The sequence below is a fragment of the Musca autumnalis genome, unplaced genomic scaffold, assembly GCF_047663935.1.
Source record: "Musca autumnalis isolate F117 unplaced genomic scaffold, ASM4766393v1 scaffold_4, whole genome shotgun sequence".
NCBI classification, from domain to species: Eukaryota; Metazoa; Arthropoda; class Insecta; order Diptera; family Muscidae; genus Musca; species Musca autumnalis.
The window spans coordinates 135126862-135406570 of NW_027411977.1; the positions used below are offsets into that span (position 1 = coordinate 135126862).

The following is a 279709-nucleotide window of genomic DNA, read 5'->3' on the forward strand; positions in this document are numbered from 1 at the left end:
GTCCGTCCGTCAGTCCGTCCGTCCGTCCGTCCGTCTGTCCATTATAAATTGTAAACACGCTCCAGGCCGCAATTATGGACCGATCGTCACGAAATTTTGTATGGAGGTCGGGTTCAGATCAGAATAGATCCCTATTCTTATTGGTGATGATCGTGAAATATTTAGCGGGTGAAATGGACCAAAAACCTAATATTTATCCAATTCTCTAGCGGCTCTGTAGGCCTCAATAATAGTCCGATCAACGCGTAATTTTAAATAAGGTAAGAGTATATCACAAAGGAGAAGCTTGCAATTTGAGATGGCGATCGGATAATATTTAGAGGGTTAAATGGACCAAAACTTTTATGTGAAAATTGTGAAAATTTTTAATATACAGCTTATATCTTAATTCCTGGAAGTGACATTCCGGACAAGTGAGATATACTTGAAAGTGGAACGCTTGACCTTTCAATTGATGTCAATTATGTTGGTGTGCATGATCAGATAACAGAGTTACAGCCTACTATATTCCGTTATTTGTTTGTAGTGTAATAATAAACTCGCTAGAAGTCGCAATTATACATCAATAGTCACGAAATTTTGCACCGGGTAAGAGTATAGGTCGAAAAAGATGCCTACAATTTTGAATGATGATCTGATATTCTTTAGCGGGTGAACCATTACTTTTGTATGAAAAATATAAACATTTTATTTTTGGTCGATATTTTAATTCCTTGAGGACATAAATATTTCGCAAAGTAGCCTACATATGGAAAAAAACTACTGACCTTTTCTCTGATGTAAATTGCAATAAAGTATTTGCTAGATAACGGGCCTACTGCCTAATATATAATGGGTTCTGTGTAGAGAACTACATTTTTATCCCATGCTACTTATTGTCTCTCCAAAAGTTTATGTAACACCACGAAATATTCGTTCTAGATCCCTTATTTGTATGCCGAAATTCATATCTCGACGAGATAAAGCGATTTCACGATGTGTGTCCGTCCATTAAAAGTTGTAAACAAGCTTAAGGCCGCAATTATGGACCGATTGTAACGATTTTTTTAAGGAGGTTGGGTTCGGGCCAGAATAGAAATGATTAGTTTTTAGTGATGATCGTGAAATGTTCAGGGGATGAAATGGACCAAAAACAAAATTTTAACCAATTTTGTAGCGGCTCTGTAGGTCAATATAATAACCCGCAAAATTTTAAACAAAGTTTGAGTTTATGGTGAAGAAGAAGCGTACAAACCAACGTGAAGATCAGATAATACTTAGCGGGTTAAATGGACTGAAACTTTTGTGTGAAATTAGTAAAAATTTCAATAACGTAGCGGTTAAACAACGGTAGTAGTACTACATAAGTGGGTTTCAATACATTTTAGTTCGTGTGAACTAAATTTTCCTTTCCTGCTACAAAAATGTCTTTGTCATGCTAGATAACTTTTTGGTTTTGGTCATAAATATTATACATTACATCTCTGATATTTGATAATTAAATTTTCAAAATCATTGAAAAGAAGTTCCGTGGAGAGCGTTTTACCAGGGATAGTGGTATAGGGTATCCCATGGTCGGCTCCGTCCGACTATAGACTTTTCTTACTTGTTTGTCAATGATTTGGTATAGTCGCATATTACGATATCTACATTCCACATATTTTGAAGCAAACTCGTGATACAAAATCAATATATACTGCATAATTATTGTTTGCTCGATTTTTTGTCAGAGGATGAGGATAGATATATACATATGTATATCTCAGCGCAGCTCACCGATACTTTCTTACTTGTTCGTAAAGAAATTTTCTGACTTCTTGGAACTTTAACCCCCTGTTTATGTATTTCGAAACGAAAATGTGTGCGCATGAAACACACCCAAACTTTAGTTTTTGAAAAATATATCCTTTGCTTTTGCTTCAAAACAAAAAATCAAATTTGAAAAACACACTCAAATTTGGTAGTTTTTCTTACGCATTCATTTTCTTACCGACATACATAAACAGGCCTTTAATATCGAATTACTGTTTTTTATGAAAAATAATCTAAAATTCTTAAATAGCTAAAATCGGAATGTACCGTTATGATTTTTGTTGAAGCAACTTGCATTCGCTGCCTCAATTACGATGGTAAAATTTTTTTTCAGGGGCAAGTCTATACTTCTTGAGCAAACCCCCTATGGCACCATTGTTGTGGCTGTAGATCCACTTCCATAATGGTCAATGTCGATCCATTCCTTTAAGTATCTCCTCCGCAAAACTTTTGATATTTAATCCTAATCAACATTTTTGTCGGTTCATGCATCCAAAATTTTAAAAACCCCCTAAACACATACGTTTTTTGGGAAAACAATTTTTCAATATACACAGGCTGAGGGTATATCTCTGTCAGCAAAGCTGACTGATACTTTCTTACTTGTTTTATCTTACTTTTGCATATGTAGCATTAAAAATGTATAAAAAAAACCCACACACAGAAAAAAGTGGCCTCTCTAACATATGTTCCAAACATATTATGCAGCAAACATAAGCTCTGTTCCTTTACGTTCAAGAATCTTCAAGTTTTACCGCTTTTTACTCGAAAAGCGTTCCTTTACTTCAGACACAGTACAATTCATATAGGAGCAGTTTACAACTTTTACTACTCTTGTCGGTTTTACCATTTTCAGAAGTAAAGGAACAGACCAATATATTTGTTTGCAAGCAGTCCCAAACATAACATATGTTTCGGACCTGCAAACAAATATATGTTTGGGTGCAAACAAATACAAACCCAAAAGCCACAAAAACAAAACAAACACATGCAGCAGTGGGCGCTTTCTGAGAGCAAGTGAGCGTAAATGTTTATGTAAAACACATTGAAATGTATGCTCACTTGCTCTCAGCACATTTATAATGGTGGTGTTCGAACACCTATTTTTTAGATTTTCTTCAAATTTCGATACAAACAATTTCCATTCCGAAAATCTATCAACCTCTCCATATAATTTTTGTTACAAATTCAAACCAATTTTTTGTTCCGAATAGGGAAAAAGCGTCAGAAGAGACGGATTTCGTTCCGATGACGGACCGTTTGATTATAAAGTATAAACCAAAATATAAAAAAGGCAGCGCGTAGTGAAATCAGACGCCATTTGACTTTTTTTTGGAAAGTTTGATAGTTTTTAGCCTAAACGTACTCAGGACAGTTTGACATAAGGTCATGTGTTGTGTGGCTTGAAAAAATAAGTGACTTGAAAAATCACATCGCAAAAAATTGGAATTTACTTTCACAACTTTCGACGTTGATAATCACAGCAAGAGCGCATCAATCAAATTAAATTTTTTATGCCGATAAAGGACTATGAAAAACTGGTTTAGTGAATTCAATCATTGCCGATACTGGCTAAAAAACGAAGGTACATACATATGTACATACCGCACGACACAAAGCTCCTTTTCAACAGCCCCGCCAAACCTATTCATATATGTAACTCCAGTGGAGCTGTGGCTACTATCGAAGCAGCCACTTTCCTGGAACTGGGGATAGAACCAGAGACAGATTGAAAAAAAGAACGAACATAATAATAAACATTGTTACAACAACAACAAAAACGAAGGTCGTGAGGGTGGTTCAAAAACGGCCGTTGTGCCAGAAAAAAGAATTAAGCCGTGCGTGATACCGTCAGATAGGGGCATCCTTCGACATTTCTTTCACCAACTAACGTTTCTCGTTAGATCCAGCACAATTTGACAATCGATCAAAAAGGCTCTTGTCGATTTGTGTAAAGAAATTGTGAATAAATACGATCGCTGTGCTTTAAACAACGTTTATAAGATCATCACAGACGAATCTTGGATCTATGCGTATTAGAAGCAATCGACCGTGGGGATCTTCGACGGTGAGCCAAATCCAAACAAATGGTCGCCTGTTTCTTCAGGCAAACTAACAATGTGATTAATATACGGCTTGAAGAACTTGGGAGGTTAATTCTGAGTGGGAGGTTAATTCTGAAAAATTCGAAAAACGAACAAGTGAAGACGAATCATTGTGCACCATGACAATGCGAGCTCTCACACATCGATTTAAACCAGTGCCTTTTTGACCGGACAAAACGTGTAATTGATGAGTCATTCGCCGTAAAGCCCTGACTTGGAACACAATGAATTTATTTGATTTCCGCACATCAAGAAAAAAGGCGTGGTCAATTGGTAAAATTAAAACGCAAAATTATGAATGAAAATTTCAAATAAAAGTTTACAGCATTGTTGATATCGTTAGAACTTTAACCCCCATTATTATAAGACTTCTTTTGTTATAGTTTGGATTTACCGAACAGATTTATAGTGTTCCGGTTAACTTAAAGTTAAAATTGATGATTGATTTTCAAAGAGGAGCTTCTTAACATTAACTTCCAATGAAAAAATTATATTTTTAATGCCTCCAAATTGGTTTATTTTGCGTTTTGAAATCCATCAGATAGTAAAAGAACACATATAATAATGGCCCCAAGACTATTTTTTATTGGTCGTTAACTTACCGATTAATGATGTTAATTACCGAAATTATCTCTAAACTAGCCTTATAAGTCATGGCGACTATCAATGCTTCAGCATGTAGAAGAGCCGGTATTAAAAATCCTGACGAAGATATTTAAATTCTGGTCTTTAGAAAGAGTTAATGATGTCCTACATCCCCATCCCACTACACTACATACACAATATACACTACCTAAAAATTATAGACCAATTAGTCCTGATTCCTTTATATTCAAAACGATGGAAAAGGTACTGGATCTCAGCACATTTATATCAAGGGAAAATCAGTGGAAACTGCTTTAAACCCTATACACATCCAACGTTTGAGTAAAGTTTTGTGTCATTTCTGGTAGAAGAATAAAGAAAAATGTAAACTTGGCAGCACTTTGTCTTTTATTCATCTACCAGAAACGACACAAAACTTTACTCAAACGTTGGATGTGTTTAGGGCATTATATTACTTTAATGACCTTTTCTCGACATAAAAGGGGCTTCCGATAATGTAAAGCCTGAACCCACCCATAACGCTCTTAAGGTGTGAACAGAATGAAACACGCCGCTTTTTTCACGCTCAGTTTCATGTAAAAGATTAAAGGCCAAGTACTACCTAATTCAAATGCTGCCTAATTAATTTGAATTAGGTAGTACTTTGCCTTTAGTCTTTTACATAAAACTGAGCGTGATAAAGCGGCGTATTTCATTGTGTTTCTACCTTTAGTAATTTTGTCCATCCTTGCGGAATGGATTGATAAGATGTTAAAAAAGGATTATCAATTCGCGCATAGGAGAAAGTTTCGAGAGAAAAATTGTTAATAGAGGTACAACTAAGGATGGGGTTCCCACACCTCCGGCTTTTGGTGACAAAAGAAATTCTTGTATACTTCGACCAACTGAATACGAAGGTAATGGCTTATGCTGTTCAAGGACTGATAAGTGGTAAATTTTCACCAATCTTGTCTGACCTTATGCAAGCGCGGACCACGATAATGGTCTTGGAGTCGGGGAAGACGGAACTTGTACTACTCATAAGGAAACGCAAACTTCCCGACCACCAGTTTTGAATGGAGTTGTTTTAGAACTTTCTGCGAAAGCCAAATATCTCGATACAATCTTTGACCATCGCTAGACATGGAATAGAAATATCGAATATCATTGACAAAATTGAGGACTAAGGCAGCCAGTGTATAACTTGTACACTGGCTGTTTGCAACCGTGGTTCTGCCTATCTCAACCTATGGTGAACTTGTACTTGGGAATAAGTCACTATTGTACATAGGACTGCGTCAATTCTGATCACCGGAGCAATCAAAAGCGCCCCTCTGGTTATCCTAGTCCAGTTTTATACTGCGACTACGGGCCGATAGTGTGGATCGTGGCGGCTTTCACATTTCGAACGTGTAAAGGTCTTAAACATAATTGATAGCCAGCTTGAATCAAACAACTGGAATCGCATAAGCTGTAATATGTCCACCTCCTTTAAGTTTGATCCAATCTCCGTAATTTTTCTATACATTGACGTTTGAACTTTCTTTTTTGGACGGTCTGGCAATATTCCTGGTCTGTAACTTGAAAGGATATAGATATTTTCATAATTCTTTCTTTGTTCGCAAGATAACACAATTTTTTTCCACGAATCAAAAACTGTCAAATTAGGTCTAGAATTTGCATAGGAATTCAAGGTCAAAGTTAAACTTTTGCGTTTTTTTTACTATTTTTTTTTTTATCAAAATATGAGAGTTTTTATATCTTATGATATTTATACCATCCACCATAATATGGAGGGTACAATTAAATTTATCATTCCTTTTGTAACACATCGAAATATTCATCGGAAACCCTATAAAGTATATATCGTCACCAAAAATGCCCGAAGACGAAACCCACACGCAAACCGAAATTCGTTTTTTGATGTGATCTGTAGTGCGATTCTCTAACTAATTTTTTGAGTTACCGGCAATTGTCGTTAAAATTAAAACGCAAAATTATGAACGAAAAGTTCAAATAAAAGTTGACAACACTCTTGCCATCGGTAGAACTTTACGACTCCTTTTTATTCGTCGCTAACATACCGAAAAACATCGGTAATTACCGAAATTGTAAGCATTTTAATTTTACCGACAATTGTCGGTAACTCAAAAAATGAGTTAGAGAATATACATAAAGTTAAAATACATGCTCTGGAAAAGTTTAAAGCCTCTACGTTCAAAAACAACGATCCTATTCAAGAAATGACATTTCGGAAAATGAGATAATATTGCAGATTTTGCTGTAATGACGGATCCCAAACCAAGCGTTTCCGCTGTTTTGGTTTCATTTATTACTCCAATTCGTATAGGATTGATAATATCTCGAATACTCGCCCTCATAAGAATTATATTCCATAAAACAGTTTTTCATTTTATAAAGTTTTTTGCTTCTCCTGTAAAGTTTTGATTTTGTGGGTTACGTCTTCGGGCATTTATGGTGACGATATGTATATTCTTGATCAGGGTAAAATTCCAAGTCGATATAACCATGTCCGTCCGTCTGTTGAAATCAAGATACAGCTCGCAATTTTTAAGATAGAGCTTTGTAATTTGGTACAGAAGTTTTTATTACTCCTTGGATGTTTGGTTTTGCAAATGGGCTATATCGATCCACGTTTTAATGTAGCCCCCATAGAACGGTATCACCCGATTTTCGACATTTTGAAGGTTTTAGCTTCATTATCTCGGGTGACGTAGGGGATGAAATATACCAAGGAACGGTCCTGACCGGCTTTAACTCGGCAAAGTCCAGGATTTATCATGGTCCCTGTTTCATCTCAAGTGGACACTGACCACCCCGTGGTATCACCTGGGGTAGCAGCTTTTAACACCCGTTAGAGGTAGTGAGCTAAAATGTGCCGCGCGTTCACCCATAAATAAGAAAGTTAAAAACTTGAGATTGGGCGCTGAGTTAGTAACCCTCCCCTAGAAAAAAAACAGCCTACTATAAAAAACGAAAGAAAAGAAAAACAAATCCCTCTAAAGTTGACGAACCCCTCAAATGTTTTAAGGACCATGATCTGCGAATCTGCACCTGGAATGTTCGCACTCTTTATAGAGAAGGGGCTATTTACGCATTGGCAGATGTACTTGAAAAGTACAAGGCCGACATTACTGCCATATAGGAAATACGAAGGAATGGGAAAGGCGTCACAACAACACCCAAAGGTGACGCACTGTATTATAGCTGCCATGACACAAAGCATGAGTTTGGTTGCGAATTTGTAGTTGGTCGGATGTTAAAACACTTGGTGTCCAGCTTTACACCAGTGAATGAAAGACTTGCTACAATTCGAATAAAAGCAAAATTCTTCAACATCAGCTTTATCTGCGCTCATGCTCCCACTGAAGACGAGGACGAATAGACCAAAGATATATTTTATGAGCGCCTAGAAGAAACATATGACACTTGTCCTACCCATGACATTACAATTATTCTAGGCGATTTTAATGCCAAAATTGGAAAGGAGAATAATTTTGGCCCAACACTCGGGAAATTCATGGTATGTAGTTAGCAGCACCAGATTTAAACATCTCGACATCCATAAGGGCAACTGGCTGTCTCCAGATCAGAAAACAAGAAATAAAATTGATCAAGTTGTTATTGATGGAAGGCATTCATCGAGCGTGTTTGATGTGCGTTCGTTCCGAGGAGCAAACATAGACTCGAACCACTGTCATGTTGCAGCAAAGGTACGCACCCGGTTAAACGTTGCAAACAAAGTACGAACAGACACAACACGAAAGTTAGACATCGGTAAGCTGAAATCACAACAGATAGTCACAGCATATTCCACTCAACTGACCCAATTGCTTAATCAAAGCACTCCTCGTCCCGATAACATATCAGGCCAATGGCAAAACATTGTCCATTCTATGCAAACAGCCCCAAAATCAGTACTTGGATACCAGAAACCTCCACCAAGGAATCCATGGTATGACCAGGAGTGTCGTGCTGCTACCGAAGAGAAAAATGCAGCATATAGGGCTACTTTACATTCAGTAGCAACGCGTAGCGCACGAGAGATGTTTCGGGAGAAAAGGAGAGAGGAGAAACGTCTTTTTTCGCAGGAAAAAAAGAGAAATGGAAAAGCGAGAGTGTGAACAAATCGAGATGTACAGGAGACAGAATGAAGTCCGAAAATTCTACCAAAGAGTGAAACATCAAACTGATGGCTTTGGCACTGGCACATCCTACTGTAGGGACCAACAAGGTAATTTGGTAACTGATACAAATAGTGTGCTACCAAACTGTTGGTATCCAATAGTAGCGAAGTAGATACCGCTGATCCAATCCCAGAAGATGGTATTGAATGTATATCACCCGGCCAAGATGAGGTAAAGACAGCAATAAACCGGCTGAAGAATAATAATGTCGCAGGAGCCGATGACTTACCAGCCGAACTGTTTAAAACCGGAGGCGACAAGCTGATAAGGTGTATGCATCAGCTAGTTGGCTCCATCTGGCAGGAAGAACGCGTACCCGCCGATTGGAACCTGAGCATCCTGTGTCCCATCAATAAGAAAGGAGATGAGACTTTATGCTCCAACTATAGGGGCATAAGTCTTCTCCCTATCGCCTACAAGATAGTGTCAGGGATATTTTGCGAACGACTAAAGCCCATGGTCAACGAAATAATTGGACCATACCAATGCGGCTTTAGACCTGGCAAGTCCACCATCGACCAGATATTTACCCTGCGGCAAATGCTGGAGAAGACCCAAGAGATGCAGATCGACACCTATCACCTTTTTGTCTATTATAAAGCAGCCTTCGACAGCCCGCTACGTTCAAAGGTATTTCAAGCTATGTCTGAATTTGGTATCCCCGCAAAGCTCATTCGGCTTTGTAAAATGACTCAAGATCTTCAGTTAAAATATGAAAGAACCTCTCCGAAGAGTTTTGTACCAAAAGAGGTTTCAGGCAAGGAGACAGCCTTTCGTGTGATCTTTTCAACATCCTGCGAGAAAAGGTTACGAGAGGCAAACGTCAAAAGAAGTGGCACAATCTACACCAATAGCCACATGTTACTTGCTTATGCTGATGATATAGACATCATGGGACGATCAGTAAAAGAAGTAACCGATACCTTTATGAAGGCCGAAGGAGACTCTACGAATCTGCTTAAGTGGGTCTGGCGGTAAACGGCGAGAAGGCCAAGTTGATGGTGTGGTGTCGACGCGCAATGCGTCCATTGAGCTCGGACCAACTGTTGAAATTGGTTCCTATAATTTTAAGGTAGTAAAAGACTTCGTATGCCTCGGCACCGCCGTAAACACAACAAACGACATCAGTTGTGAAATAAAAAGAAGAATTGTATTGGCCAACAGATGCTACTTTGGCTTAAGTACCCAGCAAACCAAATGTCGGATGTCCGACATATCGGAACAATTTCGGAAGCACATTCGTTCAGATTTCGTATCGATTTCTATACGATTTTTCGTAGATGAATTCGTACAGATTTCGTTCAGATTTCGGAGAAACTGTCGGAAGTAAATTTCCCTTCGAATATGCTAATGTTTTTCTTCCGATTTCGTTACGAATTCGGATCGATATGTCGGAAACAAATTTCCCTTCGCACAACAACCACCTTTTGTATATATCTAACAAACAACATTTTAGTTTGTTGTCGAAAAACAAAATGGTTGGTTATAAAATTCGCATATACATTTTTTAAATATTTTAAATATAAATGCAACATGTAATAATTCAAGCTAGTGATGATAGACATAACATATTCTTACACAAAGTTTACATTGTCCTACTATAACTACAAAATGATGACAACAGTGAAAATCATTAGATATCTTTGAAATTATAATCTTCCAATAAAAAATATAACAAGGAAAATTTATCAATAAAAAAGAGGCATCAGAGACAATTTTTTTCCTTCGATAATCATGCGAAATTATTCCAAAATCGTTCAGAAATCTTTACGAAACTTCGGAAGATACCTCAGATTTTCATACGACATTATTCCGAAATCGTTCAGAAATCTGTACGAAAATTCGGAGGAAACAATTCGAATTCCGAATTTCCCAAGGATTTTCTTCCGATTTCGTTGCGAATTCTGACCGAAATCGATTCGATTTCGCTCCGACATTTCGTTCCGAAATTATGTCAACCACTTCATACAACTTTCGTTAAGATATCGTTACGATTTCGGATCAGATATCGGACGTAACGTCCGAATTTTGTTCCGATTTCGACGATATCGGTACGATTGGTTTGCTGGGTAAGCACTTTAAAAACAAAGCCACAACTCGTCAAACAAAAATAACGCTTTACAAAACACTGATACTACCCGCGCTGATGTATGGTTCCGAAGCCTCGGTACTAGTTTTCGCAACTGTATAGGGGAATCGAACAATAAATTCGACATATACATTGCGGACGAACGCACATACATAATTCGACCCAGAAAGTGATTCTATGTATATGCCTTGAAGGAACTATGTGTCTATCTTTTTTCCTTTAGTATGTTACATGCAAATGCAAAAAGACATAATATTCCTTACCACAGTATGGTGTAGGGTATAAAACTGTACCTCAGGATTTTTGGTATTTTAAAGGTTATCTCACCGAAATGGCTGAAATTTGGTATTTAGTCTTCCTTAGGGCTACAAAACTTTTCTTCAAAACGAATGGCATCTCCAATTTTTATGTATTTTAAAGGGTTTAGTCTCATTACCACACCGAAATGAATGACAGACAAATTTTCCACCAAAAATTGCGGTCCACGTTTTGGTATGGTCCTCATATAACGATGCCAGTCGGGCTCAGGTATTTTGGCCACCATAAACTACAAAGATCGGCCCTAACTTACGGTTTTTTTACTTGAATGTAATTTAAGGGGGTTTCCCTAATAGAATAAGCTATTTCAAAACTTTGTACTGCCTAATATTCTTTTTAAAATTAGATCAAGATCGAGATTGAAAATATCGGTCTACTACTTCAGATATCTGCTCCTGATTGCTGTTTAAGGACTTTTCTCGGATCGTTTTGAAATTGATATTTTGTTCATGCACTGACCATCGATTAACAAATCATTTGGGATCATCCTTTTGCATTGACAGAAGTAGAAGAGAAGTATCTTTGTGTTGAGGGATAGAATCATTTCGTGATTTAATGGGCCGATTCCGTACAGCGAGGCGAGTCGTGTCGCGTTGTCAAATGCAATTTTTCGATTCCGTATGGCAATATCGCCTGACGTCGTCAAATTTTGTCGCCGAAATGTTCATTTTCCGGCGACAACAAATTAGCTGTCGCCGTACATTTTTACTAACGAATAAAAATAAAATAAAAAAAAAATAAAAATAACTTGTTATCGACGATTATTTTCTATCGCTGTACGTAGTGCATTTTTTAAATTTTGTCACAGAGACGATAGACGACGCGACATGACTCGCCTCGCTGTACGGAATCGGCCCATAAGTTCCTACTCGTTTTGTCATTATCTGGATGGAAAGTTAGGCGTTGTGCTTGAAGTAGAACTAAGGCGATAAAGCCAGCCTGTTCTATCTTGGGGATCTATGACGCTCCTTACTAATTTTTGTGAAACGAAATGTGATATTAGTTTTCACATCTACCTCAAACTTGTTACTTTAAAATTGATTTTAGTTGGATCAACAGTAGCGGCATTTGTTACCACCACTGACTGTATATTGATTTAATCTATTTACTGAAATTCAATTCACTCATAAGTACATTATTCTGCCTCATGCATCTACAGTATTATAAATAAAACTCAATCGCTGATAAAATTAATGAATTGATCATTCTTTAATTTCTTTTCTAAATGAATGAAAAAAAAACTACTCACGAAATATCTAAGTGTTTTGGGTCTGTTTATGGATTGAGTTCTGTGAGTTTTTTATTAAGAAAATATTTGTCAGAAAATTTTTTTGATAATATCTTCATGATAGCAATCAGTATAAGATCAAGGTCAAGAAGTTTTTTATGAAGAATCTATATCAATATTTTTTCAACTTTGGGGATTCTGTGATGACATTCTTGGAAAATATGTATATTAATAAAGTTTGGAACATAAACGTTCAATTTTTGTATATATATTGTCCGAATAAACATATTATCTACATATATACATATTTATGTATGTTTATAACTTAGTACTTGAGATGTTTAATTAGCAAAACGTGAACCAAGAAAACATTGAATGAATGACATCAAACAGCTAGCATATGGACTAGTACCAAGAACAAACATTACATACATACATATAGACACGCACATACAATATTTAAACATTTTGCAATTATTTTCCCATTAATTAAGGAATTGATGCAATGTATACTTAAGTTATTGCACAAAATAAAACAAAATGTATTAAAAACAACAAACAAAACTTTTATTACTTTTATTTTCACTTCATCGGCTTATGTGGTTTTTGTTCTTGTTCTTTATTGGAAGTTTTACTCGATGCAATGGCATCTGAAATTACACTCTGTGCTGTGGTTGGTTTCTTTTCTAAGCCGAGACGTTGCTTTGTTCTCATCCACAAGTGTTGGTAGGGATCTTCTAATTCATTTTTTGTTTTTGGTATACCTAGGGCACGTTTAACACGAGGTGATGCCAAGACTAGATTTTGCACAAGACCATAAGTAGACGAAGCTACCCAATATACCGTAAGGCCGGATGGCACAGTACACGCTACAGGAACCATGCATATACTAAGCCCACGAAATACGTTGCTGATGATATTTTGAAAACGTGTGGGTGGACGATTTTTTAACATTGTTTGTATCTGAAAAAAAGGAAGAAGAAAAAAAGGAAATTGAGTTTAAATAAAAAACATATTTTCGGGGGAAAAAAACAGGAAGGAATCTGTTTGTAACTAATATCTGTTTAGATGGGGATAATAGAACGCATTCCCGACTGAATGTAAGCTCTCCTCACAGTGCTTTGAGTTGCTCGTTAGATCGGTTTTCAAATCTATGGTCTGAAGTGATCCATCCCCAATGTGATTCATACCCCATCGGTCCACTAATTCGAGTAAAATATAATCTGTATTGCCGTGGTAGTTGATGTTCTTCAGCTGCGATATATGGAGGATGTACTCCGAGAACCGCATTCACACGATAGTCTGACTTGAGGACCTTGTTCCTACATCTCAGTTTGACGAATGTTACCCCTACAATCTTGGGGGAGTTAGTAGTCGGATTCGGTTACTATCGACGAGTATATTAAAACAAAGATGCTAATTCAGCTTTTTTTATATTATATGTTGAGTATTGGCAACTGGATAGCTATTTCTGATGCTGGGGAGGAAGTTCATAAAATTCATCTAATACGACGCAGAGTTCGACATATCTGCGGCTGCTGAGGCTGTCCCAAAAAATCCTTTCTTCAACATGAACATCAGAAGGGTTGAGCGCTTCTCTGAATTGGAGATTGGAGAACTACCTGAATCTAGGGCAGTTATTAATTCCGACGATTGATAAAAGTGTGGCGTTCAGGGATGATGAAGTCTGGTGGTCACCTCATGGAGATGGTCTGACCGCAGAGAAATTATAGTTTGCCAACTGACGTCATTGGTCAGACCAGGCGACACGATGGGAATGCCTATCGAACTAATCCTGGGGGTGTCTTCATTTACCGTGTAAGGCATTGAGCTATCCAATCCCCTCTTCCAGCGCTATTAAATATTTACGAATGTTGGCAATCGAAAGGAATTGGCTTATGGGATTTTTTGATCGTTATTCTCAGAATTAGAATGGAAATCTATTTTGATGTCGGCGTTTAGCACAAATGTTCAATTAGGAGTGGATATTCAAACAATACACTTACCTCAATTATTCCCAAATTAATGAGACCGAGAGCAACTGGCAATATATACGAACTATCAACGACAGTAAGATTTGGAATCCATCCGAAGCCTCCGATTGTCATTTCGGTTACAACAATTTGTGCCTGAAGTGACGTTGGGTCGGGCATCATATTAATCATGTTACGTAAGGCCATCGATTGAAAGATCCACAACGGTATTTGGGCCCACAGAACAATAAATGTTTTTGCAGGATGGCAATTGTCGCGGACAATTAGATTGGTCCATTGCTTTCGAATCTAGAAGAAATAAGAAAATATGGGTTCAGACCCGTAAGTTTGTATGCTTTAATTCTCCTGGAGTCCTGAATACAAATAATTTTTCTTGCTTCCTGAGATATGGGCCTTAAATGTTCCCTAAGTACCCTTGATCTTTTTCTCATTTTTCACAGTCGCTCAAGGTAATACACAGTAGTATTCAGTACTTCAAGGGCTATATTAGGTAGATGTAAACATAATCCGGCTCCGGGCTCAAAACTCAAAACATTTTTCTGTTGTTTTTAAAGATTGAAAAGAAAAAAAAAAACAATCATTACCGATCTTTGATACACAAGTTTCGTATGTTGTTCTGTCCATTGAAATTTCTTCATAGCCATTGCAGCTTCCTTTTTCAACTCTTCAACTATGGCCGGCATTTCAAGGGATATATTTTCAAGGCGGGCTGTTATTTTATGCTGATAGACGGTCAGTGGCAATGTCACCAAACTACGAAATAGAATCGTAGACGTCACAATCGATAGCCACCATGGCAAACCAGTGAAATCATGAATTTCTATAAGTCCTTCTTGCATCATCATGACTGGTGTACTTGACGATAATGATTGATACATGCTTGCAAAAAACCCTGCATCAACAGCAGGAATAGTGGATGCTGAGTCGACCACGGCAGGTGCTGTCGTGGAATTAAAACGTTTAGAAATATGGTGACCTCGAATATCATCTTGATCGGATTTAACAGTCAATATCCATTTGTTCTGTGTCGTTACACATCCAAAATTACGATTCACTTGTTTCGCCAAAATGAAATTTGTACCAGAGAGGCGACCTTTGGTTTTTAATATTGGAAAAACTAATCGATTCATTTTTTGACTACTTTAATCGTATAATAAATAACTTCTAATTCATATTTTCGAAAAAATATTGTATTTTTATATTTTTGTCCAAGTTGATATAATAAATTAATAAACAAAAGACAGCTGTTATGCAGAGTTGCCAAGGTTATCGTAATATACATAGCAATAGCTTTGTTCCTTTACTTTTTTAATGGTAAGAGTGGTAAACATGGTAGAATGATAAAAGGTAGTCGCATCTGTCAAATTTAGGTAAATACAACCCTGAATGTCTGTACGGGAGCGTGTCAAATACAGAACAACAATAAAACAATATGACATTTAATAACAAAAACAAAATATATTTAGTTTATTTTCTGGAAGTTACATATTTTTGAGAAAATAAAAAAGAAAACTGAAAACTTTAAAAATGAAGAAGAAATTAGCGGAAATCAATATGTAAGTATTTGTTTGAGGCCTTTCTTAACATGGGAAAGTCTTCATCCCTTGCTGCAGATTTACCAGATTTACCTGTTACGAGAATATCTTGTTACTTTTACAGGAAAATGTGTTTCTTTGGATTTTCACATTATCAATATTACATGTAGCAATTCTTCTGCCAGTACCTCTCTCGTCTGCAACGTATTGCTTGATTGCTGAATAGTGGTCCGGGACTAGCAACACCAGAACAACAGCAAATGAAAATGCAAGAATTGTTAATTGTCAATACAATTAGCGAACAATTTAACACCGTAACAACAATTGCCTTTGTGTACAAACATGCAACTGATCTTACCTCCTTTTTCTTTACGAGAAATATGCAAATATCCCCCAGTAAATCTACGGCCACATGTACGGCAGAGGTGAAAACAGAGTTAATAGTCATCGTCGGTTGTAGTTGAATTCCGACCCCTAAATGCTTTGGCAGCATGTTGATGTCGGCCGTGCATGCCGCAGCTATCTGCGACTATCTTAGATCCAGAAACATGGTCTTTAAAGGCCTGCGTACATAAGCTGCTTTGCCTGATTGCCTTGCTTACCTGCTTCATTTCTGACGTAATAAAAATAATAGAATAAAGACGAAATTTCGAACTGGGTTGCCACCAGTTGGAAATTGGGTCGGCCCTCGTTGTTCTTTTATTTTTTTATTGAAGCAGCAAAGCAAGGCAATCAGGCAAAGCAGCTTATGTACGCAGGCCTTAAGTCCTTGCCGGCAGTATAAAGAACCCTTGTAGTAAGCTATGTAGCGTCAGTGTGGTCCGCGAATATAAGTGCAACGCAATGGAGAGAATCCCTAGATCAACATGACTATCAAGCAGGATACAGTCGCTGATGCCATAAACAACTATCGTATGAATGCGGTCCTCGGAGAACATCTCATATCTTTCGCAACTGAGGAGCGTCAGCAGCTACGACAAAACAGAGTAGTTTGGCACAAACTTTATGAATTCTTATAGGGCAAGGATCGAGACACCGTGCAAAACATCTGCACCTTTTCAACTGCCCTGCCAAATCTACTCAACTAACTCCAGTACCTTTGTGGTTACAACCCATCGAAGCAGCCACATTCCCACATTCCAAAGCAGAATAATGAACTCACAGACATATGTATATGTACTGTCAAAACAGCCAATAGAAACAATAACATTGGTCCCAAGATAGCTGATTCAGTATTGAATCTACGAGGAAAACGAATGGTTGCAGACATCTTTTTAAAACAACAACGTTCTCCATAACTAGCACAACCATTTTTTTAATAAAAACATCTTCACTTCTTAACTTTTTATATCTATTTTATTAATGGCTTAGCCACTTTTATTGGGATTGGTTTTTTTGGGTGTCTTAACTAAACACCATTGCAGCTTTGTCTTAAGTGATCCTTGACGACATCCAAATATGGGGTTTCTTCATCGAAATCCTTAATGACAATAATGGAACAGTCGTAAACCTCACGGAGATTGCTCATTATTGCATACCGGAATGTCACGCAATCGACACGGATTGAGGCGACTTCATTTCCGTAAAAGGGAGTTCTTATAGGTGGCTTCGTCAAATAGTTCACTTGGGATAACAAAACAGTTTCTCCGAATCATAACAGGCTGGATAAATGTGGGATTCTTGCAAAGGTTGATCTTAGAGACACTAATAGCGGGAGCAGCGGACGGTTGTTTATTTTTCTTTTTTGAATCCATATTTTAGAAAATTTTTTGTTTAATTTTAATTTAAAAATCAATTGGAAATTAAATGTTTACTGACATTTGTGTATGTGCACACATACATGTTCAGTTTGCTTTGTCAAATACCCTTTGACAATGAACGTACTTCAAATTCGAATTTTGAAAAAAAAAATTTAATCAGCTGTTAGCATGAAATTTCCTTTATTATTCTACCATGAGTGGTAAAAGAGAAAAGTGTCAAAATTGTTCAAAATTGCTCTCTTATGAACATTTTTACCAGAAAAGTAAAGGAACGGAAAAATGGTAGATCCGGCAGCTATGTCAGAAAAAAACATAAAAAAATCAATTTTCGTCTTTTATTTCACAGTTTTTAATTTAGTGTTGTCAGTGTTCGACGTTTTCTTCGGTTTTTCGTCCATTTTGTGAAATAATCGTCAAACAAAAGTCGAAAAATCAGTTCTGCCATTTTCTACCTGCAGAAATTTTGCTGGTAGCCTGTGGTAGAAGAGAAAGCCATTTTCGCTCTCTCTCCCCTCTCACTCTCTTCTTCCAGTTTTGCCACTTTTCGGGGTTATGGAACGCTTTGCAGGTTAAAAATGGTAACAAATGGTTAAAATGGTAACCTCAGGTAAGTAAAGGAACACAGCTAATAATAGGAGTGTACATGTACTTTTCCATGGCACAATTACTAGGCGTTTACACCAGACAATTTGTCTTCAAATACAACTCTGATTTACTAACACATGCATACATTTGTCGTTTGTCTCACAGCTGTCCATCAGTTTTTCACAGACAGCCGGGTTGACAAATTTTTGACATTTTTGTTAAAAAGAAGTGAGATGATAATTCAAATGTGCTGAAAACAAACAAATATGTACAAAACAAAATATGTAAAAGGAAAACAAAAAGAAATCGGCGATTTTCATTCATAATTTTACAACTGTTTTCGCAGTTGTCTGGACGCCTACGTCACACAGGCAAGTTGTGGGAATTTGACAATCAATACATGAAGTCAACTGTCTTGTCATTTGTAAACGCAGGGTTAAGGCCTGGGTACATAAGCTGCCTCGCCTGGTCGACTTACTTTCTGACCAAGATCTATTTAACAGGTCACGTAAGTAGCACAACAACAACTCTATTTTGGCCGAAAATTCTTCAATATGTCAAAATGTTTGTTTACGTTTTCATACAATTTATTCACAATAACAAAATATTAGACAGATTGAAACCAATCAGCTGGCCTTTTTACGCCACCTTATAATTTCATCATGTTTCTGACATAACAAATATAAAAGAATAAAGAAGAAAAGGGCTACCTAGTTCGAAATTGGCTCGGCCTTCTTTATTCTTTTATTTTATGTTATATAAGAAATGAAGTAGGAATGTAAGGCAACCAGGCGAGGCAGCTTATGTACCCAGGCCTTAAAATCCGAAATATATCCAACGTTTGACTTGGACATCATCATGGCAGAACTACCAGGTAGTGGTATCACACCAGCTGATCGAATATGAAAAGTCAAATCCCTTTATAAAAAAATATTTTTGTTGTAATTTCCCCAACAACATAAAGACATAACTTTTGACATAACATATTCAAAATTTTACGATGCCACTACCTGGGTAATTGTGCCATGGACATCATCCAACGTTCGAATGTCTAGCTCGCGTGCATAGGAATTTATGTTGTTTTTATCTGGAAAAAGGTAGAAACTCAATGGATTTATATAAACACAAATTAAAATAAGTTTGCATTAAATTCAATCACATTTGAGTTTACTTTCTCCGTTCTCCAATTAATCCAAGCACATCTGATTTTGCTTCATCATCCTAAAGGTTTTTTATGTTGCCTTCCCATCACTAGTTCAGCTTTCGACATAGACTCCACTCCATTAAAAATTTCCGTCTCGTGAATTACCGGAAAAATGTTCGCAACTTATGTTTTTATTTATTTCTTTATTTTATAACAAATTTTTAGAAATGTATACACTCTCTCTTATTTTTTCCGCAGTTAAGTTAGGAGTTTCGCTCCTTAGGTGTTAATGGAGGTTAAGAGCCATCACCAATTGCGTAGACCTGGTGCGGGATTCTTGTTCTATGAAAATTTGAAATGAAAAATATTTCCTTTATAATTTTTTTCATATGACAGTTTTCTCCTTTATAAAAGTTTTCATTTTACATTTTCATAGAAACAGAATTGAGCCCCTGGTCTACATTATTTATCAAAATCATTGTGACTCCAGATTACAAGTCAATCTCAGCTTTTTTGAGAAATTTCCGTACAGTGGTTAGACCCTCTAAGCCTTGTGATTGCATGAAATCTTCAACGGTAAAGAAGTCGTACAACATAGGCAAGTGCCTCCTCTGATAGTCATATTTTGCACAGTTGAAAATTATGTGCGCAGCGTTTTCTTCTATTCTACACACTTCGCATTCATTATTTTCGACGACACTCATTTTGGCTAGCGTGCTTCTACAAAAACAGTGACCGCATAGGATTCTATTCAATTGTTTTTGAACAAATGGTGATAAGTTTGAGTCTTTGAACCAAGGTTTTTTAATAAGTTCGGAAAAATTCTATAAAAATGTGAGTTACCATTTCTTGATTTCTCGGCATATTCTACAGCCCACTCATCCCAGAGATTCTTTGCTTTTTCATTGATTGCATCGCCTACCGTCCACATAATGTCTAATCTAATTCCTTCATTAATTGAATTTTTTGCCGCCCTGTCTGCCACTTCGTTGTATTTAATACCTGAATGACCTGGAATATAATGAAATTCAATAACAATATTCAGATTATTTACCTTACTGATCAATTCTTGGACGAGAAAATTCCTGTGCTTCTTATTATTTAGCGCTTGCATACCGCTTAGGCTGTCTGCAAGAATAGCATATTTCCTGAAATTATTCTCTTCGGCATATAACACTACTTGCAAGAAGGCTATTAATTCCGCAGACCGGGAGGTCCACACTAAAGTAAATTTCATTAAAAAATTTCATGAAATTAGGTGTTCTTAGGCCGAATTCCACATTACAGCCATTTCATGATTTTACTCTACTATGGAACTCAATCTAGAGACTCATAATTTCATGTTAAAATTTCAGTGAAATTATTCTAGTGTGGCCCGGGACATAGATGAAAGTCTTTTTTCCACAAAAAAATATTTAGTGATGTTAGAGTTTATATGTACAAAAGCTTCTCCGGTTAAGTTATTGCTTACGGAACCATACGTAAAGAACAGTTCAAAACCGGCTTCCTGTAACTTGTTTGTTTTTTCCGTGGCTAATTGGAAAATCATTTCCTGGCTGGCTTCTGACTTTTTTGACCATGTTGTTAAAAAAGTTGTCGCAGATAGAAATTTTACTAGCTGGACTGGAATATACTTTAATAAGAGCCACATTATTGAGCACAGTTTCAAACTTTCTCCATATCATAGCGTATCTGGTATTTATTGGAGGCTTTGATTTTAAAAGATCAATGCACGGCAAATCATACGCGACCGCTTTTACCAGCTCCTTGGCTGTTGCGAGCTGGAAACGATAATGTGGTGGCAGTTCCGTTGCCATATTATATATTATTTCTACCGGCGTAGATCTTATCAGTCCAAGGTCCTTTCTGAGTTTCTCTTGTGTACAAACCTTTAACTTTCTCTCGGATTCTTTCGTCAAATTTGACAGCGCCGCTGCACCGTATTCCAACTTAGATCTCGCATACGCTTTATAAAAATACAGGGCTCTTATCGGCTTAACTCCAAATTTGCATCCATTCAAGATCCTCAGAAAACTACAGCTTGATTTCATTGCCGTTGTTGATTCATTAATATGGACTTTCGCGCTACCACTGCTAGTTATGGTTACCCCAAGATACTTTATTTTGTTTGTTTGACTGAGCCGTATGCCAAGTTTACACTAGCGCTCCAAAATCCACTGGATTTCACGAAATCCTGAAATACACCCCGGTGTTTACACTTATTTTTTGTTGATTTCAAACATATCACAATGATCAAGGTAGATGCATATGCGCAGCTGATCGAACATGACTTTTTAAAGTCGTTGTGAATTGAATTAATCATCAAAAACATGGTAGAACAAATATAAGGTAAAGTTAATACCATGGTACAATAAAGTAGAGGTAGGCCAGGTATGAAAATCACTGAGAAATGCCACCCTGCAGCCATGGTACAATAATAATGGTAGATGTACCTGCATAGCTATTATTACAAAAACATATGGAACTTAGAGCTTCACTTTTTATATGTTAGTCCCAATTTACATTAGGCGAGTTTACTTGCGGCAATTGTCAGTTTGTAGGTGAGAGAGGGTGCTGAGAGGCAAAGGGTTACCATATGCCTCACCTCTCTCTCCTACAAAATGACAATTGCCGCAAGTAAACTCGCCCAATGTAAATTGGGACTTAAAAGTGCCATATAGTGTAAAAACATTTCTTTAGCTAGGCTCCAGAATATTCTTGTTGGAAAAGTGTTCCAAAAATAGTAAAAGTTATTCCAAAACTTATGACAGTGAAAAATGTCATTCACTTATTTTCTACTTGACAAGTTTGGCTAATCTGACATCGTGATTGCTGGCATCCGATTTGCAGATCAATGTCAGCAGAATTTTTACAAAAATTGTAATTTTTACATTCCCGTACTTTTGGAACAAATTTAAATTAATATCAATATTTGATAAATCGTTCATTCGTAAGTTTTGCTAAAAAAATCAACAATTTTATTTTGCCACGCGAATACACATTTTTTGTCCTTGTTTTCAATTTTAAGATATACCCCCATTATTATATAAGACTATGTTTACATTTACGAAATCTACTCGATTTCATCTGTCAATTCCTTTGTGTATACGTCAAATGAAAACTCATCTGAAATCGATTGGATTTCATTTGACGTTTGAGCAATGGAATTGACAGTTGAAATCGAGTGGATTTCGTAAATGTAAACATAGTATAAGTCTTCTTTTGTAAGAGTTTCGATTTATCGAACAGATTTATAGCGTTCCGGTTAACTTAAAGATAAAAGTGATGATTTAATTTCAAGGAGGGCCTTCTTGTCATTAACTTTCAATGTGAAAATTATATTTTTAATGGCATCAGATAGTATAAGAACACATGTAATAATAGCCCATAGTGTTACAGCAGAAGTTTTTTGTTGGAACAATTCAGCGATACATCTACCTTTATGATTGCATAATGTCAAAAACAGTACAAAATGTCAACCCTGCTTTTGACAGATTAGGCCATAAAAAGAAAAAAATTGTAATCAGCTGTTAGCTGTGGCCTACCTTTACTTTATTCTACCATGGTTAATACTACAACAAATACAACTCGAACAACAACCACAAAGGAATTTGTTTTTGTTTGTAACGTTACTGCCTGTTGTATTTGTAAACAAAACAAGGAAATGTCTATAAATTATTGGAATTTAAAAAACTAATAATTTTTCACATTTGGTTCAATATTTTGGAAAACATGAATGAAAATTCGTTACATTTTCAATTTTTATGTTTCCACATCATTCCACTAAATGCATAAATTCTCGCAGAAAGTAGAATTCTTGCAGAAAAGTTTGGGGTCGCTGGAAATTCATAGAAAAAGGAGAAGCTGTTTCAATGTTTTGTTTTAGAAATCAAAGAAGCACATGTTTATTAGGGCTTTATTTTTTTAAATTTTAACAAAATACCTCACATATTAACAAACATTGTATCATTGATATGAAGAAGTCTTTCTGGGAAATGTTTTTTTCCGAATGATATATTTTTTTCTCAAAAAATATATGTCCCTAATGTACATCGAAATAGAAATAAATGTATAAAATGTCATATGAAATTTGACACTAACGTTACAACCCAGTTCAGTCAGCTGTGTATTGCTGCTACCTTTTCTTATTCTACCATGCATCAAAAATATAAAAATATAGAACTTTACAACTTTATTTGGAAATTTTTTGTAAAATTATCTATATATGGTATTAATTGTGTATAGTACTAACAAATGAAAAAATAAAAAAATGATTTTATCGTTGAGACATCGTAATAATAAATTTTGATAGATAAAAGTTATGCTCATGGTTTAATAAGAAAGGTTAGCTAAAGCTTCATGTCAATTTAATTTTTTTTCTTTCGACTGTTCCTAAAACGTCAACACAATATACACAATCTTTGTATGTGTGTGTGCTGTTTGAATAATATGCCAAACAATTTTAAAAGCAATCGAATTCAGTGGTTTTTAAAATAGTTTATAGAACATTTGTATGGAAGAAATTTGTCAGCTTTTCGTTGAAACAAACATTTTATCATATCCACAACTCGATTATATGAAGAAACCTTGGCCCTTCATTCATTTTTCGTGTTTTTTATAAAATGCTCAACATTGGTATTGGCAAACAAACCCACTTGTTGTGATTTTGTGTTTACTTGCAGTACTATTCCCGTTTTCATATCCGTACTCCGAAATCTACAAGACTTGCACTTCTCTTTAAACAAAAATAGCGCCGAATAGCTCCTTCTTCTCCTGTTTTCTGCCATACAATTTTGGCCTAGTAGAAACTAGCAGCAAGTATTTTCATCTTATATGATAGCTGATACGTTGATTTTGGCATTCATGTAGTTTCCGCCATTTTTCCGTCCCGTATTTTTTAAGAAATTTGTATGGGGAAGCAATTTTTGGCAATTCGCTCTTTTTTCTAACATTACCATTAAAAAAGTACGGGAACACAACGAAAAATAGCATTGCAACCATGGTACAAATACACAGGTAGCCGCATCGGCAATTGTTGGCAACATAAGATGTCAAAATTTGACATCAATTCAATGCAATTGACACATTATGTTACCATCAGCTGGCATGATAATGCTACCTTTATTATTGTACCATGATTGCAACAAAGTAATCATGGTACAATAATACAGGTAGCATTATCATGCCAGCTGATGGTAACATAATGTGTCAACTGCATTGAATTGATGTCAAATTTTGACACCTTATGTTACCAACACTTGCTGATGCGGCTACCTGTATATTTGTACCATGAAAGTAATTTAAGTCCCAATTTACATTAGGCGAGTTTACTTGCGGCAATTGTCAGTTTGATGGAGAGAGAGGTGAGGCATATGGTAACCCTTTGCCTCTCAGCCCCCTCTCTCACCTACAAACTGACAATTGCCGCAAGTAAACTCGCCTAATGTAAATTGGGACTAATATTTTTTTCACATTAGCTGTGTTCCAGAACTAAAAAGTTTTTACAATTTTTACGACTTTTACACATTTTACTCGAAAAAGCGTACCCGTACACAAAAAAGTTGTAAAATGTTCACTTCTCTTTAAACAAAAATGGCGCTGAATAACGCTCTCTTTAAAAACTTTTTACACGACAAATTTGGGCGAGTAAAAAAATAGTAACATGGTTGCCGGCGTCTGATTGGCTGATACATCGACTTTGACATTTGTTCCATTTTTTTGACGTATTTTCGATTTTTCCGTTCCCGAACTATTTCAAAAAACTTGTGTGTGAACAATTTTTTTGCAGTTCTCTCTTTTACGAGTTTTACCATTAAAAAGTACGGGAACGAAGCTATTGTTTACAAATTTTGATACTAAAATTTTTTTGTTGCAGCAATAGACCATCTACCTTGTTTATTGTAATACGTGAAAAGTGTTGCAACTTTTGGTACTTTTTTAGGCAAGAACAGGGTTGTATATCATGTGTACTGTGATTTCGATGTTGATTTCGCTGAAATCATGAAATGAGATGATTTTATTTTTGTATGCGAAATCATGACAAATTTAGCTTGATTTCGCGCGAAATCACGAAACGCCTTCGAAATCACGAAACGACGATGAATGTAAACTAATGATATGTTTACATTTACGAAATCCACTCGATTTCATCTGTCAATTCCTTTGTGTATACGTCAAATGAAAACTCATCTGAAATCGATTGGATTTCATTTGACGTTTGAGCAATGGAATTGACAATTGAAATCGAGTGGATTTCGTAAATGTAAACATAGTATAAGCATTACTCCATTGATTGTGATACTCAAGCTTCTAGGTCTCGTGCTAAAATGCATTATACTAGCTTTATTCATATTAAAACTCAATCTCAATTGTTCACATTGAGAATTGAACTCAAGAATTTTGCTTTGTAACGTTTCTTTGGCACAAACAAAATTATGTTCCTGGCACAATATAAAAAAGTCGTCAGCAAACTGAAACAATGTACAGCTTGGCGACTCAACATTATGTAATTTTGCTGTGTAGATATTAAATAATATCGGGCATACCGTCATATAACCATTTAATTATGTGCGTGTTCAGACCACAATCAAATAGAGTTTATGCCAATCTACCAATATCGGTGTTGTCTAATGCCTTTTCAATGTCGATACAGGCTCCGACAACTACCCTTCCTGACTTTTTTGCAACTTAGACTGTATTTACCAGGTCATTAATACAATTGCTTGTAGATCTACCCTGGAAAAAGCGTATGATCGCCTTGGCAGGATGTTGTTTTCTTCAACGAAAATTTGAATCAACGGCTTGATCGCATCTTCCAATATTTTTTGAGCAGCGCACATTAGTGCCATTGGCATATAATTTTTACCTCTCTTTGGAACCGGTGCTGTACGTACCGTTCTCCAATCTTCGGGAAAAATGCCATCTATCCAAACCTTTTCTAGATGCACAAAAAACTTTGTGTTTTCCGTTTCCATTAAACTAGATATCATTTTATATCATTCTTCTTTGCTGGTATGTCTTCTGTTTTTTTCCTCTGTATGCTGCGACTTCTATCTCGATTTAATCTGCTCCCTTCATGACGCCTCGGCGACCTTGGAGGGCGCAAATTTTCGTCCTCCTCCATCACTAATGACGCTACTGTTTGTCGTTTCCACTCCCGCAGTTGTATGTATTAGTTATGAATGTTAATCCAAACAATTAAAAACGATGAACAATTGAAAAAAGGTAACGGGACTGAAGTCCCGTTGTTCTCGATTGCAATAAAACGAATGACAAAGTGAATGTATTTGTCTCAAAATATATTAAATTGTCTTTAAAGGGGAGTACACACTAACAGTCAAAACTGTCAGTCAACATACTTTAAGGAAAATTTTACGGCAAATAACAACCTTTATTTAGCTAAATGCGTTTGAAGTACAATATTTACGGTATTATTTAGAGATTATAAAAGAAATTTTCCAATTAGGCTTTGATATTCACGAAATAGACCTCGATGACTGTCAGTTTTGCTTGTCAATGTGTACTATACTTAAATTAGTATTGATACTCAAATTCACAAAAATTCCTTATTCATTGTTTGTTAAAACCGCGCTGATTATTTAATCAAATGCTTAACCGCAACTTCCGGTCGATTTCACAAAATTCTTTTACTTCTTTATTAATAGCAAACGAAAGCCACTAATTTTTTATTTTTGATCAACTTTACAGTTCGGCGTTTTGTGAAGTAATGCTCTCTTATTTTTAGAATAAATGATTTCGCCAGCGGCGGGTAGGGATCAACCAACTGTTTTTTTGTAGGGATCTCTAAAGCAACTGCTTATAAATTGCATCCAACGGAGTGCTTTTTTCATAACTCCGTGTGGACTGCATCGAAGGATGTTGTGAAATCATAACTCCACATGCACAACTTCCAAAATTTTTTGCTGGGATGGCGTTAGCATTTTAAACCCTGCCGGGATGTACTCCAACGGCACATGTACTGTACACTTGTATTGATTAAACTGCCAACTTTTTGCTGGGAAACTAATATTTTGTGTAATAACGGCCATATAAAAACTGTTCATATATTATTGGCAGCACTCATCGCTGTTTCACTGTACAAACTTTTATTGGCACCACTTTTCATTTCGACTTATACATCCCTAGTCTTTGGTGACAAAAAAGAATAATAAAAATACATCGATGAAAAAGGTATTAAGTTTAGTGTAAAAAATAAGAAGCGCACAAAATTAACAGTGAAAAATCCAAATTTGTAGTGTATTAAAAACCATTCTATTTGTATGTCCTTGAAAAGAAATTTGTGAAAACAACTAAATGTGAATTTTTTCTTTCTCCAAACATTTTTCCTATTGCAAAATAAAACAACATCGCCACGTACAAACAAACATACCTATATCTATGCTGTTGTGTCGTGATTTTTCACAATACAACAAAAATTTATCAAACAAAAACAACATTTTCTGTGACGTTTACGTTTGTTGGTGACGGCGACTGCGAGAATTCCCTTTTTTTCATTACGGTTCTGTGTTTTTGCTGCTGCTGGCCGTTGTTTTTGGAACTGTGCAAAACTGCACTTGATTACGGCACAATAATAACAACAACGACATTTAATATTCCATTATTCTGGAGGACACCATTTTTGAAAAGTAGATCGAAGAAACACAACCAAACGAACGAATACATTTTGAAGAAAACTGAACGAAAAAAATTGCTAATTTTCATTTAATCAATTTCGAACCTGCGAAGGAGTCGCTGCTGTTCCATTAAAGCCCTCGGCACATACGGTCCGTTTTGTGACACGTTGCGCGTTGAAAACAACAACCACATGAAAAATGTGTAAGTGATGCCAAGTTTGTTCTTGCAGTTTTCATGTGGTTGTTGTTACGCAACGCTCAACTCGCCGTATGTGCCGGGGCCTTAAGGAAAACATTTTTTGTGCATTGCTTATTAAAAAGATCAAATACAACAGAAGCAGCGGTATTGTGTGCCAAGGGAGGGTGCACACAATTTGCTCCATATACTTGTAAACTAATTTATAATTAGCCTTCCTATCCATTTATTCGCGTCGTTGGATATGAATCATAGCTCAGCGAAATGGGGAGAACTACCATCCTTGGTATTGGGCCAGATATACGAATATTTGGAGCCACGAGACCGACTTAATGCCAGTCAAAGCTGCAAACATTGGCGTAGTGTATTATTCCAAAAGAGGTAAGTCAAAAAGAGTGTTTGAATTTATGTATGTTTGTATCTGTAGTTGTTATAAGAAGTATTTTACGCCATACCGTTATTTGCATAGCTTCATAATGTCTATTGACAGATAAAATTATAAACGATATTCGAATAGAACGTTTATTGTGTAGGTTCCTAATCAATAAATTAATTATCTGGTCTGTAAAATGAAAAATCTATAAACCTCAGATTGTTATCAAAACTTGGAACAGATCTTGTTTAGCAAAAACTTTCCGGGGACTTATTTCCTTTAGCTATCCCTGTCGGAAATTTAAAAAAATCCAGAGGTAGCGTTTTTTGGGCTTAAGTCTCGTTTAGGGGTACCTCTCGGATCGGGCTGAAATTTTCACCATAGGTAGTCCTTGGGACCCTGATAACAACGATGTACAACTTTTCCGGGGGAAGTACATACTTCCCGAAATATGGGTCTTGACATTTTACTATTTTTACTTGGGCAATATGGGTATCATTTTAAAGCTCGTGGTGAGTACTTTTGATTGCGTTTAAGACTTTGGCATAAGTTGAATGGTTTCATTAAGATCGGATCGGGACCAAATTTTTGTCACAGGTATATATAACATGATCACAAATATATATAACATTTATTGCGGAAGTCCATACATCCCGAGATATGGGCCTCCGAAGTTCCGAAAATTCCCTTGTTAAATGTCGGCTACTTAGAGAAAAATTTTAATTTAAAAAAAAATGCTGTTCCCGTTCCCTAGATTGGCTCCTGTCCATAGCAGAAAGACTTAAGTCCCCGCCGAAGTCCATAGGAGAAAGTCTTAAATTCCGCCCGAAGGCCGGCTACTTAAATCTCGGGAACTATGGACTTCCCCCTGGAAAGATAAATATAGTTGTGATCAGGGTCCCAAGGACTACCTAAGGTGAAAATTTCAGTCCGATCCGAGAGGTGCCCATAAATAAAGTAATGGTGTTAAAGTAGGACTTTCCCGAAATGTCAAGACCCATATCTCGGGAAGTATGGACTTCCCCGGGAAAGATATATATAGTCGTGATTAGGGTCCCAAGGACTACCTATTGGAAATGTATACTTCCCGTTCCCGTATACTTAATTACGATGAGTGACTCATCGCTTTCACAAAAGTAAAATACGGCTGAGAATTGGAAAAGATCATTATTTTAGCCATAGGAAAACGCTATTGCTTTTTGGTGAAATGGGTTCATAAATATTTTCGGACAATTTCAGGTATTTCATGTACGAAACACCGCCAATTTTGATAAAATTTGGAAATTGTGACGGAATTTGATCCAGAAGTATTATCGCGAAACTTTATTGAAATCGTGGTGGTTTAGGATATCATAAGCTTATTCCTAGTTTAGCTATAACTGTCGGATAAATCTGAAATTTTTACCATAGATAGATCTCGATGCCCTGATTACGAAAATATAAAATTATACCGGCGGTCATGAACTTAAAATATCACATTTTTAATGATTTATTTTCTGTTAAGACGCTAAACCCGGTTTGGGTGTTAGAGAAAAAAGTGTATTTTTACTGTATTTTTTGCTTAAAAATTCTGGTAATTATCAAAATTTTAAGAAAAAAACTTACAATTTTAAAGAAACTGTTGTCCGCGTAACCGATATTTGCACCTGTCCATAGGAGAAAGTCTTAAATCCCCGGCCGAAGGCGGGTAGCTTAAGAAAACTTACAATTCTAAAGATACCTTTGTCTGCGCTGCCGAAATTGCACCTGTCCATAGGAGAAAGTCTTAAATCCCCGGCCGAAGGCGGGTAGCTTAAGAAAACTTACAATTTTAAAGAAACTTTTGCCTGCGTACCCAAAATTTGCCTAAAATTGTAACCGGTTTATATACAGCTGGAAATATTACATTTGTAGATAGGTGTTTTCCTAAGCTTTCTTTTGATACCCATATCAGCCCAGAATACCCGGTTATAATCTGGTTTTTTACCCGTAATTTCGGTTCAAATAATAATCAGGGCATCGAGATCTATCTGTGGTGAAAATTTCAAATCGATCGGACGATTATAGTCAAACTAGGAATGTTCCCATACACGTTCATACTTCCTCAAAAATGTCATTTTCTAAAAACTTCCTAAAAATAATTTTTCGAAAAAATACTAGTCGATTTACTTATGTTCGCCTGTCTCATCGCATTTATTGTTCAATTCGCATATAAATTGAGAAAGATAATTTTTGTCCGAAGATTTTAGGATTTTATTTATTCAGTTTTCCATATAATGCAAGTGCTTCTATGTTTCCGGCATGTACCAGTAGTCGGCATCTTGTCTATCAATATTTGACCTTTTTAAATACACCATTTCCACATGTAATTCGAATAATTTCAGTTGTAATTCGAAGAATTTCAGTTGTAATTTGATTATTTCATTTGAAATTCGAAACATTTCACTTGTAATTTGAGAATTCCAATTGAATTTCGAATTATTTCATTTGTAATTTGAGAATTCCAATTGAAATTCGAATTATTTCATTTGTAATTTGAGAATTCCAATTGAAATTCGAATTATTTCATTTGTAATTCGAATTTTTTCATTTGAAATTCGAATTATTTCATTTGTAATTCGAAATTTTCCATTTGTAATTCGAATTATTACATTAGAAATTCGAATTATTACATTTGTAATTTGAAGTTTTTCATTTGAAATTCGAATTATTACATTTGAAAATCAAAGCATCTGAAATATTTTTAAATTAAGGGTGGTGGCAACGATGATCCATTTTTAAGTTTTTTTTTTAAGGTTGTGGATCATCCCAGATGGTTGAGAGGGTGTTGGAAGCGTACACTTAAAACGTCGACACAATGATGTGGAAAAGTATTATAAATAATAATAATTTAAATATGCGATAAAAATTTAATCAAAAATGTTAGAATCATATAAAGTCAGGGATTTGTTATTTTCCCAATCAAAAACCAAGGGATTGGCATGTAAGGATACACCTATATTACCCTCCAAAGTTTTTGGAACTTTTTAAAGAAGACCCGATTGCAGGAAAACTACATATACGTTTTAGAGAAAAAAGTTAATTATTACAAAATGCTTAAAAAGTCTCAAAAATATAATTTTCATAAACAATTTTAAGTTAAGATGAATACGATCCTTTATTGATTTAAGCGTTATGGTTGGATTATCTTCACCTGCATATAAAGAAGAAATGAGAGTATTTTTGTTTTTATTACAAATAAAATAATTCGATTTTCAAATGTAATAATTCGAATTTCATATGGAAAAATTCAAATTACAAATGTAATAATTCGAATTTCAAATGTAATAATACGAATTTCAAATTAAAAAATTCAAATTACAAATGGAATAATTCGAATTACAAATGGAAAAATTCAAATTACAAATGAAATAATTCGAATTTCAATTGGAATTCTCAAATTACAAATGAAATAATTCGAATTTCAATTGGAATTCTCAAATTACAAATGAAATAATTCGAAATTCAATTGGAATTCTCAAATTACAAGTGAAATGTTTCAATTTTCAAATGAAATAATCAAATTACAACTGAAATTCTTCGAATTACATGTGTAAATGGTGTAGTCGATTTACTTATGTTCGCCTGTCTCATCGCATTTATTGTTCAATTCGCATATAAATTGAGAAAGATAATTTTTGTCCGAAGATTTTAGGATTTTATTTATTCAGTTTTCCATATAATGCAAGTGCTTCTATGTTTCCGGCATGTACCAGTAGTCGGCATCTTTTGTATTTGAACTCAAATAACAGAAAATGAATGCAATAACATTGGAAAATAATCTTTACCATAGTGTCAGCTAACTTTGTGATGAGCATAGACCATTTATTATATCGGAATTAAACTTTTTGTTACTGAGTGTTTTTTATTTTTTTATTTCAGCTAAAGTCCTTATTTTGTTGTTTCAATATTTGAAGAAACAAAATGTTTAACAGTGGGTAATGAAATTGATTACTACTTAAAATTATTAAATTTTTAAAAGCGTTATGGATTAAAATAAGAAATATTTGTGTGGAAGTATGTTGTTTAAAATAAAAGAATCGATCAAATTATAACATTTATTTACTAAAATACGACTACTGGAACATGTCATGCCGACAATTGGGAAATGGTGCTAGCAAAAAAGCACTATTTCACTAAATTCGCATTTTTCTCGACTTTTATAAGAAATAATTCAAATTTTTTTTATTTCATCGAAAAGTAAACGAAATTTCGAAGCAAACAAGCTTTAGTTCATAGCAAGTGAAAAAATTTACTCGACTATTGGACAGGACGGGACCGACTAGGGTCAGTGCACTAGTCGGTCCCGTCCAACTTTTGAATTCATTTTTCCCTTTTCTTACCCTTATTACGAGAATGTATTATTGTCTTTGGGGACTCCTTCAGCCGATGGTACCAGTACAAAAACATTAGTTCGACTAGATTGCGTTGGACATGATCCCCAACTGAAGGCCGGCCATTTAAAATCTGATATTTCGTATAAATTTTAAAAATTTGTGACTCTCGATATCGGACCCATTTTTGACATTATGAGGATTTAACAGAGAAAAGAAAACTAACAAAAAATTAGTTCGTTTGAACGACCTAGTTCGCTATCCTCGCATAGTTCAGTGGACACCGGTCGTTTGTATGAACGAACTTCGAACAACCCTATTATATATTTTCTTTTGGTGTTGAATGCATTTTAAACGGTCGAATTACAAATTTGGAGGCTTTAATAATATAAATATGACATTAAAATGTATCGCTGAGGAGATCCGCCTTTCATTTTAATAGTGAATTTCAACTTCAAGATAACGCGAAGGCTATAAATCTGTTCATAAAAACCAAACAATAACAAAAAATCAGTACTAACCTAGGATACGCGAACAGCGTTTTCTAATAATAGACTTTCTCCTATGGACCGGTCCACGTTTTAGTATAGCTCCCATATAATGAATGATACCGCACGATTTCAGGGATTTGGGCGTTTTTATCCATCTGGTATTTGAAAATTACTATCAAAATTTTCGGTCTAAATTGACTGTAATTTGCCATTTAGAGTTCCCAGTTCTCAACTTCTTTAGGCCGGCATTCCGCAAGGTATTGGATAGATGCAATTCTCGGCATTTTCGACATATCTCAGGCCCATATTTCGGAAATTATGCGTTTCTACATTCATGTTTATATTGGCTTATTCAATAAAAACAGACCTACATGTGATAAAAATTTCAACACGATCCGAAAATAGCGGATAAATTTAAGTTAAGCACAAGTTAGGATTTTACTTAAATTTCGAGACCCATATTTATATCGGGAAGTATATAAAAATTATATGTCCTCAGATAGACCTATATCTATCCTTGTTATGTATTATTTCAAATTGCTGTCCTCAGTGGAAAAGTGAAAGTCATCATTACTCATTTGCTTTTTGTTGTACAGAAGCAGCCCATCCATCCATCCCATTCATTTTTATTTTGGCAGATCGTTTAATTTTAAAACCTACATTACAACTAAAAAATTCACACATTTCCTTAAAATATTTCGTTTTAATTCCTATAAGCATTTAGTAATTGTTTTACTTACAAATCAAACATATGGCTATGACCTAATAGCAAACAATACACATCAAATAAGTTATCTATAGATTACTTTCAAAAATTTCTCTTTCATTCAATACACCGATTATTTTGCATGCTTTGGGCCAAATGCTTTGTCTCACGTATGTCTTATAGAAAATAATGCAAATAACATATAAACGCTCAGTTAATTAATTTGAAGGCCAATTTTGTTTTTAGCGTCATTTTCTTTTGTCTTATAAATTCGTAATATTGTAAATTTGTAGATAGCTACAGCAAATACACGATAATATATAAGCATATTAAAAACGTTTTTTGGTAGGGGATCTTGGAAGGATTCAAAACATGTAGCATATTTTAAAGAATTGATGAGAGGATTCACAAATGAATATTTGTTAAAGGTTTAATACCAAAATACAGTGACAGTCCCATCATATTCCACGAAATATAAACATCACTAAATTTACTTTATTATCGTTCTCTAATTTAATTCAATGTTAAGACCACAGAGTTGGGCTTTGACACTTTGTGGTATTCTGGATCTAGGCTATTATTTAGTTTTATGTATGTACTTAATTTCAATTCATTATGTTACCAATTGATTATTTACAATTTAGTTGTGGTTCTACTGTAACATTTTTCAAAACAGACAAGACAGATAGACGGCATTTCGATGGTGATGGCATAAATAAAATTATTGATGGCAGTTGCAACCACCAATGTTTGTCATTGTTTAAAACAAAGAAATCTGATTGGTAATACTCGAGTACTTATGAGGGAATTTGATTTATTTATTTAATTTTTGTGTCAATATTGGTCCAAAACGTGGACCAATATAGCTTTTAAAAGCCACTTTATCCGAATTTTGTTTGGAAGGTACCCGAAGGAGTGGACCAATACAATCCATATTCCATCCCGATAAATGACTGAATGAAGTAATACGATGTGCAAAGCCTGCACCAATCAGAAACTCCCTGCAAGAATTACTTCCTGATTTGTCATTTTGGTTGGAGCCTTCAGGGTTATTGGAATTTTTAGGCCAATATCTTAGGAAGTATGGACTTGTACAAAAAAATTGTACCATTGTAAAGGGAGCCGCAAGGACAACTTACTGAAAAAAAAAACTTCAAAACTATCCGACAGGAGCTCTTAAATTTCACTTTAACAGAATTTTGTGTGGTAGCTACCCGAAGGAGTCGACCGGACTATATCGGTCGAACCCCATCTATATCTGGAAGGAATCCCATCTATATCTGAAACTTTTGTGAGAGAGGTGCCCGAAGGAGTGGACCGATATGGCCCATCTTCGAACTTAAACTAAGTTTGGACAAAATATTACGATACCCAAAATTTTTTGCGAATCGGTTGATCCTTTCGAGAGTTAACGTGCGCGCAATCCATACAGACGGACAGACAGATGGACGGACATGGCTAAATCGACTCCAAATTGTCTGAAACGAATTTCGTCCAAGCATACATGGGGTCTAAAACCGTTATTTCGACGAGGCACATTTTTGGCGGTATCAAAGCGTATAAACCCTTTCTAGCCTAAAGGTTGAGGGTATAAAAATCAAATTTCGTTCGTTGGTAATGGCATCAGTTGAGAACGGCTGGACCGATTTGGGTAATTCTTTTTATGAAATGTTCGCCATAACCCGACTTAGGATTTTATGCTAATTTGACCACGCCTACTTTTTTCAATTTTTATCTTATCTACAAAAACTATTGAACCGATTTTTCTGAAATTGTCAGGAAATGTACAGAGATGGCTCCCGGTAAAAATGGTCTACAAATTTTGTTGAATTTCGGAGGGGGTGGGGTACTTCCCCTATACCCTATTTCTTTCGTTTTGAATTGTGAAATGACCGCCATAAACTGACTTAGGTTTTTATGCAAAGAATATTTATTTGACCACGCTCACTTGTATGCCCACTTTTTTCCATTTTCAATTTGTATCTTTCCCACAAAAACACTGGCTACATAATCTGTTGAATTTCGGAAGGGGCAGGGTACTCCCCCTATACCCTATTTCTTTAAAATGTTACATCTACAAAACTACTGAACCGATTTTCTTGAAATTGTCAGGTAATGTACAGTGATGGCCCTCGAAACTGGCTACATATTTTATCGAATTCCAGAGGGGGCACGGTACCTCCCTGATGCGATATTTAAAAAAAAAACATTCGTAATATTTACAAATATAGCCGGACCACCCCCACTTTTTAGATATATTATATATTGAATACAATATTTTTCAATACAATATTTTTTAAACCTTCTGAACCTAATTTCATGCAATTTTCAGAAAATGTTCAGGAATGTCCTTTATTTAAAGACGAATTTCCGGGGCTTATTATTTTATAATCGCTGTATTTGCTGAACTTATGAGTGCATCGGCTTGCAAATTAATCATTAATTAATTTACAAACAACTGTGGTTGCGCCTACGACCAAGAAAAACGATATATTTAAAAATTTCCTTAAATGGTGAGGTTCAACGGTTCATCCATCGGCCATGAAAAACTAAAACATATAAGCCTCAATAAGTGGGAGAATTCGACTTAACCATTTTTTTAATGTTTATAATTAGATCGTTTAAGTAAAAAGACAGGGGACATGGAAGATTATAAATTCGAAACAGCAAATACCAATTTTGAATTGTCAAGCATAAAGTTCATAAAAAGTTGTCATTAAAACTCATTACGACGGGCCAGCAACGCGGACGGGGTCTGCTAGTTATAAATAAAAAATAATGTTTTTGTTTATTTCATTTCAGATTCTTTACAAACTTTAAACTTAAACTAAATATTGACAACGATCGTCAGTGTAAATTTTTCCGACACACTTTATACAATCTGACGACCGAGCTTATTATTATCTTTGATTTCATCAATGTTTTCCATATTGAAAAAATACGACGCATCTTATATAGGTAAGTGGTATTATGTATTTTGTTGAAATCAATATAAAAAGTATATTTTCGAATTTATACATAGAATTGCACGATGTGATAATTTACAAGGTTTACGTTTCCAAACAAATAATGTTGGTTTGACACCACCGGGTGATATCAGTGAAGAAAATCTAGTCGATATAGAACAGTGAGTAATATAGTCACAACTCAGCCTTCCCACAATCTTAATTTGTCTTGACATTCTTCAGACTTTTTGTAGAGCCACTGAAAGTATTTTTAAATCGCAAGCGAACTCCTTGCAGCATATTGGATTTAGGTGCAATTGAAGCTTTAACATACTATGGTTTAGACTTCCTGAAATCTCTGAGCCGGCCTCAAGAGCTGAAAGAACTAACATTGGCCTCCATCAAATATGATCCTAGTCATTATCCCATGTTTGCCATGGAGAACAGTCTCATTCAAAAGTGTACATCATTGCAAGTGCTGTCGCTCGACTATGATACCCTTAACGAAGAACTTATGCATGCATTGAAAATTTTACCACTTAAGAAGTTTTTAATTTGTGTACATGGTTTGGATCGTCATCATCCGGGTATATCTGAGAGGACATGGGCAGAATTTTCGGCAAATTTTAATAATATTGAATTAATTGTCACCCTCATCTATGCCTATGAAGCCGTTGAAGTTCTCCAGATGCGTATATTGCGACAAAATATGCCCATAACCCATTTGAGGGTATTGTTTTGTGATTATGTAAGTATTTAGAAGGAAGTAAAAGGGGTGAAGCATTATTAAAATGCAAACTTTTTTACTACTAACCGCTCGCACAAATAATCAAATCAGATGAACGTTGAAGCATTGGAATGGATTTCCTTAAATAACAGTGCCACTTTGAAGAGTATACAATGGATTGATTCCGTAAGTTTTTATTTGTTTAGTTGATTGGGGAAAGGAGTATACTTAATTTTATAATTTTTTCAATTTGTTACAGGCCTACAAACATTCCGATAATAATATAATGGACTTATTTTTACGCACTGGCCAGGATCCACTTGTGATGATGTCATGGCGATGCAAAAATCTCGAAGAAATTGTTATCCATGGTTATATTTTGGATCCACATAATATTGTGGGCATTTCTCGTTTACGCGGTCGTACCTTAAAACGTTTAGAGGTATCAATGATTGACACCGCTCCAAATGAGGCCAGTATGGATTCATTTATTGAGGTATGTATCGACACTAATTATGGGGCCATAACATTTGTTTCGGAACAAAAAGTGGTTACTTTTAAATAAGCAGAAAAAGTTTTAATGACATGGTAAAGTCGAATGTCGACTGACACTCATCCGACTTGTTTAGCACGTTCATGACAAGATTTAAGCATCTTGTTGTGCTGATGCGATAAATATTGTTTGATATATGACTTGCACTGGAGAAGTCTTTATATCTGTGTTTATTTTTATAAACTCTAAGGCCTAGTTCACACGAGCCATGAGTGTCATATGTCCTGTATTTTTTCATACATACGCAAACGCTAATATGTATGTCATATATGTTTTCACCATCAAATAGGCAGTAAATTACGTCTCCACATGGTTTGAGTGAGAAGATTTGATATTTTTTCTGGATACATACCCAGCAAAATGTACGATGACAAATCATGAGTTGAATCAATGGTCATTGCAATTTGCATCAGTTCATTGCCATGGCATTTTGCACCAGTTCATTGTCATGGCATTGTGCACCAGTTCATTGTCATGGCATTGTGCACCCGTTCATTGTCATGGCATTGTGCACCCGTTCATTGTCATGGTATCTTGCACCAATGCATTGGATCTGGATTTCCAACAATCAGAAATAAAATTTACGGACCAATTATGTAATTTGTTGAATACAATACCCAGATGGTTTCTATCGCCAGATGTCATTTTTCTTTATTTTTATGTAATTTTCATGATTATTATCTTTGTTTTTTTTTTAAATGTATATTATATTGATCTGCCAAAATCATAGTTAACTCTTCTCATGGCTGCAAGACATTTCATTCAACTTGGGGTTTCGTTTTTTCAACATTCGATAAATTATGTGGCAATCTCTGCATCAGACGCATCACTTGGGAAATATAGTATAAATTCGAATTCTATTATTTTTAAACAATTTATTGGATCTTTCACGACTCCAGTCGAACTCATGATAATTCGATGAATAAGATCGGATTTTTCACGACTCCATTCGAACTCATGATAATTTGATGTAAAAGATCGGATCTTTCACGACTTCATTTGAACTCGTGCAAAAGAACCAGTGAAATCATGATTTCATATGGAACCACTTCCATTTAATTTTGCTGGGTTATGTGACAATCTCTGCACCAGACTCATCATTTGGGAAATCTAGTATTAATTCGAATTCTATTATTTTTAAACAATTTATCGGATCTTTCACGACTCCAGTCGAAATCATGATAATTCGATGAAAAATATCGGATTTTTCACGACTCCATTCGAACTCATGATCATTTGATGTAATGAAATCATGATTTCATATGGAACCACTTCCATTTAATTTTGCTGGGTATTGATGGCTCGACTGAACTAGGTCTAATGGGTATATTACACCATATGTCTTTTTATGTTTGTATACTAATATCCCAGCAAAATGTTTGCCTCCAAAGATGCAGTTAAATTATATGTACAAGTAATCTGGAAGTGCATCCAATTATGCATTTTCACTCATGATTTTTACAAGAGCGTGACTACTGAAAGATGCACTCCATAGCACTGCATTTTAACTAACCCCTTTGCACTGCATTTTAACTGACCCTTGCCACTGCATTTTAACTGCAAATGGATGTGATTCTTTGGACTGCATCCAAAAGCGGTTAAAATGTGAGGAATGGAGTGCCTTTTTCATGACTCCGTTTGAACTGCATCAAAACATGCCGTGATAGAAGTAGTCTACATTGCACTGCTTCCAATTTATTTTGCTGGGTATATACACCAACTGATGTTACACACGTAAAAACATATAGTGTACTGTAGCCATTATTGCTAATTAATTCTCAAAACATAGTTTGAACACATAAAATTACTTTGCTTGCATACGAGATTTTTTCACATGGTTTATATAAAATATTTCTATATATGTATCATAATTTTACATATGCACACTTACAGGAAATCAATACACTATTAGGCCAAAAATGGGAACCCCTTAATCTCAACAATACGCATCCAGCCCTTGGCTATATGCCAGTTGCTGATGATGTGCGTGATGAATATGTCTTCGATCTCATACGACGTGATATTTCTAATTAGAAACGAAAACAAGAAAAACAACTGAATCATTTAATTGATTTCAAAAATGGCAACTTAAAAAATAGCAACAACAACACAAAATGGAAATTTTACACAAAGAAAATTTTTAGTAATTAAACATAAAGAAACACCTAGAGAAGTAACAACTTTACAAAACATGAATGAAAATTTATCCAACATATAATTTTAAGCCAAAATCCCATCAGCGAGCAGCGTCAATCTTTCCAATCAATAAAGGGATGGAGAGAGAGATGAAGAACAAAGTCATGCTAACTTTAAAGCTGATATGATATCATTTTTGCTTGGAAAGCAAAAGGTTTTATAAGAGAATTACAACTTATGTATGAAAACAAATGGGTAAATATGTTAAGAAAAATTGCATGACAGTGATATATAAACTTTTAAAATAATTTTCTTTAAAGAAATTATGTTTTTTTATTATTATTTTTATATACATAAATGTTTTTGTAGCTATATACTTACATACATATATTTTTTTAGACTCACAAAACGAAATGAGACAATTATTATATAATTTCTAAATTATTAAAAAGAAAACAAAACGAAGTTTGTTAAATTATTTTTTTTTAATTATTCTCCATTTCCAAAAACCAATTATGATGAAACAAACTTAAAAACTATATGAAATTGAATTTTTCCGATTTTTGTGCAAGGAACAAATTCCTTTTCATTAGGCATCATCACTAACAACAAATAACAGAAATTAAAGCACAAAAATGCGGAACATTTGTTCGAAAAATTGAAAAACAAATTTAAAATTGAAAACAACAATATTTTGTATTATTTTTATTGTGTTTCAGAACAAGAAATTTAACCTGTTCCTAATATTTGGAAGTAAAAAGCTGGCTTTGACTTGCAAATGATCCGTCTTAATGGATTCGATTAATCAACTAAATTTATGGATTTATCACGTATTAGAAAACAAAGCTTTAGTTGTGTTGCCACTTGATCCCGTGAATGAATATAACTCATATATTATATAAAACCACGAAATATGTTGACGATAACACGAATGAGTATTTTGAACTTCGGCCTTAGGCTAATAAGGGTACATACACTATGGTATGGCATAAATGGGTCTCACCGAAATTATGGGTTTAGACCACAAGTTTCTTTCTTTCAGTTCTCGAATTCTTTTGATTTTTTGCAGCATGTTGTTTGAAGATTGTTTTAAATTTGTTCTTTGTGATTCGGAATACAACGATACATTTTTTGGTGAGCAAATCCATACTTCCGGCCATAATGACCCAAAGCTCAAAAAATTCTGTGGTGGTGGTCAACTGAAATGGCTGGTTAATTAAAAATTAGATCCACATATAACAAAAAGAAAGTTTAGACGACAAGCAGTTAATATAGATAGAACCTTAAGGAAGACATCAGTTGATTGTACTTCGTTTTAAAGCTGGAAGGCGCTCAGAGTACTTCTAAGACAATAAGACAGTGACTGCTGGATCCATGCCTGATAGGTATGAGAGAGACGCGAACTCGTAATCACCGAAGAGCCTGTGTCTAGTATTATTTAACATCGGATACTGGTATAGAAGGTGTACGATGGTCTCGGTCCTTAACCTCACAGCGCCTGCTGTAGTCAACATCGCTTTCATCTCACAACAAGTTCTGATTCTTACATAACATTGTTCCGACAATTTTTATACCCTCCACCATAGGATGGGGGTATATTAAGTTTGTCACTACGTTTGTAACTACTCGAAATAATCATTGTAGACCCCACAAAGTATATATATTCTTGATCAGCGTGCAATTCTACATCGATATAGCCATGTCCGTCCGTCTGTCCGTCTGTCCGTCTGTCCGTCTGTCCGTCTGTGGAAATCACTCTAGCGTCCGAACGGATTGACGTAGGTTGATGAAACTTTGGGAAAATATGTTATATTTACGTAGGACTTTTGGTATTGAAAGCGGGCTATGTAGGTCCACGCTTTCGTATAGCCCCCATACAAAATGACGCGTGACGCGTCGTCGTTTTAAGGAGTTTTTAAGATATTTGTCCCATTTTACCACCGAATTGGTTGTAATTTGGTACTTTGTGTCTCCAGAGGCCAAAAAACATTCCTACCAAAGTTGGGTTATATAGGTCCACGTTTTGGTATAGCCCCCATATAAGGCCCCATATAAAGTACGCGTCATTTTAATATATTTTGAATGTATTTGTCCCATTTTACCACCGAATTGGTTGTAATTTGGTACTTTGTGTCTCCAGAGGCCAAAAAACATTCCTACCAAATTTGGGTTATATAGGTCCACGTTTTGGTATATCCCCCATATAAGGCACCATATAAAGTAGGCGTCATTTTAGTATATTTTGAACGTATTAGACCCATTTGACAGCGGAATTGGTTGTAATTTGGTACTTTGTGTCTTCAGAGGCCAGAAAACATTCCTACCAAAGTTGGGTTATATAGGTCCACGTTTTGGTATAGCCCCCATATAAGGCCCCCTTTATAGTACGCGTAATTTTAATATATTTTGAATGTATCCGACCCATTTGACCAAAGTGTCGGTTGTGACTTTGTATTTGTATTTTCAGAGACTAAGAAACATTTCTACTATAAAATTTTTATATAGGTCCACGTGTTGATATAGCCCCCATAATACGATATCTCCCGATTTTCGATATTTTGAAGGTTTTAACCTCATTATCACACCGAGATGGCTGAAATTTGGTATTTAGTCTTCTTTAGGCTTATAAAACTTTCCCCCAGAAATTTTTAGGTATAGGTCCACGCCGGCATATAGCCCCCATAGAACGGTACCTTCCGGATTTCGGTTTTTTGAAGGTTGTGGTCACATTAATCCACCGAAATGGCTGAAATTTGTGGTGGAGGGTATAAAAAGTTCGGCCCGGCCGAACTTAACTCTTTTCTTACTTGTTCTCTCTACAACTTAATCTTTCAATACTTCTAACAAGGTGAACACAATGGACCACAAGGTCTCCGAGTGGAGTGGCTGTCTATTTGACAGCTGCGCGTCCTTTAACATAACCTACATAACATTGTCCCATGATGAACCTTACAGTAATTCTGACCTCTGTCTTTTATTGAGTTAGAAGTAAGGAAGAAAATCTACGACTCGATATAATTGGTTAAATAAGACTGCTGCCAGGTTCGTTCTGCCATTCATAAATCTCTATAAAAGTTGTTGAGTTTGTTACTGAAGTGACACGCTGGGGTATGTACAGATTACCCAATTGTAATATTAAGATACTGTTATCCCTCCCCAACAATATCACGGTGTCCCGGTACTCAACAGAAAGTGATTTCATTTACTTAAGTTGACTTGTATCAGTTCCGGGGCTTTTAATAATTAGCATTCCCGCTTGGAAGACGTTGCCGATTATATACAACTTATATTATCGTTCAACTTCTAGCTCCTCGCAAAGATGTCCAACCCCAGTGTACTTTTCCATTTTGGAACCATCAGGCCAAGCTTTGGTCTTCCATGGGTCCAGTTACGTCACTCTTAGTTGGAATCACTATTTTATTCGTAAGAATTGGTTAGAGATAATTAATGATCTCCAGAGGCCCCAAAAAAACTCCCTTGTAGGGGATAGAAGCGTGTACAAAACTCAACTCGACCCACATCTTTATCTCCCTGAGTTTAAAAGCGCTTCTGGCAGCGATATTTGCAACACAAATATTCAATATACAAGACATCCTTTTGTAAAAGCGGAACAGAACACGGTATAAATCCAATGTTTAATCGGAGGCCTTAACCCCCAAACTTTCATTGAATTCGTACAATAGTAAAGCACGATTTCATGGTTCTGTTTTCTGGGAACATAACGATATTGTTGTTAAACTTGTTCAAATAAACACTATAAAAATTATACAAAACGTATTAACTAAAAAAAATTCACAAAATGTTATTTAAGATATTTGTTTTGTTTTTTTTTTTTTTTTTAATTTTGTGATTTTTACCATAATAAATAAATATTAGAAAATGAGAAAATGGGAATACTACACACATTAGTACATTAAGAATATCTTATCTATACAATTAACCTTTTTAGCGATAATATTTACTTAGTTAATAGAATTGTAATGAATCATCAAATCAAATCCTTAAACAGCAATGCCCCTTTCCCCCATACAAGTATAAATACATAAGAAAACAGCATGTTGTTGCATTCAAAGAAAACTACAAACATCAGGCAACATATGCAAACAAAACAACAACAGCAACAACATGAAATGTATTAAATTTTGAAAAGACTTAAGCACTTCACAAATTATGGCGTATAACGGCGAAATTGTGAAACCTGCTATAAAAACACCAAACAACAAAACAAAAAACACACTAATTTGTATTAAAACAACAACAACAAGAAAACATCAAACTGTGATTAAAAATGAAAGCCATCTTAAATAGGAAAAAATACAAGTAATTAGCAAAAACGAAACTACTGCAACAGCAAAACAGCAGCCAGAGAAGTAAATAGAGAGAACGATCTGTTAAAAGTGAAGCAATTAAAAACAAATATTTTAGCCAATGAAAACATCTTGTTAGTATTAAAAAATTAGAAATGATGAAGAAGAAGAGCGGAAATAATGATACAATCCTTAAAAAACGACTTTGGCAACAACAAAATGCCACCAAACTCTCTTTGCTTCCTCCAATATAATTTTATTTTATTTTTTAGATTTTAAATTATTATTTTTTTCTTTAAATTTGTTTTTTTAGAAAAATTATCATTTCTAAATGTTAGACCAAGGAATATATAATCATGACCACACAAAAGTTAGGCCAAATATAAAGGCAAAACAAATATTTATTTTATATTCCAAAAATCGAGATCCCCATTAAACATCCATCACAACAAAAATCCTAAGCTATAAATATGAATTATTTACTTAGGAAAATTCAGCCATTAACTGTTTTCTTCATTTTTGGTTTGAAATAACAGCAACAACCAGTAAGCTCAAAAACTATAAACTTTTGTTATTTGAAAAAAAAAAATACTAAAGAATTTTGTGATTTATACCGAAACAAAGGCATTATTTAGATTATTATTATTTAGGAAACACATAAATACAAACAACTTTTATTTATTAACAAATCATTGGTAATTACCAACACAAATGTGGTCATGTAAGTGAAGGGCCATTACCAACAACTATGAGTGTAAAAAAATAATGGAATTTTTATATTATTTTTAAAAGTCATTAAAACAAATACAAGTATGTAATGTATGTATGTGCATGTATGTTAATGTGATATTTATGAAAAAACAATCCCCTTTAAGAATGTGAACTTTTACTACCGACAAAAAACCAATGGTAAATGCAATATGTATAAAATTGTGTAGCAAAAGGAAGAATAATATTTTCAAAACCAATTGTCCTCTAAAGAATAGCAGAAATATATTGGCCATGGCGAAATAGAAAATAGCTTTATTTTGTAATATTATAAAATATATATTAGAAATCTAGATTCTAAAAATTGCCAGAAATGGTACAATTGCCGTTAAAATTCCAAGGACAGCGTATGAATCAGCATCAACGCCCATTTAAATGGCTAAAAATGGTGCTGCATTTGTTTATTTAGGTTATGTTAAAAGGCACGTAAAGCGTAACGTTTTCATCCTGAAAAGTACCGCAAGAAAAATCAGGTAAATGATATTGTAGAAACGGAGAAAGTAATAAAAGAGTATAAGTATTAAGAAAAAAAGTGTTGCCTTGGTTTAATAGACTCAATTTCAGACCTTTGTCAAAAATAATTAGACTTTTTGGCTCGTCTTGGCAGATGCTTGTGAGAGTTTGGATCCTGTGTTGATTCTCAATTTTCGTTGTTTCCTTTCCATCTTCCCAATAGTCTATACTGCAGAAGTCAGCAATATACAGGGCAATCATGAATATTTCCATCCAAATTTTCCGCACGAAAAATAATTTTAATAAGTGCAATTCTTTTAAAATCAATATTCTGAAACATTGAAAACTACTAGAATCACAAATGGAATATTCTCCCCGAATCGACGGAATAAATTGGGGAAAGAGAACAAATTGCGCACGGAATTTTTATTCATGATTGCCCTGATAGTTTATTTTCCATTTGCAGGACATAAATTAGACCGGTCTTCTTTAACGAAAGTTAAGATGTGGTTTTGCGTTTGGAGCGGATTAGCCAGATTGCCTTTAACTGGATTTGTTTTGCCAATCCCAACATCCACTTCTGAAACCTTTTTGATTGCAAAGAATTCGTTCAACTTGTATAAGTGTTGTAGGTCGATGATATCTCTGTTCCATTTTTCTTCTTAGAGTTATCTAGACCGGTGTAGATGGTCTAGAGGTTGAATATTGTGGGTTCAGGTCTAAATTTAAAGTTGTGCGGCTGTAAAAAATACAGCCGCTACCTCGGAGACCTAATGTCCATTATGTTCATCCTGCAAATAGAAGAGATAATATAAAGTGATAGTGTGATAGAGTGATATAAAAATAAAGCGATTAGTTATGAAATATAGATAGGACTTCACGAGTAAGTTGATTGCAATTTAGCCTAAGACTTGAATACGCTCAGAATACTTTCCCCATAGCCATCTAAGACTTCATGAGAAAAGGACCATTACTGTGGGGTCCATGTCTGATAGGTATAAGACTGCCGATAACTCATAATCACAGAATAGTCTATATCTAGTATTATTTAACATTGCCCACTTGCATAGTAGATGCTCGATGGTCTAGTCCTCATCTTCACATGGTCTGTAGTAATCTGCATTGCTTTTATTCTACAAACAAGTTGTCGATTTTATTCATCCCACCACTACCGATTTCTCAAAGCCATTTAAGTTAAAGACCTGGGGGGTTACTCTCTATTGCGATGCGTAAGAAAAATGCTATGCGTAAGGAAATTAAATACATCTCTAATGCGTTTTCGTAGCTTCTTTTGCAAGTATTTTTATTCCTTTTTGCTTTCTGGCACCGCCGCAATCTGTAATACAAAAGGGAATGTAAAAATCGTGCGTTAATGCAAATATATTGCGCTAAAAAAATACCAAACGCAAACGCATCGTAATACAGAGTAACCCCCCTGGTTCAACTTATATGATCGTCTGACATCGAGCACCTCGCAAAAAAGTCCGGCCCAGTGCCCTCTTCCATTTTTGCGTCCAGTCACTCCTAGTTGGAATCAAGATCTTAGCTGCTCTGTAGTTGAGTGTTGCTGAGAGGTAATCACTGATCTCCAAAGGGCCTACACAACCTCTTTTGAGGAGGATAGAAGCGTGTCCAAAACGCGACTCGCAATACATGTTCATCTCCCTGAGCCTTGAAGCGCATCGAGCTCCTCGCAAAAAAGTCCGGCCCAGTGCCCTCTTCCATTTTGGATCCATTCGTATCAATGGCCAAGCTTTATAGAAGTGGTCTGCCATGGTCCAGTCACTTCTAGTTGTAATCAAGATCTTAGCCGTCCCACATCATCATCTCCCTGAGCCTAAAAGCGCTTCTGGCTGTGATATTTTCAACTTGAATCTTCAAAGGTTTGATATCCAGCATTGTGTTTAGCGCAGTATGCGGAGTGCTTTTGGCAGCGTCGGTGGTAAGGAACGTAGCTATCCTGGAACTATCGATTTTTCTTCTTTTTGTAGAAAGTATGGGCTTTGCAGGGCATATGCAAAGTTGATTGCTCAATGTTTAAATCACAGCGTGTCCGTATTGAGAGCTGAGCCACAAATTAATGTCCCTGTGACGACACTCTAGGATACCCGTTTCTCTACAACAAGATCTAAGCGAGGATCCTTGTTTAGCGCGTTCCACCAATAATTACATAAGAAGATTCTTCTCTTTTCCTTCTTCCTTTAATTAGCATTTCAGGTGACGATAAGTTTCTTCAAATCATTGCCTTGAATGAAAAAACTTGTGACCTTAAGCCCACTATCGGCTCAAGATTTCTATTCCCAAAGTCCTTATGGATGTTTTTTTTTTTTTTTTTTTTTTTGTTGATATTCTATTACAGTATGATGTTTAGGATGATTTGGCAGCAGGATCTGCCTATTCCGTTACTCTTTGCACAAGAAAAAAACAATATTTAAGAAGTATTAAATCAAATGATGGAATCGAACGAAAAATGGAGTAAATATTCTACTAGAAGTAATGACAGGAAAAACAGCCTACCACCAAAAAATTGAATCCATAATAACAATGTTAATGCACAATTGACGGGGGAGTTGTAAAATAACCGAGAACTGAAAATATCAGTTAATGGGCGCCACCCGAATGTAATGCGAAAGCGTTCCCGGCGTCGCGCTTTTTCTGTGTAGAACCACTATTGATAGTGCAATATCATTTTCTGACGGACAGCTTCAGATCTCCCCATAAAAGTTAGGAGCGCATAATGTTGCAAAGTTTGAAATTTTCTGATTTGCCTGTTGCGATGGAACCTCCAATGGTTGTGTATCACTGCCCAGTGAGAAGCCAGTGAGGACTTTAGAGGCTCCTTTCCTAGCTTTTATTTTGTCATGCGACGAGAAGTGAAAGAGTGGTTGGAAAACCTTTAGGTTAAAAATCGAGAATCACTAGTAAATGTTACTATGAAAACACTGGTTGGATATTCCAAACCTACTAAATCCAGGTCATTCAACGTCAACATTAAAACACCACATAGTTCAAAGGCCTCGGATGCATCATACTTGGAGATAATTGGTTTAGATTAACTAGATTACAATCTCAAAAAACATTTATTCTTGCTTTCCTTCATTAGACAATTCGTTTATGGCCAATATTTCTATACGAAACAAAAAACTTGAAATTGGTATTCGAAATCCAAAACTCCTTTTGCTACATATATACACATGAAAGTAATACGATCTCAAAACGATATACATATATTTAATAAAATAACAATCTCAACGTTATTTGTTGTACGATATAGGGAATCATATAATGTATATTTTTATTAGTAACATCAGCGGCAGCAGCAGCGAAGAACAAAAACAATGCAGCAAATGAAATTTGAACAACAAACAAATATTGTACCTGAACAACTTAAAGTATTTCTTAAGAAAACAAACAACAACAACAAGAGAACAATTACAGTACAACATAACAAACATCCCGTTTTTAAATTGAAATTAAAAAAGTGAAAACTAAAATTTAGTTGTACTCTAAATACAAAAGATTTTTAAAATCTGGAAATGAAGGCAACAACAACAACATAGGGAATCAAATACATTTTGAACAACAGCAACAAATGAATTAAGAAATCACATTTATATTTAAAAGAACATTAAAAAGGAACAACAAAAGCAAAGCAAAAATGCAATTTAAGACTGAAAGTGCACAACATCTTTAAAGAAAAAAATAAAAACACAACAACAACTTTAAAACAAAAATACTAAACGCCAATTAGTAGAAATGGACAAACTAAGGAATTAAGGCAAATAACGTTGTAAAACAAAAAAGGGAACAGAAACAACAATGGCAACAAATTTATTGTGTGCAAAATGATAGAGGGGATATGAATTAAGAACCATAGAATGATTGATATGAATTCCAAATGGTTGAACAACAAACCTAAACGTAAGAATATTATCTATCCATCATATTTATAGATTACCAATTTTGAAGAAAAAACGTACTAAACATGATAAAAACAACAACTATTCCAAAACAAGAATGAATAATATATGAAATTGATTGAAATAGAAAGAAATGTTTATAACTTAGTTTTTATATTAACGTATGCATAGATACTATATTTTCCAGCAATTTTCTTAAATGATCCATATTGTGAGCGATTATACCATACATAATTTAAATTTTTTTTTCTGAATTTTAATAATTTCAAGTATTCTTCCGGTACATGCCTAATTTCTAACGTGGCCAGTATGATGTCGTGTTCACGATATGATGCTTAGGATGACTAATACCCATACAGGGGACAGATTCACTCGGAGACATGTGGTGTGTGTGGATTGTGTTCATACTAAATAGGTGTGAAGATGATGATCCTCATCATTCAGTTTCCAGGATATTGAAGCGTTGTTGATCAGTGAGAGAGAGAGATTAAGAAAGATGTGGAGTAATTATGTGTGGAGTAATTGCCAAGCTTCTTCTTGTAACAAGGAATACCTGCACCCCATCTTGCCGTTAGCGAGTTGGAGAACGGAAGTTGTTCACTGCCCACACCGCCATATCTGCGATGCGCCCTCTCAATGTAGATCTAATGAAGATTCCCAATGTAGTATCCAGGATGAGCACAATGTTGTTGTTGTTGTAGCAGCATAGAAGAAACATACGTTTGATGCTGGGTTGGCAGCCGCTGGTCGAACACTATGGTTTAGGGTCAATCCGGCTGTCGTGGAGTTGTGAACACAATGTACCAACGGCCTCCGATCTATTTTATCTTCTAATTAGTTTTCCATTATATTACTATGCCCTGGAATCCTACAAAGTTTGACGATATTGCGTATATCATACAGAGCCCATCTTCAATCAGGTCCTCCGGACTAGCGACATATGTATATACATAGTATAATCCTGTAAGACTGGGTTCAAGTCCTATATCCAAATCTGCTCCTTTCCTGATAACGGAGAAGAATTGCCTTCAGCCCAAATGTCTCTGCTAGGAATAATTACTGATGGGCCAAACTGTGAAACTCGCTACGTTGTTGAATCTCGGAGGCTTTTGCATACTTAATAGTTTGCACACAGTAGTGCCTTATTCCCAAGTGTCTGCCACCAAGACAAGTCCACCATAGGTTAAGATGCAAAAGATGCTCGCCTTCGCAGACTTGGTTTCGAAGAAGATGCACTGACTGAAGCAATTTCAGTCTCTCCAGTAGTGATCTTCTCACTAACCTTCTTCGTCACCGATGAATACGACATAAGCGAATAGACCGGCTGTGGTAGCGTCAACATCTTCGCGGCAGGAAGATGTTTATCGTTTGTACCTAAGTCGAATGGTTTTCATTTGGCTTCTTCTTGACCTTTTCGAAGGCTGTGACTTAGCCGCTTTCGACGAAGGAGTATCCTGTATCAAGAGGTTTCCTCGGTTTCTCGAATTGGGCCGACGTTAAACGTCCGGCCCAGTGGAACAAGTCGTTTCAGAAACCTATCCAACGGATTGAGTTGCAATATCATGGCTGGAGGTAATGATATAGATCACTGTTGTGTCCATGACTTCACGTCTTCTGTCAGTTATAAATTGTGCCAAATGTCGTTCGGGATGCTCTCCTCCTTGAGAGTTAGGCAAACATTTTCCTCAATAAGATTGTGGCGTGTCATGCTCTATTTAGACTGTCGTTAGTATGGCCCAGTTGCAGAATGTCGTTCCCGCCTTTTTCTACAGTTCGTGAATAGGTTTCAACGGGGCTCTATTTAAATACAGTTGGTACCCTACTGTGAACCTTGAAAAACGCCGATAGATACGTGGTCGCTTAACACCCCGCTGTTAGGGGAACTCTTAGGGTAGAAAATAGTGGAATAGTCTATTCTCCTCATTGGTTCGCGACAATCCCTCCTCCGTTTTCAACCGGACTTGCGACCGGTTTCGATGGGGAAGGGATGTAAAAAAGAGTTTCAATTTCATGGGCATCAAACAGCCTGTACCTTTTGTCCATACGACTAGGGCACCGACAATGTTTCGGTTTCTTCCTCGACTTCACAGAGATTGCAGTACTCGATATTGTTGTCTTCCAACCTCTTGGTCATAAAACTTCTGCTGCAGTGATCACTGATGACTCCTACAGTGATTCTGATCTCTGATTGACTTCGATACATTTCATCTTGGGCACACCGTTCGAACTCGACGAGCTACATATAGAATCGAACGGCACTCATTGATATAGTATCATCATGTTCTCTAAGGGTAGCGTACTAGGGTATCACATGGTCGGCCCGTCTGATTATAGATTCTTGTTTAAATCAAACTTTATGTTTATGATAAGTATAGAGGTTTAAATTTATGTATGTGTGCATACGTTAATGTTTTATTAAATCATTTCTATGAAAGCAATTAAATTATATTTATTGTTTTCCGAAATATTTTTGTTTTACTCAATCAGTCATAACTCTGGCAGCCACACAAATATAAAAGCAATTTAGGAGGACAATCAATAGCCGAAGACACTTAATACAACAACATTTAAGAAATGTACAATTGGAACTCAATTATTATTCTCGTACTCTTTTTAAACTTTACGATTTTTAAGAAAAATTAAAGGTAACATTTTCGAGACGATCCCAGCAAAAGAAAACAACTCATTAGAAATGTCCTTATTAACCCAATATTTTAACATTTTTTTGACACTAAAATAAGCAGTTTAAAAAGTAGTTACCACCTTTAATAGCCAAAGGTTAACTATTTTTTAGTGGTCAAAAAATAACTACATACCTATTTGTCGCGTCAAGGACATTTGTAATGAGTTTTTTTTTTTCAAATCTAAATGTTGTAGGTTCAAAGAGTTCCAAATGTATATCATTATTTATTATTATCATATAAAGCAACTGCAATACATCAACAACAACTAAGAACTCATATGTGATTTAACACCATTGATGAAACAGTAATATTTAAAACAAAACAACAACCTAGTACTTGTATTTATTATAAATTAAGGAGTAGAACAACAACAAACACAACAACCTGACAATGCCCCATTATTAACTCTTCGTGATCATTATTGTTATTACAAAAAAATAGTCATCATCATCATCATAAACATCATCCTATATATTAATTGGGGATTGTAGTAGCTCAAAATAAAAAAAACAACAATTGTAGCAAATAAACACTGACCTCCAGCAATCCATGTTATAATCAAATTTAAGAAAATCCTTTATGCTGAGTTTACACCATTGCCAAGTTTATCAATTTTTTCCGAAAATAAAAACAAATGTTTAATATTCGTTAATTAAGATATATTTTTTGTCTTAATTTGGAAATTGTGTAACTCTAAGCAACCCCAAAATAAAACATAAATAAATACTGAATGCCATTTATTTTTATTCATTCCATAGAAAATTAAACAAAAATACTGAAAATAAAATTTTATTAAAACTGTAGATTTTTTTGAAAGCAAATATTTGTTATTTTAATATTATACTATATTAGACAAAATCGTTTATTATGATTATTTTTTTAATATTATTCACATATTGAATGAAAAAAGAAATGAAGAAAAATTTTTTGTTATTAACATCAAGCGAAAAGGCTTACATTTAATCACAAAATTATTTGAATTCCTTAAGAAAACACAACAACAAATGGGAATCAAATTTCGTAAGTGAAAGAATTTCAAAATTATGTGCATGAAATTGAATAGTCAGCAAACAACTTATTAAATGAGCAATGATTCCAATTTTTTTTTTTAATTTTTGTGTCCATAATTTTGAAATACTTTAGATTACGTTAAACAAATATTGAAACAATTATCTAATAATATCTACTATTTATGTAATTTACCATTTAAATAAAAACAACATCGTTATTTAAAACTAGAACAACAACAACTATAACACCTAAGAATACAAATTGGGTTTCTCTATTGAATATCCATGAGAATCCTTTACTGAAAACTGTGATATTATAATACAACAACAACCACAACAACTAAAATATAATTGTTAAATGTGAAACATCAATCACACAAAGGGATAACAAGAAAACAAATGTTAAATATTTTAGAAGAAGCAAAACAAACAAAAATAAATATCGAAATTGAAAGCATTGAATAAAAATGTATTCTTTACAAGAAAATTTTAACTATAACAACAAAACAACATCCAAATTTGTTATATACAATTTGTAGCAGGGAAATTTTTCAAACACGCAAATTAATACATACATACAAAACGAATATCAAGTGTATTAATAAAAACAATATTCATATATAAAAAAACAAAGGCTAGCCAACTACTTTATGTATAGATATTATAAATATATGATTGTATGTACCTTTCAAATATATTATATATCATTTATTATAGATAACAACTATAAAACAATCAGGAACGAAAAGAAGACAACTAAAAGTTGTATAAGGTATCAACAAAATCTGATTACTCAATACTGTTCTTCAAGTACGGTTTTTCGGTTTAGATATTAAGTGTACTTGAAGTAAAAAATAAGCTAATTTTTTCAATTAAATTCCAAAACATAAATTTGTTTGCAATGAACATTTCGACTAGATTGTATTTCATTTTTTAAAAATCGAATTGGTTTTAATTATAAACGAGCACTTTGATTTTCATTTCAAAGTTTGTTTAAATGTTGTTATTTATAATATTTGATATATCGAAACAATATATTTAACACCAACCAATTAAATCAAACAATCACTCATAAAGAAACCAACAACAAACAACGTTTTGAAATGCCTATAAACAGAAAAACGAATAGAATAACAATTAAGGAGGAAAGTAATGCCTATAAAAGCAACAACAAACTATGCAAATATACAATTGAAGTGTTTAAGAAAAAAAAAACAACAAAAACAAATAATCATTGTTTAATAAAATCAATTTTTCTCTTATTATACATAGAAAAAAAGTGGAAAGAAAATGCAAATAAATACTAAATGTAATTTGCACTGCAAATAACTACTACTATTAAAATTATTATTATAACAATCACAACAATATTGGCATTGCAAAATATAGCAAATCGAAATAATGTTTTATGCAAAATGCTTAAACTCTTATAAAAATATTTAAACGCCTAATAAATCAAAGAAAAATTACGATAAAAATGTAAAACATTTTCATTTGCCATAAATACACCCAATAGAAAATCGAGTCTTCGATGACATTTTCGTCGACGATTCGTTGACGAATGTTCCGAAATTGTCATGTACGACAACTTGCATGACCATGTCTTGCATTGTGTCTTGGCAACAAACCGAAAAATGCTCAAAAGTGTGCTTTGAAACAATTGTATACATATTTATTCAGATATACAATTTTTTATTTGTAAAAAAAATGTAAAATTATAAAGTCACAAAATTCGGAAACCGCGTTACTGATTAAACAATTTTATTTATACAACCTGAATTATGTAGAAAACGGTAAGTTAGAATAAATAGAATTAAATACTTTAAAATTAATTGTAGTTATTTTTTGAATAGTTGCATTTAAGTTGAAGAAAATTGAAAATTCCAGCGACTTTAAATACAACGCCTGTGGTATATGGTAAGATTTTAGAATATTTAGGAGAGATTCACAATATTCATTTTAAATCATTTCTTTTTGCAGAATCCAAAAATAAAAAGAGGTCGCCTTTAGGTCGGCTGGGGTAAGAAGTGTAAGGCGTGGTAAAACTGGAAGAAAATGGTGGATTGCAAAACATACGGGAGCTAAGTATTATTAATTATTTAACTAACTTATTTTGTACAAATTATATATTTTATAATTAAATAAAAATAGAACTTTTACACACGACAACATAAACGAAATTGTCTTTAGTTTAGTCATCGATGACTAGTAGCAAGACAGGGTCGGTGAAACAGTCGTCGACGAAATACGGGGATTTTAGTCATCTAGATCGTCGTCGACGACAACTTCGCTTACCCTGTCGCCCAAGTTGTCGTGCATGAATACTGGGACACTTGTGTGAAAATGTCGTCAACGATCCCAAAGGGCTGTCTGCAAAGAGTCATGAACGAATTGGAAATGACGTGCACGATTCATCAATGTTGTCTTAAAGACACTTTCTACTGGGCATATTTGTTTTTTTTTTCAATTATGCATGTTTATATAATAATATTAACATAATATAGAAATAATTTTTTAAAAAAGTATTTAACGAAGTGCTTATTTAATAATTTGCTTCAATATTGTTTCACTTTTTCTAAATAAATGCAAATTAAAGCGACATGAAAAAAGTATAAAAACGCCAACACTTTCTAAATGTTACTAATTATTAAATATGTAATCATCATTATTATTATTAATCTTTAATAAAAATAATAAATATAAACATATATTAATTGTAGCAAAACAGAAAAAAAAATGAAATAAGAAGTAAATAAATTGGTAAACATGCAAACACAAAAATATCGTTTTATTTCATAACTTGTGGGAAAATTGAAATAGAATACACTTATACCACGAATTGCGTTAATGGTTGGTTCCGGCAGACTTCAACGAAATGCGAAACAACGCCAATCGAATTTTTTAATTGGTTTGTATTTTCTTCTTATTTTTTTTTTTACTAAAAAATCAAGCGACTGTGGTTCATTGATAACCATGTCCGTCTGTACGTCCGTCTGTTGAAATCAAGATACAACTCTCAATTTTAAAAATACGAGTTTTGTAATTTGGTACAGTTTCTATTACACCTAGGATGCTTGGTATTGCATATGGGCTAGATCGTTCCACGTTTTGATATAGCCCCCATAGAACGGTACCAACCGATTTTCGGTAATTTGAAAGTTTTAGCCACATTATCACACTGACATGACTGAAATTTGGTAATTAGTCTTCGTTGGGGGTATAAAACTTTCCCCCAGAAATTCTTCGGTATAGGTCCACCCACGCCTTCATATAGCCCCCATAGAACGGTACTTCCCGATTTTCGGTAATTTGAAGGTTGTGGCGACAACAACCCACCGAAATAGCTGAAATTTTGTATTTAGTCTACGTTGGAGGTAAAAACCTTTCCGGACCACGTTTCGATATAGCCCCCATAGATCGGTACCTCCCGATTTTCGTAATTCTGGAGGTCGTGACATCAATATTCCACCGAAAGACTGAAATTTGATATTTAGTCTTCCATGGGGTTATAAAATATTCCAGAAGGGAATTATCAGTATAGGTCCACGTCTTCTTATATCCCCCATAGAAGCGTACCTATTGAGTTTCGGTATTTTGAAGGTTTTAGCCACATTATCTTATCGAAATATCAGAAATTTGGTATTAAGTCTTCTGTGAGTCTAAAAAATTTCCGCCAGAAATTTGTAGGAATAGATCGATGTATTGATATAGCCGCCATAGAACGCTACTTCCCGAAATTCGGTATTTTGAAGGTTAGCCACATTGTTTTACCGAAATCACTGAAATTTGGTATTTAGTCTTTTTCATAAACGAAATTGTTTCATTTTACTTCAATACAACTCGTGGTGGAGGGTATAACAAGTTCGGCCCGGCCGAACTTAACGCTGTTCTTACTTGTTTTCTTAAACTATCGTCACATTATGCTATGATTCATATAATAACAATTGCTTTGGTTATAGTTTGCATAGCTCCTTATATTTGAGTGACATTTTAACCTCTTTTTCTTCGGTAACATTACTAGACGCAGGTGATTCATTCTCTAATGCACGTTCGAGGCAATGGAAAATTCATCGTGTGGGTTAAGAACTCATGAATGTCTTCACGAGATTAAGGGGTCTGCATTGAAATCCATACCTTCTTACAATTAAACTAATAGCCGAAGGATCAAAACACTAATATTGAATGAATTTGACAAAAATTTCTGCCGTTTCACTTATTTTTATTGTCTGATTTTCACTTCTGGCAACGCAAATTCAGTTGAGTTGACATCCATAATCGAACCCTAAAAGCCACATACCTATATTCAGCCCGATCATAAATGTAAACTCCCCGTGAGTTTTGTCTTTCTGTCGTTGAAACTTAATGGAGAGAGTGAGACAACTCACGGGGAGTTGATATTCATAATCGGGCTCATTGTTTTTTATAACGCAATTCGAAACAAAATCTATTATTTTTTTGTTAACGCAAATCGAGGTATTAGTGTATAGAAAAGCTGCAATTGTTAGCATGCCCGTCATACATGCTGATTACCTTGGTTTGATTCCTCATTCCGTATGACTGCAACAGCATACTTTTTCTTGAGGAAGTCTATACTTCTCCAGGTATGGGCAACAAAATTTCCCAAAATCCTGACAAATTACAAAATTTTTTGCCCTTATGTTGCACTTTAATGTTGTCTTTGTAAAAAGTGAAAGGTTGAGGTATTACGAAGAACACTCCACAGGTCTCCCTTGTAGTGCAGTAACTGGTATCCAAAGCGTACTTCGGTTCGAAGAGGCAAACATATAGTGGTCTTTCGAATATGGTAACGCTGCGTTCTTACGGCAAATAGAATTACCATCGAGTCCAAATCACTGAGTATTTATTACCACAAATTAACTTCGAACTAGCTAACACTGCTCAACCACATTATCGGTACATTATTTTATCGACACATTAAGACTCGGGTGTACCTGGGCTACTACAGTGACACACAACATGTTCAATATGGTATCTGTTCGATTGATCTTGCGACAGTCAAGAAGCCCAGTGTATGTTGCGATGTTGGAATCTGGTAAGGCTTACGTGCGTAGTTTTCCAGCACGGAAGTTTATACTTGTGATTCCCTAATCGGATAACTGAACTTGCCGAGGTTTCAGTTCAACAACAGCCTATCGTATGATAGTTTGTACAATTTGCTGGAGAAGATGGGTTGTAAATCTATATACTGAAGTTGTGGTTATATCAATGGCGTCCAGTAGTCGCAGATATACATCGGAAGTTGGAAACGAGAACTGATTTATTTTGTCTACGTCAGAACCGCTATCAACAAAACAAGTTCGGCCGAAAGTACCTATACACAATATTTTTGGTGGAGAAGCCACTTGACCACTACAAACCCTAAGTGCCAAATTATAGCCAATTCGGCCGGAACATGTAGCTAAAAACTTCAAAATACCGGAAATCGGACGGTACCGCTATATGGGGGCTATAAGAAAACGTGGACCTATGCCCATAATTTATGGTGTTGAAGTTTCTTGGTCATTGGAAAACCCTAAATGTCAAATTATAGCTAATTCGGTCTGAAAATGTAGCTAAAAGCGTCAAAATAGACGAAATCGGGCGGTACCGCTATATGGGGGCTGTAGCAAACCGTGGACCTATGGCCCTAACTTATGGTGGAGAAATTTCTTGATGACTAAAAACCCTAAATGCCAAAGTATAGCTAATTCGACCAGATCATGTACCTAAAAACGTCAAAATACCGGAAATCGAGCGGTACCGCTATATGGGAGCTATAAGAAAACGTGGACCTATGTCCATAATTTTTGGTGGAGTAGGTTCTTGCTCACTGGGAACCCTAAATGTCAAATTATAGATAATTCAGACGTGTGGCTAAAAACGTCAAAATATCTGAAATCGGGCGGTACACAGTGTTGCCGCGTGGACAAAATATCAAAAAATGTGATGTTAACTTTTACATATGTTTTTTTCTTACTGTAAACACATCCGATACAATGAATCTGAAAGAATTTTGTCGATATGTGCATCCATAATGAAGTTATAGCTCCTTATGAAAAATATTTCCAAGGCAATCTAAAGCGATAATCATATGAAAATTAGACGACATTTAAAATAACATTTTCTGAAAAGTTTGTTGATAATATTAATACTTTTGCATGGGGATTTGATGGGTGGGCTATAAATATAAAAATTTAGTACAAATATTTGACATCAACTGCACATAGGCAAGGTACCGTTATCATGAATTAAAAATTTAAATTTGACAAAAAAATATAAATTCTTAATATTTCGTAGAGTATATCTTTTGATTGCCACCTTGGCTCTTGATTTCCTTTAATTGGACATATCTTCCGAAGCGAAATGTGTAAAAAAATTCTGCCCAACCTTGCAACCTTCTGAGATATATCGGTTCAGATTTTATATATCCCCCATATATATCTATCCCCGATTTTGCTATAACTCGTTCAATTTTAATCGAATTGCCTTCAAATTTTATATGTTACATTTTCTTAGGCCTCTGAATATATTCACCGATTTTCGAAATCGGTTCAGATTTGGATATAGCCCCCATATATATCTTCCCCTGACTTTGCTATAATTCGCTCAATTTTTGATGAATAGCCTTCAAATTTAACATGTGATGTTCCTCAGGCCTCTGTTCAGTTTTACCGTTGACCTAGGTTGATGAATGTTTGCACAAGTACTTATGAGGACACAGGAATGAAAAATATCAACTTTGGCCTATATCGGTTTAGGTTTGAATATGGCTTCCATATATAATTTCGCCCGATGTCACTCAATTACGGATAATTACGTCATATTTTCCTAATTTAATCGATTCACATTCATTGCGTGTTTAGTGCATCGAATACATAAAATCGGGCGAAAATATATATGAGAGCTATATCCAAATATAAACCGATTTTTGTCAAAATCGGTGAAACTGAAAAAGGGCTTAAGAAAACATCCCATGTTAAATTTGAAGGCTATTTTTCAAAAAATGGCCGATTTATAGCAAAATTGGTGAAATATATATATGGAAGCTATATCCAAATCTGTACCGATTTTTGAGAAATCAAATCAAAATCGGTAAAACTGAACAGTGGCCTAAGGAAACTTCCCATGTTAAATTTGAAGGCTATTCATCAAAAATTGAGCGATTTATAGCAAAATTGGGGAAAGATATATATGGGAGCTATAATTTGAACCGATTTTTACCTAAATCGGTGAAACTACTAAAGGAGCTAACAAAAATATTTCATATTATATTTGAAGGCTATTCGATCAAAATTTCCCGAGTTATAGCAAAATCGGGAAAAGATATATATGAGGGCTATATCCAAATATGAACCGATATGGACCAAAGTTAAAATTTTTCATTCCTATGCCCTTATAAGTACTTGTGCAAAAATTTATTAACCTAGGTCAACTCCTTCTATTTTTGTCCACTTTTGTATGGAAGCGGCAACACTGCACAGTGGTCGCTGCCATTGGCCAAAATTAAAAAATGAAAGTCTAATTTTTGGTACCAAATGTGTTCATATCTACTACTAACATGTTACATTTTTCTAAAATATATTTGTTATGGATTACTTCTTACTGTACTCTTTGAGAATGGCACCAAAGAAGGAGAAAATTTAAGAGGTTGGATTTCTAGGTGAATTCAGTGCAAAAGTTAGGTGAAAGTAAAATATCAATAGCAAACTAAATGAACTCTATATTGATCAAACTTAATTCGAATATTGAAAAACAATGTATTAACTTAATTTTTATGCAGTTTTGTGTTTGTTAATTTTTGGGATTCATTATTGAATACGTGTGTTGACTAAAGGATTTTTTTTAATGTCATTTCTTCAATATAATTCAATTTCATGTAAAGTTTTAATTATGTTCCCCCTCTTTCCCCCTAACGAATTTTTTTTTAAAAGATCAGTAGTAGTCTAAGTGTTATATTTTTCAAACTTTCAGCTGCATCTTTCCGCATCTTTGGAACTGGTTCCCAAAATACTAAGGGTACATTTCAGGGTGTTTTTGTCATTTTTTCAAATGTGCAGGTGATACATTTCAGCTTTTTAAATATATAGAAGAGGCATTGTGAGGTTCAGTCATATGAAGGATACGTTAAAATCAATGTAAAATTTGAAAAATTCAGCCATTTTGATTGATTATTACGGCTAGAACCCTAAAAATACCGAATATTGGGCGGTACCTATTTATGGGCACAAAATCAAAGGGTGGACCTACATTAATCGACAATTTTCTGGGGGTAGCCTTCATCCACGAAAGATTAAGTGGCATTTCGGCCATTTCGATTTAATAACTTATATGAAACCCTCAAAATTCCGAAAATCGGGCAGTACAATTACATGGGGACCTATCAAAACGTGGACCCAGTTCAAAAAAATTTTGCTAGAAGATTTTCTAACACTAGGGAATACCGATAGCCAAATTTTAGCCAATTTCACTGAAAGATGTGGTCAAGACCCCCAAAATGCCTGAAATCAGGGGGTACCGTTCTATGGGGGCTATACCTAACCTTGGACCTATATTGAATTTTTTTTGCTTCTTTTTATTTGTGTTGCTAACCTAGCCTTTACTGAAATTTTCGTATTGTTATCTGCTCAGGAAGTATTTTTGGCCGCTCTTCCCATACAAGTTCGACCACAGTGCACTGTGCGGTACCGTGGCTATACCAAACCGTGGACCGATATCGCCCATCTTCGAACTTGATCTAAGTACAGACCAAAAACACATGTGTACGAAATTTCATGTGTACGAAATTTCAACTCATTCGGAAGATAGCGTGATTACAACAGACGGACAGGGCTAAATCGACATAGAACTTTACGCTGATCAAGAATATATATACTATATAGGGTCGCAAATGATTATTTCGATGAATTACAAACGGAATCACAAACTTAATATACCCTCCATATTATGGTGGAGGGTATAAAAATTAGTTTCCTATCGCCCTTCTTGTTTATGAAAGGAATAAGCTCTTCCGTGGACCTGTATTGACAAATATCTGGGGGGTTTTATAGTTCCAAATAAAATAAAATATTAAATTTCAGCTATTTTTATAGGATAATGTGGCTAAAACCTTGAAAACACCGAAAATTGGGAGGTACCTATGTAGGGGGTTATATCAAAATCTGGACCCGTACTGACAATTTTCTTGGTGATAGTTTTGTAACCCCAAGGAAAACTAAATACAAAATTTCAGCCATTTTGGTGTAATAATAAGACTAAAACGTTCAAAGTACCGAAAATCGGGAGGGGCTATATCAAAACGTGGACTGTTATAGCCCATATTCAATACCAAACATTCTAGAAGCAATAGAAAATATTGCGTGTTGTATCTTGATTTCAACAGACAGACGGATGAACGGACGGACAGATTTATTTTATACTGACCAAGAATTTATATACTTTATAGGGCCTCCGTCGAATATTTCTGTGTTACAAACGGAATGATAAATTTAGGGGTCGATTATGGATAGCAACCCACCTCGAATTGCATTGCCTACAGCAAATTTAATAATAAAAACTTCCATTTCCGCATTGAAATTCATACTTTCTTACAATTAAATTAATAGCTGTAGGTTCAAAACGCTGATATTGAATGAATTTCACAACAATTTCTGTCGTTTTACTTATTTTAATTGTATGATTTTCTCTTTTGGCAAGTTGCTATCCGTAATCGATCCCTTAATTACACCTTCCATATTATAGTTGAGGGAATAACAACAAGTAAAAAAGTATCAGTAGGCTTTGCCGACAGAGATATACCCTCAACCATGTGAATTGAATTGAAACTTATTTTCCCCGTTCAAAAGATATTGTGCATACCACTTTAGTGGAAGTTTTTAAATAAATGGATCGGTATTGCCCATCAACTGAAACTAAGTTTGGACAAAATATGACGAAGGCCAAATTTCGGACCGAATGGGTTGATCCGTTCGAGAATTATCGTACTCTCCACTACATACATATGGTGCCTTAGGGGTTTTTACAACTTTCTGGCTGTTTTCTAAAGAAATATGCACTTGCCCCTGAAAAAGCTTGTACCATCGTAATTGAGACAGCGAATGCATGTTGCTCCAACAAAAATCAAAGTGATTCGAGAGCACGTCTTAAAGTGAACCTATCCAAAATACCCGAAGGAGTGGACAAATATAATAAATATTCGAGCCTGATCTATATCTGGTAGATATATTAGGATGTGTAAAATATGGACCAAATCGGTCGCTCCCATCAAGAGTTATAGTGCACACAATTTTTTCGAACATTTTTGAAGTTTTTTGGGGGAGGTACCTGAAAGAGTGGACCGATATGACTTATCTTCGAACTTAATCTAAGTTTAGACAAAATATTACGAACGCCAAATTTTTTACCTAATCGGCAGATCCGTTCGAGAGTTATCTTGCGCTTCAACCACTACACACGGTGTCATAATTTTTTAACTTTCCAGGTTATTTTCTCAGGAAGTATGGACTTGCCCCTGATGAAACTTGAACCGTCGTATGGGGGCAGTGAGTACAAGTTGGTACAACAAAAATAAAAGCAATTCGAGATAAGGTCCTAAACTGAACTTTTCCGAAATTTTGTGTGGGAGGTACCCGAAAGATTGGACCTATCTATGTCCGGTAGAAACTTCACAATGTGCAAAGCATGGACCGAATCGGTTACTCCCTTCAAGAGTTATCGTGCGCACAAATTTTCCGAACACTTTCGAACTTTTGTGGGGGAGGTACCGGAAGGAGTGGACCGGTATAACCCAAATTTTGGACCGAATCGGTTTATCCGTTCGAGAGCTATCGTGCACTCCAGCCAGCCAGACGGACGGACATGGCTAAATCAACTCCAAATTGTCTGAAACGGATTTCGTCCAAACATACTTGGGGTCTAAGACCATTAATTCGATGGGGCATATTTTGCCCGTATGAAATTGTATATACCCTCGTTAGCATAAAAGCTGAGGGTATAATCAGTTGTGAGATGACAAGAAAATTTTATGATGAAAGAATTTTGATTTTTTTTAATCATCAACAATGGGAAAAATGCATAAAGATACAACATCCTGTTCAGTTCTGAGAGGTTTTCAGTTCTGAGATGTTTTCGAAAATATGTTCAAAAAAAAAAAAAAAAATATTTTATGTTATTTTTGATCAATTTCAAAACAAAAGGATATGGATTATCTTGGGAAAGGATAATGATAGTTCTGATAAAAAATAGTTTGAATTCAAACCTTCAACGGTACAAGCATGAGTCAAAGGTTTTGGGAATTATGTCCGTCCGAGAAAAAGGTTTTGGGAGTTATGTCCGTCTTGGATTGAAATTTGAAATTAATTAAAAAATTCGCGTTTTTTTAGTAATGTCCGAATTAACTGCAAACGTAATTTGGGAGTTATGTCCGGGCACCTTATTTAAAACTATTTAACTCAATGGAATATAATCCGTTATTTACATGTTTGTTGTTGTCCTTTGCTGCAATCACATTCACCAAAAAATTTCTATTGAAGTTCCCCAAGGTATTCCAGGAATCTTGTGTGACTCATAACATTACAACAAATGACGTCAAAGCATTACCAACAGTCATCATCTGTTATTGTTTACCATTACATAACAACGGTTGTTATGAAACACAATTCCTGGATTTGTTCCAGTGGGTATAGAGTATAGAAGCATACATACATACCTATGTATGTATTCACGTGCTTATGTATACATTGCAAACCAAGGTCACGGGTTCAAGGACTTTTGAAAGCTCCCATAAAATTATAGTTTATTTAAATGAAAAGAGAGCCTTTGCTTTTTCTCTCATTGAAAATTACATAATGACACATTTATGCATTTCTAGGGGATGTTAAGAGAAAGGGATGTAACGAATGAAAGAGGCTTTAAGGGCGAATTGTGGCAACTTCCAATTTCTTAGAAATTGTGTGTTTGTTTTTGTGGTTACGTAAATGTTTTTGAAAAGTCCAATGTTTACACGCAGTAGGTGGCTGATATAACACTGTGTCTCAACCTTATTATTTTAGACTTTATGGCGATTACCAATAAGGACAATGGGTATATTGTTTAAGTAACATATGTACATACCCAATGTTATATCAAATAAGCTATTCATCGTAAAGAAAAACTGAACTGGCTTTGTCTACAGCTTAACCCACTTAGCGCCGAGAATTTTTTTGCGAGAAAATTTACAATTTTATATGAAAATTATATTTTTGAGACCTTTTAGGAGACTTCTTTTACAAGTGCCAGAATCTTTGAAGGGTATTATAGGTGTACTCGTACATGCCAATCCCTTGACAGATAACAGAAAATACTATAACAAAATGAAAAAAAAAACCACAAAAATTTGCGCAAATAACCGAGTTTTACCTCAAGTTTTGCAACCATTTTTGGTAGCGTTTAAACGACCAGTGGCTTTATGTGGGTTAATACCCTCAACCTACTGTAACAAAATGGGGGCCATAAATGTACAATGACAGATCCCAAACATGTGCTTCTTTGATTTCAAAAACAAAAGTTTGAAACAGCTTATCCTTTTTCAACAAATTTTTAGCGAACCCAAACATTTTTGCAAGAATTCTACTTTCTGTGAGAAATTATCCATTTAGCGGAATGATATGGATAGTTTCAAATTGAAAATGTAACGAATTTTCATTCATGTTTTTCAAACAAAATATTCAAATGTGAAAAATATTAGTTTTATAAATTCCAATAATTTCCTTGTTTTGTTTACATGTACCGGTGACACTAACTTTACAAACAAAAACAAATTTCCATGTGGTTGTTGTTGAGTTGTATTTGTTGTAGTATTTACTTTGCCTTCTTTGTTCCACCATTATATTTTATACATATACGGCATAATTATTGTGTTTGGTTTGGTTTTTTTGTTTTTTTTTTTGTCACTTGCTGATGGTATATCTCTGTCAGCACATCTGACTGATACTTTCTTACTTGTTTTTTCACAACTTTCGACGTGGATAACCACGACAATAGTGCATCGATCAAATTAAGTCTTTATATGTCGATAAAGGACCATCCTATAGCACTATGAAAAACTGGTTCAATGAATTCCATCGTGGCCGACAATCGCCAACAAACGAAGGTCGGACGTTGTGCCAGAAAAAATTAAAGCAGTGCGTGAACGGATAATGTGAGATCGCCATGCTTTACACCGTGGGATAGAGACACCTTTGGGCATTTCTTCCACTAACTAACATTTGATATTGCATGAACACTTGGCCGCAAAAATCGATTTTTCTCTCATAGACGACGAATCTTGGATTTATGCTTAGGGGCCCGAAACAAAACAGCAATCGACCTTGGAGGTCTTCGAAAGCAAGCCAAATCCAACGAAAGTTGTTCATGTAAGAATCACTTCGAAGCAAATGGTGGACTGTTTCTTTGGCAGAACTGACCGTGTGTCATCTATAAGGATTCAGAAATGTAGGACGGTTAATTCTGATGGTTACACTACAATTTGTTTGCCTGAAGTCTCCTGAGATATTCGAAAAACGAACAAGAGAAGACGAATCGTTCTGCATCATGATAATGCGAGCTCTCGCACATCGATTGAATCCAGCGCCTGTTTGACCGGACAAAAAGTGGAATTGGTGGGTCACACGCCGTACAGCCCTGACTGGCGATCCAATGACCTCATTTGATTCCAACACATCAAGAAAAAAGGGTGTGGACAACGATTTTAGTCGTCAGAAGTTTCTGTAAAAGTGTTCAAAAACCTTGTTTTGGAGGTGTCTTAATCAAGCCACTGTAAAAAACCCAACACATGGTCGTATGTCAAACTGTCCTGTAGTACGATTCTCTAACTCACTTTTGAGTTACCGACAAATGTCGGTAAAATGAAAACGCAAAATTATGAATGAAGAGCTCAAATAAAAGTTGACAACACTGTTGCTGTCGGTAAAACTTATAACGAGTGGTTTTACCAAAGGCTGAGGTTAGCTCAGCGGCTGCCAGGGTCGACTCAAGGACCCACAAACCTTAAGTAAGATGAGACACGATGGAACTGTGCTTCAGAGTTTTATTTATATAATTTCGTTAACATAAGTTTCAGATAGTATGGAGATTAGTTGATGTTGTAGTATATGTTGGTAAAGTTGGGTAACAGCCTCGGTTGGAATCGCTTCGAATCGGTCGGTATAAAATAGGTGGTAATCGGCGGATACAAGATGGGGTTGGTCGTTGACAGTAGGTTGATAACACTCGGCTCGGCAATAGTGAAATCGGCAATCTTCTGATCGTCAGCCCTCTCTCGGCATTACTCGGGTTGGCAATGGGTCGTTAGTTCCCGTTGTTGGGGTATCGCAAGGCTCGGTATTATTCGGATTGCTGTCGGATAGGTAGTCTTCGGGTGTTGAGTTTGGCTCGGTAGTCTTCGGGTGTTAGGCTCGGCTCGGTAGTCTTCGGGTGTTAAGTTCGGCTCTGTAGTCTTCGAGTGTTAAGTTCGGCTCTGTAGTCTTCGGGTGTTGAGTTCGGCTCGGTAGTCTTCGGGTGTTGAATTCGGTTCATTCCTATTCGGATTGCTGTTCTGTAAAGAAAAGAGTCGGATATAGCTAGACAACGGAGCGAACGAACTGCAGAGAGCGAACCAGTCGCAAGGAGCGAACGGATCGTCAGGGCGAACGAATCGGCAGGAGCGAACGAATCGACAGGAACGAACAAATCGACAGGAGCGAACGAATCGACAGGAGCGAACGAATCGGCTGGAGCGAACAAATCGCAAGGAGCGAACGTATCGACAGGAGCGAACAAATCGCAAGGAGCGAACGGATCGACAGGAGCGAACGAATCGGCAGGAGCGAACAAATCGCAAGGAGCGAACGGATCGACAGGAGCGAACCAATCGACAGGAGCGAACGAATCGACAAGAGCGAACGAATCGGCAGGAGCAAACAAATCGCAAGGAGCGAACGGATCGACAGGAGCGAACGAATCGGCAGGAGCGAACAAATCGGAAGTAGCGATCGGATCGACAGGAGCGAACGAATCGACAGGAGCGGACGAATCGACAGGAGCGAACAAATCGCAAGGAGCGAACGGATCGCAGGGCCGACGGCTGTTGCTAGGTTTGGTTCAACTGACTGCGGACAATGCCACACGTCTTATCTTGTACTTCGTTCAACGCCAGCACTCGACCAATTCAGTGACGAAAACTAAACATCTTATCCATCTGGGTTTACGGAGTGAATGAGAATTATTTGTAAGGCGAGACAACCAGGAAATACACTGAAGTTTAAATAATGTATGAATGGAGTTGTAATTATGCATGAAGTTGGGATTATGCCTGCACTGGTAAGGTAGTTTTGTATTGATACTGGATGTAATATCAGAGAGGCGGTTTTGCAATGTAGCGGTCAGGTTACAAACTTTACGACTACTTTCTTTTGGTCGCTGACTTACCGAAAAATTTCGTTAATTACCGAATTTATAAGCATTTTAATTTTAACGATTTTTGTCGGTAACTCAAAAAATGTGTTAGAGAATCGCACTACTGAGAACGCTTAGGCTAAAAACTATCAGACTTTCCAATAAAATGTAAAAGGACGCATGGCGACACTACGTGTTGCCTACAACAGAAGGTTTTCTAGAGCCCTTCGTACCATATATTATATTCGAACTTGACCTGCTTATGGAAATAATACACAGAAGCGTTCGTAAACTTGATTGAAGCGCAAAGATTTTGAGGTTTTGCGGAGTAGATACCTGAGTGAATAGACTGACAGCGTCCATCTTGGAACTTAATCTAATTTTGGGCGTAATTTCATTCGATAGTTAACGTACCAACTCCAACGTAGACAGGAACAATTTTTTAATTTTGTGTGGTTGTACAACAAAGACCGATATATTCTATAGTTGAACCGGAAAAAATAGTTCAATGTAGCCATATGAAGAACGCTATTGCTTTTGGTGAAAATCGGTTCAGATTTGGATATAGCTCCCATATATAAAATCGCCCGATTTCACGTAATTGCTTCGCAAAACACGCTATATATGTCCGATTTCAATAAAATTTATGTGTGACTAAATTCAGTAAAGAAATAAACGTGCTGAATTACATCGAAATCGGCCTAGATTTGGATATAGGTCCCATATATATTTTCGCCCGATTTCACGCATTATCTGCACCAAACACTCTATATGTGTCCGATTTCGATGAAATTTGGAACGTGTGACTAAATTCGGTCAAGAAATAAATATGCCAAATTATATCGTAATAGGCCTAGATTTGGATATAGCTCCCATATATTTTTTCGCCAGATTTCAAGTATTTGCTGCACCAAACACTCTATATGTCAGATTTCGATGAAATTTGGAATGTGTGACTAAATTCAGACTAGAAATAAATGTGCCAAATCATATCGATATCGGTCCAGGTTTGGATATAGCTCCCATATATATTTTACGTATTCACAGTGGTGTAGGGTATCATACAGTCGGCCCCGACCGAGTTTTTTGTTTTCCGATTTTTGGACTAACGGGTTCAGAGATTTTGCGCCTAGAAAAAGTCGAATTCTCAAACAATTTGGAGTAGATAACTCACGAACGGATCAACCGATTCGGTCTAAAATTTGGCGGTCGTAACATTTAGTCCAAGACTAAGATCGAGTTCGAAGATGGGCCATATCGGTCCACTCTTTTGGATACCTCCTTACAAAAGTTAAAAAATTTTCCCCATTATGGTGCGCAATATAATTTTGTCTATACTTTGCACATCGTAATATTTCTACCAGACATAGAACAGCTTCGAATATTCACTATATCGGTTTTGGAACCCCTCCCCCCCCCCCAAATTTCCGAAAAGTTCAGTTTAACACCTGCTCTCAAATCTCTTTGATTTTTTTGTAACGGCGTATGCTGTAAAAAATCTCCATGGCCACCATGTGTAGTGGCTGGTGCGCAAGACAACTTTCGACCTGGGTACTGCATTGCACAGTGGTCCCACTTGTATGGGAAGGTGCGACAAAAATATTTATAATCGTCGGATCAATCTGATTTTTTCAGTATATGCTAAAAATAAGTAAAAAATACTGTAGCAAAAAATCATCAATATGGGTCCAGTTTTTCCTATAGCCCCCATGTAGAGGTACCTCCCGATTTCAGGTATTTTGAAGATTTTATCAACATTTTCGGCCAGAATTGGTTGTAATTTGTCATTTGGAGTACTCAATTATCAAAAACCTTCTGCGCCAAACATTGTGGTCCTAGGTCCATGTTTCGGTATAGCCCTCATATTACCTACCGATTTCAGGTATTTCGAAGATTTTATCAACATTTTCGACCCGAATTGGTTTTAATTTGCCATTTGAAGTTCTCAATGATCAAAAACCTTCTGCGCCAAAAACTGTGGTCTTAGGTCGGTATAGCCATCATATTACGGTACCTCCCTATTTCAGTTATTTTGAGGTTTTTATCTACATTTTCGGTTCGAATTGGTTGTAATTTGCTATTTGGAGTTCTTAGTGGTTAAAAAACGTCTCCGAATGGTATCGTGGACAGGAAACAAATTATTCCACTTGAGGTCAGAATATTTCATGGTAAGGGATATAATAAAGTTCAATGCAATGTCACACACGGAAATGCAAATATATGCAGCTGGAACCAATTTTTTTGTAAACTTGACACTATTTCGAACATTCTTTAAAAAATTTGTAGAGTGGCGAAAGATGGCGAAGTTAGTAAAACTTAACTTCAATTTTTAGGACTTGGAAAAAAATCCACAAAAAGTATTATAAAAATTGTGATTTCCAGCACATTTTATGGGAATAATGTGTAAAAAATTTATGTAAAAGTTATTAGAAAACCTTGTACTAAAATTCCATTTCGAAAAAAATAATTTTATCCTGCCAATTTTGAGTTACTTGCCTTGTAAGAGGTCACAACCTTACTGATGTTTTTAAAGTTTTTAAGAGATCATACGTAAATGTCAACTTCTTCTGTTTTGTTTTGTTAAATACCGTTATAAATTGCTGATATCGATTTTTCGATTTTTGTCGCAGGTTGGGACCAGTGTGCATTGGTCCAAACTTTGCATATCGGTTCACTCCCTTAAGAACAGCTCCCTTCAGTACCGCTCCCTCTGTACGGCCGTCTGTCTGTCTGGTTGGTTGGATCGCACGATAACTCTCCAACGGAGTAATCGGGCAAGTCCATATTTCCTGAGATAATGACTAAAAGCTGTAAAAATCAGGTCCACACGAATAAAATGACTGATGAGCACGGAAACATACAAAATGAATATCCGATTTGACCGAAACTTTGTACATCCGAAAATTTCACCTAAATGTACGTTAACCTCTCAGTACGTCTGCAAGGGTTGCTCGATTACTTTCCGGTTTAATGATGAAAACGCGAATATTTATCATCTACAATAGTAGTCGCTGTAAACTAATTGTTGAAGCACTTTTTCCACTCCGATTGAGACACCTCCAAGACATGGTTTTGAACGCTTCAACAACATCTTTTGTGCACGAAAATCGTTGACCACGCCTTCTTTCTTTTCTTTCAAATGAAGTCATTGAGTGCCAAGTAAGGGCTGTACCGCGGATGACCCATCAATTCCACGTATTGTCCGGTCAAAAAGGCGCTGATTTGAATCGGTGTGTGAGAGCTCGCATTCTCATGGTGTACAATGATTCGTCTTCTCTTGTTCGTATTTCATAAAAGACTTCAGGCAAACAAATTGTAGTGTTCCACTCAGAATTAACCGTCCTATCTTCCGCAAACCGTATAGTATCCACATGGTGTGTTTAGCCGAAGAAACAGGCGACCATTTGCTTCGAAGTGTTTTTTCTACAAAAAACTTTCGTTGGCTCGCCTTCGAAGACCCCCACGGTCGATTGCTGTTTCGTTTCGGGCTCATACGCATAGATCCAAGATTCGTCGTCTGTGACGATCTTATAAACATCGTTTGAAGCACCGCGATCGTTTTTATTCACAATTTCTTTGCACCAATCCAGAAAACCCGATTTTTGCGGACAGGTGTTCATGCAATATCAAATATGGATGCCTACTGTTCGGATGTAAAAATGGCTATATACCACATGCGTATCATAGGTCTGTAGCGATTTTTACCTCGGAACAGTTTACATCCCTGCTTAAACATTGGTTTTTGTACGTCAAAAATCACCACAAGTGGCGGGAAAACTACCAACATGGCATCCCTGATATCAAATGTTAGTTGGTGAAAGAAATGCCCAATGATGTCTCTATGGCAATATTGTATTAACCGTTCTCGCACGGCTTAATATTTTCTGGCACAACGACTGTTTTTTGACGACCCTCACGAACTTCGTTTTTTGGCGAGTGTCGGCCACGATTTAATTCATTAAACCTGTTTTTCATAGTGCTATAGGATGGTCAATTATCTATATACAAAGATTTAATTTGATCGATGCACTCTTGCCGTGGTGAACCACGTCGAAAGTTGTCAAAAATGATCGGACGAAAATGTTCACAAGTAAATTCCATTTTTTTGCAAAGTGATTTTTTTCAAGACCCTGTGAACAACACAACACATGGCCGTATGTCAAACTGTCCTAAGTACGTTTAGGCTAAAAACTGTCAAACAAAAATGATCTTAAGCAAATTTTTTTAAAAATTCTCGTAAATGCTTGAGAAGATCTTTACAATATGCCAAATTGCACTGCCTCTTTATATAAAGGTTATTCCAAAAACGAGAATATATGATGACGATGTCTAGTAAAAATATTTGTAGTCCCTGCAAAATGCACAATTCGAGCAAGTTCAATTGCAATAAGTGCCTAAAATATTCGAAAAACCCTCAAATTGAGCTGTACCTCCTGTATGGGGCTATTAGGGTTATGTTTTTTTTACAACGTCGTAAAAGAATCCGCAAAAAAAGCTTTTGAAGTTTTTATTTTTCAGAACATTTGACAAATTTTTAAAGTCACTATAAACAGATACATATTTCACTGAAAACAAGGTATGGGGGGGCACACGAAATAACCAAAATGACATAACCGTTTGCTTCTCACTAATTTTATAATCGTATTATAACATATATATCATTTAATATTATATATTACTTTACATCATATAACACAAACGATTTGCGCGGAACCTTTTTTAAAATTTAAATGTATTGCAAAAAATTTCCGATCATCAAACTTAAGTGTTAGGATGCAGGAGAGAAAAACACAAGAACACTTTTACACTTTCACACTGGTGGTTTATTCACAACTGATGATCTTTCTACAGTGGGTACAGGTACTTATATGAATACACCTTACAACATATTCAGGTATGTAAATATTTGCATTGGTACATTCCCAATACTCCTCCTCAATGAAAATATTTACATTTCCTTTTTACCTCCACAGTTGACATACAACTTACATTGACATACAATGTTTTGTTAAATATAGACACACTATAAATTATCTTACATTCTAGTATATACATATTTACATAATTAATTAATTTTATATTATCAACTATTTACATCTACAGTCGAATTAAATCTTTTTATCGCCGTTTATCATACATATTCTGGATTTTCATCAAAAGGCTTCACACTCTTCGTAAGGCTTCACAAGTTCGTAGCGTGTTCGCATTTTCTGTGGCCTGTATGGAACTATGTTTTCTTCGTTTTCACTTTCGTTGGCTGACTCATAATCGCTCTCATCCTTCTGTTCTTCAACAATCTGGCTCACATTGGATTTCCTCTCCTTACTCGCATCATAGCCGCGCCGATTGCTGATTTTCTTCGGGCTGTAAAAAAAAAATTTCCTTGTTTTCTGGCAAACATAACAGTTTTTCCTCTTTCCAAAATTCTTGCGCCTCTATTCTCAAACCTTACTGTTGCCTTTTCTGCGATCTTGCCCACAGACATAAAATTGCACTGCATCTCAGGTACATACAGCACGTCGTTCAGCATGATGTCACAATCTGCCAGCCACACACTGCCTTTGCCTCTAGCAACGATTTTCTTTTCGCCAACCAAATCGATCTTTTCTGTGTGCTCTGCAGATTCCTTGAACAAGCTTCTGTCGCCACACATATGACTTGATGCTCCGCTGTCGACGCACCACACGCTGGAGTTCAACACGCTCTTCTTGTTCGACGATTCTAGCACTGCATATGAATGTGTGTGTTTTTCTTCGCTGGTCTTTCCCTTTTCTCTGCACTGTGCGGCAACATGTCCTCGGCGACCGCAATTGTAACACTTCACATTGCCTTTGTTGTTACCTGAGCGTCTGTTGCCATTGTTGTTGTACTCACGCTTGCTTGTGCGCTCACCGCCGTTGCTTTTACCTTTTGCACCTCTGTCTCTACATTGTGCGGCGTAATGTCCAGAACGTCCACAATTGAAGCAGTTGAAGTTGCGATGATTTTTCTGCTTACTGGTACCTGCGTCGTTATTTCTGCCCTTGTTGCTTCTTCTTGTGTGTGCCATAAAAATCTGAACATCGTCATCTCCTTGTGCGCTGTTGTTGTTGACTTTTCGACGATCGCATTCTTCACCCAATTTGATCTTCAGGGTACTTAACTTTGGCAGCTCATCTCTCGCTTCTAGCGCAACAACTAGATTTTCATATGATGTTGGCAGGCTCGCTAACAGCATTATCACATATAGCTCCTCCTGTAGAGCTATTCCCGTTTCCGCCAATTTTTCAACTATCGCCACAAACTTGCAAATTTACTCCTGTCCATCTTCATTTTCTGCCATGCGCATCTGGATCAGTTGCTTGAAGAGGGTCACTTTTCTTACCGGTCCCTTTGGCCGATGTACCTCTTTCAACGCTTCCCAAGTCTCCTTCGCTGTTGTGCAGTTCTTGATGTGAGCAATCTGCACCGGTGTTGCACTCAAGATGATGGTTGCTGTAGCCTTCTCATCCTTAGTTTTCCATGCGGCAACTTCACTGGAATTCTTCTCATTTGGAACAGGCTTCTCCATCTCACCATTGACCACCGACCACAAGTCTTGATGAACCAGGACACTTCTCACTTGTAAACTCCATGAGTCATAGTTGGTATCATCCAATTTCGCAATGTTGTAGAAGGAATTCATTTTCCTTGCTTTTCACTTTCACAGCTGCGCACTTTAATATTTCACAATGTAATTACTGCTCACTGCTTGTTGATTTTCGTGTTGTCACTGTATGCACACACACTTTTATTTCTGCCTGGGTCCATAACCTGTTAGAATGCACAATTGGAGATGAGGACACAAGAACACTTTTACACTTTCACACTGGTGGTTTATTCACAACTGATGATCTTTCTACAGTGGGTACAGGTACTTATATGTATACACCTTACAACATATTCAGGTATGTAAATATTTGCATTGGTACATTCCCAATATTAAGTCTAAACGAGAAAATTAATAAAAATCATTAAAAATTATCTTCGCGCTAACGGGCAACATTTCAAAAAATAAAAAAACAGGCTGAGCCCGGCTGGGATTTGAACCCACGTCCTTGAAAACATATTAAAAAATGTTATCACGGCGTGTTAGCGTTTAAAGCCAAACTCATAACTTCGAAGGTAGCGCAAAATAGCGTTTGTCATGAAGAAATACATTTTCAACGGCCAAATATCCGTTAATGTATAAAAATACATTTGCATTTGAAAAACGAAAAGTTCTAGGAGAGAGAAGCCATTCGACAGTCAATACATCTGAAGAGCTGCTTAACCAACAGCGAAACCAGGTAACGTAATTTGGTGACTGTGTGGGTTAGAGTCCTTGGCTTTCTTTTTTCACTTGCAAAAAATTTCCGATCCGCTTAACTCTAAACGAGAAAATTAATAGAAATAACAGTTATTTTAGTCATTAATAGGCAAAAGGCAATTCATTAGTGCAACAGGAAATAATTTTTTGAAAAAACATTTTTATACCCTCCACCATAGTATAGAGGGTATATTAAGTTTGTTTTTCCGTTTGTAACGCATTGAAATACTCATTTGCGACCCTATAAAGTATATATATTCTTGATCAGGGTAAAATTCTGAGTCGATCTGTGCACGTCCGTCCGTCCGTCCGTCCGTCCGTCTGTGGTAATCACTCTAGCATCCACAAAAATGGAGATAGAACGATGATGGGCTACATCGGTCCACGTTTTGGTATAGCCCCCATATAACGGTACCCCCCGATTTACGGTATTTTGACGTTTTTAACTAAATTTTCCGACCGATGTAGCTATAATTTGACATTTTGGGTTCTTAAGTGTCAATAAACTTATATAACAAAAGTTGTGGACATAGGTCCACGTTTTGGTATAGCCCCCATATAACGGTACCCCCCGATTTACGGTATTTTGCCGTTTTTAGCTACATTTTCAAACCGATTTAGCTATAATTTGACATTTAGGGCTCTTAAGCGTCACTAATCTTATATAACAAAACTTGTGGACATAGGTCCACGTTTTGATATAGCCCCCATATAACGGTACCCCCGATTTACGGTATTTTGAGGTTTTTAGCTACATTTTCAGACCGATTTATCAATAATGTGACATTTAGGGTTCTTATCTGTCAATAAACTTATATAACAAAAGTTGTGGACATATGTCCACGTTTTGGTATAGCCCCTATATAACGGTACCCCCGATTTACGGTATTTTGACGTTTTTAGCTACATGTTCAGACCGATTTAGCTATAAATTGACACTTAGGGTTCCTAAGTGTCAGTAAACTTATATAAGAAAACTAGTGGTCGTGGATCAATGTTTTGGAATAGCCCCCATATAACGTAACCGCCCGATTTCAGGTATTTTGACGATTTAAGTCGCATTTCTAGACCGAATTAGCTATAATTTGATATTTAGGGGTTCTTTTTGAAAAAATTATGAACATAGGTACATGTTTTGGTATATACGGTACCTTCTGATTTTCGGTATTTTGAGATTTTTACCTACAAGTTTTAACCGAATTAGCTGTAATTTGAACATTTGAAGTTCTTAGTGGTCACCACACCTCTCCACCAAAATTGTCTGAAATTTTGGGAAAATGCGTCTTTTGTTTGCAGGCAGGTCAATTTCGATGATGGTATTTTACGTTTTTAGCTACATTTTCAGACCTATGTAGCTATAATTTGACATTTAGGGTTCTTAAATGTCAATAAACTTATATAACAAAACTTGTGGACATAGGTCCACGTTTTGGTATAGCCCCCATATAACGGTGCCCCCGATTTACGGTATTTTGACGTTTTTAGCTACATTTTCAGGTCGATTAAGCTATAATTTGACATTATATTCGAAATAATTATGAACGTAGGTCCATGTTTTGGTATAGCCCCAAAACAAACCTCCCGATTTTCCGTACCTTAACTTTATTTTTTGGATGAACTTTCTGTAATTTGAAATTTAAAAGCCAACAAAAATTCTGCAACAAAAATTGTTCATTTAAGTTCATATTTTCGTATAGCCCACATACCACCGAACTAGCTGTTAATGACATTTGAAGTTCCCACGTTATGCACCGATTTTCGGTATTTTGAGGATTCTAGCTACAATTTTTAACCGAATTAGGAGTTATTTGACATTAAAGGCTCCCATCAAAAACTGTCAACATAGGTCCATGTTTTATTATAACCCCTATATAACGGTACCTCCCAATTTCTCGCCCACCAAAAATTGTCAACATACATAGTTAGATATAGGCACCATAAAAAAGGGCCTCCCGAATGAAGCATTTTATGTACATTATCTGACATTTTAACGTACCCACTTAAAGTTGGGGACAGAATAATTTATGGTGGAGGGTATGAAAAGTTCGGCCCGGCCGAACTTAACGCTTTTTTACTTGTTCTTATTTCATAGATTTTTTCAAAAAAAATTTTCAAAGTGATTTGTACGGAACCTTTTTTATAATAAAATGGAATGATTTCTATTTTAGGCATTAATAGGACAAATTTCCTTTATTCGCACTACAGGAAATCATTTTTGAGAAAAAATGTCAAAAAGTCATAACCCTAGGGGCTATACCAAAACATTTACCTACATCGAAATTTTTTTGCAAAATGAATTATTACACGCAGGGAAGAAACGGCCTCTAACATATGTCCCAAACACATATTGCAGCAAACATATATATGTTTGCAACAGCCCCAAACATAACATATGTTTGGGTTCTGCAAACAAATATATGTTTGGGTGCAAACAAATGTTTGTTTGGGTCCAAATAAAAATATGTTTGGGTGCAAACTAATATATGTTTGCGTGCAAACAAATAGTTGTTTGTGTTCAAACAAATATTTGTTTGGATGAAATATAAATACAAACCCAAAAGCCACAGAATACATACATATACACATTTATAAATGGTGGTGGGTTTTCTTTTATTAGAAATAACAAGCACAAGAGCAACAACAGACGCTTAGGTACATCCAAATTCTAAATACAAGAAATAGTGTCACACTTTTAGAAAGAAAAACAAATAAAAGCTATTAATTGTAAAATATAGAAACATCGGGGAACGCTTCTCCTCACACGCAAAAAAAAAATCGGCCTCTCTAACATATGTCCCAAACATATTTTGCAGCAAACATATTTATGTTTGCAACAGTCCCAAACATAATATATGTTTGGGTCTGCAAACATAGATATGTTTGGGTGGAAACAAATATATGTTTGGGTGCAAACATATATATGTTTGGGTGCAAAGATATTTATGTTTGGGTGCAAAGATATATATGTTTGGGTGCAAACAAAGATATGTTTGGGTGTAAACAATTTTATGTTTGGGTGCAAACATTTTATATGTTTGGGTGCAAAAAAATACAAACCCAAAAGGCACAAAAAAAACAAACACATGCACCAGTGGGCGCTTACTGAGAGCAGGGGAGCGTAAAATTCAATGTAAAACACTTTAAAATGTGTGCTCACTTGCTCTCAGTAAGAGCTCACTGGCTATCTCTATAGTATACACACAAATGTTGAGGTTGTATATTGAAAGGCAAAAGAACAACAAACACATAGGTACATACAAAATTCCAAAGAAATACATAACACACTTTAATAAAAGAAAAACTGATTGAAATAATTTGTAGTCACACTTTTAAAAAGGAAAAATATATAGAAACGTAGTTGAACGCTTCTCCTTAGTTGTGAAATAAAACAAATTGTCCTCTTAGTTGAAATCATCAGCGGGGAATCGGCATCTAGAATCAAATGATTATGTAATGTAATAAATAAATATGGATATGCCATATTTCAAATATACATAAGTATGTATGTAATTACCAATATTAAATGCGATTTCTTCCATGTATAATAAAATAATTCCATTCAACTTTCCGATTCAATTATAAAATGTATTGGGCATTTAATTTACTAAAAATACAATTTCTTTAAGAAAACACAAAACACTGATTTATTCACTCACTTTACCGTCTTGACTCTACAAAGGCAACTAAAACACTGAAGAAAGAAACAAAATATAATTCATATCATTTCTTCTTTTCTTCTTCGTTGGTTAACAACAACAAAACAAGAAACACACGAGTTTGACACATACATACATGCCACCAAAGCCCCCTTCTTCGCTTCTACGTCTTCTATTATACAATACACACAACTCTTTATTATAAAGCAGCATTCCACAGCCGCGAGAGCACTGTTATTACTCTCGTTGACAAACATCCTCTCTCCACCCATGAAAAAAATGTTCTAACATAAAAAGTATGTTTTACCCAAACATATCAAATTGAGATATGCTACAAAATGTTGCAAACATATATTTGTTTGGACCCAAACATATTATGTTTGGATCCAAACATATATTTGTTTGCAACCGGTCCCAAACATATATTTGTTTGGATCCAAACATATTTCTAACATAAATTTTTCTGCGTGCAGTTGTAAAATAAAACACATTCTCCTCAAAATTGAAATCGTCAACGGGAAATCTGCATCTGGAATCAAATGATTATATAATGTAATAATTAGACACATCCATATTTCAAATATATGATAAAACCAAAAATGTTTTGCAATAGATCAATTCGGGTTTCACCCTTTCAGAATTCCCGAACTGTTAACATATTCTGTATGACCGATGTAGTGTTTTAAAAGGGATCCCATAATGTCGACCATTAACATTAATTTACGTGGAAGCTGTGTTGGCATCATTGTAGAAAATGGTTTGAAACCAACAAGTTTTTTTTTATGTACGCTTCCGATTTCTGGCTTAACCTTACATTTCAAAGATCTATCCCCAAAGAAAGACCCAAAGAATACTCCATGGAAAATTTTACACTAGTATATGATTTTTCGATCTGTCCATTGCATCCACCGTAAATTGATGCTGACATTTTGAAGCCGGATTTTTGGGGTTTTTTTAATCTTTTAATAATCCGGACGCGCAAAAGGATTATATTCAAAACTGATTATAGGATTATAGAACTCGTAATTTTACGTCGTTTGATGTGTATCTCATGAGTGGACTCCATACAGAGTCCTAGTAATTGGAGTCCAAAGTCGAAAATTGGAAACGTAAATTTTCTAAAAAAAACTATTTTTTGCGTGCAAAATTTACAAAGGTTATTCAATTTCCTTTGAACCCCGCGTGAATTTAGTTTTTTTTACGCGACGGATCTAACGAACCCTTCCGCGTTCGGATCCATCCACTAAAACGGTGGATATAGATACCTTGAAAACAGAAAAATATGCAAAAATGTATTTGACAAATTCGCGATTTTCTTTGAACATTTTTGCATATATGGAATTCTTTATGCACGACTATAATATTTGCGAAAAAAGCATGTCATAAATAACAGAGATACGCGAGTAATATGGGTCTTTAACCAAAAATATAATGTGGAGGCACATCCGCGGTTCTTGAAGAATCTATTTGAAATAGGTGCATATTGACGTATATTTAAAAAGTGCTACTGAAATCGGATGTGCATCAAAATCGTATGCACATTAAGCGACTTTTACCCACTCTAAAGTTTTTTTGCATTGTGTGATGCAACTGACGGCACTCTTTGGCCGCTAAGTGAAACATCGAAATATGCATAGATGAAGATATTGATTCGCTGTATCCAAAAGCGTAAGCAAACCAACAGATTTTTTCAATGACAGTAAACATTTAAGCTTTCGCGATGGTAAACCATATTTCTAGATGAAGTTTTAGCAGTATACATTAATTATTGTAATATTTTTTAGAATTTTTCGAATCGAACCAAAAATATATTTGGAATCTTCTTATAGTTTATTTTGGCTCGAGGTCAGGTGAAAATAAAAACATTTGGAATAATATTTTAACAATAAATGTTTTCTCTTTTGGTAATTTCGGTATGGAATGCGATTTATTCTCATAAAAGTAAATAAGACATTTTTAAATATTTTCACTTTAAATGAGAATAAAAACAGCTATAACTTTTGCGCGAACGGATATGAAACCAAAAATTTTTTTCTTAACCTCTTATTCATTTTCTTATTTGCAGAAAAATTAAAAAAATGTGTCAAGATTCTAAAAATATATAAAATCGGGAGATACCCTTATATAGGAGCTACATTAAAACGTTGGCCTAACTTTACAATTTTTGGCTATATAATAGTTTAACCAATAATTGAACATATTAGAAAATATTATCTTAATTAAATAAGAAATTTAGATAAAATCGTAAAAATACCTTATATATTTTATGGTACCCATTTGATTTTTCTCATCTTGAACACTGTAGTTTCAGAATCCGCAAAAACTTCCCCGGGGTAAGCTCCGTTCATTTAAAGTTGGTTCAAGATCACCGTGTGTGCCTTGGAAAAAAAACCTCTCCCATCCCTTAATATGCGCCAAAAGCGTGTTCCGTTATATTGATTGGGACGTAAATATTCGAAAAACATTAAGATTATACCACCCAAATTCTCCCCTGAATTAATCTGCTTCTTTTGAGATCTCACCCCACTGCGCGGCTTCTGGCAACACGCAGTGTTGTCTGGGCCAGATACTTTTATAGTTCCCCTCGTACTCGGTAATCCGAAATATTCGATAATTCGGGCGCTGCCAAAACATGTGGAATTTGGATTATCTGTATACTGTATTTTTTCGGATTATCTGTATACTGTATTTTTTTCCAGTTGCCTTCTTGGCATTTAACACTTTTTTGGGTCATTTATTTCCTTACCAAAAGTCCCGCGGCGTATGAGTAACAATGCCAACAATGCATCATTTTGAGATGCACACCAAGAAAACATACGCCACCACAGACTGTTTATTTAAAGCTTAGTTCTATAGTAAAACTATCCATACAAATAAGCAAATAAGCTTAAGTGGTTTTCACACAAGAATAACAAACGTAAATAGAGAATCCACTTTAAGAGATGCCTTTTCAAACCGTTAGAGAGAGAGGGCAAAACATAACGAAGTAAAGAGAAGGAACCCACCTTTAAACAGAGAGTAAAAATAATTTTACCCACATACAGGGAGAGAGAACAATTAAATTTGTCATTACATTTCGTTGCCGTTGTTGTTGGTTTTTGTTTTCGTTTTGCCAGACACCGGGGGTAACTCACAATTTATCCACTCGTGATTCAGTTGTGAAAAGAGAACGAAATTCAGTGGTGTTCTTCTTGTTGTGTGCTTTACCAAAAGGAATACATCTAAGAAATAAATATTTCAAATTTTGATTGTGATTCCGATTGAATTGAATTCTAATAAAAAACTACAGTTTCATTCAATTGAGAAGTTTTAAATAAATTTAATTGGTAATTAAATTGGAATTCATGTTAAAGAAAATATACAAAAATAAATTCATTCTTCTTTCGTTCCATTGCTGCTGCTGCTGCCACAAAAAAATCAACCAAACCAACGTTGACGATGACGACAACTTTTATTGTGCGCTGTGCTGCTGCTCCCACCATTGTAACCACAGAATTATTTAGAACAACAAACCCCTAGTAGCTTTTTCTAACCCAAAGGCAACGTCAAAGTGCAATAAACTGAAGTTAACTCTTGAAAGTATTTTTAAGACCATTAAGACCACTGACACACCGAAATAGAGGCCTGTAAACGATTTTTTCACTAAAAACGAAACAATCTTAACGCAACACCTAAAGTAACAAAACTAAAAGACTTATCAGCAACAAAACAAAAAAGAACCGAAAGGTGAGTAAGATTTTTGGTGTTTTTTTGCAACACAAAAAAAAACAATTTACAGTTGAGAGTGTACCTCTAATTCGCAATGTTCCATGAAGTGAATAAATTTATTAAATGTTTTTCCCTTTTTGTGGTGGCCAGTGCTAGTTTTATGTACACCAAAGGATGACATAACGGGACCTTTTTTAGGTCAGCTTATGAAGCACATACACACAAATGCTTGCCTTTGGCATAAAACGTGCTACAGTGTTTGTGAATTAACACCGTGATACACGACATGACCTTGTTTTCTTTTAAGATTTTCCATTAAAATTGAAAACAAGTTTTTTTTTTTTGTTTTTATTTTTTGTTAATTTCACATGTGCCGGTGATCTGTTTCTTCTCTCTAAAATCTATCTACGTACAAATATGACGAAACGTTTATGCAAGCGAGAATGGGCCATTCATTCTCTTCATGGCCATTCAATGAATTCGTTAGAAAAATCATAGAAATATTTTTAAACCATCATTTTGACATTTGTCCGTATACACCTTCGTAACGTATGAGTAATAATTATAATATTTGTATCTGTTTTGTGTATGTGTTTGCATATACATACATACATGTGTGTGTGTGTTTTTTGCACATGTTATTTTTTTGCCGACACATTAGACCGGTTCCATACAATAAGTTATGAATTTGTTTAGACAAACAACAATATTCACTTTCTCTCAACGAAGAGTGCTACTCTAGCAATCAGATGAAGTATTTAATCCGGAACTGACCATTTAATAAACAAGTGAGAAAGTATCAGTCAGCTGAGCCGACAGAGATATACCCTAATCTTCGGACCAAAAGAAAAGAATCAAACACAATACTTCTGACACCTAAAGGGTTTCTTTGGATTCTTGGAGAAGTTCTCCAGAAGGATGGATATGCCCTGGGAAATACATAACATGTTGCAAAAAATTTAAAAATGAACCCAGACAAGTCCTAAATAGGGTGTTATCCGGTTATCCGGTTTTGAGTTACTTAAAAGAGTGAGTGGTCCAGTGTAGTAAATATTCGGATGTAATTCGAGGCTGTAAGAAATAATACGATGTACAACGGTTGGATCAAATCAGTTTCTCAATTCGAGGGTTATCTTAGGTACTACCCAATTTAGTTGGTACCGGCAGGCTTTTTTGTAGATTTTGGCCATTATCTCAGGAAGTATGGACTTGTCCCCGAATTTTTTGTGGGAAGTACCCAAAGGAGGAACCGATATAGTCCATATTCCAACCTGATGCATGACTAGATAAAATAATACCATATGCAAAGTTTGGACCAATGAGTGGTGCCGTCAAGAATTCTTTGAGCTTTTAGGCCATTATCTCAGGAAGTATGGACTTGCCCTCGAAAATAATTATTATCGTAAAGGGAGTCGCTAGGACAACCTGCTGAATTTTGTTTCAAAACGATCCGAGAGGAGCTCTTAAACTTCTTTTTTCCGAATTTTGTGTGGGAGGTACCCGAAGGAATGGATCGATATAGTCCATATTTTACCATATGCAAAGTTATGACAAGTTCGTTGACTCCCTTTGAGATTTATCGTGCGCAACATTTTAGCGAAATTTTTTGAATTTTTGTGGCACATCTTCGAACTTAAATAAAGTTTGGACAAAATATTACGAATTATTGGACCCGATTGCTTTCTTCATTCGGGGGTTATCGTGTGTACCAGCTAGCCAGCCTGATAGACGGACGGATATTGCTCAATTCACTTCAAATTGTCTGAAAAAGATTTCGTCCAAACATACTTGAGGTCTAAGCTCATTATTTCAATGAGACACATTTTTGGCCGTATCAAAATGTGTATACCCTCTTTAGCCTAAAGGCTGAGGGTATAAATATGTAGAAAAGCATTAAGTTCGGCCGGGCCGAGCTTTCGTGCCCTCTACTATGAACTATTCCGAACTAATATGGCATAACTAGTTTTCTTTTTGCCGGGTGCCACCGTGGTGCAATGGTATGCACGCCGCCTTGCACACAGAAGGTCGGGGGTTCGATTCCCCGGCCAGGCAACATCAAGCATTTTTCAACGGTGGCAAAATACCCTTCAGTAATGTTGGCGACATTTCCTGAGTATTTCAGCCTTGAAAAACTTCTCCACAAGTGGTGTCTTAAGACACGCCGTTAGGACTCGGCGATAAACAGTAGGTCCCATATCATTGAGCTAAATATGAATCGGGGTGCACTCATTGATATGAGAGAAGTCTCCCTTGTCCCGTATGGGATGTTGTGGAACAATGCTGTTTTTTTGTAGTTTTCTTTTTGTTATGAAAGTACCAATGACCACAACTTTACATGAGGGCTATACCAAGATAGGGACCTATGTTCACAATTTGCGGCAGATACATTTTTTGACCTCTAGAAATCCTAAATTCCAAATGATAGTTCTGTCTGAAAATGTGGTTAAAAACGTCCAAAAACCTCAGATAGGGAGGTACCGTTATATGGGGGCTACACTAAAACATGGTCCTATGTCCACAATTTTTAGTAGAAAAATTTCTTAACCTCTAGGAACACTGCATGCCAAATTATAGCTAAATCGGTCTGAAAATGTGGCCAAAAATTATAGCAAATTCGGTCCGAATACCTGAAATCGGGCGGTTTCGTTATATGAAGGCTATACCAAAATAGGGACCTATGTCTTCAATTTTCGGTAGAAAAGTTTTTCTTTAGGAACTCTAAATACCAAATTATATCTACTTCGATTTGAAAATGTGGCAAAAGAGCGTAAAAATACCTCAGTTTTGGGATTCCCTAACGAATTTTCTGGTTACCGACAAATATCGTTAAAATTAAAATGCTTATAATTTCGGTACTTAACGTAGTTTGTCGGTAAGTTAACAACCAAAATAAAGTTGTCGTTAAATCCTACCGATTGCAACAGTGTTACCAACTTTTATTCATATTTTTCTTTCATAATTTTGCGTTTTAATTTTACCGATTTTTGTCGGTAACCAAAAAATGCGTTAGAGAATCCCACTACAGATCGGGAGGGAGGTAGCGTTATAGCAGGGCTATACCAAAACTTGGATCTATGTACACAATTTTTTGGTAGATACATTTCTTGACCTCTAGGAACCCTGAAATCGAGCGGTTACATTATATGGAGGCTACACCAACATATGGACCTATGTTCACAATTTTTTGGTGCATAAGTTTCTTGACCTCTAGGAATCCTAAATGCCAAATTATAGTATCGCTTCGGGCGGTATCGAAGTATTCCGGGATACATACGAACACGAACTAGGACCGCCTGTCTGAACGTATCAAACGATTTGGTCCAAACTAAGCAACTCGTAATATTTTGTCCAAATTTAGATCAAGTGAGAAGATGGCTCACATCGATCCAATCCTTCGGATACCCACACAAGTTAAAAATTTTTGATCAAAAGTGTGCGCACGATAACTCTCGGAGGGGGGTCACCGATTTTATTAAATATAATATTTCATTCAGACATAGTTTCTGTTCGAATATAGACTATATCGGTCCACTCCTTCGGGCACCTCCCACACATTATTTATATATTTTTTTCGCAAAAGTACAGTTTAAAGACATATTTTGTATCGTTTTGATTTTTTTTTTTGCGGCGGGTTGTCCTTGTCGCTCTTAATATGGCAGTACGTGTTTTGGTACTGCTCTTTCAAATATCGAACAATTTCGCGGAGATGCATTTTTATACCCTTAGCCTTTAAGTTAACAAGGATATATCACGAATATTGTCAATTATTTCATATTCCATTTCCAAAAAATTGATAAATTTTTTTCGCGCTACATCAACGATTTTTGATATGTAGGTTAAGAAAAAAATTCCCAGTACGAATCTGGTCGCGAGCCAATTTTTGGTTGTTGCGGACAAAAGTTATGGCGGTTTTATTTCGGCTTTTAAAAAAGAAAATATTATAAAAACGCTAATTATTTTAATGAGCACAATTGTTACAAAAAAGTTCTCTCGAAGTGACTTCAGCGAGTAGATTGCATAATACCTGCAAAATGTTACACAGAACTCGCGGTATGTACATAAAATTGATAAATTATTCAATATAAGTAAACTTTTTTCAAAATTAAGGCCCATTTAGTGGTCATAAAATTACATAAAAATTTGTTGTGGATCAAAACTTCACGGTGAATCAAATGAGACTACAATCATACAGATTGGTGTTTTAGTTTCGATGTTACAGCCAAAATAAGCACATATTTTGGTCAAAAAAATTATTTTTTGTTTGAAAAAATATTATGCATTATGTAATAGAAAATATTGGAAAAATCTATAGGAATACTTCCTTCATTTTGCTTAAATCTCCCAATAAAATAGACGGATTTTGCTTTATTGACATTCATATTAAAGCTTTCCTATTAGGGAAGGTAATTGGGTTGATGAGGATATATCTCAAAGCATATGAAATTGAAACAAAGGGTCAAATAAACCATTTTAATTTATATGCGTTTTAAAATACGTGTAAGTCGCGTAATTATCAAAATCATTTTGTCCGCATGTGATTTTCATGTACAGCAAGATCATATCTTTTAATTTAAATATATTTTTCGAAATTTACATTGGAGGCTAAGATGTAGCATCGGCTGCATCCTAGCATTAAAAAACCTATAAAATATCGCTAATTTGCGCAAAGTGCATACAATTTTTGTCCGCATCCGATTTCAGTGTTCACCATGAAAATCTATATCGATATATATCTAATTCAAGGCGATCAATCAAGAACCGTGGATGTAGCATCACACACTATTTTTTGGGATAAAATGAATGTAGCTCCCTTATCAGTGAAGTTTTCAAATCTCTGTTTCCGCTAAAACGAAGATGCTGTACTAGTTGTTTCATTGCAGAGGAAACGAACCGTAGATAACGCTATAAAATACGCGATATTCCAAAAATAATTTTAGATGCTTTTTCTACTTTGGAATTTCTTGTAACTCGCGTTTTAGTAGATGGATTTTCACGGGGAATGATTTATTGCATGAGGAACGTAAAAAACTAAAATGTGCAATCAAGTACGAAGAAATCGAATGACAATTGTTAAAATTAGGCCCGAAAAATATGATTTTTAGAAAAATGTTCGCACAAAATTTTGGCATTTGTATGCAGATTTCTATGAAGCTGTGCAGACTACATTCACAATATTCGTATCAAATAACTCAGAATCGCGAGTTCTTCAATCCTATATACGATTTTTTGAAAAAACCTGTTTGCGGAATGAAATTAGAAGAAAATTTCAAAAAACACTGTAAATCTGGCTTCAAAATGTCAGCATCATTTAATGGTAGCAGCAGACGAAATTTTGAAAAGTAATACATTAGTGAGATGATCCTTATTTAGTTAGCATCTGCTTTTACTTTGACATGAAACTCGAGGGAAGTGTGGTTTACTCACAAATCGAGAGATAGCAAAAAAAGACATGGTGGCTTCAACCCAATTTCACCAATTTTTTAACATAAATATAGCCACAGCTTCCACGCAAATTATCTTTTAAAGCCAATATTTTTTGCCACGTCCAAAAACATTTCATTTTATCCAAAAGTATTTAATTTGTACAATATACAATCACGAGTCGCGTGTTCTAAAAGGGTAAATCTTCGCTTCAGCTATGTTAAATTTTCAAAAATATTGGTGATATACATTTTTATATGATAACAATGTGTCTCAACGAAATAACAGTTTTGTACCCCATGTATGTTCGGAAGAAGTCCGTTTCGTATAATTTGGGGTCGATTTAGCTATGTCCGTGTGTCTGTCTTGTTGGCTGCAGCCCACGATAACTGTCGAATGGATCAACCGATTGTTGCCCAAACTTAGTTTAAGTTCGAATGGTCCATATCGGTCCACTACTTCTGGTGCCTCCCCCACAAAAGTTAAATTTTTTTTCGCAAAAATGGATCAATTTCATCCAGACCTAGATCAGTAGTGCGATTCTCTAGATAGATAGAAGATAGCGACCAAAATAAAGATGTCGCTTCGTCCTGCCGATAGCAACAGTTTTGTCAACTTTTAGTGGTACTTTTCATTCATAATTTGACGTTTTAATTTATCCGATTTTTGTCGGTATACAAGAAATAAGTTACGGAATTCCAGTGTAGGTTCAAATATTGATTATATCGGTCATCTTCTTCGGATAACTCCCCAACAAAATTTCAAAAGTTGTCTCAAACGTGCAGTTTAAAGACATGTCTCGGATGGTTTTGAATTTATTCACAGAATATTACCGCCGCGGGCCCTGTTACAAGGGAACATTTTTTGGGTGAGTTCCTGAGATATAAAAACCTGCCAGCAAAATTAGCCGAAACTTTGTGCATCGTAAATTTCTTCCAAATGTACATCAAGATTCCAGAAAGTCTATATCTGGCAACGCTTTAAGGTACCTCACTCCCAAAAGTTAAATGCAGTTTAGTGCCGTTCGAGGATTCCTCTGATTTTTTTTTATCGAAAGTAGTGCTTGTAACTCCGATTACAACTACATAATCCACAATAACCCAAAAGCTCAAGAAAGTCCTACAGTGACCAACTAAAATGGCTGGTGGGCGCTATAACTGACGAAAGGAAGGACTCCCCAAATTAGATGCACTTCCAAATTGTATTATGCCGGTTCGCTCATTCAGATACCTACTGCTTAAAAGTTAAAAACTGTTGGGTTTTAATCCAAAACAATTTATTTTCAAAACGTAAGCATTTTTTGGAACGACCACAATCGTTAAGATAAATGTCCCATATGCAGCTTTGCCAACAGTTTTTGATCGGAAATCGTCAAAAAATTTTGAAAAATCGTCAACGTAGTCCAAAAATAGGTTGGTTGTCACTTAATGTGAATTGTTCGCTTATAGTTATGACAATGATACTGACTACATAAGATATAACCCACAGCAGTAAAGCTGACTTAATCTCACTTAAATACCGCTATAATAAATCTTTCACCAGATGATGGCTATGGCTATCGAGTTTGCAACAATGCAGCAAGGTAAATTTTGAATGACAGCTTTGCTCAAATATCGGCTGATTGACTGTGTGGCAAAAAAAGCTCAAACTACCTGTATTTCAGATATGTACCTAAATATAGCCAATCGGCTGGAAATTGCTAAGAACATTAAAAAGCTCATAAAAACGAATTTGCAACATTGTTTTCTTTAAATTCTTTCGTTATATTTTGGTTCAAATATAGTTATACTGTGTTATTTCATGCAATTTTGGCGAACATGAAAAATCGTCATTTTAGGGCATAAAATCGTCAAATCGTCATTTTCCAATTTTGGGCCAAAAAATCGTCAAAATGACGATAAATCGTCAAATTCGGCAACACTGCCCATATGTCCAAAAAAAGACCACAAAATACTAAAATAATTTTTGGGGAAACAAATTCCCGTTGTACTCGATCCAGTACTCGATCTGTCCATAGATGAAAGTCTTTATTCGCAAAGCCAACTTTTGTCGGCATAGCCAACTGATACTTTTTTACTTGTTGAAAAAAAAAACAGTTAACCAGTTTGTCGATTTAATTTGCTTAAAATGCGCTTTTATTATTATTTTTTTTTATTTATAATACAGCGATAATTCATTGTCATCGTTAGTTAGAATATGAATTCAATGCCAAAAAAAGTGCTCCCGATTTTGAGGCAAAGAATAAAGCAACCTAATTTCTGATACCGTCTTCTTGTGGAACAAATGGAAGTTAGAACCTCTCATATAAATAAAGCTGGGGAACCAAATAGGTATTGATCGATCTTCCAATATGTGAAATGTCTCCTTGGCCTGTTTTGATAGATGTTATATTCCACAAAAATTTTGAATTTCCCAAAACCTCATATCTCGCAAACTCGCATCAACAGTAAACAGTTTTGACTCTGTCACTCATTATCAAAAACTCGTAAAAATATAATATTCATCACTACATGTTTCTGCCCATAGATTCTTATTCCATTCAATATTTTATACACACATTCATATGCATATATTTTAAACGATGGGTATGTTCCAGAACTGCAAGAATCTACTAATTTTTACTATTTTTTCCGATAACATAAAGGAAAAATTGTTATCGTAGTAAAAAATAGTAGATTCTTGCAGGTTCTGGAACAGAGCAGATATTTTCGTTAAAAACGCTTTAAAATTTTTGTGTGTTTTTATTAATTTGCCAATAGACAATTGTGTAATTTTCTTGCATTAGTTTTGAAATCTTGGCAAATAGCACTAATTGTCTGTCTGCAATGTCCAAACATGAATATGTTTGTTTGTCATTAAAAATAAGAAGACATTTCGGATATACAGCTGAACATTTTATGATCGGCGTCCTGATGATGCATTTGATCTGGTCAATGATTTGAAAAAGTTGGCAACAAAATTAAAATATTTTAAAAAGGCGCCGCGAAATGACGGAAATGTACAGTGTAACCAAAAAGTATTGATCATTTCGTTTACAACTTGTATATACAAAGCCATGATATAAAAATTAATTGGGCTTCAACGATATATTTTTGCACTCGAGTGTCTTTTTCCCATAGGCTTCCTGTATAACAGCACCACCGCACAATGACAATGCGAGTTCTAACACACCGGCTCAAACCAGCGCTTTTTTGACCAACACGTGGATTTGATGGGTCATCCGGCGTACAGCCCTGACTTTGCCCGCAATAACTTCTTTTTATTCCCGCACATGCAGAATAATAGCGTGGTATACGGGTTTCGTCGCAAGAAGATGCTGTTGAAGTATTCAAACACCATGTTTTGGAGGTGTCTCAATCGTGGAGGAAAAACTCCTTCGACTATTGGTTTGGAAGCATGCAAAAGTGAATACTTAGAAACCCAATAAAACCATTTTTGATGATAAATATTCGCGTTTTCATTATTAGGCCAGAATCTTATCTAGTAGCCCTCGTAATGGACCCATGTAACATGTTAAAGTGGAAATATTATCACATTGTCTGAAACCTCATCTGTTATTAAAATGCCCGAAGCGGTTATTTCATATTTTACTATAGATCAGATGCCAGTTAATGTCATTCTGAATAATCGTATCAATTTCACACAAATTCCAAATCCATACATGGCTTACAGGCCATTTAGATATGACCACATTAGCCGGATTTGGAGCATTACACTGTGCAACATTTTTAAGGTGATCTTGTGCAAACAATTCGAACTGAGGATTTTTTGAAAGTACAGGCCCAAACGATAAAAAACCCTAGTTGCGTTTTGTTGTGTCAGATCCAGTTCGGATTTTATGGCCCCATCAAATCAAAGTTAAATACTGAGTTTTTAAAGAAATTCGGGGCTATATCTCTGAAACCAATGCAAATCTTCTTCTGACCTCTGAAGCAAATTTGTAGGTAAGGACGAGAATATAATATTTGGAGAAATAATGAACTCGAAAAACTACATTTATTGCCTCAAATTTCAAAATATATGCAAAAATCCCACAATTTTTATACATTTCGCACCGTATCTCCAAAACCGTTTATTTTTTCTGAATATTTTCTTTTGGAAAAATATTCCCTGGAATGTAATACACAACTCTTCAGAACATGTCATTGTTTTAAAATGCCTCTATCCCGTTGTTTTCAGTACATTTTTCAACGACGATTTAATAAAAATGTCAATAATGTAGTGAAGTCCGAAATGCGAGAATAAACTGTTGGTGTGAACTGTGTTTGAAATACGCGTTTTAAAAGATATGATGCAAAATACCGCTGAAACAACATGAAGTAGGCATTTTAGAGTTTCAGAATGTTCTAAAGAATTGTTGAGAACTTTATTTGGAAGATTTTTGCAAAGGGTTACATGGTTCAACTCCCAATAGTTTAGCCAATACTGACCAGAATTTAAGAAATTATGTAAAATTTTCTATATTTTATAGATTTTGATGCCCTAGATGGAGTTTTTCTTATGTGGTTTTTTCAAAAGATACGTTCTACTAGTTTAGGGCTACAATATTGCTAAAGACTGCAAGGCCAAATTCCTATTCGTTTTTGAGATAAAGGCCTGATAAATGCAAAAAAGTGTAGATTTAGCCCGGTTTAGATGAGGCCATAAAATCCGAACTGGATCTGACAGAACAAAACCCTACTAGGGTTTTTGTAGTCTACATATGTACTTTCAAAAAATTCATACTAGAAGTTGTTTGCATTTTCAGTGTTGCATAGTGTTATCAGGATTTATTTGCTAAATCCAGCGATAACACTGCTCAACAAAATTGAAAAAGTTGAAACGAAATTCTGGGTAAAACTCGTAAAAAACGATTTTGAGCTATATCTCAAGAATAAGAGCTGATGGAGAAAAACCGCGACCGGATTTGAAAATAACACGCCGATTTCAGTTAGAAACGAAAAAAAATCGGTTGAAACAAAAGTCGTGTTGACCAGTGTAATCTACCAGATTTCCCCCATACAGAAATAAATCCTCGCAATGAGTGGATTTGTTTTAAATCCGGCATAAGTCCTCGTATACAACTCTGTTTTTTACAACATGTTTCTAGAAAATACAAAATGTTGCAAGCTGGCACAAGAAACAAGGTATATGCATCCGTGAATTGCTACAACAAAAATAATTTAAAATGTCAAAATTTGTAAACAAGGCGAAAAATTAAATTTGCTTTGATATACAAAGTTGATTTTAATCAACCAAGAATAATATTTACGATGACTAAACGATAAAATAATTCTTTATTTGCTCATTAGTTAGCATAACATAATGTGCTAGCATTTTCAATATTAAACAATAAATTTGTAATTTGCCGTATGTTTTTTGAGACGAATACAATTTACAACAACTTCTTTTTACGTTTCAAATTCGATCAGGTGCGCTGATGCATCTACCTTGGTAATTGTGCTATGAACAAAAATCAGCTGACTGCCATTTAAATCCTCCAAAGGTATATATAAATGCAATGAGATTTGTACTGGATTTATTAAATCCGGTTGAGGATTCTATTACATATCACAGACGAGCATAAAGCCCACTAATAAATTTCCTTTTGTTTCTCATGAATCAGGCCTAGAATGGAATCTGTTATACAACCGGATTAGTAATAAATAAACTTTCCTTGAATATTTTCGAAAATGTAAAGCTGGATCGGACGTGTCAAACATAGTACGACAACACTTTATTAAAAAGTTATACACATCCAAAAACCTCTGAGAATGTGGGCACAATTTGCTGAGGGATTGTAATCCAGGTCTGTAATATTTGATGGAATGTGGTGATCAGTTTCAAAGACGACTGACTAACGGACCAAAAACCTCGGCACATACGAGGCATGGCATTCTTGTTTAAGTAATTTGTGGCATAGAACGGCAAAATCAAATTCGAACTACACCATTTTCACATGTAATTCGAAAAATTTCAGTTGTAATTTGATTATTTCATTTGAAATTCGAAACATTTCACTTGTATTTTGAGAATTCCAATTGAATTTCGAATTATTTCATTTGTAATTTGAGAATTTCATTTGAAATTCTAATTAATTAATTTGTAATTTATTTTGTTGTAATTCGAATTATTTGAATTTTTCTATTTGTAAATCGAAGTTTTTCATTTAGAATTTCAAAAAAAAAATCCAAATTACAGATCGAAAAATTCGAATTACAAATGAAATAATTCGAATTACAAATGAAACAATTCAAATTACAAAGTCCCGGTACACACTAGCGTGAATTTCGTTAAAAAATTTCCTGAAATTAGGCGTTCTTAAATCGAATTCCCCACTACAGCAATTTCATGATTTTACTCTGCTATGGAAGTCGATCTAGAGACGCATAATTTCATGCAATTTTTTCAATGAAATCACTCTAGTGTGTACCGGGACAAATGAAATAATTCGAATTTCAAATGAAATTCTCAAATTACAAATGAAATAATTCTAATTTCAAATGAAATTCTCAATTTACAAATGAAATAATTCGAAACTCAATTAGAATTCTCAAATAATTTACAAATGAAATGTTTCGAATTACAACTGAAATTATTCGAATTACATGTGAAAATGGTGTAGACTGCTCTATTAGTCTTTTACGAGAAATAACTTAAGAAAAAATCCAGCCGCTTATGTACCGAAGCCTTAACTCAAGATAATACAATTTAACAATTTTTGAACTGAATTTTCAAAGCATGTTCTGGACCAAAAAATTACAATCACTACAAAACACTTGTTACTATGTAATCAAATTCATTGACCAAAAACTGCTTACACTTTTGGAAGACTGACTGACAAGTGTTTGCCAAAGCTATTATTAAACAAAATAAACATTATCGCTTATCTTAATTCTCTAGAAAACATGTTAATGATAGCTACACACATATGTACATATGTATTTGTTATAATCACGAAAGCAAATACGCAAGAATTCAGTCAAAATTAAATTAACGATAAAAAACACTACCAGATATACCCAAAAAAAAATGCGTCTCATGTACTATAATTGGATATTTTTCGTGAATTGTTTTATTTAGCGTGAGTGCGTGCGTGCGTCTTTGCAAGTCACTTGTTTGATTTCTTCGTACCTACTATGTTAAAGTTGATGACAACAATTTGCCGAACGTGAACGACTGGCTGACAGACGGACGGGCTGTCTGCTCTGTTCAACTGTTGCCAACTAAATGTTGGCAAATTTTATTTTAGGTTTGGTATTTTGCTTTAGTGGCATAATGAACTCGACGCGGTTCGCTTGACAGCATGCCGCTTTGCGAAAAAAGAATTCCCCCTTATTGTGCAGTCTTAGCGCCAAACAAAGAAATAAACAGAAAAAACTAAAGCGTTTTACATTGGTAGATGCCTTTATTTAGTCATGTTTTAGAAATTGTTGTTGTGTTATACCCTGACCGGTTAGGATGGAGGGTACAAAATGTTGTTCTATTGCACATCTCGAAATATTCGACAAAAAAATCAATTTAATTCTTAAAAGCACTTTTAAGCCTTGTGAAAAAAGGAAACTCATACATCCTGTGATAATGGTCCTAAATCTACTGATTTTAGTATTTATACCGTACAACCAGGTTGTGGTAAGGGGTATTATATCTTTTTGCATTTGTATGTAACATGCAAGAGGATACGAGGTAGACCCATAGTTCCTTTTAGGGATATAAGTATGTACATTACGGTTATGACTTTTTGACATTTTTTTCTATGATCCAAAACCCTTATATATGAATGATGATCAGTTAACGTTAACCTGCCACCAGAGCGATCTTTGTTTCCAGAGTAATTTGTTTGGACCAAAGGTGATTTTTCACGAAAATGCTCTAAAGGTCTCATTTATAATTCAATCGATGAAAAAACTTTACCAGTTCATATCCCGATAACCGATGTTTATTTCTATAGTACTTTGTATGGGGGCCAAAGGCGGATTTTTAGGAAATCGCTCTACAGCCCACAATTATGACAAAATGTTACCAGTTCATTGTTGTGGCTAAAACACGAATCATACAAAAATGTGTGAAAATCACGCGTCGTCGTTTTAAGGAATGTTTAAGATATTTGTCCCATTTTACCACCGAATTGGTTGTAACTTTGTATTTTGTGTCTCCAGAGGCCAAAAAACATTCCTACCAAAGTTGGTTTATATAGGTCCACGTTTTGGTATAGCCCCCATATAACGCCCCGTATAAAGTACGCGTCATTTTAATATATTTTGAATGTATTAGTCCCATTTGACAACAGAATCGGTTGTAACTTTGTATTTTGTGTTTCCAGAGACTAGGAAATGTTTCTACCATAATATTTTGAAGGGTTTGGCCTCAGTATCACACGGAGATGGCTGAAATTTGGTCTTTAGTCTTCGTTGGGGGTATAAAACTTTATCCAAGAAATTTGTAGGTATAGGTCCACGCCATCACATAGCCCCCATAGAACGGTAGATTCCGATTTTTGGTATTTTGAAGGTTGTGGCCACATTAATCCACCAAAATGGCTGAAATTTGTGGTGGAGGGTATAAAAAGTTCGGCCCGACCGAACTTAACGCTTTTCCTACTTATTTCAGATTCACTTTGGCAGTTTTGTTGAGATGTGTTTTATTTTGTTGTTGTAAAATAATCCAGCTTGATCTCGGGTTTTTGTTGTTTTTAAAAACAACAAGTTTCTTAATATGTGACATACCGTGCCTCCCCCGAAATTCCTGCCTTTAGTTTTCGACATATAACTAGACAGCGGAATTTTATGCAACCCCTATTTTTGGTCCGATTGATCTAAAATTTTGGGATTGGGCATATTTTTGGCTTCTGATTAAATTGCAATCGAAACATATGACATATGCAAAATTATGCACAATTTATGCATTTTACATATTTTCTTATGCAACAAATATTTCAATAATAGGTACAAAAATGTTTGTACAATTTTTCTGTTTAAAATTCTTTTCAGACAAGTCAATAAAATAGAGAAATGTATAACCACAGCATCAACCTTCAAAATACCAAAAATTGGGAGGTATCGTTCTATGGGGGCTGTATGAAGGCCTGAACCTTAACGGACAAATTCTTGGTGGAAAGTTGTTTACCCCCAAGGAAGACTTAATATCAAATTTCACCCATTTCGGTTAGATATTGAGGCCACAACCTTCTAAATACCAGAAATCCGGAGGTACCGTTCTATGGGGGCTATATGAAGACATGGACCTATATCGAGAAATTTTGAGGTGGAAAGTTGTATACCCTCAAGGAAGACTTTATACCAAATGTCAGCCATTTCGGTGGGATATTGAGGCCGCAACCTTCAAAATACCAGAAATCCGGAGGTACCGTTCTATGTGGGCTATATGAAGTCGTGAACCTATGCCGAGACAATTCAGGTGGAATGTTTTATACCCCCAACGAAGACTAAATACCAAATTTCAGTCATTTCGGTATATTGAGGCTACAACTTTCAAAATACCGAAAATCGGGAGGTACCGTTCTATGGGGGATATATGAAGATGTGGACCTATACTGACAAATTTCAGTTGGAAAGTTTTATACTCCCAACGAAGGCTTTATACAAAATGTCAGCCATTTAAGTGTGATGTTGAGGCCACAACCTTCAAAATATCGGAAATCGGGAGGTACCGTTCTATGGAGGCTATGCAGACAAATTTCAGGTGTAAAGTTTCATACCCCTAACGAAGACTTAATACCACATTTCAGCCATTTCGGTGGGATATTTAGACCACAAATCCTTGTATATATTTTTGCATATGGGTTTGCATATGCTCATTTTTTGCAAATATGTAGAAATATGTCAAAATAGGCCCAATATGCGAAAATTTCTGGGCCTAATTCCTTTTATTTTGTGATAAAACGAGTTTCTGTCTAATCGGATTTCCTCTACGACCATCCTAACCATATATGCATTTGCATAGGATTCCGCTGTCTAGATATAACATACCAAGAAAGAATATTTGCTAGCCGATGCATACATAAGTTTAGCAAATATGGCGATTATAAAACAATAGCCCCCCGAAATTTATCAACAAATATAACATATTTAAAAAAGTGGGAGTGGTCAAATTTTTTTCCATAAAAAACCTAAGTATGACGTATGACGAACATTTAAAAAATATACAAATCTACGTTCTCAGCTGATGCAATTATCAATGAACGACATTTGATTTTTATTTATAAAAAACAACTTTTAAAAAAGAGAATAGGTGAGATACCCCGCTCCCTCCGAAATTTAAGAACATATGTTTGTAGCATATTTTCTCCGTGGGACATCTCTGTATATTCTCTGGCAATTAAAGGTTCAGTAGTTTTTGTAGAAAAAAATAAAAAAAAATGGACGTGGTCCAATTACAAAAGATGATTCAAGTACATATTTTATTATCTGTGTAAAAAGAGAGAATTCAAATTTCAGCAACTTAAAACGCGTTTTTCTCGAAACATGACTTTTTGAGATGTGACACTCTTTGAGTAAATGAGCGATATGTATGTCAATTCATACCTCCCCGAGGTTATTATAAAACAATTACAGGCCTTCTCTTACATATACCACAGGTAGTCTTTGTTTCTGAATCTAGTTTTGTCAATATTCAAAGCAAAAGGTATGTCTAAAGGCGATGCTATGGAAATAGTTCTTTCCGGAAATAAACAACCCTACAGTATACATACAAGGCATTTTGTGTCCTATTAAGTAGTAATTCCCCTTTCATTTATCTTAGTTTCCATGAGGTTTTCAAACTTTTAACAATTGTAGTAGTAAAATGTTTCACATAGTTCTTAAAACTTTTAAAACTATCCCTCGTATTAAGTTGACTGAAATGTAACCATAACCGGCACCACATGAATCAATCGGAAATTTCAATGTCAAGATAGATTTTTCACCCAAACAAACGATGAAAACAACAACATTAAAACAAGTCGTTTTTTCACACAAATGTGAAAATGTTTGTAGCAATTGTTTAATCTAATGATGTAATCCCGTGATATAAGGCGGGCAAATGTTTGCACAGTGAAACATTTTACTTTATTCGATGACTCAATATAAAAAAATAATTTATCTAAAACACAACACTTGTACTTGTATTAGAGAAGATTCACAATACGGATTATTCTGAACGTAAATTCCACGTGAATTTTCTCACTCTCTCCATTAAGTTAAGCCGTGTTAAATCTTTTCTCGGTGCACGACCCATATAATTGCACTAAATATAGAATCGGGCTGCACTTATTGATGTGAGAGAAGCATATTTTTCTTCATTTAGCTAAGTTCGAGGGAAATAGAATTTTTATCGATCTATTCTTCTTTTCCCATTAAAAATATTTTGTCAATCTACTGCTTATTGCAGCTTACTCGCCTACAGTATATGATGAAAGCATATTAGACACAACAACAATTTGCCACTAATCGCAAATTGTGCAAATTTATTTTCAACATGTGATGACATACTATTTATTGCCCAACACACACTCACACAAATGTGTTAAGTCGGGCAATATAGCAAATAAACAATTGTGTGGGGCGAGGGGAAATACTGCTGTCATCAGATAAGAGAGTGTAAATTATTTTTTCCCTAGACTGTAGATAAAATTTCGTTATGTTATCGTTTTTAGAAAGTGAGTGTACAAGTTTCAAAACTTATTAGGGATGGCGGTGTTGGAAACACTGGCATAAAACTTAATAATACCATGCTGGTCATCTTTCCCCGCAAAAAAATGGGAGTCAGACCCTTATAACTTCTTTTACAAAACAAGAAAGACCCCAACTGATTGTCACTTGCACTTTATTTATTATACCATGGTTCGAGACCCACTATTTGGTAATGGGATTTTTGAATTGCTACCAAGCCTCGGTTGATTTGCAAGCTGCCAGTTGCAAGTTGAGCAAAATTATCGAAGATGTTTTCGCGAATGAAAAAGGAAAGCTGGAAAACCTGAAACCTCCTTCGATTTTGAAGATTTTTGTGATGTTCTTTACTATTTTAAGTGTTAATCTCATATTCTCATATTCGATCCCGGTCAATATAGACATAGAAGAGGTGCGTATTATTACACTATTTTGCTCTTACTCGTGGAACAAAAAGTAAATTCAATCCGGATGACCGAGTGCATTTCAAAATACGCAAAAATAAGTAATGGCTCAGATAGCCAAAACGGCGAAATTTGACGCAAAATTTGACTCTGAAGAACATATCACCACAAAAACCCTTTCAAAAGAAAAATAGCTCATCGCCTCCGAGCAAACCGCTATAAGTATATCACAAAATAGACTCTTCTGCGAATTCTTTGGCAGGGAGCGACAAATTATATTCGAACATGACAAATGTGAATTCGACCATGCAATCTTTTGCAGAACGTAGTAATTCTAAACAAAGTACACAGAAAAAAATAATTACTGCATTTCAGGAATAGTGTTCATAAAGTCTTTCCAAGGTTCAAATTTCTGCATTTCATGAACGCCTTTCAAAAAGCAAAAAAATACTGTTTTTTTCTGAGAGATTGAAAAAAACACTTTTGACGAGTTGCTGTTTTTGTTATTATTGGGACTAACAACAACCACACACCACGGCTCGCGAGCCGTGTCTGTGTGAACACACACAATCTCAATTGTGGTGAGTTTGAACGTTACTCTCACCACCGATAATCTTCTTTGTTTCAGCAATGAATTAACGCACACGATGTTTATCTAGAGAGGGATAGATAATCTCGTGTGTGCGCCCAACACAAACGCAGCGGTTGAATTTATTGTTGCTGGTGAACACTGATATAGTCTCAATGTGAAGGTGATTCGATGGTGGGGATTGTGTTGTGGTTTGTTGATACATTGTCAATTCGATGGTGAGACGATGAGACCATTCAAAAGAAAACGAGAACAAAGTTGAGAGAATTTACCAACCAAGAGAGGAAATATGAGAGAGCAAATACTGGAATATAGGGAAAAATATGAATGTGATTTTGTATCTCATGAAAATCTTACATATTTTTGAAAAAATAGTGGCTTTCGGATGGTAATAAGAAACTGGTAATAAGCATGTATCTTATGTGAGGTACCTGCACAGTATGAAAAAACTACATCACGAACGAAAATATGTAACAGTACTTGAAATAGTTTTTTCTGTGTACGAACCCCACAGAAGTGGGAATTAGCAACGGATATTTAAGCGGGATTTTCCCTCGACGAAGCCGGTTCCAAGCTCGGTTGAGAAAGGATGAGGAATCTTGTCGCAAACCAAGGAGGTGGAATGACTATTCCACTGTACACATTGGGGACGAACGATATACTTATAGGGTAGTGATCTCCGACCTCAAAAGAAACACCGGGTGTTAAGCGACCACGTGCCTTCCGTGTTTTCAAGTTTTGCAGTAAGACACCAAATGTATTTGAACGGGGCCTAAACGTCTTAACGAGTAATAGGCTTAATTAGTTGTCAAGTCCTTGCCGTGGTAAGGAGGCTACACTGCGGTCGATGTCAGTCCCTCCACTAATCAATATCTCATGTTTATAGGTAAGAACTTTAACTAAAAAGCCAAAGAACCCGAAAATTAATATTCGACTGATGTAGCTGTGGATGTCTTGGCACTCCTAGTCTTCACTTCCACAAGTACATCAACTTCACTATACCTGGCCATTACAAATATGGACATTGATAGCGAATCCCTCACTGCTGTCGCCAGCTCTTGTGTGACAAAGAAACGGCTGTAGCTACGGGCGGGGACGACATACATACATGATAGTTTAAATAGAGGAACTTCTCATTCTCATCCGTTTTAGAGTCGAATAAATCAGACAAACTATTACTTCTTAGGCTGGAAGCATTGGAGGAGGAACTCCTCATAAACTTGAGGTTCGATCTAATCAGCTGATATCTTATTTACTGGTACGTCTTACATACATTGCTTCTTGGCTTTGGCATTTTAGGAGATCAGAGGTATCATCCATATTTGCCCATCATTAATTAGATCGAACCTCAAAGAAGTTCGAGATGATCTATTCTCACATAGCTATGAGGCAATTTCGTATCAGCGAAATGCCCACTTCAAGAACGGGAGGAACCCCTATCGCTGCCCCCAAGTTGGGAGGGAAGCTCTTAAGGCCTCGACACATAAGCGGCTGGCTTTCTGGCAGTCATTTCTGGTAAAAAAAAACTAAAGACCAAGTTCGACCTAATTCAAATGTGGTTCTGACATTTCTTTATTCCTGTCCTAGAAATGACTTCAGCCAGAAAGCTAGCCGCTTATGTGTCAAGGCCTTTATTCAGATAAAGGTACGTCTTCGACCAAGGCGGCTTCAAAAATATTTCTGAGAAGAAGTCAAACAAGTAAATAAGCATCAAGTTCGGCAGGGCCGAACATTTCAAACCCTCAACCATGAAGTATTCTGAACTAATTTAGAGTAATTAGGTTTTTTTCTGTTACGAATGTTCAATGCCCACAATTCAGAATGTTTTTAACCACTGGCAAATATAAAAGACAAAAAAGCTTCCAAATACCTGAAATCGGGCGGTATCGTTATATGGTGGATTTAACAAAACATGAACTTGTGTCCACATTTTTTGGTAGATAAGTTTTTTGACCACTAGGAACCCTAAATGCCAAATTTAAGGTAATTCCGTCTGAAAATGTAACTAAAGAGAAAACAAGTGAAAAAGTATCAGTCGGCTTTGCCGACAGAGATATACCCTCAGCCTGTGTGGATTGAAATCCTTTTTTCCCAAAAAAAACTTATGTATTTTGTGGGGTTTTAAAAATTTTGGGCGTAAGAACCGACAAAATATTGATCGGATTAAAGCTCAAAATTTTGGGATATCGATAGATAGCCTACGAAAAACAAAATATCGCTGTAAACAGGGTCACTAGGAAACCCCCGGTAAAAATATCCAATGGAATCTCGAACGAAACCTTATCAACCAAAAATGTTGAACATTTGTGCGGTTGGTACCCCAAGGATTGGACCGATAAGGCCCAAATTTGAACATGAACTAAGTTTGGACAAAATATTTCCATATCCAAAGTTTGGACCAAATCGGTTGCTCCGTTTCTGAGATATTGCGAATATTTTCGAACTTTTGTGGGGAAGGTACCGGAAGGAGTGGACCTATAAGCACCACCTTCGAATTTCATCTAATATTCGAAGAAATATTACGATATTCAAAGTGTGGACGAACGTAGTATTCGGTTCAAGCCACTACATTTGGTGCCATAGGGGGTTTTTACACCTTTCGGACTGTTTTCTCAAGAAGTATGAACTTGCTCCAGAAAAAACTTTTACTGTCGTAATTGAGGCAGCGAATGCAAGTTGCTTCAAAAAATATCAAAGTGATTCAAGAGCGGGTCTTAAAGTGAATTTATCCAAAATTTTGTGTGTGAGGTACCCGAAGGTGTGGACAAATATAATCCATATTCGAACCTGATCTATATCTGGTAGATATGTATATTAGGATGTGTAAAGCATGGACCAAAGCGGACACTCCGAACATTTTTGAACTTTTGTGGGGGAGGTACCTGAAGGAGTGATATGGCCGATATGGCTAATCTTCAACTTGTACCGTCGTATGGGGGGCAGTGAATACAAGTTGCTATACCAAAAATCAATGTGATTCGATAGCAGGTCCTAAACTGAACTTTTTCGAAATTTTGTGTGGGAGGTACACGAAAGAGTGGACCGAGTCCACATTAGAACCTAATCTAAGTCTGGTAGAAATTTCACGATGTGCAAAGTATGGACCAAATCGGTCACTCACTTCAAGAGTTATAGTGCGTACAAATTTTCTGAACATTTTCGAACTTTTGTGGGGGAGGTACCGGAAGGAGTGGACCGCTATAACCCATTTTCGAACTTAAACTATGGGTCTATGTCCACAATTTTGGTAAATAAGTTTTCTAACCACTAGAATAATCTGGTCTGAAAATGTATCTAAAAACGTCAAAATGACTGAAATCGGCGGTACTGATATAGCCCATTTTTACAATGTTTTTTTTTTAACTTGCTTTGGTGTCTGTTATCGAACTAGAACCTTGCACACTTTTCAGATTTGGGTGACAAAACATGAAAATGGGTCCATTTTTGCCTATAGCCGTACCATCCGATTCCAGGTATTTTGACGATTTAATCTAAACTTTTGGCCCGAATTGGCTGCAAATTAGCATTTGGAGTTCTCAATAGTCCAGGAACTTTCTCACTTTTTATCTACATTTTCTGCTCAAATGGGCTGTAATGCGGCATTTGGGGTTCCCAGAAGTTGGAAATCTTCTGCACCAAACAAAGGTCTAGGTTTTGGTATAGTCTCCATATAACGGTAGCACCCCATTTCAGGCATTTTGAGGCATTTTGAAGGTTTTATCTACATTTCCTGCCTAAAATGTCTGTAATTTGGTTACGGGATTCCGTTGAAGATAGAAAGGGCAGTTCGGAGGTTCGGAAGAGGTTGTTCGGAAGTTCGGAGGATAACATAGGTCCAGGTTTTGGTATAGCCCCCATATAATGGTACCACCCGATTTCAGGCATTTTAAAGTCTTTATCTGCATTTTCGGCCTAAATTGCTAGTAAATTGGCTATGAGGTTCTCAGTGGTCAAAAAAATTGTATTTTATAAAAAGTCAAAAATAAAAAAATAATTAAAAATCTTAAGCTACAGTGTTTTGTTTATAAATGCACTAAAAGCTAGAAAATAAATTTTCGCCCAATTGGTATTTATTCTTCTTCATGATGGAATCTCTCAAAATGCTTGCATTCAAATTAAAAATGGTGACAAAATTAAACGGCGAGCATTTTATTTGAGAGATTGAACTTTTTACTTTAGCCTTTTTACTCTTTCTTTTTGGTCAACGCAGTTACCAGTGTGAAAACTGTGCATATTCCATTAAGTGTGAGTACATTCCATACAGATCCAATGATCGTGGCTCTTTTAATGTTCATGGGTGTTGTTAACATAAATACATCCGTTTTTTTTTTACTTTGCAGGCCTGTAATTAATTATAGAAATAATTATCATAATAAAATTTGTAATAAAGTCTATAATTCACAAATTAACAATTTTATTTGTTCTTTTCTTTGTTCTTTCAGCAATATGTTCGCCTTATGGTATTTGTCATTGGCCGTCGATGAGATGCGGTAAGTAAAAAAATATTCTTTTATGTGATTCATTAATGAATTCAATTGAATTGAATGTAAAATTTTGTTATAACCGTTCTTTAAACAAAAAAGCTTTTTGATGTGTACGTTTTTTTCTAAAAAAAGCATTCAAATTTAAAGCATACTTTGAGGCTGAAGAAAATAAAATGAGTAGAGAATTCAATTAAGACAACAAAATACGAAATGCTTCTAAATAATTTTTCGAATGCCTTTTTGTGTACATTTTTTTGTTTTCCTGTCTTAGGGCCCTTATCAAGCTGTATCTGGAAACAATTTTACAAAGAAATAATTTTACAAAGAATGAATGTAAACAAACTAATTATACAAAACGGAATTTAATGTTCAATTTTAAAACAGGGCGTTTTAAATGCTCAGTAAATAGCATAAAAATTAGCCCAAAAAGGTAGAGGTCACACTTTTCTACTCTTGGAACATTGAGCACATTTGTATACTTGAAATAAAATGGAGTATGAAACACTTGGGATTTCGTTTTCAAAGGAATATAATTCTATTGTGTAATTTTTAGAGTTGAAGTAACTATGCCTCTTAATTTCAACCATTTGAATTACAATACATATTTGTATACCCTCCACCATAGTATGGTTCCCGCCCGATTTTTTTAAATTTTAAGCTAAGATATTTTTAAATTTTAAGCTACATTGTCTGACCAAATCAACGGCAAATTTACACTTAATGTTCCCAGTGATCAATAAACTTCTTCATCAAAAATAGGTCCACGTTTTGGAGTATCACATTTTCAACGGTGACAATGTTGGCGACATTTCCTGAATGTAAAACTTCTTTATTATAAAAAATAGGTGTCATATCATTGAACTTATATGAATCGGGGTGAACTCATTGACGTAAGACAAGTCTCAATTGTCCTTGGCGACGGTACAATCTTTTTCAGGGGCAAGACCATACCCTGCGAAAATGGCCCGAAAGCTGTAAAAAACCCTATTGTCTAGACTTAGTTTATGTTCGACGATGAATCATATCGATCCACTCAAAGAAGTTCAAAACTTTTCGCTAAAATGGTGCGTAATCGCACCATTTCAGGTTCGAATATCGACTATATAATTCCACAGTACTTTCAGGGACAAGTCCATACTTTCTGAGAAAATAACGTGAAATATGAAAAAACCCCTACGGCCATCATGTGAGTCATGTGAGTGGCTGGAGCGCTCGACAACGTCCGAACATTGTTGTTGTGGTACTTATCTGACCACTCCTTTCGGTACCTCCCCCACTTAAGTTAAAAAATATTCGCTAAAATGAAATCTAATAAAAAAGCAAGCGATGACGAAATTTGAAAAAATAACGGATTTTGGATTAAAAATATGTTCACCAAAATATTTCGAAAACGGTTCAGATTCGGATATATGTACGTATGCAGCTCCCATATATAAATATACATACATATATTTTCCTCCGATTTCATACATTTGAACACTATGATCTTTGAGAGGGTATATATTTGTAGGCAAAGCTAACGGATACTTTGTTACATGTTTTTTTATGTTACACAGAAAGCATCCATCTGTCAAGTTTTCAGTGTGGTGTTGAGCAACCCGATTTCAATCCAATTTCAATTTTGTTTTGTTGAATAAACTAAGGCGGGTTACACACTATCAGTTCATTTTTGCCACAACATGTTTTGTGGTTGTTGTTGTAACAGTGTTTTTGTTATGTTTATTTCTTAGTTCCTCTCTTCAGTCTGGCTCTGGGTCTATCTCCAGTTCCAGAAAAGTGGCTGCTTCGATGGGATGTAGCCACAGATCCACTGGAGTTAGATGGGTAGGTTTGGCGGGGCAGTTAAAAAGGTGTTGTGTGTCATGCGGGCCCATGCCGCATACTGGGCATATGTCTTGCACGGCGCGATCGATTTCCGCCCAATACGAATTTAGGCGACTGCAATATCCCGAGCGTAGTTGAGCCAAAACTACTCTAGTTTGTCGTGGCAGCTGACGCTCCTCAGCTGCGATAGATGGAGGATGTACTCCGAGTACTTTATTCACACTATAATTGCTTAAGGCCTTGGCAACTGCGTCCGTGTGAATGCTATTCAATCCTGCTTGATATGCTTGTTGGTCTAGGGGTTCTCTCCTGTATCGTTGGACCTCTCCCATGGATATCCTTCCTGATCTCCCTGAATGGGCCGGGCCTACCCACAAGATGGTGATTGGGATGGCTCACACGATAACATCCAAGCAGGTACTGCAACGAAAGCATCTCATTGTGTTGCTTTACAGGAAGAATTTTTGCCTCCTCATGTAGATGGTCCACTGAAGATTTGGGGAGGCACCCTGTCGCTGTTCTCAGGGCGGCATTCTGGCAAGTTTGAATCTTTTTCCAGTTCGAATCACACAATCTCGGGGACCAGACTGGAGCCGCATAGCTTACCACAGACCGACCTATCGCGTTATACGTGGCCAACAAGGTTTCTTTATCTGCACCCCAAGTGCTGCCGGCCAGGGACTTGAGGACGTTGTTCCTACTTTTCAACTTGTCGCAGATAGCTGTGGCGTGTGCGCACGACGCACTATGTCGCGAGTTCATATTAACTGTGGCCAAAAATAGAAGGAGTTGTCGTAGGTGCATCAATTTTGGTACACGTACCTATTATTGACTTACAATCTTCAGGACAAAAATTTGGGTTGGTCGGTCCACGTTTTGATATAGCCCCCATAGAACCGTACCTCCCGATTTTCGGTATTTTGAATGCTTAAGACACAATGACCAACCGAAAGTATTCAAATTTCGTGGTTAGTCTTCGGCAGAGGTATCAAACATTCCAACAGAGAATTGTGGGCTTAGGTCCACGTTTTGATATAGCTCCCATATAACGGTACCTCCCGATTATCGGTATTTTGAAGATTTTAGCCTCATTATTACACCGAAATTGCTGAAATTGGGTATTTAGTCTTCGCAGGGGGCATTATACCTTCACCATGAAATTTGTCTGCATAGGTCCACACCTTCATATAGCCCCCATAGGACGGTACCTCCCGATTTTCGGTATTTTGGAGGTTTTAGCCTGATTATCACACCGAAATGGCTGAAAATTGGTATTAAGTCTCCGTTGGGGGACTAATAACCTTCCACCAGAAATATGTCGGTGTAGGTCCTCGTCTTCCTATAGCCCCCATAGAACCGTGCCTCCTCATTTTCGGTGTTTTGAGTGTTGTGGCCTCAATATCCACCCGATATGACTGAAATTTGGTGTTTAGTCTTCATATTGTTTGCGAGCATATTGAATATATCAAACTCTTGCCTTTATATATGAGAAATTTCCTTTAAAAAAATTTTTGACCGATTAGTGGTCGTTGTTCACAATTTTTTTAAAAATTTATATTTTTAAAAATTCTCTCGTTATAAAGCAAGACTATTAGGTACTTAATAAGCCCACAAAAATATATGATGATCGGTTCATTCGTTTTCGGGCTATAGCCAACACTGCAAAACGATTTGTTAAAAAAGGGGGTATCCTCTCAGTGAGGTGGTCGCTGAAAAAGAGAAGTGACACATTCGTCTGCAAACCTCTGCAGCTGGGACCTTTATATATTTGAAGTACTCACTTTTTACTACTCATACAGCAAAAAATATCGATATACACTTTTATACAATTTTTTTCCCACTCCACTCAATTTAAAATTTGCTTCAGAAAATTAATAAACTTAGTAATACATGTTTGGGTAAATGTAAACACCATATGATTAATATTTACATGCAAACAAAGGTGTAGCCAAGTTTATTACATCCCAAGAGAACTTAGGAACCATTTCTGCAGCGACCGCGACTTTTAAATTTTAAATATTAACGCATAATATAATTTATTAATTTTAGAAAAAAAACACAAAAATAGGTATTAACTAAAATTGTCGGATTTAAATCCTCATATAGCAAAAACTACTTCACGTATCAGTACCAAAATTCAGATTCTTCTTAATTAATATGTTTTCTATCACTCCCCATCAATAAATTTGTTCAACGAAGTATTTAGTTTTTACCATTTTTGGCCACGGTCGTGACACTGTGCGACGTGAATGTAGTGTCGAATGTGACCCCTAAAATTTTAGGGCAGTTTGTTGTCGGAATTCTGCTACCGTCGATCACGACATTCAACTCACGTCCAAACTGCGCTTCCCATGTGGTGAACAGAGTGGCTGTAGATTTTGTGGAGGAAATCTGCATATTCCTCGAATGGAAAAAGGTGGTAAGATCGGTTAAATAGTTGTTCAGTCTCTCACAGATGTCATCAGGAAAGGTACCCGACGCCAGGATCGTGCAATCATCCGCATACGTCACGATCTCAATGCCGTCTGGAGGGGGTGGAATACAGGAGAGGTAGAGGTTAAACAGGGGAACTCCCTGTTTCACTCTACGGGGTTTGGACTTCTTATTCCTGAATTCCACGTACGACTGGCGTTCACATATATAGTTGACTATCCAACGTTTCAAGTTTGGCCGGAGGGTTGTCTGCTCAATGTCCTCAAACAGCGTGGAGTGCCTGACTGTATCAAAGGCTTTTGATAAGTCAAGCGCCACCATCACTGTTCTATCGCACGGCCGTCTCTGGTTGAGTCCTTTACACATATATGTGGTAATGGCGTGCAGCGCTGTTGTCGTACTGTGCTGCTTACGTAATCCATGTTGATGATCGGCAACTTGATAGCTATTTCTGATACTGGGGAGGAGCAAGGCCTCAAGTGTCTTTGCTACGGGCGACAAAAGCGAAATCGGTCTGTACGATTCACTTTTGCTGACATCCTTGCCTGGCTTCCGTAGTGGGACCACCCTGCCCATTTTCCAGACTTCGGGAACAACGAGGGTGGCTAGCGACAAGTTGAAGACTTTGGTGAGATACTCGACTCCCGGCTCATCCAGCTGCTTCAACATTACCATGGAGATTCCATCAGGGCCCAACGCTTTGGATGATTTAGCGTTCCTGATGGCATTGGCAACATCATCCATTGTAAATTGTGGTGGTTCATCCTCGGCAGGAAGAGATCTGATGCGACGTAATACTCTTCTCTTCGCCCTGTCACTCTCGGGATGCTCGACAAACTGTCGATTGAAATTACTTGCGCACCTCTTCGGGTCAGTCAACGTAACGTCGCCAAACGTGACTGAGGTCCTATCTTCCCTTCTTCCAGGGTTCGAGAGTGACTTAACCGTTGCCCACAATTCACCTATACCGGCTCCAATGTTGCAGCTCTTCAGATGATGTAACCATTTGTTCCGCTTATGATCGCCGACCAGCCTGTTAACTTCCAGTGTCAGCTCCCTGACTCTGGGGTCATTGGGGTTGATACGACGAAGCTCATCACGCTCATTTGCTAATCCCGTCGCCTCTGCTGGGAAATTTGGTCTTACTTCGGGTATTCGACCAGCAGGGATATGGCGAGCGGCTGCAGCAGTGATGATGTATCGGAACATCCTTTCCGCTACCCGAACATCAGAAGGATTGGGCAATTCTCTGAAGCGGTGATTGGTGAACTGTCTGAAACTCGGCCAATCAGCTTTTTTATGATTGACGAACGTGCGGCGTTCAGAGGTGATGAAGTCGGGTGGTCTGCTAATGGAGACAATTATGGGGAGATGGTCTGATCCAAGGGAAATGACGGGTTGCCAGGTAACGTCATTTGTCAGACCAGGTGACACGATGGTTAGTCAGGCGAACTGTGACACTCTCCTGTAATTCTGGTAGGGGCGTCCTCATTGACCGTGCAAAACGTAGAGCTATCAATCTGCTCAGCCAGCGCTGTACCTCTCTGGTCGTTTCCGAGGGCCGAATGCCACATCTCATGATGCGCATTAAAATCCCCCAGGACCAGACGATTATGACCTTGCAAGAGCGGGATAATGTCAGGCCTATAATCAGGGATACAGCTATTTCTCAGCGGGATGTATACATTTAGCAACTCTATCTGGGGACTGCGGGGGAGTTTCGTAATCAGACGACGAGGGAGTCTCGTAATCCGACGACGACTCACTGGGGACTGTGTTCACACAGCATGCAGCAACATAGTCCCTATCGTAGTCCCTCACGTGGACGAGTCCAGAGCAACCCCTTAGATGCACCCACTCCTGACATCTATTGCATCTCACCGAAGGTTGGATGTGGGTGAAGATGCGGATGTGACAAACTGAGCACAGATATATTGGTCCTGGGTTTTCCTCCGTCCCGGCTCGGACCAATAGAATTCGGAGCAGGCATTCCGGGATATGCTGCTCCCAATACAGAAAAACGAAACAAATACGAACATGTACACACTGAGGTGGCAGCCGCTGGCCGGAACATTGGTTTTGTGTTGTTCCGGGTCAATCCGATACGAAAGAACCCGCTGCCGTGGGATTGAATTGATTTGTGGTTGTTGGACAGTTTTACCCCGTTTAGACTATGCTTGGTTTAACAAATCCAGACTATTTAAGTTGTCATTTTTGTACAATATATGTCAAATAAATCGAGATAATGCACTTAATCATCGTATAAGTGCATAGTCTAAACCAAGTTTTTGACAACAATCCATACTTCCGAAAAATCGACAGTCAAAACTGATGGTGTGTACCCTGATTAAGGCATGAGTCATACCATAACAAAATTTAGCAAACCATAATTATTATTAATTAAACCTTATTATAATTCATTTAAGAAATTTGTTTGCAATAATTGAAACAAAGTTTGTCTGTCTTCTCTTTAATTTGTTTATAATACCCTCAAATCGTAAACAATTTCATGATGATAAAAAAATTATTTGTCCATTAAATTCAAACAGAAAAATTCTAAAGTACATTTGTTGTTGCTATAATCTACATATATTTGTATGTATATGTTTTTCTAATGACAACTGATATAATCTATTTAAAATTGTCCATGTTAAAAATCCATCAAATTGTAATAGACGCTACTACGTCATGCTGAAGACATCATTTTAAGCCAAAACAAATTATATAAACAATTGTTAGTCTGGCTTTGACTAGTTAAGTGTATTATCGATCCGATCCCTAGATTGATTAACAATTATTACCTACTTAAATGTTATTGTTTGTGAGAAATTGTGTTGTCATATTAAAAACCCCAGCAACCTGTACTGATTTACAATTTTTTAAAATAAAGTTATCTTTTATTTTTACTGTCTTTATAAATTTTTATTGTATAACACTGTTCAACAAAATTATTTTATTTTTCTGCACAGTTAGTTACCCACTCAGGAGGGAACAAACCAACCCAAAGCAGTAAATGTAGCCGCTAAATGACGTTGAATGTGTTTGTGAGGAACTGCACGTATGACACCTTCGGTGTTGGGTTCAAACAACTCGTGCTTCAATTAGCAACGATTATTAATTAACACTCATTTTTTGTTGTTAGTACTTCCACATTTGTTTTATTTATACAGTCAGTTTTTTGTGTATTAGAGTAGGTCGAATATCTGAAGCAGTTTTTATTAAACATGAAATTCTATGGATGGTCGTAGAGCGAAACCGATTTGACTTACATCTGTTTTATAAAAAATGGCTACCGACAATCGGTTAAATTAAAACGCAAAATTTTGAATGAATGACTAAAAGAGTATTATTTAAAAAAACAATTAAAAAAAATTGTTGATGCTACATCAATGATTTTTGGTACATAGATTAAGAAAAAAAATCATCATTCCAAATCTGCTTTCGTTACCAACTTTGATCGTTGCGCGCAAAAGATATGACCGTTTTAATTATGATAGAAAAAATTCGAAAAAAAATCGCGGCTAACTAAGCGTTTACACAAGACAGACTGTCTACAAATACAACTCTGATTTACAAACACATACATACATTTGTCGGCTGTCTCCCAGCTGTCCATCATTTTATTACAGAAAGTCGGGTTAACAAATTTTTGACATCATTGTTAAAAAGACGTGAGATGATAATTGAACTGTGTTGAAAACAAAAGAACATGAACAAAAACAAAATATGTGAAAGGAATACAAAAGGAAATCGATGATTTTCATTCATAATTTTACAACTGTTTTTGCAGTAGTCTGGGCGCCTACGTCACACAGGCTAGTTTTGGAATTTTGACAATCAATACATGAAGTCAACTGTCCTGTCATTTGTAAACGCAGGGTTAATATAGTAAGCTGTTATATTCTATTATCGTTAACTGAATTCGTACCCTTTGCGATGATGCAAAAAAAATCGAAAAGTCTCAATGGATTCGCTAAAAATCAAATTTGTTAAATAATTTCACGTATTTACAAACATATTTTTGAAACAATAGCGCTTATACCCCAGACAGACGGCAGCGTTAATTTGCATTAACTGCCTTAATTCAAATTAATTCGTGCATTATCCACATTCTTAATGCACAAAATCAAAGGAAATTTAAACTGAATTTAGCAATTTCAATATGGCAATGCTGTTGAAAATCAATTGTCTTTTGTCAAATTTCCATGTTTAAGAGGATAAAAAAGGAAAACAGATCAGCAGTTTTCGCGTTTCTTCAAAATAAGTAGTGGTCTTTCGCGAGTAGAATAGCAGCTAATCGTTTTTCACGCCTTCTAACAAATCTCTTTTAAAAATTTTTATTTTCACAAAAAATGTCATTACCCAACATACCAATTCTATAGAAAATTATATCTTCTTCAAATGTTTTTTAAAGTTTTATAATATTAAAAAGACGCAAAAATATCGCGAATAAATTAAGTTTATTTTTGCTTCATCGTGGTGAAAAGGTCAATGGTAGAAAGTGTATTTGTTTCGCATATTTTGGCGAACTTTTGTAAAGCTTTATGAACTGGTCTGCTGGGTACAAACAAACAACACAAACAGCTGTTTCATAAATGCAGAAACTATCGTCTGTCAGGGTGAAAAATTAATTCAAATTAGGACATTTTTAATGCAAATTAACTCTGCCGTCTGTCTAGGGTATAATACTTACAAAAAAATATATAGTAAAAAATTATAACAGCATCCAGACATTGTGAGGAATAAAATCAAACCTTAGTTGTGAAGGTTGGAGCTATATTATTCATGTTATTTGCAAAAATACCAAGAAAATATGACGAAAACAATAAAAATCATGTTATAGTACGTTTATATATAACCAGATTTAACAAACCCACTGGGTTTTAAATGTCAATTTCATTACATATACGTCAAACAAATCCTCATAAAGAAGGTTAACCCTGCAAAAAGGCTATAATATAAACATGGTTTTATTCTAATTTTAATTTTTTGTGGTTTTATAGGAAAAGTTGAAGAAAAAATGTTTGAGTTCTTCGTCATTTTCGTCAAAATTTCACGCAATAATGAAGATATTACGTTGCAACAAATGTTTCGCTTATAGTTTTCCTATTGGCGAATGTTTTTAGAACATTATATTAAATCACAAGGAATTCAATTGTGGCATAACATTAAAATAATGTTAAAGGTGTGAACAGAATGAAATACGCCGCTTTTTTCACGCTCAGTTTATTGTCAAAGATTAAAGGCCCAGTACTACCTAATTCAAATGCTGTCTAATTAATTTGAGTTAGGTAGTACTTTGCCTTTAGTCTTTTACATGAAACTGAGCGTGATAAAGCGGCGTATTTCATTGTGTTTCTACCTTAAGGCCTCGACACATAAGCGGCCGGCTTTCTGGATGAAGTCATTTCTGGTAAAATAATAAATACCAAGTTCCACCTAATTCAAATGTGGTTCTGACATTTCTTTATTCCTTTCCCAGAAATGACTTCAGTCAGAAAGCCAGCCGCTTATGTGTCGAGGCCTTTACATTGAATATTACACCATTTGAAACGCATATTAACCGCGTAATAGTGAAAATCACATGATGCGCATTCTATTTTCCAACACAGCGAATCAATCCCTTTTATTTGATGTACAGTTTGTGAAATTCTATTTGGCGGCCACGATGTAGCATCTGTTGAATATTAGGGTGCAAAATACAGTAAAATGGTCATAATTTCCACGAAGTTCATTTACATTTTATGCGCATCCGATTTCGATTATAACCTTTAAAATACACATCATTTGATGTAGCATCGCATTTAATTTTTAGAAAAAAATAATTGTATCTCCGGATTCGCTATAGTTTTTAAATATCTGTTTTCGCGCATTTTAAGCAGGCTTATCGCTCTATTTAGTTGAGTAGAAATGACACATCCAAAACACTTTTAAAAAACTAAATTTACGCGGGTTTCCACGGAAATCAAATTACGTTTGTTAATTTTAAACCAAAAAACAGGTTTTTTAGAAAAATTTACGCAGATTACTGTGATTCTATGAAGGCTACACGCTCATGTTATGCATTAAGAAATGCGAAATCGCGAGTACTACAATCAAATAATATGCTTTTACATAAATCCAGCTGCTCGTCCCGATTAGAGCAAAAATTCAAAAACCCCCATTTTTCAGTATTTAAAATGTCAGCATCCGTTTGAGGTAGAACAGTGGATATATTAAAAAATCATACATTAGAAAATTCAACTTTATAGTGTATTCTTTAACTTCTCCTTTGAGAATTAAGCTGTACATTGTGTTGTAAAACCGCTAATTGGAAATTAACCTAAAAAACTCGTTTCCTTCAATGATTTTTTCCAATTTTTTATATTAAGGGGTTATCCCTAGTTGTGATGGCCAAAAAACTCAATTTTCATAATTTTTTTCTGAGAAAACTATCAATATTTTAGGTAAATCTTTTATGAAAGAGCACATCTTAAACTACCTTTGGAATTTTTGTTGTTGAAAAAAATTGCACAGTTTTGTGGTAAATGGCTACCTGTGAAACCCATTTTTTGTTAAAGCGTTTTGCGGTGCCAACGCTTGCTCGAAAACGAATGGGCCGATCTTCATATATTGTGATGCGTATTTTAAGAACCTAATAGTATTGTCTTTAAGCGAGACAGAATCTTCAAAAATCTATTTTAACAAAAAAGTGACCTGTAAAAGACAACATTTCGATTTTAACGAAAAAATGTACCGATTTTTGCCCAAAAATCGGCCTCGGCACATACGGTCCGTTTAGTGACACGTTGGGACACCCGTTGTCCCAAAAAAGTTAAATTATGTTTAACTTTAATGCGTCAGCCACATTGTTGTTTTTCAAAAAACTTGGCATCACTTACACTTTTTTCATGTGGTTGTTGTACCGCGACGCTCAACGCATCGTATGTGCCGAGCGCTTAATAGCATCCAAAACATTTGATGGAAGTGGTCTGTAATCGTGTATGAAATCCTCTTTTCTTGCCCCATCACGTTGATATGAACACCACGAGTCTTCACCGGTTGGACATCTCTCGTGACGTGGATTTGTATCACTTGAACTATAATGATCAAACGCTTCCAAAATGTATTTTGACATTTTTGAAAATTGTTTCCAATGTTTGTCTGTATATTGAATATTTTCTGGGGATTGCCACAATATTTTTCAATGAGAACAATTCAAAGAATGTTAAAAATTAACTTATAGGCCGTTTGTATATAACAAGGTTAACCCAGTGGGTCTGGGTTTCAAATGTCATTTCCATTGCATATACTTCAAATAAATCCTAATAAAGAAGGTTAACCCTGCAAAAAACTATAATATAAACGCCGTATTAATGGAAACACTGATATACAAAGCTTTTCGGAATCAAAAGTATGCTTTTCAATTTTTTATAAAAACCAAATTTTAAACGGATTCATTTGAGTACGAACGATACGTTTGAAAAATATTTTTTACAAAAACTGGCTGTAAATTTTGTGTCTATATTTTGTTTAGGCCGCCATCAGACCATCAGACCATCACATGTACATATGGCATCAGCTGTTCTGTATATTAGTATACCCAAAGTGACAACATACATACATGTGAAAAAGCAGATGGTCTGATGGCCGCCTTAGGAATACATTCAAATTTGAAAGCTGTTGAAAGTTTATCGACAATTTGGGAAATCGTACAGACCTATTTTTGGGAAGTGAGCAGCAGTACTTGTGACATTATTATTAACAATGCCTTAAGCATTATATATATCTTTATAGGTACAGTCCGGTTTTTTTTATTTTCAATCATGTGGTTTAAACAGTCATGTGGAAGTTTGGAATTTCCTGATATAGCTGTGATTTATACTTCCGCCTCATTTACATATGCACTTTAAATGATTTCGATTTACGAAGTTCATTAACATCGGGTTTAAAATCATTTGAATTTTAAAATGAGCATCAGCTGATGCTTTCTGTCATATCCACACGCACAGAATTACTCAACCCCACATACACAATAATTTGAATTTTAAAGAAAATCAAAATTTTGTTGTTATTCGATAACAAAATATTTCAACGAAATTTCTTTCATGAAATTATTCAAATGTGGGCGCAGTTTGGCCAGCTGACTTTTAATCATCTCTTCAATGTAAAGAAATCGAATGGTCTGTTCCTTTACCTTAAAAAATGGTAAAAGTGGCAAAAATAGAAAAGGTTGTGAACCTGCTCTCATATGAATTGTGTGGTATTTTAAGTAAAGGGATCTGCACATACGATCCGTTGAGTGTCGCGTTACAACAACCACATGAAAACTTCAAGAACAAACTTAGTCTGTGTTTAGACACACAAATTTCTCGGGAAAGTAAATTGAGTTTTTTGGGAGAGAGCGGAGAGGAAAGAGCACCTCAATACTCTTTCCTACCCCCTATTGCCTATAAACTGAATTTACTTTCCCTAGAAATTTGTGTGTCTAAACACGGACATACATCACTTACACATTTTTCATGTGGTTGGTGTTTTCAACGCGCAAGCGTCACACGACGGATCGTATATGCCGAGGGAAAGCTTTTCGAGTAAAAAGTGGTAAAACTTGAAGATCCTTGAACCAAAAAAATGTCCCAATTTTGAAATAACTAAAACGGCTGACTTTCTTGTAAGTTTTTGCAAAATGTTGTTCGATAACTTTCTAAAAAATGTCTTGGTTGAGAGAGTAAAATTAACTTAAGCGGGGTACACACGATCAGTTTTGACTGTCGATTTTTCGGAAATATCGATAACTGTCAAACTGTCCAGCAACCACAAAATATTTTGTGGTTGCCTGATGACTGACAAAAATAAACGGCCACACTGGCAAGCAACCGATTATTTGAGCAAAACTGACAGTCAAAACTGATCGTGTATACCCCGATTTAGAGATGTTGCTGGAACTTATTGAGTAATTATTGCAGGGAAAGTTATCGTACATACCTATTGGCAAATCTGTTTTTAAACCTAATTTATACTGACACATGAAACAATATTTTGGTCAAATACTTAATTTGACAGATCTTCAATACAATTAACAAATGTTTAATCGAAAAATATTTGATTTTACTTTATTGTTGTTTTTTCGACCTTTTTGTTCACCATTGAAATAAGTATTTTTTTCAAGCTCGAGGTCAGTATATCAATTATCTTTTATTGTTCGATATTTCGCAATTATTTGAATTGCATTTTCAGGAAGATAAAATCGCAAAAACCACGTCAAGAAATAGTCTTAAAATATTTACTTAAAACTAAAGTAGCATCTCTACCATCGTCAGCTGTTGTAAATATTGCAATATTTAAAAATAAAAAAATACTTATTTCAATGAAAAATATTTGATGTAAATGTGGAACGATGTAGCAGTAGTGGGATTCTGTAACTCATTTTTGCTGTTACCGACAAAAATCGGTAAAATTAAATCGCAAAATTATGACTGAAAACGTAAAGAAAAGTTGGCATCACTGTTTGTGTCGGTAGAGGCTAGCGACTACTTTTTATTCATCGTTAACTTACCGAAAAATTTCGTTAATTATCGAAATTATAAGCATTTTAATTTTACCGACAATTATCGATAACAGCAAAAATGAGTTACAGAATCCCACTACTGGTCAGTTTAAAGCGGGGTACACACGATAAGTTTTGACTGTCAGTTTTACTCAAATAATCAGTTGCTTGCCAGTGTGGCCGTTCATTTTTGTCAGTCATCAGACAACCACAAAATATTTTGATGTTGCTGGACAGTTTGACAGTTATCGATATTTCCGAAAAATCGACAGTCAAAACTGATCGTGTGTACCCCGCTTAAACTTTAAAGTCATTGCTACTCCATCAAATCCAGCTATACCCTTATATGATGGTAATTGCAAACATCAAAGAAGTAGATGTGGCAAAAACTCGATGGCGCTATTGGTAATATCGATTTTTTTTAAATTCAATATCGATAGATAGTTTTGTCTATCGATATTATCGGATTAAAAACGCCTAACACTTGGTTTACACTTACGAAATCCACTCGATTTCAACTGTCAATTCCATTGCTTATACGCAAAGGAATTGACAGTTAAAATCGAGTGGATTTCGTAAATGTAAACCCAGCACAACTTAAAATCTTTTGAATATAATAAAAGTTGCGTGGCGTTTCGGTTTTGCGGAAGTTAAATAGTAAGTCAGTAGTCACACGTACAAATTTTTCGGTAAAGTAAACCGCATTTTTTGTGTTTTTTATTAAATAAAAGCAAAAGTTGTTTCTCCTTTGTATTTCTGTGAAGTACTTGTGCAAAATGTCAAACAAAGCATAGAACTTTCCGCCATTTTTAATTTAAAATTAATAGTGTTGACAAATTAACGATAATATCGATAGCATCGATAATTTGAAATGAAATATCGAAAATATCTAATGTTGGGAATATTGATAATTTGCCAGCTCTACAAAGAAGTCGAGAGAGTCACGATGACAAATTCTAATCCAAATCGATTTTTCGGAAATATCGAATACTGCCAAACTGTCCAGCAGCATCAAAACATTTTGTGGTTGCCTGATGAATAGCAAAAATGAACGGCCACACTGGCAAGCAACCGATTATTTGAGCAAAGCTGACAGTCAAAACTGATAGTGTGTATCCCGATTAAACATACTCCTAAAGCTGGATATACATTGTCAGTTTTGAATGACAGCTTTGTTGTTGCTTGCTAGTGTGGCCGTTCATTTTTGTCATGCATCATGCAACCACAAAATATTTTGTGGTTGCTGGGCGGTTGGACAGTTATCGATAATTGCAAAAAATCGTCATTCAAAACTGACAATGTGTACTGCACTTAAAGCATAAGGTTCTTTCGATGTTCCGTTCATTTGTATAGTCCTCAAAAACGATTCTCTAGATTAAGAAATTTAATAAAAAATAGAAAAATGTTTAAACAAAAGCCGAAGGAGAATTGATGGGAAAACATTTCCCGGTTCTGAGTAGGACAGTCCTAAACTATCTAACAATTAACATCTATATTTGGAACACTCTAATAAACAAATCACAACTCAATTGCTTAGTCATGACTAAAAATCACTCCATTTGAGTTTTGTTGCTCTAAAAAAACGGGTAATCAAAGTTTGGCACGTTTATATGTTTCCTAGTTTGTCATTCTCTATTTAGACCTCTTCAAACATTTTATTTGCAAAAAATGTTGTTGTATTTCTTATCACCTATGACAGATCAAATCAAAACTCTTCTACATTCGATGGAACTTTTTTCCAAACATTGTTGTTTTATAATTATATCACATGATAAACATTAAATTGCACTCTGGAATACCACTCCCCTATACCACCACAATGATAACTAAAATGAATACCTCCTCAGTGTTTCATCAGCTGAAACTATTCACATGTGCTAAATATTTGAATTTGCACTTTTGTTTGTTTGATCGTGCAGTTCTAGAACGTTTCCCTCACCTTTACTGCAAAAATTAGCACAATCAGTTGTTACGCATGGCCTGTCCCTATCATAAACATGAAGATAAGCTGTTATTTTTTATAAGTGGGGAGTTATAAACCCATTATGGACATTGTCATCAGATTAATAAATAAAATTGAATGTTCTGGGCCAACCAATTGCAGCCAGGTTGCCAGCCATCAATTGAATGATAATGATTGATGGATAATAAGAAGGTATTGCATAATATTTGCTAAATCATTTATTTAATGACTGATGATATTTTTGACAATTAGCAAGCAATTGAAGATTGGGGTTTGCAAATTTGATAAATTTGCGAATATCGATTGCGATTGCAATTAATCAGTTCCTTTTCACCAATGCGGCCTTCGAAAAACGAACATTTAGAGATAAGTTTCTTACATTTCCAATCTAAGTTAGTAACCGTCATATATGATATAGGTTTCGAATATTTCCTTAGCTATCTAAAGAGCTTCCTATCTTGATTTCTGAGATCAATTTAAATGTCGCTGAAAATAAATTTAAATCTAAAAAAAGGAAATAAATTCTAGTTTCTGATTAACATCAAATTACCATTTTCTCCAACTTTCCTTGTTTTTGCTTTTAATTAATCATTTGTGGGAATACTGTGGCACCCCGCTGTGGGATGAATTAGCAAGGTAGTGGCAATTGCAAGAGATGTGTTATATGAAATATTTCTCTTATCGAATCTTCCAGCAATTTTTCTGAAGTATATTCATCAGGCATCAGACCTTGACGTCACCTTATGATATGTTCTCACTAGACTTTTTCTTTTGGTTTGTGCAAACATATACATATTTGTACGTAGACACATGGTTATACATACATATACAACAACATAGGTATACGTATGTAGGTACATTTATTTATTCACACACATAACTTGCAAATTTTTCAAAATCATTTTTGTGTTTTTTAAAGTGCCATTATGTCGATGTTGCTATTGTTGATGTCTCAGACGCAATAGCAAATGTACCTGTTGTGATTGATATAACTAAACTGACTTTAATGAATTGGCACGTGTGATATTCAGAGTAAACTGTGATATTAGGTGTGTTCATTTACTCAATAATTTGTACAAATTTGTACAAGTCCAGTAACTTCTTGTAAACGACTAAGGCCGCCATCAGACCATCTGCTTTTTCACATGTATGAATCAGCTGTTCTGTATATTAGTATACCCATAGTGACAACATACATATGAAAAAGCAGATGGTCTGATGGCCGCCTAAGATATTTTGCATTATACTGTAGAGTAAACGAACAACATCCAGTTACAAATTGTACAAATTTTCAGTAAACGAACACACATATTATAAATAAACCAATTTATTTGGTGTGGTCGTTAACGCCAGAAATTATAACAATTTACACTGTATGCAGTTCGTTTATTGAAATGTCGAGTAAAATAGAAGACAAAATGCACATAAATAAATAATCAAATCAAACATATCGAGATGTATTAATATAAACGCTAGTCGACGTAATAGCTGATTTAGACTATTAATAAAACCTCACCTGTATTTGATAAATCCAGTATAAATCCCGCATCATTTACATATACCATTAAGAGGATTAAAGTGACGGTCCGTTACTTGTTGTTAACATTTAAATACACTTTATTTGCATTTAATCATTTGCCCAACGAGTATTGTGTGAAAATTCAATTTTTCTGTACATTTATTTGCTATTTCCATTCGTTTTGCTTTATTTTATTTCACTCTTTCTCAGAAAATAAATATTTATTTTGTCGTATCAATTCAATTCGCAAAATGTAACGGATGGAAGTGTAGAGATTTTTTCTACAAAACAGAGCTGTATAGGAGGATTTGTGCTGGATTAAAAACAAACTCTGTTAATTCTAGGATTTAATTTTGTATGATAAATCCGGTAGATTATGACCGGATTTAACAAATAAAACCTGATAATGCGCTAAATCCGGCTAATGAGGTCATATTTAAATGGTCTATAGATCGTCATTTAAGCGGCTTTTAAGGTAGAAACACAATGGATGTTTCTTGCTTGCGTGGCTCCATTTCTGGTAGAAGAAAAAGGACGGCCGAGACGGTATCGAAATAGGTTACTTTTTAATTTATTATTTTACTAGAGCAAAGCGAAGAAAGAAAGCAAGTAGCTGATTGAGTTTGGGCCTTTACAGGTTTCATAAAACATGCGTCATTTAAGTTGTCAATTTCATAGAATACCTATCAAATAAATTACGTAAATTCTCAAAACGCCTGTAACGAAGTAACCACTTTTCGTCTCTTTCAGTAAATTTTTTTCTCGCTGTTTTTCGACTTGTTGCAGATCGTATTCTCGGCTTTATGCCTGAATATGATTTTTTGAACAGCATATCGGATAAAGGGTCTGTACGATAACTTTCCCAGCAATAATTGCTCTGCAAGTTCCAGCAACTTCTCTCAGTGAATTTTACTCTCTCAAGCTAGAAAAATTGCAGAAAGTTTTTGAACAACATTTTGCAAAAACTTGCAAGAATGTCAGCTGTTTTTGTTTCTTTTGATATTTTAAACCAAATGGAACAAAAACATAAATTTTAAAATTGCATTTGACTTATTTAAAGCTATAATGCTATCCACAGCGCTATAAAATCTAAAAAAAAAAATTGAAAATGTGAAATTTTCTTGGTCAAAAATGTTAAAATTTCAAGTTGTTTACATAGAAAAGTCAGCTGGCCGAACTTACAAATTTTTACGGGCCCAACTTGACCAAAAATCATGAAAATTAAAAATGTTGTGTGTTGTTACGTAAAGCTATTTTAAAGGGGTTTTAATTGATTTTATGTATATTCAATATTGCCACAAAATATATACATTCAAAAGAGAGAGATCACAATATTTTAGATACAAGATTGAAATTTGGAACTGATTATAATATATTAGTCCTTGGATGAACTATATTAGACCACGTTCGGCATAGTTTCCTTACAAAAGTTTTTAACCAAATTCTCCAACAGAACTGAAGTAATAACTAAAAAATCTTTCAATTTCATATTACCCATATAGATGTACGTTTTGGTGTATCCCAGAATTTTCAACCACATTAGCTCTTATTTGACATTTTGGGTTCTAAATCCCGCAGCGAATAGCTTTCGAAACATTTTCTATATTCGAGGCTATTGGCATAGTTTTTAAAAATATCGCCAGTAATATGGATTTTGGAAATCATTTTGTTGGGAGAATTTCCATGAAAAAGTGGTGAAAATAGATCCACGTTCGAACGCAGGGATTGCATTCGCGAATATGTCGAATAGATATATACATTTTTTGGAGGATATAAACAGTTCGATCTGAACATAACGCCGTTTCTTCTTTATCACACACTAACTTCAGTGCCATTAAAAAAGTTTTGTATTATTGTAAGAAAATGATATTCTTTAAGTGCATAAAAACACCAAAACTTTACTATTTTACCAGAAGTGATAGAGTCCGTGAAAGCCAACTAATAATTCAGAAAATTACATTAATAAAAGAAAAATATATCAGGAGCCGGGCTATGCAATCTACGACTCATAGACTCCGAATCCCACTCGCAGTACTGTTTGAGACTACGCAAACACATGGTCGAAAAAATATCTCTCAAAAAGATCGGCAACATTTTAGCTAAATCCTGAAGAAATAGCTTAAGACGAAAAACTCCATCCATTTCTCCATTTCGATCTTAATTGTATGACTAGATGTTTATGGACTCGATGACCTTAAAAACTTTCCAACGACCAATCACTTCTGTCGGTACAGCGGAGACAAACTTATGAAAATTCATAACTTTTGTTTTCTGTAAAACAAGTAAAAAGTAACAATCGGGTTTGCCTACAGAGATATACCCTCAGCCTGTGTGAGTTGAGACTTTTATATATAGACATATCGAATAGGGGCAAGATAGCCAATTTTTTTCTATGAATTGTATAGCGAAGAAGTTTCAGAATTTAATATGTACGTTATTTTAGGATGTTTCGGTCAAATCGGATAATTGAAATTTTGTGTTGGAGGTATCTGAAGGAGTGAATCGATATAATCCACTTTCGAACCTACTCTAGGTCTCGAAAAAATCGGATTGGACTTTGCTCAAGATTTTAGAGAAACATTTTGAAGTCTGATGTCCAAAGGAAGGTTGGACAAAATATTGCGAGATCCAAAATTTGGACCAAATCTGTTGATCTGTTCGAGAGTTATAATGGGACCAGACAGACGGACAAACTGGGATAAATCGACTCCAAATTGTTTGATGCGTGTTTCGTCCAAACATATGATTAGTCTAAGAACATTATTTCGATGAGGTACATTTTTATCGTTAGCCTAATGGTTTCGGGTTCAATATCACGGTGCTCTTGAACCAACGTTAAATGAATGGAGCTTACAACTGGGAAGTTTTTGTGGATTCTGAAACAGCAATGTTCATAGATGAGAAAAATCCCAAAACAAGAAAAAATCGATGGAGGGATTTTTAAATAAGTTCACATTTTTAGGTTTATTTTAGGTTTTCGCGATTTTGCTGGGAAACCACAACTCCTATCGAAATGGGGCTAAAGAAAATGTTGTAACTTTGAAAATTTATTTGATTTGTTCCTAGGTTTCACCATTTTTGAGATATAGAAGTTCAGGTCACATTTTTTGGGTTTTTTGTTAGGTTTTCACGATTTGCTTCAAAACAGTAAGTCTTGTCGAATTCTTTACAAGATGGGGATTCGTAACTTTTTTACTCGGTTGTACCATTTTTTTTTACTTAAGTTGGGAAATTATAGTCCTGACATTGTTTTATAAGGAGATACAGTCAGTGAATTGTTTAAATTTGAACTTCTATATCTCAGAAATGGTAAAACCTACGAAAATACCTATCAAAATATCAACAATACTGTAGAGAATTTTTACTGCTATAACATTTTCTTTAGTTCCATTTTGATAGGGCTTGTGGTTTCCCAGCAAAACCGTCAAAACCTAAAAAACCCTAAAAATGCAATTTTTTGTTTTTTGATTTTCTTCTTTCATTTGGTTCAAGAGCACCGTAATATAAGATACAAATAACAGCAGATTTTAAAACAATACCATATAACGAAAGTTTGAGCATTAATTTCGTTTACGGTAGTTTTCTGCTACAAATTTGTTACTGATAGGAAAAAATTCAGATGGGCACGCTATTTATAGCAGATATTATCACTTTATTATGCACAACAATACATTTTTCTCCATTATTTTATCCCACTGTTTAGCAACAAGTTGATATAAAATAGGAATACAACATTTTTATTAAGGCAGTAAAACAATGTTCTAACTGCTTTTCGAGATATACTCCACAGAAAACCCTTGATTTGTCGTATATATTGTCCAATAGACATCCGCACAATACTGAATTTGTCAATATTTTGAATACAAAATGAGTTTAAAGCCTCAAGACCTTTATATTTATTACAGAACTCCAAAACACTGGCATGGCAGTTCCAGTTTCACTGGAACTTTCTCTAAAAAGAGTATTCAAACAAAAAAATTTTAAATATATCTTAGACAACTTGATGACAAATTACATTTTCAGTTTTCATAAATGGTAATAATTTGATAAGTAGCTCAAAAAATTATAGTCGACCAAACCATTTCGGGGGGGGCACGGGCCCCCAGTTATAAGAACTGAAATAAATAAATATAATCGTACAGACCTAATATTGAATATTATGCTATTTTCTTTTGAGATTTTCCCGACACTAATTGTTCTATTTTACTTCAATACAACTCGTGGTGGAGGGTATAACAAGCCTTAAGATCGGAAGATTAGTCATATAAAAATTGAAATAAATAAATAAAAAATATTCCTGAAGAGAATTATCAGTATAGGTCCACGTCTTCCTATACCCCCCATAGATTTTCGGTATTTTGAAGGTTTTAGCCACATTATCTTACCGAAATATCGGAAATTTGGTATTTAGTCCTCTTCATAAACGAAAAGAAACTAATTGTTCCATTTTACTTCAATACAACTCCTGGTGGAGGGTATAACAAGTTCGGCCCGGCTGAACTTACCAGAATATTGCTAATTTCATTTATTAATTTAATTTTATAAGTTTAAACACTAATCTAAAAATAGAAAAGAAATAAAATCATTTTTATTAATTAACTCTTAACAATCGCAGTTTTAATGAAAGAGAGTGAAGTGAATACTTTTGACTGTGACTCACTGAACATATACATATTAGCTCAGTTCGATAACTTTGCAAGTAAAAAGTACTTGCAAGTTCTTGTAACTACTTCTCTCTTACTTAACAAGTTTGTCGACTCCTTCGGATACCCCAATTTTTTTCTGTAAAATGGTGTGAACGATAACTCTCGAAGGCAGTATCCGAGTTGGTCCATACTTCGCACATAGTTATACCAGACATAGACCAGTAGGCCTATTCTGTAAATTGTATCGATTGAAAAGTTGTTAAAATTTCTTTTGTTTTTGTAACAACTACAAAACAAACAAATGAAGTTGTTGTAAAATAAACAATGAGCAAAATTGTTAAAAAGTTACAGAATATGCACCCTGGGCATTGCAGATGATTTTTCATTTGACGAATAGGCTGACTTCCGTATCGTCAATTGCTTTGTGTTGTTTAAACTTCGTCAAAATATTTCAGTTGCACACTCATACATTGTTCCTCGAAAATGCAACTAAATGTATCAGAAATATATATGATAATGTTTGCTTTTTACCTGCGCTAAAAATGTGTATTTTTGACGTTTTGAAACACGTAGCTTCGCAGCTGTTAAATACAACGGCGTTAAGAAACATACACAGAAAAAAAGAATTCATTCAATTTATGAATAGTGTTCAAAATTTTTTCCAATGTTCAGGTTTTTGCATTGTATGAACCTAATTCATAAAGCAATAAATACTGGGTTCTTTTTTTAATGAAACATAAACATGGAATATATGTATATATTTTTTGCAAGATATGAACCAATTCATTCATTTCAAAATAATCTTCTTTAAAGCAACAAAAATTGCTTATATTCAAAACTCTTTTTATATTTTTCATAAATTTATTTTTTCTATACAAATTTTGTTTTTTTATTTTATTTTGAAATTAGTTTTTTTTATTTAATTTTGTAATTCTTGTTCTTCTTCTACTAATTGATTTTTCCTAGTTAATTATGTATCTTGTAAATCAGAACACCATACGTACATACATATCGAGTCCATCAGCACTAGATTGAGTTTTTAGATGTTGCATTTATATTAAAGAAATTCAAAAATTGTATTTGCGAATTTATGCTACTGATATAGTGAGTGTTTTCCGACAACAAACGAGGTCTATACGTGTGGTTAGTTAGTGTGGTAGTGGTGGGTAGTGGTGGTTGTTTAGGCTGTTGTGCTTTCCCAGCTAACATTTTTTTCCGAATTCGTTTCGAATTCGGACAGAATTTCTGAAAAAGTATACGATTCTGATGCCGAATTCGTATCGAATTCGGTACGAAAGTTGTATGGACGTGGTCACCGAATTCGGAAAGAATTTTCTAAGGTAAATCTTAAAAAATATTAGAGTTTCGCGACGAATTCCGTCCGTATTCGGAAGTAAATTCTTGGAAAATTCGGAGAAAAATTTAGATTTTCTCACAGAATTCGGTGCGAATTCGGAAGAAAATTCTGGAAAATTCGATGAAAAATTTAGATATTCTTAAGAAAATCCATCCGAATTCGGAAAGAAATTCTGGAAAAATTCGGAGAAAAGTTCAGATTTTCTGAAAAAATCGGAAACAATTCTGATGCTGACGCCACGTGTCGTACTGTACAGAACAAACCCCACTCAGAGACAATTTTCTTTCAATGTGCTATTTATGGAAGATTCTAATTTCAAACTTTCTAATGATTTTGCCTGTTGTTATCATTTTATGATCAACAGTAGAACAAGTATACTTCTACATATTTGTTGAAGCTATCAACACTAGCTTGAATAATTATATGTAGCATTTATATTAAAAAATTTTTAAAATTGTATATGCGAATTTTATGACCATCCATTTTGTTCTTCGACATCAAACGAAAAAAAATTGACTTAGAAATTCCATTAGAAATCGGAACGAATTCGGAATGACGATTCTTAAGATTCTTTAGAAAATGTGCAGAGATTCTAAAAATAAACTTATAGAAAATCGGTCAAATTTCTAGGAAAATATTAGAGAAATCGGCCACAATTCTAAAAAATATTCAGAAAATCTCAGAAAAAATCTGATATCAGAGCCCTCGGAAAAAATTGTTAGCTGGGTTGTTGACACGGAGTCAATGTGCGTGTAGATACGATGGTGGGGAGGAAAGACAAAAACAATAGAAGCAAATCCACCACATCTTTATAGGCAAAGCACAAAAATCGGTTTTGTCAGAAAAAATAGTGGTTAATGTAGGGGAAACTATGAAATTTATTTTTGTATTTTAGAAAAGCATTCATACTTTTGCAAAAATAGTATTATGTACATGAGTAAAAAAATTTGTCCATTCACTTTAAAAGAGGTGCGTTCAAATTATGGACAACAAAATTATGAACGGAATTAGTAAAAAAATCATACTTTTGTTTTTTCTGTGTAATACTTCGCAGTTTTTCAGTCATTTGTAAAGCATCTGACGATACGGAAGTCAGCCATGCTCACAAGAAATTGACAGTTGAAATCTACTCGATTTCGTAAACGTACTAAGTCGCCTAATGCTGGACGAGCATTAGTGACATAACGTGACTTTGTTCTTTCATATATATTTTGGGGATATATTTTTTATGATGCAAGCATTCGACTGCGAATTTTTATGAACTTACGAATGCGATTAATTATGAGAAGTGATTGCATGCCCATCCTACATAAAAGATCTCAATAAGGTTACTTATCATCTAAAGACCTAATGGTATTCTATCTTCATATGAAATTGTATTTCTATGTATTTATTTTTCAAAATTAATTCATCCTTAACAACTGTCTTGAGTACATTCTAAACGATTTCTATGTATAAATTAATCCAAAAAGTCCTCCCTATTCATGAGCAAAAATGATTAATCATATCATTTGGAGTTGAGCGTAAATTGATGTGTTCAAAAAGTTTTACAAGCTCAAATTTACAATTCCCTATATGTACTAAGATGCGGACATTACGGGTATGCCAGTAGCAATCTGGCAATACCCAAAAAAAATGAAAGACCATTAACGCCAACTCATTATCTCCAAAGTAGAGATTATTTCGTTCAGAGCTGTGCTCCGGAATTAAAGTGTTTTCTTTCTTGCAAGCAAGAATTTGCATTACTCAAGGTAATTATCACATATTGAAGGCAAAAATAAATAAAAACAAGAAAATGCATATAAATATTTTATATACAATACATAATTAATAAGAACACATTGTGTATGACCGAAAAAGTGAATAATTAAAAATGTGATAGAAATGTGTCTACCTTCAGTGGTCATTGTAATTTGTATCCTTTTTCCCATGTCTTCTTACATTTGGCATGAAATGCATATTTATAAATATTATAATATTTTATAAATCTTTTTAATTAAATATTAACAATGTAAAGGAACATATTTTGAAATCGAAATAAAAATAACCTATGAATAATAAACGCGCCAAACGAAACTGCAACACATGTTATTTTTGATTTTTGCATGCCGCTTGGCATGCCTGCCAGAGACAATGAGGGAAATAAAGAGGAGAAATGAGGTCTTTAAAAATGTTGTAGAAAACATGATTGCTGGTGTTTGTTCTGTTATGTCTGGCCCATTTGTCTGACTGCCTGTCATTCGTGTCCGTCTGTCGATGTTCCCATCAACGACGACTGGTTAGCCACCAATGTGTGCCTCTCCTCTTTTTGATCCGGTCGCGGCTCAGTGCAATTTCCACTTTAATTAATTCCCTTCTATGCAATTTTGTTTATTCTTTTTTTCTATCATTCTTTCTATCAATTGCGAATTGGATAAATCACCAACAGCAAACATAGGCAGATAGAATACTGGCAAATATAGAGAAAGACCATAAATAATGGAATTTGCTTTAGTAGGTGCAGTGACAATGTTGGGTTTTACGTGCAATTAATGGGAATAAAAAGAAATAAAATGAGAAAGGAGCGCTTAGTATGAAAATTTTATTTTCTATCTAAAGTGTAATTGCATTGTATGGCGCCTATGATATTTGCACAACAGCATTGCATTACGCATCATCCATGTGCTTCTTGCAATGATGGCAGTTATAGGTTAGGTTGAGGTTTTAACTAAAATATGCAATGACACAACAAAACATACTTTCCGACTTAGAATTTATTAAGACAACCTGGAGTCGATTTAGCCCTGTCCGTCTGTGGCTGATGCGCAAAATAACTCTCGAACTGAGTAAACGATTTGGTTCAAACCAATTCAATTTTGAAGATGAACTTTATCGTCCCGCTCCTTCGAGTACATCCCCCATAAAAATTCAATGTTTTTCGGTAAAATTGTGCGCACAATAACTTCCAAGAGTGAACGATTTGGTCCAAACTTTGCGCACAGTAATATTTATTCCAGATGTAGTTCCGGCCAAAAAAAGAAAAAACTAGCTAATAGAGACAAATAAAAGTTTCTTTGGTTGTACTGTTATATTTGTAGTAACACAATCAATAACATCTCTTTAGAGGAGACGGGTAAAAACCGAAATAATGGCTTTAAACCCCAAGTATGTTTGGACGAAATCCGTTTCAGACAATTTGGAGTCGATTTAGCCATGTCCGTCCGTCTGTCTGGAGCCCACAATAACTGTCGAACGAATGACCGATTTGGTCAAAAATTTGGCTCTAGTAATATTTTGTCCAAACTTACATTAAGTTCGAAAATGAGGCATATCGGTAGACTTCTTCAGCCACCTCCTCCACAAAAGTTAAAAAATGTTCGAAAAAAAATTGTGCGCACGATAACTGTTGAAGGGAGTGACCGATTTGCTGCATACATTGCACATCGTGAAATTTCTACCAGACATCGATGAGGTGCCAATATGGTTTCTACTCCTTCGGATACCTCCCACACAAAATTTAGGAAAAGTGCAGTTTAAGATCTCCTCTCGAATCGCTTTGATTTTTCTTGCAGCAGGTTGTACTCGAGGCTCCTATTACAATGGTACAAGTTTTTTCAAGGGGCAAATTCATACTTCCTGAGAAAATGACTCGAAAGCTATAAGAACCCCTACGGCCTCCATGTCATGTGGCTGGAGGGCACGACAACTCTCGTAATATTTCTGCGAATGTTAGATAATTTTCGAAGATGATTCTTATCGGTCTACTCATTCCGGTACCTCACCCACAAAAGTCCGATTCGCTCAAATGAAACGGAGCAACCGTTTTTCTCAAAACTTTGGATCTTGAAATATGTTGTCCAAGCTTAGTTTAAATTCAGAAATGGCCTATATCGATATATTCCTTTGAGTACTTCCCTCACAAAGGCCAACATTTTGATTAAGTGCATTTTAAGGTCTGTTCGACGATCCTTTGTAAATTTTTACCGAAGGTACTGTTTTTTGTGGGCAAATCCATGCTTCCGAATATAATGGTCCAAAAGGTCTATATTAAAAAACTGTAATGGACGATCTATCTATAGAAAGGAATGCGTCCAAAAAAATCCACTTCCAATATAGACAATGTGGTCCATTCCTTCAGGTATCATCTCCGCAACACTTTTGAGCTTTAATCCAAATCCATATTTTTGTCGGCAAGCTCATACATCCAAAAGGGCACCGAATTTTGAATAAATTTTTATACATAATTTTTGGGAAAAAGGATTTTGTTTGTAAAGTCGGTATTCGATCTGCCCATAAATGAAAGTTTTAATTCACACAGGCTGACGGTATAGATCGGTCTTTCTATTTTACTTGTTTGGTTGACAAAAAAACTCAAATTGTCATAGAAATTCCTCGATTTTGTGAGTCAGTTTTCCAGTACCTTCTCCATTATTGAATTGATGAAATTGCACGACAGACTGTCGCTCTATCTGAGGATATTGGTAGAAGTAAGTTGTTGGGATAAGTTACCTCCAATTATCATTTGACAGTAGAGATAGAATTTTATACGATGTCATTATTTCAAACCATTGCTCCCTTATTGGAAGCGATTTTGTAGATATTATGTGTTGACCTGATGTTCATGGGTTTTCGCATGATTTGTTTTAAAATCTAATCCACTTTGAATAAAAACTAAATGGATCCAAATCTTTTATAAGTTTATTAAACCTCTAATTCTTAGTTTACATCCCTACTTTCTTATATTTTAAACTCCCAATGTTCTATGTTTTAATTTATTTATTATTTTTTTCTTTTTCTTATTCCATTTAATTTCTTTTCGGTTTTTTCTTTTCATTTTCAATTTTTAGCAAACGTTTTGGTTGGACATTTTTTGATATATTTTATACCAGTAATAAGACTGTTAAACCAAACAAGGCCTTAGATAATAAACCTGCGAGCAGTGCAACTTCATCAAATAAACCAAGTGAAGCTAGCACATCCAAAGCGCCAGAACCTGTCAAACCAAAACCAGTTGAAGCTAAACCAGTACCCCCAAAACCAGCGGAAGTTAAACCAGTTGTTCCAGCACCAGAAGTTCCTAAACCTGCAGAGGTTAAACCAGTTGCTCCAGCACCAGAAGTTCCTAAACCTGCAGAAGTTAAACCAGTTACTCCAAAACCAGCAGAAGTTAAACCAGTTGCTCCAGCACCTGCCCCAGTAACTCCAAAACCTGCAGAAGTTAAGCCTACACCAGCACCCGCAGCACCAGCACCTGTTGTCCCCCAACCACCTTCGGTTTCTCCACCCAAATCTACAGCTTTTGATACTCCTCTTGCACCCCTCAAACCAACTGAAGACACCAAAATGCCTGTCTCAATCGCCGTGCCCAATCCCCCAGCTAATGCCGACTTGAAAATGCCCGAAAATGGCACCATGCAAGATGCCATGGACAAGAAGATGCAAGAAACAACAACCCTCAAAGAGAACGGAGAAAATATTAAGAATAACTTGAAAAATGCCACAGCTGACTTTTTGAGTGGTGAATCAAAATCACCCACAAAAGTGATGAAAATGACCGAAGGGTAAGTAGTGAGAGAAGAGATTTTTGTGTTTTTATTTTCGTTTAGTTTTAGTATTATTTTCAGTTGCCTTAAATTTCAGTTTTAATTTCTTTACATCAAATGGGTTTATTTTTTTTTATTTTTAAATAAAAATCATCTTGTCGGCTTTTTACGTAGAACTTGCAGTTGTTTGCTTTAGTCTTGATTTACACTTGACATTTAAAATTGCAATTTGTTGGTGGGAGATGTTCTGTGAAGCGCTTCAATTTCTCTCACCTCTCTCAAAAGCAAAAATCAAGAATTAGCTTAAAGTATGTTTACATTACATCAAATTGTAATGCCTTAACTTCAATAAATCCCCGACAAAACGATCTAATGTAAACATGCTATTAGTCTGTATATGATACGACTGGTTCAGTATTTAGTACCCTTTGCGATTAGTAGTTTTTGCACTCTGCTTATTATTAATGTAAAAACTTCAACTTCATAAAAAATTAAGCTTCCGAAAATTACTATCTTATTTATGTTAAAAATATATCAATATAAAATGCACACAGTTTTGTAATAGGGTAACAATAGGTCTGTACGATAAACCAAAAATTTGTACAAATTCGTACAAATTGTAACTGAATGCTGCTTGATAACAAAATTTTTCAGTAAAAGAGTTTGGAGATATTTTTTGGAGAGTTCTGTGACTGAGAACTTGAAAATTTTTGCTGGGAAAATTTATCCCGTAAAAATTTGTAAGTTTAGCCACAAATAAATTTATAGACGAAGAAATACTCAATGATGCCGCTATCAAGTTACTCAAATCCGAAAACAATATTTTCTTGGATATTTTTGTCTAAGGATATTGTCCCCATCAAAAACTAACCCCATGTAGCCTTTTGCCAGAACAAAATATTTATTAACTTGTATTTTTGGAATTTTATTTTGAGTTTCTTTTTCAGTACACTCAATTCGAACATACTCGGTGAGAGCATTCCGTCGTCTATGTTTTCATTAGTCTATGGTTTAGCCAGCTGACTTTTAATCAGCTGTTCAATATAAACCACTTGAAATGTTAACATTTTTGACCAAGAAGGTTTCACATTTTTTTTAGTTTCTAAAGCGTTGTGAATAGGATTATTGATTTAAATAAGTAAAATGCAATTTAAAATTTTATGTTTTTATACCCTCAGCATTTATGCTTTCATACGGGCAAAATGTGCCTCATCGAAATAATGGTTTTAGACCCCAAGTATGTTTGGACGAAATGTGTTTCAGACAATTTGGAGTTGATTTAGCCATATCCGTCCGTCTGTCTGGCTGACTGGTGCGCACGATAACTCTCGAACGGAGCAACCGATTCGGTTCGGCTTTCGTAATATTTTGCCCAAATTTAGTTTAAGTTCGAAGATGGGTTATATCGGTCCACTCCTTCCGGTACCACCCCCACAAAAGTTCGAAAATGTTCGGAAAATTTGTGCGCACGATAACTCTTGAAGGGAGTAACCGATTTAGCCCACGCTTTGTACATCGTGAAAGTTCTACCAGACTTAGATGAAGTTTAAATATGGACTCAATCGGTCCACTCCTTCGGGTACCTCCCACACAAAATTTCGGAAAAGTTCAGTTTAGGACCTGCTCTCGAACCACTTTAATTTTTGTTGTAACAACTTGTATTCGCTGTCCCCCATACGACGGTACAAGTTTCATAAGGGGCAAGTCCATACTTCCTGAGAAAATAGCCTGAAAGTTGTAAAAAATGTCTATGACCCCGTGTGTAGTGGTTGGAGCGCAAGATAAATCTCTCAGTTCTGTCGATTCGTTCCAAAATTTGGCCTTCGTAATATTTTATCAAAACCTAGATTAAATTCGAAGATGTGCTATATCGGTTCACTCCTTCAGGTACCTCCCCCACAAAACTTCAAAAATGTTCGGAAAAATTTTGCGCACGATAACTCTTGAAGGGAGTGACTGATGTAATCCATACTCTGCACATCCTAATATATCTACCAGATATAGATCAGGTTTGAATATGGACTATATTTGTCCACTCCTTTGGGTACCTCCCACACAAAATTTCGGATAAGTTCACTTTAAGACCCGCTCTCGAATCACTTTGTTTTCTGTTGAAGCGATTTGCATTCGCTACCTCCATTACGAAGGTAAAAGTTTTTTCATGAGCAGCTCCATATTTCTTGGGAAAACATCCCGAAAGGTGTAAAAAGCCCTATGTCACCATATGTGGCACTCGAACTGTTCTACCGATTTAGTGCAACATTTGGTCTTAGTTTCATGGGACAATACCGGTCCCCAACTTCCGGTACTTCTCCCCAATATTTAAAAAATGTCACTAAAATGGTGGGACGATATCACTTGAATGGTGCAACCAATTTGGTCCAAACTTTGGATCTCCTAATATTTTGTCAAAATTTAGTTTAACTTCTAAAATGGCCCATATCGGTCCTCCCTAAGGGTACCTCCTACACAAAAGTTCAACATTTGTTCCTAATCCACATTTTTGTCGGCAAGTTCAAATGTTGGAAAAGGGCCACAAAATTCTGAAGAGACGCCAAATACATTCTATCTGTCCGTAGATGAAAGTTTCAATTCACATTGGCTGAGGGTATACCTCTGTCGGCAAAACCGACTGACACTTTTTTACTTGTTTTGTTCCATTTGGTTTAAAATATCGAAAAAAACAGAAACAATTTTCATAAAAAACTAAAACATCTACTTGGACCATATATTGCAAACAGCTAGCCAGATAGCATGATTTGAGGGATTTTTAGTGCTTCATAAACTCAAAAAACTTTTATGTTGAATTATGCCAAGCTCGTAGTAGGTTAGGTTAGGTTAGGTTGAAAATAGGGGCGAATATAAGATTCGCCACATGCCCGTATGGGGCATACACTTTAGCCAGTATAGGCCTGTTGTGCGCTCTAATTTCGGAAGCCTAAGGGGAATAAATTTTTATACCCTATACCACAATGTGAAAAAGGGTATTATAAGTTTGTTTTGGTAAAAATTCATGTAACACCGCGAAATATGCGTCGGAGACCCCCAATGTGGTATACCATTTTTCATATTTCGACGAGATAAAGCGATTTTGAGATGTGTGTCCGTCCGTCAGTCCGTCCGTCTGTCCATTATAAATTGTAAACACGCTCCAGGCCGCACTTATGGACCGATTGTCACGAAATTTTGTATGGAGGTCGGGTTCAGATCAGAATAGATCCCTATTCTTATTGGTGATGATCGTGAAATATTTAGCGGGTGAAATGGACCAAAAACATAATATTTATCCAATTTTGTAGCGGCTCTGTAGGTCTCAATAATAGTCCGATAAACACGTAATTTTAAATAAGGTAAGAGTATATCACAAAGGAGAAGCTTGCAATTTGAGATGGCGATCGGATAATATTTAGAGGGTTAAATGGACCAAAACATTTGTGTGAAAATTGTGAAAAATTTTAATATACAGCTTATATCTTAATTCCTGGAAGTGACATTCCGGACAAGTGATATATACTTGAAAGTGGAACGCTTGGCCTTTCAATTGATGCCAATTATGTTGGTGTGCATGATCAGATAACAGAGTTACAGCCTAATATATCCCGTTATTTGTTTGTAGTGTAATAATAAACTTGCTAGTAGTCGCAATTATACATCAATAGTCACGAAATTTTGCACCGGGTAAGAGTATAGGTCGAAAAAGATGCCTACAATTTTGAATGATGATCTGATATTCTTTAGCGGGTGAAATGGACCATTACTTTTGTATGAAAAATATAAAAATTTTATTTTTGGTCGATATTTTAATTCCTTGAGGACATACATATATATTTCGCAAAGTAGCCTACATATGCAAAAAAACTACTGACCTTTCCTCTGATGTAAACTGCAATAAAGTGTTTGCTAGATAACGGGCCTACTGCCTAATATATATTGGGTTCTGTGTAGAGAACCACATTTTTACCATGCTACATATTGTATCTCCAATAGTTTATGTAACATCACGAAATATTCGTCCTAGACCCCTTATTTGGTATGCCAAAATTCATATCTCGACGAGATAAAGCGATTTAGCGGTGTGTGTCCGTCCATTAAAAATTGTAAACAAGCTTAAGGCAATTTGAACTTCAATAACAATTTTTTTAAGGAGATTGTGTTCGGGCCAGAATAGAAATGATTAGTTTTTGGTGACGATCGTGAAATGTTCAGGGGATGAAATGCACCAAAAACAAAATTTTAACCAATTTTGTAGCGGCTCTGTAGGTCAAAAAAATAACCCGCAAAATTTTAAACAAAGTTTGAGTTTATGATGAAGAAGAAGCGTACAAACCAACGTGAAGATCAGATAATACTTAGCGGGTTAAATGGACTGAAACTTTTGTGTGAAATTGGTAAAAATTTCAATAACGTAGCGGTTAAACAACGGAAGTAGTAGTACTACATAAGTGGGTGTCATTACATTTTAGTTTGTGTGAACAAAATTTTCCTTTCCTGCTACAAAAATGTCTTTGTCATGCTAGATAACTTTTTGGTTTTGGTCATAAGTATTAAACATTACATCTCTGATATTTGATAATTAAATTTTCACAATCATTGAAAAGAAGTTCCGTGGAGAGCGATTGTCCAGGGATAGTGGTATAGGGTATCCCATGGTCGGCTCCGTCCGACTATAGACTTTTCTTACTTGTTTATTGCTTAATTTATTAAAAAGAAAATAAATTTATCAGTTAAGAAATTCTGTGCCATTGACATAATCTCTTAAGTTTTTGAACTCGCTTGCCCTAATTTGGTGGAGTTCTGGTATAGTGAAATTGGTTTCTTAGCGTCGCGAAGGCTGGGCAATGACAGACATAGTGTTCCAACGTTTCGTCGTCCTCTCCGCGTGCTCTGCATTCGCTGCTTTCTGCCCAACCGATTTTGTGCAGGTGTGCTTGTAGCCCTAGGTGTCCTGTAAGGATGCCTGTCAGTCTACTACACCTTTTTCAGATGTAATTCGAATCATTTTAGTTGTAATTCGAGAATTCCATTTGTAATTCGTGACATTTTATTTGTAATTCGAGAATTCCATTTGTAATTTGAAACATTTTAATTGTAATTTGAATTATTCCATTTGTAATTCGAATTATTCTATTTGTTATTCGAATTATTCCATTTGTAATTTGAATTATTCCATTTGAAATTCGAATTATTCCATTTGTAATTCGAATTATTCCATTTGAAATTCGAATTATTCTATTTGTAATTGGAATGATTCTATTTGTAATTCGTATTATTTTATTTGTAATTCGAATTGTTTTAGTTGTAATTCGAATTATTCCATTTGAAATTCGAATTATTCCATTTGTAATTCGAATTATTCTATTTATAATTTCAATTGGAATAATTCGAATTACAAGTGGAATAATTCGAATTACAAATAAAACAATTCGAATTACAAATAAAATAATTCAAATTACAAATAGAATAATTCGAATTACAAATAGAATAATTCGAATTCCAAATGGAATAATTCGAATTACAAATGGAATAATTCGAATTTCAAGTGGAATAATTCGAATTACAAATGGAATAATTCGAATTTCAAATGGAATAATTCAAATTACAAATGGAATAATTCGAATAACAAATAGAATAATTCGAATTACAAATGGAATTCTCGAATTACAAATAAAATGTTACGAATTACAAATAGAATAATCGAATTACAAATGAAATGTTACGAATTACAACTGGAATGTTTCGAATTACATGTGAAAAAGGTGTAATGTCTTTTTTACTCATTTGAAGGAGTTCCTTTGTTTTATCCTCGTCTGGGTTTCCCCAGGGCTGTAACTCGGTGAGTTTTAGAGATATCAGCATGAACATTTAACACAAGTTAAAGTAGAAGTTAAGTAGAAAAAACAGAAATTGCTAACTCAAAAAATCTGTTTTTTGTAAAGAGCGAGGTGTAAAAAATGAGATACACATACTACTTTATTCAAAATGTACGGGAACTTAAAAATGAAAACAAAAACGTCAAAAAGCTAGATGGAACAAATGTCAATGTCGGCCTACTAGCCAATCAGAAGGCGGCAGCCCTGTTAAAACTTTTATGTGTACGGAAACGGATTTATCAGGTAAAATGTGTAAAAGTGGTAAACACTTTAAAAACTTTTTAGTTCGGGAACAAAGCTTTTGTTTGTTTCTTTTTGACATTGTTATCAAATCTACTATTTTTCCGTTCCTTTACTTTTCTAGTAAAACTGGCAATTTTGACAGTTTTTTTTTTACCACCTTTGCCATTAAAAAGTAAAGGAATAGAGCTAATGTTTATAATATGGGGAGAAAGTAATAGCCTGTTTCACTATGTCGAACGAAAATGAAAACGAATGAAAAACAACTAAACTCGCATATGATTTTTATTATTACATTTTGTATTTGTTTTAAACCAAACACAAAGTCAATATCGCCATGAAAACCAAAGTTTAGGTGTTTTTCGTTCGCAATCGTTTCCTTTCGACATAGTGAAACAGGCCCTAAAATTGGGATGTACATATGTATGTATGTATAACTTTCTTAAGCATTATTGATCGAATTTCGACAGGTGAAAAATCATCATCATCCATAACATAATCGCTGCATTATTTTTAATTCTGCAGAGTTTTTAGATTGGATTCCTCATTCCGCCAAATTCTATATTTTTCTATTTCGTTCAAAAAACACTTACAGCTAAAATTAAAATATTATTGCTATACTAAATATTAGCTCACTTTTTCTTTTATGCCACATCTAACTCATCTCATCTAACTGAACTGCTCAATTAACGTTCTTATGGTGTAGGTTGATGATATCGTTTGCAATTCTATTTCATTTACCATGCACATATGCGGGCCATTTTATCTATTTTCATTTTCTTCAATTTCTTTTTTGTTTTTATTACATTAAAATTTTTCTTTCGGACCTCGTGCCAAGATAATTTCAGAAAGAAAAGAAAACAAAGGTATTTTATTTTTAAATTTAATGTCTCAAAACTATTCAATTTGAGTTGACAGCGGCTGCATCCACCACGAGGAGGCTGCCGGTAGTGATGTCTTCTGTATAAACCCCTTTCCTTGGTGCAATCACCCTCCTGCGCCAACACCTCCCACGGATATTCAAAAATTTTTAGTTACGCATTTCATGTGGATGCTTGCGTGTTTTTTCTCGACATCATGCGTAGCCGGCCAGCTAGAAAGACTTTCAGTCAGGCATAAAGACATGCTGTTTTTCTTTTGGTCGGGTTCAATAAACTCTTTGCGTTGAAATGTGTAACTAAAATAAGATTTTGGGGGATTTGAATTTTGTTCTTTTCTCTTGGATTTTTATTTAAATAAAATTCGTAATGCAGTGTATCATACACACAGACAGCATCATCTAAGTTTATAAAATTCAATCTAGTTGTTGTTGCTGTTCTTAGTGTATTTGCCTGCCTCCACACAGCATGACAGGAGAATGTTGGACATGTGTAACTCATTTCCTGGCTATGAAATTGAAATGCATTTTTTTTTTGAATTTCTAAAATTAAGATTTATTCATTTTAAGGCTGTCAGCAGTCCACGACAAATATTGTTGGCTGTCTGCATGTCAGACATAACTTAAAAATAATTTCAACAAATTTCAAGTCAAGAAAAAAAGAGTAATGGAAAATATTTATTTTAATATTTTGAGGAAAATTCCACTCGCAATAAAGTGTTGAATTTTACTTTGGTAAAGATCAATCGAAGAGGTCACTATTCCAAATATTTTGAGATGTGAGGGTTTTTACAAACAGCTCCTTTCTAAAATATTTTATACTTTTAATGAATATAGCCCCGATTGAAAGGTTCCTCCCTATTTTCGGCTTTTTGAAGGATTTTTCCTCAATATAATACCGAAATAGCTGAAATTTGGTATTTAGTCTTCTTTGAGGGTATAAAGCTTTCCTCCTGAAATTTGTCGGTATATGTCATCATCATCTTCATATAGTCCCCATAGAACGATACCTCCCGATTTTCGGTATTTTGAAGGTTGTGACCGCAATATAGCCTCGAAATGGCAAAAAATTTGGTATTTAGTCTTCATTAGGGGTCTAAAACTTTCCACCTGAAATTTTTCGATATAAGTCCACGTCTTCATATAGCCCCCATAGAACGGTACCTCCCGATTTTCGGTATTTTGTAGGTTTTAACTCCCTATTTTCGGTATTTTGCCTCAATATCCCACCGAACTGGATGAAATTTCGTATTTAGTCCTCGTTTGGAGTATTAAAATTTCCTTCTGAAATTTGTAGGTATAGGCCCACGTCTTCATATAGCCCCCATAGGACGGAACCTATCGATTTTCGGTATTTTGAAGGTTGTGGCCTCAATATCCCCCCGAAATGGCTGAAATTTGGCATTTGGTCTTCGTTAGAGGTATAAAAATTTCCAACTGAATTTGTAGGAATACCTCCCGATTTTCGGTATTATGAAGCATTTTGCCTCAAGATCCCACCGAAATGGCTGAGATTTGGTATTTAGTCTTCGTTGGGGTATACAACTTTCCACCAGAAATGTGTCGGTATAGGTCTTTATATAGCCCCCATAGAACTGCACTAACGGATTTTCGATATTTTTAAAGTTTTAGCCAGGGTACAAAACAGGTACAAACATTCCTTTCCAAAAATTAGAAAGCATACGGCCACCTTTTGTCAAAGGCTCCATGTAAAGGTACCACTCAATTTAAGATTTTTTTTGAAGATTTTAGTCATATTCTCCTGCCGAATTGGTTGTTAATTGCAATTTTGTGTTATCAATATAAAGTGATTTTCATGAGTTAAGATATTAGGCTTGTTCGATAAAATCGCAGGTAAAAAGTATTTGCAAGTTGTTGCAAGTACTTGCAACTACTTCTCATTTCTCTTTTACTGAACAAGTTTGTTATCGAACAACATTTTGAGTTAACGTACATACCTATTATTCTCCTCCAAGCAATTATTCTTAACGTAGAGAAAGAACATAGTAGTTACTAATTAATCATATTTACTTCAATACACTGGAGGTGGAGGTATAAAAAGTTCGGCTCGGTGGAACTTAACGCCGTTCTTACTTGTTTTAAAATGCTTTTTTGTCGACTTTTTCTTTAAAGAGCTTCGATTGTTCATTGAACTTGGTAAAGACTTGAAAAACCAATTTCAGCAAATTTATATTTTCTTCATCGTCTACTTTTGCAAGATAGACACATTCAAATGTCAATATATTTTTTTTGATTCAAATATATTACGAAAACATTACGTGTGTGTTCCCATACAAATTAAAAAATTATTGAATTTAACGAAAAAAATTGTAAAAATGTTGGGATTCTTGTTCTAAGAAAATTCCAAATGAAAAAATATGTTCTTTATATTTTTTGTTTGACATTTATTTCCTTTATAAAATTTTTCATTGCACATTTTCAGAGAAAAAAAAAAAGTGAGCCCCTGGCCTTATAATTATTTACGAAATGGACAGTTTTGTATCGTAGAGTTCCGCCAGCACTCTACCATACAAAACTGACCATCCTTCTTTAAAATGAAAAATACCTATTTCCTATGAAAAAAAACCCCATGATAATACCCTAATATCAAATTGAAATGTTCATCAATTTGCTATTATTTTTAAAATAAAATACAATTAAATTAGATTTAAATTTTTGTTTAGTATTGAGTTTAACTATCGCTTTTTTGTATTTGGCTCGATGTAATTTTTCGGGCTATTGGCAACAATCGAATATAGAATACTTTCATTTGTTATTATTTTAACAGTTGTTGTTTTGGGGGAATTCGATTTTATTTTCCTTTCTTTCAAAAATTTATTTAAAATGTTTTTGAAATGATGCCAAGAAATAACTTAAACAATGTTCTTGTTTTCGTATTCCCGGTGATGTGATGCCGCTGATACTATAGTTTCTGTTGTTGTTGTTGTTCTGGTACTAACAAGTGGCAGAACGTTGGCTAAATGTCAAAATTTATGCAATTATATAGTCCGGCATCAAATTATACATCATATTAGAAAAACATACATATAACACATAAATATATAAATACGTACAGAATGTTAAACAAATTTTTAATGTGAAATATTTTCTTTAAAAACAAAAGAAAATTTACATATAAATTAACATACATACATACATATTATATTATACATACATACATACATATGTATGTGTGTATATTTATTTGTATTAAAATATTTCTTGGGATTATTTTATTCAAAAAACAAAAAATTGTTTGTTCCGATGTAAGATTGTTTAGTATATACAAATCGAATAGCAGTCCCCATAGTTTAGAAGAATGTACATATGTATGTTTTCAAAAAATCATACTAAAGGTAGTTTAAAATAGTTATTATGTTTGCGGAAATTAAAAAAAAAAACAATAAAAAGAACTTGACCCTAGACGCCCTATACTACAACAGCCACTTACACAACCCTTTAAGGAAATTTATAGTTTAAAAACCAAAAAGTATTATTACGCTATAAAGTTGCCTTCAAAAAGAAGTAAACACTTAGCAGTTATTGCAAAAATCACTGTATAGGCAGGCGCCAGTGTAGATACTATCAAAAATTTGCCCCACCGAAATGATCAATCTACTCCGTCCATTAATTTTCGCACATCGTAATATTTTGGTAACTGCTACACAATTTCAACATTTTTCGCAAAAGGGCAGTTTAAAACTAGCTCTAGTGTCGTTCTGAAGTTTTTGCAACAGGTTGCCCACGGGGTCCCTCTAACGAGGGTACATTTCTTTTGGGGGGAAGTCAATACTTCCTAAGATATTGACCCAAAAGACTAAGGGGGTTATCATGAAAGGCAATTCCCCGTGAATTTTTTCACTTTCTCCCTTAAGTTGCAACGGCGGAAAAACAAAACTCACGGGGAAATTTCATTCATGATAACCCCCTAAGATAACTATAACTTATGAGATCGTTAAGTTACGAATTTAGTATCGGATTTGGTCGAAACTTTAGACATTGTGTGACAGGTTTTTTAGGCAACAAGTCACTAGGAGCAGCTGGACTTTTCAAATTTCGTCCCGATGCTTATAACGGGCATAAAACACATCTGTAAAATTTGGTAGGAATCGGTTCAGATATAGTTATAGTTCAGTTTAGGACCTGCTCTCGAATCGCTTTGATTTTTGTTGTAACAACTTGTATTCACTGCCCCCCATACGACAATGCAAGTTTCATCAGAGGCAAATACATACTTCCTGAGAAAATAGACTGAAAGTTGCAAAAAAACCCTATGACACCGTGTACCGTGTGTAGTGGTTGGAGGGCAAGATAACTCTCGAACGGATCTGGCGATTCGGTCCAAAATTGGGCCTTCGTAATATTTTGCCCAAACTTAGTTTAAATTCGAAGATAAGCCATATCGGTCTACTCCTTCAGGTACCTCCCACACAAAAGTTCAAAAATGTTCGGAAAAATTGTGCGCACGATAAATCTTCAAGGGAGTGACCGATTTAGTTCAACTTTTATTTGGTCCAAAATTTGGCCTTCGTCATATTTTGTACAAACTTAGTTTCACTTCAAAAATGGGCAATACCGGTTCACAACTTCCGGTACTTCCCTCAATATTTTAAAAAATGTCGCTAAAATGGTATGCACGATATCTCTTGAACGGGGTTACCAATTTGGTTCATACTTTGGATCTCCTAATATTTTGTCCAAATTTAGTTTAACTCCTAAAATGGCCTATGTATATCGGTTTTCTCCTTAGGGTAACTCCCCCATAAAAGTTCAATATTTGTCCCTAAGTGCAGTTTAGGGTCTGTTCGAAGATCCTTTGGAAATGTATACCGATGCTGTTAGTTGTGGTCCTATTTATGTTTTCCTTGAACAATTCCATACTGGTCCAAAAGTTGTACGATAACCCAACTGAAATGTCTAGTGGGCGTGATATCTATCGAAAGATATGACTCCCAAAATAAGATCCACTTCCATAATAGACTATGTCGGTCCATTCCTTCAAGTACCTCCTCCGCAACACTTTTGAATTTTAGTCCTAATTCACATTACTATCGGCAAGTTCAAATATCCAAAATACTGAAAAGACCATAAATACATTCGATTTGTCCGTAAATGAAAGTTTCAATTCACATAGGCTGAGGGTATATCTCTGTCGGCAAAGCCGACTGATACCTTTTTTACTTGTATGTATGTATATGACTTTAAAAATATATTTTTGCCTCAGAAACCTGTCATTGTGCCCATGGTGCGTTTGCAAACGTACAGTAATAGTACGTTTATATATAACCGGATTTAACAAACCCACTGGGTTTTAAATGTCAATTCCATTGGTTATATGTCAAATAAATCCTCACAAAGAAGGTTAACCCGGCAAAAAGGCTCTAATGTGTACGGCATTTAAGTTCCAAGAAAATAGTAGAACCCATGTCGAGCGTATTTCATTTAAAGTTGAAAAAGTTCAACTCTGTCAGAACGTATAATATGTTTTGTATATGTATATGTATGTGTTTGTTTTGTATGTATTTTGAAAACAAAAGCCAAACAAATCATAAAAATCAACTTATTGTAAAGGAAAATTATTTGTTTCTGCGAATGAAAAAAGGCTTTAATTTGTTTTAATAGCGGGTAAAACAATTTGTGTCTACGAATGAAAAAAAGGTTTTATATGTTTTAATAGCGGTTTTTTAACGGGATTTCGATCATGACGTATTTGTGTAATACGGACGCCCCAAGAGCGCTTTTGTGGTAGGATAGGTATTACGCCCATACCTAATATTCAACGCGACGTACTTTTTGCGATTATACAGTCCATCTTCTACAACGTAGCTGCTGGGGACGAATAATTACCGTGTTAAAAAATCGTTATAGAGGTGTTAGTTGCAGAAATGTTCGACTGTAAAATTTTATTAAATAGGATAACATATATAATTTCACGTTTACATGAATACATAAATTAAGCAATATATAAAAATAATATACATATTAAATAATTGAAATACATATATAAATGCATATACTTATATATACCTACATATCTTTCAAAAGTATATTTGATGTGCCTGAAAGACAAACAATTAAATGAAAATTATTTTGGCAATCTTTCAAATACTATGGAGCAACACAAACAATATGCAAAATGCAAACAAGCGCCTAGATAATCGGCTAATCTTAGCGTCTAGGTGTCCATCAGAACAAGAACAAAGAATAAATCAATGCAAGTCAAGTTAAATAATTTTTGTTTAGAACAAAATATTATGAAACAATGGAAGGAAACACGTCATCCAACCATTTAAGTAAATTCAATTTATTTTCACTTCTTTTACCATCCTGGGTATTTTATTTTCTTATTTCAACACAATTGTATTTCGTAATAATTCCATTAGTTGTTGACCTTCATTGCATGTTGTTTTTTGTGTTTTTTTTTTCAAATTTTATGGCTGAAAGTAATTGTGCTTTATTCACATGTTAATGGTCATTGTGCCACATTATTTTTATATGAGAGAGGCAAGGTGGGGGTTCAGGTTTGTAAAGAATGCCATATTGTAATAAATTCCAGGTGTTCTTTGTCTTTGGATGTCCTTTTAATGACATTTCAGTTAATGTTATTTGTAGAGAAATTGTTCAAAAGTAAACATGCAATCGCTCAATCAAATTATTATGTTTAGCCCTTACAATTGTTAATAAAAAAATGTTCAACTACATAAATACATATGTATCCCCTATTTCCTTTTTATCCTAGCCATTATGTTTTTTTATCGATTAATTGATATTTATGTCCCAACTAAATGGGGACGGTATATTGATTGGTTTTATTCTATCTTGTAAAAGTTTCATTGAATGAGCAATCAAAAAGTGTATTATCCGCATCGAAATTACAAGATATGAATATTAAAAAGTCTTAATAGTTTATGAAATTAATGTTGAAAATCATATCCAGGTTCAAAAAATTCTACTTTATTCAGATGATTTGTAAACACTAAAAGCAGTAGATATCAAAAAACTAGTGGCTAGAACTTTTACAATACCGTCCACCATGAAATATACTGCACTTATTTGGAAGAATTAGTTTTTTTTTCTGTTACGAATGTACCAATGCCCAAAATTTTAGGTAATGAAGCTTTTTGACCACTGGGAACCTAAATACCTAAATCGGTGAGCTAACAACGTTAAGATATCTGAAACCGGGAGGTACCGTCATATGAGGCCAACACAATGGCCAACGTCCACAATTTATGATGGAGAATTTTTTAACCACTGGGAACCATAAATACCAATTCGCATCCAATCTTGGACCAAAATGTAGGTACAGCGTAAACAAGTAAGAATGGCGTAAAGTTCGGCCAGGCCGAACTTGTTAACCCTCCACTACGAGACGTAAAAATGACATAAATTGGAACAATTAGTTTCCCTTCGGTAATGAAGAAGACTAAATACCAAGTTCAGTAAAATAATGTGGGTAACCTTCAAAATACCGAATTTCGGGAGGCACCGTTCCATGGAGGCTATATCAAAACGTCGATCTGTACCTAGACATTTCTGGCGGAAAGTTTTTAGACTCAAAGAAGACTAATTACTAAATTTCCGATATTTCGGTAAAACCTTCAAGAGGTACCCTTCAATGGGGGGGTGGTAGGAACCCGCGGAAATTTTAGTCTTTCGGTGGGATATTGACGTCACAACCTTCAGAATTACGAAAATCGGCAGGTACCGTTGGGGGGCTATATCGAAACTTAAACCAATAACGACGAATTTCAGTCAGAAAGCCTTTTACCTCCAACAAATACTAAATCCGAAATTTGCTATTTAGTTTAGTTTAGCCATTTCGGTGGGTTGCTGTGGCCACAAACTTCCGAATACCGAAAATCCGGAGGTACCGTTCTATGGGGGCTATATGAAGAATGGGACCTATACCGACACAGTTCTGGGAGAAAGTTTTATAATCTCAAAGAAGACTATGTACCAAATTTCATCCATTTCGGTGCAATATTGAAACCACAACCTTCAAAATACCGGAAACAGGGGGGCGGAAAGTTTTTAGACTTAAAGAATACTAAATACCAAATTTTCGATATTTCTGCAAAACCTTCAAAATTCCGAAAATCAAGAGGTACACTTCTATGGGGGTGTAGGAACCCGCAGACCTATACTGATAATTCTATTCTGGAATATTTTATAACCCCATGGAAGACTGAATAACAAATGTTAGTCTTTCGGTGGGATATTGAGGCTATATCGTTCTATGGGGGCTATATCGAAACGTGAACCTATACCGACGAATTTCTGTCAGAAGAGCTTTTACCTCCAACAAATACTAAATACCAATTTTCAGCCATTTCAGTAGGTTGCTGTGGCCACAACCTTTAAAATACCGAAAATCGGGAGGTACCGTTCTATATGAAGGTGTGGACCTATACCGACACATTTCTGGGAGAAAGTTTTATACCCCCAACGAAAACTATGTCCAAATTTTATCCATTTCGGTGGAATATTGAGACCACAATCTTCAAAATACCGAAAATAGGGAGGCACCGTTCTATAGTGCTTCTAACAATTCCCGTTATTAGAGTCGAGGCTTTTCTTTGCACGTCGTCCATTTTGCTGGATGTCGACTTCTGGCGTAGAAAGGGCCACCAGACAAGATATCCATAGAATAGGTTGGGCCTCATCACAGTCTTATACATCCAGTATATAAGCGATGGTTTCAGTCCCCAGCTTTCCCCGATATAATATTTACACGAATAGAGTGCCCTCCTCAACCTTTCATTTCCATTGCAGCCGATAATTCCATTTATAATTCGAATTATTCCATTTGTAATTCGAGTTATTCTATTTGAAATTCGAATTATATTATTAGTAATTAGAATTTCAAATGGAATAATTCGATTTACAAAAGGAATAATTCGAATTACAAATAGAATAATTCAAATTACAAATGGAATACATAATTCGAAATACAATTGAAATGTTTAGAATTGCAAATGGAATTCTCGAATTTTAAATAAAATGTTACGAATTACAAACGGAATTCTCGAATTACAACTAAAATGATTCGAATTACATCTGAAAAAGGTGTAGTACTGGGAGCACACTACCATCGGACTTAAGCGGGGTACACACGATCAGTTTTGAGTGTCAGATTTGCTCAAATAATCGGTTGCTTGCCAGTGTGGCCGTTCATTTTTGTCAGTCATCAGGCAACCACAAAATATTTTGTGGTTGCTGGACGGTTGGACATTTATCGATATTTGGTCCAACGAGACATCGTTGGTAAGGCTCCTTGCATAAACTCCGTCAGTATGTTGCTGATCACAAGTAACCATAGCAACGGTGAGAGCGGTATCTACATGACTCCTAATCCCCAGGTCAATCAATCTTTCAAGTGACTTGAGGAGAAAGGAGATCTGGCTAATGTGTGTGGAGTGACTAGATTTCCCTTCTTTAGGGATATGTGTGACTTTCAACTCTTTCCACAGGCCAGGTACACACAAAAAGATAGATTGATCTCCTTCAGGATTTGGTATATTCGCGGGAATGCAAATTAAAGCATCACCGATGTTTTACCATCTGGACCAGGTGATTAGTAGGGTTTGAGTGTCCATTTTATCTTATTGCTGCCAACCACCTTTCCAATGAGATCCTTATCCATATCTGCTTGGATTTGGAAGTCGTCACACTCAGTGTTAATGATACCAAGGTCCTTGCTGCCTAGAAAATGGGTCACTGCTAGGAGGCTTAATGTCTCAAAACCAGAATCGATACACGTACCATATGGTTTCTTGATGGTCCCATTGAATTTGGGTTTCTTGGAGACTATTCTTCGAAACCTAGCTTCGTCGTTGACTTCTTCTATCGACTCACAGAAATTAATCCAAGACTTTATATTTACTGGAACTCCCGTTCTAAGAGTCCCAATCAATGTCGAGTTTAGTCTCATGCATTCTAATATATAATCTTCTTGTGGATTTCCTCAGTTCGCCAAGATCCTTGTTCCAACAAACCGGATGGGATTTCTTGCCAGGGTAAATTATGGGGCAGGCATTCTTATGACAGCGAAGAAGAACGTTGGTAAGATTGTTCACAGTTCTATTAAGCTCTTCAGCTGTTTCTATATTTTCAATAGATGTCTGCTGGGTGTCTAACCAATCTGTTCTTCTCGGGTTTGTATAAGGAATTTGGCGGACTCCATCAAAAGAGATTTCGAAAAGTATCTTCATATGGTCCGAGAAGGAACATTTGTCAGATACCTTCCAGTTTCTGATGACTGAGTCATCTAGGTTGGAGAGAGTTAGATCAATGAAATGAATCAAATGTTTCCTTTAGCACAAGAAAATGTGCAGACATTCTTATAAGAAATCTTGCTGAAAATCGGTTTAATTTCTAAGGGAAATTTAGAGAAATCGAAAAATTTTCTTTGTGGTAATATTCTGGACGGCACTGGTATACATAGTATTTTTTGATAAAATTTATCATAAAAAGCAAACATTCTAAAAAATATCTTAAAATAATTACATCTTTTGAGAAAAATAAAAACTCAATATACAAACAAAAGAAAATAATCTGACGTTTGTACATATGATGTTGACGTTGTTTGCTTTCACAAAAATTGACTTTTCCCCTAATACCACAGATGTTCATTGTCAATAGAAGACAAACAAAAAAAAATAAAAATGTTTGACACTTTGAAGTAATGAACGGTTAAGTTTTTTTTTGTGTTTTGTTTTCCTCTTTAAAGTGTTTTTTTTTTTTCAAACCAAAAATAAATAGAAAGAAGCAAACAAAGGTGTATAAGTAGTTCGAACGAATTGAATCAAGAAATAGATAGATACATAGATAATGTATGCTTTCAAGAAAATAAGCTATGCACATATGTACATACATACATACATATGAAGGTTCCCATAACATTCAGTTCTTGAATTTTCTATTATTAAGAAATCGTGACTCTAAGAATACCCAGCATTAAGGGCATCCCACAAAATTGTTATAGAATAGTTAGCATGTTTAGTTGGGTTCCCAAACAAATGCTTTCACAATTATCACTTCAGTCATGTTCCTCACTGTTGTGATATTTTTTACAAGTTTTTATCAATCAAAACCGCCTACATAAAAAAACACGGAAACTTCCATGGTTTTTAAAACAAATTTTCCGAAATTTAAAAAAGACGATTTTCATTGGTTCGTGCGGTAAACATCCAAATAAGTCCCTATCCACACTAGCGTGAATTTCTTAAAAAAAATCATGAAATTAGGGGTTTTTAGATTGAATTCCCCACTACAGCAATTTCATGATTTTACTCTACTATGGAACTCGATCTAGAAACATCTAATTTCAAGCAATTTTTGAACGAAATTCACTCTAGTGTGAACCAGGACAAATTGACTGACACAACTTTAACAGCCTGATTCTGTATGTCGAAAGAAGAATTTGTGCGAAAGAAACACTTCCAAACTCTTGCGTGTTTTTCAAATTTGTTTTTTGTTTTGAAGTAAAAGCAAAGGTAAAATTATTTCGAAAACTAAAGTTCAGGCGTGTTTCATTCGCACACATTTTTCTTTCGACATACAGAAACTGGCTGTAAAATTTTTAATTTCTTTTATTCTTTTTTTCACACAATCTGCTATCCATTTACTCTTCTAACGATCTAATAACGATGTTATTATTCAATCCATATGGGCATCGTGCGGAAGAAGCTGTCATTGTTAGTCCGTGTTTAGACACACAAATTTCTCGGGAAAGTAAATTCAGTTTTTAGGCAATAGGGGGTAGGAAAGAGTATTGAGGAGCTCTTTCCTCTCCGCTCTCTTCCAAAAAACTCAATTTACTTTCCCGATAAATTTGTGTGTCTAAACACAGACTTACGTAATCTGCAAATGAAAGATTTCATAGTTGCAAATGAAAGATTTACTCGATATTATAACACATCATATTCACACACAATTCGCGACTCATTCAATTCTCTTCTCAGCTGTTTTCTTCCCCAATGTTTTGTTGTTTTCGTTTTTTTTTCCAAAAGTCAATGAAACTGTTTATGGTCTAAACAATGATAGGGGGCTTGGTGCCAATAAAAACTATTATTGTTGTTATAGCAGTAATGGGTAGTAATGGGTGGGAAAAAAGATTTTTCGTATATCATATGTACATTAGGGTGACCCAAAAAAAAACAAAAGGAAAAAATTCCATTTGATCGGTCAAGGTTAACCCGTGCCAACCTAACGATCTTTGTTTCCATATTAATTTGTATGGTACCAAAAATGCATTTTCACCAAAATTCTCTAAATGCCAAAATTATGGTCCGATCGATTAAACAAATTTTACCAGTTCATTATTGTGTCTAAAAAACGATTTCTACAAGAAATTTTGAAAATTGGATCGCATTTTGATGTAGCTCCAATATGCATATTTGAGCTCTGTATAGTTATATCAAAATTCGATTCAATTTTCAAAATTTTTTGTAGAAATCGTTTTTTAGCCACGGCATGGGTTAACCTTAACCGATCACCATAAAATTTCATATATAAGGTTTTTGGATCAAGTCGACATTTTTTTGGGTCACTCTAATGTGCATATATATTTATTCATATATATACCTATAGAAAAGTTTATATTATACTTTGTATTCTTTGTACAGACGTATTATATGTATGGAAATTTGTTTATATAATTACTACGACTCGCTGGAAAATTGTTAGGTATAAAATAAAGATATAACAGAAAATCATGAAATTGTATTTTCATATAATGAAATGTTAATAAAGCACCCTTTTAAAAGATACAAAATTTAAGTCTGTTCCATTAATTGTTAGGATCTTCAGTTTTTGAAATCATCAATAGGTCTGTCTGGTTACTTTGCAGCAAAAACTGTCCAGCAAGAACTTTCTCGGAGAGTAAGGAGTTTTTATTCTCTTTAGCAAGAAAAATTTAAGAAGTAAACCAGCATTCGGCGCACTACAACAACAATTTGAGCAAACACTGTTGTCAGTCCATGGTTTTTAATTAGTGAGTGGAGAGAGAAGCTCTCTTTGCTTGCTCGCGAGTAAAGAGGTGCCGAATTCTGAAGTAAACAGACACCTTCCCTGCAAAAACCAGCAAGTAATCAACTGATTTGCCAAAACAGAACAATTAGTCCGCCATTAAAGAAACCCAACAAGCAAAAATTTTATATTTTATTAAAAATAAAAAAGAAGAGGATCAGAAAAAAATTAATTTTCAATTTTGCAACTTGGTTCTCCAAAAAACAAAACAATTGACTAGCTTATTTCCACAATAAAATTGTTTTCAATTTGCACAAACATAAATCACAGAATAATTATAAACAGCTGATTTATTGTTTGCAGGAAGAAGAAGAGTTGAAAGTGTTTGCTAGAAGAAATTTGTCCAGCAAGAATTTGCAAACTCTCAGTAAAAGAACTGTCAAAATGTCTCACTCGAATCGCTCTCTTTTGCTGGACTTTTGTGTTAACTGACGATTTCCAGCAAAAATTGGTAAAAATTATTACAAAATTTAGGGTAACCAGACAAACATAATAATATAAGGCCTTTATTTCGGGCGACAGCACGTCTGTATGATAAAAAAACATTGTGTACAAATGTATAATGATTATTGTTCGACAATAAAATTGTTCAGTAAATGAGAGCGCGATAGGAGAGATTTTGAAAACCACACCACTCGTTCAGTGATTAATGCTTTGTTATATTGTATTTTCATTTAAATCCAGCCTGATGAATTGAGAAATCGCAAAAGGTATCCCAGATCTAGTTTGTATGTCTCAGTGAGATCACGAACACACAGAAAAAAGGCCTCTCTAACATATGTCCTAAACATATTTTGCAGCAAACATATACTTGTTTGCAAGCAGTCCCAAACATAACATATGTTTGGGTCCTGCAAACAAATAGATGTTTGGGTGCAAACAAATATATGTTTGAGTGCAAACAAATACAAACCCAAAAGCCTCAAAAAAAAACAAACACATACACCAGTGGGCGCCTTCTGAGAGCAAGGGAGCGTAAATGTCAATGTGAAACACATTGAAATGTATGCTCACTTGCTCTCAGCAAGCGCTTATGGGTACTTTACACGATATGTATTTTACATATGAGTTGTCACTTTGCTTATACATTTTGTAAGGGAGAAGTGACAACTCATATGTAAAATTCATATCGTGTAAAGTACCCATTACTGGTTATCAATAACATATATGGGGATTTCTGAGTGAAATCGGACACTTTTTCAAGATGAGGTTTTTGATTTCCTTTATTTCGCGATTTAATATTTAAAATCAATTTTTTAAGATGTTCGACCCCTTCGATTTTCTTTAAATTTTTTTTATATTAAACTACGTTCAATTACAAAAATTTTAAGTCCTATGTGGTAATGGGATTCGGACCATTAGTATTTTTTCTGAATTTTTTAAGATTTGTCAGTACAAATTTCCCTTTATACCTTTGTCCAAAATTTGTATTTCCTGTATTTTTGAAGCTAAGAGTACATATTTATCATTATATATTATATATTTATCATAAAAAATAGAAAAAAATGCACAGTGGGCTTTAATGGAATTTTCGCTAATGCATTTTCAAAATCGAAAAATGATGCTGTTTTTAAGATGTTTGAGATAAATTCATAAATATAAAATCAAAACAAATGTTTAAAAATGAAACTTTTAATTTTTTTAATAAATTAATAAATTTTGCACAAAGTTATAAAGGAAAAATTGAATTGACAAATTTTAAAAAATTCAGAAAAAATAGTAATCGTCCGAATCCCATTACCACATATGACTTAAAATTTTTGTAATTGAACGCAGTTTAATACAAAAAAAATTAAAGAAAATCGAAGGGGTCGAACATCTTTAAAAATTGATTTTAAATATTAAATCGCGGAAATAGCATCCAAGCCCACTGTGTAAATTTTGTTGCTATTTTTTATTTAACTGCTAATAAAACAACAAAACATACAAAAAAAGATTTTTTCAAATTGGACCAATATTAAAGAAGTTATGAGTATTTCTTTGCATGTAGTATTTACAGAATTTGACTTTTTCAAGGCGCGATATCTCTGGAGCGGTTAGTCCAAAAAAATCTGAAAATATACTAAAATGTTTTGCTAATGAGCAGCATCACCGCAGCAAAAAATAAAGGAAATCAAAAACATCATCTTGAAAAAGTGTCCGATTTCACTCAGAAATCCCCATATACAAATTTATAAATGGTGGTGTTTTATTGATGATTAGAAAAAATCTAAAGCACAACAGACACATAGATACATAAAAAATTCAAAAGAAAGACAAAACGAACTTATTACTCTCTTTGACAAAAATCCTCTCCACCCATAAAAAATTTGTTCTAACATAAAAAATATGTTGATACACAAACATATAAAATTGAGATATGATACAAAATGTTGCAAACATATATTTGTTTGTTATCAGTCCCAAACAAATATTTGTTTGGACCCAAACATATTTCTAACATATATTTTTCGGCGTGTGGAAATTTAAAATTCGATTGAGTTGTTTTTAGTTGCATATACCTTTATTAGTATGTACATATATAGTTTCATTAAAAGGTAGTAAAATTAGCTTCGATTGACCCAAATCTTTGCATAGGTTTTCCATTTTCCTATGTCTCATTAATGTATGTTGGAGCCGATCACTATACGTTAATAGAAAATCGACTGAAACAAATTTGATATTAACGTGGCACGATTTTTGTTGAAAATTAAATTGGTAATTTACATCTGTTGGTTAAACGACAAACAAATCTGATATTTTTGATATTTAACAAAACGTTCATCACATATTTTTAAAGTTACACTTTCAATACAAATTAAATCGAAAGTTTTGCGCTTTCACAATTTCTTAAAAACACTAATGAATTTAACATAATTTAGCACAATAATATTACGTTTAGATTTATAAATCTACACTCGATTTCAAATGCCAATTCCATAGCGTATACGTCAACTAAATCCTAGCTTTAAATACACTCGATTTTCTTTGACATATTGACATATGACATATGGAATTGACATTTGAAATCGCACGCACACTATTTTTTAATAAAAATATTGTGTGGCTTCCTGTACACAAAAAAATGTAAAAATTTTCAAATTTATAAAAGGAAGTCAAAATTTTGAAAATAGTACATTCTTGCAGATTCTGGAACCGATTAAATATCTAAAACCAATTTACATATATTTCATATTTATGCATGTGAAGTTTAATTTAAACTAATCGAGCAAATATAAATTTCAAATATTTTACGAAATATATTAAAATATTTATGTTAGTTATACTGATAATATAACTTTTGATGCTCATTGTATGTATTTGTCCTGCGAACTGATTATTTTGCATAAATTTTCAAATCAGATTTTCTTCCTAATAGTAATTTCATACATATTTTACTTGTTTAAAAAAACCAATTGCTTAATTCCCACGAAATCTATTACCTTTGATTATACAATAAAAAAAGACAAATCTGGAAATATAACATAATCCCTCAACAACGCGCCCCTAGATTATACACATTAGTACGTACATATATCAAATGATATTAATATTTTTTCATGTTCTGATGTTATCAAAGCGTATGTGTTGCTGCCGATACGTTTAATGTCGTCTAGAAACAGATATTTTCCTTTCAAAATAAAATCAAAACCAACAAAAACAACATTTCGTTTTTGGCACAATTTCAAAACTGTTGCTGTTGGCAATAAACATTTAACATTTTTATTTTATAGCTGACGCTTGCTGACTTGGCCTGATAGATGATGTTGTTATTGGTCGACGGTTATCTGACGTAAAGGTACTCGATTGTATCGTCGCACCGACATCAAGTTCAAGTTCTTTGAAAATCCCAATCAATGGTCAAAACTGCTCACTCACTCACTCACTCTGTAGGAAAATGAAAACAAAAAGTAGAATCAAAATAAGAGGAAGAAATACAGCAACAACAATAATAATTATACTAATAAAAATCATGAATTTCTCACATTTTGTTGAAAAACAAAAATTCTAAAACATTTCTTTGCCTCATTTTGATTTAGCTGTTGTTGTGAGATGATTGTTGTAACTTGTGTATTGAATGGTTCATTTATTTTGTTCTTTTGTCTTTGTTTTTCCGCTTTGATTATTGTTAAATCGGAGGTTTGTTTGTTCTTTTTTTTAATAGTGCATTCAGGCAATGATAATTGCATCTAATGAGAAATTTTAGCAAAATAATTAAAATGCAATTGCAGTTGTGTTTGAACATCCGTTAGACCGGGGCATAATAAATATACATGTATCTTCGCCGTACATATAGAGTGACCGAAATAAAGATAGGTTCACATGCAAATTTCTAATTTTTTTCATAATTCAGATGACTTTTATTGGAATTTATTAATTTATTTTATGGAATTGAGCACTCCACATGTTCTCAATATATAACATTTTTGGTTTTGACACAAAATAAAAAATATTAAAATTTTATAGATTTATTTTCTTAATTAAAACTCCTTTCACGCAATTTGAAACGGTCCTTGCCTCTAACAAGTATAGGTTTATCGGCAGTTTGAAAATAATTCGATCACATGAAATACGGAACTAAATCACTCGTTGGACATTGACGATCCATGAAATCAACGACTTGTAAAAAGTTTTCCTCAAACTTATAAGTGTAAATTCTCCACAATCGCACTGAACCTATCATTTGCTCTGTTCCAGAACCTGCAAGAAGCTACTATTTTTTACTACGATAACATTTTTTTCCTTTATGTTATCGGAAAAAATAGTAAAACTTAGTAGATTCTTGCAGTACTGGAACAGACCAATTATTTCGCAACAAAAATAAGGAACTAATTTTTAAAATTTTACTATTTTTTGTGTCAAAACCAAAAATGTTATATATGGAGAGTGCCCAACTCCATAACATAAAAGTATAAATTCCAATAAAAGTCATCTGAATTATGAAAAAATTACACATTTGCCTGTGAACCTATCTTTATTTCGGGCCCTGTATGTATATATGTATGTTGTAATATCGTTTGTAAAAATCAATCTGCCCCAGACAGCCGGGCATCCATTCTGTCGGCTATTGATTTAGAATTTCAAATTTTTATAACAGTCGCCGCCTGGTCTACGGAAATATTTATGAAACAAGTTATTAACTATTTAATGCAGATATAAAAGCTCTGTCCCTTTATGTACCGAGGTCTTCCAGTTGTTACCATTTTTTAACCGAAAAGTCTGTGGTTTTCTTGGAAAACGACATAAGTCTAAAAATCGAAATTTTCAGAGAAGCGAAAACAATTGCTCTGTTCCAGAAGCTACTATTTTTTACTACGATAAAATTTTTTCCTTTATGTTATCGGAAAAAATAGAAAATATTAGTAGATTCTTGCAGTAGTGGACATTTATACTCATGACACATTTATACTCATGTTGTTGTTTTCTATTGAAAAGAGCGGAGCAAAATGGAAAAACCCATGTGCACTTGTGTTCTTTTTCGGTGAAAATTATTTTACAATTTATTGAATTTTATACATGTTTATTAATAAAAAATTTTTATATCAAAAATGTTATCAATTTTGTAGGCGATTATCAAATAACGATCGAAGACGAAAATAAACTAAAACAAAATCAAAATATTCTTTATACCAATGTTATTTAGAAATAGTAAATTATTCATTATAGATACATACATATATAATACACTTTTAGAATTTTATGAATTTGTACTTATTTATTCATTTTGTTGTACTACTGTACTGTAGTTCTTGCTGTTTTTTGTTCCATTGATCTCTTTTTTCATAAAAATTACGCAACGAGACTTGTGTTATGGAGTAACCTACATAAAAGCAGAAAAGTTATATAAAATAGCATGCAAAAGAGCACATTTAGCTTTACGTCGTTTTCACTTGAAAGAGAATCAATAAATATTTTAACTTTATCCAAAATGACCTAAGTCGTCTTGTGTCTTTTTATGAAAATGTTTGGGATTTATTGCTGCTTATGTCCACATAATAAGTTTATTACGAAAATTATTTTGTAGAACGGCCCACTTACGTAGTTTTGCCAAAAAATAAATCAGTAACGGAACATTTTTTGTTTTCAAAAACGGAAATGTGATATGGAATTCTCTCAAAAAGTACAACTACGTGGCATTAATAGCTCAAAATTTACATAAGTCGACTTATGTTGTTTTGTTTGAAAACCACAGAAAAGTTCCCTTAAACTCCATTTGATTTCAACTGCCAATTCCACTGGTTAAACGTCAAATGAAATGCAATGGATTTCAGATGAGATTTCGTTTGACGTTTGAGCAATGGAATTGACAGTTGAAATCGTCGTTTCACGATTTCGAAGGCGTTCCGTGATTTCGGTCCGAATCAAGCAAAATTTATCATGATTTCGCATACAAAAATGAAATCATTTCATTTCGTGATTTCAGCGAAATCAACATCGAAATCACAGTACAAATGATATACAACTCTGTTTTTGCCTAAAAAGTACCAAAAGTTGCAACACTTTTCACGTATTACAATAAACAAGATAGATGGTCCATTGCTGCAACAAAAAAAATTGTATAGAAATTTGTAAACAATTGGCCTGTTCCTTTACTTTAAAAACTGGTAACAGTGGCAAAAAATGGTAAAAGTGGTGAACTGGTCTCATATAAATTGTATGCTTGTTAAAGTAAAGGAACGCTTTGCAGGTTAAAAATGGTAAGAAATGGTAACCTCAGGCAGGTAAAGGAACAAAGCTAATGTGAAAAAAATATTTGGTTTGTTCCAGAACTGCAAGAATCTACTAATTTTTACTATTTTTTCCGATAACATAAAGGGAAAAATGCTATCGTAATAAAAAATGTTAGCTTCTAGCAGGTTCTGGAACAGAGCCATTAAATTATCTGTCACAATGCTATTTTTCATTCGGTCTGTTCCTTTACTCTTGAAAAAAAAAACCGGCAAAAGTAGTAAAAGTTGTAAACTGTTCCCATATGAATTGTATGGTGTCCGAAGTAAAGGAACGCTTTTCGAGTAAAAAGTGGTAAAAATTGAAGATTCTTGCACGTAAAGGAACAGAACTATTGTGTTCCCGTGCTTTTTAATGGCAATGTTAAAAAAGGAGCGAATTGTCAAAAATTGCTTCCCCATACAAATTTCTTAAAAAATACAGGAGCGGAAAAACTGCGGAAATTGCAAAAACTCCAGCAGAAATGTAAAAAATCAACGTATCAGCTATCGTATTTAGATGAACATGCTGCTAGTTTCTACTAAGTCAAAATTGTATAGCAGAAAACAGGGGAAGAGGGTGTTATTCGAAACTATTTTTTAAAGAAAAGTGCAAGTCTTGCTAGATTTCGGGGTACGGGAACGCATTTTTAGCACTAAACGGGGAAAATACAGCAAATGGTAATATTTTGCATGAACACACCTTTAATCTATCAAAATTAATTATTATGATGTCTCAACGATAAAAGCATTCGTTATTTTTTATTTGGTAGTACTACATACAATTAATAAAATATATAGATAATTTTCGAAATAAAGTTCTATATTGTCGTATATTTTTGATGACTAATACAATTTACAACAACTTGTTTAAAAAATTCATGTTCGATCAGCTGCGCATATGCATCTACCTTGATTATTGTGATATGTTTGAAATCAACAAAAAATAAATGTAAACACCGGGGTGTATTTCAGGATTTCGTGAAATCAAGTGGATTTTGGAGCGCAAGTCTAAACTTGGCATTAGACTGTACACTTATACAATGATTAAGTACATTATCTCGATTTATTTAACATATGTATATTGTATGAAAATGACAACTTAAATCGTATAAGTGCATAGTCTAAACCAAGTCTTAACCCGATAAAAAGCTCTAATGCAAACGGCGTTTTTATCTCAATCTTGTTGTTAGAAATTTTAAAACAATAATTTATTAAAGTGAGTGATTGCGAAATACATTGTATGTAGATTTATTTTCGGGAAAGGCAGAGAAGACTATAGTTTCGATTTCGCCACAAATCCTCATCAATTCTTTTAGTTTCTGGTTTAAAAAACAAAAACTCTTCTTAAATCGACAAATTGAGTATAAACACAAATACCATTCTAGTAAATCATGAAATAATTTCATATTTTCATTTAATCTTCTATAAAAAATCTTATCAAAACTGCAAGTAATGCTCGCCCATACATCATACAATTGGAGGGATTGAGACTCGTAATGAAATTTTCAAAATAAATCTACTTTCTAAAAGATTTCAACTCACTAATAGCGGTAAAATGCTCCTTAAAGTTGTTGTTTCGTCATGCCGCAATAAGAAGTTGGTACATGAAAAACAACTGATCAGCATTCTAGTTTTCAAAATGCATTATTGTGTACAAACTTTGACGTTTAGTATGATTGATGGAGCTCTTTGTAATTGTGTCATGATTAGAGGTAAAAAACCTGCAATATAAATTACTAAATAAGGTCTTTCAAATAAATAATCACGTATTGAGATAATTTTTAAGACGGAAGTCTTTCGTTTTCACTCATTTTTTGTGCTACTTTCAAAATAGCATGAACATTTTTAGTTACTTTTCTGCAGAACACATTTTCCTCCAGGTATAGAAAAAAATCATGTTTATAATTCTTGGCTTTCATAGTGTAAAGTGAATAAATAGGTTATTTACGTACACTAGGGCGACCCATTTGCGATTCCATTTGATCCCAAAACCTTATATATAAAATGTTATGGCGATCGGATAACGTTAACTCGTGCCAACCTAGCGATCATTGTTTCCATAGTATGACATTCGTATGGAGCCAAAGGTACATTTTCACGAAAATTCTCTAAATGCCGCAATTATGGTGTAATCGATGTTCATTGTTATTACATGTTCATTGTTATGGCAAAAAAACGAACCCTAGAAAAAATTGTGAAAAAAATATTGTGAACATTCTTCATATAGCTCATGTGTTTTATATCTCTTTCATCTCTTATAGACCTTATCCATGACAGCTATACATTCTATAATATAGGATTTAAACTAAGGTTTATTTTTAGATGCATATTTTTTGTTATAAATGTAACAGAAGATTTGTACATAGAGAATATTATTTTGCAGAAATTCCAATTGTTCATCGACTAAACTTATACCATACAAGCTTTATTCCTTTACGTGCTAGAGCTTTCCAGTTTTTTTCCACTTTTACTATTTAAAAAGTGGACTAACAAATGATTCCAATCAATTTCGATAAAATTATCCTCTAAGACGATGTAGTTAAGACTTCTAAGGTCGCGAAAAGAATATGTTTGTTCTTCTAAAATTGTTTACTACGATACCAATTTTTCCTTTATGATATTGAAGAAAACAGCAACAATGAGTAGATTCTTGCAATTCTGGAACAAACCAAAAGTTATAGATGAGAAGCAATAAATCATATTTGGAATAACTTGGAGCTGAGATTTGAGCTTCGTTCAAGAACTAAAAAGTTTTTACACATTTAACACATTTTGAACATATCTCCCCAAAAAGCGTTCCCGTACACCAAAAAAGTTGCAAAATGTTCACTTCTCTTAGAACCAAAATGGCGCTAAATACTTTTCACTTTAGAAACTTTTTGCACGACAAATTTGGGCGAGCAAAAATGTGCAACATGTTTGCCACCTTCTGATTGGTTGATTCGCCGACTTTGACATTTGTTCCAGTTTTTCTGACGTTTCTGCCATTTTTCCATTCCCGTACATTTTGGAAAAATGTGTATGTGGAACTCATTTTCGACAGTTTGCTCTTTTAACACTTTTATCATTAAAAAAGTACTGGAAAGAAGCTATTGTCATAAATAAGCACATCAAGGTTATTAAATAGGTGAAGAAGTGTGTTGTGACCGTTGCGGATAAATGGTTAGGGATGCAGTCGTTAGTAGCATAAAGACCAACTGAAAGCATGTTATTTGGTAAAAAGGGTCCAATGTGTTTGAATTGAAATTGCCTGATATAATAACGTCATTATAATCTAACCTTAAATTTTCCATGATCTCATTGTGATGGCCAATATCAATGATATTGTTAGGCGTATACGCATTTTCCTACCAAAGGATTTTAATAAATACGTGGTCAATGTCGTCGCCAATGATTTCGTGTTAAATTTTGTATTCAATGTATGTTTGACAAAGATTGCTATTTTGTTAGGGTTTACGGAGTTGGAGAAACGATCTACGTGTAGACCTGCCTTAACTGCACTTCAGGTCGAAACTCAATTATTGATATGTACCAATAAAACCAAGAAATTTGTACGTTACAAATGGTTAGCTGGTTGCAATTTATTTTTAGTTCCAGGTGGATTTGCGCTTACCGCTGGAGATACAAAATGAAAGCAAACGAGCTTGGAGTAGCGCACATACCATGTCGTGTAAATATTTGTATATTCATTATTTATAAATTAGGTATTCAATATTTTCGAAATTAATTCAAAGGCTTTAAAACTATAATAGTAACGATTTTACATAAAAATTGTAATTCAAAAATGCATATATTTTTTTATTTAGGATTTTAGTGTAAATGTATGTCTAAAGACAGTAATGCTAAGTTTACATTTACGAAATCCACTCGATTTCAGTGGATTTCGTAAATGTAAACGAAGCATAATACTTAAATTTCTTTAGCTAATACAGTGAATAATTTCTTAGATACGTCTTTGGAATCTCTGTTTAATCCAATATGAGGCAATGTGAGTTTCGTTAGAGTCTACACATTTGAATTAGGTAGTACTTGGCCTTTAATCTTTGACATGAAACTGAGCGTGAAAAAACGGCGTATTTCATTCTGTTCACACCTTTATGTTTGGTTTACATTTACGAAATCCACTCGATTTCAACTGTCAAATCCATAGGTTAAACGTCAAATGAAATCCAGATGAGATTTCATTATTTGTTAAGGTTGTAGATTTTCGCGGCCCTGATTGCGGATTGTACTTTTTTATTTAATTTATGATATAAATCATAGTGGGAGTTCTTATATTTTCCTAAATTATTATCTGCTATTGATAGCATTTTTTTTTTTTTTTTGATCCATAAGTTCCCACAGTTTATTGCTACAACTTTGCTATATTCTTGACGTTTGAGGTCTTTCATTTTCTCATTATTATTTAATATCTTCGAAAAAAACGAGTCTATTTCAGTATTTATTAGCGAGATCTGCATATACTCGCATAATACCTATTTAAAACGCATTTTACATTTAACATGTTTTATAAAGCATGCATAATTTAAGTTGTCAATTCCATACAAAATCTGTTAAATAAATGACGTAAACTCCCAAACTCCCGTTTTAAGCGCAAGTGTAAAATGCGCTTAAGTGGTCTTGCTGGAACGGACCTATTATATTATAAGAATTTTTCCCACAAACATCCCAGTAGTGACAAGGGAGACTTCTATTTAAAAAGTCGTAAAAACGGTAAACGATTATAAAATATGCCGTGTTTCGGTGTAAGGCAACGCAAAATGTGTAAAAGTGGTAAAAATTTTAATTTTTTTTGTTCTAATTCGAATATATTGATCCCGTTATTCTTATTTATTTGTCTCACAATTGGAAAGTGCAAAAAAGTGCGCTATTTCGGTAGATTAATTTTTGAAATAATTACGACCCAGATACATATTTTTTCTCAATATCTTTGCCAATTGTCACATTTCCATTGCACGTATTTTTTATTAAATCCTCTTTTTGACTGATAGTACTTGGTGGTGTTGGACCAAAATTTTGTATGCAAATAAATGTCAATTGATGTTTCATAATGCTCATTTCTAGAATATGCCGCCTTTTATTTTTGTCGTCGTCGTTTTTTTTTTTTTTGCAAACATCTACTTTGACGAATCTATTATTTGTTCTCATAAATCTTCATTAAGAATATTTAGTGTTTTGTTCCCGTCTTTTTTATTGCAAAGAAAGAAAAAGGAAACTACAACAACGATGAATACAATCGAAAATTGTCAGACAGAACAGCGACAATGAATGCAAACAATTTTTTACTAAAAACAAAAAATAAAACCTCTACAAAAAACTTAAGGGAAAACAAATATACTAGAGAATTAAAATCAGCTATGAATGCAACTAATACCAAATAACGATGACAAGGCGGGAGGTTTTCTTTATTGTTTCCTTAACTACACTTTCACCTAAACATGCCCTCACGCACACCATCAACAACCAACCTCCCACCTAGTGAACATATGAACTTTTGCTATGGCAGCACAACAACCTACAAATACCAAGGCACATACTGAGAGATTTAAATCAAATGAAAAGCAATTTCAAATAAAACATCCGTTACACTTGTTCGTTCAATCGGTGTGTATATTTCGATGTAGTTGTGTAGTCACTTTCCGTTTCAAAAAGTGAACAAAATACCTTGTTTTCTCTGACAACGGCCAGCGGCAAGGAGATCTTTTATAGCAGCTATGGACTAAGAGAATGAATTCACTAATTTTATAGCAAAAATGCTACACATATGTATATGGTTGCCATGATAACATAAATAGAATTTTGTCTTCGAATGTTGTATGGAATTTCTTGAAAATATGCCAATGTGTAGATATGTTATCTGAAAAAATTATATAAAAAATATGCAATCGGCTCAATGTTTTTTATATATTCAGAATAAACGAAATAAATTCAATTTAGAAATTCGCTTTATACAAAATATTAGGTTTTACGGAAATATTGCACAGTCAAGTTATTTTTTTAAAAGAAAATCGCTTGATGATGCACTATATATTGATGTCCTAAATAATCTCATAAAACTATAATACGATCGGTTAATGAGTTTTCAAGCTGGAGTTGTCACTGACGTTAAAAATCAAATTTCGAGAAAACCCATTTTAAGTTGTTATTAACATACAAAACTCAAGGGATCCTATTTTTCCGAGTTTCATAAGTTTTCACTGACCATTCCTTAAATTTTACTAAATTCTTGCCTTATGAGGACTTTTAGTTTTGTTTTTACTGATAGCACATCAGGATTCTCAATGTTCATGTTCTTAAGTATTTTTCTATTCATGTTTTCGTCATCAACGTTTATTTGACTACAGAAATAAAAGCGACATCGCATTTTATTTATTTATTTATTCATATTTGTATAACATAAAGCCTTAAAGGCCAAATAATTTGTATACATGACAAAGACTACCTGAGTTTATATATTATATAATTCAAAACTTATATCAAACAATAAATTGTCTAACAATTCTTTCAATTTACACGAAATACTCTCGTAATCTTGGAATCTTGGAAATTTAGGAAATTAATCAACGCGTTTTTTGTGAACCATGCTCTATTTAAAAATTCAAATGTGAAATTAATAAAACTGCTGGGGTAATGCCTGGGGTATATCCCTTAAAGGTCTGCGTACATAAGCTGCTCTGCCTTATTGCCTTGCTTTCCTGCTTCATTTTTGACATAATAAAAATAAAAGAATAAAGAAGGCCGAGGAAATTTCGAACTGGGTTGCCCTTTTCTTTTATCAGAAGTAAGCAGGGTAAGCAGGCAAGGCAGCTTATGTACGCAGGCCTAAAGCCAAAAGCACATGCACACATAAGTAAAGATGGGAATCGTTTCTGTTAAAAGAATAAAGAAAATTTCAAAATATGTTTTCCTTATTATTTTATTCTTTTATCAGAAACGACGCCCTACTTTACTGAAACGTTGGGCGTGTTTTCTGCTTAGTGTCTTATATTATTAAAAACTGCGATGTGGAGTAGTTTGTGTCGGAATTAATCTGTTTTTTCGCCTACTTTTTTCATTGATAATCTACACGTTTCAATCGATATTCCTTGTTACTTGTCTCACCTATTTCCTGAATTCTTCCAAGTTTGAAGAATATCTACCATCAGAAAATTTACAGATGCTCATTTCAAAATAAATACCTAAATATCTGCAGCTAGTATTTAAGGGCAGGACGTTGAATTTATTTACCAAATGACAAACAATACAAACCAACAAAAACAATATGTAATTTCCATGATGACTTGCAATATAAAGTAGTTATGGGTCACTTAATCGTTTAAAAAAGTGTCTCATCATTTTCAAACAAAAAATAACACAATACCTTTTGATGTTTCAGCGTCGGTACCAAATTAAGTCATTTCTGGTAAACCAATAAAGAATGGCCGAGACAAATTCGAACTAAGTTGCCTTTGACTTTTAGAAGCAAAGCAAACTCTAATTTCAAACTTGCAACTGGTGAAAATAAATATTTAACTGACCCCTTAGTACCTTATGTGAGTAAAAAGACGTTTATCTCACTTTCGATAGCTTTTAAAACACTTGCTGACTTTCGTTCATTTATTTCAGCAATAAACTTCCCTGTTTCCTTCCATCTTACCTGGATTTTGATTTAAAAGATTCGTACCTATTTCTTGTGTTTTTCTAAGCACTTATTGCAGTTAGCTACATCTTTGGTATTTAAAGGCCAGACATTCGTTTTATTTACCAAATGACCGACAAAACAATTAGAAAAACAATATGTAATTTCCAAAATGACTTGCAATATACATTTTAAAAGAAGTGTAGTAATAATAAGTGCATCATCACTTCTTAAACAAAAAATACCACGATAAATTTTTGCCCGAGATTACACATGACAGGACAGAAGAGTTCATTTATTAATTGTCCAAAAAAAGAAAAAATAATAAAGGAAATTTTTTTCAAAATATCAAAATAGTATATTCTTGCAGGTTCTGGAACAGAGCCATAGTTTTTCAGTTACCTAAGTTCACTCCCATCTCCTCTTTATGTGCGGTTTTAAATACATGGTAAGGTGAAATAGGGAAAATTTCATAAAAGGGCATTTATTTCGTCAAATAATGTAGAAAAAATCTGTACGATAAATTTGTACCAAAGAAATGAGAAACAGTCGCAACTCGCAAGTACTTTTTACTTTCGAAGTTGTCGAACAGATCTTTTATTAAATGGAGAAATTTGCAAAAGTATTAAATGTGGCGAACGACAACCATATAAATAGTGCTTTGTTTCAAAGACGTATAGCAATAAAGACCCGAACAAATGCATTTTCCAAAAACATATGCTAATAGTTCCACATTTTGGTTACAGATGGCTACACAACTCACTGGAATTGATAACAGCAATGCCAATCGTTTTTGATTCCCATTTCTCGGGGCAGAAAACATTAACGTCGTGTTTTGTGGCTAAAATTTATTTCTTCACTATTCCTTTTTTTTTATTTAATAAAAAAACAAAAGTCAACGCCGTAAAATTTGAGTTTTAATGTTTTTCTTGTCAATATTCCAATGAGTAACAGTTTTCGTTTAACAGAATGTTGCTATGATATCATAGCAACAGAGGTTAACTCCCTCTACAGTTAATTTTTCACAATTGACTTTTCCTATCTTATAATATTGACATCTTTGTTTGTTTTGGTGTAAGGGAACGCAAAATAGACAAAAGTGGTAAAAATTCTAAAAAAAACTTTTTAATTCTGGAACACAACTAATGCATTTTAACAGCAAAATTATAATACATTTAGATTTACGAAATTCCAGGATTTCAAATGTCAAATAAATCCCTTGGATTTTATTTGACGTATATATATGCAATGGAATTGACATTTGAAATCCAGTTGATTTCGTAAATCTGAACGTACGCAGGACTAATGTATATTATAGCTCATTTAGACTAGCCACAAATCATCAACTGGATTTAATAAATCCAGTAAAAAATATACCTTTGGAGGATTTAAATTGCAGTCAGCTGATTTTTGTTCATAGCACAATTACCAAGGTAGATGCTTCAGCCCATCTGATCGAATTTGAAACGGCAAAAGATGTTGGTGTAAATTGAATTCGTCTCAAAAACATACGGCAAACTACAAATTTATTGTTTAATATTGAAAATGTTAGCAAATTATGCTACTAATGCTAACTATTGAGCAAATAGTGAATTATTTTATCGTTTAAGCGCCCCATACATTATCAACTTGGCTTGTCAATACCTGTAATTGTATGTGTAAATTTTTAAAAATCTGAGAGTGTGTGTGAGTTTGAAATGCTTGACGAAAATAAAAATCGATTTGATTTTCAAAATGAACCCCAGTCTATCCGATGAATAGGTTTTTTTCAAAAGTGTCAAAAAACAATTTTGAAAAATAGAAAATTGTGTTTGTGAAGAAATAACAAAAATATTAAATTCGTTGATTTTTTGAGGAAAAAATTGAAGATTTCGGCTGTAGATTGAAAGCTGATTGAATGTGTAGCTACACACTTATCCACACTGGACAAGCCAATTTGATAGTGTATGGGGCGCTTTAGACATCGTAAATATTAGTCTTGGTTGATTAAAATCAACTTTGTATATCAAGCAAAGACATTAATACAACAAGATAAGACATTTTTTTGCTATCATTCTTCAGTGAATGGCTTTTGAATTCAAAGACATAAATACAACAAGATAAGACATTTTGTTTGCTATCATTCTTCAGTGAATGGCTTTTGAATTTAACATAATGTTATATCACGATATGGTGATATAACATTTTTTTCTTTTATACATTTTTACGTATTTAACCGAATTTACCGATCCAATTGACATAGAATTATTCTTGAATAGATCCTTGAATTCATAAATTTCGTTTCTGATACTATTACGTGTAATGTTCCTCCTTGGTTGCGATTTTGAATTAACTGCAACCTGTTAAGGGTAATGTTTCTATACAAAGTTTCGTAAACATTTTTTTGTTGCATGCATTTTGTCTAGTCTTAGTTGTATTTATGTCTTTGTTGAATTCAAAGACATAAATACAACAAGATAAGACATTTTGTTTGCTATCATTCTTCAGTGAATGGCTTTTGAATTTAACATAATGTTATATCACGATATGGTGATATAACATTTTTTTCTTTTATACATTTTTACGTATTTAACCGAATTTACCGATCCAATTGACATAGAATTATTCTTGAATAGATCCTTGAATTCATAAATTTCGTTTCTGATACTATTACGTGTAATGTTCCTCCTTGGTTGCGATTTTGAATTAACTGCAACCTGTTAAGGGTAATGTTTCTATACAAAGTTTCGTAAACATTTTTTTGTTGCATGCATTTTGTCTAGTCTTAGTTGTATTTATGTCTTTGTTGAATTTAACATAATAGACGTGTTCCTTAAAGCATAGTACACACGGTCCAACAAAACTGACAGTCATCGAGGTCTATTTCGTTAATACCAAAGACTAGCTGAATAATTACTTTCCTAATCACTAAATTATACCTTAGATGGTGTATTTCAATCATTTCGAGCTAACAAAAAGTTTTTATTTGCCAGAAAATTGCCGTAAAAGTACGTTGACTGTCAGTTTTGTTGGACCGTGTGTACTATGCTTTACGTGCCAGAGGTTACGAGTTTTTACCCGCAAAGTGTTCCCTAATGGGTACTTTACACGATATGTATTTTACATATGGGTTGTCACTTTTTATATACAAAATGTATACGCAAAGTGACAACCCACATGTAAAATACATATAGTGTAAAGTACCCATTACTTAAAAAAGCATACAATTTATATGATAGCAGCTCACCACTTTTACCATTTTTTGCCACTGTTACCATTTTTCAAAGTAAAGGAACAGACCAAATGTTATATTACGATATGGTGATATAACATTTTTTTCTTTTATACATTTTTACGTATTTAACCGAATTTACAGATCCAATTGACATAGAATTATTCTTGAATAGATCCTTGAATTCATAAATTTCGTTTCTGATACCATTACATGGTATCAACATGTGTAAAAAATAGAGTTGTATACGAGGATTTATGCCGGATTTAAAACAAATCCAGTCAATACGAGGATTTATTTTTGTGAGGGAATTCTGGTAGATTTTGGCCGGATTTAGCAAATAAAAACTGATAAGCGCTAAATCCGGCTAATGAAGTCATATCTAAACGGCCTATTAGACCTGGGGCCGGATTCTTGTTGTATGAAAAATTGAAATGAAAAATATTTCCTTTATAATTTTTTTCATTTGACAGTTTTCTCCTTTTTCTCCTTTTGATTTCAAAAGAAAACAATTGAGAAATTGTGGAAATAATTTGTGGGTAATGAATGTATTCTTTTCGATTTCTTACATTCAAAACAAAAACATTCATGTCATTATGTGCAATCATGATATGACAATTTACGTCAATGTTAGATACGAAACTGCATTATGACATCTGTCATACATAAAATACATATATGTATATTTATAAGTAATTTCTTATGTATTGGCAACACTGCTCTAAGGAGCACAATACTATAACATTTTCATGTCATACAGAAGAGAAGGCCAATAAGCTTTTACGACTTATCCTAGCTATTACTCTTTATAGCAAGTTAGTGAGGGGAAAGGGGCGAAGTGGGAGACAAAAATACATTTACCTTATGCACGAATGAACTCTCTCTGTGGGGTGCTTTCTTTCAATGTGTTCAATGTGGTTACCAGCCAAAATATTAAACACATGACAACAGAACTTTTTCATTACTTTATTGTTGTTGTTTCTTCATTGCCGGCACGGCACGTCAGTATGTGTGAGATACATTTGTTTTGTATACAAGCGTTTCTGTGGATATAGCATTAATGAAAGAGTTGCTTTTTATAGATTTCAAAAAGAAAAATAATGAAAGAGAGAGAGCCACTATGGTTTGTAGGCGATTTTGGTTAACTCTGCTAGGTAAATGCCCAGGGAGAGGTATGAATGAGGATATTTCATATATCTCAAAGAATAACACACCAATACAATAATACTGTTGTTTGCACTTGGCCAACTGCTGTTGCGTGTGTGTGAGTGTCTATGGGAATTTTGAAAGTGAATTTAAAAAAGCGAAGTGTTGCAGCAAACTAAAACACACGTTAAGATCATTGTAACGTTGAACGTTGAATTCTGCGGTTGCAAACAGTTCTCTAAAAAGGTGAGCTCCACAGAAAATTATTTTTCATTTTTTTATTAACTTCAAAGAAAAATATCAAATAAAAAAACTAAGTGGGAAAAAGTGAATAAAATTCGAAAAAATAAGAAACTGTTTGGAATATTAAAGAAACGATAAAAAGTGTTGAAATAAAACAAGTATGTAGTTATAACGACAAATTCCAAAAATATTGAAAGAAGAAAGAAAATAAATACTTATGCAAAATTGTTGGTGATCTTGCTTTTACGGCAAATTTACGGAGATTTCGTTTTGTGTGAAAGCAAGCAATAATGCCAAAATTGTGTATTGATGAGTTAGAAACCGGTTACCGGTCTTTTTAATGGTTTTTGTGTGTTTTAACTGGTTATGAATCACAGCGTACTGAAGTTATTAACCCAGCCAGTGTTACTCAAGTGTTTGCAATGACCACAATTATTAATGTTTTTTTCATTTGTTTTTAAATAAATAAATTCACAAAAACCCCAACCGGCTATTCAGCCTTGGCAAGTGTTAGCTCATGACAAACAGAGAAAAATAACACATTTTTATCGGACTTGCGGTTACTAAACTATATATAATTTGTGCAATTAAGTTGTTTTAATGTTTTAGCTATTATTTTGCAAACTTGCCAAAAAAAAAAAACAAGTGAGAACAATTGCAAAAACAGCAATTTGGCGTATCTTATTTCCCTTGATGTTGCATAAGTTTAGTTTTGCAAACAAAAACGATTCTTTAGCATTTTCCTTTGTGCGCCAGTGATGCCATATTATGTTTCCTGTTTTAGTTATAACTCGTAATGGGGGGAAATTTCCATTTAAATTACCAACATTATTTTTTTTTTCTTGCTACGTTAAGCCGTTCGGCTTTCTTGCTTAATTCATTTCTGGTAAAAGACCAAAGTCCAAGTTCGACCTAATTGAAATGTGGTTCTGACTTTTCTTTTTTCCTTTACCAGAAATGAATTAAGTAAGAAAGCCGAGCGGCTTATGTGTAGAGGCCTTTAGTTTTTATGTTAAAAGCAAAATTTAGAGTACGTTTACATTTAGGAAATCGAATGGATTTGAACTGACAATTCCATTGCTTATACGTCAAATTTAATTCAGTGCATTTCAGATGAATTTTCATTTGACTTATAAGCACAGGCATTGACAGTTGAAATCCATTCAATTTCGTGAATGTAAACGTACCTATTATTAGTCTACACCAAACTATTGTACAGGGTATTATGTTTTCCTTCTGAGGATCTCAGTCGGGGGATGTCCACGTAATTTTGAAATAATTTATTTTTCAATGACCTTTTTAGATATTTTTAAAAATAGAATCATATTAAGGCATAACCCACATCATATGCATCCCACAGTTAAATGAATATTCAGTGTAAGGTACACTATATACCCTACTACAACTAACTCTGCCAAATTTAATTAAAATCAGCTAAACTATAACCCCATAATTATGATCCACTGATTTGTAAGCATGTCCGCATTGACAAAGAAGATCGTGTTTCGTCAACAGATTGCCCAAAAACTTGCCAAAATTTTCAAATTTATAAAGGAAACAATTCCATATATAGTCGATTCTTGCAGTTTCGTGGACATAAAATATAATTCAGAATTTAAAATAAATTGTATTATTATAGTTGCAAGAAAGTTTGGAAAACATTAACAGACCTCCCAAATGACTAATAGTACGTTTACATATAACAATATGTAATAAAACCAATCGATTTCCATTGCGTATACGTCAAATAAATCCTCATAAAGAAGGCAAACCCTGCAAAAAGCTATAATATAAACAGCCTATATGTTTTAAACATTACTTTTTCCAATTCCCTTATGTATTTCCGTCCTATCTCTCCCTATTTATGGCCCAGGTTAAAGTCGATTACCTCCCCCAAGCAATTTCCAACAAATAACTAATTCATACTTATTGTCTGACATATGAGTGGCCATATCAAACAACTTATTTGAAAAATTATGTTTACATTGTTAATTCAATGGAAAATAAATACGTCTAAATATAGACAAACAAAAGAGCTGCGAAGATAGCCGGCAAAATTTATCGATAAACAAGGCAAAGAAAAGCTAAACTAAAACTAATGGAGACATTAAAGTTTTCTACAAATAATAAACAATGTATTTATTTATAGCAAAAACTAACACAAAACGAAATCTCCAACATAATGATTTTTATGGCCCATAAACAAATCACAATATCACAAAACAAAAATACATATACATATCAATAATGTTGGCAACATTCAAAAAGATGAGATAGGAGGTAACCAACAGTTTTTAGAGGTGTGTATTTTTCTTCTTCTATAAAATTGTTGTTGTTGGGAATATAGAATTTCTTGAAGTGTATTTTATGTGTTGAGTCAGTCAGTCAACAACAAACACAATTCAATCTAGCTGTTGCTCAACGATGATGATGATTATTGTTAATTATTCAATTGAAATTTATTAAAATCTTCATCATCGCCATCACCACCACTGTACATACCGCCTGCCGCCAGCCAGTGATGAATTGTATTTTTTAACACATACTTAGCTCCAGATGAGCATTACTGTCGTCGTATCCATTCGTTATATAGTTCAATTAAATTGTATTAGAATGTAAAACAATATGAATGGATGAAAAAAAATTAGTGAATGAAGAACAGACAAAGGAGGCTAGAAGAATGAAAGGGATGAGGTAATGGAATAGACAACAATTTCAATTGTTAGATAGGGGTAGTAATAGAAGATTTGCGCTTTTTTTTAAGCTGACTAATGAAATGAGGTATTTCTGGTGTTTTGTTGTAGTTTATTCAAATGTATGCGAAATTTCCAATCCAATTGTTTTCCGCAAGTAGAGAACTGTGCAAATTAACATGGAAGAACTATGTATATAATTACGTATGTACATATACATATGTATAATGAATTGCCATAGTGAAATACTCTTGATTTCATAATTGTTCCAAATTTTGCTATATTTTACCTATTTTTTTCTTAAAATTTTGAAAAGTATATCCACATAGGTTTTCGCGTATCCAATTTCTAGACAATTCTTGTCAAGTTAATTTAACGAAATTTCTCGAATCGACGTTAAATTGACTCTATTTTTTATTTTTATAGTAAAGCAAACCTGAAAGCTTCTACTATTTCTATCAATTTGAAACTTTTTGTGAAAAAAACGTTCCCGTTCTTCAAAAACTAGCAAAGCTTCCACCTCTTTTTAAACAAAAATGACGCTAAATTGTGTTCTGTTTAAAAGCATTTGGTACGCGACAAATTTGAGCGAGTAAAAAGTACAGATTTTTTGATGATTCTGTCATTTTTCCGTATCCGCACTTTTTGGGCAAATTCGCATGGACAAATAATTTTTACCATTTCGCTTTTTAAAGTAAATATCAAAACTTATTTTTTTATCCCGGCTTTTAAGTGTTAACATTTTATTATTTCTTCAATGGAAAAATAAATTAATGTGGTAACTCTTCATATATTAACACAAAAAGCTTTCATGTGGTCGTCGACAGTTGTCCATTGCTGTTTGCAAAACCTTAACTTCTAGCATTATCTCTGTTATATTTAACATTTAAGCAAATGTTATTTATTGAAAATGTGTATCTGACAGATAACAGATTGTCCAAACTGTATATCTGACAGATAACAGTTTGTCGTATACAAGTTTTCTGTTAAAACGTTAACAGAACTAACAAACTGTTAAAATGTTACACAGTAGATAGCAAAGGCAACAACCCTAGTACTAAGTCAATGTGACTTACAGATGGCGCAATGGTGTGTGGTAGAGATAAACATCAAATGCCTAAACCTAATTTACACAAACACCTATAACAACTGCTTAGGGCAAATACTTTCTTTATTTGGGAGATATTCAATGGAATGTCAGCTTATTTATTGTATAACACATTTTATTAAAACATTTTTGTTTGATTTAAATGCGTATCTGGCATACGTTTTCTGTTTATTATTATTATTATTATTAATTATATAGAATTTCTTAAGGTCACGTTTAGATTGAACAATTTTTTTAACTAAAACGTTTGATTTGAATTTGACATTTATGTTGTCAATTCCATAGAATATCTGTCAATTAAATTACATAAATTCTCAAAACATCTATTTTAAATGCAAGTGTAAAATGCATTTTACATTCGAAATGTTTAGGAATAGTTGTTGAAACTTTTTATAATTACTTAATGGTGTTATTTTGATAAAGCCCTTAAACGGCGTTTGCGTTAGAGCTTTTTGCCGGGTTAGGAGGTTATCCTTTATGAGGATTTATGTGCGTTTAATAAATCCGGGTATAAGACCCCGTTTGCACTTAACCGGATTAACCCAGTTGGTTTGGGTTTCAAATGTCAATTCCATAGCGTAAATATTAATATAATAAATCCTCATAAAGGAGGTTAACCCGGCAAAAAGCACTAGCGCAAACGCCGTTTTAGCTTATGCGCAAAAATTTAAAGCCATGTTTACATTGGAGCTTTTTGCAGTACGTTTAGACAATGCTTGATTTAGCACATCCAATTGAGTTAAGTTATCATTTTCATACAATATATGCCAAATAAATCGAGATAATGCACTTTAATCTCCTTTATGAGATATATGGGATTTACTAAATCCCCCTTTATGTAAACTTACTGTAACACTACGTTACTTTTTTAAGAAAACGAGTAACTTAAAAATATTATAGAAAATATATCATTACATAAAATATTTTATCTTGTATATTTTATAAACGAATAGGGCATTGCCTGACATTTTCTTTACTTCCTCAATATCAATTTTGTTTCTTATCTCATCTCGATAAGAATCTCACACGATGTGTGTGTGTGTTTCCGTGTGGCAAAAAAAAAAAACTTTATTAAACATATTCAAAAAATCCGATTTGTGTGGTGCCTTTATTTAAATTAACTGCATCCGCTGTTTTAAAGAACATAAAAAGCCTAAAAAATTGTGACAGGCGTCAGTCGCCTCACTGTTTAAGTATGTCATAAGTAGATGAATAATTGTGTGTGCGAATATTTTGCAAAATTATGATAGTCTGGCTTTTGATTCTCTTTCACATTTATGGGCGCACAATCACACGGACGCATATTTCATATGATATGCTTGATATTATTTATTTAATAATAAATTACACTTATTTGCATATTATAATATTTTATTAATGTATATAAGGAAGCGTTACAACCATCAAATTGGTATTGATTCGTAATAATAAATTATTATATATTTTTATTATATTAATTGTTGATTATTAAATCAATAGTGAGAATATAATACATAACCTAATTTACACTTGCACCTAAAACCATTTACAGAGGCAAATACGTCATTTATTTGATAGATTTTCAATGGTGTTGATAACATAAATTACATACATTTTTTTGAAACTTATGTGATGTAAATTGGACTTAAAGTATGTCTACGTATAAATGGATTTGATATATCCACTATATTTCAAATGTCAATTCCATTGCTTTTATATCAAATAAATCCCAAAAAGGTTATCCCAACAAAAATCTCTAATGTAAATAAGGCATAAGCTATCAGTTATAATTAAAATATCGTTTTGGTTTAATATTAGAAACGAATGTTAAAGCGCATTTACATCGACGGATGTTTTAGGAAAAAACGTTATTTAAGTTGTCAGTTCCTATGAATATCTGTCAATTCAAAATAGAATGAGATATTTGTCCTTGTGTAATAATCAGTTTACACAAGCTAGTTTTTGTTTCCACAGTTATTAAGCAATGTGGATGTATTCCCCCTCTCCCATTCTTGTATACTAGTGTAAAAATTTTATAATCATTGGAATTTCTTGACTTCCCTACCTAGCACACATTAGTAATAGTAATGGCCTTCCTAGTTTTAATCAAACAGAAACGTACGCGGATTTTTTTTCTTTTGCTTTGCAAAATAATGGCAATTTTGCTGGCCAAATTCGCACTTACACACTTTTGGCATATTCCCTACTTATTATATGGACAGTCATGTGGATGAACGGATTGCATATTAAACTTCTTTGCAAAAATAAAAAACAAACTACAATAAATACACTACAAATGAGCGCACATACGAATGCCATAATTATAGTTAAATAATGGCAACATACAACTAAATATGGTGACTCAAAATACTCACTATTTTATGAAGATTTGTGCAAACCCAGCCAGCCAGTCAGTCAACCAGTCACTGTAATTAAACAATGAATGAATGAATAGATATTGTCGATGGCGCGGGCAGTTGTTCTACGACAGCTATTTATTATAGCTGCTTGGCTACTAGCTTTGTCAGTGCCACCTTCCTTCCACCCCCACCACACTTTTACGTTTGCACTTGTTAACGTTTTTGTAATGTTATGGTATAATTCCGGTATAGTTTTGTTGCATATTTTTCTCTCGTTTTGTTGTTTGTTTTAATTGCAATTGTTAGACACTTTCAATTTCTAGTTTGCAATTCATATTAATTTCAAACAAAATGAATTGAAATAAATGATGGAGGAAAAACATAAATTTATTGCACTCTGTGTGATTTAGAAAATAGCTCATACAAACAAGCGGTTCAAGTGGAATTTTATTCTTGTTTTGTGGAATATATGTTGCATTAATTTGCAATAGTTGACAGTTGAAATCCACTCGATTTCGTAAATGGAAACTTACTATAAGAGAATACATTTGATCTGTATTTATTTTAAAAATATCTTGAAACAAGTTGGCTTAAATCTGGAATGTGTCAGTGAATCAGAGAATTGTGTTTTCAGCAAACATGTCTTGTGCAAACACACGATAAATGGTCTAAAGTGTCCATCATGGTGGAATAAGAAGGTGTTACATCAAATCATACCAAACGTCAAATTTGATCACAATAATGCAGTGCTGTGAATTGCTTGTTTACATTTTGTATGCGATTTTATTCACAATAATGCATTTTGACAACTAGTCTGAAAATCAGCTGTTTTTGGCGCTGTACCTTCTTATTGTGCCATGGTGTCCATCATGGTACATCATGGGTGTCCATCAGGCGGAATACGAATTTTGTACATCAGTTCCTCAAAACCTGTCTAAACGTCAAAATTTGTTTACAATAACGCATTACTGAGAATTGCTTGTTTACTTTTTGTATGTGATTTTGTTCACAATAATGCATTTTGACAATTAGAACGATAATCGGCTGTTTTTGGTGTAGTACCTGTATTATTGTGCCGTGGTGTCCGTCATGTTGCTTTAAATACAGTGAACCAGTCTACAACAAGGCTATTTTGATTGAAAATGCTTCATGCAGTCAAAATTTGTGTTTACATTACATACGATTAATTCACAATAACAATACATTTGACAGATTGCGCGAAATCAGCTGACCTTGCTGTTTCACCTTACAGTAAATCTTGTCATTTAAATTGTCAAATTCATTGAATATATTTGAAATAAAACTCATGTTTCCTAAAAGAGACGATTAAGGATCCATTGGAAACGCACATAAACATCTTATTAAACGTTCATAGTATGTTTACATATAACCGGATTTAATAAATCCACTGGATTTCAAATGTCAATTTTATTGCGTACATGTCATATAACTCCTCATAAGGCAGGTTATTCCGGCAAGAAGCTCTAATGAGCTAATGAGAGCTGAGTTATTTTAGGTATATATGATTAACTGCCACAACTAAATTCTTTTGTTTTATCTTAAACCTCAAAACTAGGCAATAACCCACATATTCGCCTTGTTCAGAGAGAACAGTGCAGTAAAAGTGCTTTGAAAATACTACTTTTTATACCACAGTGAACGATTTTCGATTTGTTTCTTAAATAAACATTTGATATCTTTGCAAAAAAAAACCACAAGTAATCTATCTAGATTCTGTTGTTTTCTTTTTTATTTATTATTTGCCTTATAAACACACAAATGACAAACTGATAGATACACATATCTATACAAATAGTATAATAATTGTTTATTATTTTGTATCTATTGTGTACTCATTGGAGATTTATTCTAAGTGATTACTAGCCCGCCACACCACACACCATGATGAGACCACATTTTTGTGGTATTTTTTTACTATATTTATTATCATTATTGTGATTTATTTGGTTACGTTCTGCTCTTAATTAAACAATTAAAAAGTGAGTAGACTGTTTTCTTTTTTGTGCTAACAACAACATTCATTCATTGGAGAAGAAGAAGAAACAAATATCTATGCCGCAGTTGCTAGTAGAAGATGCAATGAGTCGATTGCAAGCAAGCAAATAATGACGATGTATTCAATTTCACTTTGCCTAGTTCTTGTGTGTGATACACATACATGGTGATGGCTTAAAACAGTGCAGATGAATGGGTGATAGATGTGATAAGGTTGCGAGTGATTTGTATGAAAAAAAGGATGACACAGCTTCTTCTTCTTAAGCATGCTTTGTTTACCTATATATCATATAAACCACCATAATCACGTTGACATGCACTCAAAAGTCATAAAACTTTGTCTTATCGCAATAATCGCTAAGAATTGTAGACTTGGCAACCCATTTGTGCCATCAGGCAGGCTGGCCCCTGTCAGTGTAGTAGTGAAAGTTAAAACCAAAGTTTTGCTGCTGTATTTGTGCCATACTAAAGGAATGAGCCGTAGCGTCGTTAGCCAGCCACCAGCAGAGCAGTGTGCTGGCTGGTTAATGTGTTTTAACTGTTGGTGCACATAGACAAGCGACTTCAGTTAACGTGTTTAATTGTTTAATCGAATATCACTAGCTGGCATTAACGGTTCGCGTGCTATTTGTAAAAATAATAATGTAGTTTGTTCTTCTTATTGTTTTCAATGAGTTGATTTAAAGAAAAATCAAAAGAAAAAAAACAAAATATTTGCAAAAAAAAAAAAAAAATAACTGCGAAATTATGCAGAACAAAAGAGTTTAAAGAGTACAATTTCGGATTATTAAAAAACAGTGAAAATAAAAATGATAATAAAATGGAACGGAATTCTTGAAAATTCACAATTATGATAAGTGCCATCATATAAGCACAACGGATTTATAATATAAATATCCAAGGATTTAATTTGTTTGGCTTTTATTTTAAATGAAAAGGGAAAGAAAGAGAGAGAGAGAACAAAAAAAAACCCTATTGCTAACACCATGGATAATATATAATATAATTTATATGAATTGATGCTAAAAACCAAAGAATATGTGTTTGTGTCCTTCACCATTAATCGAACTGCAACTGTATGTGATTGTATGTATAATATGAGTTAGGACCGAAATTGTGGTTTTGGAGACATCAAATAACTTAAATAATGATTAAAATTCCACTCCCAAATTTTCTGATTATTTGTGGTGGCTTCCCATAGATCAGTCAATGTAAACGTGGCTTAAGTCATAGTTTATATTTTTGAGATTGCCAATTTTTAGGTCGTATTTACAGACTTGTTAATAATGCCGTCAATTCCCTCAAATATGTGAAAAGACTTGTTTTATATTCCAGTGTAAATAAGGATTCAGCTTGGAGTGGCGCCCAATTGCTAAAATGTCTACTGAGCTTACTTGCCGTTTAAAACAGACAGTTGTATGAAAATGCAACCTTTATCATTTATACATACAACCTTTATCATTATAAATCCAAGGAATTTTAAATGTCAATTCCATTGGGTATACGTCAAGGAACAGTAAGACCAGCTGATTTCGTCCAATCTATCAAATTCATTGTTATTGGGTGTTAATCGTACGAAAACGTAAACAAAATTTTTGACAGGTTCAAGGACTTTCGACAAAAAGCTCTAATGTAATGTAAAGATAGCCTAAAAGGTGTTTCCTCTCATATGTTATTATCAGTTTAATGTAAACGTAACATAAGTCAGAGCTGACATGCATGAATTGGCGGCAAATTGATGACAATTTTTTTACATTGTAAACCTCGGAAACTCATTTTACGATTATTTAACTTTCGATTTAATAATTGAAGCAACTTGTTTTAACTAAGAAATCTGATAAAGTTCTTCAAACAATATCACATTTTATGTATTGTGACATATCTTCCTGATAGCTGCTGTCATTTCCAGAAAAAGCTATAAACAAATCATTATATCTTCTGGTTTCATAAGCCACGGCGGAAGCCACAATTTCGAAATTCCTTTTTGAATATTCAACAAACTCCAAAATAGTTGGTCCCTTTTTTGCATTGCAATGAGAAAAAAACTTAATTGCAGTGTATTTGCATTTTGCAAACATGTTAATTATTGTCCTCCATTATAACCAAATTGCATGTGGCGCCAGCAGTTTTTAACAAAAATCAAATGAAACTCATGCCAATAGGATATATGGCAGTATCAATTTTACGCCCCGTTTTCATGAAACATTTTTCATTTCTCCGTTCAGGGGTGGGTGGGTGTAGTAGTATGTACGGTGTATGACAGATTACGTCATTTATAGCTGAAATTGTAAAATGCTTTACATAAATCCTTGTAAACATAAATTGCTGACATAAATCACATAAAATTTTCTTTTCTCTGTCCGGTTTTTCTCTACTCTTAATATTCAGATTAAACCAATAACAGTTTCCGGAACAAATGACGGCTTAGTTTAGTTTTCCTTTTATTTTTTGACAAATCATGTCGGTGTCCTTCTCTAGGCAAATATTTGTTATCATGTATGTAAATATTTGCCATCATGAGAAACTTTGTGTCTGGGCGGCTTACAAAGTATAAAGTCATTTACACAAGTACCGTCCGTAAATCTGTGAGAACGAAGTCTAAAATTTGTTAAAGTGTTAGTGGGGAGGGGGATGTGTCATTTTAATTGTTAGACATCCCATCCCACCGCTCTTTTTATTTGCGTCCATTTTCTTCTACTTGGGATTAATGAATTGTTTGTGCGTGTGAAAGTGACAGTTTTGAAATTTCTCCAGACATATTTTTAATAGTACTATTTTCAAGCTCTATTAATATTCTCACAAACAGAAAAAAATCAATAACTAGGCTCCTCATGAAGTCGTTTATTGTTAATATTTAATAATATATGCATGTATGAAGGCATGTGTTCGCCTATACATTTGCAGCAGCATTGCTGGTTTTTGTATTAAATTTATATCATATACACGCAAAGACCCAAGGTTGCCAAGTTTGAATAAAACAAAAATTTGGTATGAATTTTAATATGTGCGGAGGAATCATTTTTTGTCCAAAAATGGAAAGGATTATTTTCTTCCGTAGTAGGTGGTTTACTCCTTTGTAACTTGACATTTTAGAGGCCTAGAAAACTATTGCTTGATGTATTAAAAAATACAAGTTTGTAATTTTTATGACAAATCCTAGATATGTGGTGCGTAGCGCCCAACCTATGATTGCGTGATAGGATTCTCATGTGGTTTTTCGAACATATATTGGTAGATTTTTTCATTTACTGAAACATTTTAAGCCCTTTTATTAAATGTTTTAAATTTCTCCCCAATCCATTTAATGTAAAACCAAAAATATATCTCCCTTTATGCCAAAGAGAAAAGAGCAGAAGCAACCCTTAGTGACCGCTCTCTTACCAGTAGACATGTGATGTGAATATCATATAAAAACCAGCTGTTATGGATGCGGGTCGCCGGTCATAACATAATGCAGAGGGGGGAAGATAAAAAGAGCATCATCATCCATAAAACTTATAAGTACTGGAAAATGTTATGGTGGTAGTAGTGATGCATTCGTAATGATATGGGGTGGTAAAACTAACACCAGCATTCCTCCCTATTAAAGAATACAATTAAATACCACTACAAAGTCAAATACTTTTCATTTCCATTATCCGGCAATTGAACGAAAATCATCAGCATCACATCAAACGAAAAAACCGCTCTTGACCACCAAAACACCAGCAACCAGCATTATAAAATTAGGTTCCCCCTCTGTGTGTGCGAAGGTCCTCATTTATTTTGTAAGAACAAATGACACATATTAAAGCCACCATTCAATGCTGCTTGCTACTTAAACGCCACAATATGCCAAGATTTTAGAAGAGATTAAACTACAAAAGCTGAATGCGAAACAAGCACACAACATTAATTGCTTATAAAAAAAGACAAAAACAAATTAAAGAAATGCAAGAATGTTCATAATAACACGAATCACATTATCTTATGAGATATTGTCACCTTCTCCTCCCCCCTTAAATTAGAACGGCGTCACAAGCACATCGAGATCAAGTACCTACTCTAAAAGGCGGCAAATTTAATAAAACAAACTGTTTTAGTCATTTTCAATTTTATAATATTTTTATTGAAGAGGCATTTTGTTTGATTTTTAAATATTTTTAAAGCACTTAAGACAAGAACTAAAACTTCATTTACACTAGCGTTTTATCAATGATAAACCCTACTATTTCGACTTAAATGTTGCAAATGTATGAAAATATACGTAAAATAGTCCAAGATAGAGCGATTACCATTAAACTTAATGCTAATGTGACACGTTTTAATAATATCCTTCCTTTATTGGTCATATGTATATATCCTGTGGAAAAGTTGACTTATACCCCGTTTGCACTTAACCGGATTACCCCGGGGGTTTGGGTTTCAAATGTCAATTCCATGGCGTAAACGTCAAATAAATCCTCATAAAGAAGGTTAACTCGGCAAAAAGATCTAGTACAAACGCCGTTTTAAATCTAATTTACACTTGCACTTAATACCAGTATTTGGGGCAAATTCCCATTTTTTACAGATATTCAGTAGTATTGACAACATGATGTCTAGAACGTCTTTTAGACTAGACTCCTATACCCTGATTTATTTGACATACATACATTGTATGAAAACGAGAACTTAATTCTAATGGATTTGCACATAATAGCACGTTTACATATAACTCAATTTAATAAATCACTGGATTTCAAGTGTCAATTCCATTGCCGTCAATTCCATTGCGTATACATCGAATACATTTGGTCTGTTGGATAACCCAAAATTTTGTACAAACTTTTACAAAATTCTTTTTAATAACAAACCTGATCTGTAAAAGAGAAATGAGAAGCAGTTGGAAGAACTTGCAAATAATTTGTACTTGCGAAGTTATCGAACAGGCCTAATCTCATAAAGAAGCATAATTCGGCAAAAAGCTCTAATGAAAACATGGCATAAGAGAATCATTTTTCTCAAACAAGTTATGCCATTCTCGCTTAAGTCATCGTCTGTTATTGAGATGTGGTCCATACAGTTCTATATTATATTATTTGGACTGTTTCAGTCTTAAAGGCTTACGTCACCCAACTTCACACTTATTAAATGACGTTAAGTTTAAATTCTTTACAAATTATTTTGACAATTATTGTTGACCTTTGGACTTTTCATCTTCTTATAGTTTATTTTGGCTCGAGGTCAGGTGAAGAAAATAAAAACAAAGTTTGTTTTTTATTTTTGATTTTTTATTCTTCCGATATTTCGATCATAATCTATGATCATCATCAGGGAGTTGACTTTAAAAAAGAAACAATATCGAGAAATTTCTACATAAGTATATTAGCAAAAATAACAATTTTACAAAAATTACATTTATTTTTCTTTCTGATCACCACATTTCACGTTCTGATCTCGTTTGAGTTTGACTTTAAACTAAATTTTTCCGTGTTTTTCAATTATGTTTCTATAGATTTGCGCACAGTGTTCCGTATCTGTTTTATAGTTCATGCGCTTTTCACCAGGAATATTAATTATATGTAACATTTCTAACATGTATCTTCGTTTATAGTTATTTTCCTGTGTTAGAATGTCTACTTTTTCGAAATTAGGGGTATGTCCTGTTAAGGAACAATGAGCTGCTAAGGCTGTTTTTTGTTCAATGGGCTTGTTTCTTGCTTTTTGGTCGGATTTATGACCACTTATCCTGGTTTTAAGTTTGGTTTTTGTGGTGCCAACATATACCTTTTGGCATATGTTGGACTTGTCACCATTGCAACTTATTTTGTACACGACGTTTGATTTTTCTTCTAGTGGAGTCTTCGATTTTGTTCTACTGAAGAAAGCATTATTAGTGTTGCTGCTCTTTAAAGCTAATTGAAATTGATCCTTGTTGTAAAGATTGGATTTTGCAAAACGCTCTGAGAAACCAGGAACGTATGTGGATCTTTTATATACTTTTTCCGCCCTTGGTTTGATGCATTGAACTCTCTCGGACTTCACATGTTGTATGAGTTCAGTGATGGTTTTGTTGGGGAAATCGTTCATCTTCAGGATTCTTCTGACGTCATGTTCATTCTTGAAATGGAATTTTCTGTCGCTGATATTAAAAACTCTTCTTATGAAATTCGTTGCGGTATTTATTTTTATCCTTCGAGGGTGTTTTGAATGATAGTTGATTAGTCGCCCAGAGGCCATGGGTTTTTGATACCAATCTAATACTATATTGTTATTTTGTCTAATTACCTTAGAGTCAAGGTATGGGAGACAATTATTCGATTCACTTTCCATTGTAAACCGCAGTTGATTATTATAGGCGTTCAATGCCTTGAGGGTGTTGTCAATTTCGTCCTTTTTTATGATGCAAAATATGTCATCGACATATTTTGTCATTAGTCTAGGTTTAACCGTCAGATTTTTGCTTACTTCGTCAAGTAAATTTTCCATAACTATGTCGGCAATCACAGGTGAGATTGGTGAGCCCATTGGCATACCCTTTTGTTGCTCATATATCTTGTCTTTGTACAAAAAATATCGAGACTCCTTGATGCATATTGTTAAAATGTCAATAAATAAATTTAAAGGGATATTTGTACACTGCTTGATTGTGGTCCATTTTTCTTTAATTGTGTTGATTGCCAAATTTACGGGTACACTCGGAAATAGTGATACGACATCGAAGGATACGAGCATTTCCTCTTTGTCAATGTATTGGTTATTGATCCTCGATTTGAATTCAACAGCATCTTTAATGTTGTACTTGGAGTCTTTTGTCAAGGTTTTGAGTAGTGTGGCTATGTATTTCGATAACTCGTATGTGGGGGAGTTCATAAAGGAGCATATCGGTCTCAAGGGGGTTCCTTCTTTATGGATCTTTGGAAGTCCATAGATTTTAGGAGGTACTGATGTCTTGTTTATTAGCCTGTTTTTCTCCATGTCATTGATAATTTTTAAGTCAAATAGTTGCATTACTAACTTATTGCATTTGTCTTGCAATCTTGTCGTGGGATCCTTTTTTATCCTTTTATATGTGCATATATCTGAGAGTATTACATTCATTTTTTTTTTTTTTTTTTTTTTTTTTTTTTTTTTTTTTTTTTTTTTTTTGGCAATGCAAAAAACTGCCTACGAATCTAAAATGAATGTAATACTCTCAGATATATGCACATATAAAAGGATAAAAAAGGATCCCACGACAAGATTGCAAGACAAATGCAATAAGTTAGTAATGCAACTATTTGACTTAAAAATTATCAATGACATGGAGAAAAACAGGCTAATAAACAAGACATCAGTACCTCCTAAAATCTATGGACTTCCAAAGATCCATAAAGAAGGAACCCCCTTGAGACCGATATGCTCCTTTATGAACTCCCCCACATACGAGTTATCGAAATACATAGCCACACTACTCAAAACCTTGACAAAAGACTCCAAGTACAACATTAAAGATGCTGTTGAATTCAAATCGAGGATCAATAACCAATACATTGACAAAGAGGAAATGCTCGTATCCTTCGATGTCGTATCACTATTTCCGAGTGTACCCGTAAATTTGGCAATCAACACAATTAAAGAAAAATGGACCACAATCAAGCAGTGTACAAATATCCCTTTAAATTTATTTATTGACATTTTAACAATATGCATCAAGGAGTCTCGATATTTTTTGTACAAAGACAAGATATATGAGCAACAAAAGGGTATGCCAATGGGCTCACCAATCTCACCTGTGATTGCCGACATAGTTATGGAAAATTTACTTGACGAAGTAAGCAAAAATCTGACGGTTAAACCTAGACTAATGACAAAATATGTCGATGACATATTTTGCATCATAAAAAAGGACGAAATTGACAACACCCTCAAGGCATTGAACGCCTATAATAATCAACTGCGGTTTACAATGGAAAGTGAATCGAATAATTGTCTCCCATACCTTGACTCTAAGGTAATTAGACAAAATAACAATATAGTATTAGATTGGTATCAAAAACCCATGGCCTCTGGGCGACTAATCAACTATCATTCAAAACACCCTCGAAGGATAAAAATAAATACCGCAACGAATTTCATAAGAAGAGTTTTTAATATCAGCGACAGAAAATTCCATTTCAAGAATGAACATGACGTCAGAAGAATCCTGAAGATGAACGATTTCCCCAACAAAACCATCACTGAACTCATACAACATGTGAAGTCCGAGAGAGTTCAATGCATCAAACCAAGGGCGGAAAAAGTATATAAAAGATCCACATACGTTCCTGGTTTCTCAGAGCGTTTTGCAAAATCCAATCTTTACAACAAGGATCAATTTCAATTAGCTTTAAAGAGCAGCAACACTAATAATGCTTTCTTCAGTAGAACAAAATCGAAGACTCCACTAGAAGAAAAATCAAACGTCGTGTACAAAATAAGTTGCAATGGTGACAAGTCCAACATATGCCAAAAGGTATATGTTGGCACCACAAAAACCAAACTTAAAACCAGGATAAGTGGTCATAAATCCGACCAAAAAGCAAGAAACAAGCCCATTGAACAAAAAACAGCCTTAGCAGCTCATTGTTCCTTAACAGGACATACCCCTAATTTCGAAAAAGTAGACATTCTAACACAGGAAAATAACTATAAACGAAGATACATGTTAGAAATGTTACATATAATTAATATTCCTGGTGAAAAGCGCATGAACTATAAAACAGATACGGAACACTGTGCGCAAATCTATAGAAACATAATTGAAAAACACGGAAAAATTTAGTTTAAAGTCAAACTCAAACGAGATCAGAACGTGAAATGTGGTGATCAGAAAGAAAAATAAATGTAATTTTTGTAAAATTGTTATTTTTGCTAATATACTTATGTAGAAATTTCTCGATATTGTTTCTTTTTTAAAGTCAACTCCCTGATGATGATCATAGATTATGATCGAAATATCGGAAGAATAAAAAATCAAAAATAAAAAACAAACTTTGTTTTTATTTTCTTCACCTGACCTCGAGCCAAAATAAACTATAAGAAGATTCTTTACAAATTTCATAAAATCAAGGGTGGTTGTAAATTCCATTTTTCCATTCCATCTTTAGTTACCATATCTAAATTATCACAACTTGACATCACTTAGAAAATTGGCAAACATTTATTACTTAACGCCTAAGCACAATGCAAGCGTGGAATCTGCGGAATATTTGCTTTATAATTCTATTGTTTTATTTTATTGACATGCATTGAACCATAAACAAGATTCTATGATATATTGAGGGTGTTTTTCATTGTTTTGCCTTTCTGATACAGGCAGCCATTCTTTTCTTTATTGCAGTCATGTGCAAATTATTTTATTGTGTCCTATATCTTAGGAGAGACATGCTTTGATTTAAGTGATATCACTGATTAATTGGGGGTAGTAGTTGTAGTAGTAAAGCACTTTCAAGAGATTTGTGTCTTGATAGAAAAAAAACTTAAGGGTTAGTAACAGCATATGATCTGATTATGTCATCCATATATAGCGACTGAATGACATCTTATAGGAAAAAGGCGATAAAAAATAATAAGAAACAAGAATAAAACAATAAAATATTGTCGATTGGAAAACACCCAAGTGCACCACTCTATTGGACTCGTAAATGTGATAAGAGATGGCGAAAGTTGATTTATATAGTTAAACCATTTCTAATTCATTAATTTTATTACACTTTACTGTTGTAAAGATAATGGAGAATTTTAATCGAACTTAACCCAAATTTGATTAAAAAAACTGGGTACCTCACATTTCATTCATACCCTGTAGATGTACAATTTCAACAATACTATTTTATAGCATGTTTACATTAGAGCTTTTCGCTCCCTAGACATTTGCGTAAAACATTCGCACCGAGTAAAAAGGAGGTCCAAATGCTACATATCACAATTGAGTTCTTTTTTTATAAAAATAAAAATATATACATATTTTGTTTTAAAACCAATTAGTGTATTATATCAATTGAACTACTAGAATCTAGCTACTATTTATTCTTCCATATGTCAAGGCAAAAGTTAAATAAACATTTCCCATACCCACATAAAGAAACACTTGAAAATGTTTCTTATTTACTTCTAAACAAGGAAGAGAAATCTTTCTCACACCACTTGAAGCTGGATTAACAAATCGTAGGGAGAAAGGGGAATGAAAACAAAACTCATAATGACTTCAATATGTTTTAAAAAAAATATAAAGGCAAGTGTTAAGGTTATGACACATAGATAACTCAACGACATACCAAGACATCCTTCCTTTTGTTGAATGAAAAAAAAACACACAAAAGCTGTTGATTTTTTTTCGTATAATGTTTATGGGGCGTTGGCGTGAAAACCATGCGTTTACTATACGTAAGGTAAAATAAATAAACACTTGACACACATACCAACAAAAAAAATCCAAGAAGAATGAGTTTTAAACAGGAAACGGAACATCATTTGCCGCCGTCAAGATTATCTGGCAAATAAATGGTATGCTTATGGTATGAAATTGACATTAACATGACCTGGGTAATAGCAACTCTTCTTAACTTTCACACATGCAAACGCACACGTGTGTCGATGTATATGTAGCACCTTTGACTCTAATCTCTTTAATGGGCAAATTAAGCAAGATGCTAGAGACATTGCCTTGATGAAGATTTGTAGAAAATTATTTCTCTCCATGATTTCTTGCCTGTGAATTGTAGAAATTTATAGGATATTTTTAAAGAAATACACACACACCTATATTTAAATAATGCTATAATGCCAACCACCACCCTCTAATGGTTTTTACACTCCTTGCTTTCATGCTTCCAGGAGTAGAGTACAGCCATTACGAGTACATACATACGAATTTACTCCACTCCCATGTTTATTCCATTGACAATTTCCATCCCTTGCAGGGATGTTATAGGCTTTTCACAGCGAATTGTGGAATATCTTATTTTTAATTTTTTTTTTTTTGTTGGGTGTTGTACTGACTGACGTACATATTGTGGTGTGGCCTTCTTATTAGTTGTCCAAAAAAAAAAACCTTTTTATTAATATTACACGCTGCCGAACCCAATAACAGAAACATTTTTTGTTTTAATTGTACTCATTCTTGTTTCTTTTGGACAAACATATGTTAGATCTGTCATAAAAGACCACTCCTCACTTTTAATGGCATATTTGACAATTTAAAATTTTACTAACTGTGTTATGTGTTATTTAACTTTTATCCTTTTCTTTTTGGTGGGATTATATGTCATCATACCCTTCTCCAATCCCCAAAAATCGTCTTAACTTTGGTCTTTCCCTGCCTGCACGTTTTATCTAGTTTTACATGATGATGAAATTATTTCGATCGTTTGGGGGATTTAAATCAAAGTATGCTTTTAGGCGTACCCCACAAAATACAAATAGTAAGTCATCATTGATGAATAAAAACAGGCTTAACGAAGCATAACAGAAACAAATTGTTACTGGGAGCTTCATCATATTTTATCAAGTGTATTACTTTGTCCATGGGGTATGATTAAAAGAGTTGGTCCATATAAGACGTTAATAATTGCTCTGGAAAAGTAAACGAAAAACTAATTTAACAGTTTCACACCGGGGAATAATTATGTGAAAAACTTTTGTTTCATGAAAAAGAATAGTAAATACAAAGAATACCGGAAAATTCGCTAACTAATGCCAAGTTTACAGAGGACAGTTATGTTGATTTATTGATTGTGAAAACCAAAACTTTATCTGTGTGTGTTTGGAAAATCATGAATGAAAACCTATTCACTGGAAGTCAGGGTTGTATATTTAAATAATAAGTCTTGTGTAAACCCTAGATTAAATATAGATACTTTAGCAAACATATAACGGCATAAGCAGAGAAAATAAATGTCAAAACAAAAACCCTAGATTTATACAAGAGAAATTGATTGCAAATACAACCCTGATTTACTTCAGATATTTTCGTAATAAACTTTGTTACATTATACCATTTTTACATTACCATTTGACGAGTTAACCTTTTTATGATTTTTTTTTTTTTTTTTTTTTTTTTGATGTATTTATTATATTGATTTGACAATTTAAAACCACAGGATTTACTAAATTCGTTTATATGTAAATGTACACTAAGTTGTACTCCTGAACCTAAAACTTGGTTTAGAATATGTACTTATACGATGATTAAGTACATTATCTCCATTTATTTGACATATGTATATTGTAAGAAAATGACAACTTAAACCGACTGGATTTGTTAAACCAAGCATGGTCCAAACGGGATGTAACCTAACATAAGGGCAAAAGAGAGTGAATGATATCTTTGCATTATTAGTTTTGATTGTGTTCTAAGGTTATGATTCTTTCATTGACTTTAACAGTATTTGGAATATGGATTACGCTGTTCTTAAGTATGAAACCCAATTTATATGATAGCTTTGTCCAAGCAAACTTAGAAAGGACGAGGATGTTCAAGTATCAGAGCGCCTCAACTTTAAAAACAATAATCACTGACTGCGCTTAGACCCTTTCACTTCGTTCCTTTGGGCAAACAGCCACAGATGGCGAAAGAGTCTGCAATTCGTTCGTGAACTGACCAACTTTTATATATACTCCAAAGGATTATTACAATTATATTTGCCACACTTCTTGTCATTCTCATTATGAGTAGTTTTCTAATTAGAAATAAAGCCGTTATAGCCGTGCCCAAAGCGTACGAGCAACACATTAAATTTTATTAAAAAACACATCAAGCACGCTTAAGCAATGTCTTAAAAAAGTCTCCATTAAAATGTGCAAAACATTACAATTTGAGGTTTTAAGTGACAGTATAAATGGTTGGATGGACTGCTGTGGACAAAAAAGCAAAAAGAAAATAAATTCAACAACTTTTCAACCCTCTAAGGTTACACCCTGGAATTATTTTAAAAAGGGACATTTCCAAAATGAGCAAAATTCATGTTTACAACCCCATGGTATTAAATACTCTAAATCATTGGTGCTCGCTTCCTTACGGTAGCGTAAAAACAAACCACACGTATTCTCTCTTTATTTCTGATTTGACATTGTTTGGCAATGGGGAGAGTGTCTTACCACTACTAATACACCAACTATTCTGAGCACCCCTGCTCTAAATACTCGCTCTCTCTCTATCTCTCTCTCTCTTAGTCAGTTTCTAAACTAAATTTCTTAAAACAAAAACAGAGCCCTTCTCATGACATCCATCACGCAATTACGATGTGATGGCAAAACTCCGCTTTTGCTCACTCCCCCACCCAAAAACTGTGGTGAATTTGAAACTCTGCAGTCTGTTGAGTCAAGATTGACTTACCCCACAACTGCTCTAATTGAAGAAGAAAAGAAGAAGCAGACATTAACGCGTCGCTTGGCAGCGTCTCTCTGCCCATATATTATATACATACATACATACATTTGTATGTGTGTTTTAACACACCCAAATATTAATGTTGTGTTGTTGTTGCTTTTATTGGGTGAATTCTTGAGGCAAAAGTGTGCCTGGCAATTGCCTCTGCCGCTGCTGCTCTGTTGCCGGCGCACGCAGGCCGGTTGACAACGAGAGCTGTTACAAAGTCTGAAACATACATAGCATTAATTTCCAACCAGACTTTCACAGCTTAACACCGCCATCGACAGGATTTGGAAGTTTAGTTCCTTATAAATTTCCGAGAGTGTTCGTTTGTTGTCGGCAAAACGCGCGCTTGCTAAGAGATAGAATAAAAAAGAAGAAACAAAATTGAAACCGAAACGGAAAATATTCAATTTGTAGCATAGCAAAAAAGCAGTATACTTTTGGGCGCGGCAAGCAAGCAAATTGGAAATCCCAGCACAAAAAAAAATCATTTTTTACCATAAAAACAGAAAATTCTTTTTAAAAAAAGAAAAAAACGTTACTTTAATTTTTTATTAAAAGCAAAAATTCCAAGCGCACAAAATATAAAAGGAAGATTAATCAAAGCAGACGCACAAATCAAAACCAAAGTCTTTTTTTACAAAACAGACAAATTTAATTCTATAGTTGTGAATTTTCAAGAAAAGAAAAAACTCCGAGAAAGTTAAAAAATAACAATTGTGAAAACGTCCTTATAAAAGAAAACCAACGAATCGTAATAGAAAAATAAAATATTGTGAAATTAACAGAAATAGAAACGAAAACAAAAAACTATTTTTTGCATAAACTTTTTTACAAAAAAATATATTAGCATAGAAAAGTAAAAAACGTATTCAAAACTGCGGAAAAAACTTTCACACAACCCACCACCCATCATCAACTAACAACCAACCACTCTACTACTATTAGACTACACTTTACTACAACTCTGTGGTCCATCATTATCATCATCTCAATACGCGGCGTAACAGGACGAAAACCCCAAAGACGCGCCCTTTTTATCTGTGTTTGAAAGCAATCTCTACATCATTTTTTGTTCTCTCTCGCTCGCTCGCTCCCTTTCCAACTAACCAACAATACAAGCGTGTGTTTGTGTCTAGGAAGGAAACTAGTATTAATAACATTACGAATTCGTAATTGATTGTGAAAATCGTTAAGATTCTACCTGTACCAAAAAACGAAACGAAGAAGAGAGAACTTGATATTAGTATTAGCTGCTTAAAACTAGTTAGTCTACAAACCAAACAAAAAAACGCAATTTTTTTACAAATTGAATATATATACATACATATATAAAATACATACCATAGATATACATTTAACAAAGAACCAGTAATCAAAAAGAACAAAAAACATAACTTTGTAACTTTTGTGACCAAAATCGCCAAATTTTTTACAAAATCAAATAGATTTAAAAACAAAAATCTTTAAACTTTTAACTTTATATTAAACGCACACAAACAAACGTACATTCTATCTTAAAAACCCCGGAAACTTACACACACACACAAACACAAAATGGGTGGTTGCGCATCTAAGGATAAAAAAGACAAAGTGGTTGATGGCGATGCTGTTGCCACCGATAACAATGCTACCGAAAATAACACCGCTGACGGTGACAAAGCAAACTCAGTCACTGCTACTGGCGAAACGGCTACAGCTGAGGCAAATGGTGATGCCACAGCAAATCCAGAAGGGTGTGTATTTTTTTTAATTTTCTATTATTGCCCATGGCAAATCATGGTGTTTTATCTATTTCACAAAGATTTCACCTAGCTATGGCTTCGTGCATTTAGGTATCCACACAAAAATATTTGAAATTCTCTCTTTGATTTTTAGTTCCCTCTTTAGGTTTTTGTAATTGGTATAGGGCGGACTATTTGGGTCAATGGGAGGAATTATTGTGAATTGATAAATGTGGGATACTAGGGAACATGTTCATGATGTTTCGGATTTTTTATTTATATATACAGAAAATATATGTATAACACAGCTATTTGTGTATATCTGAAAAACGATTTGAACTTAATGTTGTGATAAAGGTCATCCAAAAATAATTTATTAACAAAATTTAAAGCTTGACTTTTGATAAAAATGTATGATAATACGTTTGTTTTCAAACTAAATAACCGTTAATTGGCAATGTGCAAAGTCAAAATCTCTTTAAAGCCTCACTCGATTTTTTATCTCATGTCACATATTATCAAAGGTATTGACCATGATAGAAACGTGTGATTGCCTTAACAAATTTGACGGAACACATTTATTTTTATTAATATGATATTTCAAATTGTCTGTACCAGGAGAAAAACTAATGCATTTGTTATTGGTAGAATGTTGATTCACATAGATTTTTCCCAACACAAAATCGTTGTCAAACTTGTATGCATAAAATCTACTTATATGACAGTTCTTAAATGTAATCTACACTAACACTTGTAATCATGATAATGTTTTCGTAAGCTTTATATCAAATAAATTGTTATGGAGCGGTTTGTCGTAATAGTGGGTGCTAGTGTAAATGCTATTTAAACAATAAGATTTCATAATTTAGAATATCAGATTTTCTGATTGGAGGATTTGATCCACCGACACAACTATTTCCGTTGGAAAATCAATCTGGCAAATAAAAACTATTGTTTAGCTAAAAAAAAATTGAAATACACTGTGTGAAAAAATCCTCTTCGATAATTTTCATTCCTGTTGGACAATATGTACCCCACTAAAACCTGATTTAGACTGTTATGATTAAGTGCATTATCTCCATTTATTTGGCATGTATTGTGTGAAAATTAAGACCTAAACTCATCCAACGATTCAGCAAAGTTGGACGTCATTTCTGATAGAAGAATAAAAGAGCAAGGCCAACATAGATTGAATTTTTCTTTATTCTTGTATCAGAAATGACGTCCAACTTTACTCAAATGTTGGATGTGTTTGGGGCTTAAGAACTTTAATCCACTGGATTTGTTACACCAAGCATAGTTTAAACCGGGTATTAACTTCGATAAATCGCAAAACTTTGTGTTACATAACAGTGTGTTTATATTGACACTAATTATGATGATAACGTATCTATCTTAATTTGGTTGACGGATGTTTTCAAACATTTAACCTCAAACCAAATCAAGATGGGGTCATTATCACCTTTAAAGTTGTTCAACACGTTTCTTATTTAACTACAAACCTTTTCATATTAACATTTGGCTAATTTAGCACTTGTCATATGCCAAAACGTTTATAATTGTGTCAAAAAATATTTAAAATATAGATATAGCTACCATTAAAATAATTCGACCTAGCTTTTTATATTTGTCATAATGATTAGTGGTGCAAGGATAAATCATCATGTTTGACATTTACAAATCAAAAGTCAGGAGCCATTTTTATTTTGTCTAAAGCTACATCAATATGTCAGGGCTGGGACATTTCATTTATAAACTGTTACACTTTACATATGAAATGTACATCATAACCCAATTTTAAAATACCAATCAAATAAAAATGATTCTGACTATTCTAATATCATTTAAACGGCTGGCAGAAATAACTTTTCTATTCACATATGAAAAATGGAAACTAACAATAAAACCAGTTTGATATAAACGTAGCCATAGTAGGCGTTTATTTTGTGGAAACATGCCAATTTGATCTCCATAAAGTAGTTAATCATGTAAATATGTGTAATGTACGTTTCCCACTTGAAGAGTATATAGTTGCCCATAGTTTTATCACTACGACGCTCCTTTAAAGTATTCATTTTTATTATTAAAGAAGACCAAAACTATTATCATCACGTTATATGGTGTAATAAGAGGAACAATTAGGTTTTATAGTCAACTCCCACATCCCAAGTATATATAATTGAGATTGAAAGCTCAAGTATCTGTGCTCAAAAACTACTCGGGTTTTAAACACTCTATACATTATTTTAATTATGTTAGCTATTCATTTTGCTAGTTACATTTTTAATTGCCTACGTTTTATCGCGGGGATACACCCATAATATTCTTAAGACAAATGTTCGTGACACGCCATTGTCTTTGGGGGAAATTAGTTTCTGACGTCACATGTAGGCGGCATAAGGTTAACGAACCACCCCAATCCCAAAAGATTTGAGACTCAAACACCCATCCACCCCCCTAAACGTCCGCACACATTGCCTTACTCATCAAGAAATGACACATTTGTGGACATATGCTGGTAGCGTGTGGAGGAGGGTGGGAGAATATGAGTTTGCACTCGCGTGTTGAAAAACATAAACTGGCAACAAAGCAACAGTCCTTGTTACCGGTTTCATAAAAGGAAACAAAATTGTAAAACGGAAAATGACCAAAAATTGTTGTTTGCATCGTGGCGGCGCGTCGTCACCGCCTTTGTTTGTTGTGTCTATGTGCACACATACATGGTTTTTCATTTTGATTCCCTCTCACCCCTTGGTCGTTGGCACCACCACCAATCCCACCCACCCATGCCGGCATTTATTTTTTGCAAGGATATTTGTTTTGTTATCTTTGCATACATAATGAATATACATACATACATATACATTTTCCCTGTATATGCGGTGTTTGTATGTAATTGTTCTATATACCATTAGATAAATGTATATAAAGAGACTCATTGGACAAGCGCATGTCACGTGTGGCCCGCCACAATTATTCTTGCCGCTGTTCGTATTACGGTCCTTCCAAGCCGGCTGACAAAAAACATCCTTTTTCCAGAAAACCTGGATTATTTTCTGAATTCAACTTCATGGTGGAAAACACCGATGACAATGATGAGTAATGCAATAGGAATTTGCTTTGTATTGTACTCTTTTGATAACAAAGAATAGCTTGCATAGTATGCTCTTGCAAAAGAATACTTATTTAAATATTGACACATGCTTCCGGTCGGCAAGGCGATACTTTCATTTCACAATAACAATATAAATATTTTTGTCTAGTCTTAAATAATTCCCCAAAGACATGAGATCAATATTAAGAATTTGTCGTTATAACCCACAAATATTGAGAACGATTGAGACACACCTTCAAATATCTTCTGCAACATTTTCTTCTAAATATACATTCAAATATTGCAAATGGTCTCGCTGTGATCTATTGTAAGCCTGATATTTGAAGTATTTTTTGCAAATTACATTTTTTTTCAAAAACATACTAATTATATTTTTCTCTTTTTTTCTATTTACAGCAAAGAAGACACCATGGTTGATGCTGCTGTTCTTGCCAAATTGGAAGATGGCTTCGCCAAGCTCCAAGCCTCCAACTCCAAGTCTTTGTTGAAGAAGTACTTGACCAAGGAAGTCTTCGATAACCTAAAGAACAAGAAGACCCCAACTTTCGGCTCCACCTTGTTGGATTGCATCCAATCCGGTTTGGAAAATCACGATTCCGGTGTTGGTATCTATGCCCCCGATGCTGAAGCCTACACAGTATTCGCTGATTTGTTCGATCCCATCATTGAAGATTACCATGGTGGTTTCAAGAAGACCGACAAACACCCTGCCAGCGACTTCGGTGATGTCAACAGCTTTGCCAACTTGGACCCCAACAATGAATTCGTCATCTCTACCCGTGTCCGTTGCGGTCGCTCCATGCAAGGTTATCCCTTCAACCCCTGCTTGACCGAAGCCCAATACAAGGAAATGGAAGAGAAAGTCTCCACCACCTTGTCTGGTTTGGATGGTGAATTGAAGGGTAAATTCTACCCCTTGACTGGTATGGACAAGGCCGTTCAACAACAATTGATCGATGATCACTTCTTGTTCAAGGAAGGTGATCGTTTCTTGCAAGCTGCCAATGCCTGCCGCTACTGGCCCTCTGGCCGTGGTATCTACCACAATGACAACAAGACCTTCTTGGTCTGGTGCAACGAAGAAGATCATTTGCGTATCATCTCCATGCAAATGGGTGGTGATTTGGGCCAAGTTTACAAACGTTTGGTCACCGCTGTCAATGAAATTGAAAAGCGCATTCCCTTCAGCCACGACGATCGTTTGGGCTTCTTGACCTTCTGCCCCACCAACTTGGGTACCACCATCCGTGCCTCCGTGCACATTAAGGTTCCCAAATTGGGCGCCAACTTGGCCAAATTGGAAGAAATCGCCGGCAAATACAACTTGCAAGTCCGCGGTACCCGTGGTGAACACACCGAAGCCGAAGGTGGCATCTATGATATCTCCAACAAGCGCCGCATGGGTCTCACCGAATACCAAGCCGTCAAGGAAATGTACGATGGTATTGCTGAACTCATCAAGATCGAAAAGAGCATGTAAGGTGTTACACCGCAACCCCCACAACTGTAGAGCTTACGGCTAAGCCTAAAATCTCTGTAGCCGCTAGATAACAACGTTCTTGGTGGCATTAATCTCAACAATAACAACAACAAAAACAAATCTAAATGCAATGTCTGTTACACTAGCAACCTCCCAACAACAACATCCCCAACCTGCTGCTGTTGATGAAAGGTCGTTGTGGTCCTGTGCTCGTCTGTGTAAATCAGCATTTTTAATTTAAAATTCACTTTCGTTTTCTTAATTTATATTTGAGTCAATATTTTGTGTCTTATTTGTTGTGTCAACTTTGACGCATTATGCGTTTTCTAAAAAAAGTAACGGCACAACCCAACGACTTGACCACACCCGAGTCCACTTCACCATCAAGGACTACGAGGACATTGCTCTTCTCGTTTAAGCCACCATAAATCCAACAAAAATACATTTGTTTAAGTTACAAGAAGTTTTTTCTATTTAAATTTTATTTATTTTAAATAAAAATTAACTAAAACAAAAACACCCAACATCAACTTTAAGTTAAACCAAAGTTAAATAGGAAAAGAGATAATGAATGAGAAGATGAGATTTGTATTGATTTGACAACAGCAAGCAAATACATGGAACTATAACAACAACTTTAAGTAAAAATCCTAAACAAAACAACAACATCTAATGAACACAAAATATTTTTAATTTTAAGTCTTAAGTTTATAAAAAGAATTAATTATTAAAAATAATAAAAAAACAAAACAAAAATTACAATATGGTTTTATTTCATTGCATTTTCAAAGGGGGAGGACATTATGAATTTACAAGGTGAACCTGTAAGCCCAGATGATGTCTTCTGATTAAAAAATATTTTAGTTCAAACAAAATAAATGGCCTGTTTCAGAACTCCAAGAATCTACAACTTTTTACTATTTTTTTCAATAGCATAAATGAAAAATTTTTATCATAGAAAAAATGTGTAGATCCTTGCAGGTTCTTGAACACAACATGTTAATTTGAATTGTGCCAATAATATTTTGTTGTTTTATTCTTTTTTGTGCATTCTTCGCTACAGAAACTTTTGACATCAAGGGAAGACAAAGGCCTGAATTTGTTTTCTGGATAACCTTACTAAATGAACCTTGGGCGAGAATATGGAAAAGGAGAACATTCTTAAATGCTCTCTTAAAGGTTAATTAATTTTTTGAGCTTTAATTTCGGTTACAAATTTCATTGTTGCAACTGGCAATGCCATAATTGCCACTATACAACAGACGTTGTTCTGTAAGTTTGGCATCTCTGCTTGTTGTGAAAGGTTATCATAACCATCTGTTCAACGAATTGCGATTGTCGGCCGAGCAGAAACTAATCAACTCTTTCCGTGTCTAGTCTAAATATATTCTATTAAGTGTTATTTCGCATTCCAATTGTTGCTATTGTTGAAGACAAATATACATAAAAATGGTGAAGGCATGGTTTATGGATAACGAAACTACCGATCAACGTTTGGAACATCATCGCAATCCACCGGAGTATCTCGAAATGAATGAACTTTTTAAGAAGACCGGTGTGGAATATTTTCTGGTATGTTCGTTGGGTTTTTATTGTCTCAAATTGGTTTTTTGTTATTATTTATTATAGTTTTTATTGTGAAGGGAGTCCAGAGTTGGGGGGAGTTTGTGGGGGGAAAGTTTAGAGCACAGCAGCCGATAAAATATCGATCACATGGTATTGCCATCGTAAACACACACATCATACAGAGTTGGGAGTTTTAAAAGACACGAACAATTTTGTTTAAGGGCGAAACCTATAGCTCTGCGTGTTGCGTGTGCGTTCAAAAATAAAAAAAACAAAATACATGTATTTGTTGTTGTTTTCAATTTGAAATACATGTATTTTGTTTTTGTATTTTTGAACGCACACGCAACACGCGGAGCTATAGGTTTCACCCTGACATATGGTATGTTACTTTACTTCAAAAGTGATGAAGTAGTCTCATATAAATTGTATGATTTTTAAAGTAAAGGAACGCTTTGCAGGTTAAAAATAGATGGAAATGGCTCAGACACGTAAAGGAACAGAACAATATTTTCACAATCCAATAGTATCAAGTAATTCAATATTTTCTTTAAGACGCTGTTTGATTAAACTGTCGAAAAATACTAATTTATTTGTACGAAACAAAAAGCCAGTTGTAGGGAGTTTACTATTTGTGGTGGGATTCTCTAAAGCATTTTTTGGCAAAGACGTATAGCAATAAAGACCCGAACAAATGCATTTTCCAAAAACATATGCTAATAGTTCCACATTTTGGTTACAGATGGCTACACAACTTACTGGAATTGATAACAGCAATGCTAATCGTTTTTGATTCCCATTTCTCCCGGCAGAAAACAATAACGTCGTGTTTTGTGGCTGAAATTTATTTCTTTTCTTTTTTTATTGTTCATTCAATGAAAAAATCAAAAACGAATGCCGTCAAACTTGAGTTTTAATGCTTTTCTTGTCAATATTCCAATGAGTAACAGTTTTCGTTTTACAGAATGTTGCTATGATATCGTAGCAACAGAGGTTAACTCCCTCTACAGTTAATTTTTCACAATTGACTTTTCCTATCTTATAATATTGACATCTTTGTTTTTGGTTACCGACAAAGATCGAAATGAAATGTTTAAAATTTCGGTAAATTACAAATGCCCTGTTCCAGAACCTGCAATAAGCTACTACTTTTTACTACGATAACATTTTTTCCTTTATGTTATCGAAAAAAATAGTAAAAATTAGTAGATTCTTGCAGTACTGGAACAGACCCAAAATGTATCGGCAAGTTAGCAAATAAAATAAGGTTGTCGCTAAAGGCGAGAACACAATGGATTTTTGTTGCATTGTTTTTTTCCGCCTCGCTTCAAAGCGCAAAAGTGAAATTGTACTGTTTTCAATAGGAAAGGCCAAAACGAAGCAAGGCTTCAGGTCTCAAAGTTGAAAATTGTTGATCTTTTGAATTCTTCGTCTGGCTTCATTTTTGACATTTCGTTTCGACATTCAATTTGATATAAACACGTGTTCAATCTGAAAAATAGAGTTTGTCTGTAATTAATTATTTACGAACAATTCATATTAAAAAATTGAATTATATTTGAATGAATTTTACACTTCGATGTGTGATACCAAGAAATAAGTGGCCTAGTGAAGAAATAAGCTAAGCAGAAAAATTAAGCTAAGAGCTGACTGTGTTCTCACCTTTATGGGCCAAATACATACGGTCCGTTGTGCGACGCGTTGCGCGTTGAAAACAACAACCACATGAAAAATGTATAAGTGATGCCAAGTTTGTTCTTGAAGTTTTCATGTGGTTGTTGTAACGCGACGCTCAACGGACCGTATGTGCCGCGGCCTTTAGTCCTACCGATAGCAACAGTGTTGCCATCTCTTATTCATGCTTTTCATTCATAATTTTGCGTTTTAATTTTACGGATTTTTGTCGCTAAGAAAAAAATGTTTTAGAAAATCCTACTACTGTAGGCCTCTTCGATAACCTAAAAATTTGAACAAACATTTAAAAATGCTATTCGATAACAAACTTGTTCAGTAAAAGAGAACTGAGTAAAGCTGGGTACACATTGTCAGTTTTGAATGACAGCTTTGTTGTTGCTTGCTAGTGTGGCCGTTTATTTTTGTCATTCATCATGCAACCACAAAATATTTTGTGGTTGCTGGACGGTTGGACAGTTATCGATAACTGCGAAATATCGACATTCAAAACTGACAATGTGTACTGCTCTTAATACTTGCAAGTACTATTTACTTGCGAAGTTATCAAACAGACCTTGTATTGATTTATTTGAAGTAAGAGTCAAATATAGCTCTGTTCCTTTACGTACAACAGTCGTACAAGTTTTACCACTTTTTACTCCAAAGGCGTTCCCTTGTTTCGGATTGCATACAATTCATATGTTAGCAGTTCACAAATTTTACTACTTTTGCCACTTTTACCATATTAAAAAGTAAAGGAACAAACCATATATATACTTTTAATTGGAAAACTAGCAAAAGATAGAACTGGCGATATATTCTTCCACAGACAGTGAGTGTTACTAAACATGATAAACCTGTAGTGGGATTCTGTAACTCATTTTTGCTGTTATCGATAATTTTCGGTAAAATTAAAATGCTTATAATTTCGATAATTAACGAAATTTTTCGGTAAGTTAACGATGAATAAAAAGTAGTCGCTAGCCTCTACCGACACAAACAGTGAAGCCAACTTTTCTTTATGTTTTTATACCCTACACCACTATGTGGAGAGGGTATTATAAGTTGGTTTTGGCCAAAAAGTTTGTAACGCATCGAAATAATGGTCGTAGACCCATACTTATATATATCAAAATGAATGTCTCGACGAGCTGAGTCGATCTGGCTATGTGTGTCCGTCCGTCAGTCCGTCCGTCCGTCCGTCTGTCCGTCTGTCCGTCTGTCCATCTAAACCTTGTAATCACGCTACAGGTCGCAATTTTGATCGGATCGTCACGAAATTTTGGATGTTGATGGGGGTCCCGGAGGGGAAGAAGCCTATTGATTTCGGTGATGGTCGGATAATATTTAGGGGTCGGAATGGGCAAAAAACTTATGTGGATAAAAAGACAACGTTTTTTTCCAAAGCGAATATCTCAGCTTCTATATGGGATATACCAAAAGCAAAACCTGACAATAAAAGTAGAAAATATCACCTTTCTAATGATGTAAAGTAGGTTCTCGTAGGTGATCAAACAGCGAAGATATCGCAATAGCCGCTAATAGAACCCAACTTTTTAATTTTGCGATTTTAATTATAATGACGTATATCACAGCTTTGGTTAGTGACTTTCCAAAAGCAAAGCCTGGCTTTGAAAGTAAAAGATCCCATCTTTACAATGATGTAAACTAGGTCGGCGTAGGTGACCAAATAACGGAGATATCGCAATAGTCGGTAATACATCCCATTTTTCCACTTTTTTGGAAATCACGCTACAGGTCTCAATTTTGATCGGATCGTCACGAAATTTTGAGGGTTAATGGGGGTCACACAGATGAAGAAGCCTATTGGTTTTGGGGATGGTCGGATAATATTTAGGGGTCGTAATGGGCAAAAAACTTATTTGGAGAAAAAGACAACGTTTTTTCCTAAGCGAATATCTCAGCTTCAATATGGGGTATACCAAAAGCAGAACCTGGCCATGAAAGTAGAAAATATCGCCTTTCTAATGATGTAAAGTGGGTTCTCGTAGGTGATCAAACAACGAATATATCGCAATAGCCGCTAATAGAACCCAACTTTTTATTTTTGCGATTTTAATAATAATGACGAATATCACAGCTTCGGTTGGGGATCTTTCAAAAACAAAGTCTGACTATGAAAGTAGAAAATCCCATCTTTACAGTGATGCATGGCCACATAACGGAGATATCACAATAGTCGGCAATACATCCCATTTTTTCATTTTTTTGTAATCACGCTACAGGTCGCAATTTTAATCGGATCGTCAAGAATTTTTTGGGGGCTAATGGGGATCCTACAGAGAAAGAAGCCTATTTGGTGATGGTCGGATAATATTTAGGGGTCGGAATGGGCAAAAAACTTATTTGGAGAAAAAGTCAACGTTTTATTTCAAAGCGAATATCTCCGCTTCTAAAAGGGGTATATCAAAAGCAAAACCTGCTAATGAAAGTAGAAAATATCACCTTTGCAACGATGTTACGTAGGTTGTCGTAGGTGGTCAAACAACGAAGATATCGCAAAAGCCACATAGAACACAACTTTTCATTTTTGCGATTTTAATAATAACGACGAATATCAAAGCTTTGGTTCGGGACCTTCCAAAAGCAAAGTCTGACAATGAAAGTAAAAAATCCCATCATTACAATGATGTAAAGCAGGTTGGCGTAGGTATCCAAATAACGGAGATATCGCAATAGTCTGTAATACATCCCATTTTTCCACTTTTTTGGAAATCACGCTACAGGTCGCAATCTTAACTGGATCGTCACGAAATTTTGGGTGTTATTGGGGGTCCCACAGAGGAAAAACCTTTTGATTTTTGATAATGGTCGGATATTATTCAGGGGTCGGAATGTGACAAAAAAAACTTATTTTGAGAAAAGGCCAACGTTTTATTTCAAAATGAATATCTCTCTTCTGTAAGAAGTATATCGAAAGCAAAACCTGGCAAGGAAAGTAGAAAATATCACATTTACAACGATGTGAAGTAGGTGGTCACACAACAGAGATATCGCAATAGTCGGTAATGCATCCCTTTTTCATTTTTGTGCAATCACACTACGAAGTTTTGATCGGATCCTCACGAAATTTTGGGAGTTGATGGGGGTCTAACACAGAAAGAAGCCTATTGATGGTTGGCTTACGTCCCACTTTTCCTTTTTTTATTTGGGTTGTACCGTCGATGCACTTAAATGCGTTTCAAAAAAATTGACCTGTGTTAATGAAGACATTCAGAGCAAAGGTGCTAAGCTATCCCAATTTTAATATTTTGAATTTTATTAGTCAAAAGGTTATGAACAGGGGTAGTGGTGTAGGGTATCACATAGTCGGCCCCGACCCGACTATAGCCTTAGCTCACTTGTTAGTCATAATTTTGCGATTTAATTTTACCGATTTTTGTCGGTAACAGCAAAAAAGAGTTACAGAATCCCACTACTGAACTAAAACCTGTAAACCTTTGCTCTGTTCCAGAACCTGCAAGAAGCTTCGATTTTTTACTATGATAACAGTTTTTCCTTTATGTTATCAGAAAAAAATAGTAAAACTTAGTAGATTCTTGCAGTTCTGGAACAGACCACTTGATAACTTCGAAACTAGTTGAGATTTTTTAACAATTCAAAAAATTATTTTGTATGGTGAAAGATTGTAACTAATGGTCTGCTCCAGAACTGCAAGAATCTACTAATTTTCACTATTTTTTCCGATAACATAAAGGAAAAATTGTTATCGTAGTAAAAATTAGTAAATTCTTGCAGGTTCTGGAACAGAGCATAAATTTGGCATGCAAAAATATTCCATTTACAGTACCGTTAGACTGAAAACACATCCAAAGTTTCAGTTGGGCGTCATTTTTAATAAAAGAATGAAGAAAAATTCGGTCTATGTTGCCCTTGCTCTTTTATTCTTTTATCAGAAATGACGCCCAACTTTACTGAATCGTTGTGCTAGGTTTGCATTTACGATTGCAATTCCATTGCTTAAACGTATTTTATGTATGTATGTATTTATTTATTTATTTTTTTTTTTTTTTGTTTGGGACAACGCGTTTCGCCTTGTTGTTGTCTTTTTGCCAACACTTAACGCAAAACTTTACTCAAACGTCACTGGATACAATAAATTTCTTGCATCTCAATAATATTTCAGATTGATGCTGACAACTATCAAAAGGACGAAACACTCCAAGATTTACGTACAAAACGTAATTATTCATACGAAGATGAGGTAATGACAAGGACATTATATACATATATGGACATACATACATATGTAAAAATAAACAAATTATTTCAGATCACATGTTCCGAAAAATGTTTGCCGGATTATGCCAATAAATTAAAGTCGTTCTTTACGGAGCATTTACATACCGATGAAGAAATTCGTTTAGTTTTAGACGGTTCCGGATATTTCGATGTTAGAGAGTAAGTACACAAAAATTAGAAATTAAAAAATGCACAAAAACTGTAAAGGGCTCGGCACATACGGCCCGTTGAGTGTCGAGTTACAACAACCACATGAACAATTAAAAAGAAAACTTGGCATCACTTACACTTTTTTCATGTGGTTGTTTTTGACGAGTGAAACGACACTCAACGGACCGAATGTATTTGGTCCCTAAAGCTGTAGAGACATCCAACGTTTCAGTAAAGTTGGACGTCAGTTCTGATAAAAGAATAAAGGGGCAAGGGCAACATACATAGATCGAATTTTTCCTTATGGCACCGGCACATACGGTACGTTGTGCGTCGCGTTACAGCAACCACATGAAAACTTCAAGAACAAACTTGGCATCACTTACATTTTTTTCATGTGGTTGTTGTTTTTAACGCGTGACGCAACGCACAACGTACCGTATGTGCCGGGGCCATTATTCATTTATCCGAAATGACGGCCAACTTTACTGAAACGTTGGATGAGTTTACGGCTTAAAAGACAAATTATTGTCTAAGCAAAGGCCTAAAACAATAAAGGCAAAGATTTCCTTTTAATATTAATTAAAAATTAATTAATTTTATTTCTACATGCAATGTATTTTCAGTGATGAAGAAAATTGGATTCGTATTGCAGTTACCAAAGGTGATTTAATTATTATTCCTGCTGGAATATATCATCGTTTTACCTTGGATACAAACGTAAGCATAAAATACTGAAATATAAAATAATTATTTAATTTTGTTTTAATTTTTAGAATTATGTGAAAGCTAAACGTTATTTTGTTGGAGAGCCCGTTTGGTTACCTTATAATCGACCAGCTGACGATATGGATTGTCGTAAAGAATATTTAAAACATCAATCGGAGAAATTTGCTCATTTAAACAAAGTTTAATTTGTTGGAATTATTGTTATAAATGTTTGAAATATGGACTTTTGATTTTGATTCGAAACGTATCGGACGTGCTTTTCTTGTCAAGAAAAAAAATAATTTTTCTAAAAAATACACATTTTGGTTAAAATTTGGATTTTTCTTTAATTCGAATTAATCCTTCATTTGTATTTGCGGGCTGCTTGGAGAATTGATCTAAAGCTTTGAAGCGAATGTCTGCTTCATCTCAAGATCCCTTAAAACTGAAAAAGCCACCGGATAAGCCCTTGGGGGACTGGCTTAATGAAGCAATGTTCCAAGAAGAGGAAGTCTCCGGTCAAGACCAAAATGTAAATGAAGTCGCTAACTGTAATGCAGATATGAATGACTCCATGGAATTTCAAGTGGTTACGTCGAAACGAAGAAATATTGAAAAGAAAACTTCAAGTCAATGTGATGGTAATGCTGGAGCCTCAGGTTCTTCTAAAAGTTTGCAAGGGCCAAAAAAGGTAACAAGCTCTCAAAAAACTCTGCAAGATAAAAATGCTAAAGTAAGTGGAAACAATGCTACTTCGGTGGTTCCAAACAGTAATAAGCGATCGTTTGATGGCGCATTCCAGTCAAGTACATCTAATAATTATACAGTTAATTCCACTATCAGATCAGATCAGAATAGATTTTCTATATTAGGCGACATTGATATCGAGACAGAAACCTTAAACTTTGTAAGACCGGCTGCAACCGAGGAGCCGTCAGTCAGGCATGAAAAAAGGAAAATTGCTTCCAAAGATACTTCATTTTGTCCACCAATTTTTCTATTTAATATTAAAGATATGGGTTCATTGATTGGTCAACTGAAAGCGAAGAATGTGGTGTTTAAAGTTGTTAACGTGTCTAAGTACAAAAGCAAGCTGTATTTACAGGACTCTGGTGTGCATTCGGAAATGATGTCTCTCCTTAGAGAAAAGAAGATTGATTCATATTCATTCACCCCTAAAAATTTAAGGAAACAGTCTCTCGTGCTTGTTCCGAATGCTGCTGAGTCTGTTTCTAAATTTGAAACGGTTTACACAAAGAAAAATGGGATTGATACCAGTCTGTACTTGGTTACTCTAAGTGTAGGAAGCATTGTTAAAGAGGTTCGCAGTATTGATTTTCTAGACTTCCAGCCGGTTACATGGGAAAGTCCAAATAAAAAGCAGAAGGAAGTACAATGTTGGCGCTGCCAGAAGTGGGGTCACATGTCAAATAATTGCAATCGCTCATATGTTTGTCTAAAATGCGGTAAAGAACATCAGCCTAAAGATTGTCAGCTTTTGTCCGATAGTATTCCATTTTGTGCTAACTGTAATGAAAGTGGGCATACTTCCAACTGGAGAGGTTGCCCAGCCTTTATAAAATATATAGAAATTAAAGAACTGAAAAAGGAATCAATTAGAAATATTAAAAAAGCAGCATCTGCCAATGTTGCTGCGACCTCACGTTCTGATTCCATCCGTCATGGCTCCTCGTTTGCAGATGTTTTGAGACCACATCCTACTTTGGGTAATACACCCGAAAAACCCCCTTTAATTCAGGAATTTTTGGCAATCGCTAGAGAATTATGTGGCCAGGAAACAGTTGAGAGCAAAGTTGAACGTTTCGTTAGGAACTTCAGAAGTTTGTCCAAGGAACAGGCTAAACATGAATGTCTTAGTCTGTTGAAAGAAGTTGTCCATCATTATGGTCCATAGATTGTTTAATCTTCTCACTTTTAATGTAAGATCATTAGTTGATATTAGTCGACGTATTGATCTTTTAAATACAATTAATTTTGGTAATATTGATATCGCTTTTATTCAAGAAACCAGGCTCAGAATCGGTCAGAGAGTGTCATTTCAAAATTATTCCCTAGTATGTGATGATAGCGAACTTGGAGTGGCAATTATTTTAAAATCGTCATATAATTTTACGAAATTGAACATTGCAGGAGTAGACTTTCCAAATGTTTTCATTCAAATTAACGTTTTGGTGGATGGCGTGGTTAAGAAATTCCTATTTGGCTCAATCTACATTCCATGTAACTTCAACACTCAAAAGCTGTGTTCTAGTCTAGAAAAAATTGAACAGTTTTCTAGAAATTTCGATGGTTCTTTTATCGGTGGAGATTTAAACTCTAAGCATTCAACATGGGGGGATGTTTCCAGTAACTCAAATGGGACAAATCTTTACAATTGGTTGCAAATAAATTCGCTGTCGTTTACTCGCATCTGCAACACATTCCCTTCATACGCAAATGGTTCATCTTTTCTTGATCATTTTCTTGTATCATGCAACATGTTAGACCATTCTCCACCTAATTATAAAGTTTCGAGTCTATCCTCTTTTTCGGATCACTTTCCCATTAAGTTGTCAGTCTATAATCCCAATTTTAGTATCATTTTGAATAGGCAGAGCTCATTTATATCGTTTGAAAATACGAATTGGAATAACTTCCGGAACGATATCAGTTGCGACCTTCAAAATTTTTACCCTCCAGATTCCCGTAATCTGACCAATACTGAAATTGACTACTATGTAGACGAATTTACCGCTTCAGTAAATTTTGTTTCTAGTGTTCACTCTGAAAAACGTGAGCCTTCAAATAGGAAGTACACTTTATCCGATGACGTTAAGAGGCTATTTAGAATTAAATACGGATGGCAAAAAGAACTCAAACGGTTATATAGAGCAAATTCTGACAGATCAAGACCTGACTATGCTCTTTTATCAAAGCAAATCCAGCTGCTTAAGACTTTAATTAAGGAACGGGTTGCAATGGAGCAAGCTCAGGAATTTAATAAAAGAATGCAGAATATTCGTCCAGGACCTCGCGCATATAAACAAATTTTCAATGCTATAGGAAAAACAAGAGCATCGACTTGTAAAGTATTGTCTGTCAATGGGTCAGTGTTTAGCAATAGAACTGAGCAACTAGAAGTGTTGAAAGAACATTTTGGTAACATTTATAATGGCTCTTCTTCTCTCCGAACAATTTCAGAAGTAGAATCATCTATACAGTCGGTTGTGGGCAGTGTACCGGAACCTATAACTTCGTTTAATATGGAGAACACAGCTTTGAATGAAAATAATTTATCGGAATTTACTTCTGCAAACGACATTGTTGAGTTGGTGAAAACATTGAATAGTAAGAAATCATTTGGTCCTGATAATATATCTAACCGTCTAATTAAGAAGCTTCCAATGAAAGCAATACAGTTCTTGGTTATAATTTTTAATAATTGCCTAAATAATGGATACTTCCCCAACAATTGGAAGATTGCCAAAATTATTCCAGTTCCCAAAAAGGCAAATGAGTCTAATGTAAATAATTTGCGTCCAATTTCCTTATTGTCAAACCTAGGGAAGCTATTTGAGAAGGTAATTAGATCTAAAATGGACATTGGGGTATCTCCGGGGTACATACCACATCAACAATTCGGTTTTAAATCAGGCCATTCCACGGAGCATGCACTCCTTAAATTTCAGAATGATGTTTTGTGTAACCTGAGGGATCAAAAGTGTACTGTAGCGGTGGCACTAGATGTAGAAAAAGCTTTCGACAAAGCTAATCACAAAGGTATCCTTCAAAAAATGATTAACATTGGATTCAATCCTCACGTGATAAAACTTTGTGAAAGTTTTTTTAATAATAGGAAATTTTTTGTTTGCCTTGATGGATCAGAGTCTAGTTTCGCTGAAGTGAATTGCGGTGTTCCGCAAGGCTCAATTTTAGCACCGCATTTTTACAACATATATATGAGCGACTTTCCGCATCATTTCCAGGATTGTCAGGGGATTTTGTATGCAGATGATGCGTTGTTGTACACCCACGCAGAATCTCCTGATAATGCTTTATTAGCTCTTTCCCAGTACCTTGATAGGGTATGTACGTTTTTGTCTGATTGGGGGATTAAAATTAATGTTTCAAAATGTCAAGCTATATGCCTAAGAAATGCATCGGGTAAATGTAAATACTATGTTGTGCCCCAAAGTAAAAATTTAAAATTGTGTCTTAATGGCCAAGAAATTCCTTTCGGCGAAAATTTTAAGTATCTGGGTGTAAACTTTTCTAAATTAATGAAATTTAATGTGCATGCTCGTCTTGTTCTCAAGAGAGCCAATGGAGTAAAAGCAGCCTTTTCTTCATTGTTTAATAATAAGTTTCTTCCGGTAGAAACAAAACTTTTGATATATAAAGTTAGTATTCGTCCAATTTTATTATATGCGTTTTCAATTTGGTTCGGTATATCCCCTACGGTTATGAATGAATTTTCTATCTTTGAAAGAAAAATTTTACGTATGTGTGTAAACCGAAATTTCGAGTCAGTTAATAGACGATACAGCAATTGTTTTATCTATGAAAAAGCAAATGTTGTACCCCTTCCTATGTATGCAATGAATAGGATAGCAACTTTTATTTCCCGTTTATCGCTTTCACCAAATCCGCTCATCGCAGATATCTTGGCTAATCAGACAGCTTTCAATTGGTCTAACACGTACTATATTTCACCTCTTGGACTTACTGAGGCGGATTTGGAAGCAAATTCTCCTTCTGGCTTACCAAATTTTTATTTAAAGGCATTAGCAGGCACCCATAGGGGTTAATAGCTAGTTTTATGTTAATACACTCTTTGTATTCTCTTAGATTTAAGGACTAGTTTTAAGATTTAGTTTGTAAGTCATAGTTTTTAAGTCTAATTTTTGGGGAAGAACTCTCCTTGTTCTGTTAACGCCGGGAGCAAGCGTTTTCTCTTTTATTGTAAACATATATAATGATTGTTTAACTGCTGATTTAAATAACATGGGTTATATTCTTTTCATCAGTCATTAAAATAATACATTCTAGTTTTAAGTACCTCCTTTATAACGTTTCCAATACCTTGATTTTGTTAAAAAGTCTCAATAAAAATAAACTAAACTAACTAAACTATGTTTGAAATATAGAAATAGAATCAGATGTCAATTATATTAAAATGATTCTAAAAGTGTTTCTGTACTCCAAAAAGTTGCAAAAATGGCGCTGTATAGCGTTAAGCCCTCGGCACATACGGTCCGTTTAATGACATGTTGGGACACGCGTTGTCCCAATAAAGTTAAATTATGTTTAACTTTAATGGGTCAGCCATGTTGTTGTTTTTCCAAAAACTTGGCATCACTTGCACATTTTTCATGTGGTTGTTGTAGCGCGACGCTCAACGCACCGTATGTGCCGAGCGCTTTGTACACCACGTTGATTCTGTTCAATTAAATGAACGTTTTTTTTAATTAATTTCTCGTTGGAATCAATATTAATGACCGTTTATTTTTGCAAGTGAAAAAGGAAAGCCGAAGATTCGAATCCACACAACCACCGCTATGTGACATGCATGTTTCACCGTTGGTAGAGCGGCTCAACGGACATATCGGCTGCGGAGTGGCTTCTTTGTCATCGAACTTTTCTTCTTTCAAATGCAATTTTTGTTATTTAAAACTACAATGGGTATTTGCCCGTTTAGGGCTTTCATGAGAGATTTCTACACGCAACCAGTTTCTAGAATCTACAATGTAGATGAAATGTAAAGTGTATCTATCCCTTAATTAATTTTGACTTAAATAAACCACGTTTATGTGCCGGTTATGGACATAGGTGGCCTTGTTTATCGTTAATATAAACTGGTACTTGTTTTAGTCAGTTATGCTATTGCTAATAATAGGTGTGTACGATAACTTCGCAAGTAAAAAGTACTTGCAAGCACTCAGCAAGTTCTCAGTAACCTCTCTCCACCAATTTTACTCTCTCGAAGCAAAAAATTTGCAGATTGTTATCGAACAGCAATTTGCAAAAACTTGCAAGAAGTCAGCTGATTTGATAAACAAGAAGTTGGCGGAAAATTTAATTTGACGGCTTATCTTTCCTTTACCGACCCACCTCAACCATGTATTCCTTTTGTTGCGCAAATATATACTTCCCAAGATATGGGCCTCCAAAGTTCCACAAAGGCCCTAGTCTACAATTTTGGCAAACCACCGCAGAAAATTATTAAAAAATTACCACAAATAGTGATGTTTATACTGATTTCAACGATGTATTATTTTGTTGAAGGGTATGTATACTTCCCGAGATATAGACCTCCAAAAATATCTAATTTAAAAGAAAATTTTGTTTCCATTCCCGAGATTTGCATCTGTCCATAGGAGAAGTCTTAAATCCCGGCCGAAGGCCGGCTATTTTGAGAAAAATATGTTAGGGCCTTTGTGGATCTTTTGAGGCCCATATCTCGGGAAGTATACATTTCCGCAACAAAAGCAATACATGGTTTGAATCGGGATAAAAAGCACTATCTGTGGCAATTTTCTCATAATTTTCTGCGTTGGGTCGGTAAAGGAAAGAAGTTCCAATTTAACAATTGAATGTGTCTACCATTTTTTTATTTTCCATTTAAAATTCTTCTTTGATCCATAAAATCTTGTACACACTTAACAGCTATATTATTTGATTTTGTGTCAACAGATGTGGAAATAATCTTCTCTTCTTCTCTGACCTTTCCTACATTTTGTTCTGAGTGCGAGAATGCGGATTGGATTATGACAATAGTTTGTGAGATAGGGAAACACGCAAATCCAAGACACGAAAATCCAATGGTGTTGTAGCTTGTGCCTTCAAATATAGTGGCTCTCCTTCCACGTTCTTATTTGATAGTGGCCGATTGACTTATGCAGGCAAACCCGTTGACTTGACTTGCGCCAATGATCCGGAACTGAGTTCCACCCGGCTATCGTGTTAAGGCCTCGGTACATAAGAAACATGGCTACATGGCTTTCTGGCTGAAAGCATTTCTGCCTCTTATGTGACGAGGCCCTTAGTGTTGCTACAACTATAATTCCCTGTCCAATGCACAAATATAAAACATACTGGACCGCAGTGCCATGTTTGGCATACATATTTATTGATATCGTTGGGAATACCTGGCCGTCTACATTGTGTTTCTCCTACTCCATGGATGCACTGCTTTTTTCTGAGATTTGATACCTTTAAAATAAAAAAAATAGTCACCACAAACTACAAAATAAGTTATTTTACTTACATTACCGTCTTCCATAATTTATTTAATAATTTTTTCCCCTTTTTTATATTATTTATTTTAATAGCCAAACGTTTGTTTATGTTTTTGCCAAGAAGTCCGCCACAAAACATTCGAATTTAAATCAGCTGATCAAACTTGCAAATTCATACTAGAAAAATTTTCCTTGCAAAAACTTGTAAACAAAAGTCTCCAAAACTCTCCAATATTTTCTCACAATTGTCTCCAAATTCTCTCTCTTTGTACAAATTTGCATAAACTTTTGGGTTATCGTACAGACCTAATATTTATTACAACTTACAGTTGGTTACTTACTATTTGGTTTTTTTTTCGATTATTTTCCATTATAGTACGTATATGTATATATAACCGGATTTAACAAACCTACTGGGTTTCAATTGTCATTTCCATTGGGTATACGTCAAGCAAATCCTCATAAAGAAGGTTAACCCTGCAAAAAGCTATAAATAAACAGGCTATTGCGCCAACTAACTATTTTAACATGTGGATGAGCTAGGCAGTGGACAATTGTCAATCTCTGCATTAATTTTAACTAGTTATAAACCAACTATTTTTAACTAATTTATATCTAACGATTTTTTTGTCTTTTTATAATCATTAAAAACATTGTTTTTATCTTAAAAAGAGTGAAAAAACAATTATTTATTATATTTTATTTATTTTTGATTTCTTTTAATTTTCTCTTTTGCTTTTATCTTTGACTTTTTATTTTGACGCCAGTTGTTTCCAACATGATTCCTTATTGTTCCACCTTTGGTATGTCGAGTCTATCAAAACTAGCTTGTATAATTGTATGTTGCATTTATATCGAAATAATTACGAAACTGCATATGAGAATTATTTGCGTCGAAAACACACTATTGAACATTCAACGTTTTCAACTGGTTGATCTCTAGATTACTTTTCCACTAATTTATAGTTGGTTGTAGAATAATTGCTTTGTAACTGACTATTTTCAAACTGGTTGACAACTAGTTGAAAAGTAATGCAGAGATAGTCAGTTGTCCATTTTTTAGTTTTCAATCTGGTTGATCTATAGATGGCTTTTCAACCAATTATTAGTTAGTTTTAGAATAATGCATTTATAACTATTTTTTTAACTAGTTGAGAAAAGACCCGCAGAGTAACGTGGCCTCTGTCGCCACTACCACCTATTACAAAACGTAATCCGAGGTAGAATACCATGGTGGAATAAGAAGGTGTTACATCAAATCATGTCAAACGTCAAATTTGCTCACAATAATGCATTACTGTGAATTGCTTTTTTACATTTTTGCTCTGTTCCTTTACGTGCCTGAGGTTACCATTTCTTACCATTTTTAACCAGCAAAGCGTTTCTTTACTTGAAAAAGCATACAATTTATATGAGAGCACTTTACCACTTTTACCATTTTTTGCCACTGTTATGGGTACTTTACACGATATGTTTTTTACATATGAGTTGTCACTTTGCATATACATTTTGTATGGGAGAAGTGACAACTCATATGGAAAAAACATATCGTGTAAAGTACCCATTACCATTTTTAAAAGTAAAGGAACAGACCATTTGTATGTGATTTTATTCACAATAACGCATTTTGACAACTGGTATGAAGATCAGCTGTTTTTGGCGTTACACCTTATTATTCCACCATGTAGAATACTGTATAGGTAGGCCCATGGCAGAACTACCAGGTAGTGGTATCACACCAGCTGATCGAATATGAAAAGTCAAATCCCTTTATAAAAAAATATTTTTGTTGTAATTTCCCCAACAACATAAAGAAAGTTTTGACATAACATATTCAAAATTTTACGATGCCACTACTTGGGTAATTGTGCCATGGGTAGGCCACAGCTAACAGCTGTTTACAATTTTTTCTTAAGAGGTTTATACACGGTATGTTGTATGTTATGCATAGCAACTGTCACTGTTTTTTCGCCCATATGTAATTCCTTCTGCACGGCAAAATTTTCTTTTTCATTCGTTTTCTGTTGTTTTGGTTATTTATATTTTGAACTAACAAAACAGCGGTGTTCCTTTTGTTGTACTGACGAGAATAGAGCGCGTTCTATTCGTAAACAAGTGAGAAAAGCGTTAAGTTCGGCCGGGCCAAACTTTTTATACCCTCAACGAAAACTAAGTACCAACTTGCAGCCATTTCGGTGTTATAATGAGGCTAATACCCTGGTTACACTATTGAAGGTTAACCCACTGGGTTTAATAGATCCAGTGGGTTAATCTTTGCTGGTTACACTTAGCTTTTCGAGGATATAAACTGTCAGCTGATGTTTGTTTACGTATACATACAAAATAACTAATAAAGTCGTGTTTAACACTTTTACAATTTCTCGCATGAGATATCGTCCCCTCTTTGCTCATATTGGTATATTTTACACACAGGGATACATTTTTGTATCAAGGTATCAAGCGTACTTTTTGTTAAAAAAGTGTCTAATGTAAAAAAATAAATAATTTTATGATTTTCAAATAACTTTAGATTTGTTAACTCCATAAAATCTCATGCGACCAATCGTAAACGTGTAAAACACGACAAACTCTGTTGCAAAAACAGTTGCAACTTTTGGTACTTTTTGAGTAGAGTTGGATTTTTTTGCACAAATACCGAATACAACACTGTATTTTTGGTGGATTTATGCCGGATTTAAAATAAACCCAGTCGTGAGAGGATTTAATTTTTGTATGGCAAATCTGGTCAGATTTGACCAGATTAAGCAATAAATCCTCCTAAAGTGGGTTAACCCGGCAAAAAACTGTAGTGTAACCGCACTATAAAACCTTCAACATACCGAAAATTCGGATATACCGTTATATGGGGGGTACATCAAAACGTGGACGTTACTGACAAATTTCCGAGGGAAATTTTTGTAGCCCAGAAAAAGACTAAAGACCAATTTACATATGCACATTAAATGATTTCGTTTTACGAAATCCTAGAAACAAATGAAGTGTATTTACATCTGTTTTTTTGCGTCATTTGTTCACATATACACATGCACTCAATAACACATACACGCGCACACAATCATACAACACACGTACACAATATTTTTTATTCGGAAGAAATAGGAATTTCACAACACAAATGTTTATCAACTAATTTGACTTATTTCAAAAACAAAAAAACATAATTTTTGCAAGTGTTTTTAACTATTTATTTTCACTTTTGTTATTGTTTGAGTATTTTTGTTTTTCTCCATCATACAACAACAACATAAAACAGTTGCATTTTTCGGTAGTATATGACAAAAACGCAGGGTTGCTTATAATAGTATGGTGTTTTCGTGCGTTGTTTAGAATAAATAACGTAGCTATCGTCATTTATTTTTGTATGGTAAATGACGCAAAATGTTGCCTGTTTTAGCAAATAAATGACGAAACAGCTCTAAATGACGAAAAAGTTGCTAATGCAAATTGGACATAAATACCAAATTTCAGTCACTTCGGTGGAATAATGAGGCTAAAACCATTAAAACACCAAAAATCGGGCGGTACCGTTCTATGGGAGCTATATGAAGACGTTGTCCTATACCGACCAATTTCAGGTGGAAAGTTTTATATCCTCAACGAAGACTATGTACCAAATTTTACCCATTTCTGTGTTATAAAGAGGCTAAACCCTAGCTAAACCTTCAAAACTACCTAATATTAGGAGATATTGTCCTATGGTGGCTATATGAATTCGTGGACCTATGCCGACAAATTCCAGGTGAAAAGTTGTATACCTCCAACGACGACTAAATACCAAATTTTAGCCATTTCGGTATGATAATGATGCTAAAACCTTCAAAATACCGAAAATCGGGAGATATCTTCCTATGGGGTTTATATCAAAACCTGGACCTATATAAACATTTTATGGTAGACACAAAATACAAACTTACAACCGATTCTTTGGTCAAATGGGACTAATACATTCAAAATATCTTAAAGTGATGCGTACTATATACGGGGCGTTATATGGGGGCTATACCAAAACGTGGACCTACATAGCCCGCTTTCAATACCAAAAGTCCTACGTACATATAATAGATTCTACCAAAATTTCGTCCACCTACTTCAATCCGTTCGGATGCTAGAGTGATTTCCACATACGGACGGACATGGCTATATCGATGTAGAATTGCACGCTGATCAAGAATATATATAGTTTGTGGGGTCTACAATGATTATTTCGAGTAGTTACAAACGGAATGACAAACTTAATATACCACCCATCTTATGGTGTTTAATGTTTCATACTGTTACGAGTGTAACTGATAGGTTTCAGTTAATTTATTTGAATTTCCGTTAATTTAAAAATTTGAATTGTAACGTAAAGTTTTACTAGGCGTTTACACCAGACAGTTTGTCTTCAAATACAACTCTGATTTACTAAAACATACATACATATGTCGGTTCTCTTCCAGCTGTCCATCATTTTTTCACAGACAATCGGGTTAACAAATTTTTGACATTTTTGTGAAAAAGAAGTGAGATGATAATGCAAATGCGCTGAAAACAAGAGAATATGCACAAAAGCAACATATGTGAACGGAAAACGAAAAGAAATCGATGATATTTATTCATAATTTTACAACTGTTTTTGCAGTTGTCTGGACGCCTACGTCACACAGGCAAGTTTTGCGATTTTGACAATCAATACATGAACTCAACTGTCTTGTCATGTGTAGACTCGTAAAAGAGAGAAAGAGAGAAAAATTGTTGTCACAAAAAAGTTTCAAAAAGTTCGGGAACGGAAAAATGGAAAATACGTCCAAAAAACTGGAACAAATGTCAAAGTCGGCGTATCAGCCAATCAGACGCCGACTCGCCCAAATTTGTCGTGTAAAAAGTTTTTAAAGAGAGCGTCATTCAGCGCCATTTTTGTTTAAAGATAAGTGAACATTTTACAACTTTTTTGTGTACGGGAACGCCTTTTCGAGTAAAATGTGTAAAAGTCATAAAAAACTAAAAACTTTTTAGTTCTGGAACACAGCTTTTATTTAAGCAACAACAACTACCATGTAAAATTTTCTTAATCATTCTTATGCTTGGTTTACATTCGGCGTCGTTTCGTGATTTCGAAAGCGTTCCGTGATTTCGCGCGGAATCAAGCAAAATTTATCATGATTTCGCGTACAAAAATGAAATCATCTCATTTCGTGATTTCAGCGAAATCAACATCGAAATCACAGTACAAATGACATACAACCCTGTTTTGCCTAAAAAAGTACCAAAAGTTGCAACACTTTTCACGAATTACAATAAACAGGGTAGATGGTCAATTGATGCAACAAAAATTTTTAGTATCAAAATTTGTAAACAATGTGAAAAAAAATATTAAATTACTTTGTTACAATGCTATTTTTCATTGTATCCAATAAGTCTGTCTGGTTACTTTCCCAGCAAAAATTTTCCAGCAAGAACTTTCTCAGAGAGTAAGGGGTTTTTGTTCTCTTTTGCTAAAAAATTGTAAAAAGTAAACAGACACCTTCCCAGCAAAAACCAGCAAGCAATCAGCTGGCTTGCTAAAACAGATCATTTGTCCGCCAATAAAGGAAGCAAACATGGTTTAATAATAAAGGTTAGCCAAAGCTCCCTGTCAATTTAAATTTTTTTCTTTCGACTGTTCCTAAAACTTCAAAACAATATACACAATCTTTGTATGTGTGTGTGTGATGTTTGAATAATATGCCAACAATTTTAAAAACAATCGAATTCAATGATTTCCAAAATTGTTTTCAGAACATTTGTATGGAAGAAATCCTTCAGCTTATTATTGAAACAAACATTTTATCATATCCACAACTCGATTATGTGGAGAAACCTTGGCCCTTCATTCATTTTTCGCGTTTTTTATAAAATGATCAAAATTGGAATTTTGTAAACAAACCCACTTGTTGCCTTTTTGTTTACTAATTTTGAAGTTTTATGAATTCAGGAAAAACAAGGGTTCTATAGATTTTTTTCATTTAAATCTACCTCTTTACTTATACCATGGAAGCAAACACGTTGTATTTTATTAAAAATAAAAAAGAAAATGAAACAAAAAAGTATTTTTCCACTTTACAAATTTGTTTTCCATAAAACAATACAATTAGACTATGTTATACCCCGGTTACACTATTGAAGGTTAACCCACTGGGTTTAATAGATCCAGTGGGTTAATCTTTGCTGGTTACACTTAGCTTTTCGAGGATATAAACTGTCAGCTGATGTTTGTTTACGTATACATACAAAATAACTAATAAAGTCGTGTTTTACACTTTTGCAATTTCTCGTATGACAATTTCTCATATTGGTATATTTTACACACAGGGATACATTTTTGTATCATGGTATCAAGCGTACTTTTTGTTTAAAAAAGTGTCTAAAGTAAAAAAATAAATAATTTTATGATTTTCAAATGACTTTAGATTTATTAACTCCATAAAATCTCATGCGACCAATCGTAAACGTGTAAAACACGACTAACTCTGTTGCAAAAACAGTTGCAACTTTTGGTACTTTTTGAGTAGAGTTGGATTTTTTTGCACAAATACCGAATACAACACTGTATTTTTGGTGGATTTGTGCCGGATTTAAAATAAACCCAGTCGTGAGTGGATTTAATTTTTGTATGGCAAATCTGGTCAGATTTGACCAGATTAAGCAATAAATCCTCATGAAGTGGGTTAACCCGGCAAAAAGCTGTAGTGTAACCGTGCTATTATTTCCACAATAAAATGGTTTTTAATTTTCACAAACATAAATCAACAACAAATTAAAAACAGATGATTGATTGTTTTCAGGGAGAAGGAGAGGAGGAGAGAGCTTGCAAGTGCTTGCTAGAAGAAATTTGTCCAGCAAGAATTTGCAAGCTCTCAGTGAAAGAACTGTCAAAATGTCTCTCTCGAATCGCTCTCTTTTGCTGGTTTTTTGTGTTAACAGACGACTTCAAGCAACAATTGGTACAAATTGTTACAAATTTTAGGGTAACCAGACACAGCTAATGTATGGAAAAAATGACGGAAGTTGCAAAAACTCCAGCAGAAATGTCAAAATCAACGTATCAACTATCGTATTTAGATGCCAATGAACATTTTGCTAGTGTCTACTAGGCTAAAATTGTAGGACAGAAAACAGGAGAAGAGGGTGTTATTCGGCGCTATTTTTGTTTAAAGAGAAGTGCAAGTCTTGCTAGATTTCGGAGTACGAGAACGAATTTTTAATAGTTTTGTAGGTTCTGAACACAATTTTTATCTATCAAAATTTATTATTATGATGTCTCAACGATAAAATCATTTTTTTTTATTTTTTCATTTGTTAGTACTATACACAATTAATAATTAATACGATATATAGATAATTTTACGATAATTTTCCAAATAAAGTTGCAAAGTTCTATATTTTTAAATTTTTGATTAATTCAATTTACAGCTTGTGAAAATTCATGTCCGATCAGCTGCGCATATGCATCTACCTTGATCATTGAAATCAACAAAAAATAAGTGTAAACACCGGGAAGTATTTCAGGATTGCGTGAAATCCAGTGGATTTTGAATCGCTAGTGTTCCCAGCAAAAAGTTTGCATCCACGGAAGCAGTTAAATCACTGGTGCAAGTGTCACGAAGTGCTTCTTTTTCTATGAATTCCTCAGTGAATTTTACAAGGGAGCGCGCAGAAAGGAAGCACTCCATTTTGCTTCCGCAGCACGCAGTTAGGAAGCACTCCATTTTGCTTCCGCAGCACGCAGCTAGGAAGCACTCCATTTTTACAATTTTTACCACTTTTACGACTTTTGCGTTCCCGTACACAAAATTTGTATGAAAATCGTTTACGACTTTTACCACTTTGTAAAGTACGGGAACAGGCCATTAATAAGACATTTTAATTTTATTCTTATAGGCCGTTTATATATAACAAGGTTAACCCAGTGGGTCTGGGTTTCAAATGTCATTTCCATTGTATATACTTCAAACAAATCCTCATAAAGAAGGTTAACCCTGCAAAAAACTATAATATAAACGCCGTATTACTTTAATTTCATTTGTTGAATGAAAATTGAATTTTTTATCGTTTATACATAAAAGTGCTTGTTGGATGTAATCCAAATGTGAGGAAAAGGATTGCCTTTTTCATTAGTCCACTGGAAGCGCATCCATGCATGTAATGAAATCCTCACTCCAACTTGCACCACTTCCATTTTTTTTTGCTGGGTTAGACCATGTTAGACCATGTTTAGACACTCAAACTGGAAAGAAAATTTTTCTTCTCAATTTCTTTTAAAATTTCCTTGTTGTTTAGACACGGAAATCATGTTTGTGTCAATTTTATAATTTTTCTTATTCTTCTTCACACTCATTATCTCATTACGCCGTTCAAAAACAAAGCCAAGGCAAAATTGTAATGAAAAGTAAAAATGGACGTGAGTGGTAAACAATTAATTATTAAAGGAACCCTTGAATTGCATTTTAATTTTGATTTCCACTCATTTCGAATTGTTTTTGCTTAAAAAATAGGGTTTCCTTCAAAAGGTTTTTTTTTTTTTCAATTGTCTTCGCTGTTGTTTGTTTCTCGACAGAGAAAATAAAATGAAAGAAAATGCAAAAACAAATCTGCAGCCAACTTCAGGTTGTATACGAAGAAAAACGAAACAAAACAGAATTTGCCAGTACAGAGGTGTGTGTACCCCCTCTTATTCCTCTCTACTCCCTCGCCCATAAACTCAATTTTCTTTCCCATCAACTTTCCCTGTATAAACAGGGACTTATTGATGTGTTTTTGTTTTCATTTATGGGTTCTTTACACGATATGTGTTTTACATATGGGTTGTCACTTTTTATATACAAAACGTATACGCAAAGTGACAACCCATATGTAAAATACATATCGTGTAAAGAACCCATTACCATAATTTGCATTAAGATCTGTATTTAGTTTTATACTATGTTTACATTTACGAAATCCACTCGATTTCAACTGTCAATTCCTTTGCGTATACGTCAAATGAAAATTCATGTGAAATCGATTCGATTTCATTTGACGTTTGAGCAATGGAATTGACAGTTGAAATCGAGTGGATTTCGTAAATGTAAACATAGTATTACCCTGACAGACGAAGTTTCTGCATTTACGAAACAGCTGTTTGCAGTTTTGTTGTAGTTTGCACTGTAATTTTTTGTTTTCCTTGTGTCTCAGAGTATGAATATACTCTCTCCCTCATGTGAATATGGTCTCTCTTTTACGGTATTATGTATGTTCGTTTACTCAAAATTTGTACAAATTGTTACTGGATGTTGTTCGTTTACTCTATAGTACAATGCAAAAACCTTAGTAGATTACAAGAAGTTACTGAACTTGTGCAAATTGTTGAGTAAACGCACACACCTATTGTCATATTTAAATACCTAAATGCGCTTTAAATTCAGTTAGATTTTGTGCATAAAGAATGTGGATAATGAACGAATTAATTTGAATTAAAGCAGTTAATGCACATTAACGTTGCCGTCTGTCTAGTTTGCTATCTTTTCCCAGCAAAAAGTTTGCAACCGCGGATGCAGTTTAATAACTGCAAGTGTACAGTACAAGTGCAGTTGGAGTCCCAGCAAAAAAATTTGGAAGTTGTGCATGTGGAGTTATGATTTGACAACATTCTTTGATGCAGTGCACACGGAGTTATGAAAAATGCACTCCATTGGATACAATTTATAAGCAGATGCTTTAGAGATCTTACAAAAAAAAAAACAGTTGGTTGATCCCTACCCACCGCTGGCGAAATCATTTATTCTAATAAGAGAGAGTGTATACATTTCTAAGAATTTGTTATAAAATAAAGAAATAAAAACTTATGTTGCGAACATTTTTGCGGTAAGTCACGAGGCGGAAATTTTTAATGGAGTGGAGTACAGTTGGAGTCCATGTCGAAAGCTGAACTAGTGATGGAAAGTCAACATAAAAAACCTTTAGGATGATGAAGCAAAATCAGATGCGCTTGGATTAATTGGAGAACGGAGAATGTAGAATCAAATGCGATTGAATTTAATGGAAACTTTTTAATTTGTGTTTATATAATAAAGTTCTTTCCCAGCAAAAAATTTTGGAAGTTGTGCATGTGGAGTTATGATTTCACAACATCCTTCGATGCAATCCACACGGAGTTATGAAAAATGCACTCCGTTGGATACAAATTATGAGCCGTTGCTTTAGAGATCCCTATAAAAAAAACAGTTGGTTGATCCCTACCCGCCGCTGGCGAAATTGTTTCTACCACAAATAAAAAATTGTGTATACATTTATAAGAATTTGTTATAAAATAATGAAATAAAAACTTAAGTTGCGAACATTTTTGCGGTAATTCTCGAGACGAAATTTTTAATGGAGTGGAGTCTAGTTGGAGTCCTTTGGTCTGTTCCAGTACTGCACATTTTTACTATTTTTTTCGATAACATAAAGGAAAAATCGGTTATCGGAGTAAAAATGTGTAGAAATGTGTAGTACTGGAACAGACCACTTGTCGAAAGCTGAACTAGTGATGGGAAGGCAACATAAAAAACCTTTAGGGCGATGAAGCAAAATCATATGCGCTTGGATTAATTGGAGAACGGAAAAGTAAACTCAAATGTGATTGAATTTAATGGAAACTTTTTTTAATTTGTGTTTATATAATAAAGTTCTTAGATGAGGTTCCAATATGGACTCAATCGGCCCACTCCTTCTGGTACCTTCTACACAAAATTTCGGATAAGTTCAGTTTAGGACCTGCTCTCGAATCGCTCTGATTTTTGTTGCAACAACTTGTATTCACCTTCCATACCTCCTGAGAAAATGTCCGGAAAGGTGCAAAAAGCCCCTATGACACTCTGTGTAGTGGTTGGAGTGCAAGATACCTCTCGAATGGATCTGTCGATTCCGTTCAAAATTTGGCATTCGTAATATTTTATCAAAACATAGTTTAAATTCGAAGATGGGCTATATCGATCCGCTCCTTCAGGTACCTCGCCCAGAAAACTTCAAAAATGTTAGGAAAAATTTTGCGCACGATAACTCTTGAAGAGCGACCGATGTATTCCATACATTGCACATCCTAAAATATCTACCAGATATATATCAGGTTCGAATATGAAATATATTTGTCTACTCCTTCTGGTAACTCTCACACAAAATTTCGGATAAGTTCACTTTAACACCTGCTCTCGAATCACTTTGATTTTTGTTGAAGCGATTTGCATTCGTTACCTCCATTACGGTAAAAGTTTTTTCAGGGGCAAGTCCATATTTCTTGGGAAAACAGCCCGAATGGTGTAAAAAACCCCTATGCCACCATATGTGGCGGTCGGAGAGCACGATAACTCTCGAACTGTTTAACCGATTTGGCCCAACATTTGGTCTTCGTCATATTATATCCAAACTTAGTTTCATGGGCAATATCGGTCCACAACTTCCGGTACTTCTCCCCAATATTTAAAAAATGCCACCAAGATGCTAGGACGATATCACTTGAATAGGGCAACCAATTTGGTCCAAACTTTAAATCTCCTAATATTTTATCAAAATTTAGTTTAACTTCTAAAATGGCCCATATCGGTCCTCCCTAAGAGTGCCTACCCTACAAAAGTTCAACATTTGAGTCTTAATGCAGTAAATTCCTAATCCACATTTTTGTCGGCAAGTTCAAATGTCCAAAAAGGGCCACAAAATTCTGAAGAGACCTTAAATACATTCCATCTGTCCGGAGGTGAAAGTTTCGCTTCACATTGGCTGAGGGTATATATCTGTCGGCAAAGCCGACTGAGACTTTTTTACTTGTTCCAATAATTTTTTTTATTTTTTAATTTTACGTACAAGAATATTCTAGTTTTACCGCTTTTTGCTCGAAAAGCGTTATTTTACTTCAGAGACCATACAATTCATATGGGTGCAGTTTACAACTTTTACTACTTTTGCCGATTTTACCATTTTCAAAAGTAACTAGTAACAGACAGTTTGTCTTCAAATACAACTCTGATTTACTAACACATGCATACATTTGTCGTTTGTCTTTCAGCTGTCCATCAGTTTTTCACAGACAGCCGGGTTGACATTTTTGTGCAAAAGAAGTGAGATGATAATTCAAATGTGCTGAAAACAAAAGAATATGTACGAAACAAAATATGTAAACGGAAAACAAAAAGAAATCGGTGATTTTCATTCATAATTTTACAACTGTTTTCGCAGACAGGCAAGTTGTGGGATTTTGACAATCAATACATGAAGTCAACTGTCCTGTCATTTGTAAACGCAGGGTAAAGGAACAGACTATTTGATGTTCATGGCAATATTACTTTGTGTTTGTTTTAAAACAACTACAAAATTTAAAAATCGTACGCGAGCTTAGTCCCGGTCCACACTAGAGTGATTTCATTGAAAAAATTGCATGAAATTATGCGTCTCCAGATCGACCTCCATAGTAAAGTAAAATCATAAAATTGCTGTAGTGAGGAATTCGATTTAAGAACACCTAATTTCATGAAATTTTTTAATGAAATTCACGCTAGTGTGGACCGGGACTAAGATGTTTTTCTTTCGTTTTCATTTTCGTTCGACATAGTGAAACAGGCTGTATGTGTACAACATTCACAGGTAGGAAATTTAACATCTCATACGACATTAAGTATGTTCGTTTACTCAACAATTTGTACAAATTTGTAAAAGTCCAGTAACTTTTTGTAATCGACTAAGGTCTTTACATTGTACTGTAGAGTAAACGAACAACACCAGTAAAAATTCGTACAGATTTTAAGTAAACGAACACACATATTGATGGATTGTGTAAACACCACTTTATCGAACAGACCTATAGCTGGTTTTAGTTGGTCCCAATTTACATTAGGCGAGTTTACTTGCGGCAATTGTCAGTTTGTAGGTGAGAGAGGGTGCTGAGAGGCAAAGGGTTACCATATGCCTCACCTCTCTCTCCTACAAAATGGCAATTGCCGCAAGGAAACTCGCCCAATGTAAATTGGGACTTGGTTTCAAACTTATCATAATAATCAAGGTAGATGCATATGTGCAGCTGATCTAACATGAATTTCCAAAACAAGTTTTTGCAAATTTAATTTGCCGTTAAAAATATACGGCAATATAGAAATTTACTGCTCTATTTCGAAATTCATCGTAAAATTGTGTATGTGTATATGTGTCATAATTCATGTGTATAATACTAACAAATGTACAAAAAAAAATATTTTATCGTTGAAACATCCAAATTATGAGTGTTGATTGATAAATGGTCTATTCCAGAACTGCAAGAATCTACAAATTTTTACTATTTTTGATATATATATATATAATTGTTCCACAAACATCCCATAAGGGACAAGGGAGACTTCTCTCATTTTTGATAACATAATGGAAAAATTGCAGGTTCTGGAACAGGCATAAGTGTTAAAAATACTACTTTCACTATTTTTGTCTCGTTTTGTGTCAGAAACGCGCTCCCGTACTAAACTCGCACTTCTCTTTAAAAAAAAGTGGAGCAGAATAACATTTTCTGCTATACATATTTGGCCGAGTATAAGCTAGCAGCTTGTTTGCTGTCATCTGATTGTCTGATACGTTGATTTCGATACGTTGATTTGCAAATTCTGCCATTTTTCCGTTCCCGCACAGTTTGAACGAATTTGTTTAGGAAAGTATCTTTTGACATTTCGCCCATTTACTAATTTAGTATTGTAACAATTCGCCATCTACCTTGTTTATTGAAATACGTGAAAAGTGTTGCAACTTATAATTTCGCTGAAATTACGAAATGAGATGACTTCTTTTTTGTATGCAAAATCTGGTAAATTTTGCTTGATTCCGCTCGAAATCACGAAACGATGCCGAATGTAAACTAAGCACTATAGAAAACTAAAACACGCCTCTTATTTTTGCCTACTCTGAAATACATCTGCTGCATTGTAGAAATAGTACGTAAGAAAGTACCCAAATGAAAAATACAACACTGTCTACAGCTGTTACGTTTGTTTTTGTTGTTTCAACTTAAATTTGTTTACATTCAAATCGACCGGTTAGAATTTCTTGTTATGTTATTCAGTGGTTTGTTGCCGGTTACAAAAACAGTTAGTAGCAACAAAAACGTATATATATACAATTAATTTAATTGTTTATTGTATTAAACGTGTGCATTATTTTACTGTTTAATGAATTTTATTTGCCGATACTACGAATGACCTTTGTCAATGACACATCAGTCAGCTGGGGGTGTCGTTTTTATAGAGATAGGCCATCAACAGAAGCAGCAGCAGAGCGCAGAGCACTTCTCTAACGAGCAATACAACAAGACAGTGTAAAATTGTCAATTGTGGTGTATAGAAGACCCGCAGAACATTCAAGAGGAATTCAATTTTTACGGGTAAGAGAAGTAACAAAAATTCTAATTTGTTAGTAGTATATTTTATTTTTGTTATTAATAATAATGAAAAGGTTGCTGTTGAATCTTTTATACAGCAGAAGTATGTCCTTAACAACGGAAACGGTAGCTACAACTGTGTACGAAGGCCAAAAGCCAGGCACAAGTGGATTACGCAAAAAGGTAAAAAGGAATAAAAAATACCTACAATGTTAAATTTTAAATTTTTAAACATATGTATTACTTTCTTTGTTCACAGGTTAAAGTGTTTACCCAAACAAATTACACTGAAAACTTTGTACAATGTATTCTGGATGCCAATGGAGAAGCTCTTAAAGGTTCCACTTTAGTGGTGGGTGGTGATGGTCGTTTCTACTGTAAAGAGGCTGCAGAACTAATTATACGCATGTGTGCTGCCAATGGGGTAAGAGAGTGACAGAGAGCAAACATTAGCATAATAATTAATTCGGTATTAATTTCAATTGATCCTAGGTTGGAAAATTATTGGTAGGTCAAAATGGTATACTTTCCACTCCTGCTGTCTCAAGTTTGATACGTCATCACAAAGCATTAGGTAAGTGATATACATTTTTATTGTTTGTTTTCTTTTTTAATCTCTGCTTCTTACAGAGAGCACTTTAGAAGATAGTAATATTTCTTATCAATATATATATTTTTTGCATTCTCAATTCATATCATGTTTTACAAACCTGATGCATTATTACATGCCCTTCTCATGATCTTTTTTTACAATTGCTTGCTAGTTAAATTTTAGATAAGTTTTATTGCTGAAATGTTTATATGTATACAGTATACATATGTAGATATGTACGTTGGTTTATTTGCCAGTTTCTTATCACTTACTATTGGTGTGCTGGGTATAATTGTCAATAGCGAAGGTCTGCAACATTCGAATTGCAATTTTGTAAAATAAACACATATGTATTTTAGTAATACTTATCATTTGTAAAGTAACACAACTTAATCTCAGTTTTGTATGCTTTTGGGAAAAGCCGAGAAAACTATAGTTTCGGGCCTCAATGTCATTCCCGAAAAAAAAAATTAAATACCTCCCACTTCAAAATACTTCTTGTCTTTAAAATTTAAAAACTAAATTAAGAATGAGCTGCATTGCTTTACAAATAATAATTAATTACTCGACATCGGCTTTTTTCAAATTGTTGAAATTTCAACCAATTGCAACTACGTTATTATATAGAATTATATCGTTCCAATGACAGAAATTCGATGTCATATTGAAAATAATTAATAATACGTACAAAGCTCCAGCTTCTATAGTTTAATAAACGAATTATTTGCATTATAATTTTCAAAAATATGCAAAAATCCGATGTCTATTTATTACTAAAATATTTATTTTTTATGAAATGCTTTACAAATAATTACTAATACAGATCAGATCAAAGTGAATTTTGGAATGATCATGATCGGTTTCAAAAACCGCTATACATTTACTAAAGTGATAAAAATTATATCTGCATTTCAAATCACAATAATGTACATATCTGTTCACAATGATGTTGCGATTTTAGTATGATCGAATAGTGCAAATCATTATGCTTATCAAATTAATATGTCCAATATACATTTGATTTAGTGGCGTTTTGCTTATGCGATAAAACTACTCTTCGCCCATTGCCTATCCGTAAAGTTTGTAAATAGTACACGGTGCTCTTGAACTAACTTTAATTGAAAGGAGTTTACACCTGGGAAGTTTTTCCAGATTCTGAAACTACAATGTTCATAGATGAGAAAAATAAAAAAATAGCCGGAGCGCTTTTTAAATAAATCCCGGTCAATAGGGTTTTTTAGGTTTTCATGATTTTACTGTGAAACCGCCAGCCCTATCAAAATTCCATTATATTTTGGTAGGTTTTACCATTTTTGAGATATTGAAGTTCAATTTGGGACAAATCACTGACTATATCGTCCTCTTATAAAATAATGTCACGACTGCAATTTCCCAACTTAAACTTATATATCTCAAAAATGGTACGTACAACCTAGGAAAAAATTACGAAAGCCAATCTTGTACAGAATCTTCACAGCTATAAAATTTTCTAGTCCCATTTCGATAAGACTTACCGTTTTCAATTAAATCGTGGAAACCCAAAAATGTGACCTGAACTTCTACACCTTTTTCAGTTGTAATTCGAAACATTTTAGTTGTAATTCGTAACATTTCATTTGTAATACGAGAATTCCATTTGTAATTCGAATTATTCTATTTGTAATTCGAATTATTCCATTTGTAATTCGAATTATTCCATTTATAATTCCAATTATTCTATTTGTAAATCGAATTATTCCATTTGTAATTCGAATTATTCCATTTGTAATTCGAATTATTCCATTTGTAATTCGAATCATTTTATTTGTAATTTCAAATAAAATAATTCCACTTGTAATTCGAATTATTTTTTTGAAATTACAAATAAAATGATTCGCATTACAAATGAAATGTTACGAACTATAACTAAAATGTTTCGAATTACAACTGAAAAAGACAATGTGACCCATTCCTTCAGGTACCTCCTCCGTAAAACCTTTGATCATTTATCCAAATCCATATTTTTGTCGGGTCAAAAAGGGGCACAAAATTCTCCTATATACATAATGTTTGGGGAAAAGGACCTTGGCTGTCAAGTCGGTCTTCGATCTGCAAGTTTCAATTCACACAGGCTGTGGGAATATCTCAGTCGGCAAAGCCGACTGATACTTTTTTACTTGTTTTATTTAATTTTTTTACAATGTATCCCTACTTCATTTCTTTCTTACATTTCCAGGTGGCATTGTTTTGACTGCATCCCATAATCCTGGCGGTCCTGAAAATGATTTCGGTATTAAATTTAACTGTGAAAATGGTGGTCCGGCTCCCGATGCTTTTACCAATAAGATCTATCAACTTTCAACTGCCATTAAAGAGTATAAAATTGTGAAGGGTCTTCCAGTAGATATTACCAAAGTTGGCACTACCACTCACACGGTTAATAATCAACCATTTGTTGTTGAAGTTATTGATTCGGTTGCCAATTACGTTAATCATATGAAGGAAATTTTCGACTTTGCCAAACTAAAGGATTATGTTAGTGGCAAGACCTCGGGAAAACCGTTGAAAATGCGCATCGATTCATTGAATGGTGTTACTGGTTCCTATGTGCGAGAAATCTTTTTGAACTGTTTGGGTGCCAGTGAACAATGTGTGGTGCACACAACTCCATTACCCGATTTTGGTGGTTTACATCCAGATCCCAATTTGACATATGCCAAAGATTTGGTAGATACTGTGGCAAATGGTGATTATGATATTGGTGCTGCCTTTGATGGTGATGGTGTAAGTTAGCACACAAATGTGTAACATCGACAGGAGGGGTAAATAATAATTCCGTTTTCTTGTATTTTTCTAGGACCGCAACATGATTATTGGTCATAAGGCCTTCTTTGTTACACCCAGCGATTCATTGGCTGTTATTGCCCACTATTTAGAGTGTATACCCTATTTCCAAAAGAATGGTGTGCAAGGTTTTGCCAGAAGTATGCCAACTGCTTCCGCCGTAGACTTGGTAGGCAAAAAATTGGGAAAGGAAGTGTTTGAGGTACCCACCGGCTGGAAATATTTCGGTAACTTAATGGATGCCGGCCGTTTGTGTTTGTGTGGTGAGGAAAGTTTTGGCACTGGCTCAAATCACATCCGTGAAAAAGATGGCATTTGGGCAGTTCTCGCCTGGTTATCCATAATGCAACATACTGGCAAGGGTATTGAGGATATTTTGAAAAATCACTGGTCTATTTATGGTCGTAACTATTTCACCCGTTACGATTACGAAGAGTGTGAATTGGATCCATGCAATGAAATGATAGCCACCATGGAGAAAACCATTACCGATCCATCTTTTGTGGGTAAAGAATTCTCTAGTGGCGGTAAAAGCTACAAGGTTAAGGTTGCTGATAATTTCGCCTACACCGATCCTGTGGATAAATCGGTGGCCACAAAACAAGGTTTGCGTATTGTATTCGAGGATGGCAGTCGCATTGTTATGCGTTTAAGTGGTACTGGCAGCAGTGGAGCTACTGTGCGGTAAGTTCTATATAACTTTTAAACAAAAAATTCTTTTTAATATTACATTCCTCCATTTTAGATTGTATATTGATTCATATGAAAAGGATAATGTTTTGGGTCAAGCTAGCGTAATGCTTAAGCCATTGATTGACATTGCCTTGGAAATATCACAACTGCCTAAATTCACCGGCCGCAATGCACCCACCGTTATTACATAAATGTCTATAAGAAGAAAGCAAATTATCATAAAAATCTACCTCATATTCATGGAGGTAAACGTTGATTGAAACCCCATTTTTTCGTTGTTGTAAAATTTAATTTTATTATTGTAATGCATTTGTTTTGGTAGTTTATTGAATATATTTAATAAATATATATATAAAAATTATATCACTATATATAATTAACTTTTAACACTTAGGCCTAAATACTCATATTGATTCAATACAATCACAGGTAAACGTTCGGTCAGTACGGAGCGTGGTAATTTCGACATGCGCACAAACATTTCCAAGAAATGTAATGCTGTTATTACCTCTGGGCATAATTCATGTTTCGCACTAGAGATTTTGAAGAGAATAGAAGGAATTTATATCATATGGATATATTTGGGAAATGTCAGAGCTATGGACGCTTTTATGATGGACATATTCGGATTTTACTTGTAATGAAAAAATACAAAAAAAATTAAGTCCAGCCTTAAATTCCGAATTGGAATTAAATTTAGAGGACTAACGCAGAAAATGGTTATTGACAACCAAAGCACAGTGGTCCTACTTGGATGGGAATGTATGACAAATTTATTTCTATCTAACCGATTGATTTAATTTTTGGTTGGGACCACAATGCAAAGAAAATTTATAAAAGGCTGAAACAGTCAATAGCCTTATAATTTCTATGGTTTTATAATTCCGATTCTTTTGCATGTATGTGTTGTATAATGATTTGAAGAAAATCATCGTTTCCATAACTCTTTTTTTTTTCTTCTTTTAAATTGCTAATAATGTACTCACCTCAAATTTGTTTCCACCAATACTTTAACATATTGGCATAAATATGTGATGAGCATTATTTTCACATCTTTATGGAATTGTTGTAATATCGTTAGTAATCCCATTAAAAGTGGAACACCATCCAAAGGATCTTTATTCAATTTCGGCAGGAGACTTTGTATTTGCATTGAATACTGTAAACGATTGGTAACATTGTGTATGACGAACAGAAAGAAGAAGAGCGCTACATTATGGGAATTTTTGCACAAAACAAAAACTTCTTCCAACGGCTCATATGACCCAATGTACATAAGGTAATCTTTTAATTCCACCAATATGGTATTATCTTTGAATTTTTGTTGCATTTCTTTATTTTCCAATTCATTCAGCAGTGATCTGAAATTTAAATATATAGAAATTATAAATAATAAAAAGTTGAAAATATGGGAAAGTCGATACTCCTCCCTCTATTATGGCAACAATTTAGTAAATCAGGAGCGTCTTCGGGCGTAGAGAAAAACGATGTGGATATGTTTTCATAAATTTCTGTACATTTTGTTTCCTTAGCCTCATTTTGTCCAGTTGGCCCACCCGAAGTAGTTTTCCGTTTAAGTTGGTAATGCTGATTTAAATTAAAAAGAAGCTTGTCTGAGTAATCTGGTGGGGGTCAATGGTCACGTATCACCGATACTGAGAGCATATTATGTCACTGCCAATTCTATTCACCTAGTGTCGCTGCCGCTCATATTTTTTATTTTTGTTTACATTTTTGTTGATCTCAGTTTCACACAGCAACATATTGGATGGGGTGACGTCATTGACATGACCATCCATATGTTCGCATGTGTGTGTGTTTCTATGTTTTTGATATTATTTTGTTTTGAGTCCTTCTCTTAATTGATCATTGAGCCTTTGTTATGTTTTTTGTTAACCGCAGTCCTTTTCTCCTCATATTCTACTGCATTGATTGTCACTCAAACAGGTTTTTTGTTGGAACAAAACCGTTAGAAATTTGCAATGCAGTAGAATTTTGTGGTTTATTATTGTCGCCCTTTTTTAATAAATTTAGTTCGTGAGGGATAAAGACTGCGGTAAGTTGTGTGGCTCTGTTTAATTTTCTTTATTAGTTTTTAATTTTAGTATTTTTATTAGAAATAAACGCTCGTTACAACTGTGCCTACCACTACCCATATACACAGCATATAAATTTATGAAGGTGTTTTATTTTGCCCATGGGTTTGTGGTTCAGTCTGGAGTAGTTAAATTCGCTATCCCTCCCAGGAGAAACTCACGTCGCAGCCAGCGACAAACTTTATTTCGCAATTCTTGTTGCGATTGCAGAAAAAATTGGAAATTTTATTGTGCAAACTGGTGCAAACTTTGAAACTTTTTAGAAAAACTTTATATTGCCGAAATTTGCCTATGTGGAAAAATTTTATTTGGAGAAATTTTGTGAATTACTGTTTTTGGAAATTTGTGTCGCCCGTCGTCCTGAAATTTGTTTGCTGTTTCAAGAAACAAGTGTGCCGTCTTGCAATTTGGGGCCATTTTAGAAAATTGTTTGTGGCCCTTTGGAATTAAAAATTTTGCAGTGCAGATTTATTTTGGATTCCTGAAAATAGTTGAAGACATTTTGTGTGAAATTTGCTGCCATTTTTTTAAAAATTGTTGTCCGAGATTGAAAAGTTTTGTTGTGCTGAAACTAAAAATAATTGTGTAGCCCTTCTGGTGTGAAATTTTGTGGTGCTGAAAATTAAGGTTGGAGCCATTTTTTGTGAAATTTATCACCATTTTAATAAATTGTTTGCCGCCATAGAACTTGGAGAATTTTTTTTGTGGCAAATTTTAGCGACATTTTATTTTGGAATTTTGCTGTCAGTTAAAAATTTGTGAAACCTGTTTAATTGTTGTGTGCTGTAAATATGATGCCGAGATCGCCACCAAATACAACAAAAACAAATGCGAGTTGTACTAAAAGTGTTTCAGTTGGTGCCTCCACTTTAGCCGGAGGGTCAAATGTGCCTACCACTGCTGGAACTTCTAGTACACCAAATACCATTGCCGCTACAACAACAATAGGTGTTCTAACGCAGCCGATTGCAGCAGCAACAATGCAAAGTATTTCCCAAGTTGAGATGGAAAGTCTGAGGAAACAAATTGACGTGTTGCAGTTACAATTGCAGAATTCACAGCGTGCATTGAAAGCTGCAAGGACTTCCGCTAATGGATCAACGCCAAATTCAACACAAGTGGTTACTGGTAACATTTTGAGTGAGTATGGTGGTGATTCCAACAGTGCCCAGTCTGAAGTAGACACAAATGTTCCGAGTGTCACACCCCAATCTTATGTAACCAGTAGGCCGCTGCCGCCTCTGCAACCTGCTCCGTCGTCCGTTGCCCAATCGTCGCTGCCAACTTCTCTGCCTGCATCTCAGTCGCCCTTGACGCAGCCGTTTAATGCAGTTCAACAGCCGCCATATTATAGCAACTTTTTGATGCCGCCATTGCCAAAAAAGTTGTATGACTTGCCGAATTTTAGTGGTGTTCCTGAAGACTGGCCAATGTTTTCAACGGCGTTTGAACATTCAACGGCAGCGTACCAATATAATAATTTTGAGAATTGTTTGCGACTGCAAAAAGCATTAAAGGGTGATGCTAGGGAATGTGTGAAGTCGTTGCTCATACATCCCGACAATGTGAACACGGTGATGGAGCAACTGAAATTCCAATATGGCCGACCTGAATTGTTAATACGAGGGCAGTTGAAGCAGGTGAGGGAAATTCCGTCCATTAGTGAAAATGCTGTGGAGAAGTTGGTGCCGTTTGCAATAAAAGTACAGAATCTTGCCGCCTTTTTGGAAACAGCAAATGGTAATCAACATTTATCAAACCCTACACTAATGGATGAGTTAATTCAAAAGTTGCCTATGAGTAAGAGGTTGGAATGGGCTCAGTACTCGTCGAATTTGGAATCGTGGCCTACAGTTTTGGATTTCAACAATTGGTTGAAAGGTGTTGCAAATTTGATTCGAAGTGTCCAGCTTACAACAACAAGTTGTCCAACAGGTGAAACCAAGAAAAAAGTGGTTCTGTATGCATCCGATGATCGAGATAAAGAAGAAGTGTGCCGATTATGCCGAGGACAACACAATTTGTTTGATTGCAAGAAATTTCATTCCATGTCAGTGCCGAATAGATGGAATGAAGTGAAAAGGTTAAGGTTATGCTTTTCTTGCCTTGGTAGTGGACATTCCACTAGAAATTGCCGCCGTAGAAAAGAATGTCATGTAAATGGTTGTCAAAGAAAACATAACAAATTTCTGCATGACAAATCAAAAGATGTTGGTGAAAATAATTCAAATAGTGTTGTTGCCCGGAATGATCAAGATGCCGAGCCAGTGTTGAGTTGTGTTTCCAGTATTTGTGAGAAATCAAACTTGTTGTTCCGAGTGCTGCCTGTGAAACTTTATGGTCCGAACTGTGTTGTTGAAACGTTTGCCTTGTTGGATGAAGGTTCGTCGGTGACAATGATAGACAGTTCGTTGGTGAGGCAGCTTGGACTTAGTGGCCGTCAAAGCAAGTTGAATTTAAGCTGGTATGGTGGTAAGTCGTCTCAAGAAAGTGCAATGGTGGTTGATCTTCATGTGAGTGGCATTTCTAAGAAGAGGAAGTATGCTTTAAAAAATGTGTATGGTGTTCCAAATTTGAAATTGCCCACTCAAAGTTTCAACATGAAGTCAAATAAGCATTATGAAGTGCCAGTGAAGCCATACAGCAACGTGACGCCTAAGATGCTCATCGGCCTTGATCATTGTCATTTGGGGTTGCCAGATGAAGTTGTGCCATTAGAAGAAGGTGGACCTCATGCAGCGAATACACCCCTAGGATGGGTAGTTTTTGGTCAGGTGTGTGGAAGACAGCCTACATCCCACACATGTTTACTGACAGCTCAGCCAGAGCAACATTTATATGATTTGGTTTCAAGTTACTTCGAAACAGAAAATTTTGGTGTGAAGGCCCTGCCGACAATAGAGGGTAAGGATGATGTTCGTGCTAGACAGTTGCTCAAGGATTTTACGATAAAGGTTGCCGGAAGATTTCAATCCAGACTACTATGGCGTGATGAAAATGTAGTCCTGTCGGATAGCAATTCCATGGCCTTTAATCGACTTGTTGGAATTGAGCGGAAAATGAAGAAGAATCCTGATTTTTGTGCCGACTACAAAATAATCATTCAGGATTACGTCAACAAAGGGTATGTACGAAAGTTAACATCATCCGAAATATCTATTTGTAGCCCGAGAACTTGGTATCTACCACATTTTGGTGTGTTGAATCCCCTGAAGCCTGGGAAACTTCGCCTCGTGTTTGATGCTGCCGCCAAAGTCGAAGGAGTTTCTCTAAACTCGTTTAGTTTTCGAATGGGGAAAGTCACTGTCTGCGCAGATATCAAAGAGATGTTTCACCAAATTATTATTGTCGAAGAAGATAGGTGTTCTCAAAGATTTCTTTGGCGTGAAAATGAATGTTGCCCCCCAGATGTTTATGAGATGACTGTAATGACGTTTGGAGCCGCTTGCTCGCCTTGTATTGCCCAGTATGTGAAAGAGACCAATGCCCTAGAATTTCGTGATCGTTACCCCAGAGCAGTGAAGGCAATTATCGACAACCATTATGTTGGTGATTTTGTCAACAGCTTCGAAACTTCAGCGAAAGCCATAGAGATATCGATGCAAGTGCGTGAAATACATAAGTCAGCCGGTTTCGAGTTGCGCAATTTCACATCGAATTCAAAAGAGGTTGTCGTGGCTCTGGAGGGTAATTTGGGAAGAAATTTCAACTTCTGTGATGATTTAGCCGATCTTCAGTTTTCCACAGAAAAGATTCTAGGCATGTATTGGAATCCTGGTGACGACGCATTTAATTTTGAGTTGAAATTTAATCGAGTGAGACCAGACATCATCAGTGGAGAGAGGCGTCCGACTAAGAGAGAATTATTGAGTGTTGTCATGTCGGTATACGATCCCTTGGGCTTATTAAGTCACTTCATGGTAACTGCTAAATTGTTATTGAGAGAAGTCTGGAGATACGATATTCGGTGGGACGAAGATATCCCAAATGAACTGTTTGACATATGGAATAATTGGCGTGATGAGTTGAAGAATGTGGCCCAAGTGAGAGTTCCTAGATACTACTTTAGAATTGGATTGCCTGAAACAGTCGAGTTGCACATTTTCGTCGATGCCAGCGAAGACGCATTTGGTGCCGTGTCGTATTGGAGGTCGATAAAGTCAGATGGTGAGATTGAAGTCTCGTTTATTACCTCAAAAACCAAATGTGCTCCGTTGAAATCAATGACTATACCTAGACTTGAACTTCAAGCTGCCGTATTGGGAACTCGTTTGCTGTACACTATCGAGAAGGAACATTCGGTCAAGGTTTCCCGACGAATTTGCTGGAGTGATTCTTCAACTGTCATCAACTGGATAAATTCTGACAACAGAAGATATAAGCCGTTTGTCGCCCATAGAATCACAGAGATTTTGGATTCCACACGTCCGTCCTACTGATTGGAAATGGTTGCCCACAAATTTGAATGTTGCCGATGAAACAACAAGAGCGAAAAGAAATATGGATTTCTCTTTTAATTCTCGCTGGTACCAAGGTCCACAATTTTTGCATCAGCCGGAGGATGATTGGCCCGAAATGATTTCAACCTCCAATGATGAGCCGCCTGAAGAAGAGCTTCTTTCGAAATTTGTGTTAACGGTCAGTACAAATGTTGTTATTGATTTTAATCGTTTCTCTTCCTTTCTCAAGATAAAACGTACAATGGGTTATGTCCTGAGATTTGTCGATCGATATTTGAAGAAGAAAATTGGGGAGGTTGAAAGTTGTCTAACAGTCGCCGAATTGAAGGATGCCGCAACTGCTCTTTGCCGCCTATCTCAACGTGAAAGTTTCGCCTTCGAATTAGATGTTTTAAAGTCTGATGGTTCCATCCCAAAAAGCAATGAGTTGTACACCCTGTCGCCCTATATTGATAAGAATAATTTGATGCGATTATATGGACGTATTGATGCCGCCAGTTTGTTTGCCTATTGAAACCAGACGTCCCATTATACTTTCGCCAAAGCATCGCCTAGCCGAACTTATTGTTGTCCATGAGCATAAACTTATGAAGCACCAAAATTTTGAAGCCACTATTGCCGCCATAAGAAGACGTTATTGGATTCCTCAACTTCGAAAACTATTAAAAAGCTGTATCTCCAAATGTAATGTCTGCAAGTTACGCAGTGTCTCTCCAACGCCGCCATTTATGGGTTCCCTGCCTAGCGACAGATTTACTCCAAATGTCTGTCCATTTGCCTATACCGGGTTAGATTAATTTGACCCAATTACCATCACCATTGGTCGACGTCATGAAAAACGATGGGTGGCTCTATTTACATGTTTGACGATAAGAGCCATACATTTGGAGATTGCCTTTGATCTGTCAACCGATGCCTGCATTTTAGCTATACGCAATTTTATAAATCGCAGAGGAACCCCCATAAGAATACGGAGTGACAATGGCAAGAATTTTGTTGGAGCAGACCAAGAAGCCAAGAGATTTGAAGAAGTTTTCGATGTGGTCCGAGTGAAGGATGAGTTGTCTACAAAGGGCATTGACTGGCAGTTCAATTGCCCATATAATCCATCAGAAGGAGGCATTTGGGAACGGATGGTTCAATGTGTCAAAAAGGTATTGCGTGTAACGTTGAAGGAAGTCGCCCCAGAGAGCACACGTTACATAGTTTTCTCATTGAAGCGGAAAATATAGTCAATTCACGCCCTTTAACCCATCTCCCTGTTGGTCCCGATGAAGAAGAACCATTAACGCCGAATCATTTTTTGTTGGGCCATCCAAATATGCCAGAAACTCCAGCCGGAACAATTGTCGACAAACCAGCTGTGTTGAAGAAACAGTGGCGTATCTCACGACAGCTTCGTGACCACTTTTGGAAAAGGTGGATCGCCGAATATTTGCCCACACTGACAAGAAGAGCTAAATGGTGCCAGTACACAAAGCCCGTATCCCCAGGTGACTTGGTTTTAATTTGTGATCCTGATGTCTCTCGTCGTGAATGGAGAAGAGGTCGAGTGCAAGAGGTGTACCTAGGCAAAGATGGTGTAGTCCGACAAGCTGACATTGCCACATCGACTGGAGTCTTGAAGCGCCCCGTCTCAAAACTTGCCGTCTTAGATATTGAATTGTGAATCGGGTCGATTCACGGGGGCGGGGATGTCGCTGCCGCTCATATTTTTTATTTTTGTTTACATTTTTGTTGATCTCAGTTTCACACAGCAACATATTGGATGGTGTGACGTCATTGACATGACCATCCATATGTTCGCATGTGTGTGTGTTTCTATGTTTTTGATATTATTTTGTTTTGAGTCCTTCTCTTAATTGATCATTGAGCCTTTGTTATGTTTTTTGTTAACCGCAGTCCTTTTCTCCTCATATTCTACTGCATTGATTGTCACTCAAACAGGTTTTTTGTTGGAACAAAACCGTTAGAAATTTGCAATGCAGTAGAATTTTGTGGTTTATTATTGTCGCCCTTTTTTAATAAATTTAGTTCGTGAGGGATAAAGACTGCGGTAAGTTGTGTGGCTCTGTTTAATTTTCTTTATTAGTTTTTAATTTTAGTATTTTTATTAGAAATAAACGCTCGTTACAACTGTGCCTACCACTACCCATATACACAGCATATAAATTTATGAAGGTGTTTTATTTTGCCCATGGGTTTGTGGTTCAGTCTGGAGTAGTTAAATTCGCTATCCCTCCCAGGAGAAACTCACGTCGCAGCCAGCGACACCTAGCATTAAATTCTGGTCGGACAAGTGGGGTATATTGATAAATCGACTAAGAACTTAAAATTAAATTATTACGAATCTGACCAATCCTTTCCCAAAAACAAAAACCTTTTCGCCAACAGTTATGTATTTAGGATGTTTTCAGATTTAATGGCTGTTTCTGGACATGTTTGGATTGAAGATCAAAAATTTTCCGGAGGAGGTACCTGAAGTTATCGACATAATCAATTTTGGAAATGAGTTTTTTGGGGGTAATTTATAGGTCAACGTATAACTTGGAGCTTTTAGACTTTATATCAGAAAGGACCACCACATAGGTATAAACCTTCGAACGAACAGGCCCTAAACTTCATTTTAACAAAAATGTTGAACTTTTGTGGGGAAGGTGCCCTAAGGAGAAGACCGATATGGACCATTTTTGAAGTTAAACTACATTTTTTATAAAGTATTATGAGGTCCAAAGCTTGGACCAAGTCGGTAGGTCCATTCAAGAGGTATAGCGCTTACTATTTTAGTGACGTTTTTAACTTTTGTGGGGGAGGTACCCGAAGGAGTGAACCGATATGGCCTATCTAAAACTTAAACTAAATGTGGACAAATTTTGGATAGAATCGATTGATCCGTTCGAGAGTTATCGTGTGCTCCAGCAATTGCACATGGTGCCGTATAGATTTTTTACAGCTTTCGGTCCATTTTCTTAAAGAGTATGGACTTGCCCCCTGACAAATCTTGTACCGTCGCCGTAGGCGCATGTTGTTGCAGAAATCAAAGGGATTCGAGAACAGCTCTTAAACTGCACTTTCCCCAAATTTTGTGTGGCAGGTACCCGAAGAAGTTGACCGACATAGTCCTATGTCTGGTAGAAATATTACAATGTGCAAAGTATGGAACAAATCGGTTAGTCCCTTCGAGAGTTAACGTGCGCATACTTTTTGCGAATAATATTGAACTTTTGTGGGGAGGTACCCGAGGGAGTGGACCGACATGGTCCATCTTCGAACTTGCCCCCTGTTTTTGTAACCAATTTTTGTTCGTTCGTCTATATTCGTAATAAAACAAACAAATCGGTTAGTCCCTTCCAGAGTTAACGTGCGCATAATTTTTGGGAATAATATTGAATTTTTGTGGGGAGGTACCCGAGAGAGTGGACCGACATGGTTCATCTTCGAACTTGCCCCCTGTTTTTGTAACTAATTTTTGTTCGTTCGTTCGTCTATATTCGTAATAATTTAGACATACATAGCTCTGCCCCCAGATGAAATACAGATCTAATTTTTCGAAGAATTTCTTATTTAAAAATCAGCCCTCTACAATTGCGCTAGGGCCAGTAAATCAATCTACAAAATTTGACAATTCGTGTAAGAATAAAACTTTTTCCAAAAAACCGGTGGTTAATCTATGTTCGGACAAAATATTACGAGATCCAAATCGTGTGCATCAGAGAGTTGTCGTGTGCATCAGCCAACAAGATAGACGGACGGACATGGCTAAATTAATTCCAAATTGTCTGAAACAGATTTCGTCTAAACATACTTGGGAAATAAGCTATTATTTCGATCAGCCCCACTTTTGGTCGTATCAAAGTGTATATACCTACAAAGCCTTCCCTAAAGCCTAAGGGTATAAGTATGTATATACAACAATAACATTTTCAAAAAGTTCCTCAGAAGGAACTGCCAATACTTCTTGATAAATAATTCTGTCCATAAACGAAACCAAATGAACCTACCTCTTCAATAGTCATAGTATTTTCAAATTATATTTCATTACCCTCACCTGTTAAATGTTTCCAATGCAGACTCCAAATTCTTTGCATTCACTTTACTCTTACTTTTCAGCTCGAATGCCAATTGTTTTCTCAGTATTTGTTTATGACCCAAATCCAATATCCATTCGACCATTGTCGGCCATACTTTAAGCCATCTTTGATGATATGTTGCATAGTACTTGAGAGGATTTGTAGTGTATGCAGTGGGAAATTGTTTCGATTCAAGTTCCGATGTCAACTGACCCAAAGTTGAAGACCACATTTGATCATTCTCAATGTTATGTTGTAATTTTTCTAAATTCTTTTTTAAATCGGCAACAAACATATAGGTGTATAAACGATCCAATCCCACCAATCCAGCTGGACCAATCGCCTCACGCATTTTACAAAAGAAACGTGAATCCAAGACTTCTTTGTGGGGAGATTTTTTATCATACCAAGTTGCTTTCAAATCAAGATAAATGGTATTTCGTGGATCAGTACAAAGAAGTATTTCATTTGCCAGACGACCTATAAAGTTATTCGATTTCGTTGTATCACCCTGTAGTGGTGGAAATGTGGGTATTGGTATTGTAGTCGATTGATATTTAGATTGCCAATATTGAACTTTATTACGTAAGAAGGCATTGCATTCTCTTTCCACGTTGTAGTTGATAACGCGTGTCAATTCCTGTTGTAATATTTTCAAACCATGTACATTTAGATAGTCTTGAATGTATTCGAATGAACGACGATAGCCATCCATGGTTTTGGCCAATTGTTCCAACTTAGTTTCCAGTTCTAATGTTGGAGTACTCTTTTGTTTAGCACTACTGGGTGTAAAAATCAAACCCACGTTTAAGGCATTGGCCAAATGTTTTACCAATTCCTTGCGTATGCCATCTTCAAGTAATTGCTTTGGATCCAATTCAATAACACCAACCAATGTTTTTTTCATCATGAGAATACCTTCGGTAAATACCGATATGGAATGTGTCAATTTTGCCACCGTGTAGCGATCTTCGAATTGGGCATATTCTTTAAGTTTGTCTTTTTCCAAACGAGTTGGAAGTTCCTTGATAACGTCTGTTTGCAATTGAATAATCCTAGCCATTAGGTTAAACATTGTCTCGGGTATTATTTGTAAAACTTTTCGCATATAGTTGGCCAATTCTGTACTGTAATAATTAGACACAGATACCAAGTCTTCAGATTTTGCCTGATTTATACGCATCAATGGAATTTCCAAGGCACTGGCTAGTTTTAGAAATGTTGCTCTAAGTCGTATTACAGATTTCGGCTGTTTCTTTATGGCGTCTTGCATAATGGCAGTGAAATCGCGGTCTATTAAATGCCAAGCATAACTCAGATCACTAATGAGTTGTATATTGATGAGAATATCTTCTTTAACATTAATTATCTGAAAAAAAGTAACAGAAATACACTACAATTTGGACAATTTGGGACTTACACTCAGTTTGTACTTACCTGAATCATTCTTGTCAAATATTCTCTTGTTTCCATTAGATACTGTTTTACTTGCATATTTGATTGTAAATTGTGAAACTCCTGCACCTCCTCCAATGCTTGTATCAGCTGTATCAATGTTCTACCGGAAATGTTAACATTGTCCGAATTTAGGTTTTCAATTTCTTTGGCTATATCATCAAACCACAATTTTAATTGAGGATTACTTTCGATTTTTGAAAGTGGTCGTGATCCCGAAAACGCCTCGGCCAATTCTCTTACACGATCTAAAGCTTCCTTTTTGAAATCATTCCATCTATTGGATTTTTCTTGCATTAGACTTCGTAATATTTCCTTAACCTCCAGTTCCAATTGGGAACAATTGAGTAACAATTTAAAAAGATCCAATTCGTTATACCCCAATTCCGAGCGTACCAATTTTATGATTTGTTCCATTTTTTGTGTAACGGAACCCTGGGAAATTTCATAGATTGTTTTGGAAGCATGTGTGAAATACCATCTGAGCAAAACATTACATTGCCGTATTAGGTTTATGATTTTCGAAATGTTTTGCAAGACAAAGAAGTCTGTCAGTATACCATCTCGCAGAATCTCTTGCGTCTGTTTTAATACCTTCTCCATTTTCTCTTTGCGCAATAAGCAAAATCCCTTTATGGCTGTTGTCTCAACTACAGATAGAGCCGCTTTGGCCGCCTTAAATTGATCCCAAGCATCCACTAAATTAACTGTAATACCCATATAAATTGATACAACCCAATTGTCGGAAAAGAATTTGTCTACAATTTCGCGCATTTGTGCCACTTGGGTGTGTAGAATTTTTGGTGAAAAATATAAGCAAACGTATAACATGGCGGCTTGTGTAGACAGAGCTGTAGATCGATGATCAGGATGTGGAAATATACTCAACTGATTATAAATATCATCACAACGTAGACGTCCAATAACCATATCAATAAAATTCTCATCGAATTTAAAACGTGCAAAATATGATTCTGGATAATTTGAAATTGCATCTTTGGATGATTTAGTGGGGTTGGTATTGTGGCATTTAGGTGAAATGTAGCCGGTGGAACGTAGCAGCATGCAAACATCGTCGATATTACTGTCACTATGTGATTTTGAGCCACTATAACGATAGTAGGATATTAAAAGGCGTTCTCTTACCACACCCGGTATGTGAAAGTCGACAATTAGAAGTATCACGCCAAAAATATATAAGGCTTCACACTATTTGAAGTAGTAGACAAAAACAACTACAACATTTCTGACTATACGAATACATAGGGCAAATAAAAATACTTACCATCAATTGTTTTCCTTCTTCATCCTGTAATACCGTTTCCAATGTTTGTTGAATATAATAACCTCGATTCAGTTCATCAATGAATTGTTGCAAATCTTTAGCATATTGATGAGTGCTTTCAAATGCTAAATAAAAGCGAGTCAAAATATCCAAATAATTTTCACGTATTTCTTCATCTAAATCTTGCAGAGCAGGGTCCTGTTCTATTTTTAGGTCTTGGGCTTCAGCAATTTTCAAATAACTAAAATCCATAATAACTTCAGCATACTTCTGTTGATCAGCCTTTGATTCTAATCTACTTGAATGCAAAAAGAAAAAAGTAATAATTAATAAATAAAAAATAATTAAAAAAAAAATAACTTTCAGTGTTTTATTTAGAAATGCACATAAAACTAGAAAATAATTTGTCGCTTAGCCTCAATAAATATATTCTTTCTCATGATGGAATCTCTCAAATAAAACGCTTGCCGTTTAATTTTGCCACCATTTATAATTTAAATGCAAGCATTTTATTTGAAAGATTCCATCATGAGAAAGAATATATTTATTGAAGCAAGTTAAATAAAACACTGTAAAAATGGGGTCAATTTATTAAAAAAATTATACTAAAATATTTCAAGACAATTTTAGTTCGGTAGAGTTTTAATACGTTCTCTAATCAACAGATTCGAAACCTGTCCCTGAAGTTTCAGAAGTTTCCGGTCTATACCTCGGAAGTATGTTTTAAGTTGGCGATTTAAATTTGACTTCCCAACTTAAGACGATTATTACACAAAAACTAAAATAACTACTTGAACCATATTTTGTAACAGATAGCCATATATCACTTCTAAATTTCCGTGCAATATCAGGCATGAATTGAAGGGTTTTGAGCTTCATATACTCACATTTTTGTTGGATTATTCCAAACTTATAGTAAATGAGCTGTAACTCGTTGAGTTTTAGAGAAATCAACATGAAAATTTTACATAAGATAAAGTAGGAGTCGTAGAAAAATAGAAATTGCTATCACAGAAATGGCATTTTTAAGTTATAGACATTCTTTGAGTAAATGAGCGATATATTGGCATGATTAGCATTCAGTTTCAGATCTAATGGGTCTATTGTGTATTGCGACAAGCGTCGAGTGGAGTTGTCAGTCGTCTCTGCGACAAACTTTAAAAATTGTATTACGTAAAGCGATCAAAAATAACCGCCGATAACATGTTGTCGTTACTGAGAAGAACTTTTTTTTATTAATTTTACTAATGGGTACTTTACACGATATGTTTTTTAGATATGGGTTGTCACTTTGGATATACATTTTGTATTTAAAAAGTGACAACCCATATGTTAAAAACATATCGTGTAAAGTACCCATAAAGCGGCGTACACACGATCATTTTTGACTGTCAGTTTTACTCAAATAATAGTGCCCAAGAAAGCCCATTTTTCACTACATTTACCGTTATAAAATCAAAACCCGAAGTGACCCAAAGAAACCAAAGGTATTTTCGTCTTCTATGGACTCCCACAAAACCGAATTTGTGCATCAGAAATCCTGCAAAAAAATGTTGTCCACTTTTGTATCACAGTGTTATTGATATTTACGAAAAATCGACAGTAAAAACTGATCGTGTGTACCCCGCATAGCTAAACGATTGAAAAACAAACGCATAAATATAATTTCAGAAGTGAAAACCATTAATACTGTTTTAATATCAAGAGAAATGTTTAATATGATAGAATAATGTCAAAACCGCAGTATGGACGTGAGTTACACATATCATTGACTTTGTCAGATTGTTTCTGATTCTCCATCAGCGTACGTAAAAATACTTTAAATAACATTTCCAATCGTTTCGTTTCGTATTTTCCATAGGAACAATACGAAACGAAACATAACCCACGTTGGCCGAGCTCGCTGTTTAGTTTTGTTTTGTTTACATTCGTGAGTACGAACAAAACGAAAAGCGAAAAGTACTCAACTCCACAAGAGCAGATAGAAAACGGAATAGTACTAAACACATGTGAATAAGTGCTGTTTTACATTTAAACGATTTGTCTTACGATTTTTTGTCTCCTCTTTGCTCATCTTCGTAAATTTCACACACAGGGTTGCATTTTTTTGTAACATGGCACCAAGTGTACATTTTGTTAAAAATTCTTAATGTAAAAAGAAGGTATTTTATAAAAATATGTTATAAAAATTTTAAAATTCTTATAAAAAATAATCATTTTATGCTTTAAATGATTTTTTATGCACAAAATTCATTGCAAAACTAAATTTTGTTTCAATTTCTCTTACTATGTTTTGCAACTCTGCCTAACAAGAATAACCACCACAAAGAGGAGACAAAAAATCGTAAGAGAAATCGTTTAAATGTAAAACGGCACTAAATCAAAAACGTTTGGTGGTTGATAAAATTCACTGTGTTCACTGTGGTATGCTGATGCTAACTTATAGGGTTGTTAAGCAATCACATGTGTGTGTGTCTGAGTGTGCCATTGACAATACGCACGGCAAACGTTTCCCAAAAATACTTGTCGTTTCGGTGGTGAATGAAACAACTCGGCAAAGCATAGCCGAAGTTACATTACAGCAATCGTACAGTTTCCATCTTTTTAGTGCTGTTTTACATTTAAGCGATTTCTCTTACGATTTTTTGTCTCCTCTTTGTGGTGGTTATTCTTGTTAGGCAGAGTTGCAAAACATAGTAAGAGAAATTGAAACAAAATTTAGTTTTGCAATGAATTTTGTGCATAAAAAATCATTTAAAGCATAAAATGATTATTTGTTATAAGCATTTTAAAATTTGTATAACATATTTTTATAAAATACCTTCTTTTTACATTAAGTATTTTTAACAAAATGTACACTTCGTACCATGTTACAAAAAAATGCAACCCTGTGTGTGAAATTTACGAAGATGAGCAAAGAGGAGACAAAAAATCGTAAGACAAATCGCTTAAATGTAAAACAGCACTTACATTGAAAACTTTGTGTTTTTGTTTTGGTTGTGAGAATGAAACGATACAGAGAAGCTGAAAAGTTTGTGGCATTGTGTGATTGGTACGGGAATCGTTTTGTTTGTTTCCGTTCATTGTTCTCCATTGAACAGTGTCAAAAGCAGGGTTGACATTTTTACTGTTATTGATATTATACATTAATAAAGGTAGATGCATCGGAAATTGTTCCAACAAAAAACTTCTGCTGTAACATAATTGGTATGTTCCACAACTGCAAGAATCTACAAATTTTTACTATTTGTCCGATAACATAAAGGAAAAAATTTTATCGTAGTAAAAAAATAGTAGCGTCTTGCAGGTTCTGGAGCAAATATCTTAAAATTGAAAACACGATGGCCAAATTATATTGCTGATTTTTTAATAGTAACCCAGCAAAATGTTTGCCTCCAAAGATGCAGTTAAATTATATGTACAAGTAATCTGGAAGTGCATCCAATTATGCATTTTCACTCATGATTTTTACAAGAGCGTGACTACTGAAAGATGCACTCCACAGCACTGCATTTTAACTAACCCTTTGGCACTGCATTTTAACTGACCCTTGGCACTGCATTTTAACTGCAAATGGATGTGATTCTTTGGATTGCATCCAAAAGCGGTTAAAATGTGAGGAATGGAGTGCCTTTTTCATGACTCCGTTTGAACTGCATCAAAACATGCCGTGATAGAAGTAGTCTACATTGCACTGCTTCCAATTTATTTTGCTGGGAATGCTTGCGAAAGAACGATTTGCCAAATATTAATTGAAATTTGTTCTAAAATTACGGGAGAGGAAAATTACAAATATTTTAAAAATTCTAGCTGGAATGCCAACGTATCTCCAAATCGCATGCCAGCAATCACGTTGTTAGATCAGCCAAGCTTGTCAAGTAGAAGATAAGAGAATAGAATTTTTGTTTTCACTGTCTTAAGTTTTGGGTACAACGTTTCGGCGATGTATAGGAGAGTTTTTTGTTTTGTGATTTGAATAAATGGTAAAAAATGATAACTAAAGGCCTCGTCACATAAGAGGATTTCTGGCTTAATTCGCCGCAACTCTACGCTGCTGATGTGTGCTGAAACACCGATTTTCGTATGCTTTGACTTTTGACTTAAAGCCGGAAGAACATGCAACTTAATGACCCATCAAAATGTTTGCCTCCAAAGATGCAGTTAAATGATATGTACAAGTGATCTGGATGTGCATCAAATTATGCATTTTCACTGATGACTTTTACAAGAGCGTGACTACTGAAAGATGCACTCCAAAGCACTGCATTTTAACTAACCCTTTGGCACTGCATTTTAACTGACACTTTGGCATTGCATTTTAACTAACCCTTTTGCACTGCATTTTAACTGACCCTCTGGCACTGCATTTTAACTGACCCTTTGGCATTGCATTTTAACTAACCCTTTGGGGTAGAATAGGAGGCAGTCCAAAGCACGTGTTTGGTACAGGCATTCTGCGGAAATTGTGCAAGCCATTACAAAATATGCCAGAACAAATAAAATGCATTTATTATTTGTGCAAAACAAAAATATTAACAACTTTATTACATTAACACAAATTATGAAAATTCTCCATTGAATTCAATCGCAAACATGCGTGTTTCCTCCGCTTGAATTTGTTCCAAGCTGAACTGTTTTTGCTTCATTTGCTAAATGGGTTGTCTTCCCATCACCAGTTAAGATTTCGACACGTACTCCAACAGCACTCCATTCGGAAATTTTCTTCTGGTGAGTTGCCGGAAATGTTCACAAATTAAATATTATTTAAATATTAAATATTATTTAGTTTGTATTAACAAATGTTTGGACATGTTAACACGCTTATCTCTTTTTGGAAAATGAAAGCCGCTGCCTGTAGAGATGTACAATCTGATTTATGTACATATAGGGATCTCTAACAACTGCTAATAAAATGTAGCGAACGGAGTGCCTTTTTCACGACTCCGTTTGGACTGCATCCGGATGCTGTTAAATTGTGAGGAATTGGAGTGCCTTTTTCACGACTCCGTTGAACTGCATCCGGATGTTGTTAAAATGTGATAAGTGGATGTGATTCTTTGGATTGCATCCAAATGCGGTTAAAATGTGAGGACTGGAGTGCCTTTTTCACGACTCCAGTTGAACTGCATCAAAACATGCCGTGACAGAACTAGTCCACATTGCACTACTTCCAATTTATTTTGCTGGGCGAATTAAGCCAGAAATCCTCTTATGTGACGAGGCCTTAATTGTAAATAAAAGGAATATTTTTCTAACTATAAATTTAATGGTCAGATTTAATTTTAACATAATTTGAAATTCACCTAGTAATAAAGGCATGTAATAACGGGTTATGTTTCACAAAGTTTAGGGTTTCAATGTCGATTTATTGTGACCGGCAACTAAATGACTCTGGCTTAACTGGAGTTTAGCCGCTCAGCTCCGATTTTGATGAAATTTTTTTTACAAGTAGATTTCACTTCCCTGATCACTAATGTACACATAATTTTTTTGGGAAGTATATACTTCCCGAGATATGGGCATTTGAAGTTCCAAAAATTCCCTTGTAAAAAGCCACTTAATGAGAGAAAATTTTTAAATTAGAAAAAAATTGTGTTCCCTTGCCCTAGATTTGCTCCTGTCCATAGGAGAAAGTCTTAAATCGCCGGCCGAAGGCCGGCCAATTAAAAAAAAACTGTAAATTAAAAAAAAAATTGGGATGAGCGGCTAAACTCCAGTTGCTCCATGACTCTTCGCGGTAAACATTTTAAATTGATCTCTGCTTCAACGAAACACCTCTTAATTATTCCACATCTATACTCACTACTTTGGGTGGGGCAACCGAATTGCTATATCACAATATTAACTTGTGAAACTTGTGTAAACTAAAAATGGTATAGGGTATAAATATAATATAAAATTTATATTTTCCACTTACCTATAAATGTCTGGAATGTAATCTTTTAATCGAAGTACCTCTGCAATAATGGAATTACCCATTGAAACAATAGCCAGTAAATTCTGCCCACATGCGTTATTTTCAGCTAAAAACTCAGTCATTCTGTTTTCTTGTTGCCCGTAAAATTGTTTATATATGTATAATAATTAACACAATAAACACTACTTTATTAGAAATTATATCGTTTTCTGTCCTATCCGACTATCCGATCTAAGGAAGTAAGAAATACAAGAAATACAAACAACATATTTTTGTTTATTGTGGTCAGCTGGCAAATGTTAACAACAGCTGTTTGTTTTTTTGGCTCCTTCAATGAAGATCTGCGGCAAATAATTGACGCACACTCGCAAAAAAATGGAAAGAGCGCAGTGTTGAGCAGTGATTGATGATGCATGCAGATGCAGTTCATATGACAAAGACATGGGACTGTAGGTTTATTCAATACTTTAAAGCTGTGAACACATCCAACGTTTGAGTAAAGTTTTGTGTCTGGTAGATGAATAAAAGACAAAGTGCTGCCAAATTTCAATTTGTCTTTAATCTTCTACCAGAAATGACACAAAATTTATCTCAAACGTTGGATATGTTTAGGACTTAAACCCACACGTTGAAACTTTCATACGAAACTTAGACCGTGTTTAGACACTCAAACTGGAAAGAAAATTTTTCTTCTCAATTTCTTTTAAAATTTCCTTGTTGTTTAGACACGGAAATCATGTTTGTGTCAATTTTATAATTTTTCTTATTCTTCTTTGCACTCATTTTCTCATTACGCCGTTCAAAAACAAAGCCAAGGCAAAATTGTAATGAAAACTAAAAATGGACGTCAGTGATAAACAATTAATTATTAAAGGAACCATTGAATTGCATTTTAATTTTGGTATTTCCACTTATTTCGGAATGTTTTTGCTTAAAAAATAGTTTTTTTTTTTTCAATTGTCTTCGCTGTTGTTTGTTTCTCGACAGAGAAAATAAAATGAAAGAAAATGCAAAAACAAATCTGCAGCCAACTTCAGGTTGTATACGAAGAAAAACGAAACAAAACAGAATTTGCCAGTACAGAGGTGTGTGTACCCCCTCTTATTCTTCTCTACTCCCTCGCCCATAAACTCAATTTTCTTTCCCATCAACTTTCCCTGTATAAACAGGGACTTATAAAGCTTTTGGGAGAGAGTGTGGCTTTAGAGAAATTCCTGGACGGAGAAATTAATAATGAGGGTCGGTAAACCTTTAAAATTTGACATTTAGAAAGCGAAGAACTGACTGAAGGCCCAAACTCATTGGATTTTGTTGCTTATTTTTCCATGGCACAATTACCAAGGTAGTGTTATCCATGGTTTAATAAGAAAGGTTAGCTAAAGCTTTATGTCAATTTAAATTTTTTCTTTCGATTGTTCCTAAAACATCAAAACCATATACACAATCTGTGTATGTACTGTCTGAATAACCCAGCCAGCATTTTTTGAAAATTATAATCAAATTCGAGTCTTTTTTGATCCGACTACACGACATGGTAGAACAAGAAAAGGTAGCAGCAATACCCAGCTGACTGAACTGGGTTGTAGTGTTAGTGTCAAATTCCATTCGACATTTTATGTATTTATTTCTATGTTCGATGTATATTAGGGATATATATTTTTGAAGAACAAATTTATTCATCAGAAAAAAAAACTATTTCCCATAAAGACGGCTTCATATCATTGACATGTAACCTCCTCCAGGTCCGAACGACATGCCGCACACTAAAACACCGCTTATAGAGGCGGTACAATATTTGTTAATGTGTGGTATTTTCTTAAACTTGAAAAGAATAAAGCCCTAATAAACATGTGCTTTTTTGTTTTCAAAAGCAAATGATTGAAACATCTTCTCTTTTTTCAATGAATTACCAGCGACCCGAAACATTTTTGCAAGTATTCTACTTTCTGCTAGAAATTATGCATTTAGTGGAATGATATGGAAACATTCAAATTGAAAATCTAACGAGTTTTCATTCATGTTTTCCAAAATATTCAATCAAATGTGAAAAATTATTAGTTTTTTAAATACCAATAATTTATAGACATTTCCTTGTTTTGTTTACATTTACGTTGACACTAAGGTTTACAAACAAAAACAAATTCCTTTGTGGTTGTTGTTCGAGTTGTATTTGTTGTAGTATTAACTTTACCTTGTATTTGTTCTACCATGACTACACGATTAAAAAGCTAGAATATGAGCTCATTTTCTGATCATAAATGACTCCTTTGTCGGTATGAAAACATAACCTCAGGCGACTCGTCTAAGCAAATCACAAATGAGTCTTTCTCTGCATTAGTTTCGAGTCATTTTTGCCCATTTTCTGATGGTATATAAAGTCTTTTTCGATTCGCATTTCAATCATTTATTGGTGATTTGTTGAATAATTTGGGACTCTTTTTCGAGACTTTTTTGGGTCATGTTTATAATCGTATATGAATCTTTAGGGAGTCATTTATGAGTATTTTTATTAAACGAAATAAATTAAAAGAATTTTCCCTTTATTCTCTTTTTCTTTCCTTTCCTTTCCTTTGTTTTCTTTTCTGCTTTGTTATGACTTTTAATTATCCTTTATGTTGGGCGGTGAGTATACTGCTTCTTCATTTCACTTGGCAAAACCTGAACATGTGTTGTGTTTGTATATACACTTAATATTATACGTTACATTTATATCAAAGTTTTGTAGAAAGTGTATATGAGAATTTTATTTTTTTATCTACAACCAAATAAAAATAAAACAAAGCAATCAGTTTTTAATCACCTAACTGTTCAAAATATGATCAGAAGATACATAATTATAATCACTTTTCAAACACTTGCATGACCCTTTTTTGATTATGCACTTTTCAATCTTCCAGATGATCAAAATGTGACAATAAATAACAAAAAATGGTCACATTTTAAACACTTCAACGACTAATTTGTGATTGCTACACATTTATTGTTGTATTTTAAATTGAACTTGTTATGTAACTAGGACGGAGTGTAAAGGGGAATGAGGCATACCAAGATGTCGCTGGTATACATTTGCCATTGAAGAAATTCGGTCTAGCTCAGTGGCCACTCCTGACTAGCCATAAACAAAATTGATTCATTATTAATTCACAATCACAAACAGGATGCTTTATTTCAAAAAAATGATATGATGTTGTTGTTGTTGATATGGGTACCCAAGGTGTTTGTTGGGATACCATGCCCTCCCCAATGAGTCTCATCGATGATGATGACTCCCAAAAATTTGGCTTGGCTGACCCTTACCTTTACCTTACCTTATATTGTTCAATTAGAACCTCATGATGATTAATTTCAGAATTCAAAACATGTTTATTTATAACTATTCGTTATAATAAGAACAATCAATAAATGCTTAGAGGTAATTTTATAATTAATCACTATTTGATTATTATCTAACTGATATTAAGTTCCCAAAATCAGTAAAAAAAAAAACAATCCAATTTATATTCAGTTCAGAAATGTATACAAAATTCAAATTTGTTTTTGCATGTCATTCCCATTCGTGCCACTGTGCACCAAAATATTCAATACTACCCTCAATTTTTTCTACCAAATGAGCTCACTGGATAAAATGCTGAAGGTGAATATCCAATAAGGATAGATGGACGGAGAGCATAAATAATGGGATTGACATTATATAATTATCAGGTAAAATTATCAATTAGAACATATGCATATATATACCATGTGCAGTATAAACAAAAAAAAAATCGGAAATGTCCGCATCAACAAAAAAAAAGTATCATTTACTATTTTGGTTGACCACAGGTCAATTTAACGTCGAAAAGATTCTTAAAATTGTGTGTATTTATATGTCTATATATGCATATATTTTAACCGAGGTATGCGACTGATATGATTTATAAATAAAGACGGTGTTTATGGATCGTAAACATAATTTTTTTTCAAAGATCGAAATTCAATAAAAACATCCAATAAATTTGTACGGTATACGATAATCACAATCTGTCGACCTGCAACGTAGTCTCGACGTATAAAATTTTCTTAAATGCTTTTTATCAGAAGGCGCGGAGTTTTAAACGAAGTTTCCAAAGATAGGAGAAATCTGTTGTAGGTTCTTTTGTTTGCTTAAGAAAAGTCGCACTCGAAATTATTTAACCAAATAACAGAAAAAAACTTCGAAATATCCATCCACAAGAATCACTATTGTAGGAAATAACCGTCAGTAAAATATCGAATACTAGATTTGTTCAACAAAATTCGGATGAAAATTGTACTATATCAAGTATCATGTTCTCAGGGACCTAAATTTTCTGACCGGACTACACTGGGTAATCACGGGTTATTTTCCTACAATAAGCAATGGACAACAAGTGAACAGGCATACGCCGAATATACCCATAAATTTGGAAAAAAAGAAACAATCTCGAGCGCAGAACAAAATGAAGATGAAATTTGAAAAGCACGAGAAATGCTAATAGAAAGAAACTACAACAGTTGTTGATTTAGCCGACTATTTCTCTTTCCCAAAAAAAAAAAAGAGATAAAAAAAATCATCAAAGAGAGCAAGAATTTGTTTTCTCTCACTAAAGTGAGTTGGATTTATCGTTGATAGAAAGAAACAGAAAGATGTTGTTGTTGTAAATTTCTTATTCGAAAATGGAAATGAGAACAATACAACAACAACGTACACTAAAACGTTTCTATTAAACCGTTATTGCAAAGCTTTCATGATTATCTTCATCTTCTTTTTTGCACGCGGAGACGAACCGTTACAGGTCCAACAACAACATTAATTTCTTATACACATACATACAGGGCTATGGCTATGTATGTGTGCATACAAAGTGCAATGCCAAGAGAATACTTAAAAAGAGAAAGAAATAAATAATTTGCTCTGCTGACGTCGAGGGCTGGATGTAGGAACTGGTTTCCAAAATATAAAGATGACTACTCGGCTTCACCGTCGAGGAAAACAGCAAAAAAAAAGACTGGTCCCACACCTCCCGGTCTGTAACTGGTTGGTATGGGTTACCAGGAAGGAGCAGGATGGTTGCACCGACTATATCTGTGTGTTATATTGCGTACTTACAGTTGGAGGGTAGGCATTACCCTTAATTTGGATTAACATCTCCTCTCTAATGCAGATTGAAATTGTGTATAAAATGGCGGCAATCACAATGTTGTTAATGGATGCTTTTGTGTGAAGGTGGTTCTGTGAGTTGTGGCTTCCTTCTATTGTGTCGCAAACGGGAATGCTGGCAAAAAGTTCCAGAAAGTTCTATTTTTCGAGGTGGTTGTGGTGGCTTAATGTAACGTTAGTTACACAACGTGGATAATGGCCGACAAAAAAAATTCTAGGCTGTGGTGGCGGATTTAATTTTCCTTTTTATTGCAAATTGTTTAATTGTTCCATAAAGCGGGCTAAAACGATGGTTGGTTTTCCTCAACTAATTTGTTCGCCGTTGCACTAATTAAGCGAGGTTATCTGCCGGTGGTTGTAGTGCACAAATGCGGCAACACGTGTAATTATGAATTTCACAACTGCAATCAGGAAAAAACACGAATTCTTTATAATTGAATTCAACAAATTTTCTTTTCCACTAAACTCACCATTTCTTATAATTTTACCCTTACTTGGGGCTATGAAACAATTTTCCAATTGGAAATTACTTATTCGTTATGCGAATTGAGTGAGGTTGGGATTTACTTCCCAATATTCACGAATTACACTTTGTTAATTTTTTTTCCTTTTCAGGGATGTTACCGCCACCACAATTTTATTCGAATGATTGCAATTTGTCATTGCCTTTGGTGCCTGACATTTGCAATTAGCAGTGATGCCACATCGACAAAAAAAGAAAAACAAAAATTGTGTGAAGAGGAACACACGATGACTGTGTGCTGTATTGCGCACAATCACGACGTCGTATACGCAGCGGCTTACGCCGTTGTTATACAAGGTTAACATAACAAACTCTTTTTAATCACTACGGGGAGTCACTTTCGAGTCCCTTTCTGATCATACAAGCGACTTAGTCAGTTTTTGATCACCAAAAGGACTCTAAAAAGACTCCTCAATGTGATTTTTGAAAAAAACAGTCTTCCAAATGCTATCTGGGAATATGCCAAACAATTTTAAAAACAATCGAATTCAATGACTTTTAAATTTGTCTTTAGAACATTTGTGTGGAAGAAACTCGTCAGCTTTGCATTGAAACACACATTTTATCATATCCACAACTCGATTATGTGGAGAAACCTTGACACTTCATTCATTGTTCGCGTTTTTTAATAAAATGCTCAAAAATGGTATTGTAAACAAACCCACTTGTTGCTTTTGTGTTTACTAATTTTGAAGTTCTAGGAATTCAGGAAAAACAAGATTCCATAGATTGTTTTCATTTAAATCTACCTCTTTACTTATACCATGGATTTTTCGCAATTACCGACAATTGTTCAACCGTTTAGGAACCACAAAATATTTGGTGGTTGCATTATGAATAACAAAAATGAAAGGCAACACAAGCAAAATGACAATGTGTACCCAGATTAAGAAATCGAAGGAATCAGGAAAGATCCATTGTTTTTTGGCGTTTAAGGTAGAAACACAATTAAATACGCCGCTTTGTCACGGTCCACACTAGTGTGATTTTATTGAAAAAATTGCATGAAATTATGCGTCTCTAGATCGACTTCCTTAGTCCCGGTCCACACTATAGTGAGCTCATTGAAAGAATTGCATGAAATTATGCGTCTCTAGATCGACTTCCATAAAATCATAATCATAAAATTGCTGTAGTGGGGAATTCGATTTAAGAACGCCTAATTTCATGAAATTTTCTAATGAAATTCACGCTAGTGTGGACCGGGACATAGTAGAGCAAAATCATAAAATTGCTGTAGTGAGGAATTCAATTTAAGAACGCCTATTTTAATGAAATTCACGCTAGTATGGACCGGGACTTTATCACGCTAAGTTTCATGTAAAAGACTAAAGGCCAAGTACTACCTAATTCAAATGAATTAGGCAGCATTTGAATTAGGTAGTACTTGACCTTTAATCTTTTGGATGAAACTGAGCGAGAAAAAAGCGGCGTACTTCATTCTGTTCACACCTTTGGCCTGTTCCTGTACTTTATAAAGTGGTAAAAGTCGTAAACGATTTTCATATAAATTTTGTGTACGGGAACGCAAAATGTGTAAAAGTGGTAAAAATTATAAAAAGTTTTTAGTTCTGGAACAGAGTTCTTTATTTCTATTCATTTGTCGCTGCTTCTTCTTTGTACGCACACGCATATATTTAGGTACATACCTGTAGTGGGATTCTGTAACTCATTTTTGCTGTTACCGACAAAAATCGGTAAAATTAAATCGCAAAATTATGACTAAAAACATAAAGAAAAGTTGGCATCACTGTTTGTGTCGGTAGAGGCTAGCGACTACTTTTTATTTATCGTTAACTTACCGAAAAATTTCGTTAATTATCGAAATTATAAAGGCCTGGGTACATAAGCCGCTCGGCTTTCTTGCTTAATTCATTTCTGATAAAAGACCAAAGACCAAGTTCGACCTAATTGAAATGTGGTTCTGACATTTCTTTATTCCTTTACCAGAAATGAATTAGGTAAGAAAGCCGAGCGGCTTATGTGTCGAGGCCCTAAGCATTTTAATTTTACCGACAATTATCGATAACAGCAAAAATGAGTTACAGAATCCCACTACTGTAGTGGGATTCTGTAACTCTCTACCGATGGATTTAACGACATTTGTCGATAGTTAGCGATATTTGTCGGTAAGTGCTATTCTGTATACAAATTCTACCGATTTTTATGTCGGTAATTATCGAAAATCATCGGTCAGTTACCGACGAAAAAAAAGGAGTCGTTAAGTCTACCGACATAAAAGAATTTTCATATTTTAAACAAAAAAATCAATAAAAATCTAAATTTTAAGAAATGATTTTAGAATATATATTATGCTAAATAAAAAGGTAAGCTGAGATATATTTTTCTTTACGATAAAAAAGAAAATTCCGCGACATATGGTGGATCCTTTCAGTCTAATTAATAGGAAGCTTATGACACTTTACGAATTGGAAATGGATACATTTTATAAAATAATGGATGAAATTGGGGGTCATTTGGTAACCTCCAGAATTGCGCGAAAATTTCTAAGAAAATAATAACTATTTTTAGTACGAACAAAATATGTTGAAGAATATATTCCGTAACAGTTTCTACCCATATAAAAATTTATTAGTGGCTTCGATTAGCATCAACAATAAAAGAAAGAATATCACCATGATCGTCATATTCCCTAATAATACGTAATTCACATATTAAATGTTAGAATTATACATCTTCTTTTTCACTCTATATTCGATCTTATTAAAAATAAATACCTCATAAAAATTCTGAAAACAAAAAACAATTCAACCAATTTGTCGAATATTACACCACGTTTACATTAGAACTTTTCGAACTTTGACAATAAAAATCCACTGGAATAAATAAAAAAATAAAATAAATATAGTTATATGTAAACGTGCATTTATAGTTTTAACTACGATTTTTAATTTTTAGTTTGAAATTTTCTACATGTAATTTGAAAAATAATCATTTTATATACAATTGTGATTTAAATAATTTCATTAGAAATTTGAATTATGTTAATTTTGAATAAGCATTATGTCGTTTAAAGTGTGATTTTTTCATTCAATTTTGAAATGACCTGCATCTTCTTTAAAATTCCGTCATTCTACCGATATTCGTCGGTAAAATTTTTGTATCGATAACATTGAAATACAGAATAGCACTTTCGGTAATTCAACCGAAAATTTTCGTTAATTATCAATATCGGTTCGGTAGAAAAAAAAGTTACAGAATCCCACTACAGGTGTCCGTTTGAATATCTTCTTCTTATTCCCAAGTCTATTGCCTAAAAACTGAATTTACTTTCCCGAGAAATTTGTGTGTCTAAACACGGACCAAAAAAAAAAAAACAATCTGGCACCAATGACTTTGTTTATTTGCAACAGATGTTCGATGTTCAGACGTATTTATAGCGGATTTGAGATAAATAATTTAGATTAGAGTGGACTGGACTTTGTTTTATAAACACCTTTTTCGAAAGTAAGAATTAATTTCTTTCTATCGATTAGCATTTTAGTAACAAACAATCATACCACTAGCTGACACAAGAGACTGACTAAATTTCCAATCATGTATAAAGATTACCAGCAGCTTTTAATTCAGAAAGAAGACAAAATACTTATAGTAAAGTTTAATAATCCCAAAAAGAAGAATTGTGTAAATCAACAGGCCTATAAGGAAATTGGTCGTGTTTTACGTGAAGTAGCCAAAGATGATACCGTGACACTAGTGGTATTTACCGGTACCGGAGATTTCTATACGGCTGGAAATGATTTGTCTGCTGCTGGAAACGTTAGCGATATGGATGTTTATATTAAGGAATCTAATGAAACATTTAAAAATATGGTACATTCCTATATTGAATGTCCAAAGATAATTGTATCGTTGGTAAATGGACCATGCATTGGTATTGGTACAACATTAGCTGGTCTATCGGATTTGTTGTGGTGTTCCGAGAATGTAAGTATATACATATAGAACAACTTTAGATGTTAGAATTGAAGTGGAATTATTTAAAGATTACTATTTAATGTTTTCAAATGATAATTTTTAAGACAAATTTAATGTAGGTTCAGTTTTGGAGACTAGGCGGACTTCTTGATTAAAAATCTTCATGAATTACTGGCCCCATTAAGTGGTATTTTGTTTATGGAAAAATAGTATAGTTTCTAAGACAATTTTTAGAATAACCGCTCAACAAATCAAATAATCTAATTCAAATCTACGTACTTTCAAGTAAAAATAAGAACATATAAAAAAGAACTAATAAAGCGGCTATTGATATTGAAAAAAGATAGTTCATTGACAATAACAGTACGGTTACATTACAGTTTTTTGCCGGGTTAACCCAATTCGAGAGGATTTATTTGTCGTTTGCGCTATGGAATTGGCATTTGAAATCCAAATCCACTGGGTTAAGTGTAACCGGAGAATAACATAATTTAATGTACTTTACCCTACGTTTACACATGACAGGACAGTTGAGTTCATGTACTGATTGTAAAAAATTCTTGACTGTGTGACGTAGGCGTCCAGACAGCTGTAAAATTATGAATGAAATCATCGATTTCATTCTATTCTTGTTCATATATTTTGTTATCGGTCATGTTCTTCCCTTTTTCAACACAATTCAATTATCTCACTTATTTTTACAAAAATGTTAAAAATTTGTTAGCCCGACTGTCTGAGAAAAAATAATGGACAGTTGGGAGTTGTATTGGGAAGTATTATAGTACAAAATGTCTTGTGTAAACGCCTAGTAATGAAAATAAAACACTGAACATTCATATCCCAATCACTGTTATTTCATATTATTGTTTTTTATTTTTACAGGCCTACTTTACATGTCCTTTTGTAAAATTGGGTATTGTACCAGAAGCTGGTTCTTCTTATCTTTTCCCATTCCTGGTCGGACGATCAAAGGCCACGGAAATGCTACTGTTTGGAGAAAAAATGACAGCTGAGGAAGCTTTCAAATATCATTTTGCATCACGGGTGTATAAGTCATCCGAAGTAGATAGCGTAATCTGGCCGAAATTGCGTGAATTTTCTAAATTACCTGCTGAATCTTTGCAAATATCTAAACGTTTGATGCGCACACCAGAAAAAGAAAATGTCATGAAAGCTATCGATGCCGAATGTGAAGAACTGCACAAACGTTTCTACAGCGAAGAATTTATGAATGCTATTATTCAATTTTCTATGCGTAAATCGAAGTTGTAATTTTCTTATAACATTCCTATTTGTTGTTTGTATATATGTATTTATATTTTGTACATAGCAGTTTGTTGCCAGTACATTTATTTTTATTTAACTTTAAATACATAAATTTAAATGTCATAAGGTATGTTTTTTATTTATTGGCTAAAAAATAGGTATCACACTCCACGAAGCGATCGTACTTCCATAAAGGGCTGTTTACACCATCTATCAATGTCATATGAGCTGTAATTTCTTTCACCCATTCGACATTCTCTATGTTTGTCAAAATTGACGTCATACATACAACTTTCAATTTGTGCGTTCATACCTACAAGTGTTATTTTCGTATGACATAACCTATAAATATAAAAACGGCTGTTTTTGTCATTGTTTACATTTATTGCTGAGTTAAAAATTTGCGCAAATTTTTAATTTTGGTTGAAGGAAAATTAATATCTAGCATGTTTGATGTGGTAGAATAGGTTTTTGGGGTTATAGAGGCATTCATGTTTTGCCACAAAGCAATAATTTCCAACACTGCTCCTTTCGACCAATCGATCTAAAAATAACATTATAAACACCCTTTATTTACTTTTCTAAATACTTAAATATACATAACTTTCCATTTTCTTTTTTAAAAGATTTTGTTTTTCAATTTTTTTTTTGAGAATGCCAGAAAACAGCTGATAAATTTATGTTTACATACGAGAATGCCGTATCAAATAGAGCGCTCCCTAAATGAAAAATTTACATATGAGTTGCCAAATCATTTTGATAAATGAAAATTTTCATAGTGGTCACACTATGTGTACAACATTCGCAGGTAGAAAATTTGACATCTCATACGACATTGATAGATGGTGTAAACAACCCTTAACAATAGACTATTCTAAATTGGTCGATTTGGTTCATGTGACTTAATTTGGTTATAGCCATGTTGGCAGCTACAAACTGCAACTGTGCAAACTCTTTATAAAGTTCGATTCCAAATAAAGATTCGCGAATCAATGGTTTGGTCAGACGTATTGAAAAGGACAAACGAAATTAATTTTTTTGAAATTTTGCCTTTTTAGGGCGAAGATCATTTTTAATGATTTTTGTTAATTTTCTCGTTTAGAGTTAAGCTTGATGATCTGAAATTATTTGCAAGTGAAAAAGGAAAGCCAAGGACTCGAACCCACATAGTCACCAAATTACGTTACCTGGTTTCATTGGTGGTAAAGCAAATCTTCGGACGTATCGACTATGTATGGCTTCTCTGTCCTAGAACTTATCGTTTTTCAAATGCAAATGTGTTTTTATACATTAACGCGGATACTTGGCCACAGAAATGTATTTTCTTCATGACAAACGCTTTTTGCGCTGACTTTGAAGTTATGAGTTTTGGCTTTGAACGCTAACACGCCATGACAACATTATTTGATATGTTTTTCAAGGACGTGGGTTCAAATACCAGCCGGGCTCAGCCTGTTTTTTATTTTTTTGAAATTTTGCCTTTTTAGGGCGAAGATCATTTTTAATGATTTTTGTTAATTTTCTCGTTTAGAGTTAAGCTTGATGATCTGAAATTATTTGCAAGTGAAAAAGGAAAGCCAAGGACTCGAACCCACATAGTCATTAATTAAGTTTAAAATCGGTGTACTTCCTCGAATTATAGAAGGCAACTAGAATCTTACAGAAACGTGGCATATGCGTTTCCTCTTACCAAATCGAATCGACTTCCAGAAATAGAAAAGGGGGAAATGTTATGTGAGTTACTTGCTCAGTTCCAGAACCTGCAAGAAGCTACTATTTTTTACTACGATAACATTTTTTCCTTTATGTTATCGAAAAAAATAGTAAAAATTAGTAGGACTTGACATGGCTGGTAATCTCAGGACGTATAACTCTATTCCTACTCTCGCATAGCTCTGTGAAGATGAAGAGGTAAGGTAAATAACAGTTGCCGGTAATTCTGTCGTTGACTGTTACGTACATACATAGGGTTATTACTTTTTGACATTTTTCTCTCAAACATTATTTCCTGTAGTGAGAATGAAGGAACTGTGTCCTATTAATGCCTAAAATAACATTAATTCCATTTTATTAAATCACACACAAATCACTTTGAAAAAAAAAATGGAAAAAATTGCACGAATGAATGGCCTGTTGCCTATTAATGACTAAAATAACTTTTATTTCATTTAAATTTTAAAAAAGTTCCCGCACAAACTAGTCTTAGGTTTTATGATATATGATGTAAAGTTATATATAATATTAAATGATATACATACATATATGTTATAATACGATAATAAATGTAGTGAGAAGAAAACGGTTATGTCATTTTGGTTATGTCGTGTGCCCCCATACCTGCTTATAGTGACTTCAAAAATTTTTCAAAAGATCTGAAAAATAAACATTTTAAAAGTTTTTTGTGCGGAGCTTTTTTATCGAATCATTTTATAATTAAGATTTTATGCAATCTAAGGTAAAAACTCTTGAAAATATTATACAGGGATACGAGGTTGTGAAAAAGTCATAACCCTAGTACACACACCCTTGAAGTCTGTCAAGGATTTTCTTTATAACCAGCCTACTTTGCTCGTTTTCGAAAAGAATAAACCAATATCCTTTTAGAACAGTATAAATTGATGAGATAATCTATCATACCGACATTATTCAAATCAAACATACATTTTGTATATATTTAACCATAGCCTTAATCATTAATTTGATAATTTTAATTGCCGATTTTGCGTTTTCATTATAAAGAACTGTGATAAACACCACTGGCCTTTAGTTGCAATATTGTACTCAAAACAACGTAAGCATCAAATATGAACACGGCAGATTTGACAGAAATCATTGTTGAAAAACTTGACAAAATCCTGATTATAAAATTTAATAATCCCAATAGGCGAAACTGTCTTAATAGAATTGCTTATAATGAAATTGGAAAGGTTTTGCGATATGCAAGTAATGATGCAGACATAACCATAGTTGTCTTCACCGGAGTGGGTGAATTCTATTCGGCTGGAAATGATTTAAAACCTAACGGCAATATAGATGACATGGATGCTTATATAAAGGAGTCCAATGAAATATTCATTAATATGATGCGAGCTTTTATTGAATGCACCAAAGTGATTGTTTCATTGGTTAATGGCCCATGTATTGGTGTTGCTGCCACATTAGCCGGTCTCTCGGACATGGTGTGGTGTTCCGATAAGGTATCTATGAACATTTATTTCATTAAACCATTCACCATAACATAGTCCTAAATGATATATATCATTGCAGGCATATTTTCTGTGTCCCTTTGTTCGTTTGGGAATTGTTCCAGAGTCTTGTTCAACATATTTGTTTCCATTTTTGATTACACGATCAAAAGCCACTGAATTGTTGTTGATGGGAGAGAAACTTTTACCCGAGGATGCTTTTAAATATGGACTAGTTACGCGCATATTTAAAATGGATGAACTGGACACAATTATTTGGCCCAAACTGAGAGAATACTCCCAACTTCCGCCAGAATCATTGCTGATCACAAAATCTTTAATGCGTATGCACGAGAAGGAGCATCTATACAAGGCTTTGTACAAGGAATGTGAAGAACTATATTCTCGGTTTTATAGTGAAGTGTTCATTAACGCTGTTGCTCAATTTGCATCAAGAAAATCCAAAATATAATCTTATCCAATTTCTTTGCTTGGGGTCCGATTATTTTTGTAGTATTATTTCTTTCGCTGAATATTAAGTACATAATCTTATCTTCGATCATAATTAACATTAAAAGAAAAACATTGTACTTTTGTCATCGTGTTTTTTTTTTTTTTTTTTTTTTGTTTAGAGAGCGAAACGATTCAGAGAAAAAAATAGGTAAAAAACTTTTTAAGTTAAACGGTTTTATGTTAAACATACATTGCAATGTTAAAGATAAATGTACTAAAAACCAAAAAATAATAAAATAGATACATTCGTGGGAATTATAAACATATGCATAGACTAGACTAAAATAAAACCGTGGGGCACGTCAATTGTCTACAAATTATCGACTTAATGTGCGATAGAAGAATCGTTTAATTCGTCGTTAGGCAGTTGGCCCGCAGACGGTGAGGAAATTATCGTTGGACATTCACACTGCTGCCTGGCGAGGAAGCGTTTCACTGCTCGTAGTTTGTCTTTAATCGACCAAGTACTACTCGCTCACCACTATGAAACCCTAAAACTCGCTTATAATCGAGCTTGCTAGCTTGTTTCCACATTCTAGCCCTACTTATCACAGGTCCATCGTTGTCGGTTGAACAACTGCCTAATTATAGTGTAACATTACAAAACAAACATTTTAATCAACGATTGTAGACAATTGACGTGCCCCACGGTTTTATTTTAGTCTAGTCTATGTGGTACCACCGTGGTGCAATGGTATGCACGCCCGCCTTGCACGCTAAAGGTCGTGGGTTCGATTCCCCGGCCAGTCAACATCAAACACTTTACAACGGTGGCAAAATACCCCTCAGAAATGTTGGCGACATTTTCTGAGTATTTCAGCCTTGTACAACTTCTCTACAAGTGGTGTCTTAGACACGCCGTTCGGACTCGGCGATAAACAGTAGGTCCCATATCATTGAGCTAATATGAATCGGGGTGCACTCATTGATATGAGAGAAGTCTCCCCTGTCCCGCCTGGGATGTTTGTGGAACAATTATTATTAGTCTATGCATATGTTTATAATTCCCACGACTGTATCTATTTTATTATTTTTTGGTTTTTAGTACATTTATCTTAAACATTGCAATGTATGTTTAACATAAAACCGTTTAACTTAAAAAGTTTTTTTTACCTATTTTTATTATTTTCTAGTTTTTAGTTTTTATTTCGCATTCTGTTTAATTCGTTTAGTGCTTCATTATTGCAAGGTTTCTTGCCCGTTAGTTTATTGCAGTCCAACTCCTCTATACGTAGTCCCTGCAAAGATCTTACTCTACTAAGAGCCACGTAGGCTTGACCTTCTTCAAACAGTTTCGCACCTAAGTATACAACTGCGTTATCCACAGTGCTGCCCCGCATTTTATGTATAGTAGAAGCCCATGATAGTATTAAAGGCAACATTCTTCTTTCAGCCGTCCCGTAATTGTACTTAGCTGGAAACTGTATGGCTTTCGGGTGTATAAGATGTACTGTATAGTGCACTGTATTCTTCTTGTCAAGCCCTTTTATTTGATACCCATATTGGTGGGATTGATAAAAAATTGTTATCAGCCATTTGGTAGCGGCGGCCATCTTAGATTTCAATTTTGCATAGTAAATTGTATTCTACTTGTTGAGACCTTTCATTTGATACCCATTTTGAGGGGATTGATAAAACCTAAGTTATACGCCATTTTGTAGAGGCCGCCATCTTAGATTTTAACTTTATATAGTACATTGTATTCTACTGGTTGAGCACTTTCATTTGACACCCATATTGATGGGATTGATAAAACCTAGGTTATCCGCCATTTTGTAGCGGCCGCCATCTTGGATTTAAAATTTTTTATAGTATATTGTATTCTGCTTGTTGAGCCCTTTCATTTGATACCCATATTGATGGGATTGATAAAACCTACGTTATCCGCCATTTTGTAGCGACCGTCATCTTGGATTTAAATTTTTTATAGTATATCGTATTCTGCTTGTTGAGCCCTTTCATTTGATACCCATATTGATGGGATTGATAAAACCTACGTTATCCGCCATTTTGTAGCGGCCGCCATCTTGGATTTCAATTTTTTATAGTATATTGTATTCTGCTTGTAGAGCCCTTTCATTTGATACCCATATTGATGGGATTGATAAAACCTACGTTATCCGCCATCTTGGATTTCAATTTTTTATAGTATATTGTGTTCTGCTTGTTGAGCCCTTTCATTTGATACCCATATTGATGGGATTGATAAAACCTACGTTATCCGCCATCTTGGATTTCAATTTTTTATAGTATATTGTATTCTGCTTGTTGAGCCCTTTCATTTGATACCCATATTGATGGGATTGATAAAACCTACGTTATCCGCCATTTTGTAGCGGCCGCCATCTTGGATTTCAATTTTTTATAGTATATTGTATTCTGCTTGTTGAGCCCTTTCATTTGATACCCATATTGATGGGATTGATAAAACCTACGTTATCCGCCATTTTGTAGCGGCCGCCATCTTGGATTTCAATTTTTTATAGTATATTGTATTCTGCTTGTTGAGCCCTTTCATTTGATACCCATATTGATGGGATTGATAAAACCTACGTTATCCGCCATTTTGTAGCGGCCGCCATCTTGGATTTCAATTTTTTATAGTATATTGTTGTTAAGCTTGTTGAGCCATTTCATTTGATACCCATATTGATGGGATTGATAAAACCTACGTTATCCGCCATTTTGTAGCGGCCGCCATCTTGAATTTATAATGATAATGAATAAATATAATTGTATTGTCACCAAAATCCAAAGTGTATACAAAATTTCAGATTAATCGGTTGACAGGAAGAGGGTGAAATTTGAATTACTAAATTTGACCCAAGAATAAATAATAAATAAATAATAAAAAAAACAAACGGGGTGACCTAAATAAAACCATTTAAAAATGAAATGTTTGTGACTTTGTGTGATAGGTACGGGATTTTATAACAATTCGGACATCAAGAGTGGTGAACACCTAATTAGCCCAGTGAAACCCACGTTTATTGAATATAAAACACTAAGGTCATAAACACAAGAACAGTGAATTTTTTTTGGAACGCTAAGACATTTAATACCTTTGATTGATTTTGAATTTGGACTCAGAAATTTTAGAATTTTTTTCCAAGTTAGGTCATGCTGATTACGCCAATATGTATATATCATGTGGGGAAATCCATATTTCCCGAGATATAGGCTTCCAAAGTTCCGAAAAACCATATGATTTTGGCAAAAAAAAATAATTTTGAAAAAATTATGATCGCGTTAGCATTTGTCCATAAGAGAAAGACTTAAATCCCGGCCGAAGGACGGCTATTTTCGACAAAAATTTAATTGTTGACAACCTTCTGTGAAAAAAGTTGCAATGCAGCCACTACATTCAACTTGCTCCACACATTTGTCCGTGGTACAATGATGTTCATGGAAGCAAAGTTGTACTTCTTGTCATAAAGAATATAAATTCTGGACACATGAAATCCACCAAACCTCATCTTCATCATTTTCTATAACTTTTTCTAGGGGTTTGACCTTGACGATTTTGACCTTGAAAATGAGGCTCGGTGGATTTAATTTGTCCAGAATTGATGTTCTTTATGACAAGAGCTACAACTTTGCCTCCATGAGCAACTTAAAATTCTTCGCGGTTTAGGAGATATGCGCCTGCCAAAATGCTCACTTTTGACTTAATTTTTCAAGGATATTTTTGATGTCCTTTTTATCCTGGAATGCAATAATTTATAATTATTATATAAAGCCTATACTCTCCTCTTTAATATGACACCAATACCAGCATCGTACGACGATTACAAGTATTTAAAATATTTTTTTGAAAAATGTTGACCTTTAAAATTCGTTTGACCTCTAAAAGGTCAAAACGATGAGAAAACGAAAAATTAAAAATGCCATTATACTCTATTTTGCCTATACTTTCAAACATGCATAATACAATAAGAAGGTAGCAGCAACTGCCGTTTTTGGTAACATCAGATGTCAAAATTTGACATAAATTCAATGCAATTGACACATTATGTTACCATCAGCTGGGCTGATAATGCTACCTTCTTATTGTATCATGCAAACATGGTAGAACAAATATAAGGTCATGGCCCAATTATAAAGGTCCTCTCTCAAAAACAAATGATTTTGATTTGAGCTGTCAAAATTCATATTTGTCATTTGAATTCGCTGTGAGGTAGATAAATGTCAAACTGTAGAGGAACAGGTAGATGTATATCGAAAAAAGAAAACAAATCAGCTTTATGTTGTACACGTAAAATGTCAACATTTGTTGTGTTTTGTATTAGAATTTAATTTACAATAACTTATTTTGGCAGTTAAAGATCGATCAGCTGGTATTTTCTGTTACGCCAAACAAAAATAACTGCGTCAACAACTTTTTCTCCTAAAATGTTAAGTATGCATCTACCATAATTGACAATAAAGAAATTCGCCTCAAACATATTTCGTGTCGGCGAAAACAATTTTTTCGCCTTTGTTTGTAAATTTTGACATTTCAAATCTTTGTTTTTGTTTGAATTCGCTTGAGAGAGGACCTGTATAATTGGGCCATGTATAAGGTAAAGTAAATACTACAACAAATAAAGGGTGTTTTTTTAAGCCCGATAGAACTTGAAATTGTAAAAAATAACACAAAAAATTAAATTGTAATCAAAATTTTTTTTATTCGAAAGATCAATACGTGACATTAACATTTGAAAATGAAAATGACGAAGTGCATTCTGGACGTCCAATTTTTGGCCACTTTTTCGAGCACTGCTGGCTGTATGTCACGAATAACACGAACAATGCTGGCCCCCAAGGCATCAATTGTTGCTGGTTTATCAGCATAAACCAGTGACTTCACGTAGCCCCACAGGAAATAATCGAGAGGTGTCAAATCACACGACCTTGGAGGCCAATTGACAGGTCCACTTCTCGAAATCAACTTATTGCCAAATTTTGATTTCAATAAGTCGATGGTTGCGTTCGCCGTATGGCACGTAGCGCCATCCTGTTGAAACCACATCTCCTCCGGATCAATGTCATCCATATTTTCAAACAAAAAATCATTGATCATGGTGCGGTAACGATCTCCATTGACCGTAACGCGAGCTCCGGCCTTATTTTTGAAGAAATAAGGTCCGATGAAGCCACCAGCGTGAAAACCGCACCATACGGTGCATTTTTCTGGATGTAATGGAGTCTGTAGGGTCTCTTGTGGATTGGTCTCACTCCATATGCGGCAATTTTGCTTATTAACAAACCCGTTAAGCCAAAAATGCGCCTCATCGCTGAACACAATTTTGCGATAAAACAACGGGTCATTTGCCAACTGCTCTAGAGCGAATCGACGACTGATTTTCAAAGTAAATTTGGATAATTTCGTAGCGTTGTTCAAGCGTGAGTCTATTCATGATGATTTGTCAGAGTATACTGAAACAAATAAAAAAAAGTTTCATCAAAATTTAATTTTTGTGTTACTTTTTACAATTTAAAGTTCTATCCAGCTTAAAAAAACACCCATTACAACTCAAACAACAACCACAAAGGAATTAGTTTTTGTTTGTAACGTTACTGCCAGTTGTATTTGTAAACAAAACAAGGAAATGTCTATAAATTATTGGAATTTAAAAAACTAATAATTTTTCCATGGTATAATGATAAAAGGTAGTCGCATCTGTCAAATATAGGTAAATACAACTCTATATGTCTGTACTGGAGCGTGTCAAGTACAGAACAACAATAATACGTCATAACATTTCATAACAAAAACCAAATATTTAATTCTCTTTCGAGTTGAGCTGTTAGGCCTTTAGAGATACATTGAAAAATTAGGAGTCTACCGAAGTCCCACGCATCCAACCATTACACTACGTTTCACGGGTGGTAAATCCGATCTTCAGGTGTATTAGGATGTTGTTTTTGTGGCAGACGAAGGCAAAGCTTGGTAACTGGTATATATATCGAACTTCATTAGATAAATGTATATGCGAAATTATGTCAGTTAATTGAAACTCCAAACTTTTCCTATAGTCCTGCTTGGTAATCCCATTTTTCAATGTTCACAAATACTATGGTAAGTTTTATTCCTACATCATTAGTAATTGCTCTTCTATATCAGAAGATTTTATTTTTTGATCATCAATTATTGTCTACTAAAGTTTTGACAAGTTGATGGTGGCTTAGAACGCTAAGACGCCGGCAACCTTGACACTCAGTTGTCGGAGACCCAGGTTCGAATCCCAGCCTGGCTCATGCTGAAATTATTTTTTATTTTTGCCTTATTAAGGCGAAGGCCATTTATAGTGATATTTAATTAATTCTCTTTCGAGTTGAGCTGTTAGGCCTTTAGAGATACATTGAAAAATTAGGAGTCTACCGAAGTCCCACGCATCCAACCATTACACTACGTTTCACGGGTGGTAAATCCGATCTTCAGGTGTATTAGGATGTTGTTTTTGTGGCAGACGAAAAAAAAAAAAAAAAAAAAAACCAAATATGTTTGTTATTAATTTGTGTTTATGAAAACTTGAAACAACAAATATTCCGTCTAATCCTCCGGCTATTCATGCTGTGGAGTAGAGATCAACCGCAATAACAGCAGCTCAAACAGGAGCAACAACATGGACCGTCTTTAAAACAAATGCTCCCTTGGCAAAACTTATTGTTTCTTTGATGTTGGTATGGCTCTCGATTTTCCAACAGTAAGGAGTAATAACCTAAAACGATAAGAGCCTCACCCCACCAAAGTTCCTCAACTGCAACAGCAACAGTTGCATCCTTCAGTTCATCAACAACAGGCAACATCAGCAGGAGATATCTTGCAGCAACTAAACGATTTCCTTCAACTGCAAACCCAATCCTAATAAACTGTATTAAGATCTTTTAAAATACTCCGCAAAAATGATATTTTTGGCATCATAACTTTATTGAACGAATAAACAGATCTTAATTTTACTGTTTTTATTTAATTTTATTAATAAAACATCTCTATCCATAAAATATGTTATTTCACTGTTTTTATTTCTATTATGGAATAAGTTTCTTTGGTGCATTCACCGAAGTCCTTGATAACACCAACGGAACAGCCACAAAACTTGCAACATTTGGTCATCTTTGCCCGTTTTCCGAAGTTCTTGTGGTAATCAAACGGATTAACGATTTGTTGTTCATGCTTTGTCATCAACAAACATCTTGTAGTTATGTTCATCTAATAAACCTTCTAAGATGCTCAAGACAGTTTAACGTTTGCCCGAATCTTTGCAGGTTTGGTACGATATTTATTATTAAAATCAGCAAAGTCTTTAGTGCCAACCAACAGCGGGAACACGACACCGGAAAGAACAAAACTATACAATAACAATTTTTTCGTTTCATTCGAATGAAATTTTAATTTTAACTGACATATATGTAGGTATATATGTGTACACATACATAAGCATTCTGCCAAAATCAATTTGACAATGGCCGTACATCAAATTAAAAATTAAAAAAAAAATTGTAATCAGCTGTTAGCATGGAACTACCTTTCTTGTTGTACCATGTAATTTTTCATATTTGGTTGAATATTTTGGAAAACATGAAAATTCGTTACAATTTTAGTTTTTATGTTTCCACATCATTCCACTAAATGCATAAATTCTCGCAGAAAGTACAATTCTTGCAGAAAAGTTTGGGGTCGCTGGAAATTGATAGAAAAAGGAGAAGCTGTTTCAATGTTTTGTTTTAGAAATCAAAGAAGCACAAGCTTATTAGGGCTTTATTTTTTTTAAATTTTAACAAATTACTTCACTTATTAACAAACGTTGTATCGCCTCTACAAGCGGGGATTTACAGAGCGGCTTATCGTTCGAACTTGGAGGAGGTTACATATCATTGATATGGAGAAGTCTTTCTGGGAAATTGTTTTTTCCGAATGATATATTTTTTTTCTCAAAAAATATATGTCCCTAATGTACATCGAAATAGAAATAAATGTATAACAGCTATACCTAACCCCCCGTTTACACATGCAAGTGGCAGTTCGAAAAACACAAATACACTCACACATATTCATTGCCACACCAACTAACAACCTCACTGCCCAGATAGCATTTAGAAGACTGTTTTGTCAAAAATCACATTGAGGAGTCTTTTTAGAGTCCTTTTGGTGATCAAAAATTGATTAAGTCGCTTGTGTGATCAGAAAGGGACTCGAAAGTGACTCCCTGTAATGATTAAAAAGAGTTCAATTTATAATACAACAACAAATGTGTAGCAATCACAAATAAATCATTGAGGTGTTTAAAATGTGACAATTTTTTGTTATTTATTGTCACATTTTGATCATCTGGAAGATTGAAAAATGCTTAATCAAAAAAGGGTCATACAGGTGTTTGAAAAGTGATTATAATTATGTATACTCTGATCATATTTTGAACAGTTAGGTGATTAAAAACTGATTGCTTTGTTTTATTTTTATTTGGTTGTAAATAAAAAAATAAAATTCTCATATACACTTTCTACAAAATTTTGATATAAATGTAACGTATAATATTAAAGGTACAGACAAACACAACACAACAGGTTTTGCCAAGTGAAATGAAGAAGCAGTATACTAACCACCAAGCAACATAAAGGATAATTAAAAGACATAACAAAGCAGAAAAGACTATAAAACAAAGGAAAGAAACAAAGAAGAATAAAAAGAAAAATTTTTTAATTTATTTCGTCTAACAAAAAGACTCATAAATGACTCCCTAAAGACTCATAAATGATTATAAACATGACTCTAAAAAGACTCGAAAAAGGGTCCGAAATTAATCAACAAAACACCAATAAATGATTGAAATACGACTCGAAAAAGACTCATTTGTGATTTGTTTAGAAGAGTCGCCTGAGGTTATGTTTTCCTACCGACAAAGGAGTCATTTATGCTCAGAAAATGAGCTCATATTCTAGCTTTTTAATCGTGCAGTCGGATCAAAAAAGACTCGAATTTGATTAAAATTTTCAAAAAATGCTGACTGGGTGCCGACAAAATTTTCTTGTCAGTAATCAATGTAAGTGCTTTGAAAGTAACTTCAATTTTTTTCCGAACGTCTACACATGCAAGTGTCAGTTCGAAAAAATTGAAGTTTCGACTATAATATGTATACACAACTGTCTGTAAGTTACTTGCATGTGTAATCATTGGGTAACTTACGTCGTGACGTACAAATATATTCACCTACCTACCACAACAACGCTCTCTGAGCGTCCGTACCCAAATACGTTGAATCCGAAATCCCATTTAAAACATAAAAACCGCGACAGAAACTTTTTAAATGTTTTCATTCGTAAAACAAACAATTTTCCTTTGAAATAAATTGTATTTCATGTTTTGCTGGGCTTTTGTTTTCAAAATACAAAACACACACATACATACATACAATAACATATCGTACGTTCTGTCAAAGTTGAAATTTTTCAACTTGAAATAAAATACGCTCGACGTATTTCGGTAGCATTCGTAAGAATACATGTGTTCTACTTTTTTCACCACACACGCTTTGGAAATACGAACGTATATAGGTATGGGCCTAAGGCCCAACAGAACATGAAATACAATTCATTGCAAAGGAAAATTATTTGTTTTACGAATGAAAACATTTACAGTAAGTTTCGGTTCGCGAATTTTGTGTTTTAAATGTGATTTGGGACTCAACGTATTTGGGTCGGACGCTCAGAGAGCGTTGTTTTGGTAGGTTGGTGAAATATTTGTGTACGTCCCGTCGTTATTTAGGTTTAGCAGTAAAATGTCATATGAAATTTGACACTAACGTTACAACCCAGTTCAGTCAGCTATGTATTACTGCTACCTTTTCTTATTCTACCATGACTTTCAAACGTATATAGTCCGGTTCAAGTGTAACAAATTTTTTTGAAAATTTTCGGACGGTGTAATCGATGGGTTTAGACCCAGCCAGGTCGGGCAATGTG

At 34.6% G+C, this 279709-nt stretch overlaps 10 protein-coding genes and 2 long non-coding RNA genes across 70 annotated transcripts; 7 read left to right on the forward strand and 5 right to left on the reverse strand.

Moving 5' to 3' along the window:
• Nucleotides 1-12869: 12869 nt before the first annotated feature.
• On the reverse strand, nt 12870-15598 carry LOC141404299 (cytochrome c oxidase assembly protein COX18, mitochondrial). Its single transcript, XM_073987769.1, has 3 exons — nt 14903-15598; nt 14331-14606; nt 12870-13287 (listed from the first exon to the last, which is right to left on the reverse strand). Exons 1-3 carry the CDS (start codon nt 15446-15448, stop codon nt 12907-12909), a joined length of 1203 nt encoding a protein of 400 aa, XP_073843870.1. The 5' UTR covers nt 15449-15598; the 3' UTR covers nt 12870-12906.
• Nucleotides 15599-27466: 11868 nt separating this feature from the next.
• Nucleotides 27467-41067, forward strand: LOC141402715 (F-box only protein 33). 5 transcript variants are annotated; one of them, XM_073984576.1, is made up of 9 exons: nt 27467-27532; nt 27992-28109; nt 28264-28552; nt 36896-37051; nt 37116-37220; nt 37282-37786; nt 37877-37951; nt 38025-38261; nt 40212-41067. In XM_073984576.1, exons 3-9 carry the CDS (start codon nt 28416-28418, stop codon nt 40350-40352), a joined length of 1356 nt encoding a protein of 451 aa, XP_073840677.1. In that variant the 5' UTR covers nt 27467-27532; nt 27992-28109; nt 28264-28415; the 3' UTR covers nt 40353-41067. The 5 variants fall into 5 exon arrangements, with proteins under 5 accessions (XP_073840677.1, XP_073840676.1, XP_073840678.1 ...); XM_073984577.1 differs by having other exon boundaries at nt 27505-27619; XM_073984578.1 differs by lacking the exon at nt 27467-27532 and adding an exon at nt 27549-27598.
• Nucleotides 41068-45061: 3994 nt separating this feature from the next.
• Nucleotides 45062-83111, reverse strand: LOC141402717 (uncharacterized). Of its 5 annotated transcripts, none has more exons than XR_012412703.1 (2): nt 82734-82805; nt 45062-46773 (listed from the first exon to the last, which is right to left on the reverse strand). XR_012412703.1 is itself a non-coding variant. In XM_073984580.1 (2 exons), the coding sequence occupies exon 1, from the start codon at nt 75219-75221 to the stop codon at nt 74307-74309; it is 915 nt and encodes a 304-aa protein (XP_073840681.1). In that variant the 5' UTR covers nt 75222-75578; the 3' UTR covers nt 45062-46773; nt 73689-74306. The 5 variants fall into 5 exon arrangements, 2 of the variants coding, with proteins under 2 accessions (XP_073840681.1, XP_073840680.1); XM_073984580.1 differs by lacking the exon at nt 82734-82805 and adding an exon at nt 73689-75578; XR_012412702.1 differs by lacking the exons at nt 45062-46773; nt 82734-82805 and adding exons at nt 67656-68165; nt 82993-83111.
• Argk1 (Arginine kinase 1) lies at nt 83080-202542 on the forward strand. Of its 40 annotated transcripts, XM_073984530.1 has the most exons (5): nt 83080-83313; nt 83481-83713; nt 106197-106244; nt 134333-135046; nt 200703-202542. In XM_073984530.1, exons 3-5 carry the CDS (start codon nt 106201-106203, stop codon nt 201784-201786), a joined length of 1842 nt encoding a protein of 613 aa, XP_073840631.1. In that variant the 5' UTR covers nt 83080-83313; nt 83481-83713; nt 106197-106200; the 3' UTR covers nt 201787-202542. The 40 variants fall into 40 exon arrangements, with proteins under 40 accessions (XP_073840631.1, XP_073840673.1, XP_073840632.1 ...); XM_073984572.1 differs by lacking the exon at nt 134333-135046 and having other exon boundaries at nt 83086-83313; XM_073984531.1 differs by lacking the exons at nt 83080-83313; nt 83481-83713; nt 106197-106244 and adding an exon at nt 128357-131257.
• LOC141402718 (uncharacterized) lies at nt 157544-166702 on the reverse strand. Its single transcript, XR_012412704.1, has 3 exons — nt 166580-166702; nt 165016-165479; nt 157544-158914 (listed from the first exon to the last, which is right to left on the reverse strand). It is a non-coding gene; the product is annotated as an uncharacterized lncRNA (long non-coding RNA).
• Nucleotides 202543-203083: 541 nt separating the features above from the next.
• Adi1 (acireductone dioxygenase 1) lies at nt 203084-215324 on the forward strand. Its single transcript, XM_073984582.1, has 6 exons — nt 203084-203358; nt 209174-209251; nt 209321-209448; nt 210066-210159; nt 210216-210375; nt 215280-215324. Exons 1-5 carry the CDS (start codon nt 203236-203238, stop codon nt 210351-210353), a joined length of 561 nt encoding a protein of 186 aa, XP_073840683.1. The 5' UTR covers nt 203084-203235; the 3' UTR covers nt 210354-210375; nt 215280-215324.
• A 16063-nt stretch (nt 215325-231387) lies between these two features.
• Nucleotides 231388-236255, forward strand: Pgm1 (phosphoglucose mutase 1). Of its 9 annotated transcripts, none has more exons than XM_073985329.1 (8): nt 231394-231499; nt 231632-231792; nt 231864-231972; nt 232049-232213; nt 232282-232363; nt 234597-235144; nt 235218-235888; nt 235950-236255. In XM_073985329.1, the coding sequence occupies exons 3-8, from the start codon at nt 231895-231897 to the stop codon at nt 236086-236088; spliced, it is 1683 nt and encodes a 560-aa protein (XP_073841430.1). In that variant the 5' UTR covers nt 231394-231499; nt 231632-231792; nt 231864-231894; the 3' UTR covers nt 236089-236255. The 9 variants fall into 9 exon arrangements, with proteins under 9 accessions (XP_073841428.1, XP_073841430.1, XP_073841427.1 ...); XM_073985326.1 differs by having other exon boundaries at nt 231411-231499; nt 231888-231972; XM_073985332.1 differs by having other exon boundaries at nt 231411-231499; nt 231891-231972.
• Nucleotides 236165-255463, reverse strand: Strump (WASH complex subunit strump). Of its 3 annotated transcripts, none has more exons than XM_073985322.1 (6): nt 255181-255463; nt 249264-249558; nt 247961-249187; nt 246502-247892; nt 236884-237258; nt 236165-236430 (listed from the first exon to the last, which is right to left on the reverse strand). In XM_073985322.1, the coding sequence occupies exons 1-6, from the start codon at nt 255300-255302 to the stop codon at nt 236274-236276; spliced, it is 3567 nt and encodes a 1188-aa protein (XP_073841423.1). In that variant the 5' UTR covers nt 255303-255463; the 3' UTR covers nt 236165-236273. The 3 variants fall into 3 exon arrangements, 2 of the variants coding, with proteins under 2 accessions (XP_073841423.1, XP_073841422.1); XM_073985321.1 differs by having other exon boundaries at nt 249264-249561; nt 255181-255414; XR_012412770.1 differs by lacking the exon at nt 236165-236430 and having other exon boundaries at nt 237227-237588; nt 244728-247892; nt 249264-249561; nt 255181-255414.
• Nucleotides 237847-244625, forward strand: LOC141403156 (uncharacterized). The gene is made up of 2 exons (XM_073985320.1): nt 237847-237953; nt 238015-244625. Exon 2 carries the CDS (start codon nt 238785-238787, stop codon nt 242430-242432), a length of 3648 nt encoding a protein of 1215 aa, XP_073841421.1. The 5' UTR covers nt 237847-237953; nt 238015-238784; the 3' UTR covers nt 242433-244625.
• A 3211-nt stretch (nt 255464-258674) lies between the features above and the next one.
• LOC141401624 (uncharacterized) lies at nt 258675-261002 on the reverse strand. The gene is made up of 2 exons (XR_012412402.1): nt 260809-261002; nt 258675-260739 (listed from the first exon to the last, which is right to left on the reverse strand). It is a non-coding gene; the product is annotated as an uncharacterized lncRNA (long non-coding RNA).
• Nucleotides 261003-264248: 3246 nt separating this feature from the next.
• On the forward strand, nt 264249-266192 carry LOC141400983 (enoyl-CoA delta isomerase 2-like). 2 transcript variants are annotated; one of them, XM_073980725.1, is made up of 3 exons: nt 264255-264329; nt 264389-264809; nt 265683-266192. In XM_073980725.1, exons 2-3 carry the CDS (start codon nt 264420-264422, stop codon nt 266070-266072), a joined length of 780 nt encoding a protein of 259 aa, XP_073836826.1. In that variant the 5' UTR covers nt 264255-264329; nt 264389-264419; the 3' UTR covers nt 266073-266192. The 2 variants fall into 2 exon arrangements, with proteins under 2 accessions (XP_073836825.1, XP_073836826.1); XM_073980724.1 differs by having other exon boundaries at nt 264249-264809.
• A 2672-nt stretch (nt 266193-268864) lies between these two features.
• On the forward strand, nt 268865-269723 carry LOC141403077 (enoyl-CoA delta isomerase 3, peroxisomal-like). Its single transcript, XM_073985243.1, has 2 exons — nt 268865-269263; nt 269334-269723. The coding sequence occupies exons 1-2, from the start codon at nt 268871-268873 to the stop codon at nt 269721-269723; spliced, it is 783 nt and encodes a 260-aa protein (XP_073841344.1). The 5' UTR covers nt 268865-268870.
• Nucleotides 269724-279709: the final 9986 nt, after the last annotated feature.

Coding starts and splice junctions, on each gene's coding strand:
- LOC141404299 (XM_073987769.1), bottom strand. CDS start 15,448: ATGAATCGATTAGTTTTTCCAATATTAAAAACCAAAGGTCGCCTCTCT. Junction 14,607..14,902: donor AACTTGTGTATCAAAGATCG/GTAATGATTGTT, acceptor TATTTCTTCTAG/ATTCGAAAGCAATGGACCAA. Junction 13,288..14,330: donor TTAATTTGGGAATAATTGAG/GTAAGTGTATTG, acceptor CCTTTTTTTCAG/ATACAAACAATGTTAAAAAA.
- LOC141402715 (XM_073984576.1), top strand. CDS start 28,416: ATGAATCATAGCTCAGCGAAATGGGGAGAACTACCATCCTTGGTATTG. Junction 37,052..37,115: donor ATACGACGCATCTTATATAG/GTAAGTGGTATT, acceptor ATTTATACATAG/AATTGCACGATGTGATAATT. Junction 37,787..37,876: donor GGGTATTGTTTTGTGATTAT/GTAAGTATTTAG, acceptor TAATCAAATCAG/ATGAACGTTGAAGCATTGGA.
- LOC141402717 (XM_073984580.1), bottom strand. CDS start 75,221: ATGCTGTTAGCGAGCCTGCCAACATCATATGAAAATCTAGTTGTTGCG.
- Argk1 (XM_073984530.1), top strand. CDS start 106,201: ATGTTCGCCTTATGGTATTTGTCATTGGCCGTCGATGAGATGCG. Junction 106,245..134,332: donor TTGGCCGTCGATGAGATGCG/GTAAGTAAAAAA, acceptor TTCAATTTTTAG/CAAACGTTTTGGTTGGACAT. Junction 135,047..200,702: donor GTGATGAAAATGACCGAAGG/GTAAGTAGTGAG, acceptor TTCTATTTACAG/CAAAGAAGACACCATGGTTG.
- Adi1 (XM_073984582.1), top strand. CDS start 203,236: ATGGTGAAGGCATGGTTTATGGATAACGAAACTACCGATCAACGTTTG. Junction 203,359..209,173: donor CCGGTGTGGAATATTTTCTG/GTATGTTCGTTG, acceptor ATAATATTTCAG/ATTGATGCTGACAACTATCA. Junction 210,160..210,215: donor GTTTTACCTTGGATACAAAC/GTAAGCATAAAA, acceptor TTTAATTTTTAG/AATTATGTGAAAGCTAAACG.
- Pgm1 (XM_073985327.1), top strand. CDS start 231,895: ATGTCCTTAACAACGGAAACGGTAGCTACAACTGTGTACGAAGGCCAA. Junction 235,145..235,217: donor CTGCCTTTGATGGTGATGGT/GTAAGTTAGCAC, acceptor GTATTTTTCTAG/GACCGCAACATGATTATTGG. Junction 235,889..235,949: donor AGCAGTGGAGCTACTGTGCG/GTAAGTTCTATA, acceptor CCTCCATTTTAG/ATTGTATATTGATTCATATG.
- LOC141403156 (XM_073985320.1), top strand. CDS start 238,785: ATGATGCCGAGATCGCCACCAAATACAACAAAAACAAATGCGAGTTGT.
- Strump (XM_073985321.1), bottom strand. CDS start 255,302: ATGACTGAGTTTTTAGCTGAAAATAACGCATGTGGGCAGAATTTACTG. Junction 247,893..247,960: donor ATTTGACAAGAATGATTCAG/GTAAGTACAAAC, acceptor ACTTTTTTTCAG/ATAATTAATGTTAAAGAAGA. Junction 237,259..246,501: donor GCATTGGAAACATTTAACAG/GTGAGGGTAATG, acceptor TTTAAATTTCAG/ATCACTGCTGAATGAATTGG.
- LOC141400983 (XM_073980724.1), top strand. CDS start 264,420: ATGTATAAAGATTACCAGCAGCTTTTAATTCAGAAAGAAGACAAAATA. Junction 264,810..265,682: donor TGTTGTGGTGTTCCGAGAAT/GTAAGTATATAC, acceptor TTATTTTTACAG/GCCTACTTTACATGTCCTTT.
- LOC141403077 (XM_073985243.1), top strand. CDS start 268,871: ATGAACACGGCAGATTTGACAGAAATCATTGTTGAAAAACTTGACAAA. Junction 269,264..269,333: donor TGGTGTGGTGTTCCGATAAG/GTATCTATGAAC, acceptor ATATCATTGCAG/GCATATTTTCTGTGTCCCTT.